General features: G+C 40.6%; 2 protein-coding genes across 3 annotated transcripts; both read left to right on the forward strand.

Moving 5' to 3' along the window:
* Positions 1-26,806: 26,806 nt before the first annotated feature.
* Positions 26,807-102,045, forward strand: CLMN (calmin). Of its 2 annotated transcripts, none has more exons than XM_040558871.1 (13): positions 26,807-27,010; positions 78,747-78,808; positions 81,420-81,515; positions 83,053-83,136; positions 85,980-86,072; positions 87,305-87,495; positions 89,225-89,418; positions 90,423-90,505; positions 91,928-93,238; positions 94,289-94,473; positions 95,415-95,475; positions 96,567-96,628; positions 97,752-102,045. In XM_040558871.1, the coding sequence occupies exons 1-13, from the start codon at positions 26,929-26,931 to the stop codon at positions 97,903-97,905; spliced, it is 2,658 nt and encodes an 885-aa protein (XP_040414805.1). In that variant the 5' UTR covers positions 26,807-26,928; the 3' UTR covers positions 97,906-102,045. The 2 variants fall into 2 exon arrangements, with proteins under 2 accessions (XP_040414805.1, XP_040414806.1); XM_040558872.1 differs by having other exon boundaries at positions 96,567-96,620; positions 97,750-102,045.
* A 9,545-nt stretch (positions 102,046-111,590) lies between these two features.
* On the forward strand, positions 111,591-180,958 carry DICER1 (dicer 1, ribonuclease III). Its single transcript, XM_040558151.1, is given in 32 exon segments — positions 111,591-111,779; positions 129,206-129,271; positions 130,157-130,257; positions 137,658-137,850; positions 138,752-138,914; positions 139,350-139,480; positions 141,091-141,225; positions 142,099-142,259; positions 143,497-143,546; positions 143,549-143,664; positions 145,731-146,208; positions 150,319-150,356; positions 150,358-150,445; positions 152,045-152,289; positions 152,386-152,540; positions 153,902-154,034; positions 154,530-154,605; positions 155,627-155,664; positions 155,666-155,767; positions 158,129-158,308; positions 160,664-160,877; positions 161,271-161,424; positions 162,851-163,033; positions 163,345-163,450; positions 163,546-163,721; positions 163,990-164,773; positions 166,168-166,323; positions 170,183-171,065; positions 173,019-173,287; positions 175,502-175,664; positions 175,755-175,830; positions 176,116-180,958. Coding segments are annotated over 29 exon segments (5,763 nt in total). The 5' UTR covers positions 111,591-111,779; positions 129,206-129,271; positions 130,157-130,257; positions 137,658-137,706; the 3' UTR covers positions 176,282-180,958.
* The last annotated feature ends 86,365 nt before the right edge of the window (positions 180,959-267,323 follow it).

Here is a 267,323-nt window from a genome sequence, read left to right on the forward strand (position 1 = left end):
AGATACTTAAACACACTAAATTTTACTCTGTAGTACTATTTTTTTTTGTCATTGCATAAACAGAAATTTTTGTTGATTTCACTCTGGGGCTGAATTCTCTGTAGTTATTGTGGGGTGAATTTTTTCCCTATGCCTGATGCATCAGACATCCCATCCCTTCCTCCTGCAGCTGCTGGCCTGAATTCTGAGGCAAAAGCCAGCACCGGCCCCAGTGCTTGCCTACAAATAGGCTTCATGACTTACACTGAACAAGACATTCAAGCAGTAAAATTATATACTGCTTTCTGTATTTTTTTTTCTTATTTTTTCCTATCATTTTCTTCCTGAGGATCTCAAGGCAGGCTGAGAGTTCAACTAATTCTCGGCAGTCATCTGTGAATTAAGTTCTTTTTACTTATTGCTACTGCCCAGCAGAAGGCTGCAGGTCTTGAGCATCTCTCTGCAATAGCACACAATAGTTTCACTTGGGACTGTAAAAATAAATTGTAACTTCTAAATGCTGCAGTCCCGTGCATTCAATCATTTTCATTGTGGAATTTGACTTTCCACTTACAAAATTTCAAACCCAGCAATAGCAAATGCCGAGTCATAAAAGCCTAGGAAATGGGGAGAATCCGGAGTGCAAGGCAGCATTACAGCGTCTGATCTGCTGTCTCCGATAATACCCTCACAAGACAGAGGTCTTTTTTTTTTTTTTTCATTCCTGAACAAATGAATTGCAGCATGTATGAAATCTCCAGAGGCCATCTGTGACTGTAATTCATTTACCCACCATATTATGGAACAGATTTTCCAATGAGTTCAAAACTTGAGGCTGAGGGGGGGGGGGGGAGGGACCAGTATGATGAGAAGGATCTGCGATCCGTATCTAAAAATAAAAATATTATTCAGTTGTCGTATATGATGGATAAAGTGTCTGACACACTGGGCAAAACCATAGCAACTAGATAAATATGTTTAAAACATTTAATTTTGATACATTAAGAATGAGATGGAGCAGGGGCTTATCGGCACTGAAATTAAGCAGACATTTCTAAGTTCCTAAAAGCCCCTGATTTTGTTTAGCTTGGAAGAAAGGTTGCTGCAGATAACTTGGAGGTGCAACGGGAAGGCTGGGCAGGCTGGGACCAGCACTCACCTTTCTTCCTCAAACGGTGCCTTCGAGGCTGCAGCGGCCCCAACCTGATCTGCGCGGCACCGCACGGGGCCCCCAGGCAAACCTACAGGTCCTCAGCTTCTGCTTTTTAGCCGAAATTAGTACAGTCATTTATGACCCTAGCCGCTACAAAAATATTTTTATATATAGGACGCTCTCGATATTTCTCTAGTGCTGTTAACAACCAGTAATGGTAATTAGCAACAGGCCCTCAGGAGCAGCCGGTTAGTTCTGTGGCTGCCGGATTTCCTCCCCGGGCCGCTTCAGGAGGCTGCTGTGCTGCACCAGGAGTCAGTTTGGCCTGCGGTGGCCTGCAGGGCCAGCCTTTATGTTGACCATGAGTTAGGTACCCACTGAGAGGTTTTGTGTTCCGCACTAGGTACTGGGCTCCTTCATAAAATGGTATCATGCAGAAGAGGAAAATAGTGCGATCTCCCCTTCTGGCAGAAGCCCTTTCCTCCTAGTGCATCAGGCCCCCCTAGCTCACACGGGTGCCACAGGGCACAAACTGAGGAGCAGCATGGGAATACCAGGCACGGCGAGTGCCAGCAGCCCAGCCTCCAGCCCCCAAAGGAGGATTCGCAGCTCTTCATCCATGCAGAGAAAGCCGGGTGGGCCTGCTTGGGGGCAGAAGTTAGCCTAATACTGCTCACACCCCTACATTGCTGCTTTCAACAAGAGCATCTCAGCCCATTAGGGATGAAGTCTCTGCAGGTTGTATTGCTTTTTTGCTCATGCCTTCAGATAGATAGCAGACAAAATGCCTTGCACAGTGCCATGGTGCTGAGCATAGCTTTTGGGTTGGGGTTATACATTACTGGCAAAACCTTCGGTGAGAGGACATGGTTTGTACCAGCAAAACTGCATCCTTGTAACAACATAATTTATTTTTACAGTAGAGAACTAAGACATGTTGGCAGGAATTTGTTTTTACTGGGGCAACCATATCTATGCAACAAGCTTTTTTTTACATACCTATATATGTTTATATATACTATATGCATACATACTATTTCTGTATATAGCATATATATTCCGTGATACTCCTGATGTACACAGAGACTAGGCGATTTTATTAGAAAAAGCAGTGTAGGTTTGTCCCTCTCTGTCTCGGCTATGCTCGTTGCACTTCAGAAAGCTGGAGCAGATGATGAGACCCATGAGCACTTCAGCATTACCACTTTGTTTACACAGGGTGGCAATTTGGTCCCAGAAAACTTAAAAGAAATTCAAGAAAAAGCAAAAATCGCTCCAAACCCAAACTATCCGATGTAAAAATGAGGAAATGGAAATAAATGAAAGATGCAGCAGCAAGGTTAAAATAAATAAATAAATAAAATAGCATTTACATATGGATAGCAAAAGGATAAATGACAAATGGAGTGGCAGCTTTCTAACTGTCAAGTTACAAAGTCAAGGTTAGTTGTGTTAGGGCACAGGCAGCTCTTGCTTGTATTCGTGCACATCCATTGGTATTGGAGAGGGGCGAGAACGAGAGCATTTTTGCTGGCATCTAACAAGCACCTAACATCTAACAACATCACACTTTAGCGTGCATGCCATGCTGCTCACCCTCTGCTCAAATTCATGCAAGAAGCAATGGATTCATGTCTGTTTTCATGTGCATCTTTATACACTGTTAGTATCTTACTTGCAAGGAGCCTGGGCGCACAAGCAACAGGAATAAAAACTGGGCAGCTTCACAAGCAGAGAAGCCCACGAGATGTGCAAGCCATGGCCTGGTCAGGGGCAGCTGTGGTCCTCAGGAACCCTTGCGACGAGGCCATCCACTCAGTAGAAAGGGGCAGCTGGGACTGAACTACAAGCTGCAGAATAAGAGGTTATCCAAATTTATGTTATTATTTTATTTATTTTTAGAGGACTTGGCTGGTCAGACCTCCTTGGAGGGGCCCGGCTGCTGACTGTGCATGCAGTCAGGTTTCCAGTTCATACCTCCAGCACGTATCATTGCTACAGGAAGATCTTTGGGGCACATGTGTGGACGCGCACAGGGTTGTGCGTGCTCCTTTGGAGACCAGGGCAGGCTCCGTTTCCCTCACCACTCTCACACCAAGGCCCGTAACACTTGTGTTTAAATTCCATCACATCCTGCAAAACCTCTTCTGTTTCAACCAGCCCAAACCAGCTGCTATTTCTTCTTTTGTTTGAAATAGCAGTGTTTACTTTAATTCTTGAGAGTGTCACAGATAATCTGTGGGATGGACTCCTCGTTTCCCATGCACTCCGAAACCACCCAGTGTCACGCACAGCTGCTGGTGCTGCACAAGAACGAAATCGAGTGGTTCGGCTCAGACAAAAGCAGATAAAAGTCCGGTGTGCCTTTTTCTGTGGGCAAAAAGGAGGAAGGGACGAGGAGATGAATCTCAATCTAACAGAAATGTGAGGATTTTGGAGACTCACAGGAGGATAAAGGAATCTGAAATCTTCCAGTAAAGAGGGATCTGTTGCCTTCCTGAAGCATGGGGATCTAATTACTGTTTTTTCCCCTTCATTATAAAGCGACTATTGCAGAACATAAATGACCTTGTAGACTCGCACGATGTTTCTGCCAAAAAGCGTATCCATTATCAAGTAATACATTTTCTGCTTGTATAGTTCCAGTGTGCTCTTTTGAAAAGCAGTAAGTTCTCCTCTGACTGCCTTATCGCATTTCAGGATGCCTTTAGTCATGGGACTCTGCCTATTCAGTAGTTCATGTCAAATTTTCTTCAGTAAGCAAAACTTAGAGTTCTTTCAGAATTGCTTTCCTGTTCCCCAGTGATGGAGGTGTTGGACTTGCTCCCTCCCTCTCTAAAACACATCTGAGGTTTGCTATTGATTTCATGGAGGCCACAAAGGCACCAAACAACATGTCTCGAGACCAAGCCCCTCTGGAGCTAGGCTAATTCACACCACCTGAAGTGTCTTTCTGCAAGAAATCTGCAGCAAAAAGAAAACTGAACTTCGGGAAAAACACCTCAAAAAGGTTGAAACAGCTCTCAAAGCGTGTCTGCAGAATTTTAACATAATTGAATCATCCCAGCTGGCTGTACCACTGCACAACTTGTGTATCATGAAACTTTGGTGTCCGATAGGGAGTAAGCTTAGACTGAAGTCAGGTAACAGTAATTCTTGACAAACAAACAAACAATAATAATAATAATAATAATTAAAAAAACACTAGAAGCCATCGTTCCCAAAAGGACTTATGCCCATGTTTCAAAGTTGAACATGCTCAGCATTTTGACTGTGTCTGTACAAGCAAATGAAACGTCTGCAGGACAAATCTCTGCACTGAGGGCAATGTCACAGCTGAGCGTGAAAGCAGGTGGCTCCAGCCCAGTGCCTAAGGGGGACATGCCTGTCCAGCCCTCACTCCTGAGCTGTTCCCAGTAACTGCTCAGGGCTGTGTTATAGTCAGCATCCCGGCTCTGGGCCGTCCCGACACGTTCCGGACACAGAGGTCCAAGCGGTGGGAATGGTCACTGCAGAAAGATGTTACATAAACACAGTTCAGAGCCTCAGGTTCAGGTACGTATGTTGGTGTCTGATACCTAAATTTGGATTTGAGTGCTTTGCTTCGTGATACATTAAGTGCCACAATAATAGAAGATTATACTTTTGTTAAGAGCGGAAAAAAATATCCACTATTTTTGGCTTAGAGAGTGAGCCTTTTGTTTGCTTAAAATAACTCATAAATGGGAGCTGTGCCCTTAAGGATATAGCTACCCGCTTTGATTTAACAAAAATTAAAATTGCTATTGTTATTTTGTCCCACATTTTAGTCAACTGTAATGGTATGGGGGGAGATATTTTTACTGTAAAGCATTCAGGCAGTTCAGTCCCACAGGGGTATGAAACACCACACCAAGATGTGTGATGCATCTTCCAACTGCACGTTTGCAACAAAAGGAAAAAAGAAACAAAAAAGAAAAGAAAAATAAAAATCTTTGCAACAAAAGAGTCACAGAAATGCAGAAAGTAGTTCTGATAATTTTTAAAAGATGTTTCATGTTAGAACCTATCAGTTATGATAGCCTCCCCAGCTGTACTGAAATATTCAGCATCCCACATTCACACCAGCACTATTAATGGTCTGTGCAGCCTGGAGGAAGGCATGTTATCCTTGTCATTTTGTGGTTTCCCCAAACTCTAGCATGAAGCAAGATGGGCTTACTCTGTTCTGTGTGGATTTATGTTAGATATTTCTGGTTCTCCAAACAATAAGGAACATGACAGAAGATCCTCTTCGAGGTTTGTGTCATTTTCCTCACTCACAGAGGGACAAGGAGTGACCTCGTGCTGTGCCTGGAGTTACCCAGCAGTTCAAGGGCCAGCATGACAAGGCTGGTGTGATGGGTCCTTCAAAAGAAATCCAATTTTGAGGGTGGGAGAGCTTTTCCTGAGCCCAGTATCCCTCCTGAACCAACATCATCCTGGGGAGCCGTGCAGTTCATGCTCTAGGGACAGAGGTGCCCGGGATGGCTCCTGGTCACCTCCTCTGCTGTGCCAGAGCCCGTGGCCCTCCCAGTGGGAGGCAAAAGCTTGGTTTTGGGTCACTTGGGGGAAGCGAGCACCAACCCCACTGGTTCTGCAGGAAAGGGCTTGCGAGGAAATGTTCGAGAGCCTTGGATTTACTGGGCCAAGCAGTCTCTAACAGATGACCATGAAGCTCTCAACATTGATCTGAATACAGCAGATAAAATTTCCAGCTTGTTTTAATTTCTGTAGGTAGATTGGTTCAAATTATTTTCTTGTTTGCAAATTAGGAAAACAACTCTTTTTTTTTTTTTTTTTTTTTTTTAATGAGCATTTCCCCAAGGGGTGGTGTCCCAGTAGTTGTGTCTAGCTGTGACTCCTGTGATCCTTCCAGTCATGTTTTGGACCTGGGTATGGTTTTAGACTGAAGCTGCAGCATGTGTTTGTGAGAGGAGAGAGGACTTTACGAATGCCCTTAGCACTGGAGAAAGCTTCGTTGGAATTACCTTTTATTACACACAGGATATGTACCTCATTTAGGAAAGACAACTTGAATGATAGGTAGATTTTTATGTCTAATAAAGCATTAACTGTGATCTACATTTTCCTGCCGTTAAAGCATTTAGAGTGGCTCTTTCCTGTGTGGATTCTCTGAAGTCTTAAAGAGCTGAGCTCAGGCTGTGTGATTTCTCTCCCAAGGCTGTAACTAGCAGTAGACGTTCTCCACCTCGTTGCACGAGGAACTAGTGCATGGGTGCAACTGTTGTGTTTAGGGAGGAAAAGGGAACTGCGAACCCCACTGATGTACCTGAGAGGTCACACCATGGTGTGTCCCCATCAGATAATCCCCAGGATGACAGATCTACAGCCTGTGAGACACCAACTCCATCTTTCTTCACTCCCAGTGTACCCCCGTGGAGCAAGGCCTATCCCAAGCAAAACCCATCCTGCCAGCTTCCTAAGGAGCAGCTCTTTGCGGGCCTATGATCTGCCTTTCTTTGACTAGCTGAAATCTTGGGTTTCTCAGTCTTGCAGAGGGTCTTCTCCCTTCCACCTGCCACTCGCCACAAGAGCTCCGTTGTGCTACCAAGCCAAACGGAGACGACTGAAGAAAAACACCCAGACTGCCTGCACACAAGGCCCCGAATGTGAGGGAAACATCAAAAAAAGCAGGAGATGTAACTCAGCCAAGGCAAACATGTAAGAAACCGTGCAAGGGCTCAGAAGAGAAACCAGATTGCTGTTGAAATAGCTGGTTAACGTTTTGTCTGGAAGCACAGCTTCAATAAAATAGGTAAGGAAACCAGCTAAGGACCCCCAATGGCAAACATATTTATTGAGAATCCAATAAAAGTCTCAGAACAAATAGCCTGAAGGACCCGTAGACACAGCCTCTGCTGTAATAAAAACGCAATACAAGGCATCAGGGAAATGGTAAGGGAAAAGGGCTGCTCCGCGAGGAAACCAAACAGGAATCCCAGAGCATGAGGCCTGGAGACGCAGGCTGGGATGTAATAAAGTCACTGCCATTAGGGAAAAAGAAAGAAAAACAAAACATCCAACAAAGGCACAAAGCAGCCCCAGATACCCCAGCTAGCCTAGAAAATCAGCACAAGTTGCCGTAAAAACACATGGGAAAATAGGAAAGGAATAATGGTTGCAAAGAGATCGGCACCGGCAGGTACCACAAGTCCACAGGAAGCAATGTCAGTGGCAGTAAAGGCTGAGGGTGCCTGGGAGACAAATCTGCAAAACGTGACAAAATGGAGGCCTTGGAGGGCCTGAACCTCTGCGTCGGAGGGAGATCTGCATTAAACACAAACCCCCACCTTGCACTGATTTCTGTTTTATTTATCATGGTCAGAAAACTTCCCTGTAGGTGAAAAGAGAGGTCAGAGGATTCCTGTTGTATGGGGACAGGCAAAGTGGGTTTCTGAGGCAGCTGTTGGCTCAAAGGTTCAACCTGTACCCGCATATGGTGAGGCTTTAGGAGCCATAAAAGCTTACAGAAAAAAAAAAATATATTTTTTATTTTATTTATTTAAAAAATTATTTATTGCCAGAGTTGTTGTGATGCTCACAACAGTTGATGAACGTTACAAGTAGGGATTCATAGGATTAAGCATGATTTTTTTGTGCCTCGTTAAGGAAAATGAGTGAGCTGAGGAAGAAGGTGGTTTTCACTGCCCGGCCGTGGCCACACGCTGCAGGTCGTGGCCATAAAAGTGCAGGGCAAGGATCAGTGTCCTCAGGCTGTGCTGCCAGGAAGGCTGTACAGGCAGGACAAGTCCAGCACAGCATCTCAGCAGCACGTCCTCCTTCTGGTGGCAATTTTTAATTCAGGGAACTCCCTGCACAGAGTAACAGACACAGCTTCCAGGAGCCCCAAGTCACAAAGCACACAGACTCCAAGGTCTGTTTGCCTCTCTCCTTGTGCTGTTCAACTCCTTCCCGGTCACAGGCCCGTATTTTCCACCTTACGAAGCGTGCCTTGCTGCAGAGACATTTGGATGTAGGCAGCTCTGCCGCCGGGGTTTCCCATCACCACTGCCAGCTCTGTCAGCAGGGAGCGAGGGCAGAGCATGGCAGCTCTGCCCGTGTTTGAGCAAGGATGCCCTTGAAACAAGCCAACGTGCAAGTGTCAGCTGGACTCCCCCAACTCTGGAGGAGGGCGGCACACACGTGGTACGGCTCTCTGCAGCTGCCAAGAGATCCAGTGCTTTCCGCCTTAATTGCATTGGTCTCTCCTGGCAATAGAGTTTGTTGTTCAGATGGTAAAAAAATGTTTTGGAATGTGTTGGGATTTTGAGTCTCATCTAAAGCATCATTCTACCCCTGCCCAGAGGTTTTGCTTTTTTTTTTTTTTTCTTTCACATATGCTTCTGGAACAAGCTTGGATTTAACTTGCTTAGAAATGTGTTAGAAGTTGCAAGTAACAAAGCGCCTCCTTGTTTACAAGCCTCTGAACTAGGAAACCTAGCACTGACAGTGCCAAGTGACACCCATGGATCCCCTTGTCAAATTTTATTTTGCTTTGCTGGCAAAGAGGTGCTTTTTCAACAGCTCTGCTTCCACCTGTTCCTTAGTTCTATTGCTTGCACCAATCCATCTAAACTGCCCACACTCCTGAAATCTGATGTCCTGAACCGGACTTCCTGGGCTGCAACATTCCTAGGATTTGCTTGGCACATGGCTTCATGGTCAAGGATGGTATTTTAACATTTCCAAATCACTCCTCAGCTTGGCAGGCTGTTCCTCACAGCTTAGATCTCCCATAGCCAGCTCCCATCGATACCTTGGGGTAGATTTGCCCTCCTTGGTTTATTCACAGCATCACTCCCTGCCAAGGAAACAGCAAGGAACAGCCACTTTTTCCATCTGTCAAAGATTTATCCACCACTACCCATGTTGTTTCCATTTGCTGCCATGCCATGACTTGCTCAGAGGACACGGCAGTGTCTGTAGTTCACAGCGCCATACGTGTAGGGGTGCTCTCATCACACGCAGCTCTGGAAGGAGGAAAACCTGAAAAGACTCATTCCAGCAAAAAGGTTAAGCTGTTATATCTGTGGTCCAAAAGAGTGGTGAGCTGAGCTCATTCCACCAAGTCTCTTGCTAATCTGGAGCTCTCATGGGTGTGAAATATTATCAGCTGTTAGAGTTATTAACCAGTGTTAACCAGGTAGTGCGTGCACTGAGCTATGTTTAAGGTTAACTGTGCCATTAAGGGCTTACAAACTCAATTAAAGATTTTAGTGCTCAACAGTTAATGGTTAATTTCTGCAGATGTCCTGTTTCCAATTACTATTCATATATAATGTAAGCAGCATGGCATCACACTTCAACCCAGACTGATTTCTTTAATATATTTTATACCAGCAGAAGGTTTCACTTAATTGCATAATACCCAATATTTAGTATTCCTGGAGTGTCTTTGAAATCCCTCTTAAATCCCAAGTCTTTTCACCTTTCTTTTTCTATTACTGTCACCGCTGCCTACCTCACTTGCTCTCATCGAGCCCCGCCAGGACAAAGACATGATCTCTGCATCATGCTGAGATCCCGTTGATGGTGAGGAAGACACGTTGAGAGATGTGCTTGTGCCTTCCTGCTCCCTGCACTCATGTAACTTTCCTTTTTTTCCGTCTCACTGGAAATGACGTGGGGAGCTCACTACCCCTGAAGCACACTGAGGATCTCAAATACAGAGCCTAAACATGAGTCTGCTGAGTTTGGAAAATTTTAAGCAAGAACAAGCACTTTGTAGGACCAACTCTGGTAAGGGAGGGTTTCACTAAATCTGCAGTGGGTTAGCTGGAAACTTCTGAGCCCTGAGTTACATCCAGGTGGGAGGAAACCTGCCACTGTCAGTAATGAGAACGTATGAATAAATCATCTCTCAGCTAATGAGACAAATAAATTCATAACTGGAAGATGCATTCTCACCAACACACCCATTAGGAAAAATCAATTCCTTTCTATACATGCAATTATGACATTCCTCATGAGAAATATTCTCATTTCAACGAAGAACATGAACACATACCTAACTTTGCACATGCAAGTAGATCTATGCTTATCATTAAGTTTAAGTTTAAAATAAAATTAAATTGAAATTAAATATGAATTGCCTTGGAAAATACTCATGAGCTCAAAATTCAGTCATCTAAATGCAATGTTGAACTGAGACCTTGGGGAAAAAAGGACGCAGGGAGATGCACATAGTGCTAAATCTTGCAAAACTCTCTGAAATGGCTTCACAAGCGCTTTCAGCCACCTGATGATTGCACTGTTATTAAAAAGGCATGTCCCACCTCTTGCCCCTGCCATGCTTTCCTAACACAGCAATCATCTGGCTGTTCGGCCAAATGCATCAGCAAACAGATCTGGATGAAAAAAAAAAAAAAAAGAAAAAAAAAAAATTAATAGTTTTCAGATGGGTATGTTCTCTGATTCATATAACTACACAGCCATGCAACTGCAGACAGTAGCCCACAAGACAGAGGGGTGAGCGGACAGGGCTGATCCCACCACTTTTGGTGAGGGTACTAGCTCCAGTCAGCCAAGCTGATAAGGAAATCTCATGCGCTCTGACAGCTTGTTACAAAGTTCAGGTCATTTGGAAACTTTTTCACCCCAGCAGTCATTTCTGATGTGTTGTATTGTATGTGAAACCATGTCTCTCTCAGTCATTCCTTCAGATAGAGGAAAATTTCTGGAGGATATTTAAGGAGAGTGTTCTTTGAGATTCATAGCACCAGTGCCTCCTATGGCTATGCAGGCTTTTTTTGGTCTCTGTAGAAAAGATGTAGCCATCCAATGGTGGAGATCTGATTTTTCCTAAGAGAAGCATCAACAGGAGCCATTAACGGCATTGGCATAAGTGTGCTCAATCACTGTGCACTGGCAAAGACAGGAACAAGTTTAACAGAGGAAAGATTCAACTTCAGCTGTTGAATCCAAAAGAGGCAGTGCTAAATTCATATAATAGCATATCTAAAAATTACAATGGGTACAACAGATGCTTGGGGCCCAGAGCTCATCTAGACCCCTCCACAGTTGTGGGGTGAGAGCTGTCTCTCAGGTGTATGGAGTTTTAGCTTGCAGGTAGGGCTGCCCTGGGAAGAAGTCCCAATTCTGGTGGCTGTCCAGAAGCTGTGGGAGAAACTCCAGAAAGATGAAAGGTCCTTCCTTCCTAATGCTTCTTGTTCCAAATGTAAGGAGCACTTTTTAACCTTGTCATCTACAGAAATACAGACTACTGAGCACCTCAAAATGCACCCCCACCCCCAGATCCCCAAAGGGGTAAGAGCAACCCACACAAGTCTTTCAAGAGAGAGCAGATGAGAGGAGGAATGAAGCGTGTGTGACTGGTATTAGTCACGTCCCTCATGGCATCACTAGATTTACACAGGCTATGCAAGTAAAAGTAGTGTAGAAAAGATAGGATTTATCTATGAAAAGACAATGTGTGGGTGACTTTTTCCTTCATTTAAGCTTGTGGAAATGAAGGAACAAACAATCCTGCTTAAGGACCTGTTTCCACTTAGTGCTGAGCACCTTGCTGTAGACATCTATTTTTATCAGGCATTTATTTTACAATAGCGGTGATGCCTTTAACCAAGACCAGGCCACCAGAGTGGAAAATAACTCCACCTCCCTATAAAGAGACAAAATCAACTGATGAGTTGAAAGGGTTTCTCAGACCTTGTAGGATCTTTCTTCTCTTTCTTTCTTTTTTTTTCTTTTTCTTTTTTGTCTTTTTGTCTTTTTTTTTTTTTTTTTTTTTTTTTTTTCCCCTCTGTGGAAACTCAGAGAAGCACTCAAGTGGATGGCAAAGTATCTCACAAATATCTTGTATAGTTTGGCAACCACCACGTTCCACATCTAATTTCATTGCAGTACATTTAGTGCTTTTTTTTTTTTTTTACAATGGTTTTGCACCTTTAACAACATGTTGATTATTGCATTTTGAAATAACTCACTTAGTTCTTTAAGAAAAACTTAAGTGAAAATTTCATTTAGAATTGTAACACCTGGAGAAAATCAACATCATGTGACTTGTAGGCACTTCTAAACAGGAAATACTCCATTTATTTTTTTAGCTGTGTTTGTGTAATAAAGTCTAGCATCCAAGTGTGAGCAACACATTTTCTTGTTTTATTAAACAGCATGAAAGGATTTATTACTTCTCCTCTGAATGCACTTCTGGCACCAAATGGAGCTGGACAATAATTGTCAGGCACTGAGTTTAACATTACGAGAAAACACCTTCGGTGGAGTTCAGAGTTTATTGTATAATGAAAAATACACCTAGATGGTGAGGCTTCCTTTGAGAGTTTGCTTGGTGAGTGTAATCTCAGGTATTGCTGCTAAATAAATTGGATTCTTTGAAATAAAAATTAAGGTACAGAAATAATACCTAGGAAGGTTGTTTTTCTTTTCCTCCTCCAGTTATATGAAGTTCCTTGAGAAGGAAAATAAAAATGCAGGGAATGGTGAACATTTCTTTCACCACTCCATAGGATAGGGCTGTGGGATGCTCTCAAGGAGCAGTGTACCACATGCAGGACTCTTTTCCCCTTCTCCTCTGATCTCCCTTTAATGCACTGGCGGCTCCTGCGGTCACACCCCAGGCTGGAGCTGGGCAAAAAAAAAAAGATTTTCCTCTCTCCACTTGTTTTATTCTCTGCATAGGAAGGGAAAGGTGCTCTGGGCAAGGCAGGAACCTTGATGATGGACTTGGCTGAAGAAGTTATCTGACTTTTTGGAGGTATGCAGCATTCTCACACCTGCAGGGGCCCCTGCAAATAGAGAGTGGCAAGAACAGGGAGAGATATGGTTAAAACCAAAGCCCTGCTTCAGAAGATGAAGAGAAGGGATCGGTCTCAATGACGGCAAGTTCCCCGCACCTCGCACATACAAACGTGCTGGTGCTGTAAAATGCAGGCAGCAGAGCTCTGTGCTCTGTTGACACTGCCACAAACGGCTGCTCGAGGCAGAAATAAGAAACAGGCCCTGTGTACGTCCACGGTCCTGCGCTGACAAATTCTCCCCAAGGTCTCGGTGGAGCACTGCAACTCTCCACATACGCCTAGTTTTCCGCAGAGACAGGCAGTGCACGTGTTAGGGGTTTCGGGTTAACTACAGGAATGGGAAAACGCTTTACGCCACCCCCAAATTAGGGGTTCTGCCTAATGACGGAGCTCTCCCATTAACCGCGCTCCTCGGAGCGGGGCGGTGGCAGCTCCACGGCACGTCCGGGCTGCGTGCCTGGGGCAGGGGGCACGGGGGGGGGTGCCCTCCCGTCGGGAAACACCGAAAAGCTGCTTTGTGACAGCGACCCAAGCCGTCGCCCTTTAACCCTTCGTGGTTTTGGCTGGGCAGGTCTGCAAGGGCCACCTGAGGCGCGGGGCCATGGCGCCCCGCTGCCGGCCGTTCGCGGCGGCGCCAGCAGAGGGCAGCGCTGCCCAGGCCTGAGGCGGCACCGCCGGCCGGGCCCCAAATGGCGGCAGGCGCCACGGGGGGTTTTCGGCCTCGGCCGGCTGCCTGACGGGCCCCGCAGGCTTGTTTCGACGGTTTGAGGGTGCGATCAGGCACGGGGAAAAACGCCTTGCCATCAGCGGTTGTAGCAGGAGCCGTTTCTTAAGGAGATGACTGGTGGATGTGTGGTGGGGATGAGGGGTCCTCTGATGCCCTCGCCTCTCCTCTGGTCCTCCAGGGCTGCACGGCTTGGCGTGGCCCTTCCATGGGCAAGCATGGAGCAGGGAGAGGAGGTCGGGAGGACGGAAGGAGAATAAAGGTGGCTTTTAGCCCATGTAGTAGCTGCCTTCCCAGGAAAGCCACCAGGCTGGCATGCAGCAGGGTGCGAGGTGGATGTAACCGAGGTATCGATGGATCAGGGCCACTGCAGGAGCTCTGCTTCTCTCCATCTTGTAACATCAGAGAAATGGGCCTTGCATGGGAGCTGGAGGTGGTGACATCAAGCCAGCCATTCTCTTCACACGATTAGGCAGCACAAAAGCTGCTCCTAGGACATACTAAAAAGCTCCCCATAGTGCAATTTAGCCTGTTAGCAGATCTGTGCGGAGGTAACAATAATACCCGGAACAGCATTGACCAAAAAACATCAGAAGCAATGTTCAACATAGTGTGTCAGCTTTTATGCCAATATCTCTGTTTAACAAACGAAGGAGGCTTCCAACACAGGGCACAGATGAGCGCTCATCTGCTTAGCAAGAGGTTCTTGTGCCTTTTGACTCCTCTGGTGCTAGTCACAGTTCCAGGAGTGGGTACTGGACAGGACAGCCCTCCTGGCTCTCCCAGTCTGACCAGCCTCGTGCTCCCATTGTCCATGGGGAACAAGGAATGTCGCTGGCAATGCATGAGAACCACAGGTGAAACAAACTGGAAACAAAAGGAAAACCTGTCTATTAGTCTCCTCTTCCTGTGCTTACTGAAGAAAACACAAAAAATCACAGCTGGTAAATATAGTTAAAAGTAAGATAAATATCTAAAAATGTTTGTTTTTACACGATAGTATCTTGATCCTGAAAACAGTTATGTGCATAATTTTACCACCATGGTGAAACCATCATGGCACATTTGCTGTAGGTATTTGCATAGTTACAGAACCAGAAGATAAGATAAGCTATTTTAGTTCTACCTCAGTTATGCAAGTTGTAGGATATTACATCCTTATGAATGTGTGGATAAATGACATTTTGATGGAAATGGTCACAATTAACAGATATTACAGGATCAAGACCTGATTATAAATAACAAGGTCATTGCTAAAATGGGGATACTTTTCAACCAGTTTTAAATTTTGTTTGGCAAATATAGGTCAAGCCACCCTAAATGGTATTTGCAGTCTGATTCTAGGCAGTTCTGAAATCAATTTGGGGGAATAGATTTAAAACTGGCATGAGATGTAGAATATGAAGTACAATCTCGGGGAGCTCAGATTGTATTTATGTGACTCTGCTCTGAACATGAAACTTTGGTTTTAAAAAGCAGAATAATACCTGAACCTAATAAATCAAGTATGAGAGAGAAGTGGTCAGAAAATGTCCTGAAAACAGTTTTTCTAATAATTTAGTTGACATATGCAAGGGATATGAGTGGTGAACTTTCAATGCAGTTCTCAGGGCCATCCTCATTACCTTTCTGATCCTCACAGATCATAAATGTCTCCTTGCAGTCAGACCCTGGGGCCACTGGTCCAGGGCATCATTTGGCTGGGAAATTACTCCTCCTGAGTAGTGCAGTTGCGAACACAGAGATGCACATGGGTTGAAGGCCTGTTCCTGTGGAAAAATGCAGTTGGGATTTGAGCCATTGTTTATATTTATGCTTAGTTTATTTTTCATAAGAGGTCTATCCTGTGCGATACTGATGATAATTCTTGGGTGACCAGACAGTCCTGTGCCTGGAGACTGTTTCCAGAGACAGAAAAACCTAACATGATAGCTCATATTGGTGAAACTGAAGTCTGGTAGGAGTAAAAATAATTACAAGTATTTTTTAAATGGTATCTACATCCAATTTACTACACAAAACATCTAGAGCTGGCACTCTTGCCTCATTTTAACAGACTGGACATTGTTCCCATCTGAAGATTCAGCACGTCAGCTAAGCATGTGCTTAGATATGAATGAGGGCAGGGAGGGAGGGAGGGAGGAAGAAAAACAAGGTCAAATGTAGCAGTTCTACCTAAATGGGCCAGAAACCTGGAAGGGTCTTGGGATGAGGAGGTGGCAATTAGAAATTAGATAATTACATCAATGTTAGCCAGAAAAGACTACCTCTCAAGAGGGGAGGGAATTGGGAAGACTCACAAGGCATTGACGATGTATGACAGCCTCAGCCCAAGCCAATAAATCCCCCGCCAGCCTCCAAGTCAAGTCCTCCCCAGCATCGTCCCCATGAAACACATTGCAGTAATCCTGTCATCCTCGGGTCTGGTTTGTACGGGAAGGGGTTAACTCTCTGTCAGCCTACATGGCACAAATTAAAAGCTCTTGTTATTTTGGTTTTGTTTTTTTAAAAAATTGTGTTGGAGAAAGAGGCAGGCTTTAAATATTTGCGTAGGCTGCTTGGCAACAAATTGCATGTGATCTTTGTCAAAACAATGAGTTCTGCGAGAATTTACATCGTGTTTCACTGGTGTTAAGGGCTCCTGACCAGTGCTCAATGGCTGTTTTGTGGGCAGAAACAGTGTGAGCCGGGCTGTGCGGTGCATTGCTAGCTGCTGCTGGACTGCTGGAAAGAGACCGAGCTGTCAGAAGCCGAGGGCCTGGCCCTGAGTGAAGCTGAGGGTTGTGCTGTAGGTGAAATGAGCAGGTGGGAGCGTATCCCCCTAGGCGTGGGGTTGCGCTCCTGGATGCTGCTGAGGGGTGTAATCCGCACACACAGCATCGTGCTTCCTGTGACTGGTGGCTGCAGGGATCTCTTCTCTGGTTTCAGGCAGTGGGCTGAGCACCCAAAGGTTTTCCTTCAGAAAGGATGTCTGCTGTTAAACAGACGGTATCCTTCCTCCGTCAGCTGGGAAATGACTTTGGTTCAGCTGTGCAGAGCATACATTCACTTGCAGTTACTCCAAAATCATTGAAATCAGCTCAGAAACTGCTTTTTTTTTTTTTTTTTTTTTTTTTTTTTTTTTTTTTAACACTAAGCACTGTGGCCTTTCCCTTTCCCTTTCCCTTTCCCTTTCCCTTTCCCTTTCCCTTTCCCTTTCCCTTTCCCTTTCCCTTTCCCTTTCCTTCCTAAACCCCAAACCATTGAATATATTTGGGATTCTCTTCCTGGCAGGAACTGGACTTTTAAGAGAACATAGTTTACAACAGCAACAAGAAGAAAACAGTGAGAATTTCTGGTGTTGGGTTTGCAACCCCTTCCATAAGTTGGAGCGGTAACACCCTTTCCCTGCATTGATGGCCTTAGGTTAGCACCGTTTGAACCATTCCTGGTGAGGGTAGAGGGGTTAAGCACATGCAGTACCAACTGGGTTGCTTTAAGAAAGAATGTAAGAGAGAGTTGAACAAGGATGTATCTAGTACCCTACCTGCAAATATGAATGAAAATAAAAAACAACCTGATTGCTGTCTCTTCGCTTTCATCAGTCAAAATACAGCCATTGCTTTCTATTTACACAGGTGATAATAAAACCACATAGCTTTTCTGAAACTTCCTCTATGTGAAGATAACGTGAGTATACCAGCTCACAAGAGCTGGGAGAAGCAGGGCTTGGTAAGCAACAGCATCCAGTCCTGTAAGTAAGCAAATATAAATTCAGAGAAGTGACTTACATGTGATCATGTAACAACCTAAGCCACAGCCAAAGGCTGATATCCAGATCTTCCAAATTCAGGTGCTCTGAACTCAGTGAATAACTATAACTCCTTGAAACTCTGTGGCTATTTGTTTTTGCTCTCAGAACACATCTAAATGGCGGAAGGGAACTTTCTAAAAGTGTCACCCAGTAGCAGGGCACCCACTGTCTGTGCTTCCGAGCCTCTCTCTGTGGATATTGTGTGAAAGAGATGAGTCTTTGTGAGGCTGTATGTGAAGAACATGAGGCAGTGACTTCTTGTGCGTGGATGTGTATAACTGCTAGAGATGGCACTGGTCACATGCAGATGTGTGCGCACATTCATGTCCCACATACATTTATAATTTTACACACACTCGTGACAGAGAGGGCATATGGGCTCCGTACATACAGAGGTATGAACTGCAACAAACATCTAGCAACACGTGTTTTCAAATATGCCAATGCTTTTGTTTTTAAGTGCAGGATAGCCTTGAAAGACTGGGCTGTATGTTTTAGCAACTGTCTTACTGTATTGGTAGCAGAGGATTAAATTATGACCATCAAACCATTCACCTTTGTCAGTGGATCTAAGCACAGGCTGTTTGATAGCAACAAAAAATGCTGCCTGATGGCAGCTTTGCAGCTTGGTGAATGAGTACATTAGTTCCCAGCGGCTGAGCACTAACTGCACCCTGTTATCACTTTGCAGTTGCTGTTACTACTTTTGCTTTACTCAATGGCTTCTTTTCCCAAGGTAGAAATCTGTAAGGAGCGGCATTAAAACTCTCGGACTTGGTCTGTGTAAAAGCTAGGAAAATGCAAAGAGAAACAATACTCTTTTAAGATCAGCCTCACAAAACTAAAGGCAAAGGACCATTAGACGGACTCTCTGATCTGGCTTTTACGTTGCAGAACATTACACTTTGCACAATTAACCCACTTTTGAATAAACTGTACTGTGTTTGGCTATGGCACATCTCGAAAGGCCTGCTCTCTCTCTAAAGACACTAGGAGTTGGCAAACCATCATTTCTCTGGATGACTGACTCACTATTAAAATCCCCTCATTTGGATTTGTCTTGGCTTCAGCTTCCAACCATTGGTTTTTGTCTTTCTTGTCCCAGCTGCATTTAAAAACCCATTGATGGCTGGTGTTTTCTTCTCAAAAAGAAAATGAACTACACGCATGAAGAGCCCTGAACACTTTTGCCTCTTCATTAAATACTTCAATGGTGTTTCAGTGGTCATCATAAGAAAGAGCTCCTGGACGGATAAATATTTTTGCAATCAATTGTGCAATAAAACTCAGCGAGTTGTGTAAAAGCAGATAAAAAGCACTGAAGTCAAAATGCAAAACACACCAGTGTGACGGCATGAGGTCAGGCTTTCACCTCTTCCTGGAATCTCAAAGAGCGCCTATAAAAGTTTGTTTCAATTAAATGCGATAAGCCATTGACTTGTATAAAAACCTGTGGGATGTAACAGAGAAAATCCTTGAATGGACTGGACAGCCTGCCAGATCTTCCCAAACCTGGGCGCTTTCCTTTGGCAGATTTTTACACTGGCAATTCTACAGTCTTGGAAACAGTTACGGCTGGGGGGGGTCTTCCATTCAAACCCATCTCTGCTGCGTTGGTTTGGGCCAGTAGCAGATGCACCAAATGTCTTTACTTTCACCAGTTCTTCTAAGGGGGGGGGGGGGGGGGGGGGGGGGGTTTACAGGGGTTACAGGGGGTTACAGGGTGTTTTCCATTCCCAAACATGACCTGAATTCAACATCAATTGAATTTTGTACTATGACATCATCTGCCAGTTGGAGTCAATGGAGTTATAGCATAAATAGATGTATTCCTGAGTCTTTCTCAGAAGCAAAGTAACAGACATTCCCCATCAAAGCCGAGTTAAGAGCACTAGCCAAGTGGTAATGCCTCTTATCCTTGTCTTCCTCCTTAACTGCTGATCATTTTTACGGTTATGAAACAGGCAAAACAAAGCAAAAATTCATATAAATCCATAAATTTCTTAGCCCCTCAACTCTCATCTACAATCCAGGTTGATAAAGAAGTTGATAAACCCTGTTAGATGCTTACAGTTAACTGTGATCAGGTGAAGTAACACTGGCCACAACTTCTAAACTGTCAGCTGCAGCAACCACAGGGGCATGTTTGACATTGGTAGGGCTCCTCACGGTCACGCTTTGATATATGGTAAGGACAAACTTTCAAAATCACCAACCTCCTTCTGCTAAGGAACAGCTGCCGGGTTTTAATTCTCCCTATTTTCAGAGGCTTCTGGCAGAACCGCTACATTAAATATTCAGTGAAATACAAGTAAGGTTTGAAAATGCCTTCTCCTGAAGAGCTTGGAAACATTAGTGCATCTTTTACTGCAAAAACCTCAGCCTGGCAGGTTAGGCAATCAGGGTCATGCACCTTTTAACTCCAAAAAAAAAAAAAAAATCAGCTTATTCATCAGCTACAGGGAACTGCCCCTCAATTTGAAATATTTATGTATTTCCGCTATTTGCCAAGTTGATGTTTTTTGGGGAGGCCAGGGATGGAATCTCTTCTCACATCTCTTTCACAGTCAGGCTGACTTGACATTGGATGTAAAATAGAAACCATTTCTTCAAATAGAAACAAACAAATAGAAGGAAGGTGGAATTACTTCTGAAGTGAGCTGCATCGACAGGCAGTTTAGCTGAATGTTGTATTTGGAGAATATTTGACATCTCCAATGTTATAAAAGAGGTCAGGCAGCTTAAAAGGAGCATTCTTGCTTGCTTGCTTATAAGAAACTAATTTGTTTTGTTATGATGAAGTAAGCAGGATAGATCACACATAATTCATTGCTCTACAAACATTTTATTACAAGAATATGCAGGTTGTTTTCTATAATATAAAATATTATTTCAGGGCTAGTAGATTTTGTTTCAGGCATGTTAAGTCAGGAAATTACACAAAATTGCAATATACAGAAGATTTGAGATCTACAGATGGAAAGCTGTGTATAAAAGCCAGCAACGTTATCATCATTTTTATAGCATCTGCAACTACAGCGCTTAAGCACTGTAATGACTACCTGCTGCCTTACTTCCAATCCTAGTGTTCAAGGGGTAAAAAATAGACTATGCAATCTCCATTTTCCACTTGAAGTATTCATTTCTGGTTGGCGTAGGAGACAGCTGATTTATCATTTACACCATGTTAAATATTCGTAGTTATGTCCAGAAATAGTATTTGCCAGTGAATATTATTCCAGAACCCTTGACTTGTATTTATCGTATATACAGTGAAAGTACCTCAAATTTCTCTAATCGAGATAATTCAAGCAGATGAAGGTCACCTGGCCAGCTAGGGTCACCTGGAGCCAAACATTGTGCAGCAAAGGGAGTTGTCCTGCCCAGAGCATCATTCGGATGTGGTTTGGATTGCTTCTACCTGCACAACTTCACCAGCTGTTGCTATCTACAGAAATATCCATCATCCCAAATCACGGTAAAGCCTTGCATGGCGTTGGCTCTTCCATTCCCTGGGACATTATTTAAGCCACTGCTGGCACCAGGCTGGTATCTCTACCCTTGCACTGAGATCAGGTAGGATGAAATGATGAAATTGATGTTATGGGAACAGAGTGTGGAAAAGTTGAAAACTCTTAGGAGACACACAGATGTTCCAAAGATGAAAGGCTCACTTCATGGGTCTTTTTCCTGGCCTTTAGGCCATCTATACCTGGAAAACCGGTCCTGTTATAGCTACACATTGCAGCCTTTGTTCAGTATCTGCTGGGGCAACAAATCTTCATAACATGCTGGAACGTACAGAAGGAAATTTGAAGGTCATAAAATCAATTGGTCACACACAACTGAGAGCAAGTAAGTCCCAAAGGAGAAGAATTACACAGTACTGTCAAATGGATGAGATCAACTGCATCCTGCGTCCACCAGAAACAAAGGAAAAATAATAGGAAGGGGAAAAAGGGAAAAATAATGAACAAGTTTCCAAAAACTTTATAGAGTTTTTACTGTCAAGTCCTCTGTGAATCTAAAGAAGAGTTTTGCTCTAGTGAAGGGGAAGATTTTGAACAAAAGGGCCATGGCAACAGAAACAAATCAGCTCCACAAGTGCATAATATTCAAATGAGTTTTATGTAACAACCCTCCTTTTCTTCCAGCCTTCAGACTGCATGAAAGAACGACAGAAAATCAAACTGCATGTAAGAAAGCCAGCCTGCAGGCCAGGGAAGGGCCTATCCTACTGCCTCTAACAAATAAAGCACGCAAATTCTCAGTAAATCACACCTTAAAATAAACCATGCTCACTCACCAAAGGAAAACAAACAAACAAACAAAAACCAACAAAGCAAGAACAGAGGAAGGACAGGGAGTGACCCACACAACCCTGCTTCCACCACAGCACCTGCACTGGTGCAGAATCTCAAGGACTTCACCTACATGGCTCTCATGTGGAAGTTTTTCCTGGTGGGACACCATCACCCCAAAAGACACAATCTTGAAAATACTACTGCTCACTGGAAAGTGCATTTTGCTGCTAGGTTCGTACATACAAATTTCACCAAGCAAATAATATGAATCCAGCTCAACCTATCCAAATTAGCAGTGTATGGCAAAACTTATTTATAGCAAAGTGAGACCTTTTAGCAAATCCTGCAGTCTACTTCTTGCCATTAAGTTGTGGCAGTTGATGGCCTAGGGGTTCCTAGGAGTCAAGGAAGGAGGAGACACAACAGAGCAGAAGAAAAGAGGCCGCTCAACACGCAGAGTTTGTTCGTACTCTCAGCAATACATGGAGGCCGGGCACGAGTCACCACACCTCTTCCTCTGATAGCAGCTGAAAGGGATCGGGATTGGGACTGGTTTAGTGGGGCACAGCACTCTGCTTTTGAAGCTGATATTCATTTTATTGATTATATTAATTTTACCAATTAATTCATTGCTTGTTACTGAACTTTGTTGTGGAAGTAGAATATATATTTTACTGGTCTTCCTTGCCTTCAAAGAAAAACTCATAGAGCACTTACATTTTATACTTTTTTTTTCACGACCTCGCTTGTTCCAATTGCTTAATCCTCTTAATACGGTCTCTCTCATTCCTTTTGCGCCTTTTCTTGAGTGTCTCCTGCTTACTTTGTTGAATTAGACTGTCTTTTTTCTCCTGACTTTTCTTGCGTTTTGCTTTGAAAGTCAACTTTACATGGTACCCCTCCCAGTGTTTACATGTGTGTGGGTGGAGGAGCCAGACTGGAGGGTGGCTGCTGTCGGACAGGGTAATAAAAGCAAAATCTTTGCTTAACTATTCATCTGGCACAGTTAATGAATCTTTTCTCATGGTTGGCACTCCTAGGTGTTTCAGATATAGGCTAAACAAGAAAAATGAAGTGTTGATGAGACCCGTGGTGGCATACTTATTGCCTTGAAATGGAGTCACCATCCAGGTCAGGTTGTACTGTAACTGTAAAATGTGAGAGTTAAATGATAATTTGGATTGCTTTTAGTTGAAGGTTACAGATTTCAACCTTCCTCTCTTTTCCTCATTCAGCTGTAAAGTAAGAAAGCCTCTGTTTTTAGTCTTCAGCCAGGAAGACTTCAAAAAAAACCCTACATGTATTAAAAATTGAGCGAAATCCTCGCCTTCTCTGTAGCCCCATTGAGGAGCTAGAAGAGTGTGGGAAGACTTGAGGGCTGTGCTGGTAGTGTAGGGTCAGGACCCAAATGTCCAAGACCTTTCCAGAAACACCGTATGTGTCTCCAGCAGGCCTGGGGAGTGCAACAAGGACATTTTGGGAGTGTGGGTGGAGGGAGGTCTAGAAGGGTTTGCTGTGGAGATATTTTTGTAGCTCTTTGACCAGAGCAGTCAGGGATAGCCAGCAGCATGTCTGTATAGGAAGTTACGCTCCTGTGAGGTTTGGGGTGAATATTCACAGTGCCCTCGCGTGGATGTGCCTATTGCAAGACAGACATCATCTTTTTCTGGTTTTCATTGCTCTGGAACTGGTTTAAACAAAGCCAGAAAATAACCTCCACCTGGAATGACTGTTCATATGGCGAACTCTGTTTATAAACCAAAGTAATGTAGTTACAATGTCATAAATATATCTATAGTTTCCTTTGTGGCAGACACCTTCCCTTGATGTTTTAGCAGGAGCCACAAAGCGCCCTTGATCTGGACAGGCACGAAACCTAGCTGTAGGATTTGTGTGGTCCATTGTTTTTTTATTATTATTATTTTTTTCTACTATCAGACAATCTTCAAGTATAAATTTTCTTCTCAAACTGAGAATTCAACTCATTAAATCACTCACAGGTAAGATATGCAAAGGAAACAAATGCAGATGTCAAACAAAGCTTTTTAATATCTTTATTCTGCATACACTAGAAAGTAAAAAGATAAAGGTGATGAAGATTGGTAAGTTCCCCATGAACTTCCTATTAGACTCCTTGTCTTGTTGTATGTGACCAAAATCTTTTTTTAATAAACCTGTTATTATAGTTCAGAGTCTCTGCCAAGTGTTTATAGTGTTGCCCTGAGTAACAAGTCTGAGCCAAGGGACTTAATTAAATGTAACCTGCTTTTTCAGTTAGAGAATTGTCCTTAAACATCAAAAGGCAAACGAACTTCAATAACAAAATCTGAAATCACTTTTTGTTTAAGAGAAGTTCTTTACTGTATATAATCAGTTACTTCTTAGTAGGCGTATAGTATTTTCACAGATAATTTCCCACAAGCATTTACAGATTTTATGACAAGTAACATAACGTTTGGAGATCTAGCTTTATGTGAGAATCTCAGATTTCATACTTCTAGAGCTGATTCATAGACCACATGGTAGCAGGGAAGAACTTGAATACAAAAAAAAACATAAAGAAAAATGATTATAAAAGATGCCTTTTTTCATCTCACAAATTTTACTTTCCTTACAATTTTAGGGGCTTAAGTTTTTCATTTTGGAGCATGTGGTTCTGCACATTTTGCACTTTGTTACAGCCATCTCAGTGGAGGTTGTACCCAGGAAGATTTCTGCTCACCACAGAGCTGGTTTGGGAAAGGTGCTGAGGGGCTGTCTGAAAGGCTTGGCTGGATAAACTCAGGCCACACACCTGCTGCACGCTCTGCTGCCCCAGTGTTCAGACACAGCATCTCACAGCCCAGTGTCCTCGTGGAAGACGAGGCTGATGCAGCTTATCTTGATGTGCTGGGCTACAAAGCAGAATGGCCAACCTGCTGGATGGGCCTGGACCCCTGGCCAAGGCTGAGGTCCTGCCTGACCCACCCCCCCCCAGCAGAAGGGCCGGCTGCCATGTGGCTGCTCTCACCTCCCATCAGTCAGGACAAGCAGGAGGTCCCAGGCAGCATTACCTGCTGGTCGTCATTGTCTGTTGCCATTTTGATGGGTTTTCCTCCTTTAGGGGAAAAGGCTACACAGAACAAATGTTTTCCTAGGCTAAAAAAAAAAAGAAAAAAAAAGAAAAAAAAGTTTAACATGCTTTCTCCTCCCCCTAGATGGGATTTTAAACTTCCTTGTGCCCACACTGTTAATCATTTACATCTTCAACCCAGCCTGACCCTGAGACCCAGACTGTGCAGGTCCAACCTGGCTGCCCAGTGGGCCTGGAGATGTCAGAGGCACCGGGGCTGCTCCCTCGGGCACCCTGGTGATGGAGCCGGGCACCTCTTTTACATGGGCAGGGTGCAGGTTGAAGGCAGGACCAGATAAGGCAGCCCCAGAATAAGGTGCGGGAAGCAATGAATCAGCTGTAACATCGCACAGCGGGCAGGGCTGGCAGCGAGGACTGGCTTTATTGCTTCCTCTTCACCTTTGCTCCTTCTGCTGCACCCCTGTGTGCACCTTTTGCTGCTGAAGGTTGCAGAGCTTTCTGTTTCTCCTTGCCCATTTACCTGTGCCTTACCCCAGCTGTGTTTCTGCAGCTGCCCGTACTGCCCAGAGCAAGCAGAGGTCTCACAAGGGCTAGCAGAGACTGGGAGCAGTTGTCTGTAGAGCTCAGGGAACACCAGCTCCTGCAGGGTGCCCACACATGGTGAGATGAAGCCTCCTTTGCCATCCCCACCTGGCGCTGGTGGCTGTCAACAGCAGCAGCCTGGAAAAAAACAGGACTTCCCAACGCTAGATGAAGTCAGAGCCTGGCACTGCCACTTGGGCAAGTCTGCTGGAGTTCAGATGCATTTTCCTTTTCACAACTGTTTCTTTGTTCCCCACATCCAGGCTTATAAGCTCTACGGCATGGCATTCACCTGCCTTTACGTTTGTGCAGAACTTTGGAGCCTTGAGATGTAACCGGTCGTAAAGCTGAGGGCAGCCCCGGGCTCCTGTGGGCTGGGCTGTGGGATAATCAACCCGTGCTTGTTGGAGCGACAATAAATAGTTCACGTATTAGATACTTTGTGGATGATGTCACGTTTCCACCATCTCCACCTTATTTTGTTTGACGTGTAACAGAGAAAATCACCTGAGCGGGCTGTGGGAAGAGCACTGCTGGGTGACACAGCGGGTCGCGGGGCGCAGGCGTTCCCTTGGGATCACACAAACACTCCCCACTTGAAAGAGCCACAATCTCCAGCTCCTAGTTTGTTTATAGTTAACTCTGCAGATCTCAGCTCGAGTGTTTTGGTAGTCTAAGCAGCGATACTGGACTAGCCTGACTGGATTGTGTCAATTTCTCTCTGTTTACATTATACAGTCCTCATGGTTGGAGAAGCAAATAAAACCTGCACCGAACTACAAATGGCTGTAACAAAATGCCTTGCGTGTTAGGGACATGCTCACAGCAGGCAGGCCGTAGCGATGCCACGCTAACAATCACCGTGCGGCTGAGGTGAAGGGCGGTGTGAAGGGGGGTATCCGATGGGAGAACAGCCTCAAAGGAAACCCGACAGCCCGCGTAGGCTGCTAAAAGCAGGCTAAGGGAGCACGAAGAACAGCCTGGAAGGGCTTTCCATTTACAGCGGCGTTTATTTCGGCCCCACCAGCAGCTGCCGGGAGAGGGGGATCGCTTTGGGGCGCCCGCATGGGGCAGGGGCTGTGAGGGCACCGAGGGACGGGACGGGGCAGGGGGGGCTGAGGGGGCGGCCGGGCCGGGGTCGGCTCCCGGTGAGGGGGCGCAGGACGGGGGCGGCGGGCACGGCTCCGCACCCTGCCCCGCTGCGCTCCGCCCGGCCGGTGGAGGCGGGAGGCAGGGAGGGAGGCCAGGAGGGAGGCCGGGAGGGAGGGAGGGAGGGAGGGAGGGAAGGAGGCAGGGCAGGGGGAGGGAGGGCCGCGGGGCGGGGCGGGGAGCGGAGAGCGGCCGCCTCCCCCCCCCCTTCCCCTCCGCGCTCCGCTCCGCGCCCGCCGACGGTGCCGCTGCCGGTGGCGGTGGCGGTGGCCGTGCCGCCGGGTCCCGGCACCCCCCCCCCCCGGCACGGCACGGCACGGAGCGGCACGGAGCGGGCCGCCGCCGCGGCCCCATGGCCGGGCAGGAGTGGGACTGGTTCCAGCGCGAGGAGCTGATCGGGCACATCAGCGACATCCGAGTGCAGAACCTCCAAGGTAAACCCCCCCCCCCCCCCAAACCCCTCCCACGCCGCCCCGCTCCCCTTCCCCTGCTTCTCCCCCGGGGCCAGCAGGGGGGCAAAGTTTCCCCGGAGCCCAGCGCAGGGGATCGGGGGGGGGTGGGGGGGGGGCGGACACCCGAGCCCGGCCCCGTCGGAGCTGCCGTCGGGGAGGTGCCGGGCTCGCCCCGTACCGGGGGTCCGGCCTCTCGCCCCCGCAGCCCGGAGCGGGCGGGATGCGGGGATGCCGCGGGCTGGAGATGCTCAGCTCTCGGTGCCGAGCAGCCGGGAGGGAGGGAGAGAGGGAGGGAGGGAGGCTGCTGGCCAGCCCAGCGCCCACCCGGCGCACCTCCCGAGCGGCTGCTGTTGAGTAAACACGGGCAGGGATTTGGGGGAAATCATCCACGGGAGGCTCTGCCACGGGCTGTGCCGGCGGGAGGGATGCAAATGTCAAGGTTTGAGCGCAGCTGGGTGCCCGTGCTTCAGGTCCTCCAAGTTATCTCTGCCCCTCGCCAGCAAACTCTTCGTGATGGGCAAGGGCAGCACGAGCGGATGAAGGAATCAAAAGCATCCTTGGTTTATAGGCAAGGGAGAACAATTTGTTTAATGCTGCATACCAATCTTAATCAACGGCTTGCAATATACTGCGATGCATCTTCATGTCCCATAAAAATAATAGACTTGAATTATAGGTCATTATCTCGCTGTTTCTGCATAATGGTGTTAAAGCTCTTTCTGCTGACAGAGACTGTGTGCAGTTGCTGGAAATTAGTTTTTGGTTGGGTTTGATGGTAGAACATGTATAATTTATCAGAAAGGAGACCCAAATTAGCCATTCTTCCAGCTCGTTATTTAACAGTGGATGGGGTCATTCCTCAACATTTTGACTTGCATCTTTATAACCTCCGAAATTCAGATTCTGATTGGCCAGGGCAGGCAATTCCAGGTTGAACTCCCCATGGGTTTTGCCAGTCTTTCATTGCAATATAATTCTACGTTTCTGACTCGTCCCTGTCTCTTTTGTTTCTGTGTGTTAGCATGGATGGCCTGCATCTGATCTCTTGTTGCTCAAAACCCTAGTGATTAAAAGAGGTTTAATCCTTAATTCATCTCCTTTTATGAGAAGGAATAGAAAAGAAATACTTTGTTAAACAACAACAACAACATATTTTTCACTTTACCTCTCAATCGTTTCTTTAAGAAGTTAAACTCTTTCCCTCTCTGGAACTTAAAATGCATATATGGACAAACACAGCCTTCTCTAAAATTCCTATAGTCCTGTAGGAGAATGTCATCCTACAGGGCGAATTCCTCTGAATAACATTATGTTCATGAAAAGACCTCCTGTCTCCTTCTTGCCATACAAGAAGAGTTTTTAGAGATCTAGCAGTTGTCACCTTGCTTGCGCTACTAACGAGGATTTTAAGAAGTTTTATTCCTGGTGTGGGCTCTTACAGGAGAGAAAAGGCATTTGTTCTAAGGTGCTGCTCCAAAACAAGTGATAATATCTTCCACTTACAGCATATATGATTTGTAACACAGAGCTCTCACATTGTCTTCTAGAAATGGAAAACATTTTACAGATGGTAAGTCTGATACTTGGGAGAGTGTGATTTTTGTCACGCAGGAGCTCAGTGGCAAAGCACGGTGCTTTTCTTCAGTATGCTTTCTTGTAAAATGGCAACATATGCTTTATGTTCATACGTAGTAATTAAACTTGCTCCTGCTTTATAATTCAAAATGCATCCTCCCAAAAGAATGCGATCTGAATCATCTCTGGTATCATTGTCTATCGGTTGCAGAATCAATAACAGGTTTGATGTGCCAGAAAGTCAGGACTCTAGGATGAGAAGTAGCTGGGTCTGATGCAGAGTTTCCAGCAGCGCTGGCAGAGCCCCTGCAGGGCCCTGCTGCTCTGGGCCACACGAAGGAGCCTGGGTGGCCAGGTCCCTGTCTGCTGCCATGGCTCCTGCTCCTGCAGCGCTGCGCTCACTCTTGCAAGACCAGCTGTGCATAGAGTAGGTGTTAGGAAGTTGGTGGTTTGTCTTATTCCAGAATGCATCCCTTCAATAGAGAGTATTGAATTGGTGAAGTTGCTTCCTAGTCTCTGGGGACCTCATGGTGTGAACATGGACCCAAGAAGAGGTGTCTGCGATGCACAGAGAGTATGCTGTAAAGAGAGTTCAGTAGGCAGCAGCTAGGTATTTGCAGTTATGAACAACGCATGCAAACACTGGCATGTCTGCATGTAGAGGTGGAGACCGACTGTCTTCTGCTGATGCAGGCAGCTAGCCAAACGGGAGCCCTTTCAGGTCTGGAAGGCAGATGGAGGCATTACTGTCCTGCTGTGTCCGAGCCATCCTGTCCAGCAGCTGATGGAAGAGCCCAAGGAAACAGTGGTGATGACCACCAGGAACGGTATCACTAGCACCTCAGCATCTACCTGGTATCCAAGCTCCCGCAGGCATCATGCAACCATCTGCTGTAGCAGCTTTCCATACTCTTTCTGCCTCCTTTTTTAAAAGCTAAAAGTATTAATTTCTCTTGAAAAGTTCTTCAGCATTTCTTAGCTAAGCTGTAGTGCACTGCTGGCATAAAATGCTATTTGAAGAAGGCATATGTGGTTTCAGTCTGCCGCATGTTCCTTCTCCGTGTGGTAGCTCCACAAAACACCGCTGAAGGATCCAGGATGCCGGTTACTGGGAAGTTCTTGCTCTCATGAGGGTGCTTTTGCAGTAGTGCGATCCCACTCAAGTCAGGTGCTGTTCAAGGTGCATGTGCTGGGTGCAGAAGTAGCCCCAGGACCTATACATTTTGGTATAAAACAGATTGGTGAAATTATAACATGCATGTTTTTTTCAGATGTTTCTCAGGAAGACCCAAATTGACAGTAGTGAAATTTGCTAAAGTGTAGAGGAAAAAAAAAAAAAAAAAAAAAAAAACCAGATGCTTTTGAAAATGGAGTTACAGCTGATTATTTAGATATGGGATTATGTTGATAAACTTTTGTTGTCCCTTACCATCAAGAACTGACATTTTCAATTCTTTATTATTATTTATTTATTTTAATGAAGGAAGTAGTGGTTCTAACCTGTTGTAAGTGAGCAATGCTAAATCCAGGAGTATATCTTCCATTTTCAACAGAGGTATTTTCAGGGAACAGAAGCAAAAGTGGCAATCTGATGGAGAAGAGAAGAGGTAAACATAAGAGGGAGTAAGCACCAGGTGTGGTGACAGGCAAACCAAGTTCCTCACTCCTTTCTCTTTGGTCTCTAAATGCGTTTAATAAACTGATATTATTTTGCTCTTTGTTCTATTTGTATATTCTCCATAGTGAATTTCTCCACATACTGAGAGAGAAAAATGGAAAGCCCGCACAGAATGTAGGAGCACATCATCAAGCAGTGGAATGCTCAATAATTAATTTCCTGCCAGGAGATTTTTCTTCTTTCTTTCTTTCATTATACCACCAGCGGGAACATTTTGTTACAACACAAGAATATTTTAAAATCTTCCTTACTGGAAGCTTGATTTAGGATCATCAAAAATATACTTCCTTACGTGGTGAATTGCACTCGCTAGGAAGAGGCAGCATCCTCAGCAGCAGGAGTTATTCTCTTTTAGATGATATTTTGGTCCTGAATTCAGTACTTTGCAATAGTCCAAATGTATATTCAATACTGTGTTTCTTTCCTTATATTCCTTGGAATGGAATATGTAGAGGTGAATACTTGTATAGTCAGAAGTTTTTTCCATCTCTGGAAAATGAGTGCTATTACAACCATTTAAAAATAACTATGATATAAATGCTCATTTCTTGTATTTATAATAGTGTACACGGTCTGGGATGGTAGAATTCTGCTATTCTTCTATCAGGACAAGACAAGGAGCCCAAAGTCCTGCTACTTGTCATTTTTCTGTTTACTCAGGGTTTGATCCAGATCCAACAGAAATCCATGGGTGTATATTCCTTGATTCCACTGCATTTAAATACTTTCCTGTGTCTCAGGCTTTCTCTGCTGAAGGTTGCATGGTCTTCAAGCACATTTTGAGTGCTAGACAGTAGCATATTGTAGTGTTGTCAGAAATAATTCCAAAATAGTGATTACAGGCTGAAAGAAATAATATGTGCCATACCAGCCCTATGAGCTCCCCATCCTTGCCCTGGTTTGTAATACTGCATCATCACTCGGTCATAAACTCACAGCTCTCCTTGATTTTGCTTGCCTTCACATTTGGATCATTAAAATTTAGAATGTTATAAGCTTTTTTTGTTATATATCTTTATAAGCTTTTGTTGTACGCGATAACTACAGTTGTTAATGATATGAACCCCAGCTTCCTTTGAGATAACATGTCCCTAAGCCTATGTCTTCAGAGGTAATACAGGTGCTTAACTCATGGTAGTTAACTCTCTTTCAGTGAGCCTATCTACATCTCTTTACATCTGGGGGCTTGTGCATCTCTGATGGACATCCAAAGGCTTCACAGTTCATAGTCAGTCAGGAACTCTTGAAAATGTTTCTCTCTATATATTTTTGTTTATCTCTTTATGCATAAAGCATAATGACTACAACTGTTGCACTTAACTGCAGAGAGTGATTTTTATTTTTATTTTATAATTACAAGATGCATCAGCATTTGACCGGGTTGCTGTAGTTTGACATGCTTTTGAAACACATGGAAATTTTATAAATGGAAGGAAACCTTTTTTAATGTAGCCATTAATTCTGACAAAAGTAAGGTGTTGTAACAGTTTGTTACTTCAACTCTTCCATAACTTGTCCCCATGTTCAGTGGCATTTCATTCTGCCCGTAGGCATGCTAATTTCAGTGGAGCTCCTTGTGGATTAAGGTGACATTTGGAAAGATTAAACTGCCTGGAGAGCCTTAGATGAAGGTAGAACCACAAAGTGATGTTGCTCTATATACAAGTTATTCTATATACAAGTTAAATAGGAATTATAAATGCAAAGCCCCAAAATACAGATTCAAATCCAAGTATAAGAAACTAAAGGTGATGCTGGAAAGATAATTCTACTGGTGGGGATGGCTTACAGTGTTTGTCAGCAATGACAGGAAGACTTACCTGCTCCTAATGCAGGAAACACTGGCAGTGAAATGAAGGAGCCGTGAGAGGTAAGAGAAAGTAAAGATTGCATGTTTCAGCATGCAGTTTTAACAAGGTCAATGCCTAATTTCTCTAACAAATTAGAAGTCTGGGTTCTCTGTCCCATTGCAAGGATGAAATTACACCAAATTGAAATCATGCCCAGTAGCTCCACAGTCAAATGAACTTTAACACCCGTGTATTAGCACTTCATCATAAGAGACACTTTTCTTGTTTGGCCTCCACGTACGGACCTGGCTGGAGACATGGGGTCAGCCTGCTGTCACTCACCAGCATCACCTTCTCTTTCTTTCCTTGGGGAGCTGCTGCTCAGGCATGGCCCAGCCTCAGCGTTACTCCTGAGAGCTGGTGACATCTCAGAAGGTATCGCTTGCCTCAAGTTGAATGGTATTAGTTTAAAAATGACAGACTTCAAAACACTGTATTGAAACTAATGCCAGTTAAAAAATATTATGTACTTCTCATAGTTCCTCCTGCTTATTTTTTGGTTTGTCCACAAAGCTTGGACAGAAATTCAAACAATTTTCTTTCTCCAAGCCAATTTCAAGGTTATGTCACTTGCATCCTGAAGTATTTGTAGCATTTACTTTGAAAATATTACAAAGCAGTGACTTTGTTTCCTTCTTCCGTTTTAAAGACAGCTTTCTATTGGACTGGAAGCAACCTTGGGCATTTCGGCTTGTCATTGTCCATTTATGCACTATTTGGTTATGCACTGTGCTGTTTAAACTTAGTGTTGTTGCAGAATACTTGTTAAGGGCGTATGTCTAAAGGGCAAGAGCCAAATGGTATCTGTCTATGTAGAAGTCAAAAAAATTCTCAAAATTATCTATTCACGAGAAGAAATCACCAGATAAGCAGTCACATCTGTGTCAGTACTGGTGTGGTGAAGGGCATCGTAGCACTTTTAAAGAAATAACAGTCTTTCCCTGCGTGTCTTTTTACCTACTACTCTATTTTTATCTCTCCCCACCCAGTTAAGTGCAGGGACTGTAGGTGGAGGATTGCAGGATGGATTTTACTTCATTATAATTGCTGCATACTTCTGTGCAAATAGCTGAGCGGTGTTTTAGCTGTAGATTGAAGCTTCATAACCACAAACACAAGTTTAAATCTGCATCTTCTAAGGAGGATCATAAGAGCAACAGCCTGCATGTCTACAGAATGAGTGCCTGCGGACATGTAACCTGCAAACAGGAAGGATTTCTTTCTAAATCCAGAAATCCCATTGAATCTGAAAATATGTTATCAAAGACACTAAAAAGCTAACTCTAATCTCTATACCAATTACTCAATCTCATGGCGTGATTCAAGGTACAATCGTTAAAATAACGAATTACTTAGAGGGCTTCTGTTAACTATTTTCCATTAACTTAAATATGAAAAAACGTATTTTGTATTGCAGTATCTTGGAAGTTACTCCTGGTGTACATAATTCAGACCCAGTGCGTCTGTGAACAAGGAGTTACCTTGTTTCTTGTAACTTTTATATTATCATCTTTTACTGTTTTTAGTCAGAAATGAGATCTTTCTTGATCAGTGTTGTTGATTTACTTCATTATAGCAATTGATTTTCATGTTCTTCTGTTTTGGAAGTATAATTCCGGTCGTTTATAAAGTACATGCTCACTAAATATGCACCACAGGATTAATTTCAAATAGAAATATTTATATCGCAGCCCTTGTTTTCTTTAATGCATGTATGCCATTGGACCTTCACCTTCCCCTAATTAACACTGGGGATGAGTGTATTTTGTTTAAGTCCCAAATCAGGCAAAGAAGTCTCTGCTCTTGTGCAGTGCCCATTACCAGGGAACACGGTCGGTGCCCCGTGGGTCAGATTTACATGCCGGCCAGACCCCAATCTTGCAGTGCAGATCCCACAGCCTGCAGTGCTGCCTCACTCTCTGGTAATGCCCCATACCCCTGAGTCCACCCAGAGCCCTGCTGAAGTCAGGGATGTTCTACCAGGAGATGGTCCAGCTAGATCAAATTGCAGCACCAGGGCCTCCATGTGCACAGGTATTTTAAGTGCAAAGACAAGTTAAGGACAAATCTCTCCTGCTGGCAATAAATCATACTTATCTGGACTGGAATTTTGTTTTTCTGGGCAACCAGACTTTTCAGTTTTCTTGTCGTGGTTGTGAAACAAGTCTCAGGTGTCTAATTAACCTCCATCATGGTGGATGCCATGGTGCTCCGGTTCTTATAGCAGGACCCCCAGGGTGGGTGACCATGTTTTAGCCAGACTTACACTGAAGCTGAGGTTTAGGTCTCCCACCCAGGATTCTCCTCAGTCTCCAGAGGGACTGAAGTGGCTCAGGTGGCTGTTGTTCATTGTGGCACGCCAGCTGCAGTCTCTGGGTTAACAAAGAGCCATTAAAAGAAAACATTTAATACGCTGCACCAGGAAGAAAGTATTTACAGGAAAGAAAATGCACTTCAAATAAACTGCCTATGTGTGTTTTTTCCCTCCCCACCCAGCTTACCATCACTGTTAATGGTGAAATTGCAGGTCCTACTGTCTTGGCCCTGTCCCTCAGGATAATTCACTTATTAAAACCTCTGAAACCTGATGTGCACTAATCTTACTATTGTCTCATAACTCTCTAGTGCTTAGTATAAGCTACATTTTTAATCTCTCGGCATGTTTCTCTCTGTGTTCTTCAAGAAACCCAAATAACAGTACAACAAACAGCTCGATGGTTTGTCCTCTGTGTGTTACTCGCAGGTTGTGAGAGCCCCTGTCTCAGCCAGGGCTGCCCGTTGCAGGGGGCTCCAGTGGAAGCCCTGCGCTCTTGCCAGACCATGGGCTCTGGTTACCTGCATGGCCTCTCTTGTTGTGCTCTAGCAGTCAGGTAGAAGTGCTTTGCCGTTTTGTTTTAGTCTGCAAAGAAACCCCCAACTTAACGTATGTCAATAGGTGTTTACAGATGCAGCCAATGTAGTTCACCACTAAGGGCTGATTGTGCTTCTCAGCTCAGTGAGAAAGGGGAAAGGCAAGAGGCTCCTGGCACCGTGACACATGAAAGCAATGGCAATGAGAATAACTAAATAACTTTGTTAAAAACTCATCCTGTGTATGACTGCATCTGGACACATGGCTAAAGCTTTCTGGCTCTTACTGATGGTCATTGTAAACACGACCTGCAGTTACAAGTTAATAAAGACATAGCATTTAGAAATAGCATATGAAATGTCTGCTTTAGAAGTATTGTCTGGGATATATGTCAGGAATGAAACATAAGTCTGCCTGGGCTTTTTGCCCAAGGGGAGTAAGAAAGCAAACAAAAGTGGGCAGATGGGGAAGAGCCACAGGGAAGGGGAGCACCTGGTCCCAGCATCGTGGTCCTCAGGAGCCTAACGACATCATGGGAGGGACTGCGGTCAGCACCTGCATATGATAGATAAAATTGATAACAGTGTGTTGAGATATGTTTTGCCCCATCTACATTTCTGACAAGTACTCAGTAGGCCTATATCCATCATGAATTATGAGCGACTTTGGCCGTTATCACTTAGAGTCACTGAGGAAGCGTTTGTTCCCCATCCTTGTTCCCAGTTTCCACGCTGGGTTGGGGACTTCCCATCCCTGATGATTAATGCCACTGAACAACATTCAATTCCTGTTGCTCTCTCTCTTTTTTTTTTTATTTTTTTTTCTTCTAAAGATCTCCCTGGAGACAGGACAAGGCATGATTTAAAGTTACAGGGACTCTTGCATGAATTCTTTCATTTCTGCCCATTATAAAGAAACAGTTTTAAAGGGGCTGTAATGGTGGTTAAAAAGAACTTGTGCTCAGCCGTCTTTCAGAAGTTAATATAATTATTGACCTTGGCTGAAAGAAGACAGAGCATGAATTTTTGCTGGCTAAGCTGCATTTCTTTTGAAGATAGAAGGTCTTTTTGATCTATTCAATGTTGGTCTTTCAAAACTTTAAAACATTGCATGTTTATCAGAAGGATCAGAAAGGACAGGAGATTTAATTGTCTTCAGAAACCACATGTATCAAGAGGAAGCACCATGTTTTGGTTGCTAATACAGTTAAGGAATGCCATAAACCCCTTTGCTATAATGCTGCAGTTGACAGTATCACTCATCATGAGTTTATTTAAGAACTTGGAGGTCGCAGCACTGTGACTGCTCTGAAGTCAGCAAGTGGCCATGACTCTGGAGGTGGTAGCCTGTGTCATCAGGAGAAGGGCAGGCGTACTTCCCATCTGGTCCTGGATGTAGCCAAGGGGGGCTGTCCTCAGGTGCTGAGAGATCCCCGTGTAGCTGCTGAGGTCTGGAAAGCTGATACCCACATGTTTCTTAAGACTGATTTGAAACTAATTGACACAGCCAGTTATATTCAGATTTAGTTTCAGCCCATTGAGATCTTGGGTACCTTTCAAGTCCTTGACTTCCTTTAATTTGGTGGGGTGTCTAAACATTGCTTCTTTGCTTATCCCACAACTAGCTCTAGAGCAATTTTTTTTTCATTCATCTTTTAGTCCTTCACTTTTCTGCTGATACTGATGAAAGCCATTTGCAGAGGTGGTCTGGATGCCTACAGCAAGCCCGGGTCTGAGACACCGATGTTGCATCACTCAAGCCAGTAGACAGCTTTGTCATTCAGGCACTTAATTATGAACTGAACACTCACTTGACCTCTCATACTCTCGTTTTGCTAACGAAACAAAACTTAGAGCAGTGACTGATGGGAGAGCTGCTGCAGTTTGGGCTCTATGAGCAGGAGTTTCCACTCATTTCATTTATCACACTAATGATCAATTTTGGAGCCTAAACACGGGCTACCTCACAGGAGCTGCTTGGAAAACAGCATAATGTGCTAACGTGAGGTCCATGTGACAGAAAGGTTTGCAGAGGCTGCCGGTTCATTTGGGCTTGGCAGTCCTGTTACACATGCACGTTCTTGCACACTGCATTCTTAGAGAAGGATGGGGCTGTTAGGGACGTGGAAGTAGCGTTTAGCAATTGTGGTTTTACAGAGAGAGTCCCAGCTTGTGTTCTGGTACTCAGATAATATTAATGCTGGTAGGAATTTTTTCCCCCAGCTTTGCATTTTTCTTGATGAAAATTGAAGTGTGTCCTTAATACATACTAACAGGGAACTATTTTTCTTTCTTCAGTGTTTGAGTGTCTCATGGTTTTGATGTATTTGTCTAGATGCATCCCTGTTTCAGGGTTGGGGAACAAAGGCACATGAAAGCCAGAGGAATTATTTCAAACTTATCCAGGCAGCCTAATGACATACTCTTCTGTGTGTGAACATGGAAAGTTTTGGTGGAGCAGGCCTTGAACCTCGGTCTTCTCTTTCCAGTGTGACCACTCTAACTACATGACCACTTTCCTCCTTTTACACATACTTTTTCTTTCCTTCACCACCTGACAGCAATACCTAATGTCACCTAACAATTTACATGCATTGTAATACGCATATCGTCTATAATAAACTTTCACAACTTGCTAACTCACATGAAGCTACCAACCCACCTGTCGTCCCAGCGTGTGTTGTTCCCTTGTTTGGCTGCGGGCTGTTTCCTTCTGTATTTACTCAGGTTTGTTGGTGTTCTCTGCAATGCACACAAGTTGGTAGGTCAAGACTAACTGAGTGCAAGCAGACTTGGTCAAAACTGAGTGCAAGCATACTTCATTTTGGCTTGGCTTAGGTTTTTATGGTACAAGTAGAACCAAATGTTTATGGAATGTAGACAACTTCCTTTATTCTACTTCATCCTGCCTGGGAAGATGTATTTTCTGAAGTCTTATGTTGACCATCTTTATGAGTTACTATTTTATCATCTTCAGGTAAAACTTTTTTCCTCTGAATGCTTTGGAATTATCTCAGTCAAGAGCCAAGTCAGCTGTGCTTTCTTGGCCTCTTCTTACTGTACTTTCAGTTCCCTGAGTTTATTCCAGGAGTTCTGTTTGCTTTGCTTTGAGTGTGTGTTGCTAGAAAGAAGATAAAGTGGATCTGGGGAAGGAAGTAAACTTCCTACTAGAAGCCAGAAGAATATCCTTCATCATGAACATCTCCAGGAACTATGATTTCTTTTTCTTGGGGAATGTATACTAAAAGCTTTCCGTTTGCATGTATAAATGAATCAGATCAAATTTATCCCAGGCTGTCAAATTGTACTCTTAAGTTTGGTTCTCAGAATCACCCAAATGTTAATTTAACAGAGAGCAGTGCTGTGTCTAGTGGCATGAAACCATCTCTCCTTTGTGTGTGGGTCTGGAAGAGCTCAGTTGTGGGTGGAGAGAAAGACCAACAGAGAGCTTGCTTAGGGCATGCATGAGGTATTCATCCTGCCGGAACGTAGAGAGATCTATCCAAAGATATCTGTCTGCCCTATTATAAGGGTATGTTCTGCAAGAGAAGGAAGTGAGAGAGTTAACAGAAAATTAGAAATAGGAGAGCAATCAAATTGCTCAAAACCAAATCACATCACAGAGGGGTGAAGCAATGAATTGCCTCACCTTGCAATATGGATTATAATGGAAGCTCTGTGACACCTGAGACTGTAAGCTGTCCTGACTCGGAGCCATTTGAAGCCGGTGTCTTGTGGAGTTGCAACTTGATAAATAAGCCGTTCTGATCTTCTCTGGGAAGACTTCTTTGTTTTTTTTTCCCAGTTTCTCAAGCTCTTTGGAATTTATCTGATGATGTCCGTCTTGGTTTGGCTTCATGGCATGAACAGGGGAAAGCACTGCTCTCTAGTCTCATGACTGTTAAAGATGAGTTATTAATATGTAAAGGAATTAACACTGGTGTTTTGCTGAGGCTTTTACCACCTGGTTTTTCAATTGTTCTTCCCACGTGAGTGTGAGCAGTACCAACACCTGGCCACTCCTGAAGTAGCCCGGAGTCTTCCCAAGGCAGGGCTGCTCCTATGCTGCCTTGCCCACTGCACCCCAGCGCTGACCTGCGATCAGCATGCACGGAGCTGATCCATTGCTTAAGGCTTCTTTGGGAACCCCAAAGAACAATAATGTCCTGTTGACTAGGATTTTACTATTTATATCCATCAGCTGAGCAGCCGCCTCCTCTGCCAGCTCCCTGGTTACCAGTGTGTAAGTCTCTCAGCCACGTGGTCTGCTGCATGGTTGACAAAACGATTTTTAATTTCAAGAGGAATTTGTTTGAGGCACTTAGAAAGGTAAATGCATTGATGAAAAAGGACTGAAGCTTTTCTTGCTCTGTTAACCTCTTAGTGTTTTGGACTTCATGCAAAGAGACCAGCAGGAAGCTAACCTAAAAATAAGGGGTATCATCAGAAAACAATACAAGCCTATAGCAATGCAAAGAGGAAAACAACTAGATCTCCTATAGGTATGTCTGTGGAGAAGTGCTGACATACATCTTTATCTTTCAGATTAAAGACCAAATCCTGCCACCCACATACTCTCCCAGCAGTTAATTCCTTTCTCGTTTTTTTTTTTTCTTTTTCCCTGTAGCAGATTGTCAATCTACTTGAGTAGAAAAGGTGTCATCTCCTAGAAAAACCCTTCTCTGGCTTTGAAACATAGGAAAGGATATGTAAAATTTAGACTGGTATTTTCAAGGCTGCTTCTTTAAAGTGAGCTTTTTAAGAGAGGCTGCACAATTTACTTAAAAGAGAGAAAATAGTCAAACCTGTGGGAGTCTGCTAGGGTGAAGTGAAAAGAAAGCAATTATTTCACTGGGACCTTTTTATAAAGATTTCTGAGGCTTCAGTCAGAAAGGAAAGTGTGCTAATAACTGCACTTAGTTAACTGGCATCAAGTCCAGTTGCTTTGGCTCCAAAATGGATAAACCCTGTCATGGGTGGAGAAGGTTAAACCTGATCTGAAGCAGAAGCAGCCACTGCTTCTAGTTTGAGCTGTTTTTATCTGTGTGAACAGGGATCGTGTAGTTCCCAAGTTCTGCTTTGGTGCCAACCCACATGCAGGTCTATGGATATGGTTTCCAGAGACCAGATCTTCTCTGAAGTCCTCGCTGGTGTACCCACCAGGGAAGCACCACGCAGCTCTTTGCTTCCCAGTTCCTTCTCCTGTGCATTTTGGGAATGTGATGGTTCTGCACAGCTCTGCTCTCCTGTGCTAGCACTTCCCAACACTGCCTTTGAGGTTTTCTAATGCATGTACACACTCCCTATTAATCCACTGCAAGCAAAATACAGGACGTGTTCAGCAGTTAAAAGTGAACTGGGAATACTTGGAAAAAACTATGTTTTCTGAAACCATTTTTAATTATAATGAAAGCTTTGTGCATATAAAAAGTTTGGAGTATTTTTGATACCATCTGGATACCTAGGCTTGGACAACAAATTGCTTGTGACATAGTGACGACAGTGTATAATACTGTGTTCTTGTAAACCATGTCTCATTAATGTAGAAGCACATGGATTTTCCTGCAAAATGTTGATTCACCATCTGTGCTAGTATTCTTTGCATGAAGTTAAAGACTGCCCTTTGCGTTGCAATTGCAGTGGACCCATTCTGTTCTTAGGACTTGTCTCTCTTGGACCAAATGAGTAGGTCACAGAAGAAAAAACTACACCAAACAGTACTTATTGCTAATGGTTATTTACCTTACTTCCAATGGGGGAGCTGTTAAAATTTATTAAAAGTGGAACTCACAAGATTAAGTAACATTTTACTGTTGCTCACACTTTCCATTTTTCATGCTTTGCCTTTAGTTTGCTTACTTGGGCTGTAAACCCTGGGTCTTGGGGAAACTGTGAATTCTGTGTATGCCCCTTGTAGATGTCAAAACCTAAATTCATAAGTTTGTAAAGGATAGTAACATTACTAGAATTAAAATGTCAGAGGTGGGAGCTGCACATTGAATGGTTTACATCTTGGTTTGAGTCATGTTCCTTCTCAATTCTAAAGTAGCTAAGAGATTATTTATTTTCTGAGCAAGGAATTTGCATTTTGAGTCTGGCCTAAGTCTGGGGGTCCTCAGTTTCATTGCATGTTTCTACTGACTTGAACTGCCCTCAATGGGAGGCCTGTTATATTTACTTAATTAATAGTTGATATTTTTATACAGATGATGTTGCAAAACAGTTTGTCTCTTCACTGTAATGTGATTTGAAATACTCAAAGGATGTTTCACTTGCTGTTAAACTTTATTCCACTATCATGTAATTGATAGCTTCATTTATACTACTGAGTTATATGAGACAATACTGATGGTTTCCAGACGAAGTATGTCTAAACCAGAGATCTTTAACCACCTTGTTTTTTATTCACATCTCCTGAGTCCTTCTTTTTTTTCATATTCTTGACCCTGAGGAATAAATGGATTATCTTTAAGAAAGTACATTAGCAGTAAAAATTTAATCTGCTTCAATAACTTCATGAACAGAGCATGACTTAGAACAGTACAATTGAGGGACAAATTCTGTTTTCTTGCTCTTCCACTAGCTTTACAGAAGTAGACCTCAGCCTTGTGGAGAAGAGCTGCTTTATAAAAGATATTGATTTACATTTTATTAATGAGTTTTTAAGGTAATTTTGATGTATCGGTAAATAATACCAAAGGGGAAGGAAAGGGCTTAAAAAAGAGATTCTTTCTGATGTGATGTAAAAGTGACACAGAGTTATCAGTCAAGACTTCTAAGGGAGCTGCAGGGGAAGATGATTAAAACAGGACAAGAAGAAGATAGTTTCAGAGTTTCCAAAAGGGCTGGAGCAGGAGAGGCTGACAGAGCAGGAAGGCAACTGATCCCTCTGCTTTAGAGGCAAGTTCATCTCTTTGACGACTCAGTGAATGCCTCTAACTGGATAATATAACAAATTGGAAACAGCAATAGAGAAGCCTTTCTAAAGTCCTTGAAGTTAACTTCTGGTGGGGTCTAACAAAGTAGAAGCAGTAGTGGCTAGGAGTGCTTGCCAGACTATTATCAGAAAATTGGCTGGAGTAGCATATACTGCACTAGAGCATGGGAATAGAAGAAACTTGAACAAGTAGCTAGATAAAAGCCTATGATTTTGCCTGCTGGGATGAAAAATCCTAGGTTTTTCAATGGGGACGGGGAAAAAGAGTTGGTTATGGCATAGGAAACTAAAAAATACTTTGATGAATATTTTTGATGACTTACATCTGCCAAATTAATGTACATATGAAAACCCCTGTAACATATATATAGAAACTGTTATGCCTTCATCCTCCCTTTTTGTCATATTAATATCCTTGCCTGCAACTGGGATCTGATCTTGCACCCACTGAATTTTTTGCCATTGAGCTCAGTTGAGCTAAATCAGGCTGCTGCAGCTGCGGAGCCACTCATTTCTGCCAGTCTCGAGTGCACAGTGGTTACATGCAAAGTGGTTACATGCAAAGGTGCAGGGCACACAGTGGGAGTGCTCCATGGGCCACAGTACAGCTACAGTCAATTTATATATCTGTCTGCATTCCAAAAACCTGAATATACAGAAATGCATACCAGAACAAGATCCAGATATGTAGATCTGTATCCCTGTATACTGGGCCTTGGTTGGCATATTGTGAGGTGGGCAGCAGCACATCTGTGCAGCAGGAGTGATGTGGAAGCCCCTAGGTGGATGTTACAACAGCTTTGTGTATTTGCCTAGTTGTAGGAGACATTATTATGGCTTCTGGACTACTCAGAAGAGCAATTAACAAGTCCAAAAGGTCTTGCCTCAAGGCTCTGACAAGCCATGAATTAAACATTTAATTCTGTGTCCTGTCTTCCATTTCTGTAACATGTTCTTTCAGAAGATTGTGTAATGTCTTATTTTCCCCTTTAAATAAAAAAATTCAACAGCCTAGTGCTCATAGCAGGGGAACAGGAAAGTCTTTTTGTCATCTCTTCACAACATACAACTTCTTTTTTTTTTTTTTTAAGGTGCTGGTTATGAAAGAAACATTTGTTTCCAGACCATAATATCTTAAGGTTATTCAGTACCTTCACTGATGAGAATCCTGAGAGCAATAGCAATCTGCTGGGCATTCAGCAGTAACAGCTGCTGCCTGCCTGCCTGATGCTATTAAAACACAGATTTAGCATTTATTTACTGTGCCACAGAGCAGTGAGCCTGGCTACAGCCACAGATATGATGTAGTTAAGGAATAACAAAGCATGTGTCTTACATGAGTACACTCCAAAGTGAATCCAAATTAACTTTCCTGAAAGTTGACCAACTAAACCACTTTGGATGTCAGCATGACGTTCCTCTGCAGAACTAAGGTGGCTCTACTTCAACTTTTCATGGCTGAATGTAAACTGAGTTAAGGATGCTTTTTCTAGATGCAGATTACCTCTGTTGGTGTCTTCCTTGAGACAAGCTCCCAGCTGCTGGCGCTGCCCACTTGAAGCCAACCAAAGTCCATGGCAGAGGAGGTGGATGCCAGGCAAGCTGTGATGTCCGTCTGCCTGGAGGCCAGCAGCGCACCAAGGGACATGTCACCAGCCGGAGAGGGGCTGAGGGAGGTGGGGGACAGTGACAGGGACCTGGAATGGGGAAAAGTGTGTGCTTTGCAGCAGGATGAATGCCTTCGGAGCTGGGCTGGGTCCCAGAGACAGTGTCTGGAGGCTGTGCCCAGAGGCACTGGCAGAGGAGAGGTTTGGCTGGGTAGGCTGAGCACAGAGCCCTGTCCTGCCCCAGCAGTGGAAGTGAGGCTAATGTGTGTGTAATTCTGGCTCTTGCTTTTGTCATTGCCTTGAGGCAGTGAGGAGTTGCTATGTGGCTCCTCTAAACACAAACAGGCTAGGAAAGAAATTCCAGAGCATTTCCCTGCATTTCTGCCTCTACAAGAAAGTCACTGAGGGATGCCTGAGCTTTTAATGACAAGGATGCTTACCAAGGGCCACATCTGTGTGTAGAGGTATGTTTACTGTGCAGTTGACAAAGCAGAGTGATATACCTTAATGTGCTAGTTCCCTCGAAACAGCTTATTAATCTTTTTCCAGACTTGGGGATGCTCCAGGGAAACCTCCTCTTCCCTAAACTCTGCTGGGTATCCCTACACCACCCCATGGCTACACCTTACCTGTTTGCCTGGTGATCCATGCCATATAATTATTCCTCCAACCTCTCAGAAAACGCTGTCCTAATTCGATGTCATGCCAGCGAATGTGGAATGAGAAATCGCTTTCACTGCCCAAGGAGCTTGTTGCTGCCTCGCAGGGGTCCCCAAGGTGCCCTGCGTGCCCACTGGGGAGCTGCTCACTTCCCATATCAGTTATGTGGGGCACAGGCCCGCCTACACTGGTGACGGTAATTCTAAACAGCATCATCTTGGCGGTAATTTGGTCCCAGAGCCCGTGGCTTTGCTGCTGGGGGTTCTCTGCAGATGCTGGCTTTGCAGTGTGTGGGTGGAGGAACTTGCAGATCCAATGCCCACGCCAGCAAAATGCTATCATCTGTGTTTCCGGTACTGGTGCTCGTCTGTTTTTTTTTTTTTGTCCTTCTGCACAGAGAACCTTGTTTAGTTGCAAAAGTAAATTATAAACTGAGGCTGCTCTGTGACTCCCAGTCAATGCAGAATTTAATTGTTAGGATGATAAATATTTGAGCAGTAAAGTTGCTGCCATGGTATAAGCTATGTAAGGTTTGCAGGGAGAGGTAATGTCTTTTATTAGGCTGACCGATAAGTTGCTCTGTTGTTTTTCCAGCTCCTGTTTGTTGGCCTAATAAAAGCTACTACCTCACCTCTGTCTTCTTTGTTGTGGCACAATTATCTTTGTAATAGAAATCAATGAAGTTAGCCCTGTGCTTTGCTGACCGCAAACTATGAAACAAACAAACAAATTCAAGGTTAGTTTGAATAAATCCATATTATTTGTTGCCTTGCATATGTTGTTCTTTAATTTGTTACTATTGAGGAGGGAAAAAAAAAAGTTCTTTCATTTATACATGTAATCTCTTGAAAATACATCATGGCTTTGATAGCATGACTACACATAAATAAGATTACAGCCGTGACTGACTGAGAATAAAAATTTAGCAAAAATCACAGGCAGGGCCTGGTCTGACTACTAAAGCCAATGCTGTTGCAAAATGTGAAATTTTGGCTTTGATAGGTAGCAGATGGATGGATTAAATAAAGCCGTAGACAGGATGGCATTGTCTAGTTATGCTGCAATAACCTGAGTTTTCTGGCCCCTGAGCAGAGTCCCACAGCAGTGTTTCATGACAAAAAACAATGTATAAAATGTGCCTGTGCAGTCTGTAGTCTTGTTAGCGATTCAGGCATGTATAATGCGTCAAAACAAGAGGTTCCATTGCTTGCAATGTAAATACTACAAATCACACAAACATTTTCCCTTGCTCATTTGACTCTGTAGGGTGAGGCCTATTTGAAGTTCAGCCTACCTGGGTTTGCTCATGCAGCGCAAATACCTGGAGAACGCTCCAGGAGGGTACAAGTGAGGGCCTACCAAGGCCTCACCAGGCTGCCGGCCTAGTTACAGGAGGAGCCGCGGGACTGAATTCACCTTTCCTGCTCCTGCCGAGGCCAGGAGAGCAGTCAAAGTGGAAATGTGTTTACTGGAGCGAGATTCAATTTACTAATGAGAGTCACATTTGGGAGAGCTTCGGTGTAAATAGCAGGGGGGTTGTTTGGAAGGCTCGCTGGGAAACTATGTTGGCAAGGGTTGCCTTGATAAAAATGCGGTCTGCTCATATCTGCCGTCACTGTAACTGCTCATATGACATGCCAGGAAGGTCCCTTGTGTTGACTTCATCCCCATTCAAGTTGTCTTTATCATTGCTGCAGCTTTTAATGGCAAACACCTTGAGTTGTGGTGCTTTCCAGTGACTGGGTGCAATTTCTGCACCTAGCCGTCCTGGCTCATGAGGCCCCCAGGGCTCTCTTTACCATTTTGGCATTTCTCCCTCTCAGTCCCAAGCTGTCTGTGAGTTGGATGTCCTAGGCTAAGCACATAGATTTCCTCTGGAGCTGTGATTTTTCATTGTCTGCAATTATTGACAAAATAGTTGTGCAGATATGTAAAACCCAGGTTTTAAACACATGCATTGCTACTGTCCTGGCCGTGGTACCAAACACAAGTCCTTTAGAAATGGACCGATACAGGCCATGATCTGGGAGTCACTGTTTTCAGTGGGGGTAGGAGATAACAGGAGCATTTGCCGTCTCTTGCCATGGCTGGCTGACCGCCCAGTTACCTGAAGGCTTCTCCTTGTCACGCCAGGTCACACAGAGCCCATCCCGCCCGCAGGCTGGCTGTAATACATAGCCCTCCATTTTTTCTCAAATTGACTTGCACACAAAGAAGAGAATTTCCCCATTCCCCGTGCTATTTCCTTGCATTTCGGGGATGGGGGGAATGCAGAGGTCACCCCAATTTCCTTTTGGAAACACTAATCCTTTTCTGCAAACACTAATCCTTTTCTGGCGAACAAGAGCTGCCCTGCTCACGAGGAGCCCATGGTCCCATCAGCCTGCCCTTACGCACCGCGCACACTACCAGAGCATGTCAAAGGGCAGAGTGTTCTCCGCAGAGCCTCCTTCATCATGTATAAATGCTGCCTTGTTTAGGCAGCTTGGCTATTTGTTTTTACTTCATTTTGCCAGCATAAACCCCTTTCATTTTTCTCCCATGGTATTTACAGAAGATTGTGGTCCCATTAATCACTTGCGTTCCTCGCTCACTGCATCTGCCATGGAAACCTCCAGATTTACTCATCTGCACTCTCCAGGGTGGAGGCTGACACGACTGGCGAGCGCCGATTCCTACCTGCCGCTGTATTCTGAATTCAGCCGTCTCTGCCTGCCCACATTTGAGTTCCTTGATTTCTTTCCTAATGCAGATTGAGTATCCAGTGCTTATCAACAGTTAAAATTATATTTATTAAAATTGAGTCATTTGGGTTAATGCTGAATTTCTCTCTAGGGGAAACAGGACAATTGAGTGAAAAAAATCCTGGATGTGGTCGGGATGTTCATCCCTGGGACAAGACAAGATTCTGTGACTTCTTTGGATGAGATCCATTAATATTTCACGTAGAAAGCCCAGAAAGCATTTTGCTGTGGGAAAGAACAAACGTCTCTACCAAATCTGAGTATCCGTTGATTTCAAAATAAGTTGTCAGGTGATTTCAGTTTTTGGTGTTTTTTTACCCATTTTCTTACTTTGTTCCCTTCTTTTCCTATTCCCCATCCCACCAGCCAGAATCATTAAATAACTTCTGACAAAATCAGAGATACGGTAGTTGCAAACCTGTCCCTGCAGAGCTGGTTGCTTTCATAGCAAAGCACACAGTGTCGAGCAGGAGCCAGCTCTAGTCCTTCCTCTGAAAAAAATCCTTCCCATGTTAAAGAGAGATTTTACTTATGCAGCACTTTAATAACGCTCAAAATGTAACTTTGTTCTAGCGATATTAACTGTTTTAAAACAACCATTGAAGTGGTATTCCAAAAAAACAGTGGAAATCCCCAACAACTCCTACTCATGAAGGTGTTAACTCTTTTCAAGAGCAGCCTGGCTGTGATCTCTCTGTCACTTCAACCCTAACATGACGTGCCACCTTGTACATGTCTGAACTGTGTTGAACTTGTCTGGAAATAGGCTGGAAGTGCTTCAGGGTAGCGGCTTTGTGTGTGTGCGCATAGCTATGCAGTCTGGATCAAGCTCTTTCTGATTTTCAGCTCTGCTAATAATTAACCCTCGGCTAGTAATAACTATCCAGCATAATGATAACCACACCACTGGCTCTTGTCCACAAGGTTACTAGGTACTACATGGCAGATCTAGTCCACTTAAGTCTGGGAGCTGATGTCTGCAAATGTGAACGAATGTCAAAGCATCTAAATTCTGGGCACTTCCCAGTATCTTTTTCCAAATTCTGTTACTTTATAGGCAGATCTCAGTTCATCTGTATTTTGATCTGTTACACCAGCCCTGAAGAGCTTTCTTCTTGCAGAGACTTCATTAAAGCTCTTGAGCACACATTGCGGGCTCTGCTCTAATGTTTGCATTATTGATGGTGCTTTTTCATGTTAAACTGGTTTGACCATAAACTGCGTGAGATTAAGTCCAGATCTGTTTTATCTAGATGGCTTTTCCGACTTCCATGCCATGTGAAGGTGGGTAGGCAAAGCAGCAGTTGGATTTCTATGTTTTTAATCAGTCTTTCTGCCAGACTTCTCAAGGTATGTAACACACAAACAGGCGGCAAGGCTGCGTACTGCTGCCGATCACCGATGCTTTGGCAGCTCACGTAGGAAACATTACTAAGAGGCGCAGAAATTAATGTAATTTGTGCTTTAAATATAATCTGCTGTAAATATCAGCTGCTCATTCTTGCTTCCTTTGCCCTGACTGCATTCCCTCAACTGATTGCCATCGGAGCCAAAATCCTGGCACACACGACTCGGCTGCTGAGCTGCAGGATTGAGTCTCATTCTGATGGATAAAACTCAGCGAGGAGAAACTTTTTGCTGGAAATCAAAGGCAGCTAATACAGATGGGGAAGGGGGAGCACACGACTCTTCTTGTCCCCCTGCCTGCTGTCTGACTGGAGCGGGGACCCTGGGTCTCACCCCACAGATGGTCCGTCCTGAGTCTCCCAAGCAGCCAATTTATGGCCTCTCCCTAAATGCATGTGTGAAGGAAGGGGAAAACTGAGCTGGTTTTAATCGCGTGTTTCTAAGCAACCAGGTAATTCTCTGCAGCCTGTCCCTAAAGGGAAATTCCTGTTTCCCTGCACCTCTGCTCAGCTGCTGCAGAGGATGCCTTCTCTGCTTTCTCCAGGTCCTGGTATGGTGGGACCTGCTGCAGTCAAGTCAGAGGAGGGTTAAAGCTTTTCAGCATTTTTCCAAATGTCGTGGGGGAGGGCGAGGAAGCACAGAAAGGGAGCTTTGTTCAGGGTGGCCACACACTGCGTGTAACAGGTAAGGGGGTGCAAGTCCTGTTTGCAGTAAAACTTCTGCTGTGAAGTTCTGCTGGTAATAAAATGACTGAATTCTGGTTTCAGTCTGTTTGAGCTTCTCAGAGTGGCTGTAAGAACTAACCTTTTATTAATAAAAGATTGATGAATTTGAGACTGTAGAGATAAGAGTTGGAGGAAATAGAAATCAAATGAGATCCCTGAGCTTCTCCACCATCTGAAGAATGGGGATGCCTGGTTGGGGCTCCAGAATAATTGTTAGACTTATAAAGATCTTTCTTTAAGGAAGCCACATGAGCTATACACAAGCAGTTATACTGCAGGAGCTAGTATCTGCTAAGCCCCACTAGTAAAAGTGATGTGTGGTGAACCCAGAGGTGTGCTGGCTTCGTGCAGTAACTGGGCAATTAACCCGAGTCCTGGCTGTAGCCCCAGTGGGGAACCTCAGTGCCTGTTCAATGAAGTGGGGTTGGAGAACTTGAGAATGTTTCTGTGGGTCCAGGGACATAATTTACTGGTGTTGACCAGATATAAATGCTGGTTAGACTGAGGGAAAAAAAATCCACAAAGAATACCACGGTAGTCAACAGGAGGGGGTATGGTTAAGAGAAATGGGCATGTCTTGGCCATACAAGAGGGATGCAGCACTGACACCTGGTTTGGATTCTGACATGCAAGGTATTTGACAATCTGAAGCTCAGCTGAGAACCAGTCCCTGTTGTCCTTTGTCATGTGTATTGACTAATATCTGCTATTGGCCACTGTTGCAAATGAGGTGCTAGGTCTGACCAGCACTTAGGTCAGATCCAGCCCGATCACTGTCCAGAAAAATTCACAGTAAACCACACTGCATGAGGGTTTTACGGTTTGGTTGGCCAAATGCTGGGGGCAAATTTCTTAAGAATAAGTCTGCAAGCCTGATGCGTATAAGCCTGTAACAGGCACGTGCTTTTACAGGGCAGGGTATCGGAAGAGGTTAACTTTGACGATATCACTTCAAAGTATGCTGTGGTGTGAGCTGGAATTTGTGGGAAGGGTGCTTGTGAGAGGAGTTGCCTTGGCTGAGGTGCTGACCAGGCAGGGGGCTTACCCTGTGCACCTCCTCAGTGACCCCATGATAAGCATGGAGTCACGCTTCTGTAATGCCAAACAGCTTTTTCCTTGCATCACCCTGGTACTTCACTGTTTTGCCTGCTTGTAACAACTGGAGATTCACATAGACAGCAATCTTATACCTTTCCTATGGTGCATCCTGTGCAGGGGTTAGCCTTGCAAGGGGGTGGGCACAACAGGGCTGCACAGAGCCGGGCAGCTCTTATTTCAAGGCAGGAAATGTTGTCAGGGTAGATTATGTGAAATTGCCAGGAAATCTTCCAGCGAACTCATTTTACTGTTGAGCCTGGATACGTTTATCTGTTTTCACATAGCCGTAGCAGTGTACGCGTCACGGGTGTTTCACAGGCTCCTGCTCCAAGTTCAGGTGTGTAACAAATATCAGGGCAGTAGATCCGTGCCATTACGTGAGGGTGTGCGTGGGTACCGAGGAGCAGCGGCTGGCTGATGGCTGGCAGTCTGTACAGTAATAAGAAGCACAATGAATTTCTTCTTCTCTTGTACCTTTGTTGAAGATCAGACCATGGGCAAAGGGAAAGATTAATGGGCAGGAAGTGCCTGAGAAGGCAGAGAGATTAAAGCTGTTGTAATTTTGGTTTGGGAACACGGTGGAAATATTCTAGCTGACACCACCAGAGCTGTGTTTGAGGTAGCTGTTTTGTGTCAGGCGTGTCTCCTCTCAGCACCAACACGGGCTTTCATCTGTCCTTAAATTAGTGTTAATTACATGTCATTAATTTTTAAAAACAGCAAAATGCAGCTGAAAGCAATTTTTCCTGATTGCTAATTTGTGGACGTACACCCAAATTGGTAATCTCTTTATCTGAATACCCAGTTCTCGCTGACGTCAGTCAGTGTGTTTTTGCCATCATTTTTTTTTACTTCAGGTTTGGATCCCATGCTAGTTACTCTTTTAGTGGCTTCTCTGAAAGCTACAAAATCTTTTCCTCCAAGTGCTGTGATTGTCTTGAAAGCGTGACCTTGTTAACTGCTAACAAGGCCACAGTACAGAGAAAATCTTTGGTTTTAGAAGTAAGACTTTAATGGCAGCTATTGACTTTGAAAATAGCTCAACTTAATTCTTGGAAAGTGCACTTAGATAGGCACCTGAAGTTCTGTTGGACATTGATTTCATCTGTGAACACTACCATCAGTTTTCAGTAAGCTAAAGAACATACAGACTGCTGTTCTTCAGTTGATAAATTGATGGTACTGTTCAACACCGGCCTCTGCACTCTGTAATCTCAGATTGTTTGGGACTTAAAAAATTTAATTCAGAGATATTATGGCTTCTTATCTCATCTGTGTATTTTCAGCCTTCCCAGTCTAGGAAAGATTCAAAGCTGCCAAATTCTGCCAGTGGAAAATGGCCTTTCCGATACTGCAGACACAGCCTAGATGAACAGATGGTTAGGTGGGTTGAAAACTGCCGGGACCACCTTTGGCTGGAGTGCAGGAGATCAAAGGGTTGACATCCAGCTAGCACCAAGTAGTGAGCAGTTTTCAGGGAGCCATGGTGCTACACATTTGCATCATCATGCTGGTGAAGTCAGTGTGCCTTCCACAAATGTGCTGATGACACTTAATTAGGGGGGAGCAACTGACTTGAGGTGGGAGAGCCCAAATCCAGAGGGATAAACCTGGGGAGTAGGCCAACATGAAGCTCATGGAGGTCAGTAAGAAAAGGTATAATGTTTTGCACCTGGGGCAGAATAAGCCCTTGCGTTGGTAGAGGCTGGGAAGTGGCTGGATGACTTGTAGCCCTGCTGATAAGGATGTGGGTACTACAGTGGATGCCAGAAGGTATCAGGAAACAACCCAGCAGTGCACCCTGACTGCAAACAACAGGAACCCTCGACTGGGATTCATTGCTCAGGAAGATACTGTGCTTGCTTGGTACTGGTGAGGAATGCTGTGACCGACTGTGGGCCCCCGAGGTCAAGAGAGATGTGGAGAAGGTCCAGTGAAAGACTGCAAAGATGGTAAGGTGACTAGGGCACATCCCAGGAAAAAACGTTATGGGATATAAGCTTGTTTAGTCTGGAGAAGTGCAGGCTAAGGGAGGAATCTAGCAATTGGAGGAATCCAGTTACTATCTGAAGGGCAGTTACAGAAAGCCAGACCCTTCCCAGTGGTGCCAGACAATGCAAGGAGGGAAAATGGCCTCACTTGGTTGCTTGGTTGGGCATTGGAAAGAGCTTCCTCACTGGGAGACTTCCAAGGGAGGCCACATGATCTCCATTTCTGGAGGTTTTGAAGGCTTGGCAAGCTGTAATCTCATGTTGGGAATAGTCCTGTTCTGAGCAGGAGGTTGGGCAAGAGACTTCCAGAGGTCCCTTCCATCCGGCATACCTGTGGCTGCATGAGGAGCAATGCGATGTGCATTTGGCCTGTGTTTTCATGGTGTTCCTCTTGAACTCTGCCTGCTCACAGTTCCAAAGGAGACCTGAAAAAATATTGATGTGCTAATGCAGAAAAAATGTTAATGGGCAATTACCAGTTGTTAAAACAATGGCTTTTCTTTGTCTAAAATAGCCCGGCTTTTAAAAGAACTAAGGGAGGAAATACAAGTGATTTTTATGCCACCTAATTTACTGCTGTGACAGCTCTGCCCACCCTGCTCTGGAGAAATGCGATGCTGCAAGTGCTCAGGATTTTGTCCCCAAAGGCCAGGAACTGTGCCTGAGCACCGTTCCCTCACCACACGCTGACCTTCGGGCTGGTGTTCTCACACCTGGCAAATCCCAACTGCAATGGGACCTTGGAGGTTCACCTCGGAGAGTATTGGTGTGACTGATGCCGAAACGCTGCATCCTACGGCAGCGAGGACTCGTTGGTAAGTGGAGGCAGAGACTCCTCCATGATGTCTTCAGGTGTTATAGTTCAGCATAGTGAACTGAGTATTCAAAAAGGCTTTGTCTTCAGAAGCTCTCCTCTAATTTTTTCACGTCCTTACCTCAAATTATAGATCCACCTCTTAGTCTGAGGTATATTCGTAGACCTTTTCCTCCCACTCCTAAGGTTAAGAGGACTTCATGTTGGCACGTGAAAGCTGTCAGGCTATTAGGGAGGGAGGTGCAGCCACCCACTCTGCTACAGACCACGCACATGCATGTGGGCAGCAGAGCCCCTCTTCATCGCTGGGCTGTGAAACAAAGATTTCTGGAGCAAAGGAGCATTTGTTCCACCTGCCATCCTGCCTGGTAGGTGCGTGCCCACCTGGTCTCAGTGAACCCAGCAGCGGTGGGCTGGGCTGGCAGCAGCGAGCCCCCTTGCCCAGGACCACCACCAGCAGCAAGCTTGCTCATGCTTTGGCACAAGCAGGGTTTTCCGTTGGCTTCACCTGTGGAGGCAGATTTTGCAGGCACGGTCTATATTTAGCCAGCTTCTGTTTGTGCAGCATTAAGTCGCTGGATCAAGATAAGTTTATTGTTTATTTTCCACTGGTGTGGCATCTTGCAGCTAATGAAAGTCAAATCCCACAGCCTGTGTGCTGCTCTCGTTTGGCTGTGTGTGGCGTGTTTCATCCTGGAGCTGCTTGTGAAATCAGTCTGAGGGAGAGGGAATCCTCCTCTGCCCGTGCCGTGCCACCAGCGTGGTGTGAGGACAGCTGTGAGACCAGCTGTGCAAGGCAGGGACGTGCCTGCACGCTGCACGTGTTTCCCAGCTTGGAGCCGGGGTGATTTGGGATCAGTGGGTGTGCATTTTGCACATCAGGCCCCCAGTGCCAGCCTGCTCTGTGTACATCTGGGCGATTGATCTTTTGCTCTTCTATTTTTTGTACATGAAAATCTTGATCTGTTAGATGTTTTCCTGGTCCTAACTAAAGATTTAATTCTTGTACAGAGTGCGTAGTGCCTCTAAATTACTCATTCCCTCAGATTTGAAATAACCAATATAGAGGATCCTTTTATGGTTAGCTGGATTTAAAAGGCAGCAGCCCCTTGTGATTCTGATGTTTAATGCATGAGCGGGGACTAAATCCTGCTATCAGGCCTCCCGAGATGGTGCATCAGCTGCCTTTGGGCAGTGTAATGCCTGGATGCCTGAGGGGCTTTTTGTTCATTTTGTCCTGACCTGAGATATTATAGCTGGCATGACTGGATATGTGCAACGCTCCGCTAACCACTGCTATCTCAGAGCAGCGTCACAGATGTGTTATGCATAGTCCTGCTTCTCTAGCTTGTTGTCTGGTAAGGTAACTACCTCTACAGATCTGTGCTGGTTTATCTCCTGTGAGAAGGAGAGGAAGAACAGGGAAAGGAAGAGGAACAGATAACTGTGTACCCAGATTACAGATGAGATCAAAGCCTGAATGGGGAAATAAGCATTAGGAAAACAGTGGGGGGAAGATAAATGCAAAGAAGGCAAGGAGGAAGGTGGCTCTCGATCCTTACGTATCCAGCCACTTGTGAAAAACAAGTTCTTACATCTTTGGGGGTAGAATTGGGATGAGCAGCTAACAAAATGTGTAATTTAACTGTTATAAACCAACAGTGACTATAGTATATTCTGTAGCTAACCACAGAATAGGCAGAGGTTAAGGATTAGGGACAGAATGGAGAGAGAAAATCAATTCACGCTCACATTCACACTATTCACATTCATTGAACTTCTTAGGTTTGTATCACAGCTGTCTGTTACATGTTTAGATGTTTTTAAGAGTCTCAAGAATCTTAAGTTTTTGTCAGTTATTCTTTCACAGACATGCAATCAAAATATTAGCTTTCATGCTGAGTTCTTACAAAGTACTTATGAAAGGTAGCGGCAGTGGGGCACAAAGACTAATTAACTTGTTTGCTTCTCTCCTGTTGGCAAGATATCTTGGCAACCCTCTGCTCTAACTACCAAACTACAAATATTTCCAAAAATGCAGCTATTAGAGACATCCAGTGGATCGCTGAGTATTTAATTAAACGTATCATAGTTTTCAGTCCTGGTTGAAGACTCATGCTTTGTTTATTGAGTGTCTCCAGTCTGGACAGCAGCAAAAATCTGTGTGATGTATGTGTGACTCAGGAGACTAAATAAAATGGCTCAAGGGCTATTAAGACATAGTTTTACATACAGTTTAAATAGAAATAAACCAGTGCTGCTGCCAAGAGAGGCAGAGCTCTAACACACCCTTTTCCCCCTTGGCTCATACAGGCACAAGTGTTTGTGTGACTGTGCAGTAAATTGGATCGAGTGACCGAGTTAAAATAAACTCTTTTGTCCACCAGGTTAATTTTAGCTGGGATCAAATCCTGCATCTGGTTTCCCATGGAGTCACAGACAGGTTTAGTCCGCTCTTCCCTATCTCCCACTTTGCTTAGGCTGTTTGGGTTTGTGAACTGCTGGAGAACATTAAGCAAATCTTTGTGCAAGGACTATTTGCATGCCCTCATGGGGTATGTAAACTGTGAATCTGTGATAAAGGTAGGAAGAAACAGATGTGGCACTACACATCAAGTTCAGTCGTGTAGTACTAAAGGACAAAATAGAAAGCAAGCTGCTGTTCTGCTAGGGCTCTTCTTCCTCAAGAGGTACTGATTGCTATTGCAGGCTTGCAGTTGTGAGTGAAATAAATGTTATGTGACTGGTGAAGCCCGGTGTAGGCAGTTAATTCTCCATTTATGCGTTTCTGCTCTTGATTACTTCCCAGGATGAAGATTTGAATCTCTATCCACATTAACACTTCTAAGTCATAGTGATGGCTAAATGCTTTAGTTACCGTCTGCTGTTTACAAGACCAGGTAATACTGGATGACTTGTAATTGAGTTATAAACCTATTCAAATATGATATTCATATTATAAGTAGTAGATCCAACCTATTTGCTTTTAAGGACTCTCTCTCACTACCTTTCTTGAGAATATTACTTTCCTTGAGAATAAGCTCTGATCCAGGCTCTCCGCAGCCAAGATAGGTATGGGTATAGGCTTTAGCTTTGCTTCCAGACCTTTTTTGATGGGCAAAGTGGGACAGAATCTGCTTTTCTTGTTTCTCTTCCTGATACCCACGGTGGCTCTGAAAGCAAGTCTGAGGCTGTCCTGGGTTGGATAGCAGCTGCCTGTGCTAAAATACAAGATGAACCGAGAGCAAACTTCATGTTAGGTTTTTCCCTCCTGCTTGATGCCAGGGCATGGTACTTGGAATAATGGGGAATAGCCCAACTCATGCAGGAAGCATCTCATAATGCCCCAGCTTGTTAAAACTAGGGGGGATTTTAACACTACCTACCTAGCTCATCACTGTTAATACTGAATGTGTGGTGTTACTGTACGATAAAGCAACACAGAGGTGAGCCATATCACACGTGTGCTCACAATTCCTGCTCTGATGAATTCACCAGAATGTGCAAACTAAGAGTTTGGTGGTTTTATCCTTATATGCCAACTGCTAGAGACCAGAAAATAACTGATGTGGTCTAAAACTTGGTCGTACAAAGTTAACTTGCAACTTGTTTTAAATAATAAAGCAGGTAGGATAGGTTTGTATTAGTTTAGCATTTTGTATGATGTGGCTTTTTTAAAAAAATCTGGTTCTTCAAGCTTTAGGATGGATTTGCTGTACTGTTGAACTACAGTGTTGTTCTTTGCTGTTTATGCTATTAAGTTACTATGTTTTTTTGTGAAGATAATGAAAATGAACTAAAAATTGATTTTCCTTTGCGAAGCTTTTAGGAGGCAGACTCTTGTCTAGGGAAGACAGCCTCGACTCTTAGGTGGAATACGTATTTGAAGAAAATACATTTATTCTTAGGTATTTTCAGGAAAAAATATAAAACCTACATCTTGGCCCCAAATTATTGTGGGAAATGCAGAAATTGAATGCATATGGGGAAAAACCACACTGTTCATAATTTCTTTTCTTGTCTTGTGTCTTGGAAACATCGATAATTGTTAAAATACATAGCACGATTTTGATAAGTGTAGGGGTGTGTTTTTTTCTTGAAAACATTAATCAAATACTTCAGCTGTTTCAGAGTGGCTGTTTTAGCTGGCAAGGGGATAAAAGATGATGGAAAAAATCATATTAAAAAATCTGCCAGAAAACTCTGGCAGATTACTAAAGAAATATCCAGTAAGACATCTCAACAGTTTGTTAAAGAAGAGGTATATTGTTTGGGCTCCTAACATCCAAGTGATCTGGAATCTCCAAATACTGCTCGGGGCTCAGGAGGTACAGCAGGTATGTGCCCTGTCCCACGAGCACTACAGCTCTCCCTGTGGCAGCCTCTTACCTCCTTCCCTTCCTGTTTGTGTGCTAGGAGAGGAGAGTCTGAGGGCTCTGTCTGCAAACATGGCTGCAGGGCTTATATCCCATTCACAGTTTGAAGATATTTTACTACTAGCAGGATTAGTTTTTGTTGTTGTTGTTTGTTTTTTAATTTAAAAAGATCTTTCTGATAGGTAGAATAAAGTGGTTAAAGATTCAACAGATTTCTTCATTCCTTATAATTCAATAAAACTCAGTATACTTCACATTTTTGAAAATAATTCTGAAACATAGTATAAATTTAACCAAAACATACAGAAACTTAATATTTCAGTAAAGTGGAGTTGGATTGTGTATTTTTTTGGAGCTACAAAAATACGTGAGATGTTGACACTGATAAGAAAAGAAAATCTAGAGATTGATACATCTTTAATAACATACATAAATCCTTCCTTCTCTCTCTTCTTCCCTCCCATCCAGAATCCTCTTGGCATGGAAAGTGTTACTTTCTGTCGCTTAGCAATTGCTTGGCCCTTTTTGATGCATTCTACTTTACTTATTTTGGGGCAGAAGCTCTGAGCTCTTGACTAATCTTATAAGGAGTTGTATCCAAATTATATAGCAGGAGTCAGTGATCCTTTTGGTAATCTCAATAAAAAGCACTTAATTGACTAATGCACAGTTGACAGTGGGGCTTTTTAAATGAAGTGGCAGATATAGCTGTTTGCTAATTGTTGAAATATTTTAAAGTTTAAAATGTAATGTTGCTTCTGTAGAGAAGCTGCTCATGCCACTGAATTATTTACAATGCTGGTCTGCCGTGCTTGCTTTTTTACCCAGATTTCATATGTATGCAGAAAAAATGAAGTATAAAATACTTGTGATTTGCATTCACATCTTCCTTGAATAAAAGGAGATGATTTTTTTTGTCACAATGTTGCAAAGGGACATTCCTAGTGGAAGTCAAATTACCAATGCTGGAGAAAGAGCCAGAGAAGTGCCGTGTTTATGCAGAAGCATGAGAACTGCTGAAAAGCAAGTTGGAGCAACTTGCATTCAATTTCAAGGAAGAAACCCCAAGTTACAGAGGGGAGGAATTTGGTGGAGTATGACCAAGACAGACTGTGTGCCCGTGGTAAGATAAAAAAAAAATCCTTGCAGTGCTTCCTCACTCTGGTCTTGGAATTAGCCTGGATCTTTCTGAAAGTAGCCTTTACTCATCTTTTCTGAAACTTGGTATTTTCCAGTACTTGGTATGTGTAATAGGGTTGAAGTGGTCAATTTAGAAAATAAAGAATAGAAAGAGAAAGAAAAGTAGCAATACCTAGAAGAGCATACATCCAGCATAAACTAGCTGGAAAAATGGTTTTCCTGTCAACGAATACTTGTGAGCATGTGGAATCAAGAATGGATCCTGAGTACAGAGAGGACCATAGGAGAAAAAAAAACATTAAAAAGCCTTATTTAATTGTACTGTCCAGTAGTAGAATGGTGGAGGTGACAAGATGGTGAATCTAAAGTATGTTTTTCTTTTATTTAAAGTATTTGTTGTATTAATTTTTAATGGGCTGTACTTCTGAGGGAGAGTTATGCAGGTTGATTTTTTCTTTTCTGACTTGACTTAAAGAGCAGAAGAGGGATGGATGGTGGGGTAATCTGTGGAACATGTGACTTTGTATCCCATGAAAAATTGAGGAACAGATTCAGTCCTTGAGAAATGCCTGTAAATAGTAAAGCCAGCTGAACTCTTAAGAGAAAGGGTAAAATAATACCAGTTACTAGTGTGGAAGAAGCTTCTAGGCTGCAATTAAAGGAGCTCAAAGAGATTAGCAAAGAGAAAATGTAGCATCTTATCCACGGTGCATATTTTAGACAGTGACGCACAGGGTTTAAAGTAAAATTCCTCCTTGCATGCTGTGGCAAGGGAGCACGGGAGGGCAGGAGGACAGCACCACACAGGTCCCAAGCTCGCAGAAATCCCCAGTGGGGCAGCACCGGGTGTCTGCAGCCAGGCCCATGCACGGCGCCCCTGCTCCCGGTGGTATGCACTGCTGTCCTGCTGTCCCTGTGGGACCGCCTTTGCAGGTGGTTCAGCAAGCAAGGAGCATTTCAGCAGGCCTAGGGCAGGAGCGAGTTTGGCTGCAGTTCTGAGGGGAATTGGCAAGAGGGTGCAAATCTGGGACAGTGATCTGGGACACTGATGGAAGGAAAATGGAGCACAAGGTCATGCGTCTACGAATGGACACGTAGGGGACACATGGTGTTTGAATTAGGCCTCACTGGATCTGTAACATTGTGATGAAACTTCTTTTTCCACCTAAAACTACTAAGTAGAGGACTTAAGTTGTCCATTTCTAAGGACTGATATACCTGATACTACTCATAGTGCCAACTCTACTCAGGACAGAGTGTTCTGCTAGTTTAAACCAGGACCGTGTGTGTTGGTTTGCAGAGCTGGCTGAACTGCCTGATATCACATACAAACCTCCTAGTATAGACAGCTGCAGACATTAACACGGTTTCATGGATGTTTGGTACAATTTGAAACAGGCACCAGGAAGGCACCTAAGTGAAGAGAAAGCTAGTGCCTCCCTCCCTGTGAGAGAGGGCAGCCCATGGCCGTGTTACTGGCCAAGCATGTGGACTGAAGCCTTCCGCTGAATGCTGCCAAACTGACGGGGAAATTCAGGTGTGCCACACTGGCCATTGACTCTGATTGATCCATGTTACAATCTGAAAAACAATAAGCTATTAAAGAAACGTCTTCTCCAAAATATATGGGTTGCTGACCGTGTTCCTTGGTGTGGAACAATTCCGCCGCCTCACCTCTGTGACTGAAGTGGAAAAGGAGTCTCAAAGCCCAAGGAAACTGCTGATGAGCATGTTCTCAGACAGATGCAAATCATGTGACATTTAAAGACTACAGCATGAGAGGTTCCTGCCCACAAACTGCAGGTGGTGGCAGATACACTAAAGGGTAGGTGTCCTTGGGACTGCAGCACAGGTGGCTTTGTGAACAAAATGCTGGGATCTGCACCTTGGGTGTATGTCATGAGGATGGTAGTTGCAGCACGTGGGGACTGAATTGCTCACACAGTAAGAACCCAGATCCCTTTTCAGTAACTGTGGGGTTCTTCTCTTTTGCTCCAGCTGCAATTCCTGAAAAATCACCAGTTAAGAAATAGTATTTATTTTTTTTTTGGAGAACAGCAGTGAGATGCCCTGAATTAAAAGAGCACTCTCATATAGCACCACACTGACAGAATTTATCAGAATTGAATTCTTAGCTTGGTATTTGACAGATAACTTCTCTCCTCAGAGTACAAAGTCCTAGGATGCTGTTACGGGCCAAAGGCAAGTATGCTGGACAGTAAGTGCCAGCATTCCTGGAAGCTGCAGGTTCCTATAAATACACTCAGTTGATATTGCAATATTTCTTTTTTAAAGCAAGTAAATATAATAGTGGCCTTACCTGTGAAGGAAATACATTGCTAGGAAACTAATGGAAGCATAGTCCATACCTCTGGCTGTTCAGCAAACATACACCGTAGTACAGTAATCTCTTCCGATGAAGGACCAGGAAAAATAAGAGCGTTCATACACTCTATTCAGCCCAAGGAAAAACAGAAACCTAAAATGGACAAATATGGCATTTTATAATTTCTGAGGTGCAACTAGGGTGGGGAGGCTGAAATAAAAGATCTTCAAGGGAATGGGGAAATAAATCTCCCAAGGATGTTGGCGTCAGTGAAAAGCACTTGCTCCGTGGGTAGGAGAAAGGAACCACTCTCTGTATTCTAGTCCACACCAAGCAGACTGTTTCTAGTCTAAAAATATTCTCTGTGGTGACCTATCTGAGAATAATTTCATATCACTTTCCTGTCTTTATTTCTGGGTTTTGCTTTCCCATAGAGATCTGCAGCCTGATGGGTTAGGCTTGTTGCTGGGAGTAATTGTGGCAGTCTTTTTCGGCAAGGAAGGGCCCTGGATCTGGAATGCGCTTTCCTTGGCGAGTGCTGGGTGGTGGCAACCTTCAGGGTGTGACAGCAGGCCTGTTTGCTTGCTTTAGTTCTTATGCTTGCTGTAGGGGTTTCTCTGCTGTGTCTCCAGCTCTGGATGCCAATGCTTCTCTCCCACCCATGGGCTCAGTGATAGCTACACCCTGTAAGACATACACTGCAGAAAGTTTTCGTGGCTGTTTTATTAGCAGACAGCTGGTTTAACGAGACCGGCTGTTTTATAAATAGGGTAATACACTTTAAATTAATAAAGTCGTGTTTTAAAGCAGTTGGCTTTAACAGGGGGTGTTACTTTTTACCAGCAAAAGTGAGTGAAAAGCTCTTGGAGTAGGTAACCAAAAGGGTTGTCTCATCCAGGTCCCCCCTTCTTCCCCTCTCCCCTTTTTAAATGTTTCTATCAGTCTAAGGGTGAGACCGTCCAAGATTATTCAAAAACATCTGTAAATTGCTGTATATATAGATATGGTAACAGTCATCTCCTCGTCTGCAGTGGTGGAAGTTCTACTGTAGGTTGGACAGAGGGGGCAGTGGTCCAAAAGAAAACCAAGCTCAAACCTCTCGCTTTCCCATGAGCACATGGATTGCTGGATGAACATGGGATGAAACCAGAAAAGTTTTTAATTTCTTTTCTGTCTCCCAGGACCTTTTATCCAAAGTAATCTCTTACTTCAGCCTAGGGATATAATACAATGCCTCGAGGCCAGCTTCTCTCTGGCCTGTGCCACTGCTGAGAGTTGTCCACCACAACACATGATGGAAGAATGTGCTGGAGGCTATATGTCACACCAAACGTCCGTCTGGCCAAGTGTCTCTTTCTGACAGTGGTCAAAAGAACTGGGCAAGAGTTTTCACAAATTCCTCAGCTAGTCTGCAGCCATTTGCAGTCCAGGGAGTTCCAGTGCCAGGACGGGGTTCCTTGTAGTTGGTAAACAAGGGTGGGTTTCTCTTCTGTGAACCTGTCTCCACCTAGGCCCTCACTAAGTGTGTTAAGACCACAGTGTCTGGCTGTGAGGTCTTCCACAAGCTGACTATACTGTGTGTGAGGAGGGACTTCCCTTAATTTTGTTTTTAAACTTGCCTCCTGATGTTTTCATTTGATATCCCATAGTTCTTCTGCTGGAAGAGACAACAACCAGTTAGTCTCTGTCAGTGCCACTCAGATGTTACAGACCTCACACATAGGAAAAAAAAAATTGGCTGTCAAATCTTAAGGCTTCTCTTCTTCAGATCAAGTAATTTTTCTCTTGCCATCTCTTCTTGTATCAAAGAAAAAAGGAATTGTTTATCACTGAAAAAAGAATCCATCTGCCAGGTAGGTAGTCACAGATATGAGCATGATGCCTTCTAGCACCTCTGTTCTGGTAAAACATAAAGACAGGGCAAAGGCTGGTATCATCCACCCACTTTTCTTCAGAGCCGACTTTTCCTAGGCAGAGACATGAAATAGCAAACGCTCTGCCAAACCCACTGCAACTTGGAGATCATGTTAGGAAGCATGCCAGGACCAGCACTGCCGTGTAGCTGTAGGTAGATATTGGCAAGAAGTTCAATGCAGGCTAATCAGAGAGGGTGAAAGAAATATGCAGCTCCTTCTTCTTGTGCTCTCATAGTGAAGTATTCATCAGCATTTATGCCTTTTTTTTTTTTCTTGAAGAAACAGAGAGAGACAAATGCTTATGCTAGTGCCTGAGCAAGAAGAGAACCCATCTCCACAACCCAAGTACCACAGTGACTTTACAGATTTGCTCCACTGGTTCCCAAGAGCTCCTTGGAGCTCCATTACATCTCAGCTGGATGTTCTGGATCCTTCTTTTATAAGTGATTGGTGCTGCAGTGTGCCAGGCATGGTACAAAGTCAGGGTGCAGTCTCTTTCCTGGAGTGCCATCAGTGTCTGCTGAAGCACCAGCTGTCTCAGATTGAGCAGTGTTTAAGTGTAGGGCATCTGCTTTCCTGTTCCAGAGGAGAAAAATGCATTAGGGCTCCTCCTCATCCACTAGGGACTTGCATTCATTAACTTTTGGGAATATCTTGGACCATGGGTTACTTCCGTTGCTGTCTCAATTCTTAAAAATAGATGGGTCCTGAGAAATTATGAGATTTGACCAGAGCAAGCAAGTTTCAGGGACACAAACTCAGTAGTGGTTAGCCTGGCTCTGTACTTGAAGAACAAACTGTTAGTATGAGAGATGAGTAGAGCAACTGTATTTAGAAACTTGTTTCCAGGGAAACATTAGTTTCTCTGGAAGACAACCCTGAGACATGAAATTTTATGTGACTCTTGGGACAAATGTGAGTTTGAAGAAATTTCCCCCCCTACTTTATATAGCAAGTACATTCTGCTCCAGATTTATCTGTTTCAGACCTGTGTGGTAAAACCTATTTTAACTGTGGAGTCCAGTATCTCAGTGGATTTCATTGAGAAAAGGGCCCACGCAGGCTGCAGCTTAAAGATCTGCCTCTTGCATAGCAACTGCAGCCAAATGTGCACTTGCTAAGCATATCCCTACGTGCCGTGCAAAACGGGACCTAAAGAGCAAGGCTCGAGACGCAGCTTGGCTTTGTGCGTGACATTAGGCAAGTCAATTAACTACAGCGTATTGTAAAATCTGTATAATGATAAGTCCCTACCTTTGTTCCTAAAATTGCAAGGATCAATTATTAAGCTTTTAGAAATCTGGATCAAAAGGGCCAGTTTGTACTGGCCAAAAGTGTTTCCTTTGAGTAGCTCTTCCTCCTGAAACCAGGCAAAGTTTCATCTCTTAACCTGCTGACATCTTCCTTACAGGACAAATTCTCTATACGACTGTTCACTCTCAGGTAGTGAGCAGAGTCTATGTTCTTTACCAAGGAGGTTTCTATCAAAATCAGAGACTGTGTACTTGCATTTCTGTCACTATTTTGTAAATCGTAATTAATTTATTCAGAAACTAATTTTTTTTCTTCTTTGCACATTGTCAGTGACAGAAGTATGTCCCTTGTACTTCTATACTAGATTTTATCATTTTATTTTATTTTTTAATGGAAAGAGTGGTCTGAAAGTATATGAATGGAAGAAATTATATCATTAAGCTTTCAAATCCTATGTTCAGTGGACACAGAAGTAAATAAACTGGTTATTTTTCCAGTAGAGACATATGGGCCAACACTGGCATTTGTGAAAGTCAGCGGCAAATAAAGTTTGTCTTGTGAATTTGAAAGGCCCAGGTTCCTTGATTCTCATCTGCTAATGTTAGAGTCTTTGTTTGCTTACATGTATGCAGTTTAATGTGGATGTCCATAAAACAGCCTTAAATTGAAACCTTTAAACCTTCTCAGTGTCAAAAGAACAGAGTAACTATTATTTATGTTGTAATAAAGCTGCCTATAGATTAAGTCTGTTTGTTTTAGCAGACAAATGAAAGCTAAATCCTGATGCCTATCTTTTGCTGTGGTACTGACACGAGGAGTCCCTGTGGGACCCCATGGTACCCGGGGCGCTGTGGGATGCGAGGTGAGTGGGCGATGAAGGCTCTCCAGAAGAGGTGTGCGGCATGTTGTGGTGTCATAGCATCAAATCCTGATTAAACTACGTGCTTAGGGATTTCTGACAAGCTTTTCCTACTTAAATTCCACCCCCGTGTTTCATCTGGCATATCTCCTTGTGAATAATTACAGGGCTTTCTTTGGTCCGGAGTTGCTTTCTTTGCTTTTCCTCTATCAGTGGTGCTGCTCACTGACCTCCAGAAAAGCAGGAAAAGCCATTTTCTGACGACCTGTCTCCAGTCAGATGGTCCCTACCTTCTCTGCACACACCATGAAAATGAAGAACATCCGTGTTATCGGGATTGCTATTTCTGACCCTTTGAAAACAACCAAAAAGTGAAACAACTGGTCTGGCGGCCAGGCACAGCTGTAGTCAATAGCGCGAGCTGAGTGGCAGTAAAACAACATGGAGCGAAGTTATTTTTCAATCAAGTTAGGCTTTGCTGTACTAATCCACTGAAACTGCAAAGGCTGTTTTCAGTAAACTCGTCACTTTATTAAATAGGAGCCAAAGCCAAAGGAAATCCACTTAAGAGAGAAAAGTTAAACAATGTAATTCTGCAGCTGTAGAAATAAATTGAAACAGAGGTGGTGTATTTTCAAAGCTGTTCTTACAGCTAAATTGCAGCCATTATTAGTAAGGGAAAAATAAACTAAAAGATAATCGTGGAAAGTTTCAGTCTCTTCTTCTGAGTGAAGTTACATGGAACAAAAATCCCGTCCTGACTCTTCCAGAGACTGGCTTGTAAAAGTAATGCTTATGAGCAGGGGCGTAGTGGGCTGCTGTGATGGAGTTCAGCCGTGGTTTTTCCCCCTCAGTTACTTCCAGTATCATAGGGCTAGTAGGTAAAAGGTGTTGTTGTCTTTACAATTTTACTGCACTGGGTTTGAATTTTACACAATTGCAACGAAATCCAGAAGTGAGTGGCACACGGTTTTATCAAGTCCTGTTGACAGTCCTTTCTTGGCAGGGTAAATGATCTTACTGAACAGCAGTTGTGATAGTGTTGGATGGGTGCACCACAAAAATCACCCGATGAACAGGTTATTTTCTGAACACCAGGGCCTGGCTGCGTAGTTGTCGCTGAAGTGTCTGAATGCCTTTGCAGTCAGTGTATGTGGGTTTAATTTCAAGATCTTTTTGAAGCATGAATGATTCCCCTGTTAAAGATGACAAGCACAGAGAGCAGGGAAATTTGCCCAAGGTCTGAAAGGAAGTCATTCGTCCATTTAAGACTTTGAGCTTAAGACTTTGTTTGACTTCTCGTGTCCTCTTTGTGTTCTACATATAATTTCCTGAGCTCACACTGTGATATACATGACCTTCCCAGCAATATGTCATAGTAGAGTCTAAATGCTGTTTGGCCTTGAGACTCCTTTATTTTTTTAATGATACCTCAGTTTCAAGGTAGCTTCTTATGCTTAAAGACTTAGTGTTTCTCTCTTGCCGTGCAAGAGGGTGCAATCAGGTAGTCGGGTTCCTGATTTATTTTTTTTTCTCAATGAAGATTTCATTGTGTTTCTAATCCTGAGGGGAAGTGTATGACTGTATGATCATGTTTTAGTCATGATTACTTGGTTCTCTGGTCTGACTTCACCTGTACCTTGTGTGCGACGAGTACTTTGATGAAGCTCATTGCCATGCACACTTCAGGCCTGCAGAGTCCTTGAAGCACTTAATGATGTCTTTTCCATGACCCCGGAATGACAGACACTGGGGATATACAGACTCAGGCTTTCTAAACCCGTGAGTCAGGTCTCAGATTCCTGAAATGTTTGGTTTGCCTTAGGTCATTTCGTACAGCTGTAAAGAGTAGACACTGTTCCTAAGAATTAAGCTCCACACCATAAAACCAAACTAAGCAGTTGCTGAATGGTGTGAGCAAGGCAGGGCACTGACTGTAATGCAGGAACCTTTACCACTTGCAAAAACTTCTCAGCTTAAAGCACCACGTGAAGACAAAATGACTCTGATATGGCTCTAATATGGCTTTATGAGATTCGGAAATATATATACATACATATATTTTGAGTAAGAATAGTGTACAAGTAATAGTCCTAGGTCATAGTAATAGTCAAGGTCATTCTAATTAAACATCCTTGAAGTCTCTAGGTCTAAGCATAGACATAGCCTTAATGTAGAGAAGGTCTCATCGTCCTCTGTCACCCAAAACCCAATGTCCATGCCTGTATTAGCTCAGCTGATCCCAGTGTTGCTGATAAGAAGGTGCTGCTGACTTGCCCACTCCTGCCAAAGGCTGCATGCAGGGCGGCCTTCCTGCTGCTTTTAGCATCTTTTCATATTTTACTGGGTTGTTCACCTAAGTTGGCTTTTCCTTGAGGAACTCAAGGATGTAAAGGTGAAAGCAGCAGCATCCTTGCTGTCCCTCTTCTAGGCTCATCACACAGATCCCATCCCACAGATGAAGAAATGGAGGCTGAATAGCGATTTTTCTGTCGGACAGCATGCGTATTCCAGCTCTGTCAGTATCTTCAGGCCAAAATGAGATGGATATATTGTAAATTAACCCTATCCAGCACATACCAGCCATCCTCTGTGCTGAAATTGGCAGGTGTGCCTGTCACAGTGAGAAGAAGAGGCAGGACAGGAGCAGGCTGATTAGGGCTTTTCTGACTCCTACGGAAGGAGGAATGCTGTCAGTCTTCATGCTCTGCGTTATTCCCATTGCACAACCTTCATGGTTTGATGTGGCACATGGATAAAAAGCGTGAGGAGCACACAGCCACCAGAATCCTGTAATTCTGGCTGCAGGCGAGAGGTGCAAGGCAGTGCGAAAGCAGCGTCGGGGGACTGAGCGAGCTCATCTGCTGGTGCTGTGTAGACATACAAGCGCTCTCAAGCCAAGGGTTCATGTACACAATAGGCCAGCCCTGCTGCCAAGAAGCTGCTTGATGCCCTCCCTTGTGCCGGCTGAAATGTTTGCTAAGCTCCTTAGTGGCAGTGCTGATCTACACTGGGTTAAAGGGTATGTGAAACCCTGCTTCTGCACAGCTGTGGCTGCAGGGCCACCAAGCACCGCTCCTTCTGTCCTGATAGTCTCGGGAAGTGGCTGAGAGCACCAGGAAGCTGCCGATAAGTCATTTCAATTGGCATTAAAGGAAAAATGAAAGTGGAAAAGTGATTCAAATGGCTGCAGAAACTCTGCAGACCCTCTGACGAGAAGCTCCCTCAGTTTTCAAGGTGTCTTTGTTCCTCTTGTGCTGTGCAGTATGGCATGTATTTGAAGGTCTGCCTTGCTTTGGAATGTCTGATCACTGCTCTTCTGAGCAAATCAAATGGCCTGCTTCACATTTTGAAGTATATCTCCTAAATCCGTCTCAGGAGGGAGCGTTAGCGCATTGAACACAGTTCAAAGCAACAAAACACGTGTTTTTTCCACACGCTTTTTTTTTTTTTTTTTTAATGATGACACTTGGAAAGATGTGATGCCATGTGAGCACCACTAGGTGTATTAAAGGAAGGGCTTGATGCTTGTGGGATAAGCAGTTGGCACTGCTCTGGTGTCCCTGATCCTGTCCCATCACAGCCCTCTGTGAACCTCTGCCTTTCAGTGTTCGGCACGGTGAAATCAAATCAGACCTGCACACAGGGCCAGCCATTTGGGGGTTGCTCACATTTTTTCTTAGAGAGAAAATGGTTGTCCCCAAACTTCCTGGTACTCCCATTTTCTCTTCTGTAATGGGAGATAAAGCTGTGTCTTGTCCCCAGTGACATGAAGCACTGATAAGGAGGATCACATTACTCATTGGATTGAAGATACTGTGCAAACACAGAGTATAGGGACAGGTTTTTGCTTGAAACAAGACTGTCTTGCAGTGAATAATACTGCACGTCCGGAATGCCTGTCTGCTAAATTCTACATCTGGAAACATCTGGAAGCGTCCATAAATAACATAAACATATGCTTGGAAATTAAATCTAACGTCTTTTTGTTTGCTTTTTTTTCCTTTGTGGATGTTTCCTGTGGGGCTTGAAGGAACAGGTGTGTGTTTTCATGGTTTCTGTAGTGTCCTCATTTCAATTTTGGAAAACAGTTGCAAAAAAATAAAATTAAAAAATCATCATGAACTATTTAATGAAGGAGTCAGGAGGTATGACAGTGTCAGTGTGGAAGACACGTGAAATGTCTACAGCTCATTCTGGTCTTTTGGAGGCATTGGTTTAATGTCAGAAAATGGCCTTATTTTGGTGTTGGATCCTCAGAACAAGAGAACCTGTATACACTTTTATTTACCTTGGGTTTTCATTCTGATGATTTTGCTGAAACCTGGCTTCAGGCATGCAGCTAAACATGTGTAATTCCTTCAAGACCTTCAGTCACTTGAGGGTTTCATTGTCACATTTTGGGAGACTGGGAAGACTGGGATTGTGGGTGCTACACAGGCCTCAATCCAAGCCCAAGCCAGGGCTTTGTCTGACAACTTCTGGTTTCTATTAATTGGTAAACTGTGCTGATGTTATTTCTGAATGATCTACACGCATTATAACCTGGTTTCAAAGCCTGCTGGAACAAAAGGAAGACTGCTACTTACTTTAGTTTAAAAATTTCTTCACAATCTCCTGCAGTCAGGGAGCAGAAGGCACCTGTACTTCATTTTGTTTTCTTCATAGGGAAAAATAGTTTTTGAGGTACCTGCTGGCAACTGGATAGCATGACCCAGAGTAATGCCCAGGATTCCCAACTCGTGGTTCCCTGTGCTGCCTAAAGCAATGCTCACTGATGTTCAGAGGGACACAGGCTTTCTGCTGTGCTGCCCATGAAGCCCGTGTCAGGGTTGGAGAGGGGCCAGAGTTAGGGTCAGGGTCTCATGGGGAAGGCTACATGGTCAACACAGCTGAACGCTCAGAAGTTTGCCCGCCTTGGTCTGCCTGAAAGTTCTGCAGCAGCAACCCTTGTCTTAGAAAAGCAGGTGTACCACTCTTGAAGCGTTCCTCCTAGCAGGTCACATAAGACAAATGACAACTCCTCTGGGGTATCTAGTTGTCCCTGCTAGGCTCTTGCATTTTACAATGAATCTCAGAAACAACGTCTACTGTAGTTCATCTTTTTAGCCATTTTCATCCAATTTTAGCAGCTTACACACTGCCTTCATCCATTTTTAAATAGTAGTTGCCTTGCTCTGCGGCACAGCACATTCCAGTGTAGCTCCAATCTCTTACGGTGTGTTTTTGTTTCTGTTTTTGTTTTTCTCTCCATGTCTCCAAGAACAGTCCCATACCCTCTCCTTTAGATCATGTGTCTGCCCCACAATGGACAAAGCATCTGCTTATTCCTCTAAAGCCACAGGATTTTGTGCTAGTTAATATTAATCTCCATAAATCTCTTCAAGCTTTTGATCTCAGAGTTGCATTATTTCTGCATGTTTCCAATATTCATCTGACCACCATGTTCCTCACTATTTCTGCAGTGCTGCTTAGTGGTTTTGATAACAGACATCGGTGGGCTGAAAAAGTGGAAGGAAGGCAGGATGCAGCGTTACAGTAGTTACATTTTTTGCTAGGGAGACCTGTCTGAGGCCCCTTCTTTTCCTGAGCGTACAGTGCTTTGGTGGCCCATGCAGTGGGTTACTCGTGGCTTTTAATATTGTTCTTGCAGTACTACATAAGTATAGTTAAGTTTTACTTCTGAACTTCTTCTAGTGCTGTGGTGTCCTTTTCAGAAGGCATCAGAAGCATTTCTTGGTTTGGATTATGTGCTGGCAGGGTGATGTCCCCAGATTGTTTTAGAGCAATGGGGGGGGGGGGGGGGGGGGGGGGGGGGGCCGGGGGGGGGGGGGGGGGAGGGCAGAAAGGAGAAATCCAGAAGTCAGACACCCCAGCAGGCAATTCTTTGTGATTTCACGGCATCTGCGAAATAGTTCCGTGCCACATGATGTTTGTGGTTGCCTTTCCTTACCTGATTTTAGAAAATGAAACCACTGTCTTCTAAGTACCGATTTCCCACAGTTACAGGCAAATTCCAGACAGGATTACATGTCTCTGGCAGCTGTCTCCTCGGACCTCCTGTTCCATCTCGTAGTTCTTTGAAGGCCCTGGCTATTAATTGCCAGTGTTCAGATTTTGTGTTAAAGGCTGACTGCGGCCTCAGGAAGCTGTCCTGGATGTTTGCTTGAAAGCAGATGTATTGATGGTCTCCTGTGCCTGCATTTTCTTCCTTCTACTCACAAATGCAGTTACAATGTCTTCAAGTGCATACAAGCACAGTTAATCACCAACCCATTACCATTACCTGCTGAGCTGTGTATGGGAAGCTGTGGGAATCTGAGCACACCCCAGCGTATCTCCAGCTCTGAGTGTCAACAAGTAACCCTTACACACCGTGTGGGTTTTGTTGGGCTTCTTTACTTATCTCTAATTATTCAGGCTTTAGCACTGCTGTCAAAACTGATGTAAAGCAGAGTATCTTGTTGCATTTCAGCTTTTGACGTCTCAACAAAATTAACCAGCCAAAAGGATGTATTTTCTCTCTGGAAGGAAAAAAACATAAGTAATAAGGAATGTTTCATGGTCTAGACTTTCTAGGTTTACCACAAGTAAGGGTAAATGGAGATGAATGGACTTTGTGACTTGCCCTTACTTGGTTGAGGTAGGAAGCTGCTGTTGTTTTCTTCTCAGGTGCTACGGGATGATGAACGAGACCTTCAATTAGGAGTGTTATATAGATATTAATGCTGTTGGTGCAGGTATTGGTATCAGTACTGGGCATCCTTCTCCGTGTCAGTGGGAGGGAAAGGGCAGTGCCGGTGCTGGTAAAACCACGCTGGTGAGAAGGGGTAAAAAATACCTCTAAATACCTAGGACTTAAACACCCCCGAGAAGCATCAGGAGCCTCAGGAGGTGAACCGTTTTCAGAAACCGGTGCTACTATTGCAAAAAGCATTGGGACACAGTGAACCCCAGGCCAGGAGAAACTCTTGAATCAAGATGTTGTAAATGCGAATTGCTCCTACTGGTTACTGCTGGTAATAGCAAATCCTGTTTATTTTCAGGTACAGGAGGAGGTATTAATCTCCTTGTACAGCATGTAATATACCACAAAAGGTGGTGCGCACAGTCTGAAAATGCCCCACTGGATCAATGCTTAAATCACTTGTTAGATCAATTCCAAAGCCATTGAATTTAACCTTATTACTACTTAGTGGGGTTCAGTAACATTCCCAGTAAACACTGATGTTTGTTTCTTTCAGAGTGTTCAGAACATAATTGTATCTCTTTTTTGAAAAATGACAATTTTTTTACAAGAACATTCCTGATATGTAAATGGAAAATGTTAATCTGTTCAATAACATTTTCAATGCATCTAAAAAGTCATTAGAACAGAGATATTTACTTTGTCACCGAAGGTATGGGGAGAGAAATCTTACCATCTGCCACTACCAAATTAATTTTCAAGGGGGAAAAATAAATCCCTCTCATTGGAAGCTATTTTGGTCAGCTCTAATAGCAATATTTTATGTAGGATTTCTCTCCCGGAGCCTAGTAGAATTTACAAGTAAATTCATCTATCTAATGCTTTAGTAAGAGGAACATCTGTCTCAGACATTGGGAGGATTGAAATACTAAGAGTTTTTTAGAAATCTCCTATTCATCCCGCAATATTTGTTTGGTGTATGTAATCCTAATACACCAATTGCAGCACTAAATATTTTGCTGTAGCCAGAAATTGAACTTCAAGAGAAACCTGTTTAACTGCAGCTAATGAAAACGTCATGCCTGTGATCCTGCCAGGTTTGTATTCTGCAGTACCAACCTGAGTTTTAAGGAATTTTGAGCCAGTAAGACTAAGACTTTGCAACTTTGATGGAATGAAAAAGCCTCAAGCTTTCAACACCTGCCATAGAAATTTAATAAGGACCCTAATAAATGGGTCAGTTTCAGCAAACAATTAACTTAACAACTTCATCTGGAAGGCTTAGAGGCCCTATTTCATAGGAGGTAACTTGAGAGCAGTCTCATGTTATATAGTGTAGTTAATGTTTCCTTTAGAAAACCAGAGTTTTTAAGATTTAATATTTCATGTACTCCAAATTACATCAAATTGGCATATGGTACACAACAAAGCCTTCATCCCCTATATAGATCAAAAAGAAAAATTATATTAATCCTCTAAGCTGTTTGGGGGGTCCGTAAGCACAAGGAAAATATACAATTCCCAGGAATTCAGAAGCTTATAAAATGAATTTTGTGGGCAATTTGGATAAAATTATTCCTTATACTTTGATTATGCCATTAAAATTCACACTCCTACAAATATGGAGATTGTCTTGTAAGTAATGAGTACTTACTGGGCAGTGTAGCTGGGCTGTACTATACAGATTTGAGAGGAATATGTTTCCTACATGTTGTCTTACATCGTGTTGTGAGCTATTTTTTCAGCCTCTTGTAAAAATGTATAATGGAGATTGAGTCTCGGAAAGTTTATAGTTCAATGTGTTTAATGTACCTCTGTGTTTGGACGAACCAGTCACTGCTAGAAAATTTAATTGCACTTTTCTCTGCCCTACTTTACACATTTCGTTTTCAACTTTCCATTTGTTTTGCTGTCAGTTGCTGTACCTCAGCAGCTGCCCTTTCTCACTCCCCTCTTTATTTTATTTTGCTTTATTTTATTTTATTTTATTTTATTTTATTTTAATTTTATTTTTTGTTACAGCTTACTTCCAATCACCCTTCCCATGTAGGATTTGTTGTTTCTTGCAAGTGCCCTGTCTTTCGTCTGCCCTCCTTCTCCTCTCTTTCTGTCTGAGCCTTGTCCCACATGTCATGTTGAAACAGTAAAAGCTCTCCTGGACAAGGAGCTGTGCTTCTCTCCAGCTCTGTTGACATCCTGTATCCAACATCAGTGTCCTGTATTGATGTCTGGCTGCCTATTGTAAATAATGTCATGGCCCTTATTTGCCCACATGACATATGCAATTACTCGCACCTATATAAGCAAGAAAGGTAGAATGGCACGCTAGGATTCATGTGTCCCAGCTGCTCCATATACAGAAGTTTACTGAGGCAGGCCTCAGTCAGACATCACACTGGTTTTGGTGGGTTGACAGTAAGTCAGCCTGGCTACTCAGTGCCAGCAGTCTGGGTCTACACAGAGATACCACTACTTGATAAAACAAAAACCTAGGAAGTTCTTCTCAGCTAATGCTGTTGCTGGCAGCCTCATCATTAGGCATAAAAACAGCATGGGCTTTTATGTCTGGACACACTCTTCTTTGGTGTTTGAGACAGTAGTAGTACAAGCAGGCTTGGAACACTGTGGGCAGCACGAGCAAGTGTTGGGAAAATCCATTTTTGAAGATATCAGTCCAGCTTCCTTCATGAACATTAAGTTTGCAGAGAAAGCATGAATATTTTTTCGCCTCGATAGCATGAGGACTAGCAATCAGAAATACTTAGACTGAGTCACCATGTGGGAACACCACGAAACCCCGCTTGAAGTCCAGTTCTCATTTTATTTAGCGGCCTAGAGTTTGGGTGATTCAAGTAGATTGTTCACTGCGTGTTCATTAAAGACTTATTAATTGCTTGACTCTATGAGGTGGGATTTTGGGGTGAGGAAGGCAGAAGGAGAGGAATCTGCATTCCATTACCCAAGATTTAGGGTGCTTGGGCCACGTGTTTAATTTTGGACTTAAGGTGTAGTATTTAAAAATCATGTATTTGCCTTTTGTTTGTTTGTTTGTTTGTTCGTTCAATGAGAAGTGATGCTTTATCCTGACTTAAGACTTTGGCAGATACTCTGATACCTCCAGAGCCAGAAAGGGTAAGAGCTGGTTCTGTGTGCCATTGGCATGTTATGGTGCCTGAAGCCAAGGGCTGTCAAAGCATCCCCCTAAACAGTTAGGTGGCCAACACCACCATTTCCCTCTAGAAAACTTGCCTGTTGTTAATAACTTGTGTAGATCTTGTATCTGTAGAGGTTATGACCTCTGGTAGAAATGAGGAAGCTGGCTTTTGTGCATGTTATAACACTAGTAGTTAACAAGATGTCTTGAAGGTAAGTAACAAGCGATTCTAAAAGCTAGCCTGGCCTGTTGTGAGGTTTTAATGTCATCTGCTGATGATATCCTGGATGAAATGCTAATAGCTTTAGAAACAAATTTAAGTGGCCTTTTGCTTTGCTTTGGGAGTAGTATCCATACATGCAAATCAAGCAATTTTCTGAAGCTGTGTAATTACACACTGCCAAGTGTTCCACTCAAATCGGCTTCCACATATCGTACTTCCTTCATGTGCCCAGCCCCATGGTGGTGTGCCTCAGAGGATTATTCATAACTGGTTCTACAACAACAGAATAAATAGTATTTAAAAGCAAATCAATATTTGCTATCTCCAATTTACTGTTGAAAGTAGAGGCTGCGGATTGGCTTCTTGTATGCATTGCAACAGCAGTGGCCTTTGAGGAGACGTGAAGGAGGAAGAAATGGCATTAGCAGTACATGCCTGAGGAATTTCTAGGCTGGTGGGGACGGAAGTGGTGCAACAAGGGAGCCAGCTGAACTCTCTTGTTTGTATCAACTTAGCCTTGAATTTGCCCAAGCGGTCTTTGAATTAGCTTGGTTTCATTCCGTGACAAATGAGTTGCCTTTGCCATTAGATCTGACAAACCAGAATATATATCTCTGTGAATATTTATTGGCAATCTTACTGGGGTGCACATACTGTACTGCTAGTCTGATGCCTCCAGAGCCATAAAGGACATGAGCTGGTTCTGTGGTGGCCATTGCCTACTGGTGAAGTAGATGCGGGATGATTTGCCTGGCAAGTTATTGAGTTTGTATCAGAGCCTGTGTGCTTTGGTATAAATACTGTGCCTCTGCAAACTGTAGGCATTACTGTGAAAGACTACTGCATTTGAACTTATTGGAAGAGCATGGAGGACCTGGCTCATGTGGGGTGGCCAAAATTCCTCTTTATATTTTTGTCTCTTATATCAAGGCCTGAGCTGAGCTTAACCGAAACAGCAGTTCTTAACTTTTTACTGCCTTCCAGCATTACATCTTCGAATCCAACCCTCACAGCAGGCATCCTCCTTTCCCAGTATAATGCATTGGATTTGTGTGCAGGCCAGCCATATGGTGTGTGTAATTATTATTTTATAATGGTGTTATTGCTCTCTAGCTGCCCAGTAAACCCAGTGCAGTTTCAGTAAACTGTATACAGCATATGAACTTTAGACTTGAATGATTTTCTTCACTTTTATACAATAGTAGGTGCGAAGGAGAAAAAAAGATTCCATTTAATTTATAGAAACTGTATAAAGTTTATAGAGTTTCTACAATCCTTGGAAATGAAAAGGCTGTGGAGAGGAGGGGCTGTACCAAAACTGGGAGGTCTACAGAGCTAGAGAAAAATAACCGTTAAAGGCACACATCAGTAGATACCGGTGATGAACTTTTCCTATTAGCTCTACAGGCAAGCATATGGCCTGCATTAGGGGTTTGTCTGCCTCAGGGATTTTATAAATACATTTCCTCCCCTTTCCTCCTCCCCATCCAGTTATTCTTGCTTTAGACCAGTACAGAATCAAACTGTCTGTTCTGGGGTCATCATTCTTACTGCAAGGAGTCTGCTGTAGAAAAGTTCACTGAGTAGTGTCAGGAATTTCTCTCTATCTGCAAGTGCTCTCCTGTGTGTGCCTGCCTTTTTTTTTTCTTTTTTTTTTCCTGGTATATGAACTTCCTGAAGCAGTAATACCAGCTTGGCTCGCCCATCTTTTCAGGCATATATGTAACTCTAATTTACATCGATGGCAGAATTTTTACAGTAAAATAGGAGCCACAGTGCGCTCAGTTATATGAGTGAGCTGTACATAAACGTAGCTCTCTTTTGCATCCTTATTTACCTTAGCTTTACCTTATTTTAAAATGAAGATTGCCAAAATGATTGGTGAAAAATAGGACCTGACTGAAACCAAGCCTGTGATGAAATTAGAAAACATATTAGAAAACATTAATTTCACTTCTGTGCACGCTTCTGTGTTTCTTGATTTTGGTGGCCATTGGAAGTCTGCCTAGCCAGCCCATTTGGTAGGCCTCCTGTCCTCCCTGAGATCTGGCACTGCCCACCCCAGCGCTCCTGAGCATTTCAGACCAGCTTGAGAAAGAGGTGGCCCCATTTCCTGCTGTTTTGCACCCTTTGCACCAACACTGGTATTTAAACAAAAAGCAGTGTATCTGGGAACAGATCTGGCTTAACATTAATGTCCACCGGCCCTCCAAAGTGAATTTCAACAGATCAGTTGTTGAAGTTACTCGCCTGACTCTTGAGTGCTGTACCGATGTGGATGGGCGAGCGCGTCGAGAGCCAGCACTGGGGTTGAGGTGCTAAAGGAAGGGAAGCCCAAGAAAGATGTAACACATCTTATAGGTTGTATTTTGAGATCTGTAGGGAGTAAATGCTGCATTATTTTTTTTACAGATATTCTAGACCCAAATATAATTTACAGTTTCATTTGTAGAGAGCTGTTTCAAATCTGTGCAAATTCTTCTAAGATATTTTAAAAGAAAAGCCAACAGCAATAATTAGTTTGGCATTTTCCATGTTTTGTGAAGCATTTAAGGGGTAAGGACTTTTTCTAACCGATCTTACATAAAATCAGGTTTTACAGGAATAAGAAGACTGAGAAGGCCTGAATGGCTGTCAGTGACAGATGTAATTCATGCTGAAAGCTCTATTCCAATACATCAAAATACGGAAAGCAATTATATATATGATTAGAGGCTGCTGACCCTTCACTTAAAATGATCAAAAAGAACAATATTAAAATTTGATTTACGGAAGCTACTACTTAGCCTATAATTAGCCTGACCAATAAAAACAAACCAGACTTTTACAGAATGCGATTTCCCAGTAGATAGGTTAGCTATTTGTGCAGGGCTAAGGAAACACAAAATGGTCTTAAAATATATTTGATATGCTCTATGAGTAGATTGAAATACATCATATAACTAGTTTTAATGTTTTTTGTTCATAAATTGCCGGATTTCCTTAATTCAGGTGAAATTGGAGAACCACTTGAGAATAATTGTCTCTAAAATGAAATATTACTTTGTCAGTCTACTTCATTTATTTTAAATATAAACGTTTCTCTTTTATATAAGAAGCTAAATGAAACTTGGTCAGAAATATGATTCCCCTTACACTTTTGCTGTAGTTCACTATGGAAATGGATTCGGGAAATGGCATATGTGATTAAAAACTCTTCAGCTGGCACAGGAGCTATTTGTACAGCTCCTAGCATACAGCACTTCTGGCAAGGAACAAGCGCTTCTCGTCTTACTGCAATATAAATAAAATGATTCATCAATGTAGAGACTTGGAATTTTGATTTGAAATGCACTGGTTGGGAGATTGGGAAGATGAGATTTGAGGAAGCTTTTCCATTCATGAGAATGAAGACAAAATTGTTGTGTTGACCAATGTAGCCCTGTTTCCTTGTGCATACAAGTAAGTACATTGGAATCCACAGCAGCCCAATTTGCGTGACGGTGTCAGGACAAGAATCCTATAAATTGACGCAGAAGGGTCAAGCTGCCTGCTCAGAGTCTAACACCACTGGAGAGCTGTGCACAACATGTAAAAGTTCATCTCTCAAAAGCTACATTGAAGATGGCAAAACCAACAGAGACTTTTTCCTACGTAATTTAGAATGCGTACATAGCTCATGTCTGGGCGAAGAAATGGAACGAAATACCGTAGCTCAACCTTATGTCTCCTGATTTGGAATATATTTGTTTTATTCACAGGCCCCTCATGAATTTTGAACTTTTTGTGCATAAGTTTTTGAGATTTCCTATAAGCATTTCCTCTTCTGGAAACTTAAGTGCTGTGTTTTTTTTCTGACATTTCTAGTGGAACGGGAAAATGTACAGAAGAGGACCTTTACCAGATGGATAAACCTGCATTTGGGAAAGGTAAGACTGACAGCCTTGATATTGAAGTACAGGGACACAACAGTAGACAGACTATGTTATTTCCTTTAAAAATAGCTAGAATTTGGAATCAAGGATAACTTCTGCGTATATGGGAAGGTTTGTAGGAGAGTGAGTGGAAGCTGGAAGTACATTTCTGGGTAAATGAATATTGCTTTTCAGGTGCAATTAATGCTTTGCTGGCTTTAAGTCATCTCAGGTACCTTTCTGTCTTTAATGCTACTGACTGCTATTGCAAGGCTAGAATTTTCCCACAGAATGCCACATACCCACATAAAATCAAATGTGGTTTAGGCTGCTCTGAAGGGATGATAACTGTGTGCTTCCCTGGACTGGAAGTTCAAGTATCTGAGATACCACAGCCAAAGTCAGATGGTTCTTCAGAACCTGGCTTCATCACAGATCTCCAGATGGGAAACATTAATTATTCATCGTTCATTTTCAGAGGGCCTGTATAATGTGATCTTTACATCCTCACTTATGTTAGGGAACTAATTCTTGGACATCCCATCATATTTTTAATACACAGTTGTTTGTTAAACACCCCATAATATGGCTATTGAAGCTAACTTATTGTTCCTATTGATAATAGGTAAGTACTAACTCTCATGAGCAGTTTGCCATCCAGAGGAAGATTTTCCTGTTGCTGAGGATGAGAAAAGAAAAAAAAAAAAAGCTTGTACTGTTGAGACAGCAGCAATGCTTAGTGCAGCTTCCTAACCTGGAAGCTAACCTTCCTAACCAACTGTCCTAACTTGGACTGGAGTTTGGGTTCGTAGTGCTGTAAGTGTCCGTGGTTAAATTTCATGAAGTACAGACCAGGACTAAGTTTGGGCTACAAGTCAACTCACAGACTAGCTCTCGTAGTTCTTGGAAAGTGACTGCATTTCTGACATAAAGCAAAAGGGTTTAAGACGAAAGGCATCACATATATAGTTGTTAAGTCCACTACTCTGCAGTGAATGTTCCTGAAGGAATAAATGGACCCTCTTAAATCTCACTGGAAAATCAGAATAAGGCCAGCTGGTAATGTTTTGACTATCAGTTGCTCCCAAAGGTTCCTCAGAATGAAGACAGCGTTATGTGATTCCTTTGTGAATCAGGCTCTAGAGCTTTAAACTAACACAATTTGAAGGTTGTCAAAAAGGTTTGTCAAATATTTGACTGTGGAAAAGGTCTTTAATTTACAAAAGGAATTAGATCATGAAAAAGGTTGTAGGGTGCTGTTAATTCTGCCGTGCCAAACATTTGAAGTCTTAGAAACTTTGTGGGTAGGTGAACTGCTTTCTCTGGAGTGCATAATTTTTTTTTCCCTCTCTGATTCAATAAAGAAAAATGCTTTTCAGAAGAAAGGGAAAAAGTCTACTGCTACATTAATGTCATTTTTTATTTATTTGTTTTCTGGAAGTGTCATAATAAACACATCCCTGTAAATAATGAGAGCATTGCTAAAGCTCTCTAATTACAGGTGATTCCCCAAGGACACCCACTGAGGGAGGTGGCTTCTGCCTTTATCCTCGAAGAAGCACTTCTTGCAGAGGGGCTTCTTTTTTATAAAGGTAGCAGTGAAGTCTTCCTCCTGTACTTTTTCAGGAAACTTGTGGTGTGATGTGTGCCGTTTTGGAGCAGACTATCCCATTCGGATCACCTTTTGAGAGGAGATATCTCTGATGTTCATGGGATGGTTGGCGGCAGTCCACATTTCTGTGACTTCTGGTGGTTCTTGTCTTGTTATGAGCGAATGAAAAAGCATTGGATTTGTGGTTTTCAGATAGCTTATTTAATCCTGAAATGAACAGTGCTTTTCTTTCTTCCAGTACAGCATTGTTTAGTAGTCTTGGCTAGATTAAAGACTAGGAACAAAAATGTATAGTCCTGGCTTGCCAGAAGCAGTGCTTAACCAAACAGCAGTGCATTGCTGAGCCAAAGATAAAAAGGCCTGGCTCCTTAGGGACACATGCGTGAGTGACACCTGAATGGAGCCTAATTGCTGCAGCTGAGACTACCCCTAAGGGCTGTGCTGCTTTGGCGTGTGCCTCACAGAGCTCACAGCATCAGACACCTCTGTGAAGTGGGGAGGTGGCTCCCCTTGGAGGAGTTTGCTGAGAAGAAAGAGACAAAATATAACACATTGCTAGTTAAACTACTGAGAAAATACTGGGAAACAGAATGGCACCGCCAGAAACATTACAGAAGAGACAGGACATTGTGGTTGGCTGGATCTGAGGCTTGTTTAGTGCAGTATGAAGTGGGATTCACTTCTGCTGGAGCTGTCTCAGTTGGAGGGATCCGCATCAGCCCTTGGGTGCTTGCTTCCCAGGCAGAAGCCTTAGGATGAGATTCTGGTATGGGAGATCTGGAATAAACCCTTTCTGATCTCAGCTACATGATCACTATACCTCAGTTTTAGCTTAGATTACCCTAGGGCAGAATCGCCACTGTTGTGAAGAAAAGTTGATCCTTTCTTCCTGCAGGATGAAATTTATTTCTAATATCTCTGTCTTGTAAAACTCTCCTTCCTGTTCTCTGCAATAATGGTGACTCACCAAGCAAAAATCTGTTTTAAAATCTGCCTGGTTTCTTTACTCCACAGTGCAAGCCTCCTCTGAAAGTGAAAGATTTGTTTATGGATATACAAGATGGCAAAATCTTGATGGCGCTGCTGGAAGTCCTGTCAGGACAAAAGCTGGTAGGTGTACGAGGGGAAGGAACCTGCCTCGCCATGGAGCTCTGCATGTTCCAAGTACCAACATACTGACACTCAAGCAGTAAGGGAGAATTTGGTCCCCTGTCTTGGGTACAGTGAGAAGCATTTCAGCAGTTTTGTTGTGATTTCCTCATGTTACAGGCTGGTGTCCTGAGCTGTAACTTAGATCTCGAGGAAATATCTAACCCTGAGGTATGAATGGTGTGTGATTAGTGTAGATGTTCCTCCCCTCAGGTTTTTTAAGGCTTGAATATATTAATGCTCACCTACTTCATTTGGAGTTCACACAAGTCATGTTATCAAGGAAAGATAAATTTCTGGGGATAATTGTATTGTTTTTTTAATCCATAAATTCTGTTTTTATTTTGTCTAAAGACATTATGACACTTAATAGGCCTGCTGATGCTGGATGCCTTTGTGTGGTGTAGTTGTGAGTTTAGCTCTGGTATCCTGGCTCCAATTTCTTTAGTCTTACTGGTAGGATCTAAATCAGATTGGCAAAGTTTCACTTACCAGCATCTCTTTCTCTCTTTTTCTGTAAGACCTGTATAAAATTCCATGTACCAGAAATGGAAATACCCAGTGTTTCATCAGTTGGCTTTAATATTTTCTTTCTACTTCAGCCTTGTCAGCAAGTACTCTCTTCTGTGTGGGTACCACGCTTGCTTTTAGATATGAGGAGAGATTTGCTCTGCAGCCATCTCACCACTGCAGATGAGCTTGTAATTGCATGGTGATGCTCCATAGTGACCGAGCCATATGCATCCTACAGCGTGAGTGCTCACTGTGGTCACAGATTCAGAACAACCTATTTTGTAATATTCACGCAGTTTGGGCTGTAGCAGAAGCAGCAGTGTTTCTGTCTGCATTCACACAGTTAGCAGAGCCAGGCTGGAAAGGAATTGAAGAGGGAGACACCTAACAGCAAACCCCAGGCTGTGCACTGGGAGGTCAGGGAGGAGGGCAACAAAGGAGATGAATTCAGCTGGCCAATGTGTGCTGGCAGTTAGGCGTTCCTGCACACAGGTGGTACAAACAGTGTGCCGAAGTGGAATTGCAGGGTGACGGGCATGCAACAAATCTGTTTCATCTCTGCCAAAATGAAGGTTGCTGCCTCCCACCTGCCTGTGCCTGGTAGCAAAACTGCTCATGCTTCCCAATTAGGATCATTTGATTTAACTCAAGACAAAAGAAAAGAAAGGAAAAAAAAACTTACTATGAATTTTCAGGTAAATTTGTGCTTGTGACTGAACGTGGTTGGGGAGTGATTATATAAATAATCAACCTGGCAGGTCCAAGAGAGACGTAACATCTGGAGAGCAGGAAAACTGGTTGCTAACGCTGTTTTTCTACAGCCTGGGCCGATCCCATAGTTGAAACTCTTCACTGATCAGAAGAGATGGTAATACTTTATATAGGTTGATTTCCTTAGCTTTATTTTGTAGTTTTTTTTAAGCTTTGTGTGAAAGGGTAAATAATTCCAGCATTTTAAAACTGATTTGGCTCTTATTTTTTCTAGATGCACGAGTATAAGTCTTCAACCCATCGCATTTTTCGTTTGAACAACATAGCCAAAGCACTTAAGTTCTTGGAGGACAGTAATGTGAGTATTTCCAAAGGCTGGTATTAATCTATTCTCTTGATTCATGTTGCAAATTGTAATTGTTGTGATTGTAACTAGTCTGATGCAGGGCATGTATATAAGAGGAATATGCTGCTTAGGCATCGTGACTTACCTTAACAGCAAGGCTGAAAAGCCACATAAAAATCCACAAAGAGAACACCTACGGAGTCTAAAACAAGGATTATTTGTTCATTTTATAATGTAAAAGTTCAATAGGATTAAAGGATCAGGAACCCAATATTAAAAGAAAATAAAAAGAAATGCAAGTAATCTTTATGAACTGGGTATTAGTGGCATTACTTCAGTTACTTTGAAGGTAGATGGCTTTCTTTCCTTTCATCAGAAATACTTTTGGTATTACAGATCATGTATTTATCTGGTAAACTGCTGCAGCAGCTGATCATGAGTCAAAGGCAAGAGAAAATTAAATCTGGGAACATGACATAAATGCATAATTCCAGGAATCAAAACCTTATAAGGATATAACTTTCCTGATAGTCAGTGTGGCACCACTGCAACATCACTTCCTAAAAACTGACACAGCTGTAAGTGACCCAGCAAGATCAGCCCTGTAGCTTGAAATAATTCAATCCTTTTTGATTTCTCCCATTAGAGCTTTCTTCCAAAGCAATATTGATGTGGTCTGTACGTTGAGAGCCTGCTGCTCTTGAAAAGTGATGAAAAGTAACGGTGTCAAGAGAAGTTCCCCAGCCACATGACAACTTATTTACATGGTATTCCCAGATCTTTCAGAATGAGAAAGCAAGCAGTGGACTATGCCCTGCAAAGGATTACAGCATTCCTGCTGTACTGGAAGATCTTTTTATCTAGTATCTGAAATAAACTTTTACAGCTTCTCCATGATAGTGTTTAGGATAAAATATAACTCATGATCCTATTAACTCCAGGGCATGAATACTCTAGAGGATTAAGCTTTATAGGTAAAGAGGGATCTTGTGTGTGCACGTGTGGAGGAGCAAAGCCATGCCTAGCAGGGGATTCTGTATCAGTGACTGCTGTCACTTTGCTGGTTTCCTTTAATGAGCTTAGGTCTTGCTCCAGAGATCCCGCAGAAGTGCTAGTTATACCAGGGAGTCGCGAGAACTCCAGTGCAGGAATAAGCATGATGTGAGGCATTAGTGGATCTCTTATGACCTCGTAGTTCTGTTCCCCAGAAGAGGATGTGAAAGGTCAAAAATCTGTGCACTGTCTTCCAAGTGTTGCAGTCAGGGGCTGATGTGGCCCTAAATGTATAGGTCTACCTGGCCTGATGTAGAACTGCTAAGAAATACCTTACAAGTTCTTAGCTTTCTTAACAGTTTCTCAGACCGTACTTTCCACGCAAAGTCAGCTAAGGCCTGCTGGCAGACGAGATTTTTTCTCTCTGTTGACGTCAACGTTGTGGAGTTGCTGCTGAAGCATGTCTGGTTGCCAGGACCTCGCCAGGTGACAGTCGGGAAATTCATTGAGCAAGGCCAGGCAGGAGGAGCCTTAGACACAGGCAGCCTCTTAATTAGTTGTGCCAAAACAACTACTTTTCCATGGATTTCTTGTTTCCTTGAGAGTAAGCAGCTGGTATCTTATTGCAGGTAGCTCTGCTGGAACAGGTGACAAGCAGCAGCAAGAAAACAGAGCTTAACTGAGAACAGTCTAATGATAAATGCCACCTGCACCCCATTTTGGACAAACCGCTATTAAAACACACTAGGCCTTAAAGGTTTTCCCATGCCAAATACTTTGGAGCTAGTACAAAAATCTGAGCCTTGAAGTATGACAGCTAGAGGTGTCTTCTCGCTAGGACTGAAAACTGTTGTGCAAACCACCAGATAAAAAGTTATTCTGCTCTCTGTTTTTCAGTTTAACCAAGCCAGTTAGTGAAGGGTAGTGATGAAAGTGCTGGCAAGATGCCTTGGCTGCCAAGAGCTTCGAGGTTAGATATTAAACCACAATGGGTGGAACCCATCAGCAAACGCTTCTGTGGAACTGGGGCAGCAGGGTAAAGCTCTGCTAAGTGATTCATCATGTACAGAATTTATAAATAAATGATAAATGGGCTGTATGCTGGGCTTTAACTCACTCTGAGTGTCATGTGCAGTGCTGACAACTTCCTTGCTTCCTCCCTTCTCCGTGACCTTTGCCAAAAACAAGTCTGTGTTGTCTAAGAGAATAACATTCTGGTGTTATCACGTGGAAGAGACTTCAATGTGGGAAACCCTAGAGTTTGCTTGGATTAGGCAAACTTATCCTTTGCTAACTGATTTCCTCAGAGCTCTGTGACAAGCAGTGTAAGGTGAGATAAGCAAAGAGATTGGCGATGCATAGCAAAACAGAAGTGGACAGATCCTACTACAATTTTAAGTTTTTTTATTTTTTTTTTATGGGAAGTGGCTTCAATCCTGCCCTCTTCCCTGGGGTTTATGTGTGTTCCAGCCAATCTGTTGAAACCTAGACAGAGGAAGACAGGAGGTAAATACCTGCCCTCTGTTTTTTAAGAATAGAATCCACCGTAGGGGACATTCTTGTTCCATGGTTGTGTGGAGGAAATGCATCTGTGGTCTTAAGACGTACCACTGGGCTCACTCCTGTTCTGCAGACGGTGCTACAGGCTTGGGAGGCTTGAGATAAGACTTTAGGGAGCACAGTGGCTGTGATCAGGGCAAATTATTGTTAGCACAAGATTTCAATCTTGCATTTTGGCTGTCTGGTCAGTGGCAGAAATGTGCTGGACATATCCAGCAGTTTCAGTTCAAGCCAGTGCAATTTTTTTTGCACTTACATTTTGTTTTTTTAATTTGTCTGTGAATTTATGATCTCTTCTACAGGTAAAGCTTGTTAGCATTGATGCAGCAGAAATAGCAGATGGAAATTCCTCTCTGGTACTTGGACTAATATGGAACATAATCTTGTTTTTTCAGGTAATAAAACTCAAATACGTTAATCATAAGTGAACAATCAATTTTTTAAATTGATTTTTAATCCTAAAAAACATAATTAAGCATGCTAAACCTGAGCTTTTTTCCTCCTGATATAGGTTAATTTAATACCTGCAGCTGTTTTCGTTTTATTTCATTAGACCTATTTTGGTGTGAATAGGAGGCAGTTTAAGCCCTGGTTTGACTTGGACCAGAATTAGAGCTTCAGATTACTCCTTTCCCTTCTCTCCTGTGCCTTCTCAGGATTCTGCTCTAGGTTCCCTGGATCTGCACCAATGTCCTAGATTTGGTTTCAGGTCACAGTTTATTTTCAATAACCTTATCTGGAACTGGTCCAGTGTGGTGGCAAATTCCATGCAGAATCACTGATCTCTGGGGACCTACTTACCATGGCAAAATTTCACAACTGATGTAGAGGGCCAAATGAAAGATGCTGAAGGGCCTGAAGTTTTGGAACTGATAGAACTGATCTAAACATGAAATTTGATTTAGTCGCAGATTTAGTCAGATTAAAACAGCTCACTAATCTACATCTATTTTGATAACCTTCTGAACAGTACCAAATTTTAATGAAAAGAGAGAGATGGAGAGAGGGTCTCTGCAACTCTAGTAAGACTGTGAGGCGCATATGTTCTTCCATTCTCTTGGGCTAATTTCTAAAGTGGTTGTGGGTTTATAAACTAAGGTCTGTCTTGAAGTGGTACTGGGGTTTCTCTCTGTGGCTGAGCACTTCAAGCTGAACAATGCCGTACAACAGCAGTTTGACCAGACGGACTTGGCAACAGAAGCACAGGGAACCTGAAAGCAGCATGGTGCATAATCTGGACTCAACTATCAGTGCAGACCAAGGATGGGAATCTGGTGCAGGTCACCATTTCTTGACTAAAAATGTTTCACTTGAGTGAGTCCTGTGGATAAAAGAATGATTTCAGTTAAACTAACTGAAAGACATGTTTCTTTGCTTTTTGTTTGCTATGAATATTTGCAGTTTAGTCTTAACCGATCCCGTGCTCTTTCTGTTTCCTGGGGTTGCCAGCTGGGCTGCTGCTGTTGTCATGTTGGGAGTTGTAATGGACAGGCCTATAATTACCTCTTAAAATTCAGTTATTGCCCCGTTATCTTAGAAGCATGCTAATTTGCCTGAAAACAAACATTCGGTTTTCCATTCACCTGGTGTTAAATCGGAGCACCGTGCATTTCACATTTTGTTACAGATTAAAGAGCTGACAGGCAACCTCAACAGGAACTCCTCCTCGTCCAGCCTCTCGTCTGGGCCTAGCGGGCCAGAGTCGGACACGTCTCACCCCAGCACTCCCAGCGTGGAGAGGAACATGTCTGTCACAGTGAAAGACCAGCGAAAAGCCATCAGAGCCCTTTTAATCTGGGTTCAGAGGAAAACCAGAAAGTAAGTGAGCAAAGTGTCCTAGAAAACTGCGTCCGCCTGTCCTGGTGAAGCCAGATTTCATCCCTCGCCTAATGTGTGTATTAGCACCGCCCAGGGCTCTGCAGGCACGAGGGATCTGCAGCCGAGTGTATCACTGCATAACTGTGTCTAAAGCAACCATCTGACCTTGAAGCAGTCTGTTGCTGGCTTCATGACTTGAGTGTTAAACGTTAACTTGCACTAATCTGCTTGGTACCATTTAAAACAGGATCATTCCCTCTTCCCTCTCCTCCTCCCAACTTCTGTGTAGTCTGCTAGCTATCTTTTACTAAATGAAGAAATAAAACAACCACATGTTGAAAGACTTTAACAACAGCCTTTTAAATTAAGCAGCAGCCCTGAGGGATTTTCTCTGCAGAGTTGTCTTGAAGGATAGAGTTTGTATTAGAAGCTTCATTTCTTCAAAACTAAGGAGGAGAAGAGGTCAAATCTTAGATTGTATCTTGTGAATGTTATTAGATTTTGGGTCCATTTCCATTGATCAACAAATCTCTCTCATCTTTAATAAAAAGCAATTCTTTCACCAAAGCATTTTGCTTAGTAATGCCACGCAAAGTTACTGTTGAGTTAAAATACTTTGGTGTAAGATGTCTAATGCACACATAAGTGCTTGGCATGTATTTTACATGTATTATTATCTTGAAGGGATGACTGTCGAAGATTTTTACAGAGGGCATGGGACAAGCTTGCAAATTCGATAGCTGTATATTTGCCATTTTTGTCTGTTGATAGATTTGTATGTCCAAATGTGCCTGTGAACACAGATGTTCTGTGTATGGTATTGAAGATACAAATTTGCTTCTTAAATACTTGGTCCTGTGGGCCACATCCCTTGGTTATCTCCAGTGAAGCTAATGGTGCTTGTTGTGCAGATAAACTTGTCCCACTGATAACCGTAGTTAATTGCTGCCAATGCAGACCATAGAGGAAGTGCAGTTTTACTCCCAAAATAATGCTGATAATGTCATTAACAGGGAGGCGGCACAAGAAGAGTTAGAATGAGAGAAATAAAGGCCATAGTCTTGTCATTCTAGTCAAGGTGTACAAATCGAAACATTTAATAGGAGAAAATTGTTCTTGCAAGCGGGCTATTAAAACATAATTGCATCATTATAACCACCTTAACCAATGACCTGTGCAGAATTTTCTATTCTGAGGCTGCAATGACTTCATTGCAAGTTCAGTGATTGAATTTTCCTGCAAAAATTTGGACATCTAAAGTACTCATGATCTGTACATATACTGGCATTCTTTGCACCTGGCAAAGCATGATTTTCTGCTACAGAAGGCCAAGGACACAGGAAAGCAAATCATTTATGCTTATGTTTTTTAAGTACTTAAGTGTTGGCAGTCATCCCAAGCTATGGCATTAAAATGCTGGAACGCAACAGAAACAGGAATCACACAGACATTTGGTTTTGTGAATGTTAAATGTGGTTGCTGAGTACTTGAGGCCTTTGTTTTCACTAACTGCTTCCTACAAGCAGGTTGATGTCAGTTGTTGGCCACACTGATCCAGCCTATGAATCCTTGTGTTTTATGAAAGTATTTTGTGTGTTTTGAATTCCAAAAGACCTCGAATGTGACTAGTGTGACTCAACAACCTTACTTTTACCTTTGAAAATGATGATGCCTTTATTTTGGATTTTGTAACATGACTGCCATGTAAACTGTATGTACTTCTGTTTAGGTACGGTGTTGCGGTTCAGGACTTTGCCAGCAGTTGGAGGAGTGGCCTGGCTTTCCTGGCTGTCATAAAAGCCATAGACTCCACTTTGGTAGACATGAAGCAAGCACTGGAGAAATCAGCTCGAGAAAACTTGGAGGATGCTTTCAGCATTGCACAAAATAAGCTGGGTGTTCCTAGGCTCCTAGAGCCGGAAGGTAAAATGTTTACATCGATGTTGTTGGGTAACATTCAAACAATAATGAATTAATGAATATTGCATCATCACACCTACTAAAACCTCCCAGTAATTAGATTGTCGATGTGATCATTATGTGGGGCTGAATGGTAAGAAAAATGAAGTGGTCCCTGGCTAGTAGTCCTATGCTTCCAGTCATACTTGTAAGCTCATGGGGACAGAGATCTCACCGTAGTTTTGGCTACGTACACTGGTCCTGGTTAATGATTAGATGCTACGTGACACTGGTATTACTAATGGGCATTAATCACCAGCCTGCTGAGCTGAGAGGTCTCAGGGCAGTAGCAGCATTTCATAATGCCTACAGTTTACAGAGTCTAAGTGTCACTCCAGGACGAAGTGGGTGAGCTGCCACACTAGGAAAATGGGTAGATACCTATTCAGATGTATTTGCATTTCCCAGTTACTTTTCTACAATTCATATATATACTTGCATATATAAATATGTGTACATAAGCATATATGTGTGCAAATAATTATATGTATATAAGTGGAGCAGCTTCTTGCACTGTTTTTTATTGAACACTGCTACACGGGTGTTAGGCCTTGACTTTATGATTGAAAGCACAGTTTGGTTATTTGTGCTTTCTTGGGTCACCTGTTAGAAGAATGGGTTCTGCTACAAACAAGTCTCTGTGTTGTCACTCAGCAAGATCACTGTCTAGTGATAGTGACATATATACTGTAAATGACATTATCCAAGCAGATGAAAAATGACCCTGTTCTGGGTTCAGTGTGTGTTTGGAAACAGGAAAAAAAATAATGTGAATAAGATGGTGAGAATTTTAAAGAGTACAGTCAACAGTGAAAAGGATACTGCCTGCTCTGATCTGTCAGCAGAAGAATAGTGTCTGTAGCTGCTATTCTCTCATCAAGAAGGCAGACTAATGTCTGGTGGCCTGTTCCTCTGCAAGAAGGCTTTAAGGCCGAGCATGCTGACGTACCTTGCGTCTGTCTCCACAGATATAATGGTGGAATCCCCCGATGAGCACTCAATTGTGACCTACGTGGCGCAGTTTCTGGAACACTTCCCCGAGCTGGAAGGGGTAAGTGTTTACTCTTACGTCACGTCACTTTTATTTGCTTGGGTATACTTAATTAAGTCAGATATTGCATTTACCTTCTAGGTTTCTTTCTGAGCTATTCAAAATAAACCACAAGCTCAGTTTTAATTGTTCGCATTTTCTGTTAAATCCAGTCAGGTGGACTTTCGTTGCAGATGGCTAAACTGATTCAGGAAGAACTCTGCTTTTAAACCTTTACATCTAATTATGGCTTTCAGAGGATAGAAATGGTTACATAGGCTCTGCTACTTTGCTATATTAGTTTCAGAATAAGGCTGAAGTTTATCCCTTCATCTATGATGATTTGTTGGACTTTAAATTTGTTTTTGACTTCAGTCTTCTCAAGTTTGAGGGCCACAATCAACCTGAATTTAGCAGATATTGTATCAGACACAAGATACCAGAGACTGAATCTCACCAATACAGCAGTCAAAAGCACTCATTGTAAGCATGAAATAATTTACAGCTTCAAGGACCAGGGACTTAAGGCAGATTTATCAAAAATAAAGGATTGAGGAGCAGGCCTCAGCAAGGCCTGACAAAGGCCCTTTGGAAAAAGAGAAGATCAACTTAAAGAGTAATTAAAGAGTATGACACAGAAAACTGGAGGAAAAATTAGAAGTCCGGGGAACTTTAGAAAAGATCTGCATACGTTGAAAAACTGTTCTGGAGGCTGCTCATACTTCTAGGCAAACCTAGTTCAGCATAGTCTTTTTGGTTTGAAAGGGTTCCCAGGAGACTCAGTGCCCCTTGAGTATTTATTTATTTTTTTGTGCTTGAGTACATGTACATAAATCACGGTTCCTACATTAAAGGTATTTCCTCTCATTTATTGACTGAAAATTCCACTTGGTATATATTTCATAACTTACAGAATTGGTGGACATTACTAAAGTCACTGGAATTAAAATTATTAAAATAATCTGATCATGATTATTACATTAGATGAGCATTAAGATTGGTTGGCATTAAGACTTATGGACCTTTTAATGGGGAAAGAAAAAGCCTATTTATTTATTTATTTTCAATACAGTCTATTGGAACTGAATAATCTACTAGATGAATATGTTTCATAGTAGATGTAGCTGATTCGGGGATTGTGTCCCAAAAAAGCCAAGTCAGTTGTCTCCACAGGTGCAGCAGGGAGAGATGAATACATTAACAACTGAGGAGTAGGCTTGTCTGCGTTCTAATCTTCCTGTACAAGCGGCTTCTTCATGTTGAGCTTTGTTCAACTCACTTGGCTTGCCCAATTTGTTTCCCTACTTTCAAAATAAATGAGTCATTAATTGGCCATTCAAAAGGTAATGGGGTGGGTGATGGGCTAGTTACTGTAGCATTTGGGAGAAGTAAAACGATATGTGAGGTATGATTTGTTCTTTAATGGTGTATCATCACTTATAGGAAGACTTTACAGATCCTGACAAGGAGCTTCCAATTGAGTCCACGTATGTTCACATCAAAGACACACCTTCAGAAAAGGAAAGCAAAATCTTGATTTTAAGTGAAAGTAAAGAAAACATGTATACTGTTAATCATGAAAGGAGTCACCCTGCTCCTCCAAAGGTTCATATTCATGACACCCCTGAGAGAATCCTGTCAGAAACCGCTCCTGAAGAATGTAATGGCAAATTGAGTCAAGTGTTAGATGATTCACAGGAAACCTCGGAAGAGGAGCCTCAAAGGCCTACCTCGCTGCACATTACAGGATCTATCCGTTTTGAATCCAACTCCTCCCAGCAAGTGCTTAGTGATAAATTGATGCCAGGTGAAGGGGACATGTCTGATGACCTACTGAAACAGAATGATGACCTTTCTCCAGCTGTTCTGACAGACCAGAAAAATTCTGTTGACTCTTTTGAAGACTACTCCGAAGAATTAACTAAAGAAACCTATACTGAATACGACAATGAAACTAAGAGCCTTTCAGCCAATACTTCTTCTTTAAGTCCATTGTCCTGGACTTCAGGTATACTTACAGATGAATCTATAAATAAAGTAGAAGAGAGCAAGCCCCAAACGTCAATTCTTTTACCAGAAGATACCTCGAAACAAGAAGATACGCATAAGTATGTTCTCCATCTTCTAAATGAGGAAGTACTGAAACTGCCAGAAAATGAACATACAAAGCAATCGCCTGTCTTTGAGACAACAGAATCTAACCACTGTTCAGTGAATGGTTCTAATCTCGAAAGCCAAGAACTATCTACACCGCTAGAAACATCTGATGACTCTCTCTCAGATGTGCCCAAAAACGCAGAGGACCTGGACAGCTATGATGAAGAAGAGTCTTCAGCGGAAGTGCTACCCAGTTCTTCAAAAGTATCAGTAATACCCCATGATCTCTTCTATTATCCACATTATAACGTTCCCATATCAGCAGTTCTGGATGCTTATGTTGAGCCTTGTCTTGAAGGTTATGATACTGAAAATGAAAACTCTTGTGAAACAGTAACGGATGTTTTACATGAGGAGGGGATACCGGCACAGGACTACTTGGAAGATGCTCCAGAGCCAGGCTTAGGGAATAATCTAGGAGTTCCTGCATCAGAAGCAGATACTGAGAATGGAGAGGAGGAAGCAATGGATATTAATGGTCACGGGAATTCTTCCTATGAAGAAGAAGTACTATTACTAGTAGAAGAATTGGAAAATGAAAAAGATGGCCAAAAGGCCACCAGCAATGAAGATACCACGATTCTACAACATTCTGAGGTATTTCATTTTTTATTAACTGCATTTCTTTGTGCATTTATGGGGGGACTAGTATCTAAACTGAATGGCTGCCATTTCTTTTCATTTTGCATGCTCTTTGGAGAAATATGTAAAATGTACTTCGTCTTCTATCCCGTAACACTGTTTGCCACAGCCCTCTACTGGAATGAATGGAATTGCAGTTTCCTGAGAAGATGTGAAATTATCAAAGGAAAGAATAAGCACAAACAGTACTGCAGAAATGTGAATTTTACTGATGTTTTAAATTATTTTGAAGCTCCTGTGTAATCCGTGGGTATAAAAGATTACCACAGAGTATTTTTTGAAAATAATTTGTAATGAGAACAGGAAGCAGTGTTGTTGATATAGAAAGGATACAATTAAAAGTATATTTTGTCTGAATCTAAATAAGTTTGTCTATGAAAACAAACCAATTTGAGTAGGTTAAGTCATGTGGATAAAATCAAGATTTATCTACACTGCAGAAGGAGGGAGAGGTGATTTTGGGCAATTATTTGTGTTTTGGATTTAGGCAAAGTGCAGTGTTGTATTTATTCTTGCAGTCACTGATTTTGAATTGTCTTGCACATTTTCCAGCGTAGTAATTTTAGGCAGAGTTTTTCTGGAAGGAGTGTCCATTTAAGTGTTTGAATGTCACTCTAGTTGTTGCTTAGACTTGTTTTGATCCTGGCAATTATTAGGGTAATGAAGTCAAATTTCTGTTATCTCCAACAGGCTAATTTGAGATAGATTAAAAAAAAAAAAAAAGTCTTAATGGATTACTTCAAAGAGTCATGTCATATCATGATTTCTTATGTAAAAAGAACTGTCAATTAATTGCATGTAAGTTTAACTGGTGATATTTTATAGCTCAATGTATCCAAAATGCTTTTCAAGATAATTAAAAAAAAAGTTTTTATCTCTTTAGTGACACCTTCAATCTTGTATGACACATAATCTAGCATCTGAGTAAGCTGTACCACTAAGATATTTGGAAGGGTGGGGAATCAGTCTTGTTGTCTAACACAAAATGTTTCTTAATTTCAACAGGCTGTAGATTTCAACCATCTAGATGATTTAACAACAATGGGAAAGATACTGAAAGAAAGTAGTGATAGGGAGGAAAAAAACAAAGATATGATAAAAGCAGAAGACTTACAGATCTCAAAAGTTGGGACTACTACTCTGTTACAAGATGAACTGGAAGAAATTGCTAATTGTCATGAATTTACCAGGTATTTCACATTGACTCTCTCTTAAATATATATAACTGATATGAATGCCTGGGCTTCTAAAGTGTGCCCTGATGTTTGGATGTTGAAACTGGATGTTTTTTGTAGACTTCCTTTAGGAGCATTGTATTGGGTCATTGGCTTCCTCCTGTGTTTCTCTTAAACATATCAAGCGATTTAGTGCCAGTGGGACTTGATTTGACTTTGCTGTACAATCTTAGCTACACAAAACCAACTAGAATCCCAGTGCATTTTGAGCATGGCTGTGTTGTAAACATTTTTTCCAAGGGAGTGTTTTGCAATGTAGATGAAATAATGCACATGCATTGTGACGCCATGTGTGAGCACAACACTGCATCATTCCAATAGATATTTGTTTTTCTGTCTGAAGAAGTGAATGAGACACACTGCTAATTTTAATCCATTCACTTCTCTTCCCTCTTACATTCTAATTTAGTTCTTAGGTAATGCATTTGAGTGGGACATGAACTGTCTTTTGTCAATGCTTGTCACTATAGCACTCTAATGCATTTGAAAGTATTTGCTTAGAAAAAAACATCCCCTTTGTCAGGCTTTCTGTTCCCTGCAATCTGTCAATTATATTATAAGTACACAACCATAGAACCTCACTTAGCTGTAAGTTTCACTTAAATCTATATGATGTCAAAGCTGCAAAAAACATATCAGATACTATTTTCCAGAAGAGATTTAAATTTGAGCATTGGGATTTTTTTTTAATCAAAAAAGAATTTTAAGATTTTCCCAAAGCTATTGTTTATAATGTTACTGATAAATTCAAATCCATATTCTAAAACATACAACAATGAATGTTTGTGGTTTCACATAACCTAAAACTAGCACGTGCAATTGTAGTGGCTCTCTTTGAAGTCAAAGCAAAAATTAGCTTTATAAATTAAAATATTTTGCTTTTACATACATTTCAGGACTAGTGACAACGATTCCAATATTTATCTCCGAAAAAGGTTTCCTAATACTTCTGAGAAGGTAAGTGGAAATTTACCTTTCTATTGCTATTTCACTATTTCTCTTAAACTCCAAATGGTCAAAGACTGTAAAAGGGTCTACTCTCTATATGTTCTATGATAACACAGAAGCCCTAAGACTTCTAAGAATTTTAGTACTAAAACCAGGGATAACTTAAAAGCTTTATTGAACTCTTCAAAATAAATGTAATTGAGCCTTACTGAACCTTGAGCAAACCACAAAGGACTACTTAAAATTCAAATTAAATATATTCTAATTTTGAGGTTTACTTTGTCATAACTATAGTTGAAAAGTTTCACTTCTTTGAAGCTGCCTTTACTTGCAGCTCCAATTTCTTTTAGTTTGTTCACTCACTGTATACATGTAGGCATCCTGGTCACAGCCCCACAGAAATGCTGAGCGTCTCTTGAAATGCACTTTTTACCAAAGATTGGGCTTTTCGCCTCTCCTTCGTAGTAGTAGTGTATTATCTTAAAATATATCTTTTATATATATATATATAATCAATAGAATCAGCTAACCCTTAAATAAATTTAGTTGTAATGTGAAACTGTATCCTTAATGGCAGATGTAATTCATATTGATTTCTTGAGAACATACTCCATGACTGAGCTCTGGATTTTTAACTCAGAAAGGATAGCAACAGCAGTCTGGGCATGCTGAGCAAGGATAGGAATATGTCTCTTTTCAGCACAAAATAAAATTTGGACCTTCTTGGAGTTATAAAGAAATGCTGCCACCAACGTTCAATGAAACCAATGTTTCACACAGGTGCTCTGATTTTGCAATGCTGTAAAAGAAAGGTATACGAAAGAGGAGAGTTTTTTTCCTTTTCTATGTATATACTAGACTGCAGTGGTGGATGTATGGGTGCAGAATAAATTCAGAAGCACACTTTCATTTTATTTGAGTAAACATTAGACATGTTCTGCATAGAATGCACACAAAACTACCATCTTTGTGAGACAATGAACTTTTTCTCCCCTCCCCTCCCCTCCCCTCCTTTCTTGTCTATTCTTTTTTTTTTTTTTTTCTTCTTTTCCCTTTCCCTTTCCTCTTCTCTCCCATTACTGGTCACTTGTTTGTTTAAGGAAATCTTTGGTGAAAACAACCAGACGATGACAGATGTGGGTGAAAATCTACCAATCATCAGGTGAGTGTTTCTTATTCAGACAAAATCTTCTGCAAGGAATCTATAACTTCTAGTTAGTTATAGCTTCTAATAATGTTACAAAAGAAAAAAAAATAATTATAACGGTAGTTTGGCTGGACATCTTGTATACTGGTTTAGAGTCCATATTTCCCATAGGTATAAGATACAAAACTTCTTTGTTTCTAGATCTCCCCCTTCATTAAAATGCCTTAGGTTGGCTTGAGAGGAAAGGTTCAGCTATCTTAGCAGGACTGTCAGCTCTTTTTCAACACAGTGGGTATTTCAGACCAAGTAAAGGGTGGAAGGACTTCATATATGAGGCCCTCATATAGCTGATATAGAGCAATTTCTGTGTAATACTCAGATATATGTCCAGTACCATATCTGAGTGAGCAGGATGCCCAAGCAGGATGCCAGACTCATTAAAACAGGCCAAAAAAGTTTTCCTGAAAATAAGATTTAAAAAAATGTGTACAAGAACATGATACATGTACACTCAGTTTATAATATTACTGTCTTGCACCATTTTAAAGAAGACCTTTTCTCGGTTTTGTGAGAGCTCAGTGGTAGAGTCCATCAGGCTTTGCCCCTAAGACCTGCAGTTGGACTTCTGGAGTTATTCTACAACCCCCAGTTGCTAATTTGTTTCTGGAAGTCTTGGGCTTCTTCTGTTTATTTTTTTTTTGGTGTATCTGACGTGAGAAACTCTAAATGTAGCTGGTTTGGGGAAAGTATATCAAGTCAGATTACACTGTATAAATAAAAGTGTGATATAAGTGTTGCCCAAAGCTGTGTTTACTTTCTGAAAATAAAGAGGTATCTTTTTGACTGTTGGAAGTCAGCTTATGTTAAAAGGAGTGTACTACATTGGCATGTGTTTAAGCTACCTGAGAACTTGTCCAGAGTTTTCAGGGGATTAATTGCTATGTTTTGACTCCTAAGGAAACACACTGCTGAAACCCATTATGCATTTCAAAGTTAGCTTGCGCTCCAACTGATTAGATTGAAGTGGTTCATTTAACTGCTGGCTGTTAGTGACCCTGTGATCTTTAGAGAAAATGTTAACAGTGGGAGTTTTTTTCTTCTTTTTCCTGTCTCTTATCAAATTCTCTCTTATTTTCAGGAATAAAAAAGACATGGAAGCAAGTGAGACTCCAGCATCTACTCACCAGGCTCCGAGCGTTGATCAGTCAGAGCTGTTCTACTTCATCATTTTCCTCTGGTTGCTGATCTACTGCTTTTTAGTCGTTCCACAGCTTCTTAGCAGCAGGGTTTGATCTCCGCGAGGCGTGGAAAAATAAAAGACAGTGGCCTGATTGCTTTGTGTATCTGCATACAAGTATGTACCTTCAGGTGAAGCACAAACAGAAACATAGGACCTGGTATTTGTGTTCGCTATCAGGTCCTCCTCAGTTCCTCTGCTGTTGTGCTATGACAGTGTCGAAGCACATTTTATATTACAACAACTGTGTAAATATATATAAAAATGACCTTATTTAGTAGCTGCGATTTTGTACATTTGTGCCTTGCTTTATAAGATGCTAAATAAAAATGGATAATTATCAGTAGAAATATGAACAATTCAGAGCTCTAGTCTTCAAAAATAATTCTTCTGGCTTCATTCAGTTAGGTAGGGTCCAACAGCTGTGGAAGATGTGTTGTTGGCTTGCCCATGAATCTGGCCCACCTGCAAGGGATGATTGGGATGCTTGAGATGCATTTTCACGTTTTCCACAGAGTTCTTATGGGAGAGCTGGAGGTAGAGCAGAGTTGAAGATGGTGGAACTTGCTCACCACAGGAACTGACTATAGTGCTCATGGCAAGCTAGTGGAGCAACAAAGTCAGGTGGAGGGTTTATTTGTGGAGGGTGGATAGGATTTTACTTTTATCCTGCACCTGTTATGTTTAGTTTGCAGGAACAAATTGGGTGTGGAGAAGTGTGAAGAACATACAGGCTAGTGGCTGCTTAGGAGGGAATGTAAGGGAAATCTTCATCTAGAGACTTCTGTAGAGAATACCTGAAGAAGTTTGCTTTTTGTATGTTACTGATGGTGGCCATCTTTGAAAAGGTATTCAAGAAGCTTTGTTTGCAGGTATTTAAAAACCTGCTTGTAGTCAGGTCATCTGCTGGTGAAATCCTAACTGCCTATCACGCTTCATTCTTCTTTGTAAGCTTTTATTTCTTCTTTCCTTTTTTTTTTTTTTTTGGAGGAGAAGTTAGCATGTGATAGCAACATTGCATGGTAGGATATCGTAAACACAGAAAGGAATTTGGAATCTCTTTCATTCAATAGAAAATGGAAATTTCTGTTCTGTCTTGACTGGAGCTGGGTTCACCCCTTGAACATAAAAAGTAGATCCTTTGTGCTTGGTGAGCAGCAGATCCAAACTTCGCAACTTAATTTAGTGTAAACCGACATAAGTAAAAAAAAAAAAAAAAAAGTCTTTTATCTTTCCAGTGAAAATTTTCAACATTTTGAGTCATCTGATTTTGTGTCTCACACTATTTGTGCTTGTTGATGAAGACACTAATACTTTCTTCCAAAATAAAATCTATTTTAGAATTTTTAAAGATGTTTTCTTGAAGTAGGCTAAACTATAACACTGAAATGTTAGGGATAGTGCTGTTTCTCTGAAAAAAAAATAAATCTTAATACAAAATTCTTATCCTGAATGCCATGGCACCTATTTATCAGCAGGAACTAGCAACGTACAGTATATTGGAGCAACAGTGTTGAGAGCTCTTCACTATGTGCCAGTCTTCAGAGACTCCCTTGGTTTATGACAACTTTTTCTTTGTATTTTTGCATCTCTTCCTTCGTTTCTTCCATGATTCTTATTCTTCAACAGAGATCATCTGGAGTTGGATTACAGCCTCTTCATTGAACTTTACAGCTGTCAAAGTTCAATCAAGGAAAATAAGTTTCCTTTTGTCTTCTCTCCCTCTTCCCAAGAAAATTAATGAGAAGATCTTCGGATGTCTCATCTAAACCACTCATATCCATAACAAATGGAAAAGTGAATGGCATGCACTGATGATGCACTATTTCATTACACAATATTTTCTTTTAAGAAAGACAAAACCAAGGGTTTTCTTTCTTCCCTCCCACTGATGATCAACAGCTGAAACAGTGAAATGAGCTGTTTAATGTCAAACAGCATTCAGCAATTGTCTTGATAATTCCACCCAATGTTTAAACTGAGGTGTGCTTTCCAGCCAGCCTAGCCCATGAAAAGATGGAGATTGTTTCTTCCATGTAAAATCAATGAAAATAATAATTAATAAGTACATGATACTTGGTATTTGGCTGCTTTATATATAATATAATATAGATATAACAGAAGCAGTCTACCTTAGTCAGCCATTGCATGTGTAAGAAGATCCAGGATAGAGTTACGAGTGATTATGCTGGTATGGTCAGCTGTGCATGAAAAGAGATTGAGCTCTCCAGGAGTTCTGACATTATCTGGACCTGCAAAAAGACATCTGCATGAGCAGCAGCTCCTCCCACTTACAAAGACTTGTGAGCCTGCATCGTTCTTCCACAGTGCAAGATCCAATCTCTCACTGCAAGTGCCCTGTTCTGAAATTGTTGCTCCTTTTTGGACTCGGTGTCCTACTCTTAGCTTACAGTCTAAAAGCCTGACTGTGAAGCGCTCACTGCAGCAAAACCCATTTTAACATGCTGGCTAGAAGACTGTCTTGAGGCATTTGAGGTTTTAAAGGATGGTGGGCAATCTTTTATCTATCCATTTTTTTCTGACAGACCTGTGCGCTGTCTGAATAAGGAAGTTTTTCCTGAAAGGCCTGGGGTTTTGAAGAATACTAAACTTGAACTGAACTCATGTGATACTTTGGCTTGGTAGCAGAATTCAGACATATATGGGTACTGATCTGTTAAGTCCATGTCAGTGTGCTCAGGTGGCCAAGAAGACCAACAGCATCCTGGCTTGTATCAGGAATAGCGTGGCCAGCAGGACTAGGGAAGTGGTTGTCCCTCTGTACTTTGCTCTGGTGAGGCCGCACCTCCAGTACTGTGTTCAGCTTTGGGCCCCTCACTGCAAGAAGGACATCAAGGCGCTGGAGCGTGTCCAGAGAAGGGCTATGAAGCTGGTGAAGGGTCTAGAGAACAAGTCTTATGAGGAGCAGCTGAGGAAACTGGGATTGTTTAGCCTGGAGAATAGGAGGCTCCGGGGAGACCTTATCGTGCTCTACAACTGCCTCAAAGGAGGTTGTAGTGGGGTGACGGTCAGTCTTCTCTCCCAAGTAACAAGTGATAGGACAAGAGGAAATGGCCTCAAGTTGCACCAGGGGAGGTTTAGGTTGGATATTAGGAGACATTTCTTCACTGAGAAGGTTGTGAGGCATTGGAACAGGCTGCCCAGGGAAGTGGCTGAGTCACCATCCCTGGAGGTGTTCAGAAGACGTGTAGACGAGGTGCCTGGGGACAGGGTTTAGTGGTGGACTTGGCAGTGCTAGGTTAACTTGATGATGATGGAGGTCTTTGCCAACCTAAAGGATTCTGTGATTCTATGATAAGACCAGTTCTTGTTGAGCAAACCTATGGATAGCAGAGTATTGGGAAGTGCAAGTGTTGGGAAGTGTTTGAGGATTATTGGATAAGGGTGTGTGGTGTTCACAAAAGCACCATTACAGACTGAGAGACAGCTATAAGGGGGTGGTTCAATGTTATTGTAGTTGCGTAACTTCACTGCAAAGTGTTTCATTGCAATTTTATAGAAAGTGCAAGAAGAGATATAGTATTGAAGACAGAACATCACTAGACATTTATGGGGCAAGTGTCTTAGAGCTGAAGAAGTGGGTTAAACAGTCAGAAAATGAAATGAACACAGCCTTTGCCAAATTGTAGGACATTATCAGTGCAAAGACGGGGCAAGTACAGATTGCAGTAAAAAAAAATGACAATCACTTTTCAATGCCATGAATATTTTTGATAGATTGAGCTCTAAAATGTATTTTTATTGAGTTTCTAGATTGTAATGAATGTGTCTACAGAATTTTATGCAAAGCTTCAGAGTTCAGCTGTTTTAAAAAGATTTTTTTATATAGTAGTGATTATTTTATCTATATATTTAATAGAACTGTAAAACCATTTTAAGAATACCTGTAAAATTCTGTGTATGTGATATGATTATTTATTGATTATGACTCATGAGAATGAACATTGAGCTATGCATAGGTTGCATCATCCATTTGAAAACTGGAAACTGCAAAGAGAGTAAGAGCTCTTAATGAACAGCAGACTTGAAAAACATGGGAAATGGTTTGAGTACAATTGTGTGATTCTTCAAGCCGCATAGCAATATATTATTTTGTGATGTTAACTTTCAGCTAAAGTTGCAAAATATACTGAATGATTAAGCTACTTCCTTCCATTAAAACACTTCCTGAGGCTGAAATTTCAACATCTTGATATTTGGTGTCTAAACACACTTAAATCCTCTACATCTTCTGGTGATGGTCATTTTGCTCCAGCTCAGTATGACTCTAACTTCTTTATCCAAGTAGTGTGCCATTGAGTTTCCTGGGGTACCTAGGTTGTGTGATTCTGGTTTTCATTTCTTTTTAAGGGTTTTCTGTACTGACCCGTACATAATCAGAGCTTTCAGAAGATGAATTTGGTCACTGTATGTGCTCTCATATTCAGGAATCTACCAGGACAATAGGTATAATAGTGCATTATCACTTATGCTAGCTTTAAGTACTTGGAGTCCCTTCTTGCCAAGCACAAACGTGAATGCATCCAGCGATGTGTTCAGTTCCTTGACTTCTGTGGAAGTCAGTGCGACACATCTGTGTGCTAAGCACACGCTACAGGATCTGGCCCTGAGGGGACTAAAGTCAGCTTTAATCACATAGGATGGGAAGTAGCCACAAACCCTATGCATTACCTTAGGGCTGGAACTCCTCCAATCCAATGTACACAAACAATGCCACAGACTTCAGTTGACCCCTTTGCACGCGTAACAGTTGTTTGCATAAATTCTGTAGGATCAATCCTCTATTCTTTCTAGGAAGTTACCATGCACTGCCATTTTTTATTAAGGGAACAGCGGTGCAGAATGAATGGCTGGAACACAATGGTACGATTGCTGGTTGGAAAATTCCCAAACCTCTACAGATGAAAGCTGTACCTACCCCAACAACTGGTCACCCCATTTTCCACTGGGCTAATAGGTGGTGAATCTGAAAGGAGGAAAAAAACACTAAATTTTTATATTTCCACGTTGTGCAGATTTTTTGTTAGGTAGATAACATCAAATTCTTTCCCTGTGCATACTACTGATGATACTAAATTACAGCTGCCTGCCTTACAACTGTTCACATTCCAGGACTTGCGCTAGGAGTAGCTCCTACTCCATGCAGGTGAAGTTGTTCTTGCCAGAGAACATTGCATTTATATGCCCATGTAAAGGATACTGGAAAAGACATACTCTGAATGGGATCGCTTGCTTACTCCGTCCATCTCTTTACACATAACTCTAGAGCTCGCAAATGGTGAAAAATTAACCTTTTATTCTCAAGTGCCATGTCTATTTCAAGGTTATCTTAACTGAAATTGTGGAATATCAGAACATTTCTTTCTTCCTCTGAATATGAAACATGGAAAGCTTCCTTCCATCTCAGTGGCACTTTCAGTGACTCCTTTCCAGCTGCTACTGCTGATAATGGAAAATGAGAAGTGTGTTATTTTCTCACCGTGAGGGGAATGTCTAAGTCTACGTCTCTGGAACATAAAATTGGCCCCTGGGTGACTACTACAATTCTTTCCTCATGAAAAGGTTAGAAGGGGCAATAAAAATAATTAATTTTACCTCAGTGAGAAATAGTAAAACATAACATTCCAAGAAAGGTTAGATCATGGCCTTCACTGTTGTGTTCAAGTCAGGTAATATTTTATTCCCAAAGTAGCTTCATTGCTTTCGGTGGGCCTTCCTGGAATCTCTTTGATTCATGGAGTATGTTTGCTCTGTGTCCAAGGAACCATTCATGGAGCACTGTCTTGATCCACAGCTGTCCCTAGGCTATCACAGATACCAGTGTTTAGTTAGAAATGACTGGCCCAATTTAAATAAATTAACTTTCAAATTATGTGCTGGTGATTTTTTTTTTTTTGGGGGGGGGGGTAGAGAAATAATGCTTTTTTTTTTTAATGCCAAATAACTTACACAAGTCAAATGTCTTTTTGTTACAATAAAAAATTCAACCTCTGCTTTTTCTTCAACAAAACAAGTTTTAGTTTGGCATACCATTTTGAGCTATTTTATTCTTCTGTGAAAAAGATGAAAAAAACCTGTTTTACCCTTCTTGTTAAAGTTCTCTAGTTTAAAATTTAATTTGTAAAGTGCTAGTTTCCTAAAGCGTTAATGAGGGACATTTTTGCTGAAGAAAACATTTATAAGTAAGGGATGTAATATGTACAATACATGTTTCTCTTTGGCAAGTGGTGAGGAATGATGGTTATTTAAATGAGAACATGCTAGTTGGATGTGAGTGGCTTCAAAAGACATACTGAAGGAGATGAATTTTTGTGTAATTTCAAATACATTTCTTCTAAATGCTTTCAATCAGTGGTATGTATTGAACATTTGCACTTGTTGCTCAAAGCTAATTTTTGTGAGGAAGAAATGTATTCTTGTGTATAGTTGGTAAAATAGCAAAGAAAATGTTTTTAGAAACTGCTACTCTGTAATAAGATTAGTATAATTAGTATTCACTATTAGTGAATAGTTCTACTTTATTTTATAAAATCTCTGATTTTGAAATAAATGGACAGGCTTCCTGTATATAAGCTGTCATCTGTGGGTTTGTACTTTTCCTCTTGATTTCAGTAGAAATCACCATTTTGTTCTTATTATGCACTTTAAAAGTGCCCAGAAGCTATTCACTTTTTAGCAGAGAAGATCTCAGTAAGCAGAGTAAATTCATAAAGTGTATTGTTTCCCCATCTACCCAGCAAGTGACTTTTAATTTTGGAGGAAGAAGCTAAACTGTAATTCCAGTCAACAAACAGAATGAACTCTTAAGTTTTTATGAAGGTGATTATACATTACTAAATTTGTTAATGCATAGAAATTGGTATTAAAAAGGCAAGCTTACAAAAACAGCTGTGCTGAATTATATACTGTTCTTACAATTCAGTGTATCTGGCCTGTTTCTATGCAAGAGTCTAAATGTTTAGACCAGTGGTTTAGTAAATTACTAGGTGCAAAACTGATTCATATTTACTATGCTCTTCCCTCTACACCTTAATTGCCTTGGCAGTATATGGGCAAAGGGAAATAACGTACAACCAAGATGCAACACAATTCAGAATCAGACCCATGATCTGCCTCCTGAAAGATGTAACTAAAATGGATAAACAATATGTGGGGGATGGCGTAGGAGTTCTTCCCGAACTAAACTTAAGGGCTGGTGGGCATCACGCTTTTTGTAAATGTTCCTCCATTCCTTGCTACAAAACGAAATCACCTCACATACTTCCAGTGTTTTTCTCACCACCCCTGCGGTAGCTGGTACTTATTTTGTGGACCATCCTCCCCCACACCTAATGCTTGTAGACGGTAAGAGAATACTCATAATGCTATTGAGAATTTGCGATATTTGGGTCCAGTGAGAGTAGAATAAGTTTTTACAAGAGTATGGGATCCAATCTTTTGTTCAAACTCTAACACGGTGAGAACAGGAATTGTTGGATTCGATTTTTTTGAGTGCACTGGGAGAAAAGTCATTGTGGTAGCAACTAGAAAAACAGTCTCCCTTATCCTTGCTGTGTAAAGACAGTTTTTGTAGCTTAAAGAAGATGGAAGTGCAGCATAGGAAACATAACCATCTGTCTGGATCATGACAGCAATAAAACTAGCACAGGGTTCATTTTATGTAAGGAACCAGTATGCATATTGTGGCTGTGAGAAAACCCGACCCTCCTAAGGATAACCTGTGGGCATCAGGCATATATTCTGGTTGGTACTGTATGTTGAAACCTGTGATCTCTCTTCAGTGCTTATTTTACCTTAATTACACATTAAACAGGTTATTTAAACAAAACCTAGCAAGAGCAGGAATTCCTTCCACTTGCTGGGCAAATATAACAAAATCTGAGAGCCTCTTCTCTTAAAACACCAATAGCCAGGTAATATTAACAGCAATAATCTTTTCCTGAGTTGCTATTTGTATTGATGTTACAAGGATTATTTCCAGGAGCGTTCATCACAGTAATTCATGAAATGTCTTCTGTGACTAGGTCTGTTCCTTGGCTAGACTGTACCATTGGTAGATCTCTGTCCTTGCCAAACTGTACACTTTACCTTGGAATGTGAGGTAACGTATGATCAAAGCAAAATGTGTAGCTCCATCTGCTGTAAATACTCTGAACTGATTATTTTTGCATTACTTTTATGGCTGATCTGCACCCTGGGGAACTGATTGATCACTTTGCTGATATGTATTTTCTGCACATTAGCAAGAATCATCGTAAAAATAGTAGCTAAGCACATTTTACATTGCAAAGTCTTATTTCTTGATTCTCAGGTAAAATGGAGTGCAAAAAGTGTGTATTTCAAGGATATTAGGAACCTTTGCTTGTTAGGTATGATAGATCTTTTGTACTGAAGCTGCTTGTGGAACCCAGAAATTACCTGACTTGCTTAAACTAACTTTAAGTCAGTGACAGATGAGAAGAAATTCCCAGTCATGCTCCTACTAAGCAATGGCTTTCCACATTAATGAATAGCAACATTTATTATCAATTATTTTTGTAAGCAGCAGTCATCAATGCTGACTCTCTGCATAGGGAGAGTGAATGAGTTGATATCCCATTTTTAATATGGATTTGAAAAGTAAACCAGCTGTTTAAAGAGGTCAGGAAAGACACGACGGCAGTTGAAAACATTAAAGGTTTGCTTGCACTGGGGGAAACATCCTTATTTAGAGTTATGAACTCTGAGCCACTGAAGTGTGAAAGCACTCTGAGATATTTTTTTAAAATAGCATCCTAGGGGGGGGAACCAAAAGTTTGTGCAACCTAACACCTTCTTTAAAGTTTTAAGAATGGACTCTGCTCGAATAGAAGTTCTTTCTTTCTTCCAACTTCCTCCTCCATAATCATACGTGCAGCTTTTTCTCATAATACATTGCAGATGTTATTATTAACGCTGTGGTTTAAAGTGTTTGTAACTGCTCTTTTCTGCAGTGATTCACAACTATGAACTAAAAAACCTGGTAGCCAGGCTGGGGGCCGTTTGAGAGGAAAGTCTCAATTTAAATTTTTTCAAGCGGGGTGCAGAATAGACACGTCCTTTCCTGGCCAGAAACTTGCTTGCAACGCTCTAGCCCATATTTTATCGGTAAGTGCCAGCTTGTTTTGAAGCGCATTATTGAAATAGTGTGTGATGCAATGACAAAACAGCATCGTGGCTGGTATCAACAGCAGGGAACAACAGAGGTCACCATTGACTCGCGGGAAGGAATCTCTTCAGAATCCATTTTGGAACGTGATGAGATGTGTAGAGCCAAAAAGCACAAAGCCTGGTTTCCACTGGCATAATTTCAAAGTTGTGTAGCATGAACAAAGACAATTACTTGTCACACAGTGAGTTTTTTTTTTAATTGAATTTTACCTCCATTCTAACCCATACAAATTTTGTTACTCTTACCCAACAGAAGAAAAAAAAAAAAAAAAAGCATCATTTTGCGATATGATTTTTTAAAAAGGGAGAGATAAACGTCTCTTCTTGTTGTTGGTTTTGTCTTATGGCAGTTATCCCATAGAGTAAACCATCTATAATTCCAGCACTAAAGATATTTTGAAAGCTGTAATTTAGTGCATTATCACTGTTTCTGTTCTGGATTTTAATTAGTTGGGCTATTCTATTCCTTTAATCCAATGGCCTCTTTGCTTTGTTTTTATAGTTGCATGTTTTTTTTTTTTTTTTGTTTTTTAATCAAACTTTGAATGCCAAGAACTTAGTGCATTTTTTTAGAGTTTTTATCACATTGATGATTTTCTTTCTTTCTTTCTTTCTTTTTTTTTTTTTTTTTGGTAAGAAATTTGTGAAATTAAAGGTTAATTTTTGATTTGGCCTTAAACTCTGAAGAATAGCTGTCATAACACATGCATATAGCATAAAAATATCCATTCCTTCAAAGGAGGGGATAGTGGTGATAGAACAATAAAGGATAGCACAGGTTTTATCCTAACTGTGCTTTTAAATCAAAAACTCCTGTCAGCTGGCATGCTCAAGGAGGAAGTAGCTGTGGAGAAAGACACCCTTTTCTTTATAAGAAAATAAGTTCCAGAATTCTCCTGGCATTTGTGTTTTGTTTTCTGTTTCAAGCATTCTGCTTGCCTTCTCTTTGAACCTCCGTGAATTGGATAAAATTCATTATTTAATCATGGCCTGCAGAGGATTAAGGAGGGTTTCTTTCTGCTTTATTTTATGTTAGAAATAATCAAGAATGCCAATTTCCTTCAGTACTTCAGTTAAAATTGGAAAAATAGACCCATATGTTCTGACAGCTCCCACTGGATAAGGCTGAACAGCTGCTCCTCTTCCTAAGGTTTTGTCATGGGATGTAATTATTCTTCCATCCATAAAAAACAGAAGGGTGCCCCCTCAATAGTATAAAAATGCTTAATATTGTGATATTTAATAATATGGGCATTACAAAAGACATGCCCTAAAGAAGAACCGAGGTTTGAGCTAGGTAAAGGAAACAATGTGGTAAAACCATAGGCCTCTCTGTCACTTTTTATCTGAAATCATTTCACAGAGGTTTAAATGAACCTTAGTGTGCTCCAGTTACCTTTATCTCCTCATACTGATTTAGTAGGCACAAACAGTCATACTAAGGAAGTGGTAAGTCCCTGGCAGAGTGCAGATGGATGAGGAAAGCTGGGTCTCTGGTGACAGACCCGTTGCTGTATACCCATTGCATTCAGCCCAACTAAAAAGGGGGAAGTGGCTTTGTATTACATTTACCATCTTCGTTAGGCAACAAGGATGATCTCCAGTCCCTCTGTCAGGAAGTGTGATCTTAGGATAGTCCTGGACTAACACAAGTGTAACTGCATGCCTGAAACAACTTGTAGTGTTGTGCAGCAGGGCAAACAGGATCAGTGAAACACAGCATGAAACTAAATCCATCCACTGTCAAAACGAGGTGCCAGGAGTAGGCAGAACGGGGCCAGCTGTGTATATTTATGTTATTTAAAGGTTTCCTTCCACAAAAATGACCACATTGTCCAGATGTGGCTATATCTTTACATCACTGGTGTGGTGATTTGTATGGGCAGTCCATAGATCTGACCACTTGCTACTAGCACTGCAGGTAGGCCTGTTATAAGCTTTAAGTGTGTGTATCCCATCGCTGTGGTAAAGTATGGTAAATACACATATTTTTCTTGCACAAAGAGTAGGAAAACTATGCAAAATTAAGGGTTTTTGGACACTTGTGAGTGAAGGACAGGGAAGAAAAGTTAAACAGAAAAACTGATTTTTGTATTTAGCAGACAAAATGAGACCAAATCAAACTGTTGCTGTTGTCAGTAAAGATTTGCACTGCTTACTTCCATTTTTGGCACAGTTCTTTTTACCATGCTCAGAAGAAAAAACAGCAACCACCAAAACCTCTCTTGTTGGTCAACAATTCATTTGTTGATAATGTAAATGAACCCCAAGAAGAGGGCACCAAAGTAAAAAAGTTGAGCTATTAAATCCATGGACGGTTCCAGGATAGTCTTAACAGCTGGTGTTGACACTGAAAACATTGACTGGTACTGCAAAGGGTGAGCACAACGTGTTGAGCAGGTAGGGGCTTGTCAATGAGCCAGATACAGCTTTTTCAAAGTCGCTTCCAGACAGCTGTTCAAGAGTGAAGTGGCAATTTTGTGCTCCAACCCTACTGTAACTGATGACTGGACATTCAGCAGGATGATTCCCCTCTCGTTCCATAAAACTGCCATTTATGTGGGGATAAGACCAGACAAAACTGGCATGCGATTATTGTATTTCAGCTCTCTGGTGATCTACCTCAATTTACATTAGGCTGAGGGACTTTCAAACTCCAAATTTGTCTGTACAAGAGTTATCCTCTCTCCAACTACCTGAAAAGAAGGTGTGGGGAGCTGGGGGTTGGCCTCTTCTCACAGGTAACTGGTGATAGGACTAGAGGGAATGGCCTCAAGTTGCACCAGGGGAGGTTTAGGTTGGAAATGAGGAGACATTTCTACTCAGAAAGAGCAGTCAGGCACTAGGACGCGTTGCCCAGGGAGGTGGTGGAGTCACCGTCCCTTGGGGTGTTCAAGGAAAGGTTGGACGTGGTGCTTAGAGACATGGTTTAGTGGATGATATTGGTGGTAGGGTAATGGTTGGACCAGGTGAAGGTCTTTTCCAACCCTAATAATTCTATGATTCTATGATTATTTGCCCTCTGCATCTCTCTGGTCTGGGCTGCAGCTATGGATCTAAGCGATGCTGTAATCAAGCTTGGAGGTTTGATTATTAGCTTCATCTCTGTGAGGAAGGTTCAGTCTTCTCACCAGTCACAGAGAACGGTGTTGGCAGGTGATGCCATGGGAGGTGGGAACTAGGGACTTAAAATAACCTGGGATTTTAAATTAAAATAAACTGTACCGAAACTCCAAACGGGCTAGTTCTGATCAAGTAATTCATTTCAATCCTGTGCCCTACCTCACCGACCAGTTCCTCACACTTACAACCAAACATTCCCCTACATCAGGTATTATTTGGCAGTCTTGTTGCACTGCAGCCCTGTTTAGGTAAGTTAGGTAAATTCAAGGCTTTTTATTGTCTTGCCATTTCCACCCCCCAGTTTTCCAAGGACTTGAAGATATTGATGTCAATTGTGTCAAGGAAATAAAAGCTGGAAAACAGTAGCATATGAGGTGCAAGAGAAATTGTGTTCCTGTCTGTGCACCAAGCATTTTTCAGTTTCTTCACCTCTGGTTGAAGGGTTTTGATGGTGGAAAATAATAGTTACCCTAGATCTAGATTAGCAGTTTAATCCAAGAGCTTTTTTGTTTGTTTTTTTTTTTTTTTTTTTTTTTTTTTAAATATAGTTGTAGCTTGTAATGTCACTCAACTGTGTGCTGACAAGAGACTGGAAACCAATTGTCCAGCTAGTCAATGCTGTCCCACGCAATGGCAAAAGGAGATGCTGCTGAGGGCGCACGAATGGACCCAACTGCCTCCAGTGGCCCTTTCTTCTTCCCCCTTCTGGCCTAGCACCAGCAAGGGCTGTGGGTGCTAGCTCCCTGATGAGCAGAACGGGCACTCTGACCACCTGTGTGTATGGATAAGTGGAATTTCACCACACAGAAGCACCAGAGATGAAGCGCTGCTGTGCCCTGAGACTGATCTAAGTCATCAAGGACTGCTTTTTGCCTCCCGTTCAGTGACATTCAACTCTTCAAGACCACTCCAGCCCCAGAGCAAAGAACAGTGCCCTGCAGCCGGCCTCACCACCTCCCCACCCTACAAGCCGAACACCACAGCCCGACCCCACGGGCCTCCGACCCCGCCAAGATGGCGGCTGCCGCCCTTCGCCTCAGCGCTGCGCCCGCCACCTCCCGCGCGCGCGAGCCCCGCCCGCGCGCATGCGCAGGGCAGAAGCGGAGGGGCCGGGCAGCCGGGGCCGAGAGCCTCGCGGCGCTCTGGCGGGGGAGGGGAGGGCGCACACACGTGAGCGCCGGGACCACCCGGCGGCACCCCGGCAGCTGCCGTGTCCGGCGAGCGGATTGGCCGGTCGGTGAACCTTTCACCTTTTACCCGCCTCCCGCCGCCAATCGCGCGGCTCCTTTCACAGCGCGGCGATGGGGAGCATGCGAGCTGCGCAGGGCGGAATTCTCGGACCGGGCTTGCGTCGCGGGCGTTGGGCGGCCCCCGTTGGTATGGGTGGGAGGGCTGGGGGAGGTGCTCCGTTTGCGTAGGGCCGGCGGCGTAAGGGGGGGGCAGGCAGGGGGAGGCGGCCGCGCGGGGGCCCAGGTGAATGGAGGAACCTGACAGCCGGGGGCAGCGCGGCGGTGGCGGGCAAATGGCGGCGGCGGCGGCACAATGAGACGCGGCCTGTAGCGGGGAGACGCGCCGGGCCGCCTCCCGTCACAGCAGGTAGGAGATGGCGGCCGCGGCCCGGCCCCGCGGGTGCGTGAGGCGGGGGCCGCGCTCCGGCCGCTCACGGCTTTGTCTGCGCGCGGGGCGCTGAGGGGGATGGGGGGGGGGCATGGGGTGCCGCTCCGGGGCGGTGTGCGAGGCGGTGTGCCCGCAGCACGGCCCCGCGCCGCTCTTCCCCTCCCCGACCGCTTGTAGAAGGGGGAAAACGTAGCGGCAGGGTGGTGAAGGCGTGCCTTGTGCCGCGTGGTTCGGGGCTGAAAAAGGCCAGGAGGGGAAAAAGGCGTAGTTCTGCGCGGGGGTTGGTTGGTGCCGGGGGTAAAACTGGAAAAAGGGGTGAATGAGTAGAAAACTGACTGTGATATTGACATCTGGAGGGATTTCTTAGTGTATTATCCTTCCTCATAAATCATTATTTCCAAAAAGTAAATCACCAGTTAACTTCAAATAGTGAAAGTGTGGAGGTTGTTTGGTACTTCAGGTTATAAGATATCAGCAATTTTTACGCTAAGGTGTTGAACATCAAGTTATACCGTGAGCTAAAGTGGTGCAAGTTGTAGGTTTGAAGGTGATGACCACTTTTAAACGAAAAATCAAAACAGAATTAACTTTTTAGACACTCTTTTCTTTATATTACTTTATGTTTTTTGTTTTGCTATATAAAGCATTCTGGGTGCTGTGGTGAAGTGCAAACTGCATGTATATCTTTGGTGAGTTGAGTGTGTGGTGTTTTTTTTAACCAGTTGATATAGACACAAACTGGAATGACTTCTAATATGCCATAATTATTCTAAGTCTCTCTATGAAGAGGAGCTTTCCCATTGTCTGTGTCTCCAAGATATGTTGTAGTCTTCATAACTACAAAAGGTTTGGAGATATTCCTAGAAGCTTGCAACTGGAAGTGCTTATATGTATATCGTCATTGGATTGCTACTTCGTTATTTATTAATGCATAGGATTTAAAAGTATATACCTGTGTGTTCAGAAGTGCCAAGCTCTGAATTAGCTACTGCTGTTTATGAAAGTGTCTTGGTGATGCTTCAGTTCTGTGCAAGTGGCAGCTCAGTACTCAGCAACCAAAGAAGTTAAAAATGTTGGAATTAACAATTAAATGAAAATAAACTGGCATCAATATGATGGAGTTTAATTCCTTGTTTGGCCCATATATTTAATGCTAAATGCAGTTTGGGTATTCTTCCTGTCTCTCTATTCTACATGAAAAAGGCTGTGTTAGGCTAAAAAAAAAAAAAGGTAGAGGCAAAGTTGACTAGGACTCTTCACCTGGGGAAAGAGCCCCAAGAAGAGGGGTAAGGGGCATTGTGCAGTAACTTTTTTTTCACCTGTTTTTGAAAGGTTACTGTAGTTTACAGATTTAAAACAAATGAAAGGAGTCACTACTTTATATCATGGGTAACTAAAATACCTGGTGCAGCATATTAGGAATGCCAAAAGTTTACCTGAAAAATGAAACAGTTAATTTGTAGGGGAGGAGGGGGATCAGAAACTATCAAACACGGAAATATCTTCTCAGGCTCGGCAAACATCAAGGTGACTGGTCAGTGAAGGTAAACTATGTAAATTCAAGGCTTCCCTTACTATTATACTCCTTTGTATATGTCCTCCATTGGATACTGGCAGAGGGAGGCCAACTAGCTGGAAAGATACTTTGACATATTATACAAACCTTTTTTATAGGAATTATACTTTGTTTTTGAGATCTACCTTAATGCTCTGTAGATTATGGGAAGAAAAAAAGCAGAATCTGCAGTTTAAAAAAAAAACACAAAACAAAACACATTTTTTGTGTATTCCATACATTTCCTGTTTCAAAGGTTTGTAAGGTCCTTTTTCCTTGACACAAAGTTGCTTCAGGTGCACCTTATTACAGAGTTTCAGTACTGCTGCTTTGCCCATGTACACTTTCTGTATGTGCATTGATCTGTAACTGAATGCAAATTACTGACAAAAACAAACAGAAAGCATTTTTATACTTTTTAGTAGAGCAAGGAGCAACCTAGTAAAATGGATATGGTGAACGTGGAGTTGACTTATTTTCTCTTTGGGTAAGCTGTAGAATGTGAGCGAGAGCAACAGTTCAAGAAGATTTTTGGAAAGGATTGTACACTTAAGGACGAGCATTATAGAGTGACAAGCATTATAATGCTAAGACTACAGACGAGTTTTATTTATGGCCTTAATCTAATCTATCAAGCATCAAAACATACTTTGACATGGATTATACCATTATTTCATACTTATTGGAGAGAAAATTTAGTTTTCTTTTTCTCTCGTGCAGTTGGTGTGGTACAAATGGCGGATATGGAGCTTGATAGGTTGCTGGCAGAGCAGTGAGGTGGCCGCTGTGCTCCACTTCCCTCCTGTCGTAATGGCTCGCTCTGTAGCCACTGACCATCTGTGTCCCATCACCTTCGTATTTCAGCAGTAATTTCTTCATACTGATAGCACAGAAATTATTTTACACTCTCAGCTCCCCTCCTTCAGAAGTGGCTCCCTTTAAGTTAAGTAGAAGTGTAATTGTAGTACTGTACAGAGCAGTGACCTCTGTATAATTGTGTGAAATGTGCTTTTTGAACACGCTATCTTGAAGGCAAATAATAAGTAAAGGAAAATCGTGCTTTCTTCACTCCATTATTTCTTCATCCTTCAGCCTTTCATGACTTCCATATGGATTGTGATAAACCAGAAGAAAAACTTGATATATAGTAAAAACTAAAACTTCACTTTTTAGATGAAGTTACTGCAATCTTTGGTTTGAATTTGAAGGTTTGGTGTTCAAAGTGTGCTGACCATTTGAGGGGGTGGGCAGGTGTAGGAATGTCATTAAATAACCATGCTAAAGGATGGAATCAATGGGACACAGCGGCATGCAACTTTATTAAAGTATGCCTTGATACTCTGTTAGGTGAACTCTTGGTTTTGGTAGTTCTTCCATGCCTTACCTACTAATGCCACAAATGTTCAAGTTTGAACTTAAGCAGCGTATCTCAAACTCCCTTGTTATTTCTGCTCTTTATTGCAGACTGAATTAGTTAAGGACACTTTCCCTGGTATTTCTTACCTTCAAATTGCTCAGTGGTCTGGAATTGTGAAGCAGAGAACTGAAACTAGGAAGAGCAATATTCTCCAACTTTTCCTTGCATAAATACTACTGAAGCCAGGGTCTTTTGTACCTGTTGTTGTGGCTTTTATGTAGCTGTATATACACGAGTCTGCAGGTTTTATTTTTTTTGACCGAGACAGTGGGACAGGTGGGTCCCTTCTGACCAAGGCATTAGAACCAAAATAATTCTCTCTTCATCCTTGCAAATTCAAGAGTCTTGTAGAACAACTTGTTTGCTCTGCTTTTTTTTTATGTCCATCACATAGTACTGCAAATGCTGCCATGTAAGGTGTAATCAGTTTCTGCCCATGTTTTGCATCTTTTGTTGCCATTCATAAAGGATCAGTTCCTTAACTGAGTTCACCAAAGAAGTGTGCATTTGTGTCCGACATGCAGTGGGATGGCTGCTGGGAATAGAGGTAGACGGGTTTGGACTACTTAAGTTGGCATTGTGGGTTTTTAGATTCTTTTTGTAGTTTTCATAAATCACTCATCAGTGTACCTGTTTTTTTTTTCTTGTTTTATTTTTTCTTTACCATTTGTGTACACAAGAAAATCCCCAACCCTTACTGTTAATTATTAAAACCTGGTTTCCAGTGCCTGTCTCTCTTTTGGAGTCTCTTATTCCTGATAAAATGTCAACCCACGTAGAGTTTCCTCAGCAGAGATGCTAAAACCTGACTGGGTAGCAGTAAACATTTGGTCTCCTTGAAAATGCAAGAATTAATGATTATTTTTTTAATCTTTATGAAAGCTGGCTGGAATTTTAGACCTCCTTGCTGATAACATAAATTTCCTTTCCCCATAGGAAGAGAGGCAAATACAGTTTTTCTGAAGTTAACTTGTTTGACTCCCTTGAGCTGATTTGGCTATGCAAACGTGTCTGGGCTGGCTAACTTTGCAATTCATGTTTCTTTTTTGTTTGCAACAGCCTCCCTCCCTCATCTGTGATCTAGATCAAGTTTCTTACAGCTTTCTTGTAACTGTTGCTGGCTCTTTGGCTGTGTATTTTCCTCTTCAAAAAGAAGTGAACAATGTAAATTTGCTTCATAGTTGATGCTTAAGAACTTCTAGAGATAATCTGTAGTGGTCTAGAGTTAATTCAGGTATCTCTCTCTCTTGACCCCATCCTTTCAGTTTAACTTTCAAGTGCTTAAATCAAGGACAGTTACAAGATGTTTGTATTCTGCCTTTGTACATTAAGAGAATTAGATACATTTAAGCTGACTTACTTCGGCTTTATAAAAGTTCAGTCATCTCGGCACTAATATCCTTATCATTAAAGGTGACCAAGTATAATCACTCTCAAGTGAGACTCTTAGTTCCTCGCTTAAGTTTTGTATTTCTTAGTGGGCAAATCTGTCTGCCTTGCTAACTTCATGGTCAATCGTTATGTCTTCTTCCAAAAAGAAAAACTAAGGGAAAGCAAATGCATTCAGTATAACTGAGTTTTAGCCTTGGGTGTTTTTTTTTTTTTTTTCCTCTGGTTACCTACAACCTTTTGCCACCATGGCACTAAGTTAAATGCCCGTATTGCTGATCTGCTCTGTGAAGTTATTAATCAAGAAGTGATATGATCTCTCGGAAAGACTTGGGGGCGGCGGATGGCACATGCCCCTCCCATTACTGAAGATCATTTTTAGTTACTATTGCTGTCTGACTTAGTACTGTCAAAATGATCTCCAAGGCTTTAGAAGCTGACTACTGAAGGTGGATAACGGGCATGAAAAGTACACCATGTCAAAAAGAAAACTTGATTAGATCTGTTGTTTCTGCCATGTGCTCTCCGAGTCCCTGGGAAGATCTGTGTGTATTTCTTACTTATTTATTGTTCTTACTACTAATGCTTTCCTGTTTCTGTGGTGCTAAACAAGGAGAAAATTGACCTGAGGAAATGAATAGTGTCAACCTGAATGGCAGAGACTGTAAGAGGAAAGTGACACGAGCATGTTACTAAAAGCCTAGGGGTTATTTTTCTTTCTCATTATTTCTACAGTTATTCTAAGCAAGGCCTGCATTTTCTGTTTGCTTGGGAAAATTAAACAGGATCCCAGGGACCTCATTTTAATTTTTTTACTACTTGTAATGAATTTTTTCCTTTCTTCATTGCTCTAAATAACATTGAACTCTGTCAACCTGAGCCTCCTGAATTGACTTATTTTGACACTGAAGAAATATAGAAAGCTGTAACTGACACCACAAGAGAAAGTTGTTTATTTGTATGCTTTCAAGGATCATAAATAATTAAGAAATGTATACCCAGCTATTCAAGTCTATATGATTATATGCTGAATACATCAGTTGATTTGTTTGCTGTGTAATCAGACTACAATTTCGTGAAATCTTTCTCTGAAGAAGTGTGACTAGAATGTGCACTAAAAAATTCCTGTCCTGGGATTTGAGAGGAAAGCGCTTGAGCTGTGACACAGACAGAGCTCCAGAGGAGGAGGTGTAGGGTTTTTGAAGGTAATGTACAACCTAGGCCTGCATTTTTACCTTGAAGTAGTTCATTGAAAAAAGACTGGGAGAATGCCAAAAACATTTATGAGCTCCCTGGGTCTTTGAAAGACATACAATCAACTTCCAGGAGATGAGTAATTTTCCCTATGGTAATCTTTGCATAGTTAATGCTCTGCTGTGTAGAAATTGAGATGTGAAACCTGCCTTGATTAATACTGAATTTTCTGGAAAGTGGTCGTCTTAAGTCTGTGTTACTTAGAGAAGATGAGTTTTCAGTAACAAAATCCATGATTAGTTGAAACTGTCCACCGACTGTTTTTTTATCTCGGTGGATGAGGGCGTGCAACAAACTGCTGGATGATTTTAGGGCATGTAGTGACTGGCATAATGATGAAGCAGGTACTGATTTCTGGCAAGCATTTTGAGTAATGTGCCAATAATGCTACTAATGTATACATTGCCAGCTATTAACAGTTGTTAAAAGTCTTTTATTTGGTCATCCTGTTACTGCTGTCTGCTGCCACTAAATGTTTTCTTTTGTTGCATTCGATTAATTGGTTTTGGACTGGAGAGCAAGAAGTTTTGTTGCTGGAATTTTAGGTTTCTTGTCACTTAGTGACACACAGGTCAGCAACAGTTGGCAATAAAGAAGTTGGTCTCTCTTTTTGAGTGACAGTCAAAAACCTCTTGAATCCAATTTGCTTGTTTTCTGTCACGTAGACCATATGATGGCTGTCAAAACGGATGACAACTGTGTCCTCATGCCAGCTCTAATAGTCATCTGACACCTGCACACAATTGATTTCTGCTGGTTCAGCAAGCACAAGCTTTCCTAGGTAAAGGAGAAAAATGACATTGTTAGGGAGCTGAACTATTTTTTCCAAGTCAGACCAGTGCCACAGCTGTTTAGAGAAGGGAAGGAGCAGTGAGAAGAGCAGGGTTCCTCCATCTAGCACTAGGTTGCCACAGGATTGGATCAGCGGTCTCATGAGGTCTCATCCCAAAATACTACCCTCCACTTGATTGTCTTCCCTATTGAATCAGTGAATACTTCATATTATGTGAATATTGATTTCTCACGTGTTAATTTTTCATATTTTTTCAACATTCCACTTTCTCACTTTTCTTAATAAGTGTTGTTATAATCAAATGCATTATTATAGTTATCGTGTGGGTTTTGTGTATGAAAATCAGCTGGGGTGAATATAGGATATGAACCAAAGTGTGCGGGGGGTGAAAGCTTATGGTGTGGAAAGTCTAATGGATTCAAACCTCCACTTAATGACATTTCTTTAATGAATAATATTCTGAGGTTTCAACAGCTTTTAAACAAAGATAATACCACCTGAAAGTGGTAGCAAGATGGAACACTTGTGCTCTAGCTTATTAGCTTTGGAAAACTCAGGTCCAAAGTTATGCCTTGTATAAAACCCATCACTTCTATCTAGTGATAGTATAGTCTCATGACTCCGTAATTCAGGAGCTATTCAAGAAAATGGTCTAAGTTTTAGAACATCTTTTCCTGTTTTCATCGAACAGTGATTATGTGTTCCAGGGTGGTAGTAAAATTGAATACAAATCAAAGTCTAATAACTTGAAGATGAGTGTTTTCTTTTACGCTGTTTCACATTCTTCTGAAACTTTGAGGTTTTTTAGTCTTTGGTTAACCTTAGGAGCTTTTGGAAACAGAGTGGTTAGGTTTCAGCAAGGGAAGGGCAAAAACATTGTCTTGACTTTAAAAAAAAAAAAAAAAAATCTAGTCTGTTTACTGCCAGCATGATAGAGATTTGTAATCCTTAATCTGAAATCAAAGCTTTAGGACCTCACACTATCCACAACACAAATCTTTAAATACTTCTGAACTTCTCATGTAATTAACAGGTTGAAGTAGTTGGAAAAGGCAAGTCACCTTTGTAAGCCGGGAAAACATTCTGATTTTTCTTTTTTTCCCTCAATTTGAGTAATGATCTGTAAAATTATATGGAAGGTGGAGATTAGGCTATGCAAGTTATCCAGGCTGTGTTTTTCTCTGAGTTACTCTTCGTTTAGGGGTGAATATTGACTGCAGTTTTTAAAAACACATGTAATTTATTGGCGATAGTACAGTTAAGATGCATGAAAACTTTGAGCAAGAATGTCCAAAAAGCGAACAGAGTGACTTTCACTCTTTGGTTTTCCACACTTAAAGTAGGGGCTAAACTTTTCTATCCTACTATATTTATGGGGTAAAGAATATCTATCAGTTTCAATCAACAGACATGCTATTTAGAATATCATTTGACTATGTATAATTTTCATATGAAATTTTAGCCAATAATTAATGCAGGAGTATTTGCAATTGGTGTTATGATACTGTCTTGAGGGTTAACTAAAAAGACAAAAGTAGAAAACTTAACTTCTAAAGAAAACAAACATTTTATATTTTTCATTCTAGCTAGGTGTTATATGACCATGGAGATAATACTCAAAACAGTAAATATTTTTTCCGTTTAAGCATCCGAGGTGTATAGGCTCCTCATGTATGCCAGGCTGTATATAGTTGGACGTGCATTTGAGCTGCCATTCCTGCCTAGGAAGAAAATGCATGTGTGTCCCCTGGCGTAATGGTACTTGCTATGAAGCTTTGAGTGCAAGCATTTCTGAAGCTGTGTGGTGCATTAGGGAAACTGCTTAATCTAAGGAACAGCTTTCTTCTGTGTGATTTTATTACTGTTATGTTCTAGATCTGGTCACAAATTACCTGGAAATGGTTGTGCCAGCATTAGACGGAGTGGGAGACAGCATGTGGGCTGAAGAGCGAATAGAAGAGGGATGTTCTTGCGTGTATGGCAGTCTCTATTAAATGCGTGTTAAGCTGACAAGAGGATAGCGTTTTGTCTCACTTCGGAGTGAAAATGGAAGAGAAGTGATGACAAAAATACTGGAGACACTTCATATTTCTATACCAGGGGTATCACATTTCCTCTGTATATGTTCTAGAAAACTTTGACTGTACAACCAGACGTGGGCTTGTGTGAGAGTATTTGAGAGCTAAAACGAAACACCACTGGTGAAACTAACATGCATGTGTTCTGTGTTTAATCCTAATTGAAGAAAAGTAGTAGGGCCACTCTCCTCAGCGACAGCTTGCCTGTAAGGGTTTAATTCACTTCTACCTTCCAAATTAACTTCATTGCCTCGATTGATTAGACTCGCTTTCTCTAAGGTCTTATCTGTCCAGCAGTGTCACAGTTCTAATAACTATAGCTTTACGATTTCATTTCAATACTCCTTATTACAAATAGTACAGGCCTAAATCTACAGGTTGTTTTTTCCTCAGTTCTAGTATATGTTTGGAAGATGCTGAAATAGCCATTTTCAAAATTTACAATTCAAGCTATCTTTTGTATACATTACATGTAGTTAGAGAAAAAAATGAGCTTGAATGTCAGTATTGTATTCTGTGTTCAGCAAATGTCTAGTTAAGTATTTAAAGTGGTAAAAACTAATCTCTGCATTTGTTCTAAATAACAGTACTTCTGATTTTTCTTATGCAAGAAAGGTATTGTAATTAATCTGTTAACTAAAGAGAAGTTAGATTTCCTCAGCTTTGCCTCCTTCTTTAGAGTTATGAAAGCAGTTCAGAGGAAGAAGTGGAAAAAATTTCAAATCTCCGTTGAAAGTTAGGCACTACATCTGTGTAAATCATTCTGAAAGTCATACCACTCAATTATCTTCTTCTTTCAGCATGTTGGTGCCTCTCTTCATGCCCACTCAAATAAATCAGCTCATTAGCTATAGGTAATATAATCAAATGATTATTCAGTGAAATTAAAAGCCAGTTATATTTAAATATTTACTTTACATAATGTAAAGCTTTGTTTAATGATGCTTTAAAATAATCTGTGTATAACTGAGTTCTAAATTCTTTCTAAATACACCATAATACGTGTAACAGGCAGGCAAACAAGCTGTTCTGCATGATGGAAAATACCAATTAACAAGGTAAATGAAGTAAGTGAATGTTCATAATAGTGGTAACAGTACCCTCCTAACTTATTGGAGGTTCATGTTTATCAGTTGTAGACCCAGGTAATTAATATCAGTAAAGAAGTAATTGTTTCAAAGGAAACCTCAAAACCTAAATGAGTTTTTAACTGATTATTTAAAGTTTCCTTGTAAAAGTCAATATTGAATTAAGGGGTATTAATACCGTGGATTTAATCAGACCTGCTGTATTGGGATGTTGTGGTGGAATAGTTATTCTGTCTTAAAATGTGTATTATTCCCTTGCTTTTAAATGTCTTTTATTTGGTGTCTTATGACTTTCAGTATTTTTTTTTTAATTTGAGAAGGAGTATCTCTACTTCTCGAAAGTTTTGCTTGTATTCATGTTTTTCTTCTGTGCTTCTAGAAACCTGTTTCTTTCCTTTAATCCCTTCATACCTAGATTGAGCTTTCATTGTTCTTTGTCACTTAAATGCTGGCAGCATTTCTTCTGATACTGCCTAAAAGGTTGTGTTCCTTACAGCTGCTGCTTCTTCCACCCTCTTGCATGCTGCCTCATGGATCTCTTTAGTCTGGATTTGATTGTACTCCGGAGAGTTGTGTGCTCAGTCTGACCTGTGGAATTGGTCATCTGCAGGGCATGGGGAGGATAAGCGAGGGCAAGAAAATATTCCTCGTCCAGTACTCATTGTTAAGTGAAAGTGTTGAAGCATTTGTAGAGCTGCCCAAGGGTCAGATAACAAAAGGTGTCTAGGAATGTTTCCACAATGTGCTGCCCTAGAATGAGTCATAAACGTCAAACACTGAATTTTCTCAACTCAGGTTGGAAGAATGATATGGTGATAAGTGCAAATTAGAGATTCACGTGTGAATCTGTTTTTCTTTTGCCAGAGTCAGCATCGTGGAGATGTGTTCCACTTCTTACTTTTGTCTTTCCCTCCATGCCCCCAAGATTTCTGTAGTGAATATACCTGCTAAGATTTTTTTTTTGTAGGTCCTGATATATCCAGAGTAGAAGCTTAGGACACTGGTGGAAGGGAGAGACAGTTTAGGCTCTGCTCATGCAGCTGCCAGGTGGACATCACAGAATTTGGATCTTTTTCTAAAAATTCAGAACTGACAAAATCACAAAAAAGTGTTTTATTGATGACTACCTGCTGTTGGCTGCTTAATTGTGCTGGAATCAAGCAACCTGTAAAATGCTTGCTGATTCCCCGGCAATCAGATGATACTAGGCATAATTGTAGGTGGTTTGACAACTTCAGTGCAAGCTAGAACTGATGTGGTATGAACACGACAGAACTTTTTCCTTTGCTTCTTATTTTTCTATTTTTTTAAAACTGCTGTTATTTGGTAACCAGTTCTGTGGAGCTGGAATTCTGGGTAGAGCAAAATCTACAATGATATATGTATTTTTTTATAAAAGCTCTTCTGAATTTTATCTTTGTTCTGCCCTGAAAATACAATTCTGAGCTGACTGAATTGTAGGACTATGCTTTAGTGCTACAGAAGAGAGGAATTCCATTTAACTGATGAATGTGGACCAAGATCCTGTAGGTATGTCTGTCTTCCCAGTGCAATATTGTGCCGGTTATTTAGGCTAGATCTGGAACTGAAAGAACTCGATGAATATATTAATTCTGAGTTCCCCTGGGCAGAAGGGTTAATTGCCAGGTGGAGTACTACAGTGTTATATTGCTTCCAGAACCCAAACTAACATCGGAAACCCTCAACTGCACCATTTACCGGGATTTAACTGCTTTAAAACACTATTTCTCAGCCCTGAATGGCTTTATATAAGAATTTAGGAAAAGTGGAATTGTTTAGCAAAATTCAATTATTTTTGCTTTCTAACATTTTTCAATAATCATTAAATGAGTCGATGCAATATTCAGTAAACCATAATAGCTTTGATACCTGGAACCACCCTTTTATGTTCATAGCTGGGTAATGCTGCTGTTTATAGACTGGGATAGCTTCCACTCCAGTTTTAAGAAGTAAAAAGTAAATATTCTGTGATTCTGTGATGTGCTTATCTTCCATTATTTTTTTTAATGGCTCACATAGGTAGTAGCAAAACAGCTTATTTCACTTCTTGAAGCTCTTTTATTATTCAGCAAGGAGGAGCAGCTTGGTTACCTTTTTTGGTAAGGTGAATAGTATAAGTACACATTACTCTATTTGTGATGTACAAAGCTAACATGAAAAATTGGACTAATGCTACACTGGATTAGAAAGATTCTTACCTATAATGTAGACTTGGCATTAGGCAAAAATACTTGCGAACATACACGCAAACAGAGAAATCTCTCACAGATACCTATTTTATCTGCAGTAATTCTTTGTCACCTTGTACTCATTCTGCTCCTGTGGAAGATTCACAGACGGCTGACTCCAGACCAGGTCTGTTCTCTGATTTGTGTGTGCGGGCTCTGAGTGCTACTGGTGCTTAGCTGCGTCAGCACTGCCGTTAGGGGACCCTTATGATGAACAGGGCACTTCACAACTTCACTAATGTGTTTGGCTGTCTATCTTGTTTGACCTTTTTCTCTCTTTCATAGTTAATGAGAGAGTGAAAGGCATTTAAAGGGGGGGGGGGGGGGGGGCGCTTTAAATTTTAAGCTCGTTACTGTTAGGCATCTGTGATCCCATGCACAGTGCACAAGGTGTTCCAGTTGCATTTTGTGCATCTTAAATATTTTTATTGTTCAAAGTCAAAAGTAAGGCAATATTTACACTCCTAAGATTTCTATTTGAGACATCTGATAAATAAAGATGTTTTTCTTTTTTTCTTTTTCATTGCAAACCTTAAGTTATAGAGCACAAGATAATATTTACAAACCATTCCAGTTTTTCTTACCTCTGGTTCAGGACTAAAAATACACAAGACAAACGTGTCTTGTCCTGTGCTGCTATTTTTTGCCACTTCACCTTTGCTAAGGACTTCAGCTGTCCTATTGCCATCTTCTCACCAAGTAATTTTTTATAAAATATCTAAGTTGGTTTCTTGTTTCCAGTTATTTTTGAAAGCCAACAGTACTACAGATAATCTGTGATGCAAAAATACTGTATGAAACTTCTAGCTTCATAATGTGAAAATGTAATTTTAAAGGCTTCTTTGAATGCTAGGCAGTATGCAAATATATGTGCCTTTTTTGGACAACGTTGAAAAGTGATCAATGCATTAAAATAACTAAAAATAGTTAATTCATTATAACTTGCTGAAGTCTTATTATTCTTAATTTGTTTAACTGTAAATGATGTAAAAGAATTAAGTTCTAATTTATATGCATATGTTTATATGGAGGGAATAGCATTATATATAAAATGCTGTACCTTTTAATGCAATGTTCATTGTGCTCCTCCAGGTACGTAGCTGTTCAGGGGCTGAGACCCAGCCTTTCCGTAGGATATAAAAGCTACTACCTTCCCAAGGATTGCAATTTTTTCAGTGTGACTCAAATAGAAAGCAGTAATAACTACTGTTAAAAGAAAGGTTATTTCAATTCTTAGAAAATTCAAAATATCTGGAATCCATGTGAAGTGCTTCATGCATGGTATGCAAAGTTTTTTAGTGTTGGTTTTGTTAACACTGCCAAACGCACTGCACTTGTTAATTTGAAATTATCATCCAGGTAATTAATGTTAGCCTCATTGATTCTCAGCTCTAAAAACAATAAATGGCTTTATAAAAATCTTTATTTTCTTGTGCTGTGCACAGTAAGTTGGTTAGCCAGATGTGTAAATTACTTCCTTTTCTAATAAGCTTTTCCATTTTGTAATTTATTCAGCTCGCTCTGCAAACAGGCACGTGTATTCTTGTCTGGCAGTGGGGAATGCTGTTCTTCATATTTCGTGTGAGTGCACTTGAAACACTGTTAAGATTCCACAGTGTTTTCATCGACACCTTTAGACATTATTATATAGTCTAAAATAAATACGTAAAAACTGGCAGGCATATAGAAATGTTTCACAGATTATGCAGTTTTTTTCTTCAGTAAAATGAATTAAAATGAATGAAGTCTTCCCTCTACCCTCCTCATCCCCCCTTTTTTTCCCCTATCTGAAGATATCTGTCTGGAGATTGGATTTCCTGGCATCTGAGAAGGTGTGGTGGGGTGTTTTTTCTTTTTGAGGCAAGAAGACATTAAGACGTTTATGCAAAAAGATGTCAAAGGTCTGTTAATTTGGGGAGTGTTAGTTGGATGTCTTTATAATATATTTTTATGAACTTAGTATTAATTCTATCCCAGCTTCACATAAAAGAAAATTCCAGTAGTGTACCCAGGTAGTTGGCCAGGAAAGAGTATACACAGACCTGTAGTGTGATTAGTGAGAAGCTTTTACTTTTTTAAGAAAACAGACTAAAAACCACAAAGCCCAAAATGTAATTAAATAATGTAGTAATCGGTACGTAATACTTCCGTATTTTGTGTGTTTCATTAGGGTAAGTTAATTTTCACTATTAATGATACATAAATTAATTTGGGGAAATTAAGCCTACTATTTCCACACTGATTCTCGGGTGATAGACGAATTAATATTATAGTCAACGCTATGAGATCTGAACTCTCGTTTAGACTTGGTGAAAATTGTAAAAGATGGCTTAAAACCCAGATATCCATAGATTTTTTTGCATTGTGATGCTAATAATTTCAGAGACCTCTTGTGTTGTAGGACTCCGTTAGTAACTTTGGATGTTCTGGCAATGAAAGAACAGAAAACTGTCAGACACCTGTGTTTTGGGGAGCTTGACTTTTTGCCACATGGGGAGGAAGGATTTATGTTTTTGTTTACGCAAATAACAGGCTTGAAATCCCCACATGGGGTTATATTCAGGGGGCAGCTGCTGCTTTTACTTACCGTAAGCAAGAATAATTGGTGCTTTGGAACTGTACTTGCCTCACAGCTTGCCCCTGGGCTGGGGAAAAGAGAAATCCCTGCCCTAAGGTCTGCTTAATTGCCTTCCTGTCAAAACACACGCTCGCCTGAGAGGCTTAAACGTAACCTTTAGCTAAATTAAATAATTACCAGTAAATAACTTGCTACCCAAGTAAAGGACCACATAATAAATTCATAGATATGTTTGGCTATGTTTTCTTCTGATATTGATGTCATAATATTCTTAACTGCATAAATTAGGATCTGTGCACTTAACTGTGATTTTTAAATGGGTAAGTTTTCAAGTATAGCTTGAAAAAAAAGGTGAGATAAGTATTACACGGAGTAATTTGACTTTAATTGTTAAATCTATTAAATGTTTGTGTTCTTACAGTTGGCTTCTCATTTAAAGGGGTGTTCTGAGTATGTTTTTTTTTTTCCCGGACTTCCATGGAGAAGGTTTATTAGTTCCTTAGATGCTAAGAGTATTTTTTTTTTTTTGGAGTGAATCTGAGGTAGTATGGAGTTTGTACCGTCGTTCCTGACTAGCTTTGTTTGCAGTGTAATAAACCAAAGAAAAATATTTGAAATATAAGGTTGCTGGGATAATGCAGTGAAGAGAAGGCTGACTCCCACTTGGTACTGACTCCACTTTATAACATGTACACACACACAGGATGCCAGCCCAAAGGACTTTCTTAACTATAATGGTGGTTTCTACCCTCTGATGCTGCAGGACTTCGAATCACACTACAATTCGTTTGTGTTTGCATGGAGATGGTTCACCCCATAGCTCTCTTGTGAGCTTCAGTCTGATTGCATAGATCTTCTTACAAGATAAGAAGTTCATTGTCAAGCTGGTAACAGTTCCTGAATAATAGTTTAATTAAGCATTAATATCGTTATGTGGATGGAAGGAATAGTTGTTTAACTTCAAACTGTAGATGGAGAGAGAACACTGATAATCTTTTTCAAATTCAGTCCATTGCCTGTTGTGTGTCACCAGCTCTTTTGTTTCTAATATTTCATTCATCCATCTTCCAATCTTTTCTCTTTTTAAATAGCAACAATTAGGTATCACATCAAGATGATTTTCAAATACTGAACTACAAAACCACAGTATGAAAAAAGTAAAAACGAGACCTGTTGATATATTTTTCCATATACTCCATAATACGTTTGCATACTTGCCTTTTTGCAGTAGCAAATAGCCTAGATACTTGAAGGTCTTGGCTGAGTTTAGCAGAGACGCATGGTTGCTTGCAGATTGCCAGGGCATTGGAGATCTGCAGGAGTAACTTGTGTCACTTCTTGGATGCTTTTCTTGACATCTTTATGGGACCTGATTTTTTTTCCACATTGCTGCTTTATACTTTGATTATTTGGCGTGTTTGCAGTGTGCCTAATTAGACAAAATAACTAGCTGTTTTGGAATGCTTATCTTCTACCTTTAGATGAAATATGTGAATATTGAGCTCTCAAAAATTGTTACTGTTAAGTTTGAGTTTTCTAGAATGTCTTCTGTTGTTAGTGGTATCAGTGTCATTTAAGAAGTCACTTTTCCTTTTTCTCCTCTGCTTTCTTAACAAGACTTACAGCCAGTGTAGAGTAAAATTATATATATTACGTTATATACATGTATTCTGTGGTTGAAAAAATCACGTCAGATTGGGCTCTGGTTTTTGTAGGCAATCAAAACTGGCTGTTCGTTTTATTTACTGGGGTAAGCCCTGTCTGTGTCCCTTGTTGGGCTGGGATCACTGGCGAGCTGCACACGCCTTGGGGGCTGACTGCTGCACCAGGATTTTGTCTGGGCGGGTGCACCAGCACCATTTAGATGCTAATGGCATCGAAGTTTGCTGTTTTGTAGGAGAACTTGACTGCATCTCAGGAATGTGGCCTGTCTGGTTATATGGTAGCTTCAGCATTAAAAGGGCCTACTGTAATTCCTGCCTGCCAATCGATTAAAGCTGCAGTCTTCTGGTTTACAGCTGGGATGTGCCAAAGGAAATCGTTGGGCTTGGTGGAGAATTACACACTTCTTTGGTTCTCCCAAATCTTACCTACCAATTTGTTTGCTTTTTGCTTGCCATCTATGATTATGGAATAAAGTGTATTTGCTGTGTGAAGCAATACATGGCATTAGCTCTGCTGACAAATAATTGAGACTTCGTGTTTCTTATGTGGAAGGGTAACTAAATGCAAGAGAAGCAGGAAGAAACAATATAAACTGTGGTTTATTTCTGTATTTTTCCTGCAGAAATGACAGTTTTCTGTTGTTAGGCTATTTTCTGGTTCAGTGCAATACGTATTCTGGTTCATGTTTTGAAGACAGTGAGTAGATGAATAGTCTAGACATAACAGGGATATATTATGATCAATTTAAGTTCTACTCACTACATCCTACCTGTAATTTTCTGTATCTTGTGCAGAAAAAGGTGTGTGTGATGCAAACGTGAACTTGAAAAGTATCCCTGGCAGTAAGACTTGTGTTGGTCTATTTTATACATTAACACGGTACTCATCAGATTTTCTGCTTTGCACTCCCTACACGTTCTTGTTGTAAAATAAAGCAAAAATTGTTTATTTTGCTTTCTCAAAAGAAGTGCATATTCTTTAAGCTTTTTCAAAAGTATCAGCTGATAAATTGCTTGAAGACCTCATCACAGCATTAGGTGAAACTCCTGTGGAGGGAGCGCAGGGGAAGAAAACTGTAAATCTAGTTGTACTCAGCTAGCAATTACTTTAGCAGATAAAACAGAAAATATGCAAATATCTCCTGAGCACTTATGGCTTTCAGATGCTGACTGTCTGTATCCCTAGCCAAAAAAGGACATATGATAATTAGATTTTGAAGGACCATGTGCTGTTGCTACAGAGCTAAATATTAAAATGCAAGAAAGCAGACTACCACATGGCACAATTGATTTTTATGGCAGTTCATGTTAAAATGCTCTCTTTTTATATTGCCTTTTAGGTTACCTAGGGTGAAACAAAATTACAGGCTTGGAAACTCTGGAAAAGCTCAGCATCAGCATTTGAGGTAAAAATGAACATACTGAAGTAATCTTGGGAGTGTCCTTCTTGTTAACTTTATTGAACTGATTGGAGTAGAAATTTTCATCAAGATTCATTTTGCATTTAAGTTTTCAGTATTGATTAAAAAAAATTTGACTTCAGAATCTCTCTAGGTCTGGGAAAACTAATATTTTAGGTGAATATCTCATCTAAATTTTGTGCTTTAGAGCTTTGAGGATATTGTAAATCTACTTAGATATACTATGTTTTGTGTTTTAAGTTAGAGTTTTATAAAGTTGCTAATGTATCTATGAAATTGTCATGAATTACTGCTGATTTTACATGTGTAGTTAAATGTGTTTTTATACAAATTGACATTTATTAATTGCAAAATATTACTTTACATATGTGCTAATGTGCTTAGAAATTGTTGCGGCTTTTTTATCAATTTATTGTATTTACTTCAAATTGAAATGATTTAAATGAAATTCAGATTTTTTTAATGTTTAACTTAAGTGAATGAAAATACTTGTGCGTGGAAAAAAACATTACATTTGAAAGATAGAAAATCGTTTAAAACATACTTCTACTGTATTTCTCATACAAACCAATTATTAATATTAATCATAGTAACCTGTTAAGAAGGATTAGAGAAATATGCTTTCCTCGCATATTTAAACTATCAAATTAGCGTTTAAATCACTCTTTAATTTTTTGTTTCTACTACTAAAGTAAAATAATTCATGTTCAGGATGGACTTTAACTGGCCAAGAGAAGTGAACTATTTTAGTATAGCACTGACACCTTTAAAATGTTTATAACCAAATGAGTTTCCACAATTAACCCTGGTATTGTAGTTCCATTTTCAAATCATTTTTATACTTCAGAGATTTTTTTGTTGTTTTTTAAGAGCCGAAGCTTGCAAATTATGTGATTAACCTACAAGCTGATGTCATGATGTCAAAATGCAGTTTGGAAAGCATAAGCACAGAGGCTGCAGAAATTAAAACGGTGAGTCTGTGCTTTGTGGTATGGGAGAAACAGATTTTTGTGCACCGCTTTAGTATATTCTCCTGGTTTATATTTAAAGCTCCTTCAGGACCGTTAAGTGACTGCTGTGCATGTGGATATAGAAACTTATGTTGACTTTCTTTGGAAAGAATAATGAAAATACCTACATGATGTTATCCGCGGATGGTTAGGTAAAGCAATGGCATAAAGAAAGGTGTTTGTTACACAACACATGCTTTGATATTTTCTGTAAAACTGGATATGATTGGAAATGTATTTTAAAGTGGTTATTGTTTAACATTTTTTGTGGGTTTTAAACTCAAATATAGTTGTGTAGGTGAAATAGAAAGGAGAAGAAAGGGGAAGAGGGAAGATGCAAAGTGTTGGAATTAGAATTAAGTTTATATGTTTTAGGAGAAGTTTTCGATGAGGAAAGTAGATGGCAGGTAAGTAGTTTTGGTCTTACTCTCAATAGTATGCTTCAGTTTAGGTTATAGTTAAGCAAAAACAGGAGAGAGACTATCTGATTAAAGTTGCCTATTAAAAAAAAATATATGCAGTTCGATGTCATAGTGAGGGCATATATGTACCTAGTTTCACCTGCCCTCACCTCCCTTTGCCTTGTATTTAAATGCTGTGTGCTTCAAGTTTTATCTCTTGCCCTCTGTGTTAAGGGGGTGAAAGGAGGAATCTGCATCCCAGCAGTTCCACACCCCTGATTAATGAACTGTATAGATGGGCCAGTTGCCCTGGGACTCGTATGCATCTTTTTAAAAGATGAAATAGTTTGTCCCAGTATCTGGCTGCACGTCTGTATTTGTTACAGGAGAACTGTCTCCTTCTTAAACTGTTACTCTGAATGCCTCGTATAGTTGTGTCAGTACCGATATGCTAGAAAACAGACGCGTTTTCATTTTCTCATTTCTGGACTGGCAAATACCTTAGAGCCCATGTACACTATGCTGATATATCAAGGTATAATCCTATTGCTTTGGGGTCTCTTACAATGTACAGCAGCATAAGTTTGTTGGTGTGAACTGTGTCCTGCTGGCTTTGTTGATAGAGCTGGGCTAATTGCAACAGAAAGTGTTTATTATGCATTTGTCTCAAATCTAGGTTCGCACATACCAGTGACTGAACACTTGCAGGACTTCAGGGGTTGTGCATTTATCTGAATCTGCTAAGTGTCACATTATACTCCATTTCTCTCCTATTGTCAGTAGTTTAGGAGGAGTCTGGCAGGCATTCCAGCTGCTAACTCTATCGTGTTGCATGTAGAAATGCTTCGGAAGCAGCTCATTAAAATGTGGAGCCTCAGTGTAATCTTCGTTTTCCTACGTTCTCCAGTTAAAGTGTTCTGAATAACAAAAAGCAACCTTTGACTCCCTTGGCTTGCCGTTAGTACAACCAGAACATTGGTCTCTGTAAGGTTGTTTTTATATCATAAAACTACAACAAATAAAATCTAGTTCAACAGTGAATACTGATTGTACTAGGGAAACCAGGGAAGTTGGCTTTTGGAGGAATACTTAAGTTTTGTAAGCATTTATGCATTCTGTTTCTATGTCTTGAAAGTGAATAGATCTAAATTTTTATTTTTAAAAATATTGTAGGACCACAAAAACTGTTAGTGCATCTGGTGAAGGTCTCTGAAGGATAATTGATAAAGAATGTTTTGTGCAGCTTCACTGTATATGTTGAAATATGTTAAAGATAGCATGCAATAGTAGGGATTTCTGATTCATGCTCTTTAATTATACTGTTTGACAGTATTTCCTTACTTTAAACATCTGGGCCAAGCGATGTCCTTTAGAAACTTGGGAAAGTATACTTTGGATCCTGATTTAGAAACCAAATAATGGAGGAATCTCGTATGTTCACCTTCACTTTAGCAAAATAATTCTTGCTGGAGAGAGCTTACAGTATAAAAAGAAGTCACTATACCAAAAACTTTTTAGTGTTAACTGAATATTTTCCATTTTTTTAAATTAACATTTACATTGATCTTTGATTCTGTACTTTGTATTCTTAATATTTTATGGATTTCTTTTTATTTGTTCATCCATTACCAGGAAAGAATTTTCTGTATTAGATCTTCAACAAATTCACGTTTCGTGTAGCACTCAGACCTGTAATTTGCTGTAAAGAGTGCGATGCTCAGACTCTTTAGGTGTTCATGGGAGACAACATACAAGCAGCAAGTTTCTATTCCTACTTCTTGTATGGGTTGTGGTTTATTTACTCTCAAAGAAGTGTTATTTCATCTCTTCCTATCAGAGGTTAATCTGTTTTTTCTTCCAAGGCTGACAATGTTTTTTAGATAATAAATCAGAAATTTGTAGGCAAAGATGAAAACCTATAGCGTCAGAAATAATCTTTTTTATCATTAAGACTATATCAGGTAGAAATTCAGACATCAAGGCTAGAGGTCTTGAAGGCAGAGGAAATACGTTGCATTTGTCAGTAATGATTTTGTTGTTAATAGGAGGGAGGTGTAGTTTTATATTGTTATAAATGTAACACGTAATATGCATGCAAGTGGTGGTTAAAAACTTGAAAGATGAATCCCAGTGGCTCTAGTCTCTTCTCTGTTTACTTCAGTGTCATTCTATAAATGTTTTAAACAGTCCTTGGAGCAGGGTTAGATCCAGGATGTCCTATTTCAGGTGAGTGCCCTACTTGGTTTGGCTTGTATTCCTTAGTGCAGTAAAACTGGAAGTTTTCTTGTGCACCAAGGGACTGCTTCAACTTGGGTATGGTCCTGTGACTGACAAACCTATACCACTGTTCCAGAATCATTCTAGCCTGGAAGAAGCTGCTATTAAACGTTCATTCCCAACCTTGTGCCCTTTTGAAATACATCTCTTTAAATGGTGCAACATGGGGCTAGTTTTAATGGAAGTTTGCAGTTCACTGTGTGTTCACATAAACACATTAAAGTAAGGATATCCTAAGTTGTGGATTTTGCTGTTAAACTATCAAGACTTGTGGCCAAAAAATTGGACCTTTCAGTATTTATTTTAGTAGAACAGATAAGGCTGGACACTATGCTGGTTTGTTCAGCATTTGTAACCTAGTCTAGAGCCACAGGAAGCAGGACTTCTGTTTCCTGTAGTTTTCCCTCCAAATTTGACTTCAGCAAGTTCTTAGTTTCTTGCTGTATCAATATCCAAATAACACAGTTGGTAAAGATAGAACATCTTTGCAGATATCTTTGTTACTTATACTGGCAGAGCAGGACAGGTTTTTTTCTGCTTCCCTTTTAGCTAGTTTCAAGGCTCAGTTAACTTCTGTCCACAAATTCTGAACATATGTACTTATATCTCAACTGTTTCCAATTTAAAACCTGTTCTTCAAGTAGATGTTTTTCCCCTTCTTATTTCTAGATGGTCTTGCACTGCTGTTTTTATTGAAGAACTTGATATTTTTCCTTGCTATTGAAATAGAGACTTATAATAATATAATTACTTCATTATTATGGCCTATTCCCATAATAACATTGACATTGGTCTTGTCAGATCTTATATACTTCCAATACAAATAATAAAAATGGAGGCCAGGACTAGGAAACTGTTCAGCACACCAGGAAGTAGCATTGGTGGTTTACAGAGGTGGACTTCTTTCTTCTTACCTGAGTAACCATACAGTGGGTGGGAATCAAAGCTGTTCCAAGTGTGCTCTGCCTGATGAGAGCTTCACTCTGTTATTTGCTAATTAATCACTCAGTTCGTGATAGCTAAATCCCGCTTTTTTGGGGGTCAGATTATAGGGTAATAATAGTATGATTAACTGAAGAAGAAAATGCTGCTTTAAGTTACTAATGCATACATACTTCTTCCTTTGCACTTCAAAAAATTGCATGATTTTAAATGAGAATGCTTTTTGATCTCAATGAGATGACTGTATTTTAGGGCAGGTCTTTCATGAAGCTATGTAGAAAACAGAACTAGTTTACAGTGTGCAATGTTTCCCAGAAGCAAGGCAATGGTTCACAGGATCAAGCTGGAGCTGTATTTAAGTATGAATTTGCTCCTTGCGGTGGGATAGCTAACCTGCTATCATTGTCATGGAGAAGTGTGTTGAAAAGGAGATAAGCTTCTTTGTGAATATTACATCCTAGAGATCCTGAGTTTGTTTTACTAAGACTTCTCAAACATATTTAATTTTTAATATTTTAATATTTAATTTGTTTGTTCCCAAAGTTGTATTTATGGTTCGGAAAAGAAACACAAAATAGGTGGAATAGTAAACAAAAAGGAGGCACAGCTGATCCTAAATGCTGTATAAGACCAAAGTGGCTGAGCTTAGGTATGAAAATGATGGGCGAATCACCTTAGGAAAAAAAAATCCTGGTCCATTCCAGCCTTGAGCAATTATGACTTACCAGGTCTTGTTTTAAAACTGAAAAGCAAATAGAAATTATGCTTCTACATGAGTTACTTCGTGGAAGTAGAGAAAAGTGCCTGAGGCCATTTCAATGAAATGTTGTAGTCATCAGAAAGACCCCTGCGTTCTTCAAAGGATTTTTTTTGTGTGTTACTAAATAGCATGTTACTCATTTGAATATAAAGAAGGAAAGCTAGATACATTAAAGGATAGCCTCATCTATTACCTTGAGAGGGGGAGAACTTTCCACAAGTCCCCCCCACTCTCATGCACCTTAGCTGTTAGTTCATACAGAAGCTGCTTCTATGTTAGCAGTGCCCAGAGTTTCCAGGTGCTTTCTACCAGTAGCTGGGGAAGATTGTGTATCACCTGAGAGTCCTTGCCACATGACTGATATAATCTGATTAATTACATATTGGTTAACATCAGTACATTTGATGTGTAAATGTTTAGTAGATCATAATGTCAAGGATGATCGTCTTTTACTACATGCAACTGTATAGCACGTACACAGGTTTCCTGCTACTTGTCTTATATGGCACAGAGCTGTGAAAACCAGTGAAGGAGCAGCCGTCCGTGAAGCCACTGGTTCCAAAGAGGGAGTGAACCAAACACTCTTTTGGTCTTAATGGATTTGAAGACTGTATAAAGTGACTAGTCCAATTATTAGAACAGAACTTGCATGTTCTCATATACAGCCTGAAATGTATAAAAACAACATTAAAACCTCCAGGAGTCTTCTTGTATTACAACTGAAACAAATAATAATGTATTTCTGAATTTATGATGTGTAACCTATGTTGGTTTTGTACTTGCAATGAAATAAAGCAATATTGTATTGATCTGTTCTTTTCCATTTAGAGAATCTGAAAGACCCAGGCTGAAAACATTAACTTAGGTTACAGGACTGAAAAAGTAAATGAGAAGAACTCACAAGATTTGAGTTCGGAGATTTTTTTTCAAAAGCAGCTGGAAAAATCAGTTAAAATGTCAAGAGCATTCTCTAGTACATCCTTTGAAAAAATACATTTTTTTTTTCCCCTTAAGCCTCTGACTGCATGTCTTATTTCTGGTATCTTCTAACCCTGACAGTTTCTGTGAAGCTCAAATTAAAATATCATACTAGATTCCTGGAACAGTAGCGCTCTCCTTTTAGTAAAGAAATACTTTTTTTCTGATAGAGAGGGAAGTGCATTGATCCCTGAGCCAAAGACTAAGAAGTTAAGTTTACCCTCTTTTTCATTAAGCATTTCTTTCTGACTGCCTTTAAAACAGAAATAATTCCTTTATAATGGAGTGCAGCAGTGTTACTTCAACTTAACCACACTGTCCTTCAGGATTCTCCTGCCCCTTTGGAAAATAAAAAATAGGAACAAAGCTTTGTCTCTGATTATTTTTTGTAAAGTGGCATTACTTCTGCATGAATGTCCAAGGGGAGTGATCACAATTCAATGTAATGCCTTCTTTTTGTCTTACAAGATATACTGGAGATGGAAACTAGACTGAATCAGTCTGATCTCATCAGAGCTTCTCGTAGTTACTTAATGTTAGTTACATTAGAATACAAGTCAGTGTCTAGATGTGGTCTAAATTGTAATATTTAACTTGGAAATATGAATATACAATGAAGAGCTTACACTCTGTTGTAAGTAAAAGAAAAACTTGTCTTGATACAAAGAGGACTGAATACTTTTCTTTTTACTTGGACTGCTTTATTTATAGTCTTTCAAAGTAGTTATTTCTCATAACCTTCAGAGGTCAGTGTTTTCTATTACATACCATATCATACTTGTGTCAGAATTACAGATGTTCTTTCCTAGTGCAACAGTTGGAAAGCTTAATCAATTTTCCTGTTCTACAGAATAGCAAGCACATTTCTGTACAATAGGGTATTAAAATAGGATGTTAGTTAGCTTTTTCTCTAAGTCTTCAATTTGAAGCCTTCAATTTGAAGCCATGGTTAGTTTTTAGCATCAGTCTCAAAAAAAAAAAAAAAAAAAAGAAAGGCATAAAATGAATATGAAGCATCTGGAAATGTCGAGGAAAACCAGCTATTGAAAACATTTAGTTGAATAGGATATGTATCTGCTTTGGAGGTGGGGGGAAGTGTTCAAAAAGTTCATCAGAGTTGATGCAGTATGTTTGTATTATAGCAAATATCGCTGTGGTATATCTTCATGCCTTGTCTATTCAGTCTCCTTGGGAAAGGTGGGATTGATTTATACCTTGATCGTTCCTATCAAACATTTCTAAAAGCCCTCAGTGATGAGGTCTTTCCCTTTAGTAGGGAAGTATTTTCTGGTGCATAATTGTCATCGAATTGTGAATGGTTTGTCTATTCGTTAGAGTTTCTTTCTGGAAACTTATGGTTAACCTGACAGGGGACCCATTCTCCATTAGTTCTTATCAGCGTCATTAGCAATCACTTGTTAAATTTCTGTCAGCTCTTCAACAGATTCTGGTTAAGTTAGCGGTTTATTTGAAAACAGAGGTTCTTTTGAAGCTCTTTCATTTTCGTTCTGATTAAAATGAAGTCCCTGTTGCGTGCATGTATGTGTATGTAAAGCTTTGACTGGTTATAGGACTTACTGCATGGGAAGAAAAATGGAAAATGTGGTAGACTTATTTAGTACCTGTGATCTTGAAAATCTAGTTATTTTCTTTCATGAAGCATAGCTAGAACAGCTTTATTTCTTTGTTAATCAAGAAACTTTAAAAGGGGGGTCACCAGAACACAAATGGAACTTCATTCAGAAGTGTACAAGTCCAAATGGCTAGAATGAACTTTGCCCTGTAAAGTGCAGCTCCTTTTGAATTTCTTTGGTACTCTGATAAACACGCATCTTTAAGTGAAAGAGTCTCTAAGTTTGAAATTGAAATATTCTGCTGAAAGTAATAAGACTTGGTGCTTACTGGAAGTAAAATTTGAGTAGTTGTATTATTTTCTTAGATTTTGTTTTGTTTTTGCTTTATATTGTGACTATATCTAATACTGTTTCTCTTTCTTCTCATAGTAGGCTGTGCTGGAACAAAAATGCAATGAAAGAAACACTGGATGAATGAATGAAAAGCCCTGCTTTGCAATCCCTCAGCATGGCGGGACTGCAGCTCATGACCCCTGCTTCCTCCCCAATGGGTCCTTTTTTTGGACTACCATGGCAACAAGAAGCAATTCATGATAACATTTACACGCCAAGAAAATATCAGGTACTAGTGATAATACTTTTTTTCTGACATTAATATATTAGTAAAATTAAATGCATTAATAGAAAAAGAACTAGAGCAGCTGGAGAAAGTAGTGTTGGACACAGCCTAGGCATGTGTCTCTTATAGCTCCACCTATTGGGAGCTAGTTGTGTCTCTGTTTCCTTACCTTGGCTGCATTCTACTTTTATAATAATCCCCATTCCCGCTTCTCAGTTTGCGCTAATAAACCAAACTTTTAAGCTGAATATTCTCTTGCTCTGCTCTCTGCAAGGTGCTTTTAGGGGCAGATACAATAAATACGACATTGTGCACCGTGATTATATGCATAGAGTCATGTCTCCTTCTGTCTTCTACATAATAAATACAGATTTTGATTCACGTATGTGTCAAAACACTTCAGTAATGTCAGAAATTCTGTCAGCGCACTCTGATTTTCAGTTTGCTACAGAAAGCTATTTCTGATTTCTGGAGTTTGTTCTCTTTGTGCCCTGCAGAGGTGCCTGAAAGCTAGCATTTGGCTAGTATTACTGAAAAAGTTATATCACGGTGAGCTAACAACATACTTGCATATTTGACTGAATTGATGTATATAATTAGATTTAAAAGCACTAGCTTGTTGTTTCAGACAGTATGTCTAGTAACATAATCATCTCTTAAAAATATATAGTTGGAAAGCTATTTAGAACATGAATAAATTATGATACTAGAGGAATTTAGTTTTAGAAGCAAGACCGTGTCACTAATGAGGGGCTACATTGTTAAAGAACACTTAATTCTGTGGCACTGGGAGAAAGAGCTCTAAGAGGTAATACTGATCTGTCTGTAGTTTATTTACCACTTGTGTTGTTTTTTGTCAGCCTTTTCACTGCATTGCTGCAAATAATATTATTTTTAAACCTAGGTTGAACTGCTTGAAGCAGCTTTGGATCATAATACAATAGTCTGTTTAAACACTGGCTCAGGGAAGACTTTTATTGCAGTACTACTCACTAAAGAGCTGTCCTATCAGATCAGGGGAGATTTCAACAAAAATGGAAGAAGAACTGTGTTCTTGGTCAACTCAGGTAAGAGGAGAAGTATACAAAGTTCCCGAATGTGCTAATGTTACTGGGATACTCCTTAACAGAAGTTGTGTGAAAGCAGAGTTGGGAGAAACTTTTGCATGAAGTCCTTAATGGTAAGGATATTGAGCTGACTAAAGAATGTGATTGATACCTTTCACTTTTTGCCTATCATACTCTTGATACAAACTCTTTATCTTTGACATCTCCTGTTTTCTGGTTTAAAATCAAGGCATAAAATCCAAAGTGCAGTTTAATTAGCAATTTGTTTCCTTACTGTAGTTTTACATGGAGGTAGTTGCCATGCAGCCAGCCTGGTTTGGCCTAACAATGATCACATTGTGAAATATGGTGCTAGTAATAGAGCAAACATTTTAAGGGTTTTTTCATACGTTAATTTTTATGTGATTGAGGGTTTTTTGTCTTTTTTCTTTTAAGCAAATCAAGTTGCTCAACAAGTGTCAGCTGTCAGGACACATTCAGATCTTAAAGTGGGAGAGTATTCAAGTTTAGAGGTAACTGAATCATGGACAAAAGAGAAATGGAGTCAGGAATTCTCTAAGCATCAGGTAATGTGTTAAGTATAAACTACAAACATAAGCAGAGTCTACAATAAGTTAGGCTTGGTGAGAATTGATAGTTTCTTCCCATTTATACGTTAATGGTTCTAAAAGAAATTTAGCGTGTTGGTGAGATTTGTATATCAATTTTAAGGCAAAACACATGAAGAAGGTAGTCAGGTTGTTTTAAAAACCTGCCCTTTTAATCCTTTGTTTCCAGTCTCCCTACCTTGTGATTCATAATGATGATTGCAGAAGAAATTTTTAATGTGCAGGTTGTACTTTAAATGCCATTAAAATATGTATAAATGTTAGGTAATAAATAAAGATGTTAAAATTGAATGGTCATGAGGGATCAGAGCATTTATCTTTTTGTCACGCTTTTTATTTCTCCCTTTTTGGATTCCTGTATAGTTCTCTTTTCAGATGGAAAATCATTGCTTTTAGTAGTAATATAGTAATATTTTTGTAGGTGGTTCAATGTTAGCATAAAAATAGTACGTAATTTTATCAAGAAATTTAACTCTAGTATGCTGTAATTATATGCTGATTTCTGTAACCTAAGTCTTGAAACTAAGAGATGGTCTTAATATGTGTTTACTGCTAATAAAATCCATGAAGCCTAAACTGAGAAATTTGAGATACTGTTCTGGACAGTTCTTGCTGATTATAGCATGAAATGTAGCAGCAAGGAATTATCCAGTAGCTCTCTCCACTACTTGGAAGAACTCTTATTATTTTCTAACTCCAACAGTTTTAATTAAATGAGTTTTTTTTAAGAAATCTAAAATAAACTTGAAGCTCTTCAGAAGAGCTAAAATTATTCTGTTATCTCATTTGATAAATTTTCTTACCAATTACTCCAGTACTCAATAATAGGATTGGTTATTAGGGCCTAATTGTAGTACTTGTATTGGCATAGGTGTTGTCAAGTAATGAGTTCAGAACTCCAGAGTCTGAGAAAGAAGATGAACTAGTCTAATTTGTGTACAAAATATATATACCTCCCCCACCTCTGTTTTTTGATTTAACAGAACCCTCTGTGTTGTTAAAACTTACTTAACTGTGATGCCTAAATGATGCCCTCTTTAAATTGTGGGTAGGTGCAATTTTTAAAGTGTTTAGATTTACTTCTGAATGATAATTTTGAATTTAAGGTTGGCCTTCTAAAGATCTTCTGTTGCTGTCATTAATCCCACTGTAGGCTTTACCACTTCCATGACAATTTCATTAATTTTTGCTGCATGAGCACGTGGTTATCAGTTTATGCAGAAATATTTTTCTTGCTGTAGACATGATGATGGGGCAGATAAGGGACACTGAATTCAGTGACATTTGTTCTGTGTAGTCTTGCTGGCATTAATATCATTTATTTATTGTATTTGGTTTTTTCTAGGCATGTGACTGGAGATACGTATAAAGCCTTTAGATAGATTACTTTCTCAAGTACGTAATGTTTTGTTCTCCCATGCACTATGGGGATGTAGATGAATAAATGCCATTCACATTTGGTAATACTGTCTAGCAAGACCTGCAGAAGAGCTTTTCCATTTCACTTCGACCTCAGACAGTTTGTACTTTCTGTTTTTTTACTAACACTTTTTTCCCCTTTTATCTAGGTTCTGGTTATGACATGTCATGTTGCTTTGACTGTTCTGAGAAATGAATATTTATCCCTGTCAAATATTAATCTTCTGGTGTTCGATGAGTGCCATCTTGCAATCCAGGACCACCCATACCGTGAAATTATGAAGGTCAGTTTCCCCTGCATGAATGTTTTAATGCTTTGTTGAGGAGAAGGAGTGTGGTGGAAGGGTTGGAGAAATGGGAAACGTTTAAGCCAGCTTTTGCTACTGGAGGAACCATATTTTATGGTTTCATTTTGTCAATGGAACCGTATTTTAGCATGTTGTGGAATTGTAAATTTACTGTAATAAATTAACACTTCATTGATGTTATGAGACAGAAAAAAGTGTGTTTACTATATTTTATAGTGGTGATTAAAGAAAAACCTGGCATTAACAGAAAAAAAGAATTTATGGCATTAAATACATTTTCTAAATTAATTGATTAAAATATTTGAGGGGGAGTGTTGGAAATGGGCTGTACTAATCAGTTTCTTTATTTTTAAATTACTGATTTCTGAATGTGTTTGTAGAGCTTTTTTTGAATATTGCTGTCTCTGTGTGGTATTTGGTGTATATAATATGGCTAACCTTTATAACAGATGTCTTTCCAGATCTTTCTTCAAGTTTAACCAAACCATGTGTACTTTATTTATCAGATAATACTTTTTTTTTTCATGGTGTGTAAGTATTATGATGTGTGTGTCTGTTGTAAATGTGGCAAGGATATCCTGTGCGATCCTAACAGTCTATTTCTTTATATATTTCCACCAAGTAAATATTTATCTTTAAATGTGATTGCTGTTAAATGTTCTTTAGTTCTCTAGGTTAAATTCCAGGCAATAGAGTAGAAAATATCTATTGGGTGTTTGTTTCCCTGTCCAATACTCGCTATTCAAATACTAATTTCCTATTAAGCTTCTTGCCTAGTAGTTTGATAGCAGGCTTGCAGAATGGTGGAAACAACTGTCTGAAGGTATTTCATTCTGGTTTAATTTACAGATCTGTGAGAATTACCCATCATGTCCTCGAATCCTGGGATTAACAGCTTCCATTTTAAATGGGAAATGTGATCCTGCTGAGTTAGAGGAGAAGATCCAGAAACTGGAGAAAATACTAAAGAGCAATGCTGAAACTGCAACTGATTTGGTGGTCTTAGACAGGTATGTTGTTGTACAGTTATAGCAGTTTAATTCACAACTGCATTTTCATTTAATAAGGAATAAATCAGAGTTGTTTCCTAGGTGAAACATTAAGGAAAGTGTGTGTATATGGTGCCATTACGTCCATATGGGTTATGGACAGGAAGATAAACATAAAATTGCTTTTTGAGTAACCAGTGTTGAAGCACATTTTTCCTTAAGGTTAAGTATGAAGAATGCTTCACTTTAATATTCAGACATTTTACATTGGGGAAAAAAAAAAAAGACAAAAATCATACCATAATATTTTTTTGTTGTAAAACTCACTGTCTTATGTTTGGAGTAGCTGGTTTATGTTCAGCGTATGCTGTAATGTTGCTATTTCATTTAGAAAAACGTTGCAACATCCATAGTCCAAGATGCCAGAGAAGTTGCATGGATTTTTTTTTGTTGTTCTAAATGACTACTCTGGGTTTAGATGGTAATGAAAGCCAGAGGGAGATAAGAGGAAGCAGTAAAAACACTACTGGAATAGTATAGCAAGTGTTTTCCACTGTGTTTTTTACATGCTATAAAATGCTGTGAATTTTCTTTTTTTAAATAAAGGTAGTGATAATGTGACTGCTGTGGAGGAAGACTAATATGAAACAATTAATAAATTACACATTTTCTTGCATCAGCTGTACTGTTTTGTATGAACTGAGTTTCAGATAACATCAAAAAGATGTTCTGGAACAGTTGCTTTGTGTTTTTGTTTGTTTTTCTTGAACGTATTTTTTCTGAGCCGATGTGAACCATTTGCTTTTACGAATTTCTCACTTGTAGTTGTGACATTCAAGAAGAGTAAATACTTTACTTGTGTAACTGCATATACAGACCTAAATCTATGTTACGTGTATTTTATTTGTTTGGCATATCAAAAGAGTACACTTTGGAATACTAGAAGTGAAGATGGTGATCAAGTAGAATCAATTTGCTTTGCCATAAATTTTCTGATATTTGAAGTGTAGATAGTGATATTAACCTCTTTTTTAGGAAGTATATGAGAAAGAATACTATTTTAGAACACGGTAGTTTAGTATTTGTGGTGGTGGTTTTTTTACTTTTTACTTTTTTTAATTCTACTTTTTTTTATATATTTAACTGTGTAACTCCATTCATGGTGGAGAAATGTACTTGACTATACTACATATTGCCCTTGCTATTTGCCATGTAACCTTAACAGGCTGAAATAACTTGATCTTTGCCCTCAATTAAGATATACTTCTCAGCCATGTGAGATTGTTGTAGACTGTGGACCATATACTGACAAAGTGGGTTGTATGGAAGATTATTAAAGGAATTGGATGAAGCGCTTCATTTTCTAAATGACTGCAACATATCTGTGCATTCAAAGGAAAGAGATTCTACATTAATTTCAAAACAGGTAAGGACATAACGTGCGGAAAAAAAAAAATGGGAATTGAAATCATACTACTGTTTTTCTTTGCAGTATATGTTACTGAAACTTTCTAAGCTAACTGAAACTTCCTAAGTCAGCCTAGCGTATCTAAGCAAAAAGACTTCTTATTTTTGTATTCCAGTGCAGGTAATGATTGGGGCTTAAATGTCAATCATCAATTCCTAGATCAGAACTTCATCTGGTTTGAGAATCTTGTATTCGAATTAGCTTAAGGCAGAAAAATATTCTGCACCCTGATTTCTGAAGTCAAGAATTTGACATCTTTATGATCTCCAATGACCTTTGAATAATTCAGTACAGAAGAGGAAATAATGCCTCAGGGAATATTAGGAAAAGCTGCGTGTAGTTGTATTACAAGATGATAAAGTAAGAGTAGAGGCAAAAATTCCAACCATAGCCCTACAATTTCCACAATTTATTTTAGAACAATGTTGAATTAGTGGAATGGAATTTCAACCTGAAGCTTGCCCCTACCTTTCTACGTGTTTGCCCATGTGTTGTCATGCAGGATGGCAGAGTAGAATACAGAAGGCATGGTGAGCATCTATTGAGCAGGGACCTGTCACACTTTAGGTCTGAGGTCGAAGCACCCTTTTTTTCCTTTGGGGTTTGGGCTTTGAAATTGCCTCCTGAGGTACAACTATGTAAGTACTTAAGTCTCTTTATTTAACAAGAAGTTAGAAGCGAGTAGTATTTCTATAGCAATCTATGAGGAACTTGGCAATCGTATTTCTGGAATACTTTGGTGCTGAAGAGAGTTTCCTTAAACATTTCTAGAAAACCAGCACTCTGGCACTGTACAGAAAAAAAAGATTATTTGCACCAGAGAGAAGGATGATAAGTAAGGCAGGCTATATTTCTACTTTTCAGTCTGTCACAATTGCATGAGAAGAGGAAGTCCTGGTTACTTCTGTGCTAAACTTAAAATGCAATAGGGTAAAATAAATAAGGAATACTGGCAGCTGGGTGTGATCCTAAGGATTTTCGTAGTCCAGAGGAGTGGATTAACTACTATGCTTCTGATGCACGTAGCCCTCTGTGCTTGTTTGCTGATCCAGTAGCTCTACAAGAAGATGGAGGCACCCATATTAAGAAAAAGAAATGTTTTCCACCTGTGATGTCTTTTTGTCTTGGTTGTGGGGAGAATCAAGTCTCTGTATGTAGTTACAATTGTTTAGAAAAAAAATGCCTTCAAGTCCCACAGCTAACAAATGTTAGGGAAGATAGTGTAAAGAAATCTTGCTCTATATTTCTTCACAGAATTAAGGAAGAGGATTAAGGATGAGGACAACTGAAAACTAATATCCTGACTATTTTGAGATTCTTCTGTCCTAATAGGACATGTAGATCATTAGTATTGTTGTAACTCATTTCTGTATTTCTTTGTTTAGTGTTTGATCACTTGACTCTGTGGGAGGAATAGCCTTGCCATCACATAAGATGTTGATGGTACTTAAGAGTCTATGCTTTTTTCTCTGAGTAGTGTGCAGTTCCCTCTGTTTGTCCTATTGGGCCCCCATGTACCTACCCCTAATTTTTTCCTTTGAGAGGTGAGACTTAGTAAGATTAACCTAATGCAACTTTCTGCTCAGATATTTTTGAAAGCTTAGGAAGTATCACTAACAAATAAAAAAGACAAATGCCTACTAAAGCATTTACTTTGTTATTAGTTCAATGTTAAACATAAGGGTAATTCTTTCTGCTTTGTTTATTGAGGTGCCTCAAGAAGTATTCTCCTTTTAACATAATTATCTTAAGGTAAATTTCAAATAACAATTTCACCAAATTGCAAAATATTATTTAAACTATTTTGAGGTTCAGAAATGTCAGAATTTGAAAGTTTAGTTGTGACTTAGAACCAAAGTTCCCAAGGTTGTCTAAATGACAGAAGCCAATTTTAAATATTTTTGTAATAGAATAGGTATAATAATCCTTACAAAGATTGTGCCATATGAGAAACAGATCCCAGTCTTACATGAATAATTCATGAATGTATTCTTTAAACTGATATTTGAATTCATTTGTTGTAGATATTGTCAGACTGTCGAGCTGTGTTGGTTGTTCTGGGACCCTGGTGTGCAGATAAGGTAGCTGGGATGATGGTGAGAGAGCTACAGAAGTATATCAAACATGAACAAGAGGAGCTGCACAGGAAATTTTTATTGTTTACAGACACTTTCCTAAGGAAAATACATGCACTCTGTGAAGAGCACTTCTCACCTGCCTCACTTGACCTGAAATTTGTAACCCCAAAAGTAATAAAGCTGCTTGAAATCTTGCGCAAATACAAACCATATGAACGGCAGCAGTTTGAAAGCGTTGAATGGTATAACAATAGGAATCAGGATAATTATGTGTCCTGGAGTGATTCTGAAGATGATGATGAGGATGAAGAAATTGAGGAAAAAGAGAAGCCAGAGACTAATTTCCCATCTCCTTTTACTAATATTTTATGTGGAATTATTTTTGTGGAAAGAAGATACACAGCAGTTGTTCTAAATAGGTAAATCTTCTTTATTTAAAAAAAATAATTAAAAAAACACACTCAGCTGCCAGCACATGGATGTTAGTATTGTGAATATGTAGGATATTGTATATCTTGTATTTTCAGAACTCCATTTAAAGTTGGTTTAGGAGACAATACTGGATCTATGTAAAGAAGGAATAACAACAAAAAAATCAGGTTATGTGTATATGGGGTGGATGGGAAGGGCCAAATGTTTTTGAAAATTATACTAAAGGGCTCATTTTGGATCTGGGTTTGTAATTTGATTTGTTTAGAAGGTGAAACACTGTACCTTAACTGTAAAATAGACATATACTGACTTGTACTAATCAGTCTTTTAATTTATATTTGCAGTGGATGCTGGAAATTCCTTTAGCCTACTGAGTGCAATAGTTCTGGAAATTTTACCATTACCTTACTAAATCACATTATTATATGATTCAGTCTGCAGAAATCAAATTGCCCTTACACAAATATATCTTAAGATTTACCAGTACTACTTTAACAGTTGGTGTTTATAAAAATGCCTATTCAGTAAAACACTAAGTACTTTCTTACAGTATGCAATAAGAAAAATATGAACCCTGGAATATTTGCCAAGATACACTTTGCAGTACTCTCGTTCCTTATCAGTTCTAATTCCTGAATGTGATCCATGATAATTATACATAACATTTAAAATTCTTAAATGCCATTTGCCACAAACTGAGTGACATCTGATTATTTACATCTTGATTTTGGTGGGGAGGGGAGGTAGGTTTTTTAATAGTGTGCTAAATGTCCTGTGGAATCTGTTTATTGAGTTCTGGATACCTCTGAATCTGACCCTTATGTTGTTACCTTTTGCCAGACTGAATAGTTTGTATTACATAATATAGTCTTTGATCTGCAGACTTGCCTATGTGTTTTTTGTGAACTTCATCTTTTTTGTTTGCTTTTCTGCACTCTGAAATATGTTTACATAAATATGCTATATAATGCAAATTAAGCCATTCAGTGAAATGAACGTGTTCTGTTATTAACTCTTGAAGAAATAACTTTAATAGATCCTGATAACTTTTTTTTTGTTGAGTTGAAGTTAGTGTTTCACTACCCTACAGGGAGTGAATGGAAATGTGAAATTTTATTTTTCTTTTAAATTATGAATGAGGCTGAAATACTTTTTTTCTGCTGTCTGTTCTTGTAGACTGTGACTTATGTACTATACTATATGCTAACTACTATTGAAACCAACAGAGAATGATATCTAGATCCAATAGGTAACCGATTCTGCCATCTTTAAGCTTTTAAGCCCCTTTTGGTATAGGCTATGGGCAGCAAAAAATCAAACTGTATGCATCTTTTTATCCACTTTTGAAAGCTACCTAACATAATTTCAAAATGCTCCTGTACCTCATGTACACCTGGTCTCAAAATTCCTGGAAGATCAGCACCCTTGAGCTGATTGACAGAAGCCTGGAGGTCTCCCATGGAGAATCTTAGTGTAGGCTCACTTAAACTGAGAGGATTAGTTCAAGGGCCTCGTTGATTCTGTACATACAGGTAGAAATACTGTTTCCTGAATAAGGAAGTCAGAAACTTTTGAATTAGTATATTAAAATCACCCAAGCTTCCAATAATCCAGTATGGATCAGAACTAACTTAAAGTAGTAGTAGTATCGTTATTTTTTTAAAATCTATCCCACAGTTAAAACTCAAGACTGTAATCCTGTTTTATGAAGTCCGTAGTTCATGATGAATGAGGAAGGGCAACACTTGTAGCCTGTGTTCAACTTTGTGGTAGAAAGGGGTAGGATTTTCCTCTGACACGAGTAATTAGGGCTAATCTTTCTTTAGAGATCTTTAGCAGCAGCCACTGCTCATGTTGTAAATGCTACAGACTAGAGACTGGGGAAAAAACAAAAGCAAACAAAACCAACCAAACAAAACCAATCCATCTCCTGCCCCCAACAACTTTGTTTTTTGGTTATTACGGTACACAACTGATGAAGTGGGCTCATTTACTGTTTTGTTTGGTCTCTACAGTTCATCCTGATCTGAAATGGAGCTTAGAGGAACCTGAAATCACTTTTTGAGGCCCCGTGTCCATCTGTTTTCACTGCAGTGCCTCACAACTTCCCTAGAGAAGGGTCTGAAAGCAGAAATTTGGGTCTGTTTGGAAACAATACCTACTAGCTATCACTACTTAATTTCTTTTTGACCACAATGTTAAAGTCTAAATGTTTCTCAAGAACTTTCCAAAGCTGTGCACAGTGACATGTTTATCAGTTGCTTTTAATTTTTGTCCATTTCTGTAATGAGTGAGACACAGTAGGAATGTTTGGAATGCTTACTAGATAGTGCTCAAATTGAAGCTATACAGCTTGGCAGAAATGGCACATGGAGAAATAAAACAAAACTAAGGCTTTGTTCCCATTATAACTCTTAATTTCTTAGAATGCCTCTCTAGAGCATAGGCTGCATATAGAAATGGGAGTCTGTTCAGCTAACAGAGAATTTGCTCTAGTGTAAGAGAATCACAGGAATGGTTTGGGTTGAAAGGGACCTTAAAGATCATCTAATTCCAATCCCCTGCCATACCCCATGCCCCTTCCAGCCTGGCCTCGAACGCCTCCAGGGATGGGGCATCCACAGCTTCTCTAGGCAACCTGTGCTATTGCCTCACCACCTTCTGAGTGAAGAATTTCTTCTAATACCTAATCTAACCTTCCCTCTTTTAGTTTAAAGCCATTCCACCTTGTCCTATCACTGCACTGCCTGACAATGAGTCCTTCCTCAGCTCTCCTGTAGCCCCTTTAGGTACTGGGAGAACACTGAAAAGGTCTCCCCAGAGCCTTCTCTTCTCCAGGATGAACAACCCCAACTCCTTCAGCCTGTCTTCATAGGAGAGATGCTCCAACCCTGACCATCTTTGTGGCCATCCTCTGGACTCATTCTAATACACCCATGTCCTTGTGCTGTCTGTTTCTCTAAGGATACCAAACTATTTGCTGCTTTTCCATTTTCTTGCTTATTCTCCCTGACCATTCCAGTTTGAACAAAGTACAAAGGAAGGAAGCCTCCAAAGTGCTTTATGTTCACATAAGCTTCATTGAAACCGGTGACTTGAGCAGTATTCCATTGGGGGGAGAGAGCAGGAGAACTGCTATTTTCTATTTGGTTTGACAGCAGCTAGCTGGGCATGTGCTAGGTATGTCACAGGCTAGCACAACATCCAGCCTCTTCTGTGAGGCAGAATCCTCAGGATGTAAATGAGGGGAATTTGGATTCTGTTGGAGGTGTATGAAGGCAGGTTTGTCCTTACACATGAGGACCAGGTGACGGACAGATGGATGTGTTATGAGAAAACTGGTACTGGGATGGCTTAGTGAGAGATGCAAGAGGTGTAACTTTTTGTATATGACCCCCTTGATTTTATTGGCTCTGCTGCTCATAAGTCTGCTATGGTTGAGAAATCACAGATTCTGTCCATACTGAAAACAGATCAACTAAGGATGCTACAGCATAAGCAATTACTTTGATTACACAAGGTAATTATGCTCTTAAATCCACAAATGCCTCATTCTAGATTCAGTACTTATTTATACAAGCAATCTTCTAGCTTGTCTGTGAAATCAAAGCATTGCCTTAGTCAGCCTTTCTGCTTTTGTAAGCTAAGAAAGATGTAGGGGAATAAACTGAATGAACACCTTATGTTGAGGAAACACACCTTTTTGAGGGAGCAGTAACAGGTCTTCTGCTACAGTTAGTCGGTTTACAGAAAAAGAAATTCACTAAATGTCATGAATAGGGTTTAGTAACAACAGGAAGAGCTTAGAGTAGTAGCTTGGTTTGAAAATACCTGTTTTTTAACAACAGGTTTTACCATGATAAGTCTAAAATGTAATGTGATGCATGCAGTCGCATGCTTTGTACGTGGTCTGTCTACTATCATTGTAGAGGTTTTCACTAGAGATTAGTCTTTTTAAAGAAATCTACGGCTAGCTTATGTGCTAGCAAGATGCGTAATTTTCATGTTTCCACTTTTATTTAACATAGTATTGTAAACAAAATTGTCTTCCATTTTTTGGTTTGTGTGACTTCTAAAACACATGTAATATTTTTAGGTTGATTAAAAGAAGCTGGTAAACAAGATCCAGAACTGGCTTACAATCAGTAGCAATTTTATAACTGGACATGGCATTGGCAAGAATCAGCCTCGTAACAAGCAGATGGAAGTAGAATTCAGAAAACAGGAAGGAGGTAACTTCAAGAAAAATAATTGAAACTAGCAGTACCTTCAGAACTTTTTTTTTTAACAGAGTCTGGGCCCAGTCACTGGAAGTTCAGGGAATACCTATGGTTTAACAAATATGCATACTAATTTGAAATACAGATGTTTTTCATAAAAATAACAGATGTTTAGATAATTTGCTATGTCACATTGTACAAACAAATTAAACACTTCATGTAAAATTAGGATCCTGTCTTGTGAGTTCATCAGTCATCTAATTGTTCTCCATTGGGTTAATAGTGGTACAGTAATACTGTACAGAAAGTCAAGGTTCCTGGCATTTTTACCAATTATTAAGTTGCTTTTATGTTTATTTTTGCTAAAAGTGAGTTTTGTAAATCTCTAAGTTACATAAATATAGAACTCCATGATTTAGAACTCACATGCAGGTAAAGTATTTTGAAGACAAATGCATTCCTCCCCCATACCCCAGCTGGGTTGTCAACTTTCTCAGTTTTGTGATGATATTGTCATCTGGTATCCTTCTGAAATCATTGTGTACTTGTATAAATTTGGACTTATATATGGTGAGCAGAAAATAATGTTAAATAAAGAACGCTAACTTAAATGCACGGTAAAAAAAAATAAAAAAAAGAACTATTGTAGTAAAACTGAAGTGTAGTAGATCAGGAGTTGAATAGTGAATGTATTTAAAAGAAAAAATGTCGTCTTATAAAGTAATTAAGCTAATCATGCCTAATAAAATCTGATTAAAAACAAACACACATACACACACATTTATATAAGAATAAACGTACGTGCATGAAAGGGTGCAAAAGACACATCTGTCCATCCAGAACATAAAGCCTTTAAAATGTCATAAACTAGTATGGGTTTAATCCACTAATGAAGGTTAGGTTGATCATATGCCACGTGTACAAAAACTTGAATCAGTGAATGTTGTGGCACCTATTCAGTAACAAATTTAAAACATAAACTTTTCATTTGGGGGGGGATCTTCTTTCTTTATTAACATGGTACAATCTGTATATTTTACTTTTTAGGTTTTTTTTAAATATTTGTTTCTTTTCTAGAATTTCTAATATAACGGCACAATGCTTAATGTTCTGGAAAATATTTTTATACTTCTTCTGACCCTTCTTTTTTCCACCTCAAAAAAAAATAAAATCCTTACTGTTTAAAACAGTATAAATATGAGAAGTACCAACTCTAGAATGAGACTTTTTTGCCCCCAAGAGGATGTTTCACCTTAGAAATAGTTGATGAAAAAAAATGCTCTCTGAAGGCAGCATTTTTTTAGGCTCTATTTAAAAATAAATAAAAATAAAAAATAGGTGGGTGCTTCTGTTGCTAGTGGCTGCAGTATCTCATTAGACTTGCATAATTTCAGATATATATCAGATATATTCCTAGAAGTCTGACTATTCTTACAAAATGGTCTTGCTGTGTTCTGAAAGTACTTTTTATAGTAGCTTTATATCTGCATACTTAGACAAATTTTTCGAATGTCTGATCAGTTCTCCTTGATTGTACTAGCTTTTGAGGAAATGGGTGATGCAGTCAAGTGTCAGATTAATCTCTCAATTCATCTTCATTACTTTTGCAGGTTCTTAGAAAATTTCGAGCACATGAGACCAACCTACTTATTGCTACTAGTATTGTAGAAGAGGGTGTTGACATACCAAAATGCAACTTGGTGGTGCGTTTTGATTTGCCCACAGAATACCGTTCCTATGTGCAGTCAAAAGGAAGAGCTAGAGCACCAATTTCCAATTACATAATGTTAGCAGATACAGACAAAATTAAAAGTTTTGAAGAAGATCTTAAGACATACAAAGCAATTGAGAAGGTATGTGGCCAGAGGAATGTGCCTGTTTTTGTTAAATTATCATAGTATGTTTTAAAGGAAACATCTCTCATCATACTGTGTTCTTGAAATGTTAAGATCCTGAGAAACAAATGCTCAAAATCTGTTGATGCTGGCGAAACCGAAACTGAACCCATTGTTGATGATGATGATGTATTTCCACCCTATGTGTTGAGGCCAGATGAGAACAGTCCAAGAGTTACTATTAACACTGCAATTGGACACATAAATAGGTAGGAGGCATGTTCACTTTTACTTTTTGTCTGTGAATAAAAAGCTCGTAAGTTTGTCTTGGAACATGGGAGCATAGGCTGGGGCATTGTACATATTTCCTCTCGGGAATGTTGAACAGGGTCTTTTCTTCGAAAGAAAGTGATCACGCTGGTTCGAAGGGATAGTTCACTTTCTGTCTCTTCATCCTACAGAGGTTCTAGCTCTGATATAATAAGTGTAATAATAGATTCCTTTGTAATTAAAACCATTCTGTAATTTAAAGCTGTCCTGAAAACTTAATTTCAAACTAGATAGTGAGGTCCTTTTCCCCCCCCCCTCTTACCAAGCTAGATTTAAAATAGATAAGTAGCATGTTAAAACTGTAGTAAAATCTTCCAATTCTGATATTCACATTTGCCAGATCAATGTGTGCTGTTGTTTTTGTTGTTGTATTCAAAAACAAAAACATAGTAAGCTGAACATAATCCATTCCACAAGACAGGATAATATGCTTCCAAGGGAACAAGCTGATTCCATCTTTGTAAAGTCATGGCAGTTAGAGAAGGTCCTCAGAGACAGGAAAAGGTGAATGTTGTGACCCTCTTCCAAAAAGGCAAAGACGACGAGCCAGAGAGGTACAAACTGCTCAACTTCCCATAGTCATATGGATCAAGTCGTTATAGAATGTGTTCCTAGATGTGTAAGAAAGGTGGTTTGCAATAGCCCACAGTGTCATCAAGGCCAGTTTTTGCCCTTGAACAGACCCTGTTGTCTTCTGTGTTGAAAGTTTGACTCTATGAACAAGGGAAAAGCAGTGAACATCATTTACTTCACTTAAGTAAAGCTTTCAGTGGAATTGCCATAGCACATCAGTAGCCATATTGTGAGATGTGGACCATTTGGGTGGGATGGCCTGGCAAATAAAACGTGGCAAAGCAGTCAGATTCACAGAGTGTAGTGGTAGATGACTCAAAAAGGCTAGCTGGCATCTGGTTTGAGTGTCATTATTCATGGGCCATTAGCAGATCCGATGCAGTTCAATTCATTGACCCGGTAGTATAGAATGTGTCCTCAACACGTTTGCCTTTGACGCCTATTTAGGAGGCAGGGGACATAACTACAGCAGAGGAAGGGCTACGTTTGGAGGGGAAACTTGACAAAGTGGAGAAACAGGACACCAGTGAACCCTAGAGACCAACCCTAGGTGGTCTCCTATTTGGCAGTTAGTTGAACATTAGTAGTGCATGTCCCCTTGCAGTGCTCAGTATGTCATGAAATGATCTTATGTAGTGTTTACGCCAGTAAGGCAAGAGTCCACTGAAATGTCTTTAGGTTTCAATCTGCAAGTTCTGATGATCTGAAAAATCTCTTGTCAATTTAGGTACTGCGCTAGATTACCAAGCGATCCATTTACACACCTAGCTCCCAAGTGTAAAACCCGAGAACTACCTGATCATACATTTTACTCTACTCTCTACCTGCCAATCAACTCACCTCTTCGAGCTTCAATTGTTGTAGGTATTTGGGGAAGGAAAAGCATGGAAATAAATGAATATGTTGGTATAGATGTGTGCACACCTCTTTAGATTATTTTCAATGTCGTTAATGAAAATCACATGATTTTTCTCTTCCCGTATTGTGCTCTGTAACTGCATTTAAATGTGTCTATTTCTGTTACCTGTTTTCCAGCAGTTACTGTTTTTTCCATGGGCAAAAATACTTAGATATCTTTTCCAACGCTTTGGTTTTTTTTGCGTGTTTATATATCGATCAAAGGAACATGTACTTTATTGTTTTTGATCAATAATAGTTTTCAGTTCGAAAGCTTGTAATTTTGGTTTCCATGGGAAATAAGTGTAAGTATCTTCGTGAAACTTTCATTGGTGTAATATTTTATTAAGCTTTGCTTGTCTAATATTTTTATGTTAAATTAAACTAATTGTTTCTAACATATAATAAATAATGTGCTAATCAACTGAAGTATTTAAGAAATATTTTTATGTTTCTAGGGTCCTCCAATGAGTTGTGCAAGATTGGCTGAGAGAGTTGTAGCTCTTATTTGCTGTGAAAAACTGCACAAAATCGGTAAGAATTTGAAAAGCAATGTCTCTTTGGTAAAGAGTTTTTTGATAATTAAAGATTGAAGAAGGTGTGACTGTTATGCATATATATGGATTTCTGATGTATCCATCTACTGTAACTTCCTTTCTCTTACCTTGCTCTGTGATGTCATCATGTAGTTAATAATTTAGCATACACCTTTTAAGCTGAAGTCATTTTCCAGGGAAATTTCTTATTAACGTATCTATTGCAAATGCAATAGTAATAAGAGACAGACAGTTTTTTACATTGAAAATACTTAACGTAAAGGGGAAAATAATCTTATTCCCTAGAAGGTGTTGGTTATAGATCAGGAACTACATACCACGGCCAAAAAATAATTTCATGTTTTTTAAAGTGAATCTTAACAAAGAAATATTTAAAGTATAGAGCCCAAAATTTGTTGTATTTACTGCATTGTAAGTCATTGTCCAGAAATAAAACATTGCAGGATACTTTAGTTGTCTTGTCTCTAGTAATGACGCATATTCTTAGAGAATGTTTTAAAGAGAATTCCATGTTATCAGTGCTTTGAATGAAATACAGAAATATTTATATTTCATTTAAACAACAAGTTTGGCTTTTGTATGTTGTCCATCTGATGAGTTACACCTTTTGATCACTGAATTCAAAGCAATAAATTTGTCCAAGAATAACATTTTGATGGCTAAACTCAGTATTGAGGTAGTATTAAATAGTAGTATTTCCCTTTTTAGAATGATACAGGAACGTAAATGTTCTCTCTTTCTTAGCATAACTCCATGTGAATTAAGATTTCTGATAACTGTAAGTATTTTAAATTCATAAAATGTTACTATAAATAAGTACTTAATAATTTAACGTTTTTCACTCCTTCCCCAAAGATAGACTTTTGGAGGCTTGCATTAGTGTATTTAAAAAATTTATTTGAGGTGTTTTCCTGAGCAACCACATTTGCACAGTACTTGAAGAGACCAAGGCTTGATTGTTCTTAATGCTATTCTTTGTAATCTTTCACAATACTCAGGTGAACTGGATGATCATTTGATGCCAGTTGGGAAAGAAAACAGTTAAATATGAGGAAGAGCTTGATTTACATGATGAAGAAGAAACCAGTGTTCCAGGAAGGCCAGGCTCTACAAAAAGAAGACAGTGCTATCCTAAAGCTGTTAGTACACTCAGTGCTGTCCACATCTCCAATCTAATGTGTTATGTACTGATCAGAAGACAAAACTGCTAACTCACAATGTGTACCTGATAGGAATCTTTTACAATTTAATTTAATCTTGAAATATTTTGCAGTTTTAGCTGTATGGAAATTTGCACTATTACCTTATTATTACAAAAGAACTTATGGGAGAGGATGCTATGGAAGCACGCCAGTAATTGAAGAATGTACATTTTCTGTAAAGCTAGTTGACTGTATTTTCCTAGTATAGTGATAACTGGGAGATAAAATTATACAATTATCTTGCATTGGTAATTTGTAAAAATTTAAGTTCTTTGGTAAATGTATTAGAGCAATGGAAGAATTATTGCCTTTCTGGAAAAGATAATTTAAGATGGATGGGGATGTCCAGGAGACCAAATATATCTGCCAGGCACTCAAAATTATCGGCAAGGCACTAATTAAATACAGAAATTGCTATTTACACACTGTTTTTTTTTAGATGCTTGGTTTGGTGACTTTTGTGGTTGAGCAAGGAATTTGGTAATTTTTTGTTTAACGTAGAGTATCAAATAATATACTTCTAATATTTTTATTTAAAAAATAGAAGCTTTAAATATTAAACTTATAATGAAGGGGTTAGCTAAGATAACTGATAGTTGTTTCATTAAGTAGCTTATCCATAGATCTTTTACAACAGGTTTCAGCCATGTAAGGTTGTAAAATTGGACTTATTAGATGTTATTTGTGGTGATTTTCTTTTTTTTTTTTTTTTTGTAATAATAAGAGGAAATGTAAGAAAGAAGTTTTGTGACTGCTCAGGAACCTTCCTTCTTCCCCTGCAGTTGTTATGGGTTCTGTCTAAGGTCCTTTGAATTAACTTGTAACTTGTTCAGAAAAAAACATTGAGAATAGATTGCTGATAATCTTTGCATTTCATGAAGAAGCCTGTAGCCTTTGGTCACATCTGGGAATGTATGCATGAATACTCAGAGCAGTAGGGTACAGTGCTTTGTTCATGTACAGCCTCAGTTACAGTGATACCCCTTAAGCAATTCCATTCTTGGCATCCTCCACAGGCTCCAATTTTATTAGTAGCTTAAATAATTAGTTATTAGGAAAACCAAGGAAAGGATACTGTGGCATCATAAAGAATATCATGGAGGGAAAGTCAGATGAGAAAAACTTTTTCTTGCAAGACTTGACAAACCTACCAGCTTGGATCTTTGATGTGTTTTGTGGTGCTTCTCGTCACCGCAAGTGCCTTTTTCAGTCCTTTTACCTGTCTATTCATTTTTTGAATTGGGGCTACTTGTAAAATGCATGATATTATCATTCATTTGGAGGAGTTGATTTGTCAAGTGATGTATCGTTCTTTCTCGGTTATTTTTTTAATACAAAATCCAAGAATATTTTCCCTTGCTTTTGTCCCAGCTTTTCACATCTGGAAAAGAAGCTTTGGCAAATGTTTAAGGTCTACAAGGTCCTCTTGGGCTTAATATAGTTATTAAACTTATGAGTAATTTTCCATTAAGCCAAAGCTGTAGTTTTGCTGCAGTATAACTTTAAAATTCACAACTACATGTATTGCAGTTTATTTTTAGATAAACAGAAGGATCGCTTTCTGAGACCTATAAAGTAGTGAACTCCTACCAAACATAAAGCATGGTTTCTTAGGGTCTATGAGAAATATGAACAGCAGAGTTAAAAATGCTTCTGGCTGTTGAAAGTATTCAAGTCTACAACCTAGAATTGTTACTGGAAAACTTTTATAGTGTAATGCCTGCCTGGGCAACAGGGGCAATATATATAATTTTGTTTGTGTTTATCCCTAGTGGGGAAAAAAATGACATTTTGAAACTGGTTTTCTGGGGAAAATAATGTGTTATAAAACTGTAAAGTCAGCCAAGCTTATATAAAAACTGAATTACTGAAGTGTAGGGTTTTTAATTTGTTTTATTTGTCCAAAGATCTAGGACATAAAGGGTGTTCCAGAGATACTGGCTAAACATGGTAATTGGCATCAAAACTTCACTTTTATAAATAGTGAAGTTAAGTCTGTGTTCTACAATTAGACTTGTGTTTCTAACACAGGGTGGATGCAGTGAAAAGTTAGGTATGTAATAGAATTTGCCTTACCGAACAGGAAGATCTGGAGCACTGCAGGAGTTCGTGACTCCCAGGTCAATCTGGTGACCAAATGTCGTTGCTTAACAAAGCAAAAGTCTGAATTAATTTTCTTATTCCTCATTTTTAGCAATACTTTTTCCAATTACATGCACAAAGCTTGTTCAAAGAGTAATGTTAGGTGAATTTTCCTAACTTCATCATGTTAATATTGTTTTCTTTTTTGATTCTTAGATTCCAGAATGTTTGAGAGAGAGTTATCCCAAACCCAATCAGCCCTGTTACCTGTATGTGATAGGAATGGTGTTAACTACTCCATTGCCTGATGAGCTCAACTTCAGGAGACGAAAGCTATATCCTCCTGAGGATACAACAAGATGTTTTGGCATATTGACAGCCAAACCTATACCTCAGGTAATGAATCTAGCTCCTTTCCTTCATCTACATGCTTCACAACCTCTAATTTTCCAGACTGAAGAGTTGGAAATGACCATGAGAGGCAAGAGGCATCTGGATAATGCCATTAATAATATGCTATCACTTTTGGTTAGCCCTAAAGTGGTTAGGCACTTGGAGTTGATGATCTGTGTGGGTCCCTTCCAACTGTTCTGTTTTATAACTGCTGCTTGTATCTAGCAACCTCTGGAAAATAAGCAGTAATATATCTAGTCCAGTCACCACTTTATTAATAGAACAAGCTGTTCTATTGCAGCCACTTTCATTTTACAATTTTATTTTTTATTATTTTCTAGTGGCAAATTCAAAATGTTCCTCCTTTTTTGTATGAAGTATGATAGGAATCGAGTTTCAGCTAGAGAGATGGCCTGCAGCACTAACTTATCTAGAGGAAAGCTATGATAACAAGTCCTTTCAGCATTCACAGTCTGCTACAGCACAAAAAGTAGGCTGTCTTAATAGAAATTGGCACAAGGCCCTAAATGATAGTTACATCTGGGAGGAATTGTGTGGTGAGAATGCAAATGAAATAATTCAGTGACTGTGCCCTTGCCTAAAGTGAATACTCAATTTGCGTCTTGGCTTAAAAATATCTTTTGTGACAAGGGTAACAAACTCCTAGCAGATTATAGTCACAGGAAAACTGTGTTGTAGACCTTTCTACAGAGGTTTTCATCCAAGCACATGAATGGGATTCCTGTGATTAAATATGAGAATCTTTTAGCGGAAGCATAGTAGAAGTGAGTACTGAAGTTTACTTAACTATCACTGCTAAAACCGGCATGCTCTATTAGCAGTTCCTATCATCAAAGTTCTGCAGGAAAAGTACTATTGGTCTTACAGATTGGAAGGCCTAGGACCAAAGTTTTGAAAAGAGGCCTTAAAGAGTGTAGTTCTAAAAATGTTCAGCATGGAGAGACTGTCTGCATGATCATACAAATCCAAATCAAAAGTGCCTTCTGATCGCGTGTTTTCACCTGAATTCTAAGAAATGTGGTAACACTTAACACACCCAGTTACTTTGTAATTTATATTTTAATCAAAATTGAGATGAAGGAACCAGTAGCTTTCATATTCTGGCAGATAATGAAAACATTTTATATCAATTAGCTTTTTGGAAGTAAAAAGTGCTTGTGTTTTCTTTTTTAAAGCTAGAGAATCATTTATCCATTGATCAAAAATAAGTAGTATTCACTTAAAGACTCATACAGACCTGTAATATCATTGTGTGAAACTTTCTAAGGAGATGGAAACAACATACTTCAGTGCATAATTAGGTGATTTTTGCACATTTTCCTGGATATTTTATACAAAATAAATTTAAAAAAAAAAAAAAGCAGCATACATAAAGACAACTTGGTTTCAGATTAGGTGCTTATTTTGAAATACCATACATTTCCAGTATTTCCTTTTACACCTACTTTCACTTTACTTCAGCTGCTTTGAGGCATTATGTTAAAGCAAAAACACACTCACAGTCCTCAGAAACATGTAGTAGTCATGGAATGTAGTCACATCAGATGTCCTGCTGTTTGATCTTTATTAGCTACTTCATACTAAGATTCAGTAATGGTGCTCCTTTGAAGATTTGCCCTGCTGCTTCTGTTTGGCAGTTGAGTTGCAACTGAAGAGTTATACGTGGCTCCAAACTGTGAGGCATTTTAAAGTATTTAGACTGTCAAGGTGGTTCATGTGATAGCTGAAGTACTCTGTTTAACTCTCCTGGTCCTGCACAGTTCCACTGGACTAGCAGATCTGTGAGGGCTTCCTTGGCTAACCAACGTCCAAGTCTAAATTACCTGATACAGAGATCCTGCATGGTTTTTGTCAGATACGGAAAATAGTGACCAACAGTTTCAGCCACAAATGAAGTGCAGTTCATTGTAGAATCTGCTGATTGGTGGTTTTTATGGTGTTTTTTGACAGCAGGGTCAGTTTGTTTCAAGTACTACTTCTGACACAAATGTTAAGGTAGGAGAGTGGCAGGAGAATGCCAACTTACAGAGGAGTACCTCTGGAGTAATTTCATACTCTTTGAGAAGGCTGGGACATTAGCTGATTTAGTGTGTAGTCTGCCCCCAGCCTTGAAGGGGAATGAGTTAGCACAAGTGTTTGAAACATGACTTGTTTCAAACAGCTGAGAGGCTTTATATTTTTTAAACACTTAAATTGATTTCAGTACCATTTTTATTAACAAAATATTAGTACCAGTCTTTGCATAATTACCATTATCTGAACTAAGCAACTGGTACTCTGTAGAGGAATCCTATTCTGAATTTTTCTTTTTTGTTGTTGTTGTTGTTTCATATTTAGATTCCTCACTTTCCTGTGTATACTCGCTCTGGAGAGGTTACAATATCTATTGAGCTTAAGAAATCTGGTTTTACTCTGTCTCTGCAAATGCTTGAGCTGATAACACGACTCCACCAGTACATTTTTTCACATATTCTTCGTCTTGAGAAACCTGCACTAGAGTTCAAACCCACAGAAGCTGATTCAGCCTATTGTGTTCTACCTCTTAATGTTGGTAAGAATGGAGTGGTTTCTTTTTTAATATTCACTTCTAATTCTTTAACACACTTGTTAATGTTTGTTAAATTTCAGGGGTTAGCTGTATAAATAATCATACGTGGTAGGATGGAATTTTATTAAGTTATAATTTTTATTACTTCACAATTCAAATTAGTTTTAACTTAGCAATGTGACTTGATTTATAGTAGATTTCAGCTGACTTTGTAAGGGTCTAAAATCATATATATGTCTCCTTTGAAATCTCTTGGGGATGGATAAGTAAAATGAAAATAATCAAATATGTGTACAGAATAAGAAAAAAAGGTGTTGTAATTTACAACTTGCCAGAAAAGTTCCTCCTGGAAAACTCTCCCCTGAATAACTGAGTTATGCATTTTCCTTTTTGAAGTTGATGACTCCAGCACTTTGGACATTGACTTTAAGTTTATGGAAGACATTGAAAAGTCTGAAGCGCGTACAGGCATTCCCAGTACACAATATACAAAAGAAATGCCTTTCATTTTCAAGTTAGAAGATTACCAGGATGCAGTTATCATTCCACGGTGAGTATCAAGTATTTCTCTTATTTGGACATTCTTCAACATAGGCGTAATTGTGAATAAGATATGGAAAAAAGATTTCCTGGGAGCTTCCTTAACCAGCATTTTCTTCAATGAAGAATTTCAGAAAGCCTGGGGATAAGTTTTTCTTGAATTTCTCTTTGGAAGAAAGCTAAAAATACTCATTAATAATATATTAATTTTATTTAGAGATGACAATGTAGATATTTGAATAGAAGCTTAGTGATAGATGAAATAGATCAAAGCACAAAATAAGCTAATAAGCAAACCTAAACATCAAATGTACCTTGTATAGTTACTTTATCCAAAGCGTTCCATGTTATTTGGTCCCTTAGTGATTTCATGTAGGAAAAAATTCCTTCTTGAACACAGATCAAGTGCTGTACCAGTCAACAAATTACAAAGTAAAAGAGAGATTTCAGTATGATTACACATACTAACTAGGCGCTGCCCTGTATAGTCTCTACTTATGACTGTTCCGGTACTTTAAAAGAACAGTTATGGGTTACTAGTTTAAGCAACAGCTTAAACTGGCCCAGAGATGTTTCAAAGAGAGAAGGGATATTTCTTCAGAGCCTCAGGGTTAAGAGAAGCCTTCATCCATAGAGTTAAGGCAGTATAGACTTGTAGGTAAGCATAGTAAGTAAACTGCAGTCAGGTCCTTGTGAGTATATCTAGGAAACCAGGTATGTAAAGACTCCTTTAAAAAGTCTGAATTTCTGATGTTAGGATTTAATTAGATTTTCCTGTTTTGTTCGTTGTCATTGTTGTTGAATTATTATTTTCTTGTATGTGTTTATCACATAGAATCCATAGCATCACGAAACTTAACAAAGGTGTTGCAGCATTCTGGCTTTAGTTTTCTAACATCTTACTTCTGTTAAAAGAGCCACGCTGTCCTTGAAAGGCTTGTGAATTGACCATATTAAGTATTTGAATTTTTGCATTTTACTTTTAGTTGGAGGATGACTTAGTTAAAATACCAGTTTAGATTTGAGGTAGTACAATGTTTGTATGAGGTAGAACTCCAATTCTACTGATCTCAGCACAAAAAGGAGATCAGATTTAAAAAGCCAAGTTATCAAGTTCAATTGTTAGGTATTTGGAATTAAGAAATTATAATTTGTAGTATTACTCTTGAGATTGTTATCTATATATTGGATTTTGAAGACACAAATCCCCCATTTAATTTAAACATTTATACAGAGGAAATTAAGAGTAAAGCAAATCTATAACATCTTTATTCATTCTTCTCATTTAGTATTTGATTTAGCTAAATTAGTGGTTTGGGGAGGGGGAGGCTTTAAGTGAGTTGTTTAATAGTTTATCACCTGACCACATTAGAACATGAAGAAGTTAGCACAAGCTTTACTTTAAAGATATAATATACATTGAATTTTTCTTTTAGGTATCGAAATTTTGATCAGCCTCATCGATTCTATGTAGCTGATGTATACACTGATCTTACTCCACTCAGTAAATTCCCTTCCCCTGAATATGAAACTTTTGCTGAATATTATAAAACAAAATATAATCTTGACCTGACCAATCTTAACCAGCCGCTGCTGGATGTGGACCACACATCTTCAAGGTAACAACAGTCATATTTCTGTGTGATGTTTGTAGTTTGAGAACAAAGTACCGTTTTTTTTTTTTTCTCCATGTGATATTGCTAAGGGCTTGTGTTTTCCAAAGTACTGATTTTTTTTTCCTGAGGGGTACCTAGCTTATGTTATACCAACTGTAACTTGAATCCATTTCTTTTTTCCAGAAGTGGCTGTGCTGTCATTTCACAGTACAATAAGGGTGAATACTGAATAAGTCATCACTTTGGAAAATTTAGGCCAGTAAGTTCTATTCATTAATTATGTACTTATATTAAACTTTTCACATGTATTTTAGACTTAATCTTTTGACTCCTCGCCATTTGAATCAGAAGGGAAAAGCACTTCCACTGAGCAGTGCTGAGAAGAGGAAAGCAAAATGGGAAAGTCTGCAGAATAAGCAGGTAAAATACAAATATTTAATTAAAGTTGCCTCTCCGTTAACAGTGGTTTGATAACTAATTTTACAAGTAAAATTCTTTTCTTCTTGCTTCCCCAGATACTGGTTCCAGAGCTCTGTGCTATACATCCTATTCCAGCATCACTGTGGAGGAAAGCAGTTTGCCTCCCCAGCATACTTTATCGCCTGCACTGCCTTTTGACAGCGGAGGAACTAAGAGCTCAAACAGCCACTGATGCTGGTGTAGGGGTTAAATCACTTCCTGCAGATTTCAGGTATGTATTTTTTCATTATATTTAATAACTGACTTCATTGAGAACAAGGCGAAAAATTAGTTGTTATGAGAATTTAAATTTGATACCCTTTGTTTAACTCATGTCACTTTTTAGTCAAAATGGTAGTTAAGAAACACTTGATTGCAAATGGTGAAGTTAGATGCTGCAGACACTTTTTACAGAAAATCATTGCTTTCTTAAACAGGTGCATGTAGTCGTCTTGTCATAATATTTTGTTCTTAATAAAGCCAGAGTGTTATCCTTACAGATACCCTAACTTGGACTTCGGATGGAAAAAGTCTATTGACAGCAAATCCTTCATCTCTATACCTAGCTCCTCTTTGGTAGAGAATGAAAATTACTGTAAGCACAGCACAATTGTAGTCCCTGAAAATGCTGCACATCAAGGTGCTAATAGAACCTCTTCTGCAGAAAAACATGACCAAATGTCTGTGAGTTACAGAACACTGCTCGATGAGTCACCCAGTAAACTCCAAATTGATGTCTCGGCAGAACTTGCAGCAATTAATGGTGTTTCTTATAATAAAAATCTTGCCAATGGCAATTGTGATTTAGTTAACAGAGACTTTTGCCAAGGAAATCAGCTGAATTACTGCAGGCAGGAAATTCCTGTACAACCAACTACCTCATATCCCATTCAGAATTTATACAGCAGTGAGAACCAGCCCAAGCCCAGCAATGAATGTACTCTACTGAGTAATAAATACCTTGATGGAAATGCTAACAGATCTACCTCAGATGGATGCCCCAAAATGGCAGTGACCACCAGTACTTCAACAGCTCTTAATCTTTCAAAAGACAGAGTGGATTCTGAAAAGAACCCTTCCAGTGGGTACTCCTCAAAAACTCTTGGTCCTAATCCTGGTCTCATTCTTCAAGCTTTGACTCTTTCAAATGCTAGTGATGGATTTAATCTGGAGCGGCTAGAAATGCTTGGTGATTCATTTTTAAAGCATGCCATCACTACATACTTGTTTTGCACTTACCCTGATGCACATGAGGGACGGCTGTCATACATGAGAAGCAAAAAAGTAAGTAGTAACAATCCAATATTACATAGAAGGCATGTATATTTATATTATATATATAGTATATATAATATTAAATTTATATATATATAAAGTATATATGTGTGTGTTTCTGTGCGTGTGTATCTATATTTGTGTATATAAATGCAGGATGAAGGACTTAATGTTACCATAGCTGTAATTGATTGAAACTGTTTTTTATGGTTCATTTCCAAATCTAAACCAGCTGGTTACCAGCCTAAGAAAGAATAGGACTGAATCAAACTAAAAGTTCTGGGTTAGTGAGAACACATTTGGTGGACCAAACATTAGAGTTGCTTTGAGTAGAAACTGCTAATGGGAGTACTTGAATGAAGAAGGATCAAGAGTTAGCAGCACAGAGCATCTGGTTGTAGCTTTATTGACCTTTTTCTCTTTGTTTCTTCATTAAGTTACTTTCCAAGAAAGCTTTCTGCATAATCTTACAAGAATATGTAAAATTAAACAAAAACAAATCTTACAGAACTGTTGAATCAAAACTTATAGAAATATTCTAACGTAAATGTAAACAGTAGTGAGCAGTCTTCACTTCTACTATTACTGTTTTAGAATTCTGGAGTAATTGATTGTAAAAATCCTTTTTTTATTTTTTCCTCGTAATGTGATAATTTGAATTAAATGCTAAGTATTTGTCTACTAATAAAAGGCATCACAGAGGATTAAATGTTTAAATGTAGTTTAGTCTTGGAAAGTAAAGAAGGCTAAATAATTTACACAGTTCAAATAAAAGTGATTGAATATTCATGTTCAAATTTCAAGACTTTAAAAAGAAATATGGAAAGTGTGTTTAAAATGAGAAATGAAGACCAGAAGTTGGTAGTTCAAAAGGAAAAGATATTTGCGTATGTGACTGGGCTTTTTCCCTTCTATTTATATTATTTAAAAGAATCTGAATCTTTCAAAAATAACATCTGGATTATGACTTAAGATTTGTTTTACGAAACCATGTTAACACTTTCTATTGTCAAGGTTTAAGTCAATCTATTCACAATAGTAATCATTTTTCATTCCAAATCTAGTTTAAATGTTGATTGTTAATACTGGTAATTAATGATAGTTGTCCATGTCATATTTACTATTATTCTAAAATGAGCAGTAATTTTGTTTTGTAAAGAGAATTTAAACTGTCAGATTTCTTTAACTGAAATTGTTGCACCTAATGTATTTGTCTTTAAATTAATTATATTTGCTGTGCTGTAAATTGGTTAAGAAGGCTGAACACCCTTTAGAGAACTAGAGGAAGTGCCTAACAATACAAAATCTGGCTTGACCACGTAAAATTATTTTACTCTTTTATATTTTATCATTTTCTCTTATAAATGTGTGTCCAGAGATTTAACAGAATATTTTTCCTGAAGGTCAGCAACTGTAACTTGTATCGCCTCGGAAAAAAGAAAGGACTGCCTAGTCGTATGGTGGTGTCGATTTTTGATCCCCCCGTCAATTGGCTTCCTCCTGGTTACATAGTGAACCAGGACAAGAGCAACACTGATAAATGGGAGAAAGATGACGTGGTAAGACTTTCTTTAACTATGTTGAAAAATAATAATCTTTATGCATCAGGATAATGTAATGACTGTGGTCTATGTTCTTTTGCTCCTACATCTTCCAATCCGTCAGATATTTTGCTACACTTTCAAATAAATAAAATCAGTACCTTTGTTTCATTTCTGTCAAAAACTTCATAACTTAAGGAAAATGAGGAGCGGACTGATCCCAATTAGAACTCAAACTAAGGAAATTGGTTGAACATCATCCAATAAAGAATGTGTATATTAACAGAAAAGCGGGAAAGACAAACATTTTTCCATGTAATGTGCTGTCATGAGTTTGCCAGGTTTGAAATTTCTCTTGGAAATTTTAAATTGAATTATCATTATTGTTTTTGCTGTAATATTTATGTAGAAGGCCTTTTATGTATGTCTGCTTTCTGATAAATAACGAGTTTACCTTTACAGAACATATGAAAAGGAGTTGGCATTTTTCATAGTGCTTTGGCAGAATAAAGTTTGCAGCTGGCTTGAAAAAATATTGGTTGCTGTTAGCTACAAAGCAGGGATGATCAAGAGCTACTTCTCATCCAAAATAAAATGCTGAGGTAGACACCCTTACTGTCCATCGCCAAAAGCTTTGGAATGGCAAATCTTAATCAGGAACTATGACAATTATTTTCTGACTAAACTCCCTGTATGCTGAGATTAAAAGTGGGTGTTTAAGAAATATCACTGCTTACAGCAGTGAGTAACTTAATTTTTAAATGTTTGAGAATAGTTTGTAGGTTAGGGGCAGTGGGGGGATTTGCTCTTTTCTCCCATTCAAAGACCACCCTTAGATTGTAGAACCACCAGAGGGCACATGAGAGGGCTGATACGTAGTTGTGCTGCGCAAATAAATGTTTATTGCAGAATAAAACAACCTGATTATTGTGGTTCTGTATTGTGCCAAGATTTCATTTCAAAGAGACTTACTGTTCTACTTTTCTCAAAATAAAATAGTGCATGTGGGACAGGTGCTAATCATTACTTTTAAAACCTTTCACTTCTCCATAACTTTTCAGTGGCCTTTTCCTCTTTGCTAGTTAGTCACTGTTTATTTGTAAATAAAATATTAAATTTCAGACCAAAATACAGTGATACAACTAAGTAGTAGGTTGTGGGTTGTTTTTTTTTGTGCCAAGTGGCAACTAGATGTTTTGCAACCTCAGATTTAAATTTCATTCTTTATCCATGGAGTCATGGTCTATGACTGGAGCTAGAAATCTCCTATCATTATAACAGATTATTACTAAAACATCCTAGTCAAATGTTAGTATTTTTTGTGTTATCAAGCATTAAGATCTTCTGTGTCCTTGGTTGGTCTGCTCATTTTATCAAATACCTCTTTTCCAAAAAGCATGAAAAAACACATGATGTAATTATCTTCAGCTTGCAAGTGGCCATAACTTCTTCAAAATGAAGCAGATGATCTTTAAGAAAAACTCATCTCCTCTGGAGTTAATTTTGGATTATTACTTGAAGTGCTGTTTAATTATGAAAAAACTCAACTCTCAGAATTGTTTCCTGGCTTGTTTAGCTACTGAGCATTCTCACCACTTAGATTTCTCATTTCCATATCTTTTTAATACTAGAAGTGATGTGCAGACAATGTTAGGGTAGGTTACTTAGATGTCCTGTTTCTTAAAAATTAATTGTAATTAACTTGTGAGTGAAAATGTAATTTATCAATTTTTAAATCTTTGCAAAAACAGTCAGTGGAGTCTTCCAAATTAACACATCTCATTCAGGGAGTGTATTTTTATTTTAGTGACAGATGGGACAGGTGTTGAGTGATAAGAAAAAAAACAGCACTAGCTCGAGTTGGGACTGGTGAAATACACTTCTCTTGAACATTGTGTTGCTACTGCTGTCCAAAATAACTACTTGAATCAAACTTTGTAGTTTGGTACTGAACAATTAAAGTTAATGAAATCCCTGCTTTGTGTGTGTGAAACGGGTAGTTACAGCAGCAGAAATTTTTGGCAAATATATCCAAACTATCAATTTCTACAGGAAACATTTTTCCTCTCAGTCTTTACTAAACCTGACAGCCTGCTCCGTTGTGATGAAGGTCACCATCCATTTGATCAGCGGGTGGGTTCATGTGCTGCTAGTGCACCTTACGGCTGCCACCCATCCACCCCTCTAAGGAGTGGTGCGTTTGGTCCAAAGGGAGGTGTCCCCAGCGTTAGCATCTGGTTCACAGATTCACAGAATTAGATAGCTGAGACTCCGATATAGCATATATAGATTGAGGGCAGATAGAGGCTGTTTCACTTGATTCAAAGTGGTGTTGGCTTTCAGGACCCAATCCAGAAAAGCACTTTGAATCTGATCTTGCTCCTATCAAATTCAGTGGCAGAATTCCCATTGACATCAATGATGCTGGGTTGAGCCTGTGAATAGTCCTTTTGATGTAAGGAAGACTACTTGTGCATTTAGCTAATATGTTTAAGTGCTTTCCTGGATTGGGGCCATAGCAAATTGTACAGCATTGTATAGCTTGGGCATATCTGTGTTCAATTTATCATTTACTTCAGTCCATACCAATTCGCTCCATATGAGGAGGGAAGAGATATGAGATATTATACTTCTACTGTTGTGGATATGAATTTATGTATTAAAAAATTGGTGGCAAATGTAACTTTTCTTTTAAGTAGGTAAGGCTATAAGTATAGCCTGGAAAAAAAAAGTAGTTGTTTAAAGGGTAGGAATAATTCTAGTTGCCTTGTTGCCTTTACATTGCATTATCATCTTACTTCATGATTTAATGTTTATGTTGATATTCAGTACAAAACAAAAACTTATATTGTGTAAGCGTGCCATTTATCTGCTTTTCCATTCTTAGACGTTCTCTGCTGAAATCCTGGTAATATAAAACGTATGACAAACTGGAGAGATTTCATATTTGTTAAAATTACAAATTATTAACTTGTATTTTGGTTCTGTGAGCAGCAAGATAACTTATTGAATCCCTGATGCATGCAATCAAGACAGTCTCCCACACAAGCATTTAATTCTGGCCAACTGGTATTAGGCTCCTATTTTTGATTTGTAATATAAAAATCACCTACATTGATTCAGTAATCTTACTTTCTATTAGCTTGCTGAGTACACTGCAGATCATTTGCAACTAGCTGTATGTGAGAGTATAGATAAATATATTTTGCTACTTCAAGTGGTGATTATTGAAGCATAAGGGTCAAGTTGTTTCTTACAGTGTTTCATCAAATGTGTTTTCAGTTTATTTGTCCCAAAACAGATTATGGTGATTGTGACTGTAGTGAACCCTATGAGCCCCTTCCTACTTGGCGTAGAAGTATGTAGAAAGAATCTTCAAAATTACATTGATGAAACGTTTGCAGTAGCCTTTCTTAATAGCCAGAGAGAAGGGTATACCCAAATCTGTTCCTTTTTTAAGTCTCTAAATTTGTTAATTTAAAATTATTTCTTTATTTTTCTTTGGCATGCAATTAGGCATCGTTTAGTAGTCGTTTTGAGTAGTTGTGTGTGCATTGGATACAGGTATGAGTTCCTATGTAAATGGGATGTGCAATGGGATGTTCGTATGCGCATGTGTTGTACATAAAACATACAAAACCTTTATAACTTAACCTGTAACCGTGTATTCCAAGACAATTGCTCCAGTCTTATAATGCTAGTGTTAATTGAGATTGTGTTGTGTATCTGACTAGACAATGTCATTAGGGATATTAACTAAAAATAAAATCAGGCTTATTATTAGCAGATACTACTCAAGTCATATTCCTATGACACTTCTGGAATAAGAGCTTCTCATTTTCCTCCTCAGTAGCACATTTTTTGTGTTCTTTCACAGACAAAGGAGAATTTGTTGGCCAATGGTAAACTTGAGGATTATGATGATGATGAAGAGGATGAAGACCTAATGTGGAGGTTACCCAAGGAAGAACCAGACTTTGAAGATGATTTTTTGGAGTATGATCAGGAGCACATCAAATTCATTGATAATATGTTAATGGGATCAGGGGCTTTTGTGAAGAAAATTTCTCTCTCTCACTTCTCAACCACTGATTCGAGCTATGAATGGAAAGCACCCAAAAAGTCATCCCTGGGTAATGTTCAGTTTTCATCAGATTTTGATGATTTTGACTATAGCTCTTGGGATGCTATGTGCTATCTGGATCCCAGCAAGGCTGTTGAAGAAGATGATTTTGTAGTGGGCTTCTGGAATCCATCAGAAGAAAACTGTGGTGTTGATGCAGGAAAACAATCTATCTCATATGACTTGCATACAGAGCAGTGTATTGCTGACAAAAGCATTGCAGACTGTGTGGAAGCCCTGTTGGGCTGCTATCTGACCAGCTGTGGTGAAAGAGCTGCTCAGCTTTTCCTGTGTTCATTGGGGCTGAAGGTGCTCCCTGTAATTAAAAAGACTGATTGGGAAAGCACTTTGTGTGCCACCGGAGAGAACTGTAACAGTGAGCAGAAGAATCTTTCACCAAACTCTGTTTCTGCTTCTGTAGCTAATTCAGAGCCTTCTCTTTATAAAGACCTGGAGTATGGCTGTTTGAAGATTCCACCAAGGTGTATGTTTGATCACCCAGATGCTGAGAAAACCCTGAATCACCTTATTTCTGGTTTTGAAAACTTTGAGAAGAAAATAAACTACAGTTTTAAGAACAAGGCTTATCTTCTTCAGGCATTTACTCATGCCTCATACCATTATAATACCATTACTGGTAAGTTATCTTAAAGAAAACTGTTTCTTTCTTATATGATGAATGTAAGAGAGGTAGTTTATGTTGTGTTTGTTCCTCTATGTAGTCTTTTTTTTTAATATTATTATTTTAATATATTATTATTTTTTTTTAATATCTGACATGCTACTTTAGGAAGTCAACAGTCTCTTAACAAAAAATCTTAGAAAACAGTATCTTGCCTTGATTTAGAAGGGGGATACTTGTTGAAGCTGTATCTCAACGATTATTCATATTTTGACTTGATACAGATACAAGTTTCATCTCTGACACTATCACCAGTTGCACAGAACTTACGTTAGATCCTCATTTAGCTGTGATAAGTTTCTATATAACTCCAGAAAATCACAATTTTTCTAGAAGTAGAGATCACGTTTTGCAACTACATTTACCAGTTTTGTCCCATAATTTAATCCCCCAAATATTACACTTTGACTGTACTTCTAAAGACTAAGTGTAGACTATACAACATTTATTAGCTCAATAGTCTCTAAAATAGTGAAATACAGAGATTTCAATTTGAAGTTGTGAATTGGAAGGCTTAATTAAGTCTAGGTATGTTATTGAGTAAATACTGAAGCAGTTTACTAAATCAGACTAAATATTAATTTCAGGTAGACTGCTTAATGTCTCATAAAAGATTTAACAGCAATCCAAATTTGTATGTCTGTAATCTTCAATTACTTTTGCTTATACTAATTAATTAATTATTCGTTCTTTCTAAAATTATAAATATTTTGCTATTATAACATGCAACCCTATTTGAATGGCAAATGCCTATGCAGTCACCAGTCCGAATTTTTCCCTATAGTGAATTGGTTCCTTATTCCAAGGAGTAATAAGTCTCTGTTTTAATTAAAGAAATAAGTCATTTTGAAAACTTAGTACATTGAGAAACAGTCCTGACGAAACACTGAAATGCTGCTTTGGTTTTTCATTTGAAGTAGTATTGCCTACATGTATATTTACTTTTTACAGAAACTTCACAAAACGTATAGAAGGTAGATGATTCCTTTTTATATATGCTAACAAACAGTAACATTGGGGCATAGTGCCTAGATGAAATTACGTTGCTCGTACCCAAAACTTTTGATGCCAGTCCCTTTTCTATTTACCAAATAAGATAATTTGGAGTTGCTGCAACAGGCAAAGCTTCTTTTCTTAAGAAGCATTAGTTGTGATGTGGCAGTATCTTAGATTCAGTTGCTTTAAAAGCAGCTTCCTACTAGCCATTTCACTCTCAAGTAGTAATTTTGTACTCCTTCCTTCTCTTCCCACCTATCCCTGTTTGCTTTCAAGAGGTTTAGTTGGTGGTGGAAGTTTTATTTATTTTCTAAAAATAGACCTCCGTAGCTCTCCATTCCCTTCTCCCTTGTCAATTTTCCAAACAGCAAAAGCTTGCCAATTTTATTTGTCAGCTTAAAGAGCCCCTTCTGAATGGGAATCTTGGTTCAGTGCATTTAGAGAATTCTAAATGTGTGGCCAATTGCATCAAAAAATCCCATTGTATGTCCCCCTGCTTTTAATGTAGTGATTTCTTTATTCATTTTTGGAAGATTAATTGTCATCCTTTTCAAATTAATTTCCTAGTAGAGTCTCTTGATTTTTATTTGTGCATGTTTCTCAGCACAATAGGACATAAACATTAATTGTTTATAAACAAAAGTATTTTGCTAGCCTGACAAATTAACATTTGGTTTAAAAGTAGCTTTAAGTAAAACTTGTGTTTTTTCCTTATTTTTATAATTCACTAACAACCTTTTTAAAGATAACGATACCTGTTTTAAAATACACATTGCCTTCCGTGAGCATTGGATAGTTTGTGGAATTCACGGGGCAGCGTACCAAACCTCCTTTCCAGAAAGACCTGGAAAGAATGTGTGTGCTAAACTTAATTGTGTTGTTATATATTCTTCTATTTCCAATGCTTTCAAGATTGTTACCAGCGCTTAGAATTCCTGGGAGATGCAATTTTGGACTACCTCATAACCAAGCACCTTTACGAAGACCCACGACAACATTCTCCAGGAGTTCTTACTGACCTGCGATCTGCTCTAGTCAATAATACCATTTTTGCATCACTAGCTGTAAAGTACGACTACCATAAGTACTTCAAAGCTGTCTCTCCTGAACTGTTTCATGTTATTGATGACTTTGTGCAGTTTCAAATGGAAAAGAATGAAATGCAAGGAATGGATTCTGAGGTTAGTGGTAGTAGAAAAAATGTTTTGAGTGTCTGATTTATAGCATGTCATTGGATTTTTTAGCATGATGCGCATTTTTGTAATGTTTCAGTTTTAAGCACAAAGCAGCCAAAAAAGCAGGTGGCTCCCAGTAATAAAGTGTTCAATATGCAGAGTAAAATACAATTTTCAGAAGATATAACGTACATAAAAACATTCAGAAAATAATTTGAGACCAGTTTTGCCTATAGATTTTTCTGTGACAGTTAATTTCAATTTAATTTTCACCTTTGTGTCATTGTTATTAGAGTGTTTTCCCCGTGTTGTTCTTAGCTTGCTTTCTCCTCTGATCAATTAGAAGCCTACTATACAATAAAATTGTAACAAAGAGGCACTTAAGTCGCATAGTGCTGACTCGGGTAGGATATTCATGCAACGCTATGAACAATACCATCTTGGCACAGTGGCTGGGATTATTTAATTTAGCACACTGTATAAGAAATTCTCACTCTTTTTATTCTGGATGATTTCTGCTGGAGCAGGTGTCATCTCATTGCACTCCAGTGTGTTTGAAATGTAAAACAAAAGGCTTTGTATCCGCTAGACAGGGAAACATAAGCATCATTCAAATAAACCACTTCATAATGAGTTTAACTGAAGACTTACAAGCACAGATCATATGTGTCTGAATGGGAAGCATAATAATGAAAATTTACTAAAGAATGGACTAAAACCAACTCCTTTAGATAAGCTGCTCAGAAAATGTATGAGAGCAAGGGCCTTCGGGGTCAAATTCTATCCAGGGTTTTGGAAGAGATGGACGTCATCCCTTTTTAAAAATGTTATCAAATAGATATTCCTAACAGTCTGTGTTCTGAAAGACTATGACTAATCTCTTAGAAAATATTCTGAGAATACTCTAGCACTAGATAAACACGTTTTCCGTGACTTTAGTAACTTCTACTTTCTGATATACAATTTAAAGCTTGGGAATGAAAAGGCTTCAGTTCCTTATGTGTTTACAGCCCTTGCATCTGTTAGAGTGAAATCCATATGTTTTACGGGAAGGTTGAGAAAGTATTGACTAAGAAAAATTTTCATTGAAACTTAGATAATACAGATTATTTCACATCAGAGATCAAACTATTATCTGTGTTCATCACAATGTAAGTAAAAAGGTTAGAAACTCAACTTACAAGCTCATAACAGTGATTTTTAGCTTTGTTCAGTTCTAGCTGGTATGCAAAAAGATTGCCTAGAAACTTCCACCGAAGTTGCGACCAAATTGTGAGATAGCTGTTTCAAATAAAATTCTTGTTTCACTCTCCCTGCGCCTGCTCCCTATCTTGGTCTGGCACTGAATTACTGAAACTCTTATTTCATCACAGTTAATGCAAGAGTCTTTGTTTCTGCAGTTCATGCCAGCTAGACTGGTTTCCATGTGTGTCTCCACGTCATCTGCTTTTCTTTTTTCAGATCTCACTCCTGAAACATCTGTTGCTCCTTGCCTTATAGCTCTTAATTTCTCTCTCCTTTTATTACTTAAGTTCTGTGTAATTCTAAAGTGCTTCAGTTTGCACTTGGTATGAAATACAGTATTCAAAACACAAACCATTTCTTTTTTTTAACTCTGAAACTCCTATTTGGAAGTTAACACATGAGGTTTGACTTGTTTAATTGATTTTAGGTAGGAATGTTGGGTGGGTTATCAGTTATCAATGGCTTATTTTAATAATGTTTATTTTATGCATGAGGTAAGGAAAGGTGCATCCAACTTTCATCCACGGATTTGACTTAGAGATTTTAAAGACTCTTTCTAGGAGGTCTTTAATGTATGAAGTCTTCTTTTGTTATGAGTAGCTTGCTAGTATTCACTGATAGAGCCAAGTCTGTTTCTTACTGGGGGAAAAAAACAGACCCATGGTGAAATCCTACAGAATTATTAAAGGAGGAATTCACAAAGCATATAAGTCCTCTGTACACAATGGTGTTTGGGATTTTTTTCCACATTTGAAAAATGATATATCCAGCAACTTAGTTTCATGGTTTCATTGGGGAATAAAAGAACAATTTCACTGTGGAAAGTTGTCAGTGAAAAACTTGAAGCAGCTCAGGATAGAATGTAAGAGAGGTTACATTTCTGAAGATCTTTGTTTTATTTTAAAAGAAGCAAATGTCTTTCTCTTTTCTCCCCTCGTTCCTCCCCCCCCCCCCTTTTTTTGTAATTGCAAACAGCTCAGAAGATCTGAAGAAGATGAAGAAAAAGAGGAAGACATTGAAGTACCAAAGGCCATGGGGGATATATTTGAGTCCCTTGCTGGTGCCATTTATATGGATAGTGGAATGTCTTTGGAAATGGTTTGGCAAGTGTACTATCCAATGATGAGGCCATTAATAGGTATTGTCAGCTTTCAGAAAATAAAAAATTATTAAGTGCCATTTGTTATGAAGAGAACAAGCATCAATTTTTTTATTTATTTTTTAACAGAAAAATTTTCTGCTAATGTGCCCCGTTCCCCAGTGCGAGAGCTGCTGGAAATGGAGCCAGAGACAGCCAAATTTAGGTAAGAATACACTTTCTTTGGTATAGACTGCCCTAAAATGGTTTTAAGCTGTGCTTTGTAAACTACTGAAGATTTTTAAATGTCATGAGTGACTTCTAATCTATTTGCACTAAGCAGCTAAGATGGTCTATGTATTCATTTTTTTCCCCATGTATAACTTTCTGAGAAAAGTAATGATTTCTGTTTAACTATGCTGCTTTTACTTCTGTAGAAAAGAGAAAGTAGGTCTTGTGTTTCACATTAACTTGCCTAGACAGTAAGTAATTCTTGTGTATATTTTTGCAGTCCTGCAGAAAGAACTTACGATGGAAAGGTCAGAGTAACAGTGGAAGTTGTAGGAAAGGGAAAGTTTAAAGGTGTTGGCAGAAGCTACAGGATTGCCAAATCTGCAGCTGCAAGAAGAGCACTACGAAGCCTCAAAGCAAATCAACCTCAGGTCCCAAACAGCTGAGACTTCTCTTAAAAAATAAATAAAATGGGGAAAAAACACATATGAAAAAAAAAAGCAAATTTTTAAAAATGTTGATGTTGAGAGGAACAAATTGGAAGACAGAATCTAAAGTTTGTTTGATAACAGAATAGTTAACAAAACATTTAACATGTATAAAATTTTGGAACTAATTGTAGTTAGTTTTTTGCGCAAACACAATCTTGTCTTCTTTCCTCACTTCTGCTTTGTTTAATCACAAGAGTGCTTTAATGATGACATTTAGCAAGTGTTCAGAATAATTGTTGTTAGGTCTTTTTGGTTTACTTTTATTGTCAGTACAGCTTTGCTTAGTGTTAGAAGGCCAGGGAGCTTATGCCTAATGCAGTTGCTAGATTTATATATAGTAATCTTGAAATTCTTCAATCTGTGCACTAGTGCCAGTCATAAAGCAGTTGATAAACTGTACTGGATGATTGGGTATAAGAAAGAATAAGTGTGCCAGTATTCTCCTTTTTTTTTTTTTTTTTTTCCCCTCCATGTCATCTTTTTACATTAAGATGGCATTCCCAATCATTATTGCACTTATTTGTTAGGGACAGATTTTAACTGAAATGGCTGGCATGCTGGTAGAATGAGACTTCAATTTCCTTATGCCACATAGTCTTGCATAAAAAAAGGTTCTTGCCTTAAAAATAAATAAACCCTCATTAATAATCATTAATTTTTGATCTTTTTTGGAACAAGCTGTTTTACATTCCCGTCATTTTGTTATGCATTTTACAATGATACAGCTCTATATTTACAGTACAACTCATTACTATAGCTGTGAGTTATTACAGGATTATAATAGAAATTGTATTCATATATATGTAATTAGGTTATTTTTAACAATTCAGAGGAGGTGGTTAGTCTACAGATTTTTTTATACCATAAACAAAATATGGTCTTTGGCTAAAATTCCAATTTTACACAAACCTGCAAGCTAGATAGTTCCAATACTGGAAACAGTAATGAATAATTGCACAGTGCAAGTTGTCACTCTAACAAAATAACCTTAGACATATCACACCTAAAATATGCTGCAGATTTTATAGTCAATTGGTTACGTATTTAATGAACGGAGCACCTTTACACTTAGAGATATTTCCACGTAAATTTCTTACTGTACTTTTCAGAGTTGCATGCATATTTCACCTACCAAAGCTGTGCTGTTAAATAACATGAAAGTTGATGTTTGAGATAACTGCCGTACTTTTGATACATCTGTGATTTAGGTCCTTAATTTAGAGAAACTAGCTCATTGATGTTTTGGTCTACTGGGGGTGGGGGGAAATCATACTTTTATTTTTTAGGCTTTGCCTATACTTCTTTAATTAGATTTATGTAGGCACTCTTCACTTAAATACCTCAGTTCTTTTTTCTTTTCTTTTTCTTCTTTTTTTTTTTTGCATGCATTGTTTTTTTTCTGTTTTGGTGCTATGTTTATATATTATGCTTGAAATTTTAATTTTTGCACTGTAACTGTAATACCTCTTAATTTACCTTTTTAAAAAGCTGTGGGTCTTGTACTCCCACCAATATCAGTAGAGGTTTGCTGCAATTTTGCCCTGTTTAATTATGCTTGAAGTTTGAGAAAGCAGAGCAAGGTGTTTTAATGTTTTCCAGCACAATAGTTTGAACTTGATGCTGTGTCTTATGTATTAAATTACAGATAAATACTGTATTTCCTGCTTTTAAACCCTATTCCTTTCCTCACAAAATGCACACTAAAACAAAACAAAAACTGTCAGCTCTTGCTTTCTTAAAAAAAAAAAAAAAAGACAAAAAAAAAAGCCTTAGTGGCAAGGGATAGGCATTAAGCTTTTCTGAAATACAGTTTTCAAATGTTCGTGTATTTTCTATCTCAGTCATTTTTCATTCTGCAAAAAGGACCATTCCTGTATTTGAAAAGAGCATTGTTATAGTAGTCAGAGTGAGAATTAAAATACTAGCTTGTAAACAAATTCTAGCATTTCTTTGGTACTTCAGTCATGAAATTATAACAGCAAAGTATAAGACCTGCAAGTCTTGATGTGTATAAAAATGTGAATGAGATGGAACAGTGAAAACATGCAGTCTAAGTTTTCAAAAGTAAATTGCTGTGAGTTAGCTTTTTCTTTAAGTTATAGCTCTTTCTTCCTCCTATAGCTCACTCCTAGAGGGTCGGAGTGAAGTTTCTTAGAGAAAATACATGGTCAGTAAAGTTAGCAATTATGTGTTTCTCACCAGACATCAATCAGCAGATAAAATCAGACCATCCAGAAAGTCTTAAGTAGTTTTAACTGCATTACAGAAAACTAAAATTTAAGTTAGTCTTTGAATGCTTAAAATTTCTTACTGATTGTTGAAAGGTTATAGATTCTCAGGGGTTTCAGGTGATTGTTAGCAGTAAAGTGGTACAGAGTGTTTTTGATACAAAGAAAATTAACTGAATTTGCTCTGTATTTCAGAACAGTTTAATGATCACTTTGTTACTAGATAAAGCCTATGAATTGGAAATCTGAAAGGTGTAGTGGCTGACTATTAAAGTAGTTTCTGCTGCTGATGCGTTTTTAAATGCGTTTTAAATGCCGTAATTTTTTCCAGTGTGACCTCATTGAAATATTTTGTATCCTTTGAGATAGAAAAATCATATTAGTTTCCATGTTGTACATCTGTGTGTTTTACCCTTCAGTTGATATGGTTTTGATATTGGACAGTGTATGCTATTAAAGACCTAAATCTGATCATTTGAAGGTTGGGATAGAGATCACTTGCCATGCTGTGAGCACAAGTGTAAGCAGACTGTTGCAACCCATCTTCAAAAGCAACCACACAGGCTCATCATAAATAGTGTGGGGGTTAGTTGGCATGAACCTTGTTGTTTTTTTTATCTAAGTCCTGTTATACTGTACTTTAAACAGTCCTCCTAACTATGCTGCGTTTTTATTTTTATGGCTTTTTTTTTTGCGCTGTTCTGTTCATGTAGCACAAATAAGCATTGCACTTGGTACCATGCTTTACCTCATTTCAAGGAAAAAATGCTTAACAGAGAGGAAAAATGTGGTTTGGCCTTGCTGCTGTTCTGATTTACTGAATTTGAAAAAGATAATTATAATGCCTGCAATGTGTCATTTACTTGCACAACTTAAATAGGTCATTTGCAATGTCTGTGGCATTTTTACTGTATGTGGAAAAATACAACGAACGTGTGTAACAACTCTTGGTTGTATTTTAAAGCTATTGTTTTTTTACTACATCATTTTACTGTTATGTGAAGTAATTAAAATTAGAATGACCTCTGACACTCCAGTAATTATCTCTGAACAAACCGACATATTATATGTATAATGTAGTATCTGCAAGATGACAGTCCCTAGAATTTGGTCAGCCACAACTAAATCTCTGCTCTGTCTGAATATCGAGTGTCCAGTAGTGACTTCTGAAGTGTTTGTTCAGCTTGATGCTGCTAAAGTCCATACAGAAAAAGCCTATTATTTTTTAGCCTCATTACACAATAGTATGTTGTGACTGCAGAGTACAGAACTTAGGGAAGAATTCAGACTAGTTTCAGTGCTGGGGAGAAACACGTTGTTGGCCCAGGGATGAGGTGCCAGATCCTCAGCTAGTGCAAATTGATGTAGTAGTATTTTAATTAATGGAACTGCGTTCTTTTACAACCTGAAGATCCTGTGCTTTTATATATATAAAGAGTTTGGATTCTTCTCCTTGTAAGTAAATACAGAACTATAAACTGGAAAATGGGGGTTTTATGTTGCTGCGTATGAGATAACTATGCTACATGCATTTATCTGTGTAGAAAATGAAATTGTTGTATCCCAGTCACAGCATTACGCATAATCTGACAATGACAAATAGTGCTGAGATCTGCTGTGATGCTACACTTGCTTCTGTCTGACAGTATTCTGGGTTTGTATGCTTTGGGTGGGGTTCCCTACAAAAACATTCTCCTGGAAATCTCTGTATTTTTTATATGAGTAAAGCGAGAAGGATTTTGATTTTTGGTACTTAATTACTGACATTGATCCTTTCCCAACTGCTCTAATTTTCAAGAAGTTAATTTCTTTACTTTCATATTAGGTTTAAAACTTAAAACACTACAGTTCATGACCATGAAATGTAATCTAAATATCAACTGTAACTCAATCTGAATTATGTTAGCAAATATCTAGAGGTCATTGTAGTATACTCCACTAGCAGTTAAAATTAACTTCTGTCAAAGCTAACTACATTTCTTAAAAATAAATTTTATCCAATAAACTCCTTGTTTTTATTTCCCTCATTTATTTGAATGGCAACCACAGACTACTTTAATTGCTTTGTAGATGCACTCAGAATTTACTGCAGCAGCAAGTTAGAGAGAAAAATGTTTGAAAACAAGAATTGGAAATTGCAGGCATTTTTATTGTAAATAGTTTGACTGAAAAGATGGTTGAAATCAAGTAGAATGAATAACAAATATGATTTGATGGACAATAAAATATTTACCATCACATGCTGCAGCTGTCTTTAAGGGACATAAAATGTAATTCATTCATACTGTAATCATGCTGCAGAAGTTTGCAATCTGCACCTTATGGATCACAATTACCTTTAATAGTTTTTTGTAATAATTGTAGCTGAGTATATCTCCAATAAAGTTATGGTCTGTTCACCTTGTATTGTCTTCTTGCTTTTGTTTTTAGTTCCTATTAATATTTTTATAAATCTTCTAGAGTTTACAAAAACTTACTTTTCAGTCTCAATCTGAAAAAAAAAAAATCTAAAAAAGTGAAAACATTATTCCTTGACCTAGTTTAAATACAAGTCTGCGTGTCTTCTTCCTCTGATGAATGAACTGTCTTCATAGTTATGTGACGACTCTTAAGGGACGCTCAGGTTAAAAATGATGGGGTACATGCTACGATTTGATCTGTGTTGACCATTATACCTACAAAATTCCCGCTGGAGCTGGGAGGCCCCAGAGTACAAGGGTTCAGAAACACAGCTTTGCACAGTTCAGCATGTTTTAAGAGTAGCATGTTAATCTGTGCTAATAGTCCCCAAATTAATCAAATTGGTTTTAATTATTTTTTCCCATTTGTTTTTCGTTAAATATTTCACATATCCTGAATATTGAAAACATGTTTGTAGTAACGGGGTGGGTGTACCAATGTTGTATGTCAGTGTTTCACAGAGACGAGGTAGACCTGCCAATCTAAGATCAGGGGTTTTCCTTTTTGAAAGCCTCCCAGTGCAATCAGTTTCTTGGCATCTGCAGTGGGTAACGTGCACCTTTCTTCTACGGCTTTCCAGCTTCTCCTCCCTGCCTAGGTCCCCACCTGGCACTGATAGTTAAGGTCCTTTAAGCTCAAATATGTTGGCTAGGTAAGCACAGCCCTTGCCCCCAAGTTCTAGCAAGCAACTCAAATCAGAAAACTTTCTTTCCCCATTTTTTTTCAACAGGAAAATTAAAATAAAATAAAGAAAGAAATGAAAAGAAAGAAAAGAAAAAAAAAGTTGTCACCTTGTTCATTGTGGAGGAATAAGATGTGGGGTGGCCATCTAAACTTGTCTCAGAGGAAGTGATCCATCCCATGCTGGTTCGTAATGTGAAGCATCTGGAGTTGTCCAGAAAGTCAAAGGGTGAAATCAATAAAGTATTCCTGCTGTTGATGGCTGATGAAATTAAATTTAAGCTACACAGAAAGCAGCAGTGACTGGGTTCTTCCCACACACCCCTGAAGGTACATCAGGCTTGACTTAATGATAAACCTGTTTTCTTGATCTGCAAAACAACAATAAAAGTCATGAAAAAACAAATAATTTGAGTAAAGCTAACATCAAGCTTCACATTTTATTTTACTTGGTCAGATAATCATAGGACAAGGGAGAATGGTTTTAAACTAAAAGTGGGGAGGTTTAGGTTAGATGCAAGGAAGAAATTCTTCACTCGGAGGGTGGTGAGGCACTGGCACAGGTTGCCCAGAGAAGCTGTGGATGCCCCATCCCTGGAGGTGCTCAAGACCAGGCTGGATGGGGCTTTGGGCAGCCTGGTCTGGTGGGAGGTGTCCCTGCCCATGGCAGGGGGGTGGAACTGGGTCATCTTTAAGGTCCCTTCCAACCCAAACCATTCTATGATTTTTCAGGATATTTACCCTTTGCCATCCTGACAAAACTCAGTGACCAGTCTATAGAAAGTAAAAAGAGAATGTCTCTATATCTACCCAAAGAAGTATTTACAAGTACTGATTTCTCATACTCTGTATTACAGGAATAAATGTTTCATAATAACATCAATGAGGCTAAGATGTATTTGGTTAGCTGCTGTTCTTCCTAAGTAAAACCATACAGGAAAGGAATTTGAGTGAAAACTGAGGGGAATAAGTTTTTGAATATGCTTGCCCTGAAAAGAAGTAGTAACAAAGCTAATCATGGCTTTGAGTCCAGAAACATGGAGGAGCAGATCTGGTGCTTGGCTGGGCTTCCCCTAACACTTCTACTAGAGTCCAGGTGCAGAATCTGTTCCTTAGAGGAAATCTCCATGTCAGCGGACGGAGCCAGTACTGACATGTAAGTGTGTTTTATTTTTCTCATAACTATCATTATGTCCTTCCTTATTGTAGAATGTGAACAATGCTTTCATTTTGCTGAGTAAAATAATCGAGGGCCTTCCATATGTTATGAAAACAGTATCATTTAATTTGCAGTTTAATCATCTTCCACTTACCTGGCTTATACTCTTCTTTTAATATTACTTTACTTTTTTTATATATATATATATATTTTATTGGAAGCCCCATGCTAACTCTTAAATTGAAGTAATTTTCTTCTGTTAACTTGAAAATTTCCTGTAGTTTGGGGTTCCTGTCCAGCTCCAACTGAAGTCATGGGGAAGACATCCACCTGGGCTCTGTAATTGGTGTGCGTTTGAACTTAACACAGACGTCTTTCAGATAAAAGAAATGGGAAGAGTTGAGAAATGCAGCAATATAAAAAGCCAACCTCTTCTGTTTTGCTTTTATTTTTTTTCAGGCTCTTAAAAAGGGTGGCATGACAGCCAGCTACTTGTGAGATAACCCACCTCTTGTGAATATCCAACTGCGTATTCCATTATTCCTTTGCCAGGCGGGCGAGATTTAGAGGGAAGGAACAAGGGCCATCATCCTCAGAGCTTTTATTAATGTCCAGGACTCGTCAGCTTACTCCAGGCATGCTCTCTGCAGACCGTGACAGCTGTGACCAGCTTCCCCTGTCAGTGAAGGCATGGCTGCAGCCACGGGGCACCGTTCAGTTCTGCGCTTAGGTGGCCCTGTCAAAATGAGGTGACTTAAATGAGAGAAAGGCTCCTTCCTCCCCACCCAGGGCTGGCACTCAGTGGTGAGGTAGATGGATCCCCCTCTGTAGCTAGTAGGTGAAATGTTCCCTTATGGGAAAATGACAGGCAAGGGGAAGAGATTTCTTCTAGTGTAGCATGTCCTGTGAGTCACTAGTAACTCCATGGTCACACTCATCTCTTGCCAAGGTGAGGCCTGTCCCCTCTTATTTACTCGGGGTGAGTATGATCTCTTGAGGCTGTTTCAGCATTTGTAATGGCGGGATGCTAAGTCTGCACGCTTCACTTTCCGAACTGAAGCACTGAACTACATGAGGGGACTGTGGGATTGTCAGTCCAGTCCTCAACTATTCCTCTCAGAAAGCAGTTTTCAGAGAATTATTTCAGTGACACTTCGACATCAACTTTAATATTTTCAACTTTGTTTTATAAATGAAGGTCTAAATATAGATGAAGGAGCAGCTGTGCTTGTACGAGTTGCCTGTTTCACAACTACTAGCATTAGCAGAGGCATCAGTGAAGACATATCATTAAGTACAGACATCTGCTTTCACGTTCTCATACCACAGCCACCTACACCAGCCATTTTTGCTTCCATGCTGTGTACTACCCAGTCATCTAAATTCAAGCAAGACCTGAGTTTCAGAATAAAACTCTGCCTGAATTCAGTAGAGCCTCAGGATCTTGATAGCTGAGATCTGCCATGCTTTCACACGCTTATGGTAATTGATAGTATTTTGCGGAACAAATTCTGTTTGGCAATTATTGTTTTCAGGGTGATTCTAGCTGGAATAACAGGGAATTACATTCCTGCCAGCAACACTCATTACCTTCCTCCCAGCTTTACATAGTGCATGTGTTCCAGGCAAGAGGGACCTCACTGCCTCGCTGCCTGTCCAACTGCCTGTCCAACTGGCTGCTGCAAGGCAGGGCCTCCAAAAAACCTCCCTGAAAACAAGGGCAGAAGTTCTCAGGACTCTGCCTCAACAGCAGTGTGGAAGTTGCTGGTACTGGAGATGGAGAGGAATCTGTGACACTTGGAAGATGTAGTAACCATTTTTTCCTGGGCCAAAGGCCTTATTTAATGCAGCAGCTAAATACGTGGCACATGGCTGCAGGAACTAAATGTTAGCGTGTAATCTGTGATAGATATATAACAGCTGCATTTTGTGTAGGATATGGCACATTGATGCACATCAGGGAATCCCAGAAACTGCAATAACTGAGACAAGGAGTGGTTGGGACATGCAGAAAAGCCTGAGATGTGTCAACAAATGGAGAAAGCTGTGGGCTAGAGATGATATGGAAGAAATGTCACAATTCAGAGAGAGCTTAAATACAGAGAGGAAAGGGAATGGGCCTGGGTAACTTGGCTCATAAATCAGCTCCCCAGAAAGGGGTGAGCATGGTGGAAGGGGACTGGAGAGTGGTGGAAATAGGCAGAGTTTGCTTATTCCAGCATTAAGTTTTCAGGTGAGAGCAGGACATACAGGAGGGACTGGGAAGGAGTGAAGTAGAAGTAGGCCGTGTGAGGTAGAGCCTTGCAAAAAGCAGTGGTCAAGCTCAGCCACCAGGCACTCCAGAAGTCACTTAGTTTTGGCCACTTCTAACATTTTTAAGTCTCAAGTATCCCTGAGCTTAGTCCTCTGGGGTGCAAGACAAGTCCTGTGGCCAGGAGCCATCTTGCCATGAACGTTGCCCCTTCCTGAAGCAGTTCAGAGCTTGTGCTGGTTTGCCCTTCACCCCTGTGCAGACCCCGTGTCTTAACTACAGTAGTGAAAACTGCCCTGCAGCCAAAGCAGCCTCAGGACAAGAAGAGCTGTGGTCTGTCTGCTGTGCTAGCAGCAAGGGGACAGTTTGAGTGGCTGCTTCTACCTCAGAGAAGTGCCAGCCCTGGCATGGTCAGCAGGCACAGCAGGTATGCGTTTGAAGGGTGAGAAACTGTTTTGCTGTTAGAGGTAGTCCATTTGCAACCTTCTGGCACCACTCAGCACAAAATCCCCTGCTGGTTCTTCACCTTGTGACTGCTCACATTGGGAGCTTCATTTCCTGATCCCCTGCTTTGGCACAATCTGCTTTTTTCTGATGGAGAACCTCTGCCCTGAGCCTTCCCCAAGATTATGTGTCTCAAACTAGAGAGAAGCGATTGGAGCTTAGCGTTTCAGTTGTCTGGCTAAAGTCCTGCAGGCAGGACTGTGGCCTTCGGTGGTGACTTTCAGGGGACAGCTTTAAGTGTTTTAATCAGTGACCAATTGTCGTAAAGCTAAACCTAACCTAATGCTCAGGAGTTGATTCCTCACTGTGATCAAAGAGATTCTGAGGAGATCCTGAGTGAGACCAGGCCAGAGGGATCTGGGGCTCACTTGAAGCCACAAGAGATTACTTTGGCAATGATAGCAAGTGTGAAGAAGCAGATGAAGCTGCAAATATAATCAACTGAAGAACACAAACATTTTTCAGCAGTACAGGTAACAGCAGTCTTTGATGGCCAGGTTCTAACTGTGCCAATGCCTAGCCATAAATACATGCATCTGCCTGATTTTTCTCTAATGTTGCATTATTTTTGGACGGTTTCACTCAGCTGCCCACCACAGAGGTCTCCTTGCTTTCCTGGAAGTGCATCTGGGTTTATCTTCTGGGAATAAGGGGATTCAGCGTGGTGATGCTGGAGGTGAGTAGCCCGTGAGCTAGGATGGCTACGGGAGACCTGGGGGCAAAGGCAGCATGAGGGCTGAAGCCTTCTTCGAGACGAAAGCTGGAGCCTGGGCCTTGGATGGCCACGGCAAGGATGCCCTGCCTCAGCACGCATCCCGGCACAGCTGCCTACGCACCTCCCTTGCCTGCTTCGGCTTTTTATATTAGGCTCCTGAGACCTAGGTATAATTTTCTCCACTCCCCGTCCCCAACCATCCCTCTAGGCTGTCAGTGTTTATAACTGCTGTGTACAAGGTCTCTCCTCTGCTAAGCCCTGCTCCACCCCAGAGGCAGCTGTATTTCCACAGCGCATGAAGCTATTCCTGTACACAGGGTTTTAAAGTGCTTCGGGATCCTGGGGGAGAGAAGGTGCTATTGTACGAGTACAAGATATTATTAAAACAGGAATCTGCGTAATGGGTGATAAATTTTGATACTGTATGTTTAATATAATATGACGGTTGTAAATCCAGTGAATTACCGTAGGTATTTGCTGTGCAGTGTGTTTATGAATTGTTTGGGCAGGTGTTTTTCACGTCCCAGGTTTTCACACAAAATGTGAATTATAGGACAGTTTAATAATATTCCTTGCTGGATTCCAATAAGCTACAATTAGCTGCAGAAATGTTATCACTGAATGCCCCAGCTTGGTTGCTGATTAAGTCCATATATAACAAGGTAAATGAAAAAGCAGTGCAGAGAACGGAGATCTGCAGAAGTAAAATTTTAGATCTGACTTTGATCTCTTATGAGCAAATATCTTTTAGAGCTGAAGAAATCAATAGTTTCAGTTTTGTCCAACTGCATTTTACATGTGCTTCCATATTGGTTAGAAGCAGTTGCAATAATGGAATAGTTTTTAAAAGTTTATGTTCGATAGTTATACTCTTAATATTTATCGATGTGAAGGGATATCTGTACTGCACATGTTATTTGAATCAAACCTTCCTGGCTAGCTTTTAAATCAGATCCAAAATAATGTAATTCAGGATTACATAGGGTCGGAATTTCTTATTTTTATTTTTTACTGACTTGCACATAAAAAAGACTTATAAGACCTTGAAAAAATATTCCCCTTTTCTGCAGAAGAGAGAAGCGCTCCAATTCACCACTCCATCTGCTTTTGTGCTACAAGCTGAATCTCATCCTGAGCTGACTTTACACCAAGCAGACTTTACTGCACTAAACTATCTAAAGGTATGGCCGGGTGGAGGTTTTAAAGCCTAGTGAGTGAAGAACACATCTTCTCAATCAGTATAGGATTTTGTGGGTGTGAGTTTGGTCACAGCTAGTTTTATTAATGCCCATTGCTGGGTTTCCTTGAGGGAGGGGGAGAGACCTTCTCATGCTAACGTAGGTGCTCACAGCTCCTGGGGTCACTTACACACCTCTCTGCCTGCTGCTGGCACCTTCCAGATGAATGAGGCTCAGGGCTGGGTTTCGGAGGTGCTGCAGTCCCACCGCTGCTGCAGATGTCCTTGGGGTGTCTGGAGGCGCTGGGCATCACCGCCCCTCTCCGCCAAGCCGGTAGCTGGGCTGGGGGCTCACCGGCGCATTCTGTTCCCTCCTGGCTCATGCAAGGGGCACACTCGCAGTCCCCATGCCGTGACTCACTTATGTGCAAAAGCCACCCTTGGCCCCAGATGATATGTTTGCATTTCATAATTAATGCTGAACTTGACTCGAGGCAGATACCGAAGGACGATTTTTTAAACAGATGTTGCAGGTCACTTGTAAGTTATTTGTCAAATAAGTTTCAGAGCGCAAGCCGCTGCTTTTGCCATTGTAACCAAAGGCGTATGCTGTTCGGCAGCAGTAATTACAAAGCCAGGGCAACGCAGGGAAAATTCATCTTATTTAAAAGTGTTTTAGTGTCACCAAACAGCTTGCTATGCCATTAGGCAAGTTTTGCTAGACACGTTTGAGTCAAGGGTTTTAATTTGTTTGAAGTATTCTCTAAAACAGAATTATGTTGGAGTTTACATAAAATGAGAGAATGACATGAAAAGTTTTAACTTAAGCAGCAAAATATAAAGGCTAATCTTATTTAAAAGTAATATGTGTGTCTTGATTGAGTGCCCAGATACACTCAACTGGGACATTTTAGTGGAATCGGTTCTAAGCTGTTACACTGAGTTATACAGAGTAGGTTTTCCTGAGCTCACATTGCCAGACCTGAAATACTCTTGTGGCTGCATTTAATAAAGAAACGAAAGTCTTGGGTAAGGGGATATGATTTTTTATGACAGAAGGAATGCAAATAACTTTTAGTCTCATTGCCTAGACCGGGTTTGGTCTGATTTGATGGAGTTTAATAATGACTTATAACCTGTGCTGACAATGTGCAGACCCGCACAACGTCATTTAACTCATTTATTCTGCTTGCTGTAAAAACAAAGAGATGGCAAATAAATATATGGAAAGTTCATTGTTTGTCAGAGGGCCCAAGCCAAAAGTTTTCAGTGACCTTTTAAAATATGGTCCCAGGCTAGTACTAAAATGTCTGTCACTCAGCGCACACACTTGCACAATTTGGCCTTTTAACCCGTGCATCTTGTTTTTCTCTCTTTCAACTGGTTGTATGAATTTCAAATCAGCTGCAGCTATTTAAGTTTTTGCATTGGAGGATTACTGTAAATTGCAGTCTGACAATTACAATGTACAGCGCACAGGAGAGTTATTAATGGATAGGCCTACTGATGGCCTTTCAGCGCTGACGAGGGCCTGGTGTTCCTCACCCGTAATTAGATCCAGTGGTCGCGGTCTGGGCGGACGAGGCAGAGGAGGGGGCGGCCGCTGAGCACCGCTTTATCGGAGGAAGATATCAATTGATCATGGATAGTTACTATCGGCAACGTCTAAATCTCTAATTCACCTTCTCCTTAATGACTTGTATTGGCTTAAGAAGCTCAGCCGCTTGACAGCACGGCGCTCAGCTGACAAAGCCGCGCAGGTGGTTTTAATAGAAGATTTCTGTTGCTTGAGATTTTGCTAAAGACAGAGCAACAGTTCAACAGACACAATAGAGGCCAGTAAAAACCCTGGTCTGTTCCTCTACTCGCCGAGGATACCAGCGGGGCCGGGGCTGAAGCGAACCACCGCTCACATTCACGGGGCACTTTTTCCCCTCACGAATCCTGCACAGGGGCCTTCTCTGAAGTTTCAGTATTTGTTTTAAGGAATGAATCTATGTGGGCATAAATTATATTTGACAAATGAAAAACCCTTCTGGAGGTAGATTTTTTCTTTTTCTTTTTCTTTTTCTTTTTCTTTTTCTTTTTCTTTTTCTTTTTCTTTTTCTTTTTCTTTTTCTTTTTCTTTTTCTTTTTCTTTTTCTTTTTCTTTTTCTTTTTCTTTTTCTTTCTTTTTTTTTTTGATACAGCACTATGAAAAACATTTTCCAGAACACATAATGTTCCTGAAAAATTAAATACACCTCTTCAGACAAAGAAAGGGTCCTGTGCCCAGGAAGAAATAGTAAGTTTTACGAACGCTGAAGGCAATAGTTTTTACTATTGATAAAACCAGAAAATAAATGGACTACAGGAAAAGTGCTTAGATGGACATGGTGTCCCAAACCAAAATTCTGTCTTTTTAATGAAGTGACCCAAAAAGCAACAGTTTTGTGTTTAGATTATCACAGTGTAAATCCAGTAAGTGATGGGCACCCAACTTCCCAAGGCACTTCTGATCCAGCCCTGATCCTTTCTAGAAAGATTACAACCACCTGCTGGGAAGCTTTCCACTCAGCAAAGTTTGTAGCCAATCTGATGTTCACAGTATGTCCCAGAGGTTTTTTATTGTTATTATTCAGATCATGTATACCTATCTTGAATATAGGTTTGAGTCTGTTAAGGCTTTTTTTGGCGGGTAAACGTTTGTTTAAAATCATGTTCCAATCTCTTAACACATCTTGAAGTAAAACCTAATTGAGTAGATCGCTGGCGTAGGCGGAACTTTCTGTTGCTGTTCTTGAGGGAGACCTCAAAAGAAAAGCAGGTCTGGAAGACTGCGTTTTAGCCTTGAGTGAAAACATATTTATCAGTATAAAATGTGCTTTTCAAACCATTCTGGAACTTGAAGTGCTGATGGACCTGTCTTCTGGTTTCACTACTAGGTTCATGACCTCACTTCCAGTAACACTTCTGGGCTCGTGTCATGGTTTCTACTTGTGGGCACTAATTTGCCATTTGCACTTCCTCTCGACTCGCAACCCATCTCTGTAAGGTTTGGTTTCACAGTGCCTAGGTCAGGGACCACTGGCCCGAAGTATTAAAAATAAATACCCTGTGCACCTGCTGTGTGCTGTTATCTCAAGATCTCAAAGTACCTTTGAAACTTGCTAATTATGCTATCAAGCTCTGATTGTTACCCCTGTCAAAGGACAAAACAAAGGCAGAGATAGATAAGAAACTCCACCAAGAACAATAAGTTGTTAAATGATGCTGTGTTAAATGTTCATTAAACGTTTTGCCTAGACAGGGAAATAGACTGAGCTATGAGCATGACTGAAATCATGATTCTTTCATGCTGATGGTGAGATATCCATGGGCTTCAAACTTGTTGGGAGCTCACTGGCATGTTTTTTGCTTTACGTGAGGATAGCACCCAGGAGCCCAAGTCACAGATGAGTTACCACATAATTGTAAGATTTCCTCATTAAGATGAGAGAATTTGGAGCTTATCCAGGCCCTCATTCAGAAAATGGTGTAAGCATCTACCGAAGCACACTTTTTCTCAAAAAAGTTCAGAGCTTTAGTAGACTTTGTGGACTGTCTCTGCTGATGTAGGGTTTGGCTGGAGTGTAATGTCCTTGCTCACTTGCATGTGGGTCCCATTCTGGAGATTTAGAACTGGGGGAGGCTTTGCAATAGGAACTCTTGTCACATTTCAGGAAACCAAAGAGATCATTAAAAAGCGTGGCAAATAGAGGAGAAAGTAACATGTCTAAGGGCATATATCTGAGCTTTGGATACAGGGAGCTAGCTTATAACCTGAGTTCTGTGGGGTCTATTGCACTCTGTAAAAATACCCTCCCTTCCAAGGAGGGCGCAGTGATGCTGAATCTCATCCTGGTCTGGGTCTCTAAAAACCCATGGAGTCAAGGACGGAAAAGTCAAGCATGCAGCTCACAGACTTTCTTGAAGCCCCCAAGCTGAGACTTTTGTCACTGCTGTCTGAGCTAGATAGCGGGGGTGCCCACATCACCCTGGTTTGCATGTAGATGTACCAGCAGAAAGCTGAGTGGAAGAATGGTGCTGTGGTGGAGGGCTGTTTCCCTCCTGTCTCATGTCTTGTGTGAGCTGGTATGGATTGGTGCTGGGGCAGACCTGAGACTCAACCACAATGTCTGCAACTACGTGTCAAACCAGAAAAAGTTGAACTTCTCATTGAGGAAGATTTTGGCACCAAGAATCAAGTGCAATCCTTTTTCTTGCCTTAAGTCTGTCTTTTTGTTTTATTATTCTTATTTATTTTTCCTTTAAGTATGGATTGGAATATTTCCATTATTGTATTTTACCTTACCTGTGTTCGAGGACTTGCAGAAAGAGTCATTTTGGATGCAAAGACCAAGCCTTGATCATTCAGCCCTCAAAGGTGACAGTTTTGGCATGGTTTAAGGGTTCAAAGTAGAGGGGGCATATTCTTCACTCTTGTAAAAAGGGGAACCTCTGCTGTCTGTTGAACCCAACAGTTTGCTCTATAATGGTTTCCATAAGAGAGAGCTCAGCCCCTGTAATAGTCTGTTGGGTGTGAATAGTCCGCCAAGCTGTTAGCAATTTTTAGCAAGCCTGTTAGCACCATGGTCTGATCATCTGAGTTTTGCAGAGAGACTTCACTGAGCTGCTCTGTTGCTCGCAGCTGCATTGCTCTTGCACTTCACGTCTTCCTGCGGGGCAGCAACACTCGGGAGCTGCTGACATGAGGTAACTCTTCACCCTTTTCATCTTGATGCCCAGAGACAATTGTGCTCCAGCATGTGGTATTTCAATTCAAACATGCTTACTAATTTTAATGACTTCGAAGATAGTTGCTTCCCTGATTAATACACATTAGCTAATGATGTTTGTGCAAGCTGTTCAAATACAGTTTTGAACATACATTTTTCTACCAGTATGCCCATGAATTGAGACCAAAATATATTTTTCTGTGGATTGGAATATGCATCTATACCTCATTCTCCTCTCCCAAAGTCAAAGGGTTTACTGATTTAATCTTGAGTGTGGCTGTCCATCTATGATTTACACATCGAGACATCTGATGACGAAGCACAGAAAACAATCAGCTCCTCAGCTTCTGATGCAACATACTGCTGGAAAAAGCATTACAATGAGTAACTGACTTCTGTCACAGTGGTTCCTTCATCTTTTTATTCCTTTTTAAAACAAAGTCTGTTTTGACTGCTTTGCTATACTGTTAACAGACAGATACACTCAAAATGTTGGCAGTTATATTAAAGGCTGGATTAATATAGGTTTGTTATTTTACTAGCATATCCAAAGGCAAACACTCCTACTGGACTCCACCCTTCAACTGTGAAGCAGGTTGTAAATCAGTCCCTTTTTTTGTTGTTTTAAAGTAGTTTAGGGGCTTTAAAATAGTATTTAATTTTATTACAGTCTGCTTGAATACGATTTCTGGCTATTTCTTCATTTTTATATCAATTTTTCTGTCACTCAGAAATTTCTGAAGATAGAAATGCAGTCACCACTAATACCAAGGTGTAACAGAAGTGATTGCAATATATTTCATGACTATTCTCTCCCGCATTTCCACATGTACAGAAGGAAAGAACAAAGGACAGTTTTTCAGACTTTGTCCCATTGTCTTTGAAGCTGGAATGGGTGAATTGGTCTTTGCTTCTTTCCTTTGGATATCTCTGGTAGGTGCGCAGCCAGCTGTCCTTGTGCTTGTGCTGCTCTCCTTACTGTAGCACTAAGACTATGGAAAAAGTATTCTGCATCTGGAAATATGGAAGCACATGGCTACTGGGTCAGGAGCCAGCAGTTCTGATGCTAGCACTTGTTCAGCCACATCCATCAAACATGCCATGACCTGTGAAAATTTTATCCTAAAATATCCCTCTTTGTTTCTATTTTGAAATAGAAATCTGGATATTCACTAGAATTATCCTCTTTCCTCAAAACCAGAGCAATGTAATCTGAATGTTACAGGAGAGTGTTGTATGAGCTGATCTTCTGAGATTCTTGATTCCTTCTAAAAATAGAGCCCTCCTATCCATTAAGATAAGACTGAAATGCTGGTGACATTAAGCACTGCTAATAGCTTTGGCGTTCTGGGTTGCAAAACAATGTCCATCCTGTCTAGCAGGGACAATGCGTCTGTCTGGTCTCTCAGACCCATGTGAGAGACTCTAGTCCATAAAGTGCCACCTCCCCCCACGTACTTATGGCTACTGCCCCCTGAGAGAGGTACCCAGCAAACCTGTGATGTTTCAGAGTTCTTGAGATAAAGCTTGTGTATCCTGGAAGACAGACCTGCTTGTGCTTCGTCTTGCCCTCTTGTGATTTCATGTCCCTGAAACCCCTTGCGCTGTTTGTTTTCATTTTCTTTGTAAGGCTCCCTTTATCTGGACTGCTGCTGGAGCTCACTTGCCCCCTCACATCCTGCCCCTTCAGCCGGAGAGCGCCTGTGGGAGCAACTCAGGGGAGTGCTTGGCCATGCCTATGGACCGGCATCTGTGAACAGTGTGCTGTGCAAACCCAAGGCTGCTGGCTATGCTGGAAGACTGCTTACAGTTTTCCAAATGTAAGGACCAAAAGTTGGAAAAAATGTTGATTTTTCAATCCCTATAAGATAAAGTCTGACACCAAACCATGCTTTCCTGCTCTTGCCTTTGCTCCCCAGCACTGTGTTCCCGCATACTCCCTGGCACCAGCAGCGGTGTTTGCAGACTGCGTACTGAGACCAGTGAGGGAACCATTCCCATCAGAGTGTATATTTGTTTTATTTTCTGGTTTGTGGTCACATTAGATTTCTGTTGGATCGGGTCGTTCTGACCTGCTGCATAGCTTCAGGAGCACCAGCATCAGCCCTTGGGGGAAGGCAGGGCTGCTGGAGGCAGGGCAAGCACGGGCTGACCCCGGTCTCTGCTTCCCCTGGCAGTCTTCTGCTGCAAGACCATCACCCCTGTTCTCACACCCCGTGTCTCCCATCGTGTCAGCTGTGTGAGCCAGGGTCAGCTCCTGTCCTGATGCTCAAATTGTCTGATGAGCTGATGTGCCTGCATGCAGCTATGCGGTCCCAGCACAATGAAAATGGCAGAAAGGGATGGTGATGGGCCGGAGACAGAGAGCCAGCTGCAGATCTCAGGAGCAGTTGGTGGTTGGATCAGCCTAAGCGTGGTGTGAAACCTAGCCCGTGTGGAGGCACGGATCAAAGCACTGTCTCAGAGCGTTCACGTCAGATACAGAAAGCATATAGCAATTTACTTTGGTGGTGAGATAGAAGTTTACTTAATATTTCTGGAGAATATAACCCTGTGCTGCGGTTCGCTCCTGCTCACCTCGTTCCCCATCCATTACATCCACCCACCCACCCACAAGCACAATGACTTCTTTGTTGCCGTGGAAAAATGCTCCACGGGGAGCTGCACATCCCAGAAAGCAGCTCTGTTTGCGTCTCGAATCGTGATGGATCACTGCGGGGAACTTTAAATCTCTGCAGCTCTCAGATCTCTATCGAACACGGGGGCAGCTGGAGTATGCTCCATTTAACACAAACTACATGCGTAGCTGGATTCTTTACCACCTTGTCAATGCCACCCCCAACTGCCAAGGTCGGAGAGCCCCTGAGTCTACTGAAACCAAAGGGAGGCAAGGATTTTCTTTTACTTGGATGCAGTTTTTTTTTAAGGGGAACTTGGGAAATAATTAACACATAATTAACCTGTGGAACTTTCTGCCAGGAAGTATTACGGAGGCCAACCGCTCTGCAGGGTTAGGAATTTATATGAATAATAAGAGGTCCAAAGTGGAAAAGGTATCAGCCTTCAAAGCAGGGTGGACATCGTTAACCAAAATGAGTTAAGGAGATGGTTTTCTTATGGATAAATTATTTCATAGCGGTCTATTATGGGATATCTTGTGCCTTTCGCTGAAGCCTCTGGGAATAGCTGCTGATGAAGACAGGATACTAGGCAGGGATAGAGCACTGGTCTGATCCACTTTGGCAAACGTGTTTCCTATTAAATATTCAGTCTTGCAGATGTGCTCTAAAGCTAATAGAGCTGTGCTCACCTGGGTTCCTACTGTGTTCCAGGAAATAATTGCTTGTTCAACTGATTTAGCAAAAAATCATATTTGATCCCAGATCTGTCACTCTTGTAGATTGTCATTGTTTGACTGATTCACTGTTGCTTCATCTCACTGGGAAGTTGTTTGTTAGAAATGAAGAAGTTTGTACGAAGGTAGCCAATCTGCTAGGTAGTGAACTAGGCACGGGTGTGACATTAAACTGTCAGAACAGGTCAGACTGAAAAGCCAAGCTGCATATTTACGTGGTCTGTAGGAGTCTGAGGGAGGCGTATAAGCCATGGAGTAAGCACAGTGTTGTCCTTCCTTGTAGACCATCTGATTCTGGCACTTGCTGGTCTGTGGACTCCTGGAGCTTTAGGCTGCATCCCAAACATGAGACCTAATAGTCACCGAAGTGCTTAATTCCTTTTTGATCCTTTTTTACATTTTGGCATCCACCGTGTGCTGTGGCAGTGACTTCCAGTGTTGTATTTGCACCCTGGGTGGGAAGGCGTCTCCTTTTGGTTTTCTGAGCCTGGTCTGCCTGCTCCCTCAGCTGCCATGGGATGGGCGAGAGTGAATGGCCATTCCCACAAGGTGCTATGGACCCAGGGGCTTCTCATGTATACCTTCTGCCTCCTGCCAGCTAAATACCCAGCAGATCCTGGGACATCTCAGAGCCTTGGGGTGCTCCTTTCCAAAGAAGAGGCACCTTGTCCCCCATGGGCTCAGCTAGAGATGTTTGTGCTGGGGAATATTTCTCTCTGCTTTGCACCCTGTCCTCCAAAGCAGTAGGTTTGACTTCCTTTTCTCCTTGGCCTTGCTAAAGATCTGAGCTTTTACTCTTTACTTTCTCTGTAGCATTTGTAATTTTAAACACTTCTACCACATTTCCTTGCTGTCTTCATACCTAGTACACCTTGTCATTTCTTTTCAGTCAAGGCACCTTTCCCACTAACTGCTTCCATGTATGAAAGTTCATTACACCCTTGTTTTTTACTGCTCTCTGTGGACTTTTCTCCAATACCCTTGTTGTCTTTCCCTTCTGTAGTTCTGCCACATTGCATTAGAGACTGGGCAACAAGAACAGCACAAGGATTCACAAGGAGGGGTCACCATACATGTATACAGTAGTGCAGCAAGTAGTGTGGATTCTGTGAATCCCAGAACTGATACTTTCAGAGGACAAACTGCAATGAGTCCAGGATCTCTTTCCTAAATAGTTTTTGTTTAGAAAAAGGAAACAGCTCCAGGACAACTCATTGTGGGCACTTTCTTTCCAATTGAGAAATGAAAAATGGTTCTATTGTTTTCACAAGAATGAAACTACGGCCACATTGGATCAGACCAGAATTGTATCTTGCACAAATTCAAGTCTCTCTGAGAGCAGCTTGTCTTGGATGCTAATGGAAGGAACCAGGTTATACACTGTGATATTTTCTGTATATACTTTCTACATTATGCCAAGCTGTGGCTTGGGAACTTCTTGTCCAGGAAGCTGCATCTCTATTTTTGGTCCTTAGGGGACCTTTCCTCTCCTCGTTTTCTCATGGAATTTTGAATGCCTTTTATTTCAGCCATTTATTAACCTGCAAGAGGAACCTACTGTTATGCTGGAAGAGCCTAGGTCTGGAGCTCCTGGTTTCTGACCCTCTATAGAAAATCCTGGCTCATTCATATGATAGCCAAGATAGCTATTGGCATGATTTCACTGAAAAATATCCTTTCCTTATATGCTCTCCTTGTCCATTTGTCTGTCCATGTCAGAACCCCAAGAGTACTGCAGCTTGTGAAAGCCCTCCAACCTGGCTTGAAGCTAGCTGTCTCAGAGCACCTGGAGACCATGGCAAGGTGCACAGCTCTTGTTGGGGTTGTTCAGCCTTCTGCTGCCATGGCTGCACTGTTATCAGTACCCAGCAAGCCAGATGAAAGCTAGTTCAGCTGTCTGCTCAAGTTGCAGTCACACCTCCAGGCTGCAGTATAGACACCCCCTCTGTCTAAGAGTGTTACGCCACATGAGTTCTTCCAGTTATAATAAATTTACAGTGAAATATTAAACACTGGCGTATACAGGTTTTTTGGCAAAAAGAAGCAAAAGTTGGAATCTGAATTTAAAACTGTAATGCAACAAGTGAGCATGCAGGATTTATGGGCTTAACAAACACACACAACTTTTGAGACATGTCTAGCAGACATCATGCTTTTAAAATGTCACAGTTCATGTAGCCGTCACTTCAAACACTAAGGAAACTGGCACTCCCAAAGTGCTAGTAAGCTCTGGCTGGACAGTAACAAGACTCAGAGGTCTAAAATTAAAAACTGTACAAGAAAACTTATAACTTCTTAGAGACCTTATTCTGAATATTTTATACAACACTCCAGTTCGCAAAGAAATGGTTGTCTGATTAGCTAAATAGAAATGAGATGTTTCTACCACACCTTTGGTATAGGAAACAGTGCTGTTTGTAATGGAGCAGCTTCCGTGGGGAATGTTATGAGCCCTGCTGATTGAAGAATGTCTTCTCCTATGAGGTTTGCTGGCCTGTCTCTGGCAGATGTCTAATCAGTGATGTTGACGTGTTTTACACAGTGGCCCATCACATGGCCTATCTGAACGTCACTGATGAATAGGATGTATTCTAGTTCTGCAGCTATCAAAAGCCTCATTTCAGTTCACAAGTCAGATAATTTTTCTTTCTGTTACAGCATTTTAGTAATGTCAGCTTGGAAATCTCATTGCAGCCTGTTTCGGCAAACGAGGTACACTGACCTAATTGAGACCTCTAGTATAAACAGACAAAACTCCCTGGGTTTTGAGACCTGTTGCCCTTCTCCTCCTAACAGCAGCAGACAGCAGCCTATGGAAGCAGCTTTCTCCTGCTGAAATGCACCAAATCATTTGATAAATGAACCTTCTTCTTCTGGTGCTCCAGAAAGTTAAAATAAATATCAGAACACAGAATACAAGAACGTGTATTATGAAATCCAAGCAGACTTCACCCTTCGAAGAAACACATTTCTGTTAGGCCTTCAGGAACTTAAAAATACTAATTTTCTGGTGGACTGAGACAGGAGAACTCTGGAGTGAATTTATTCTTTGCTAACAGGATATTCTGCTGATGCACGGCATTAAATAATCATAGATCAGATGTCTTAAATGTTATTTTCCATATACCTAGGTGTAGTTTTACAACCAGCCAGCTACTCGTCATCATCCCAGAGACCTGCTCCTTGTGCTGGATTTTTCTGGCCTTCCCTTAGGATTAGTTGTCAGCCAGATCAACTCCCTCGTCCAATTGACCTCAGCCTCCGAAGTACCGCTGTAAACACAGGTACACGTGTCTGATGAAGGAAGGAACATCTCATGTACTTTCAGCTGCAGGCTCATTAACCTTTTTGAACCTCTGATGCTGTTCCTTGAGCTGTTGGACACTAATTAGTGTAATAAGTACCCAGTTGTGCTGAATTCCTTGTTTCCCTTGATGGCTTCTGTCGTGCTTCCAAGCCAAAGGTGTCTGTTGGATATGGTGGGGCTTTGCATTTTGGCTTAAATAAAGCACAGAACAGAAACACTGTAAAGTCTCATCTGTATATCTGGAACCATACTCTAAGAACAGTTTTGTTTGTAGTTTCCATTTCTAAGAAGGGTTGGTTTTGTGAGGCAAGTGGAAATAAAACAGTAAGGAAAAAAAATACTCCTCCCTATGGGGATGAACAAGAAAAATAGGGAAGGCCATTAAAATCCTAGGACTAAAAAAAAAAAAAGACCAGAAAATAAACAATTCCTGCTTTGTCATCAGGGACACAGGAAAAAAATATATGGTCTCTAACTTCAGGTAAAATTCATTTTTCTGTCTCCCCTTAAAAGACTGAAGACAGCAACAAGAATTACAATACCAGTGCACTTCTCAGCTTTACTGATCTCCATTCTTTCCTCTACCAAATTACCAGGCTTCTCAAAAAAAAAAAAAAAACAAACAAAAAACAAACAAAAAAAAAAAACCACCACCTTTTAGTTCATGAAAAGTTCAAAGATTGCAAGCTTGTACATTGAAGGACTAGAACAGAATTTTTAATTAAATTCCAGGCTTGTTATCTAGTTATTGTCACGACAGACAATTTTGCTTTGGAGATATTTTACTTTAGGAAGGATTACAGTGATAATACACACCACAAAACTAATTAGACCAAAAAGAAACTTCTTCAAGAAAGTCAGGAAAAGAAGAATCTTCCGTCTCTAGGTTATCAGATCCCTTTTGCTCAATGTTTGTGACAGGCACACAGTGGGATATAGTGAAGTATTGTACTACTTGAACAATACTAGAAAAATATTTTTTTAAAAAATGCTTTCATGGATTTTTTTTTTCTCATTTAGGTGGGCAAGGCTCCTTGCTCATGACTGCAGCTGTAGGGTTGAACACAACCCCAGTTGAACTCAAGGATTTTCTTTTCCTGAGGCACTTACCAGGAGAGCCCATCACAAGCTTTTTATCATCTTTCCAGTATTTAGGACCACTTTTCTCAGACCAAGTCCCACAGTTGGATTCTTGGGAACACAGCTGCTACAGACATGAATTCTCCACATAAGACCACGTGTCCCGCATGTCCCCTTCCCAGTGCATGTGTATCACAAGAGTCCTGCTTCTAGCCGTGCTGATTAGGTGTGTGGCTAGAGTCGACCGGCTAGTTGGGATGATTTCTTTAATTACTCCACTGGGAAGATTAAACTATTTCTCTAGCTGTATCCAACGAGCTAGCCATGTATTTGACACCCTCTATTTACAAGGAGATGACAAGGCAAAACATTTGGTATTGGGTGTAATGGACGGATGGATTATGCAGAAATTTGGAGGTGGAGTAAGCAATATATTTAAGAGAGGTACAAATTTGTAGATCGAAACCCTTGGCTTAAAAGTTTATGAAAGATCTGAGCCCTTTCATTCCTGTCCTGCCCTAGATACCAACACAACAGTGAAATGAAAAAACAGCTCATCAAGAGCACTTTGGGCTCCTGGAGAACCTTCCCACGGTGCAAAAGGGTTTCTAAGCTGGCCTGAGGAAAAAGGGAAACCTGGGAGGAGCAGATGATCCCATAGTTGCTGTTGGCCATTGTGGTGTCAGGGGCAGTTTCTGGAAGATCTGAATTCTCTCCTGACAGGCCTGTGGGGATCTCTGGTGGCTTAGCTGCTGAGTAGGTCAGGTTAGGTGTCTGCACCAGCATCTCCCAGCACTCCCAGGAAGCCCCACTGTTGGTGGGGCAGCATGGTGAGGGCAGGCTGTATAGGGACAGCCCCTCCTGGGACGCCACCCAGCTCACACAGTGTCTGGGCAGTCCTGGTGAGGGACATTCACACACATTTAGTATCTCACTAGCCTTGTATGACTTTCAGGACTAGCAAGTTATGAGTGAGAGGAAATATTTTTCAAAGTGTGAAAAAGCCATTTAAAGGTAGGCACAGCAGCTCTGGATTTTTACACTGCTTATATCAAATGTTCCTCCTGATCCCAGGAGTCATCTTTGGTTTCTCTGGTTTGTCCATTATGCTCTTGGTGAGCCCTTTAGCAGCCCACAGGCTGTCTAGGAGGGCTCAGTCCTGCTTCACAGGGTGCAGAGGCTGCAGGCCCTGCCCAATGTGCTGCTGATATCAACACAGAAAGCTGCCTGCACTGTCTTGAGTTGTAAAGCTTGCTCATAATAAAGACAGATTTATGGATGGGGATGCTTGTGTGGTGTATTGGTAATAGCTTTCTCCTTGTAGAAATGTATATTCAAAAAGATAGAGAAATGTTGAGCTGTCAAAAAAGTGATTGAAGCAGCTACCTATTATCTTTCGGAGGAAAAAAAAATGTTCATTTGTCACTGACCATCTTCTCTTGATGTGGTTATCCCCAATTAGGTTAAAAGTGCCAGAATTACAATATAGTGTCTGCCAATTTAGCCTTACAATGGCTTGATAATTATAGAGCAGGAAAATAGTATGTCTGGAAGGGTGTTAACTGAGGAGCAAGGGAGCGTGTAACTAAACTTGACAACGATATAGAAAGGCAAGAAAAAGACACTACTGGATAATAGCGTTATGGTGTGCAGGAGTTATTTACATGCAACCAGAGCTTGTCACAAATAATGAGAATTAGAGGAAAGCCCCTGGCCCTGCATGCTACACTCGCCATGGATCCTCTTGGCCTCAAAAATGTAAGCATGGGCATTTAATCTACTTTCTGTGTCACACAATGCAGAAAATCAAAAACTAAGACTTCTGGCTGGGCCTAAAGCATGGTCATGGCATCAGTCTCCAACTACCAGCTCTCCAGGCAAGTTCCTTTTCAGAGGTAAATCAGCTCAAGAGAAAAGTGGGAAGGGGAATATGGGATAGAAGTGGGTTTTTTTGTTTGTTTGTTTTGTTTTTTTTAAAACCATGGAGTTTGGGGGGTGGGAAGAACTCCCAGGAGTTGTAAGGACTCATGTTAAAATCCACAAAAGTTAACAACGCTAGACAGTATTGTGGCATTCCCTTCATCATCAAAGAGTAATTACAGAAAGATTAGCCAAAACTTCTACTGACTTATGTGGATTTCACCAGAGACCTACCTAACTTCAGCCTGGTCTGCTTGTTCTCTGAAGTATTTAACTTTGCTCTGAACAAATGCAAGCTTTCTCTGCTTTGGCCTGTCTTGACCTGAAGTTATGGTTAGCGCAACTCTAATAATTATTGGAGAAGTAGATTAGCACAGATACAATACTGTGCTAATACGACCCCATTGGTTTTAGCCTGCTCTAAGCATGTGCAGAGTGAGCTGGAGTTTGCCTGGAGAACACTGTGTAAATGTTCTTTCGCCTGAATTAAAAGGGAGGTTTGTACAGGATCCAGCAGAATGTCCTGCTCTGTGACAAGGTCTTTTATCTGCGCTGAAAAATAAACAAGGATTGTATCCATAGCTAATAAATATCTTCAAGATTTGGCCCATAGAAATGATAAATGGGATAGGTCTGTCAGATTATGAGGTGTACCTATGATTTCTCAATTTTTTTTCTAACTGTGTCTGTACATAAATGGAGACACTATGCCAAAAACTACCCGGTATCGTGATATTCACTACATTGCATAATACCCCATTTTGTGGGCAGGAAGAAAAATAAAAAGAAAAAAGTAAAACTAAACAAACAATATTCCTTCTCCTCCGAATCAAGAAACGTACATTTTTAGCTGTCATGGTGACAAAGAAAGCTCAAAAACTGGAAGCAAGCTCACTATTCAGGACTGAAGAGCAGGAGAGCTGGCAGCAGTTGCCCTGCACTTTTAAGTAAATCAATCTTACAGGTAATTTTTAAGTCATTGTTCTGATTTAGAGGGGCTGCACTGCTGCTGTTGCGCAGAGAGGATGAATCCCATTGCCTGTTGCCCTCTTTCTGGAATCACATTGCCTCCCTGTGGTTTTCCATCAAACACTTTGACGTGAGAAAAGTGATGTTTCACGTTTTGTTTATTTCTTTTAGTGCAGCATAACAACTGTGAGAAAGGGAGGAAGGCAGCTTGAGTCTGCAGCCAGCAGGTGCCCCCTGGGTGGCCAGTGGCCAGTGCCATGCAGTCTGGGTGGGTTCTCACCTGCAGAGGGGTCAGTACCATCCTGTGTTGCATAGTGGAATGGTAAACATTATGTGTGAGAAATGATCTACTGCTCTCCTAAAGAGCCATTTGCCTGTTGAGTAAGTTTCATACTTGGAGTGTTCAGGAAAATTGCGGTTATCCAATTCACCCCATTAAGAACCAAGCCATCAATGCTCAGTATGTAACTGAGGCTGCTGCTTGCATTGCTGGTGAAGCACTCACTGTAAATGTATGTGGTAATGTTGCAGCAGAACGGCTGTCCATATCACTAAAGTTCAGCCTAGCCAGTATCTTCTTCATCTCCCCCATGTCATAGAGTTACTGCCCTCAGGTATGCTGCCAAGGCTGTAGGTATGGTCGCTTCAGGCTTCAGCAGGGTTAGCTGGAGTGCATGAGAGCAAAGTTGGAACACTAATTTTCACCCAGTGTGTGTACAAATACACACAGCCTACCCCAGCTGTGCAATGTTGGGCATCTTCCAATCTTCCCTTCTGGTTATGTTTCACATCTGTACCTAGGGAGATGTAAATATTTCCGAATCTGACTCTGGGTGACTAAGGTGCCTCCATGCCATCTATTTGTTCTGAAACAGGATATATTCCTCCCAGCTTCTCCATGCTGAGGTGACACAGCCTGGTCCCATGCCACCCCACAAAGACACCTCTCCAATACTTCACAAGGTTCATGGGTCCTTCTCATCTGCTCTTTCTCCCATTCTCTCTGTCTTTGCTGTTGTTTTTTTGTCCCACGCCTGCCTGAGCAAGGGCTGAGGGATGCCTGTCTGCCTCCTGGTGTTGGTTGGGTGCACCTCTTGCCACATGGTTGTTCGTAGGAGAACTTGAACACTGTATGGCAATGCATTTTTTTCCTAGCAGTTTCATGCCATTGTAAACCGTGTAAGAAAAGCAGCACATCCAGTGCTGAAAAAAGTGTTTTGAGGTAGCTGCAGGCCTAGATAAGCCCAGGTTTCAGAGGTTTCAGGGTTTCACTTTTGTTGCCTCCTGGTGGTTCAGCCAGCAATAAGACTTTTTCAAGTCCTGTGCTTCAAGACACACTTGCCCTCCTTCATATCCTTCAGAAACTGGCTATATTATACATTAAAATGGCATCTCATTAAATGGATCTCAGCTGTTAAATCTTCCTGGCTTGGCATCTTGCTCCTAAGACTGACCTCTTCCTTCCCTCCTCACTTGAACTGCCATGACTTGGGAGAGTCAGGCACCTGGGCACATTTAAAAATCCCCTTAGGAGCCTGTCTACTTCTCCAGAAATGTAAATACTTATGAAACTCTGGCCTGTTGGCACCTTAGCAAGTTTCATCTCTCCATATTTGATCTGTTTCCAGGAGCACCCAGAGCTGACAAGCAGAGAAGTAGGTGGTATCCCTGCAGATTCTCTAATCAGATAAACTAGTTACCAAACCTTATGAATAATTAAGAGAAAATTAACGACATAATAGTACGGCTTCTTTACAGCTTCTTAATGGTTTCCTTTCATTTCTATTCACTTGGAAAGAAGCCTACTAAATGGCAAAAATGAATACATATAGAGTCATCGGGCCAAATGCTTTCCTGATGATTGGCCAATGGGGTTGCTCTTGGGACAAATTCAGCTCAGTGGGTTTAGGTATGTCTCTGTTTTCCATGTGAAAGGACTCACAGCTGATAGGAAGCATACCTTGGTACATTCCCACAGTCCATGAAAAGAACCCATGTTTCACGTCTTTTAAATCTGAAGATGTGCTGTGTTTCATATTTCACATCACATAACCCTTGGAAAACTATTTCAGCCTACTTAAGTCCTTCATGATGCAATCTGAACAAGGAAGTGAAAATAGCTGGCCTTTTAGGGATTTTTGCATCTTCAGGGATGCCCCAGTGGAGTAGAGCTGGGGCAGAGGGATAAATGCCCCCTTCCTGCTCTTGCAAGAAGAGGTGTAACATGGAGAGATGTGAAAGAGGATTTGGGACCAAAGCATCTGACCCTCTCCTCTGTCCATTGCCTCCCTGGGAAAGGGAGGGTAGGAGCCATGGATGTGGTTTTCCTTTGGGTTAAGCACACCAGAGAAAAATGGTCTGCAGGCACCTTTCTGTTTCCTCCCTATCACGCCCCTCTCTGTTGTGGTGAGCCCAGCGTGTCAGATCCCCAGGATCTGTCCCCAAATATTTAGCTCATTTTGTACATATTGCCTTCAAGTAATCATACACCACTGAGTCATACATCATGGGATTAACAATCCTACACATGGTATAAACAGAACCTAAATAAAATCCCAGAAAAAGGATATTGCCTTTTAAATAAGTCCTGACAGCTGTGGAAAATATTACGCCCCAATACAACCCTCCCATACGACATACATTAATACGAAGAGAACCCCAAACTGTTCCTCTGGATATTTTGTAAGGTTTTATTTTATTATGGATTGGACATATTGAAGTAAGACTATAATCTTATTGTGCTCTGACCTGTGTTTTTACTGCGCTGTATAAACAGCAGTTACTATGTTAGATGGAGAAATGTTTACAGAAAGAAGAAATAAAAACAAATGGATTTATTGTGTTGCAGAAATTTGAAACAGGGCCGAAAGGCTGCCCATGTGTTTTGTGCTCATAAGACCTTTTCCTGATGGAAACAGACAGCTTAGACATGACAGAAGCACAGAGGTCCTGCACTATCAAAAATAAAATGTAATATCCGCTATGCAGTGACTCTCTCCAGCCAGCCTTGCCTACAATCAAAGCCCTTGATACGTCTTTGCTGTTGTCTGTTCACATATAGCAGGGTTGGGATCTAATTTTTTTAATAGATTTTGAAATTGTTTTTAAGTGCTAGTGAAAAGTGCCAGATTGACAGCTCTGGAGTCTGGAGTCTCTTTTTAACCGCAGAAAGAGTACAGCACGGGAAATGGCAAAACAAACTTCCTTCCCCGGCCCTGCTCCCAAACCCCATCAGCACAGGGGAGGAGGGAAGCACAGCGCATTGTCCTTCCCCACTGGAAACACCCCGAGCTGCAGCCACTGCCCCCCTTCAGCGTCGGGGCAAGAAGTCACCCGGGGCACCCATAAAGCTGGTCCAGGTGAGCAAAGCACCGGGGAGAGCCTCTCTCTCTCTTCCTCTTTCCGAAAAGCCAACTTCTTCTTAGGGTGAAGATTGTTAGAGAAAACTGGACTTTTTCACATTTCCTGATTTGGCTTCTTTTTTCTGTTGACATTTTTATTGACAAGTGTTATCAAGATCAATGCCAATATGATTTGCTTCTATTTTCCATTTTTCCAAATGCTGTGTTTTTGGCAGAAAAAAATGCTAATAAACATGTCAGTTATATCCTTGATAAGAACAGTGATTAGAAACATCATATACAAAACTTTTAGTGATAAAACACAGAAATGAAAAACTGGCCTATTTTCAACTCCACAAAGTGGAAACAATTTTGAAATTTTTTAGGATTTTTCTGTTTCGCATTTCAACCAGCCTTGTGATCCTCCAAGTCAAATCTCCAAAGGCTGCTCAAAAAGGAAGAAAGAGCCTCTTAAAATGAAATCCTGGCCCCACTAAAGTCATCTGCAAAGCTCCAGCTGAATTCAACCCATCTAGAATTTCACCCCTTATTTGTATACTGAACAAATCTGATCTGGAGTCGGTAACACATAATAAACATGGGACCCTAGGATGCCATTTTTAGTCACTTTTCAGGGGAGAACTGTGCTTTAATTTATTTTGTCAACTGTTTCCACTTAGGTTTTGCCTATTAATGCTCCTGTTACCCACTGCACAGTGAGGTTATACCTCCTGTAAGTTCTTCTTCTCCCTTAATAGTTGTGGTACTTTTGCAAATATTGCTCTGCTTAATATGTGATTTCAGAATAATGAATGCTTGTCAAACTGATTTTTTTTTTGCTGTCTTAAAATGGGTGGATGTGTTAAGCAATTTGTGCTAAGAAACAGGCATGATATGACTTAAAAATGACAGTGGGACCACTGAACGGGCCGAATTATCTAGAGCATCTTTCCAATAATCAGATGTCAGCTATTTGGCTGTTAAAAGGATGTTTCAGAATTCATGATACTTCAAATGAGTTCTGTCCCTTTCAAACCCCCATAGTGCAATGTCTGTGTATATATGAAAAATGATTTTCTGAGATTAACTGTATATCAGATAAAACCCTGAAAAATTCTGACAGCCACCAAGCAGAATAAGGAGGGTGACACACAGCCTTTCACCTTCACAGAAGAGGAAATCATAGTCCAAGTGGTATTCTTAGTAACACTAATCAGTAACATTAAATAAACAGGGATGTAATGGGATTATCCTGAAATAAGAATTAGTCAAAAAGAAAAACACAAATACACACACACAAAACAACAACAGAAAAAGACCAAAAACAAACAAACAAACAAACAAACAACAACAACAACAGCAAACAGAAAACACCTGGAGAAGAATGTTTCCTGATTTTTTTCTCTATTTTTTTTCCCTCTTTTAGCAGTGAACTGTATACATATCTTCCCATTATGAAGAGCTCCTTGAGAAGCTAAAGATGGATGTTCTGAAAAATGACAAACAATGCTTTTTGTGTGGAAAATTATGCTAAGTAATAAATACAACAAACAGCTCTAACAAAATTAGCTTTTCTAAAGCTCAAACCATTCATTTTAAGGTCTAATCCCTTGGATGGTTCCAGGGCTGGGACAAGTACTGGCTCATCCTGGCATGCTCCAGCTCCATCAATCCTTCCAGCAGTATGCAGCTCCAACATCTTCCCCTATAGGGCTGTGAGCTGTCAGGCTTTCAGGTAATGGCAGTTTTACATAAGGAAACATTGTCGCTAACTCACATTAAAAGTTGGCAAGATTAGATGTCAAGAAATGATCACATTGATATAGAATCCCAGATTTTGGAGGAAAGAAAGAAAGGATTTTTTTTTTTCTCATATATAAGGAGATGTAGATGTGGATGTAGATATAGGTGTAGGTGTAGATGTATAAAAATGGCTATTTGAAGTTGTTTAGAAATTGGGAAATCAGTAAGAAGATGCCTAACTCACTGAATGCAGGTGATGGTAGGTAAATAAACATTAATTGCACAGCTTTGTTAATTTTATGCCTTCTATGCTCAAGAAAAAATGGTCTGGGAAGAAACTACAGAAGTTAACTATTCTGTCTCAACAGAGGAGGGATCAACTTTATTGTATGGAGTCTAATCTACATCTTCTGAGCTAAGTGAGGTGTTTGACATGATCAGAAGTGAGAGATCCGTACAGATTGCCATCTGTGTTGCTTTCAGACAGTAGAACTTGTGTTATTATGATATAGGCTGGAGCTGCCTCAACACAGAGTGGAGAGTGCTTTACATCACTTCTTATCACTCCATTGGAATACCATAGCTAGAAATGAAGTGTGGGCTGATAAGAGCGTCAAAACCTTTTTAGAGTAAAAAACTGAAAGAAATGTAACCTATTTATTTTGTCACACAGAAACTGGGACCATGGTTCCAGGTGACATAGAAGCCACTCCAACAGCTCGCTGCTGCACAAAGGGATGGCCCAGCTTCATGCTGTGGTCTCCAAGGGCCACCTACATATTCAATATCCCTCATGGGGAGGAGATTTTGGATATTGGATAGCTCTCAATTTTGTCAGTGCAAAGGGTATAAAAATCAGCAGCTGGAAAGGTAACCTTTCCAAGGCAGTGATGTTTCCCTCACCAAAAAAAAAAAAAAAAAAAAAAAAAAAAAGAGATCAGTCATCTCTGATTGCTGGAACAATTTCTCCAAAGCTGTAATGGATTGCCCAAACTGGAGATCACTGTTAACTTCCAGGGCAGCCAAGAATCACTTCATGGCCTTTGTTATTTTACAGCTGTTGTTATGTCAAAAGTCAGACTAGATGATCATAACAGCTCCTTTCAGCTGTCAGGTCTTTGGAGCTATTATACAATTTTAGAAAAATCCTACCCTGGCTCCAATGAGTTACATATGGTATGAGTGAAATTCAGAGGAGAATGCTGCCTGTAGAGGTACGTGTACTCTCAGTATGTTGTACAAATAGGTATAGTGCACAAAGAGAAAGATAGATGAGCATTTGTGTGAGCATGAGAATGAAACAAGATGATGCACTACAGAGAGCATGACAGCTCGATAAAATGAATCTCTATTTAAAACCAGTCATCTAATGGAAAAAGAGAGAACAGATGGTGAAATAACTCTCTAAACAAGCTGCTGCTTTAGACTCTGGCCTTCCACAAACAAGTTGCAAGTATTTCTGATCCATGGTCCAGTGATTAAAGAGACCAAATTCAAAGGAAAAAGTGGGGGAAATCAAAGAGGGAGGGGGATGGAGGGGGAAGAATGCATAAAACCCCAACAGTTTAGGTTTCATAGTGGAATATCAAAGCAATATTGAAATATAGGAATATCAAATACCAATACTTTATTTTTATGTTTTGCATTTACTGAATCACTTTCAATTGTATGAAGCCCTCTGCCCTTAAGCCCTATGATATAAATTTTATTGGATTTAAAGGAAACAGATTGGGAATCTGGGACAGAAATATATATATATTTTACCAGTACAGATTTTATGGTTTTGCCAAAGGAAGCTTCAAAAACGTTTGAAGTGTTGCTTGCTTAGTACTCTTAACATATTCAGAAGTCAGGAATGAGAAGAAAGAGAGATGTAAGGGAAAGCAGAGAGAGCTGTGCAAAACCAAGTAACGTTTTCCCCCTGGAAGCAATAAAGTGATCAGAGGCTTCAAGTGTGCCTGGGGATGTGTGAGAGGGAGATGGAGATGGTGAAGAGAAGGGGCTCTGGATAGCAGCCAAGAGACCTAGCAATGGCCAGATCCCACTTCGGCTGGGGGGGCTTGGTGCTCCCCAGATGTGCACCTCTTCTGTTTTCAGGAAAAATATCAGTTACATTTAAGTCTGCTACCATTTTGAATAAGGATAACCAGTGATCTGGTCATCCATTAGCAGTCTTCTTCACCATGGCGGTGGCAGCCATAGGTTTGTGTTTTCCAGATACCAGTTGTCTGCTTGGCCACTTCTGTTTGTGCGTCCTACTAAGCCCAGGGTTGTAGGCTGTACTGCTGCAAGTCTGAGGCTGCAGCTTCCTCAAGATCAAAAATGCAGAACTCCATTCCTTGTGGAAAGCTGCTTTGCTGAAAGGATGAGCAGCTGGCTGCTAATAGCTCCTCATCCTGCCTACCTTGGCTATGGGTCTCTTGGGCTGGCTGCAAAGCAGCTAATGGTGATGACCCACATGCCTGAGTCTCTCTGTAGCAGCTGTAGTAAGTTAGGATGTTAACAAGGATGAAATAGTCCTCCTTTGACTCTTTTAACTTCTTGGTGAGAAGGAAATGGAGAGAAAATTTCTTCCTGAAAAGGAAATGGTGGTTGTGGAAGGATGTACAAGTGGTAGGGGAAGCTTTAACGCCTCCTAAAGGGTTGGGCTATGCTGGGGCCTCATGGCCATGGGGAAGCTGAGGAAGCCACAAGGCCTTGAACTTCCATAAGTTAGGCAAATGTTGACAAAAGTATGAAGTCTGTGGTGATGGTGGTGTCACCTGTTGATTCTGGACACTGAGAAATTCAGTTGTTTCCATCACTGATGATTGAAGGGGCCAAAAAAAAAAAAGGACTGGCCTATCACAGGACAGGAGAAAGCCCTGTTGCTGAGGGAGGGGAATGTGCTTATGGAGGTAGCTGAACCTGAATGAAGAAGGGTGTCGATCTGCCTTTCTTGAAATGTATGGGGCTGGATATTTATTTCTGGTTGTCAATGGCTGGTCTCCTTTAACCCTGAATAGCTCTTTGTTTTCTAAGTAGTCCCAGAGCTTCTCCAGACACAGAGGAGGAAACTGGGAGGCAGAATAGCTGGTGAAAATGACGAGTATGGAGTCTTATCTGTGGCCTTCATTTACTTCAGAACTATTCCAGAAGTTCTGCTGGAAGAGGTAGGACCAGGCAGTTAAATCCTCTGCCAAAGATGGGAGGTCATACAGCTCTGAAATGTAAGGTTGCTATCTGAAGTGGCTAAAATTCACCAAAAAGCACCGATTTGTATAAACAATTGTACTGTAGAGCCATCTTGTTTACTTGGGCATTGGTCACTGAAAGTGTTTAATAATGACTGTTTATGTTGCCACCATTTTAAGTCACTCTGTCCTCAGAGCTCACATTCACTCTTATGCTAATGCGTCACCACTTACTTGTCACTAAATTACATTTTAATTGTATAAACTCTTTAATAAGTGATGGGCCCAGCAAATATTTTGTAGCAAAATATTTTTTTAAGCTAAGTCCTGAGTTCACTTCAGCTGTGTTTGTCTTCTCTGAATGCTGAAGAGAGCAACTTTGCTAACAGTGATGTTTTCAGGAAAAATGACTGCCAAGCACATACTAGAGACTATGCATGGAACATAAATTATAACGACGTAAGAGAGTGCAGTAACACTTATCTTGTGTTAATCCAAGCAGAGGATAATCTGTAATGTAATGTGTTCAATAAATTTAATACTGGATATTTGTAATTGCTCATTGGAAGCACTTCTGTGATGGAAAAAAAAAATCAACAAAAAAACCCACAATATTTTTCCTAGAGGAAAGACATTTATTGTGCTTTTAATTTTTCTTCTCCTGAAGAAGCCTCCTGGAGTTGCTATTTCAACAACCAAACTTTTTGTGTAAAGTGCTTAAAAATCTGAATGAATTCTCATGAGATTCCCAGTAGAATCTGAAAAACTGTTCATCAAGAATTACGATAATTCATCTGATTAACCATATTAAATGAAAAAAATTCATCTGCCAATTATCTAATTTGAGAACTAAAAATATTTTGTGGAATGATCTGGAACAAAAATAAAAGGGTAACTTCTACTCAGTTATTAGTGGGATTTGTCAAAACCACACTCAGTGTTCTGAAGTCTGTTCTGTTCTGAAGTCTACAACTTCCTCACGAGGGGGAGAGGAAAGGCAGGTGACCTATTCTCCATTATCACCAGTGATAGGACCCACGGGAACGGTGTTAAGCTGGGGCAGGGGAAGTTTAGGCTGGACATCAGGAAAAGGTTCTTCCCCGAGAGGGTGGTTGCACACTGGAACAGGCTCCCCAGTGAAGTAGTCACTGCACCAACCCTGTCCGAATTTAAGAAGCAATTGGACTGTGCACTTAGTCACATGGTCTAAACTTTTGGGCAGACCTGTGCGGTGCCAGGAGTTGGACTTGATGATCCTTATGGGTCCCTTCCAACTTGGGATATTCTATGATTCTATGTTCCCCACAAGTTTGCATATTAATGTGAATTAATTAAAAAAAAAAAAAGTTTTTCAGTGATAAAATATTCTTATTGATTTCGATCTCAAGGAAAACTTTAATTGAATTCACTGGACTATAGTATCTAGGCTCTGAAAAGAAGGTTATTGCTATCCAGTGTGGAAAATCTCATCCTGTGGGAGAGGAGGGATAACCATAATACCAGTAATGCTTGACAAAAAACCGTCTATGTGGCTGCTGAAGGAAGACAACTGTAGCATTAAAAAAATCTTTACTATTAAATTACAATGTGTACTAGGACTTACACTCTGAAACGGACTTTCTTGTGCATAATCCTGGTTAATAAAATGGTTGGAAGGTTTGAATATTTTTTAGCTGATGGTTCTGACAAGTTAAGACTAAATATACATTGCTGCAACCACTGTTGTATATACGTTTCATGCACAAATGGAGAAAATAACATGTTGACTGTAATTTCATAAGACCAGAGGGATCAGTCTCAGATTCGTATCTTAAGATAAAACAGTGCAATTACCATTGCAGTCCATCTTTGGAATGTCTTCAGTCTAAGAAAAGTCAACCATAATTGTGGATTTCAATGGAATATAGATGTAGCAAAAATGTTTCAGACCACTGTGATTACATCATCTGCATCTTGAAGATCCTGTGCTGTTCACTCCCGAGCCCAGCACAGCCACAGCTCTCTCGGTATGCTGTAAAGATCAGTGATACTGTACAGATGAAGAGAAAACAAACAAACCCCAATTAGGGCTTATAGGGATTAGCGTGCCAACATACACAGGTTTGCTTGCGTGCCTGGAGAGCAGAGGGTGAGGCTTGGGGGTCTTGGCTGTGGTCCCACCTCACAGGCTTTGTTCAGGCCAAGGGTGGGTGGTGGAGGAACCACTGCCCATCGCTGTGTCCCTCTGATGAAAATGTAGGGCCAGAGAAGACTGCCTCTTCTATGGACAGTGAGGACTAAACACCTCACTGGGGCTGCTGGTGGTGGAGACCTCAGTGTGGGACACCTGAAAGATTGGCCAGAAGTGACTTCTTATCCCTGGGGAATGCAGTAAATGAGAAGAGACCCAAGAAACGAGTCCTTGTTTTAGCAGGGCAGTGCTAGGACCCGTGCTCTCTCTCCCTCTACTGCGAAATGAATGGACCTCACTGGGATGCCCTTGTTCTCCTGCTGAAAACTTCTGCCAGCACTGGGGCACAGACAGTCTGCCCTGTCGTCTGCGGTACTGTCAGGGCTGTGATGGATGGGAGCGGGGCGGAAAGGCAGGAACATGGCAGGGAGCAAGGGAGAGCGCAAGAGCGATCCCCGAACACCATTACTACCCCGAGCTTTTGGTTTCTTTTCTGTCCCCAAAGGCACTGTGTATACATTGTGTATCCTGCTTCTCAGCCATAATAGAGCAATGTGACATGCCACATATGGTGCCATGGACCTCTTTTATTTAACCCACCCATGGAAAAAAGAATGCAGTGCCACCGCCATCTCACAGACTTATGCAAGTATATAATAATCACCATTTTAATTTTTCCCACAACTTTGAGGCTTAATAGCTTTAAAATCTTACAAGTTGTAAAAACAATTAAAGCAATAATTTTAAAAATAAGCAGAATGGGACCTTCAAAAGAATGTGAACCTTTAACACTTCACAGTTAAATAAGGGCCTTGTAATACAGTCACTTGAAGGCCAGCCCTGAGAAAACGCAGAAGCATCCTGTGAATTTGTTGATGCTAGTTCAGACAGACTGTTTATTTTCATGATTTCATGGAAGAATTTTAATTTAATGAGTGTTTTATACACTAATGTAAAGCATAGTTTCAACCCTATAATTATTGTGTCAAAATATTTCTGCTTAAACAGCAGCAGCTGACTACAGAAATGTGATTTACATCTGAATTGTATCAGGGGGACACTGCTAAAAATAATCATCATGTGTCTCTTAATTGAATAAAAAAATTAACAAAGACTATCAATGTATCTCTCAGCCTCAGTATTTCTGCCTTTCATTTAAATGTTCTGCTTATTTGCTTATTGACATTTTAGGGCTAAGGTTTCCAGAAAAAGTAAAGGCACAGAATAGCCGTGTGTCATTTTGCCTACCCGTTTCTCCCTATTGCACACACAGCGATGGGAAATTGCATGAGCAAATTGTCGGTTCCTGTCATTGGGAGCCTACATTTTTTGAAAATCTCACCATTAATCTTTCAGCTCAGTTTTAAAATAACCAACTGCCATCATGAAACAGGTTTCTCATGCTGTTTAAGGCTGTCAGCAGGTTTTGACCAGTTCAGGCCACATTTTGCTCTTGGAATGGGGTTAGAAATGTTTTTTTGTTGTTGTTGTTGTTGGAGAATTCATCTTTTGAGGTAATGCCTAGGGCAGCTTCAGATGGGAGAAATCTTACTTGCACACTCCCAATCTGTTTATACTGTCACACCACTGGAGATGGGAACATAGCCCTGCTGCAGCTGCCCTGGTCTTTGTCTAGCGTTTGTCCTTCTGTAGGGTAGGACTGTTCTCTGTTTGTCTTACAGTACCTTCTAGAGGCCCCAGATGAGGCGTCGTGCCACTGCACTGGGTGTTGCATGCCCTTCCCAAGGAGGGAAAGTCTCTTCCCCAAAAAAACTCTGATCTACACACACAAGCCAAGGCAAAGAGAGGAAGCACCATTATCCTTATTTTGGAAAGTGAGGGCTGATACTAAGGCTGCTTCCAGATGGGTAGATTTGGCATCCTTCTGCCATGTTTGGCTCCTTACCAAGGAAGGTCTCTAATGCCCCTTAAAACCTCCTGTGCTCACCATTCCCACCATAAAGGAGGGAGGGGCAGTGAAGGAGAGCACCCCTTTAGTTCAGCAGAGGAGCACAAATCCAGGATCTCATCATAGCATATACCTGCCCTCCAGTCTAGACAACTTACAACGTTATGTTAATGTTTGAACTCGACTGGGAAATCTGTAGCGAAGCAACTTCTTTGCCCAAGATGTTTTGTTTCACTCATGCATGAAGTAGGGGTGGGAAGGGAAGCCCATGATGCAGTACCATACACACAAGTATGCCCAAGTTTGTCTTTTTTTCAAAAGGTACAGTTGCCTGCTTCTCCTCTTCTGCACCGTGGGAGCTTTTGTGGGTTTTCATTAAGGAAAGGTCCCTTGTTTCTTCAAAGAAATTTTAAGATAGCTAGCTAGTTTGCATATCCTCACTTTTTTCTCTTATCATTCTGCTTTGTGCTAGTTTCTTTGCACAAAGCAGTTCTTGTAGCCAGCATTTTCTTTTTGAGCCAAGACAGCATCAGCAGACTGCTCCAGCAGCTCTGCAGCAGTGTCAGCAGCCCAGGGTTCAGCAATGAGACCCCGAATGCTAGCCCAATGCATCCCAGTGAGCTACTGAGATCTCCACGGCAAGGCTTGATAGACACCATCTAAATCTGTTCAGTTCTCTTTTGTTACTATTTTCTGGCCTAAAAATGTATGATTATGGCCTTGCACAACCAGTATGTGAAAGTGAACAAATCTGCAAGTTAGCAAGGAGTTTCTGTTATGTGTGGCTAAACTGTGTAAACATTGTGTACATGCCTTATATATCACACATGGGCATAGAGGTATATGTGTGTGTGTGTTTGTATAAATATTATGCTTTCCTTATTTGACGAAGCACAAATTTGGACTCCTCTAAAATTCCAGGCCTGATCCTGATTCTTGTGTATGTATTAGCTTTAGTGCACTGTATTCCTGCGGCAACAGATACTCTCCAATGTGAGCAATGTGATACTAAACCTTTTTCACAGGGCAAGATCCTGAAGATTTGCTATGCCCTTTCATGACACTAGGATCAACTTGTATAGCTGAATCTGGTATTCGTATAGATTTCAATGTCTCTGTGGGAACTGCATATGCTCTTTTTATTTTATACTAAGATTCCACTAAATTGTCCCTTGGATTTATTTCAAAGAAAGAGAAGGGGGAAAAGGCAGTAAAGATTGCTCTTCTTATGCTTTAGTTGTTTTTTTAACTCAATTATATTTTGACAATTCTGTATGAAACTTTGGAGTATGTCTTTGTTTAAGCAGTATACCTTCCATAGGAATAGTCAGTTAAATGTATATGGCTAGTTTCAGGGATAACAAGCTTTGACAAGGGCATTTAGCGGTTGTAATTCAAATCTAATTCAGAACATCTTAGCGCTGGACCTGTCAAGCACTTGAAATGCACTGTAGCTGCAAAACCAAGGGATATGGTCCCAGTCGTGCTCTGTGTGGCATCAAGCTGATGTGTCAACAAGAGCAGTTACAATTACAGGTTCTTTCAAGCATACTAAACTAATTTACAGTACTCTGAAAATGTGGGAAAAGGCCTTGCTAGCCTAAAAGGTATATGGGACTTTCAGACTGCAAAGGCAAGGCAAGTGACAAGGCCATTTTGCTCAGGAGTTTCAATATTATGCAGTTTCAGTACCACCTTTTTTGGGGGGGGTAGATTTGTAACTAGATATTTTGTAGATAATAATAGATTTGCCTTGAAGCCATCAAATACCCTTGTCAAATCCCATTAGAATCACATTGCGCATTTATTTGAAACCTCAATCTAAAATGTACCCATTTGCTAAGTGAGGATGGGGTCTTAATTGCACCAGCAGTGACTGGTCCTTTTTGTTTGTCTGTCTTGTTTACATATTAAACACCACTCAGCCTGGCTGCAAAATGCCTTGGCTTCTTCTGCCAAGGCACTGGCACAGGTTGCCCAGAGAAGCTGTGGGTGCCCCATCCCTGTAGGTGTTCAAGGCCAGGTTGAATGGGACTCTGGGCAACCTGGTCTGTGGGGAGGTGTCCCTGCCCATGGCAGGGGGGTTGGAACTGGATAGTCTTTAAGGTTCCTTCCAACCCAAACCATTCTGTGATTCTATGGTTCTGCTTACATGGATTAGAAAACTTAGCGCAAAGGGAGAGGTCTCTCCAGAAGCAGATTTGATCCAAGGATGTCCCACAAAAAACAAGACAGAATTACAGTAACCAACATGTAATTTTAACATCAAGATATAAAAAGACTTGATTTTAAAGTGCACCAGTGATTTAAAGCAGCTGCACACATTTAGAGGCCATTGCTTTAATGTGCGCACAAAGGCTAATAGAAGATTTTACAAAAGAAAAAAAAAATCAGGTTTTATGATTTATCTACTTTTTATGCACAACATTATAGGCCCTCCCCCTGGGGACTCATAAATGTGATTTTTACTTCCCAAATTACAAAGCTAGTCAATTATTTGGGAATGAGTCATTCATTCAAAAGTGTCTGTAACGGGATGTGTTAACCATCAGGAAATTTTACACCAATTGGAATTATAAACACCAGAGTAAAAAAAGCTCGTGGCCAACCAGCTATGTCTATTTGTGAAACCTCATGCACGAAGCACAGTGTAATGCATGCTGGAGAAGGCCTGAGAAGCTGACTTCTAGGGTAGGAGGGGGCAGTGATTTTTTTTCTTTTCTTTTTCTTTCACATGTATAAAACTTGTTTATTTTATTTTGGAATAATGTAGTTAGCTAGTCTGTAGCAACTTGCAGTCAAGGCTCCTAAGGTGCCTTATAAACCTTCATCAATTAAGCCTTGCAGCCAAATACAGGGGAAGGAACCATTAACCCATTTTATGGAAAGAGAAGCTGAGGGCCAGTGGTGGCTGCTGGTGAGCAAACACATGGGCATTTCCTTTGGTGGCCAAACCCACTCCTTCCCCTAACGCAACTCCAACAAGGCCAACAAGAGCCAAAGGAGCTGGTGCCGATTTGGATCTGCTGCCTGTTCTGTCTACCCCTTGGATCCCAATGGCTTGCATTGACTCACCCAGAACTTGTCCTGCAGGTTGATAACAAGCCCTGGGCATAGATGCAACTAAAAAGCTTGGCTTGTTCCTAAAATGGTTACCGAAGGATGTATGATTAAAACATTGAACTGTTCTTTTTGCCGCTGTAACTTCCAGCTATGTTCTAGACCCAATTAGAAAACCTCTGGGGCTGAGAGAGAGAAGAGAGAACTACGTATGAGTAGATCGATATGTCTCTGCTGACATTTCCTGTGTTTCTGCCTCGTGAGGGAGCATTATAACAATTCCCTCCTGGCTGTCAGGGTCGGTCCCAAGCCACTAGTGCTGTGACTTGTCCCTGTACTTGCCAACTAGGCTTTTATGTAACAGAACAGAGAGATTCTGACAAAGTCTCAATAAGTTTTAGATCACTTTTAATTCTATTTTTATTTATTTTAAAGGAAGCTACAGAGGCATCCTTGTAATATTCAGAGTCTTTCTCTCCTGTCCCTTTTCCTTGTCCTACTCCTCAGAAAATTGGAAATTGGGATCAGTTTCCCTGCTGAACAACGTTTCTCAAATCACATGCCCATTAGCTTGCTCTAGTAGAATTGTTCATGAATCTTGCATAACTGGTGTACATTTCTTTTCTGGAGATGACATTGAATCTTTGTTCTCAGGAAAAGAAATTCATTCATGCACATCAATGAAAATGAAGGGTGAAAAAGTAGGGATAGCGTATTTATATTGCCACTGCTCTTTAAAGTATAAATGGGACCCAAATCATTGTTTTTTACTTATTTATTTATATCCCTAAATGAATTTGAGCATTGTAAATAACTTCAGTGATGGAAATGTTTGCCTCAGTTCTGTGCAGTAAGTGTAGCAAAGAACTGAGTTTTTTGCTTGTGTGTCATCCTGACTTTTCTACAACTGAAATGTATTTTAGTAGAAAGTAGACTCTTAATTAGTGAACATAGTCTTCAGGCTTCAGGTGCTACAACATCTGAAATGTAAATCTTATCTCCTCTTGGTCCCGGATGGGCCACTGATTCCACATGAACAAAACCCAAATGTCAATGTGAGGACAGAAGTAGAGTTATACAGAATGCTTGGAAATAAAAGAAGAGGAGCTACCACACAGCAGTGTCTAGATGTGGTCACGTACATTAGATGCCTTGGGGATAAGTCTTACAAAGGGTAATTCAGACTTGAAATGGGCCACAAGGCATTGGCTAAATATTGTCAAGACCGGGGAAAGCTTCAGGTACAATAGTAACTGGCATAGATCTCATCTGCAGGCAGATGCAGAAAAGTAAGAGGTGTCATAAGGCCTACAGCAGAAAGGTGTGCAACAGGGGCTGAACTGCAACTCTGTGAGATAGAAGAAAGAAAGATAGCAACACTTACCCCACTGGTAAGGTTTATTTTCTCATTTTCTTCTTCTTTTTATTTTTATTTTTTTTTGGTTCTCAAATCTGGACCACTGGAGTGCAGAACCGGGTACTTTGCTTCTTCAGATATTTCCTTGCAGCTGCGTTTCTGCAGGTTCATCTGCAAATACTGCCAACACAAGGCTGGCATGATGAGGTCTGTTTTCTCTGGGAATGGAAGCCAAATCAAATATCATCTCGTGAATCCTCTAAAACCTGGGTGTTTAGAATCTGTGTCCAGATTTGAATAATGTGACATAATCCCAGCAAAATGACAGAGGACTGTAGTGTTTTTTCAAAGAGAGTGGCAGAGCCAAACCATGCTTATAAACAATCAACTTCATTCCATATCCTGTTTGCAGGTAATGCCATCATCCAAGCAAAGGCTGTATCCTACAAGGAAGTGAGAATGTCATTACCATTAAGTGTGTGAGCAGATACATTGCCTTCAAAAAAAAGTCATATATAATGTACAAATTAAATATATTTTTAGGTGCTTGCAGAACTAATTTCCAACAAAGCCGGTTATGGCTCACAGAATCAGGCCCTGAATAGTGTGGTAGTGCATGATGAAAGCTTTCCTTCTGTAAATTACTTTCTGTGAAACACTTTAACTGAGTTCCAGACAAGTGGGAAGATTAAAAAAAGGTGGGAATTTTCAGAGAAAAATAGATTTCCTGAAGTCTTATTTAACACGTCAAGAACTTATCTGTTACATAAGGCTAAAGGGTCAGTTGTTAAATTTTTAAGTATTTTCCTGACACATATTTTTCCAGAGAAATCTGAAAAATGTTAAGTAGCTTGGACTCAGGTATTATTTACAGTGCAAATCAAGATTTTTTTTTCTTTTTCTTCCACCAAACCCACATGCCAGGAATCTGACATAGGATCTGAACCGCAACGATTGAAAATTAAGGAAAGTAAAGGCTATTCTCTTTGTCATCACACTTCCACTTATAGTGATATGCTCTTTTGTTATTAAACAGGCCCAATCAAAACAAAAGGGATACTGTTTCTTTTATGAGTAATGCACTAACCTACCAGCAGAAAAAAGTTCACGTAAAATGTATGGGTTCAGACAGCATAAGATTTATTACGATGGCTACAAAAATTATTCCTTCTTAACAGCACTTAAATTGTCTAATTATTCACAGCTGTTTTCAATTTGTTTCAGGTTCTTAATTAGGGGGTAGGGTCCTCTGCCCAAGTTCTAAACCAGCAATGCAAAGAGCTAAGAATTGCTTCATGCTGAACTAGCCCAGCCCTGGGGCTGATTAGTGGAATCCACTGCAAGATAATTTGTTATTCATACTTATCCATCCACCTCCCGCTAGGCTGAGATAAAGGTACGGAGAGACGCAATTTCCTTCTTGTTTGTGTAATTATTTTGACCTATCAAGGCAATCATGGACTTAAGGAGAAAAAAAATAGTAGTGTTTGTTGCTCTTTTAGAAGAGAAATGCAGGGTAAATGGATATATTTGTGAACCAGCACCTGATAATCTTAAGTGATCTCTGGATTTGGTGTTGGGAGATCCTTGTTAAAATTTAGCATAGCAGCAGGAGGCTGTGTGCCTGAGGGATTTTTGGGCAGCCAAGAGACGCACCACCTGCGGGTAGGAGGGACTGCTGGGTGCTTTGGACTTCCAGCAGGGGCATCTTTCCTGAAGGATGTTACAGCAGGACACAGCTGGGCTCTGCTGATTGTAGGCAGGGAGTTAACACTCTATTGATGAGAAGAACATGCCAGTTCTCTTTATATATATGGGACTATAAAAGTGGGGAATTATGTCACATTTAGAAAGATGAGGACTCAGTTATTCTTTTCAGGTTGCCTCATGCTTGGTCTAGACTTTTTCTTTCCTATGAACGGTATCCATGCTTCAAGTGTTACAGTTTTGAGAAGGGAAAAGCCAAGAGGATGTCTTGTTTTCCTTCTGCCTGTGAAACAGCCGTGCATTTTGGATCAGCACTGTAATAAGTAGGTGCAATCCCTACCCTTGCATGCAGGAATTTGCACTTGGGTTGGGTGGTTAACTGGGCACATGCAGTAAAAGGAGCTCAAGCCCTTCCAAAGGAAGTCTTACTGGTTTAAGTGGGAGTGAGATCAGGACCAGAATAAGTCTTTCAGGTCACCAGCTGCACTTAGCTGGCCTCGTTAAAGTTCAGGTCCTTAATATCTGTGTGTGAGTGTATGAAAGGGGGTTACGGGGTGAATTGGTCAGCAGATTTGAGGTTTGTTTGTGGTCCCTGTGGACTCCCCTACTGAAAAAGTCCTAGAGAGTTTAATAGGAAAAAAGAACCTTTTATTTTATATTTTAGCTATCCTGTAGGATTTAGTAGGGAATTATATCCTGACTATGGACATTTTTTTATGGTTCAGATAACTGTAGGCAAGACTGATTTGTGCATTACTGCATTTTTCTAGTGTGTCTCAATTATAGAAACATCTGCACTAAGTGAACTTGAAACCTCTTTGATTCCCTGTGCAAATTCTCACTATTCAAAAGCCCTCATGTTTTCCTATTTCTTGCCTTTAGCTTAATAGTTTCAGAGTGGGTTGCAACAGTATGTAACTGTGTAGCTTACAAAGGAAAGAGGCAGTTTTTAAAAATGTAATTACTTAAATCTTTCAGAGCCTACATTCAAAAAACATACCCAGCGCTGATTCATCTCCTGGAAGTTATCAGCAGCATCGGTTGTCTCTGGTAAAGATGAAGATTTTCAGCCTAAATCACAGTACTTACTCCATGCAGCACTTGATTGGGCTGGGGAGGTGATGTGAATCCCCTCCTACAGTCATGGCTGTTTAATGCCGTAGTGGAATTTTGTCTATTTTACAGGTACATGGTGATTTTCTATTACTCTCTGGTGCCATTTCCACCAGTGCAAAATCAGTGTCAACTGCTGCCTCCCAGCCTTTAGCTGGGCTGTTTCACAAGATGCAGGATAGCAAAAAAATTTTTTTTTTCCCCCAGATAATTGGAAAATGAAATAAAACACATCATTAAGTTTCCAAAGTCATTTTCCAGGTTCATATAACAAGTTTATAGCAAGTTGCTGTTGTGTTGGTTGTGTTGGACAACCCAACGAAACTGTGGATCTACTCAGGGTGAATGGTTTGGATTAATTTTTGCTGCAGGGTGCGCCCAGCACATGGTGATACCAGCTGCAGGTCCCCAGCTGCATGATCCATCTAGTGAGATGGCCTGAGACCAGTTTTGGTTCTTGACTTGACCCTGTCTCCAAACAGAGCCCAGGGACAGTATTTCCTTTTCAGCCACTCCTCAGCAACCAAAATGCCCTGTAGGGCCTTGCATGCTGGTTTTTGCCCATGGCAGGAGGTTCAGAGCCCCTGCCTTTCATGTGGTGGTAGCCTCCAAGAGAGGGGACCTTACTGTCACCTCACCTGGTAAAAGGCAGTCTGGTTCCTGTAAAGTTTTCTGTCCAAACAAGTACAAAAAAACTAACAAATAATACCAGAAACCAAGTAACTGATGTCAATTTCTGCCATCACTATAATCAGGATGGTTGTAGTAGGCAAGGACTGGGTCCTATGGCTCTTCCCCTTGGAAGAAGTCAGGAAGTATCACCAAGGAGTCTGTGGTACAGTTCAGAATTGAACTAAAAGTTCATAACTCACTTTGTGTCTGTGGTTTTTTTTTGTTTGTTTGTTTGTTTTAATCTAGCCTTTCCACCTAAGTTATCCACATCAGTACAACCCCCTTACTGGAGCGCAAACCACCGGTGGGTTGATGTGTGTTGGATACCATAATTAGATGAACATCTGCTGATATATACTTTTTTGTGGACAGAAGGGCCAATGCTCACTGAAATAGATTGAAAGTCTCTTAATAATATCACTGGGCTTTGCCTGAGATCTGGAGTGAAAGTGTTTGAGTGGGCATTAGATAATTTAGGCTGTTCTATGACCATTGCTGCTGTATGTCCTCTGTCCAATCTCAGCAGCAAGTGGATTTTGATAGAAACAACAGACACTGGCTGCTCTGAGGTGGCTGATATCTGAGCCTTGAGAAGGTTTAGTCCCATTTTGGATTTTTGTGATAGCACTCTGAAATCTGTCCAGTAAATTCAAACCATTCTGGAGAGACTTCAGAAAAATTTATACCAATATAATTTTATGCTTGTATGAATCATCTCAGTGTTTTGTTAAGTCTTAACTTAGTTTACATTTTAGTTGCTCACTGGTACACCAATAAGAAAGAAATATCCTTAAAGAAAAAACAGCTGGTGACTCAAAAACAAATCCTGCTAATATTTCTCTCCCAATAAAATTGGTATCACTGATATGAAGGCAAAATCTTCACATTATATATAATATGATATTCTATAATACATAATAGAGTATATATACACACATAAGACCATAATGCTTTAAGAGCTAGGATTTAGAAAATATATAGGGAAACAAAATTACATTCACTGTTGGGCACTCAATTACCGAAAAGTATCTAGACAAACTGGAAGGGCTTCAAGGAGAAGGCATTGAAGTGATGGGGAATCCAGGGGAACTGAGTTATGAGGAAGGATTAAAACATGTCTAAGGATTCATGAAGAGGTGACTCAGGGCTTTGACTTGCATCAGCACTGGTACCATTTTCAGCTTGCTTAAGGAGGCAAACTGAGGCCAGGGTTGGTTTAAACAGGGCTGTAAAGTGCTGTGGTGAAGCAACAGCAGGAGGAAATACAACTGCCCTGCAAATGGCTCGGTGAGATGCAGATGAGGTGTAGTGCACCCGCAGTCACACAGACAGCTTCTGACAGAGCCAGTGATCCAACCAGGCCCTGAGGTCCAGGGACATAACCAAACTCAAATGCTGCACAGGAGGAAAAATTACACACTGTGTTTATCTTTGTCCTTTCGGACAGGTTGGTTGATCTAACAGAACTCTTTCACTTCAAACATGAATTATTTCCATTCAGGTATTATATGACAAATTAGGATATATTTTCCTATTAAAATCATATTCCTTATTTTAATCAGTTGGAAAATGAAATTGACTCCTGCAAGAACACACACACACACACACACACACACACACACACAAAAAATGACTTAAAGGTCAAGATATTGACATTATATTGTCATTTTAGGTGTGAGAAAACCTGTTTCACAACTGGAGCTCCATTAATAAGGAACTCAGACATTCGTATCCAGGCACATAAGATACAGTGCATGGATGCTCATCCAGGAACTGACCAATAAACCCGTATAAAGGTAATGGACTTAAGCTTGTGCATAAATTCTTTGTGAATCAGACCACCAATTACTTCTGCTTCCTCCATATTTGGAACTTCCTCTTTTTATTTAGTTTAGAAAAAAAAAAAAAGTACTTATCCCACTTAAAACCATTTCCTTTTTCCTCTTTGCAAAGTGAAAAAGCAGAGATGTGAATTAGTAAACATATAAGAGCTATGCATCTGCTGCAACAAGTTATTGTTGGAAATCTTGAATCCTAATTAAGGGGAAGAAGAAAAGACGACCTTTGGAAAGTGATAATGTAATATTTTATGAATATAAACATTTGGAGAGCTGCAACTGCTTTTGTGTTTGAATTTATAAATGAAAGGTAAAATATTATTAATGTAAGTGAAACATGCTTCAAGCAAAGAATAAAGCAATGAATCATGTTAAATGAATTTTTAAAGAACGTGCAGGGGATATGTTCCTGAATGGTTAGTTTCTTGCAAACAGGCTGTTAGATTGAAACCGTATCTGTGGTTTGCCGTTTAATGAAAGAGCAAGATAAACTGGGGAGACTACAACAATAATGAAAAAACAGAAATTCATGAGACAGGTTTCGTAGAGCACTTCCTCAGGGAGAGGAAAAGCAGGAGGGATGGATTGCTAATGACTACAAGTAGTACATTTGATGGCATTACCAGGCAATGTAAATACAGGCTAATGGCCTCATCCTGCAACACCTCTTCAGAGGTGCTGAGTGACCAGCCTCAACACTGACAGCAGCCAGAAGAAGCCTAGACTATTTTGGGGATGAGACCTGACCTTCCTGGGAACAAAAAAAGCATAGGATCTGGTCTTTGGGACACAAAACTCCAGGAGTCGTCAGCCCCTTCAAGTTTCTGTCCAGTGCAGCTTGAGCTTCATGGGCTTCATTACAAATTTCTGCATTAAAAGCTCCCATTCTTACAGTTACTTATGGATGCATTCAGATGCTTATGTCAGGTGACTTCCAGCTGCCACTCCATAAGGGCACAAATTGCTTGTAGGGGACCTCTGTCACCTCCACTGTCCTTGTACAGATGTCCTAGGTGTCCTCAGAGGTCCAGATGGCACTAAATGCCTTTGGCTATGCACCACCACTGCTCCCTTCATTCCAATAGGGATATCTGGATGGATGAGGTAGGTTTTATTTTATTTTAATGATTCCTTTCCAATGTCCCCACTGCATTTATGCAGGTGAAATGTTGCTGGCTTAGAGCCCTGGAGGCTGGAGTCATCCCCGGAGGAGAGCTGGTTTGTACATAGCGACATATAGCAACTTTTAACACAAGTCTAATGGGTCACAGAGACTGCAACTCTATGAAGAAAAGAGCACCCATGCTTATTGTCATTGTCTAAAAACAAAACTGCCAATGTGCATTGCAAAAGAAGACCAGTAGTTCTGGCACTAGAACATTATTATATAAAATTCTTCCCTGTGGGTCTTGTGCCAAATTCATCTATTGTTTACATGCATGCACTGCATTCAGTGGCTGGTGTTCTTCCCACAGACACGGGAGCACATTCCCTCTTTCTGTTTTCCCTTCAGCTACACTGCTCCTTCTCCAGGTATGGCAGCTTTAAAATACCAACAAAGTCCTCTTTAACCTGCCTGACCTTTAAGCACACGGCCCGTGAAAACATCGTCTTCTTTATATCTACCGTACTCTGTATATCCAAGTACACGTTTGACATTTATGCTTTCCTGAGGCAGTAAATTTTCCTTCTGCTGATACTGAAGTAAATGCTTTAATCAGAATAAATCTGACTCTTTAAATCAGCTAACTACATCTATGGTGAATTAATTACTAAAACCAGCTGTGCTTAAGGAGATTGGATGTTTCTACTATTTATTTAGAGCATAACTTTTTTCTACAGTTCCTCGAGAGATTTAATCTCTGTGCAAATGAATAATTCCAGTTCACTGCAGCAGCACTAGTATGTGGGTTAGGTGTTATTAGTCTGGACCCTAAAATTAATGTGAAAGTTATTGCAGTGAACATCTGTGCTTCCAAGGGAAAAACCAGACTGAGCAAGGCTGAAGGAAGTCATCTTTAACTCACGTTGTCTACAAAATGCATCTTCCTCTGAGCAGGTGAGGTTCCCTGAGCACAGAGCCCCGGGCACGGCTGTGCTGGAGGATCTCTCTCTGCCGCCTTCCTCCAGGCAGGCCCTGGACTTAGCCCCAGGTCTGATCCCCTCCTAAACACTCTGCAGATACAGCCATTGGGCCCAGACCGAAATCAATCAAAGCTTTCCTGCAATTTTTAACGGGAAATGCGTCAGGCCTCCATAACAACAATAGCTCATAATTAAAGACACTCTTTAAAACTTAATTTGGTTGAGAAAGGAAGCTTTTGCTGTTTGGAGGAAATGCCAATCCAAACCCTTTTTTTGCAAAGAGTCTTTAATGGTTTTCAAAACCTGCTGTAACTGTCTAGGATAACTCAGAAATCCAAACTTCTGAAGATCTCTTTTCTCCCATGCAGATGATCAAAGCAAACTCCCTCCTTTTCTGTTTTTCATGTGTTTCACAAATTTCTGTCAATTATACTGAAACTCAGGCAAGCCCTTTAGTTCATATTTTGTTATGAAAGAATATATTTTTCATTTTTTTTTCCAGAGTTTTCACAATATCTTTCCACTAAATATGACTGCTCTTGCTCAGAAAGCAGTGAGTTTGGCCAAACCTCTTTAATAGATGAACACTGTAATGGGGAATAAAACTAAGAGCTTCCCACACCCAGATGGATTCCCATTATTTAGCCCTTTGTTTCTTTCTCAAAATACTTTAAAAGCAGAAGGGGCTGCATCTAGACCAGCCCACCCCAGCACCGCCTGCAGCTTGGCATCGGGTTGTTTCCCAAGACACCACTGAACGTTGAATTTGCGGTGGAAGCATCTTTCTGTCAGATCTCCCTTCTGGCTTGGTTAAAATGCTGATCGTGGACGGCAGGCTGTGCATCTGTGACATCCTGCAGCCCCTCAAGGGCATAGGGGGCTGGCGTGGTGCGGCAGCAGGAGGGATCCCACTGCCCCCATGCAGCACCAGTGCTGGGGAAGGCTACCTAGGGTTTCCTGACTGGCATGTGCCCAAGAGGCAACACCAATTAAAATTTTAGGACATTCACCAGAAAGCTGGCATTCACCTTCCAGAAAAATGCTAAGTTTTCCAAGCCACTGTTTTTGGCAGCCACAGCTGAAAGGGACAGCATGAAAGAGGAAGGGGGCCTTGGAGAGAAGGACAAAGGAACTGGGGCCATGTAACATGCAAAGGGAATTTCCCCCACCAGAGCTTGAGCCTTAGCTCAAATTTATTCTGCCCTAACATACAAATCAAGTGCAATAATAGGAAGGAAATCAAGCATCGTGAGGATTTTCTCTTTACCAGACTTCACATCAGAAAAGCAAGGTGTGTCTTAATGCACTCCAGGATGTCTCGCGCTTGCTTCTTGTTAAGTCTGGAAGGCTTGGACCAACATCAAAGCCTGATATCTCCAGAGAAGCGGTGTGTGTAGGAACTTTGAATGCCTGCTTCCCTGTCCAAACCCGTGCAAATCTGAATTCTTCCTTCCAGAGCCAGTGACATGAGTTGTGTTTAAAATGGGCATCATTCAGCTGAAAGTGCTGGCCCTGTGGATTTCAGCACTCTTGAAATCTGGTTGAAATTACACTTCCGGGGTGAAAGTGCCATTTTTACAGAATCCATGGGGATACTATGCAATCCTTCACTCCATTCACAATCAAAAGAGAGAGAGAGAGAAATAAATATATATATATATAAAGATGAAGCTCGCTAGATAAAGAACAGACCCTCTCTGGAAAAAAACCAACAGCAGTTGCAGGCTATTCATAAGTCTGATGAATAAGTGAGTTGACACTTACTTGCAAAATCCTGCAAAATTATTGAGGTTTTCCCCTCTGCTACAATAAAGAGCAAGTCAGAGATTAAGCCACTGATCCACCAAATAGTTCAAACTCCACTGAAGAATGGAAGCCAACAGAGCTGCCAGATTCATGAGGTCATGTTCAGAGTGAGATAACTGTGTCCAAATCTCATTCCGAACATGAGCTTGCTTTCTGGTATGCATGTGAAACCTTTCAATTTCTCCATTGACTGTAATTTTCAGTTGTTCTAAGCTTGTTGGACTGGTAACTCAGACAAAGATGTTAAGTAAGTAAATAAATGAATAAAAGCACTTGTTTGCCAAAGAGATAATTTTCAGACTCTCTCTGCTCAAACAAAAACTGTTAGAAAAAAGCAATACTGAGCCAGCCTGTATGACAATGCATTTAACAAAAATGTAACCAAATTAAAACTCTGGATTTAACTTCTGTAGGTGCAGGAGGGTTCATGAGCTGCTGTCAATTGCATCATTAACTTGCTTTCTTTGAATGTTTCATCCACATCTTCAAATAAAAGCAAATTGTGGGTAGTTTTGGTTCTGAACTCTTCAAACAGGCATGTAGCCTATAGACTAACACTAAGCCAGAAGATAACTCAAGAAAGTGGGGATTTTAATGAATGACTACCATCAATTTCCAAGGATATCACAAATGGAGCAAATGGTAATCATAGTTAAGATGCAATAATTACTAAATTTACAGATTTTCCCACTGGGTACTGCTGCAGTGGTTTTAACTAGATTTTTTCACCCGTGACTCTCATATGACATAGAGAAATACCTACATTTCCTCATCCCCATTTCACAGATGATGAGGTTGGGACACTGAGGGAGACTCATGTTCAGGGTGATCACTAGAAATAACAAACAACAAAAAGCCCCAGGTGGCCCATGATGTGTCCTTCTGCCAGGTTCCTGGGGGCACTGGCCACATCCATCTCTTCCCCCAGGTGGTCCTGTGACCCTGTGCTGGGTCATGCCATAGATGTCCATGCTCAGCCCTGCCCCAGCGCTCAGCAAGGTGGGCTAATGCTGTTCTAGAGAGCTGGATTGTGTATGTGGTCTGTGGCATGGCTCCTGGCCAACCACCATCCCAATGCTGTCCTCAGGGACCATGCCGGGGAGTTTTATGGGTCTCTGGGAGAGCAGTGGGGAAGAGGAAAGGGTAAAACGTGCTAAAGGCATAGGCATTGGTGGAGGGGATCTGAACAGCCCCTGAGACGATGGCTCATTTTAAGCTTTGATTAAGTGGATATCAGGTTAACTGAGGCCAGAGGCTGCTCTCAGTAAATGATTTGATGGATTTACATTCTCCAGTGGGTTGCAGTGGCACAGATTTGGCAGCTGACTCTGTAAATGACCCCTGTTAGGGCAGAATATGCAGCAAGCCTCTTCTGCCAGCTCAAGGCAGGGTGGCAGTCATACTATTACAACTCCAGTGAGGCTGGACTGATCCAAAGCATTTCCCACCCAAAGATTCACCGAGTAACCCTGAGGACATCTGTCTTTATTCAACCCTGAAAGATACTGAGATACCATAACACACTGAAGTAGTTTTTTGAGTACCAATATGGCCCAGACCTAGGTATTCAGTTACCAAATCTCTGCTGAAAACTTGCACATTTGGCACTTAGATATCTTAGAAGATCTTAGTCTGAGTCTTGAAGTCTTAATTCAACCAAAGACCTTCCACTGCATGCAACAGGAGGTTTATCGGAGTAGGGAGTGCAGGGTTTAGTCTTCCATTAGAAGGCAAGCAGTTTTAAAACTACTGGCAACAGGATGAGACTGTCTGTTTGAGAAACTCACAGCAACTTTTGTATGACAGAAGCAGAAATTCTAATGCCATTTTTTTCTTGCAGACCAGTGACAAGAAGTATAAAAATCTTTTTTTTTTTTTTTTTTGAATAAGTTCTCTGCAACTTTAATATCTCTGTGTAGATTTGTGGGCATGCTGAATTTGCCTGTCCCTAATCATTATTAGATAAACAAGACTTTAAAGGAACTACTTAGGCTAAAAACGATAACTTTCCAATGATCATCTGCACCCTGTCATTCTGACTTCTTAAGCCTGAAGTTTGCGGTGCCTCAGGCAAAAACATTACTGTTACTGTACCTCAGATAAGATGCGGCCTGGCTTATTTTATATATAATATTTATAGTATATTGGGCATTGCTAAAGGGGATTTTATTTTAACCAAAGCCAGATTTTCTGCAGTTAATAGAGTTAGGAATGGTGTATTATTTTCCAACTTGGACTGGCTATTAATACTTATAAGTTGTGAACATGGAAAGAATTCCCATAAATCTGTGCACAATCCTGCAGCTCACAGCAGAAGAGATAAAGATGTATAAAGAGCTGCTGAGTGCCTGCACGTTACATTCGGCCCCTGCTCAAGGGCCCAATCCTGCTCCGTGCCAGCATGGGGTCAGCACTCCTCCTCCCCAGCTCCGCCGCATGCTTTCCACGCACGTAAGGACCAGCCTCCCCCTCCCACCAGGTGTGGTTCAGCCAAAAGTGGGAGGATTTAGCAGGACCACGCAGGAACATTAAAGGATTAATATAATATATTTCTTCTGCGCTGCTTAAAGGGATGAGCGTGGCTCTCAAGTTGAAAGGCCTCATAAAAGTTCGCTCCGGTTAACAGGGAGATCGTATTCAGACATTGCTGTCCTACATCTGGCAGACTTTGGAACTACAGAAAGTTATATACACCTGTATGTGTAAAGCTGGACTTTTCCCCCCACTGTGCCATATATAATTAGGGGTCATTTTTATTCAGACGCCTCCTTTCAGACCCGCACATGCCTCCCCTGCACGCACAAGTGTGGCATTCATGCAAACCAGGTGCATGCAGAAAAAGAATTTTGCTCTGAATATGTATTTAGGCAGCAGTCACTAAGCTCTCCAAATTCTTCCTGCAGCATGCCCAGGGCTTTGTGTAAAACCTGGAGCAGACTCTCACCCTTCAATTTCTCAGCTGTCCTGCTCAGGGAAGCAGGGAAGATCTTCCCACGACACAGCAGCTCTGCAGCTGCCTCGCCACGTGGCTTTGGGCAGCACGGGCAGTGCACAGCCCTGCGAGGGGCTGAGAGCTCTGGCCTCCTCCCAAGCAGCATGTGAGTGTGCTATGGAAATCAAAGGAAGGACTCATTGGCTTCAGTGCAACCCATGCCTGTGCTTTTCTGGAAGAGGAATGAAGCACTTGGTACCTCATTGGATCCAGTCCTTGATGAGGCTGTTGCAACTCTCACTTTCCCTCACTGTCTGTAAAAACTCAGGTAATGATGCTCAGCTTGCAAGGATTTTGTTAGGTTACACTTATGTCAAAGAAAAACTCAGGAAAGTGGATTATAAATGTCAGTGTATTATTTTGGGGAAGTGTAGGAAAAAAATGTGATATATTCAGTCTATCTGAACAATAGCAATTATCACAATACTTCTACATCTTCTGTACATTTATTCTCACTGCCCCTTGCAAGGTCACACTAATATCCCCAGATTCATTGACGTACAGCTAAGGGAAGCTAAGTGACTTCCACAGGTCTCAGAAAAATCCATGGCCACGCAAAGACTCAGGTACTCTACTCATGCTGCACCCTCTGAATTGCCTTCGTGCCATGCTGCTGAGTTATAAATAGCCTGGGTCCCATTCTGCTCTCACTCAAGCTGCTGTAGGTGTATCCCATTTACTTGTCACTGCTGTATGTCTCCTGTACGAAAGCTTACTCTTCAGCTTCAAGTTCTCTGCTGCCATAACTCACATGTGATAAGGAAATGATAGATTGGATGGCTAGAGCTCAGTTAGGTATAGCAAAGTAAACAGCCCTCTTGCATAGGTTTACAGTTGTGTTCTACTCAGATCTGGAAGTGGTCTCATATTTGTCTGCATATGCATCAAGCTCTGATCATATCTGACAAAAAAGCAAAATGGAAACCTCCCCTAAGGCAGGATCCCCAATGCATAATTAAGGCGCTGAGTGTGCGGACGGTTGCGTTGCATACACACGGTGCTGTGGGACACACAGCTGCAGTTTTCTCCCTCTCAGCACTGAAGGCTTCCAATACGTGGTGGGGTGTAGGCGAGGCGGGTTGTACCTCACGCTTTCTTAGTGTGCTCCACAACAAACTGAAAAATCAGTTTTCAATTAAAAAGTGACTATTCAACATTTTTGGTTAAAAAGAAGGAACTGTCTGCTGCTGAAAACATACATGGGTCATCTTGGACCTTTGGACGTGGTACAGATACTCTTATGGTCTGATGACTTTGTAATTGTCACATTAAACACATGACCATGATGAGGGACTATCTGACCTATCTGACAATGGGATTTTCTCCCTTAAAACTTAAACAGGTTTGACAAAATTCCCTTCCAGGGCTCTCATTCACAAACACTGTTGGGCCAAGCTGTATTGACTGAAGAAGTTAGTTGGTGACACTTTCATCAACCAGACCACCTGCACCTGATGGAGACTTTGAATTAGTCCACAGACCTACACAGCAGTGTAAATTGAAATATATATCTATGGGTTTGTTTGTATACCAGGCTGCAAACTTTGAAGGCTTCTGAACAAGTAGACAGCCTGGTTATCTCATCTTCACATAGGTACTGTAACCTGGGTAGATAGCCTGGCCACGTGGGGAGCAGAAACTTCTCTATCCATCCCAAGCTGTGAACCACAGATTGCTCCTCCAGTGGAACCATATCTCACTGACGTGGGTGCACTGGTGGGAGAAAAGGCCTCTGAGTGTCTGCAAGTGCATTATAAAACTTTGTTTCAAAGAGAGCAGCATTGCATACTGAGCTTGCTTGTATTAAGAGAAGTCCTTATGAGAGGTTTTCCAAGCATCTGGATGGTAACTTCATTGTTTTTGTGAGAAACCACAGTACTCCAAAGGACTACCCATATGTGAGGCATTGGAAACTCACTTTCAATAGACAGTTTTGATGGGATGCATCTCTGCAAGTGGCTGCTGCCACTGGCACTTACTGCACACCACTAATGGAGGTTGCTGCATATATCTGATGGTAGGTAGAGAGCTCCTGAAGAGGCTTGTGAATCTTCTCCCTCTTCATTCTGGTGTACCATGGTGTGCTAAGCACCTTTCCTGAAGGAAAGTGGAAGGACAACCATTATGCACCCAAAGCAGTATCATCTACCCAATGCAATGGACTTCATAGCAAAGACCGTTTTTTTAAACGGAAAACGAGCTGTCTGAGCTGAGCTGCTCCTTGACTGCAAACAGAAGAGCTACATGGCTGTTTGGGAAGCTGAATGTGAGATAGAGAGTGTGGGAGATGGGAAGGCAGAGCAGGGAAAGTCAGCAGAAAGCAAGTGAAAGGGTTGTCACTGCCTCCCTGAGGGGAAGCGACACTGAACTGACTCCAAGGCAAGTTTGTAAATTATGAGCAAGGATAGTGCATGCTGCTTGTCTCCCCATTGTTCAGAGGAATTTATGTACAGTCACATAAATGAACTAGAGTGCAGCAACAAATGTTCCCGAATTTATCTTCCACTTCTTCTCTAACAGTAATAATTGCTTCAGGATCTCAAGCTCCAACCGATAAATATGTGATTACCCTTTTGTCCCCAGTGGTTAGACAGTTTTTAAAGAAAGCTACTAAATATTGAAAGATTGCTGTGTACACATGTGCATGCAGTCTTGGAGATGTGTATGCTTGTGCATTTTCCAAGCCTGTTCCCAGGGAGAAAAGCATTACTTTGCAAGCCCTTCAATGACTTAGTTATTGGGAAAGACAATTCCATTGTGATTTGAATTGCGCCTGGCGTTATTAAAAAAAAATATCAAACATGGTTTTAATTGCTACGAAGGTTTGAGTTGCTTATAGCCAGGAATTTAGCTCAAAATGTCTGCACTCCTGAGTTTAATTTGTGCAAACTTTAATATCTGCATGCAACAAACCACTGAGGTATTTCTGTTTTTAGAACAGTATACTAAACCATTCTGACTTCTCCAGGCAGGATCAGTTTAAAGCTTTGATTACCTAAGCTTTAAATCCTTAATCTGTGCTTGGAACAGGCGGGGGAGGGCAGCTAGTGGAGAATGTTGAATATCTAATAACAAAAACAATAGATTTTTTTGCAGCACTGATGCATGCAAAGTTGCCCGCCACAAAAACATATCGGCGTGCGAATTTGGTGGGCACACGCACGTGTGGTGTGTGCGTGATGGATAAAACTCAGGACAAGTGCCTGCCCTCCTTAGTCCTTGCCCCTTTTACCCCTCGCAGCCATGCGTGAGTAAATCACAGCTGTCAGTGTGGTAGCAGCTTGATTAAAGTTCAGGGGTTTAATAGATCATTTTAAAAACCCCAAATTACTCCCACTCCCCAGTCGATCCACCTGGACCCTTGCCCTAGGTGCATGGCAGTTTTCAACCAGCGCTGGAGAAGCCAAGTCTGGGCCTGAGGTTCCTGCTTATTCCCCGAGGATGCTCGCTGCAGACCTAGACCAACATTCTCAGCTGTATTTAATCTGCTCTGAGACAAGCTGGCTATGAGAAAATGCAAAGGAAAAGGCACATAAGCAAAGACATGGAAAAACTTGGACAGTTGGCCTGCTTTGTTCACTTGGTAAACTGGAGGCCGGCCAGTAACAGCGGAGCTCCCTTGGCAATACAAGTCTGTTCCAATTAATCGTGTTTAACCATTCTAATCACACTTTAGCACATTAATCCTATTTTCAATCCAAAACACATCTGAAAGAGCGGCATGTGGGCCTTTTTATAGCAACCGCAAATCAGATGTAACTGAGAGACATAGGGCCCTAGTTTACTCTGCACTTTCACTGAACTTAAACTTAATAAAATATGTGACTGAGTTGTGGTTGGATTTACTGCATGATGTTGATGCTTCCACATATAAATAGATCCCTTAAGTAACTTAAAAACCTGTCAGAAAGGGCAGTGAAAATTTGATTATAAGGTAACCAGTGCGTGTGTTTTCTAACAATGACATTGCTCCTCTGGTCAGTGGTACTGAGAGAACTTTTAAAATTTAATCTGCTTATGGATATAAATGATGCTGCACTCAGAATTGCAGAGCTGCGTTTTGTATCTCAGCCACTCTCAGTTATGAAGTACTTTATGGCTTGCTTTAACCATGAAAATGAGATAAAGCTGTTATCTTCTCCCCAGCGTGCTTTCTTCTGGCATTTAAAACAAGTTTTAAAACAGCAAACTTTTTAAAGTTCATTGTATTCAACACACACAAAGTGAAATAATATTTTTATTTGTTCTGCTAATAAAATTTAACTGCTTTGTGTTGCTTCTGTGTTAAAAACCTTTCTTTCAATGACAGATGATCTTGTTAAGATATAGATCCTTGATACTGCATTTTACTCTACCCTGCAGATTAGCTTTAAACCGAACAACAGCAATAAGTAAAAAACTCAAATCCAAATACACCCAACCCCAAATGTCTTCATGTCTTTAGTGTTTGAATCCATGCATATAGGCAGGCTCAAAAGAGGTTATTGAACTGTAAATAATGCAGAAGGGTATGTGTCTGAGCTTTGAATTTAGCTGTGGAGTGGGACTGGAGTTATCAGTTCATGCTAAATGAAATATTTAGCAATTCAGAATATGGCAAGGCAAGATATATAAGAAAGTTCAGTATTAAAAAGGAAAACCTTGGACAATTACCAGGATTACACTAGATGTTTGGTTTTCTAAGTAAACACTTCTAGTTTTTATGTTACGAATAACAATCTGGAAAGATGCATTAGGGGAACCTAAATGCAAACTAGAAATGAGTTTATCCAGGTAAGTAACATTTTATTAAACAATTTAATTCATTCCAGTTCTTTTGGAAGAAATTGCAGGTTATGGTTAATGTAGTGTATCAGACAGGAATAGCATTCACAGAGCCACCTGCATTTAATATACAACTGTCAGAAATCTCTACTCACTACCACTTACCCAGAAAGAAATATGTAACAATTTGATCAACCCAGAACTTTTAAATATAAAATAAAAAAGATATATATATATATACATACATATATATATATTTCAGAATACATTGAAAATACAAACATAATTCATGGGATTTTGCTCTTCAGTGGAATATGTGTTTTTTTTTAAGCTTATCAAATTAACTGTCATTTTGGCCCCTTCTGTATGCTTTGGTAGCCTCTGGAAAATGCTATCCACTGGGACTGTAACCAAATAGAGACTTAAGACAATACGTCCAAGGCAAGTCTCATAAATAAGCTTTCCCAAATATCATGAAATAAGGTCTCAAAAATAAGAGTTCTAGTGATGCCAAAGCCAGAAAATCCTTGGGTTAAAGATACCAACTGATGCATGGAATATTACAAAATTCCACGACCTTCTAATGGAAACAGATTATCTAGCAAGTATTTCCAATATTCTTCAAAAAAAGACTCTGTTATTAGTGAAAAAAAAAATGGAAAAAATAATTATTGGGTGACCTGGTGTTTGCAGTGGTGGGACAGAAAACAGTCAGATGACAGTTTTGGCTTCTCCTCCGTTGTCATACTGATGAACAGCATGGCCTGAAAAAATCTGAACCTGTTTTGTCCCAGCTTTCCTTCCTGGCCCTGCAAAATGGGTACAACCCAAGGGAGGCTGAGAGGGTCAATTTTACCAAGGCATGAGCTCTGAGGTCCCCACTGGATCAGGCTGTCTTCACAGGGAGGAGGAAAGGAGAAGCCTGCTCTAATGGGAAGCTGGGAACAGTGCAAATTATTTATTTTTTACTAGCTGTACTGTTTCCTGCAAAAACTTGGCATGGTGGAGTGAGTGAATTCACTTTCAGATTTTAAGGGGGAGCTAGGAGGCGAATGGGGAGAGTGACACAAAGTACTTCTACGTACCCAAGAAAATTAGCTACAGCCTGCACAAGCTGACTTGCCTGTGCTTTGGGCAAGCATTGATACTTTATTGTCTTCTGTAAAGCAGAACCACTACAGGACAAGGGGTTTAATTCATTGATCCTTAAACTCTTGAAATTCAGCAAGGTTTTTATCCATCTGTTTCAGAGGGAACAAGAGTAGCTCAAAACCTACCTACAGTCTCTGTTCAGCCACGGGCTTTAACAAGTGCCATGGGACTCTGCTGAACCAGGGCCTGTGTCACAAGCAGAAGAGAGGCTGATGGATTTATTCCCTTTCTGACCACTTGCCCCTATTAGGAAACCTTCCCCTAGTTTGCAATCATCCATCTTCTGAAGCGGAGCTCTGCAGCAGACGAGGAGGTACTTGGCTGGGTGGCACAGGGACGGCTCCATGCCCCGCAGTTGGGTTTTCAGCATTCTGTTCACTGCTCACTGCCTAGGCCCAGCCTGAGCACCCCTGAGACCACACATACATCACCAGTGGGTGCCCATTTACCCCTAGGGTCAGTATCCTCACTCTGCCCGTTTCTTCTTTTCAGCAGTCCTCAGAAGTAAATCCTCCATCTGCTGATCACAGAACTGGGGCCTCTAGCAGGTCTTAAACCTACTTCCACCTGAAAATGCTTGCTTCCTTTAGGCTAATTTCTGTTGTTTTACTAGAGTCCAGTAACTTCACAAAGCCTTTGTTTATTCAGCGGCGAAAGGAGACAGTATAGGTGGGGGTATTGGAAATGTGTTTAAGTATTTTGACATTGTAGTGAAAATATTTCCCAGAGTAACGGATTAAGAAATTAAGATTTATCTTTTTTTTTTTTTAAGAGAGGATATTTTGGTTGTGTTTATTTTTATTAATTCACATTAATAAATGTCTTTTTTTGTTGTTAACATTTGTTGCAAATAAAGACAGGATCAGCATATAAACTAAATAACCATGAAAACAGAAGTGATTAGGGTAAGAAGAAAATGTGTAAGTGTAGTTACTTGGCCATCTCCTGGATTATACAATTCTAAGGAATCCTTAGGCTCAGCATTACACTCAATGGCAGGATATGATGGGAAGACCTACATTATTTGCTTAGTTCCGCTGCTATGAGACTGGAGTAACTCCATTAGAATATGGGTAGGAAGACCTAGATTATTTGCTTAGTTCCATGGGTATGAAACTGAAGTAACTTCAGTAGTTCAGATCTGGATCCCTATTACTGCAGTTTAAATCCCGCAGTAACATTATTATCCTCTAGGCAGCCTCTGTTGCTTATCGTGATTAATACCCATGTAAATAAGATCAGAGTCTATCTCCCCAAATCAGTTTGGAAACCTTTTATAATGCTAATTTAAATTTTGATGTAGTTGGTCTCTAATCTCCTCCACCCTCCTGTGTTAGCAGTAGGTGCAGATGCAGCCTAAAAGCTGCAGTACAGTGTAAAAGCCACTGTGGAAGCTTTGTAATTCCCGTTCAGGAAGGGTGCAATCTCATTGTCCAGGTTTGTAAAGAAGAAATCCATCTCTTTAAACGGGGTGCTTCTATCTTTGTCCTGGGATAAGACTTTGTTCCCATGACAGTCATTTTTTCTGGAATATAAAAGAACTTGAATGCATATTTAACTTCTGGGAATGGCATGGAAAATCCCATTATGATGCAGTCATATATTCCACAGATGAATGAAGAGGATACAACGTCATGGTTCTGTTGACTGCATGGTAAATGCTTCTGTGAAGATTTTGTGCTGAATGCACTCACACGGATCAGCTAGCTGCTATTGCTGTTAATTTGCACTGAAGAAGCAGCCATCAGTCTGCTCTGTGGTGCTGGGCACAACGGAGACATAAAATAGAAAGGTGGCCCCAGTCCCACCAGAGGTTAGAGCTCTAGCATAAGGCACAGTTGCTCTTTACATTAGATTGGTTTTGGCCCACTTTCTTTCCAAAACTTTTGGATCAGCAGACCACTATCAATCGTCAACACTGCTCACAGCCCATATTTCCAGTAAAACTTTAATCTGAAACATGATTAAATCCCCTGCTTAATGCAGTCCAGCCATGGATTGCTTACCATGGCCTCATGATGTCCTCTAATGGAACAACAAAAACAATGACATCTACAACTAGCTCTCCGATATGCATATCAGAGAGGAAAGTCTCATTTAAAACACTGATTGTGTTCTTATCACTTCCTTTAAATATATATATAAATTGTTATATATACCATTTGTTATGTACAACATTTGTTTTTTTGGCTAAGGAATATAAGCTCTAGGTGAGCTACAGGCCAGTCTATATGATGGGTAATGCCTGTTGGCTTGGACTGAGATCAGTGCATAGTTTGTGTCAAACATTAACAGGAGCACACATAGCACCTAGAAAAATTGATGTAGCCTTAATCTTAAGTGGAAATACTACACAACGTGTACATATGGAAGTACCATATCTCAAGACACAAGACTGAATTTTCCAAGCGTGGAAGTGCACCAGACCTTAACCCATGACCACTCTCAGTTTGTCTAGAATATTATAAACCTGGCAAGAAAACTCATTTCCTGACTCAGTAGTTATCCTATGTGAGACCCGAAACCCCTGGGAGTAAAGGGGAAGCCATTCACTGTAGGCAAAGCATGTAGGTTTAAAACATGAGGACTTCAAACTGGCCAGGCACTGGCTGTAGAGAGACAACAGGGCAGTCTTTCAGGAAACTGAGGCCACTTTCAGGATTTCAATTGTGGCAGTGCTTTACACTCATGTATTGTACTTGTAGCAGAGTTAGAATCGTTTGCAGTCTGGGTGGTGCTGATGCATGCTTTTTGAGCTAGGTAACTATTTGTGTTTGTGTGGTTGGGTAACAATATTGTAGTTCAACAGTTCAAAATTGTGCAATAGCAGTACTGTGGCGCTTAGGTATCACAGGTGTGGACATGAACTGCACGGTGCTGCAAAAATGCTGAACGAAGACACATTCCATGCCCTAAAGACATGGGTCCTAGAAGACAAGAGATGACAGATGTGGGAAAATTTAGGAGATCAGACAGGCCAAATCAGCCTGTATGGTGGTTGGACAGTACATTAGTAAATTCACTCTACATTTAGTTAATGCAGTTCTGTATAGAAAAGGATCGTATTTCTTATTGAGGATTGGGATATCTTTTTACAAATATTTTAGCTCATTTATAAATGAAATTGCTGGGAGTTGTTCTAACAAAGGCTCTGTAAGTCTTTGCACTGGCCAATAAGAGGAATGCATTGTTCCTTGTACATTCTTGTGCACGTGTACAATAATGTGAAGAGCTTCTCTTCCAGGTTTGTATTTATACCAAACCAAAGAGACAGGCTTCATAACCAGCCAGTCACCATAGCTCCAAGCTTGTAGCCTTTGGGGTTTTGTGTAGGGGAGCTATCATAATTCTGTCCCCAGAAGGGATGTTCCCTCATGCTTGTGTGTTTAGCGATACTGTCTGTTGGCCACACAGATCTCAGCTCACTCAAACTTTGTCGTTCCCTTAAGGAACTGCTGCAGCCCTGGGTACTCCTCTCTGATCAAACTTTGGCAGGATGACAGCCTTAAAAAAAAGCAACAGGCTGTTTGACTGCCAGCCCTGTGTCAAAGTCACTGTGTCACTGAAACGTCACAGTGTTTTCGCTTTGGGTGAGAATTTCAGCCAGCTGCATTTGGCCTTTTCACCCATGTCTGCAAAGACATAAATACACTGGTGTGCTTGCACATTAACTCAAACACAGCTGAGGGTGTCTGTGGAGCTCAGACCCCTGCTATTTTAAAAAAGGAAAACAAACCCTAAACATTATTATGGATGTAGTTAAAACTAGAAATAGATCCAAGTGGAAATAGGCAGAATGAGTCCAAGTCAAAATAGGCAGGCTGGACCCATATTTTCACCCTGCTTGCATCTGCAGCTCTGAAAAGAAAGCGTGGCGTGTGTTTGAAATGCATGCATCAGGTCTGGGGCAGGCACATCTCTCGCTGCAGCTAGCAATGGCCCCCACAGGGCAAAATGATGACTTGCAGCTGAGATCCACAATTCCAGCCTTCCAGGATCTGAGCCATTTGATTTAGGCGTTGTCATCAGAAGAGTGCAATGCACATGATGGCAAGGCCATCTGTTTGAGATTAAATGAGAGAGGGCTCCATGCCCTGCTGCACGGACATACAGAGGCAGCCTCCAGCTCTATACCTCAGTCCATGCTCTCACCTGGCCATGAACCAGCAGGGTGTTTGCAGCAGGTTTAGAGCTGTGCAGACGTCTTCCAGAATTGCTGCACTTCCCACAAGCACAAGATCCCGAGAGGGCTGTAAGGGCAGCCACATGCCCTCTCCTAAACTGCTTCCAAAGTACATTTTTAACAAAGCTGCAGAGAGCTTTTTTATTTTATTTTATTTTATTTTTTATTTTTTTTTTTTCTTTTCAGTCCAGCTATGCCTAATGAATAAACCTCTGAGAAAAACAGGTCAAACTCACAGTTGATTTATGGAGTTCAGGGTAATAAGGATATGTCTTTGTGCTACAGACTCTGGGCTTCAGGGGGTAGCTTAGTAGCTGAGCTCCTCCATGAAGATCTCTGAGCAGTGGCTGGTCACTGGTGGTGCCCGAGCACGAGTAGGTGCATCCCCACTGCAGTGCACACTCCTCCTGTCACCACAGCCTGGGCAGTGCTGGGCTCCAGAAAGCAAAATGATGCCCACAGCCACTTCTACCGCTTCTTCCCACCCTGCTGAGGCTCCATGCAAGCAGCTGCTTGGATAATGGGATGCCACCACATTTTCGGAGGGAAGTGAGCAGTGCAGGGCTTTTCGACAGTAAAGGATGGGCTCAGATCTTGTTGCTGAGGTGTGTTTGTTTGGGTTTGACAAATTTAGCTTTTTCTTTGTGAGCCTCCCGGACCTTCCCTTTGAAAGTCTTTGAATTCCATCTTTGAATTCCAGCTGCCTGAATTTCAGGCAGGCAGGTTTTGAGTCAGATCCCTGTGGTTTTGGTTAAGGGTTATATCCACAACTGAAACAGGCCTTAATTTATCCAGTTCCTCTTGGGAACAGGGCCAAAATATTGAGGTTTCTGCCATCTTGATCACAAGTTTCATAAGAAATGCTCCTGAAATTTTGTTGCTGTCAAATTGAAGCCCTTCACGCTGCTTCAGCATGACATCCCAGGTTAAAATCTAAGTGTAAGAGATCACAGCCTCAATCTTTGAACTTCTGTGGATTTGGGGCAAGCCAGAATTATAGCAAACAGCGTTCTCCCTGCACATCACTTCCTCATCACTATTTGAGATCCGAGACTGCTACAGTTCTCATTTCTTCCTGCTGTTCTGGCCTTGGAGATTTTGATTAGAAAGAGAAATAGAAATGCCATCAAAATGACTGGAGGGAATAGGAAACTGCCTAAAGAAAGCTGCTTTGAGGCATATCCTAACCAAAATGGGACAAGAGAAGAGAAGTTGTAGCCCTATTACTTTCATATTTTTTGCCCCACACCTCCCCATAGAAACAGGGATGTGGCCTAGGCTGCAGAATGCATGCTTCCATGGCATATTTGGGTTTTGTTTATAATGGTAAACAGGCAAACAGCCTCAGGCACTGTTGGGAAGTCCTGCTTGGTGTCTATGTGATAGCACCTGTCGGGAGGGACTGATTGAGGGACTCCAGAGCCCAAAACTTTATGGAGCACCCCTGGGGCAGTGGTAGCAGTCTGGGGTCCTGGGTGGAAATCAGGATCTTGCCAAAGAGTATTTGTGGAGCACAGAAAGGTGCCGAGCTATGGGTATTAACCTCCTGGGGCTGGCACAGAATGAGGGAGGGAAGAGTGCCATGGCGATGTGTGACAGGATAATCTCTGCAGCTCTCTGCATCCAGAATTTAGGAGCTGTTCCTTCAGACTGTGTTGCTTGGAGGAGGTTTTTCAAAAAGTTTGACAAGCTAAATCTGCTGGGGTTCATCACTGGATGTATTATTACATAGCATCAGCCCTCTCTCTCCAAATAGATTCCCAAGGCCTCCTTCCCCTGATGAATAGTGACATTCTCTAATGCAGAAGCGCGTTGGCGAAAGGAGTGTTTTCCCAAAATGCTGTTCTTGCCATTGGCTCTTTAAATATAGCAAAAAGTAGCTGCTGCAGCCCAGAAGCAACTGTAAGCCATTTTAGGTCCTGTCATCACTCATTCTGTCTCCTCTCCCAGCTGGTAGCTCTTGTCACGTCTTTCTTTGCTTGTTCCAGAGGAATTTCTGGGTGTTCGTAACTATTCCTTCATGCTTCTAATTATTTGATCAGTCCTCACAGCTTCTACCCTTCCTCCTACGTGTGACCAGGATGGGTTGCTGCTTTTTCTCTAATATCTGAAGAGGGGAGTGTCGCAAGAGGGGAGATGGAAGAAATACCTGTATGTGGTAGTGTTGGCTTTGACCACAAAATCCCTGCTGTGCTTGCTGGGAAAGCTGCACCGATATACATTTTGGTGTCACCGTATGCTGCCTTTCTCTCCTGTGCTTTTGTCTTTAGCTGCCTGCAGGGGACAAAACTCGTTGTGCCCTCTGCATCAGATGCAGGCTGAGAGGGACCATGGGAGGAAAGGGGATTGCCTCTCCCTTGGACTACACATTTGTTATTATTTCATTTTAATTGTCCCCAGTAATTCTAGACTGAAATCTGCCCTGTGTGTCTGGGGAAGCATGTACAAAAGCTTCCTTTTTCTACCTGAAGAATTTTTCCTTTCATTCATTCTTCAGTTCTCTTCTCCCCACCCACTTCCTAATCTTCATTTAAAAAAAAAAAAAAAAAATCTTTACAAAGAAACATTACCTCTCTTCTTTTTCTTCTAAGCTATCATTTACTTGTTGTTGAAATGGGGAGCACTAGAAATGGTAATTATTACTACTTTTCACATTACATAAGGATACTGCTCAGTCACAGCTGCTGGCCATATGACCAGCCTTTCTTTGGGGAAACCCTGTTTGGTTTCACTGTGTAAATCTGCACTCATCCAAAGCCTGCCCTTCTGCTGTTATGGTCTCTTGTAAAATGGACATTTTTGTTATGAATTAGGTGTAGATGTTGTAGAGAAGTTTAAAAATAAAGAAGGTCCTGACATCAAGATCTTAAAAAATATATATATATATATATATATATATATGTTTTTACGGACTAGATTGTAGAGGTAATGGTTTTAGTGGGTAGCATCTTTCAATACTTTAAGAGTTTGAGCTAAGCAGAAAAACAGCATTAAACTTTGAACCCCAGTGAAAATGGGATATGTTTTAGTTTAAGGAGAAATACAGGCTTTGGGCTGTGACTTTGGCTCTATAATCACAAAGTTGTGAGCCCATTTCTAACAATTTCCTAAGGGATTTTTACACAGAAGGTTACTGGAATGTCGATGTTATGGAAATATGGAGAATACGGAGATCCGGGGATTTTTATGTCTTCATGCACCTCTTTGGTATCTTCTGAAGCTCCTGGAGAAGTGGGGGGAGCTGTGTGCTCGCATCATTACAGCTCTGCTGCAGAAGTACCAGCGACATTTTGGGGAGCTGGGGAGCTGCAGGTGAGGCAGACAGGGCCTCTCTCAAAGAGGACGAGGCAGGGATGGCCGTGGGAGCACCACGAGCGGGAGGATGGCTGGCACTGGCAGGGGTGGGAAACCACCTGCAGTTCTGCGTCTCCTGCTGCTCTGCCTGCGCAGCTTTTTCAGTTGTATTTGGAAACGAATAAATACGCAGGTGGGTGCCAGAAGCCAGGTCTGCTGTTTTGCCAGGGCTCAGCCCAAAGTGCTGTGTTGGTGGTGGTTGAGGTAGTTTCATGAGAGGAGAGAGGGATTGAATCCTTTAGCTTGAGAGGGACAGCAGAGCAGGTCTCCCATTTCATGAGTGGATTTTGTAGCCACGGAGGCATTTTGGGAAACCTGGCCCCAGCTGTTTCAGACTGAGAGTAGTCAACAGCTGCCATGCACTTGTGTCCATGCTGCCAATGTGCGCTCAACCTGCTGACCGGAGGCATCTCTCAGTAAGGGAGCATCTAATTTCTTAATCCCACGTGTATTTGCCTCTCCAAAGAAAATACAGGTGCTAAAATTCCACTTAGCCCCAATAAATGTGCATCTGGGCTTATTGGAGAGCTTTGTTTTCCTGAGAGCTGTGGTGAGGATGAAGGTTTCTTCAAGCCTCAAGACACCCAGCAGCTGGTGTGCTGTTCTGAGCAGTACTGGTTGGATTCCCAAATTGCACCCAAAGGTCTTTGAGTGTCTCCTTTGAGTGGTTTTTCCCCTGCCTCTACTCTCACCCCTGTGTTCTGACACAGCCCATGGAGAACCCAAGGGATGCCCTCTGGGTGTGAGGCTTCTCCCACAGTGCAGGGGGCAGGGGGGCCGTGCATGCCGACATGGGGAGGACACTGCAGGGTCACCAAGCAGCTGTACAGGAGCAGGAACAGCAACCAAGGTTGCAGGAGGCAGGACCTTCTTCAACTGCCATAGAGAACAAAATCTGCTTTAGCCCTCTGATGAATGAGCCTTAGTGCCTGTCAAACAGTGTTGTCTTTTCGTCAGTGGGCAGTTTTTCTCCTTGGCGGATGGACAGACAAATGCCTGTGGGCAGGCAGACACGTGACATCCTGGATACCAGACCCATTTTTTCCCCTCTTCCAAGAAATGAGGGAATCGCCTCTCTTTGTACTGGGAGCAATAAACCACTTGCTGAATGCAGGTCTCCAGGCCTGAATTACAAGTGGCTCTTCTGCCACTATCAAGCATTTTTTTTTTTTTCCTTCAGGACAGCACTTGAAGAACATTCAAGAAAACGTAAAACGAGAGTGAAAGCATAAGGCTCTGTTTTTATTGGACCAGACACAGAACCCCCACTGACTCACATTATATCCTTAAAACAATTGTGGGATCAGATTGTGAGTATTAAAGGCTGGTAAAGTAGGTATGCTAGGGCAGGGTTAGGGGGAAATAGGTGAGTTTACCTTAAAAATAAAACTTGCTGTTAGGCTAGTAAAACAATATGATACATCTGGGTTGATTTTCTCTTTGGTGATAGAGGGTTGGTCTAACAGCTAAGCCTTGGTCATGGCTGACTTGGATATACTTTAAACTCTTTGATAGGGTTCTCATATCTCTTTCTCTTTTTCTAAAATCATGACAAGAGGAAAGTATTTATTACCAGGAAGGCTGCACCCCTAGGCTAGAACTAGTCATCTTTGATTTAACTTTCAGCTGAAGTTGCTGAATTAAATGTAGTTTTGTTTTTATCTGTTTGCATGGAAGGCTTCCAGATAAAACAACTGTTTTAGTGACCTGTGCACTTGTATCATGTTAATTAGGTTTGAAAACTCATATATTGTTTTCATAAGGCTATTACATTTTCTGTAATTAAATTAAGCAAAAAATAAGGATGCATGGCAATAATATTTATTATTAATACCAGACTCGAAAGGCTTACAACATGTGAATTGAAGGTAAGGACCTTGAAGACAGCCTGAACTTCAAAACAATGTCAAATAGCCTAGTTTTTCAGCAAGTCATTACTACGTGTACTATAAGAAAGCATTGATAGAGTGAAAAATAGCCCCACAGAACAGACAGACTTCTGGTCCAGTTTGAAATTGGGCAATTTCTGGGGTCTTCACTGTCTGAATGGGAATGGAGCTTTAACCCTAGCTGCAGAAAATGGATGGCACTGTGATCTTGTGCTGTGTCATGTGTCTGGTTGTGGGATCAGGCTGGGAAAGCACCCCATCTCCTGGGGGTTGGGGTGCGGAGCATGCAGAGGGCACAGCACCCCAATTCTCGCTCTGCAGCCCAATGCAGAGGGGCCTGTCTGTCGTGCCCTGGCACAATGGCTACAGAATGGTGTCCTATCCTTGTCAGGTGGCCTGCTTGCATGGTCCTCATGTGTTGGCTGATTACAAGAGAAGCCATTCTATGTCAGAGCAATGCTAGGTACCGGTCCCACCTGGTGTCCCATCGTTGGTAGTAGCCTTGCACAGATATCTAGGAATGAATGAGTATAAGAACAAGGCAAAAATGTATATAAGTATTCTGCAGAATAAAGCCCTATCTTCCACTGTTGTTTTTTTTTTTTTTTTTTTTTTTTTGTGAGACAGAAGTAGTAATTCTGAATGTGATCTCTCTGAACACATTTTTTCTTTTATCCAGATGCTGTTTGAACTCAAATCAGCATTTTGCAGCTCCTTACCCATAGGTTGTGTGAAGCACTCTTTGCTTTGTTTTGCTCTGGACCTGGAACCCACTTCTCTCCTTTCTTGGTCCCCCATATCTACACCTCTGGGAAATGGGTGCTGCTCCAGATGGACAGCATCTCAGTGTGTGTCCAGTCCTGCAGGATGGCAGGTCAGTATGTGACAGTCACTTTCCTCACCACTGCCAAGTGCTGAGGGCAAAATTTTGCCTTCAAAATATGTTTAAAATAAGTAAACATTAAAATAGACTTATGCTGTATCTCTGACCACAGAGATGAGAGCCAGCCTGGTTAACATGCTGTTTGGGAGCAGATGTCCCGTATCGCTCTTGGTGTGCTGGAAAGCCACTCAGCTACGGCTGCCACTTAGCACAGCTGGACTATCCCAGAGGGCCAGGCTCTGACACTAGCAGCTGGGTGGCCAGTGGATTGCATTTCATAAGGTTTCTGTAATTTCAAGGGCAAATTTGAAGTGCTGCCCCAGGAAGGCAGAGCAAAGACCCACTGAGGAGAGGCTGTAGGACCAGGGATTGTTTGACTGAGAGGAGACAGCTTCAGGGGCTGTCCACACAGGGGGACCACACAGCAGCCCCCCAGTACCCAAAAGGAGCTATGGAGAAGATGGGGCCAGGTGTTCTCAGCAGTGTGGGAAGACGCTTTTATAATAATGCAGATTTTCTCACAGAGAAAATAATGCTAATTATAATGCTGATAATGCTAATAATGCTAGTCTAATAATGCAGATTTTCTCACAGAGTTTCAGTTCTCCAAAAGATTGCCTGTTTTCTTTAAACACAGGGAAGCAGTGTCTTAGAGAACTTCCCCTTCTGTCAAATTCAGTTGAACTTTGTTAAGGAGTTCAAAAGGTCCAAGGCTGGGACACGTGGATGAGTAGGCAGAGATACACATGGAAACAACCTGACTGACTGCAAAAGCCTCATTTTCTTAGGTAAGAAGGCTAATATCTGCCTTAGTTCATTTCTAAAAATGGACAAAAGTTTGAGTGAAATATAATCATTGCTAAACCAGCTCACCTGGCATTTAACATAAAGATAATTAAAATAAGTAGTCCTTCCCTGGAAATAAATGCATGGCAGCTAATTGTGGCTGAGGTATGCTGCAGCACAAGGAGACTTTGCGTGCCTTGTAAGCAGAATATTCTGAACTGTCTCGAGTGCATGCACATCAATCAACCGGAACTAATCTCGTGGTAAACATATACTGTGCAACAGCAAAACCATCACTTGGATCCTCTAAAATTTAATTAAAAACCTATGAGAGATTTTTAAAGACAAAATGAGATTGTTTATCAAATGTGGTCATAGCTGTTGCAATGCTATTTGTAATCTTGGGCTGTGTCCTTTTACACTGTATGTTGGTCTTTTGACATAACTCTGGAGGCTTGTACAGTTGTCATTTTACAGGATACTTTTAACTGGTTTTTATAAAGGTGCCTTTTACTGCTTGGGCCCAGGCTATTGGTGGAAATATGTATGGCCTGCAGTACATTGCTTTTTGTGCTTACAACTGTATTTGGGTAGATATGTTGAGCAGCTGCATTTTAAAGCCTCTCATAACAATAGCTGTCCTGCAGCATTACTGTTTAAGGCAGCTTTGTGAAACAGAGACTGAGGTTCCTCATGTAGAGAGGCCTGGCTTTTACCTTAACTTTGAAAGTCTTGTCTCTTGACTTTCTCCCTGCAGTTGTCCTGCAAAATCCCTTCCTCCTGCCTGAGCTGCCAGTCCCTGGCCCCACCGGCTGCTCCTCTCCACCCCACCACAGGCTGCCAGAGGCTGCTGTCCCTCTGTGCCACCTGGCCATAATGTGTGACCATAGAGCAGAACCACTTGCACCACGTGTAGGACAACTGCCCAGCCATTGTTTAGCTGAGTCTCCATAGCTCTTTGGGCAGTGACCTCCATGTCCTGTCCAGATGTGTGGTTTATGAAATGCAGCGCTGCCATCTCCTCCCCTGCTGCCTTTGCCCAAAGACATGCCTCCGTCAGGAGAAGGAACGGAGACCACCCCTCTGTCACTCCTGCCTTACGTAATGAGTAAGTGGTAGTCACAAGATGAGTGTCTGTGGTTTTATTTCCATGCCCATAGAAAAAAATGGAATTATTTCAGTAAAATTCTTTACATTCATTTATTCACACAGCTGAAGTTGTACTTTCAGATGTTTCTGAATAAAACAATCAGTGGCTTCATTTGGGACAGATGATGGCTCTTTGAAAATTGTTTTGGTGTAAGGATGGCACATAAAACAAAGTGGTTCTTTTCTTCTGGGCATCAGCTGCTGGCAGAAGTAGATGAAAACAAATTCTCGCTTCATACCACTTATTTACATTTTCCATATGCTGGATTTTAAGATTATAGGGTTTTAGATTCTGACTTTGCATGTTGTACTTTACATAATAATGAGTTTGTGTCTGAGGCTCAGTTGATACATGAGAAAACAGAACCACCACCACCACCCAGAAAGCAGGGAAACAACAACACACATCTTGGAAAGAAACTCTCAGTGAGCACTTCATATTTTTTTTCCAGGAAGCATCTTCAGTTCTGTTTTCTGCTGTGCAAAGGTAATCTGCTTTTGGGCAGCATGGAAGGTATCTGTCTTCTTGCTTTGGGACCTGTTTCTTTTAACTTAATTGTACAGAGTTTCTGAGGTAACATCAGTCATAGTTTTCATTATAAATTAATTAATCAATCACACCACTAAATTCTTGTTTCAGTAATTAACTCTAGTACTATTGCAACTCTTTGTCATCATAGACTGGTCTTTCTCTGCCTGTTTTAACTGTAGAAACAACACCCTAGCAAAAGGTAATCCTTGAGCAATGCTGTATTTTTACCATGTTTCCCCATTACAAGGGGTTTCTTTGGGTAAAGAGGATATATGTGTCTGCGTAGTACAAACGTTCTTTGGAGGCTGGGTTAGATGTCTCCTGAGGTCAGCCTGAATTATCCTATGATCCTACATTAATTTTAACAAAACTCTCCCTTCCCTCCCTCTGAAAATGAATTAAAGGCTATATTTCTTCTAGTTGTTTTCATTTGGTATTTTTCTTCATTGAGCACTCGCAAGTGAAATGCCAGCCAAAGTTTCACATTGCAGAGGGCCATACTGGGCATTATGGTATCTGGGTGTGCAAGTGGATGTGGTCTATTAGCACCTGTGCAGCACAGCAACATTCTGTGAGCATTATTTCCCTCCACTTCTCTCTACTCTCACTTACAGCAAAATTGAAGTAACTGGTCTTTGCCACAGCTGAGAACTCTTTTTTTTTGTTGGATTCAGAAACTGAAGGCCTTTCACTGTCACAAAAATCCCCTACTGTCTTCAGAGATATTTTCAAGTCATTTCTGCAGTCATAATCCAGCTGGCATCAAACATTTCCTTGGACATAATGTTGGGTAGATCCATCACACCCTGCTTGGTGTGCATCCCAGCACTTTTCCTTAGCAGAACCCTTGCAAAAATCAGAATTTTGCTGAGCAGAGAATATGAATCACATGTGTGGAGCAATCCATGTTTTATATCTCAGCGAGCAGTTGTGCTCAAGATGGGTTCACACATTTTGCTGTTTAAATGTAGATTTTATCAGTTGACCTAGAAGGAAGACTTATTTCAGCACATGTTCTATGAGGAAAAGGAATTACTAACATTTCAAAAGCTCTTCATACTAGAAAGTACATAATATTTAAATTTATGGTGTGTTAACACTGAAGACAGGACATCTCTAAATAACAGTCTCTGGAACATTAAGGAACACTTAGCTTTGGATAGCTATTTGTGAAAGGATGTTGCACAGATTCCTGGTCACTCAACAAAAGAGTTCAAACACCTTTAGTAACATCAGTTTCAGCAATGTCTTGCAGTAAAGGAAAAGACATCTACATATAATGGTACAGGATACTGCAGAATATCTTATTACTACCATGGCATTGACTGAAAACAAACATGGATCTGCTGCTAAAAAGAGCTACAGTAAAAGTTGGAGACATAGAATATGTCTGAATTCTTCAGCTTGAAAACAGCTATAATTATAATGAGCTTATAGAAATAATGCTGCAATAGTAGCATGTTTTTATCTTCTGCCTGGAATTAGTCATAGAATCATAGAGTACCCTGAGTTGGAAGGGACCCACAAGGACCATGGGGGGATCCAACTTCTGCTTGCTGACTGGACCACCCAAAAAATCAGATGATTTGTCTGAGACCATTATCCAAATGCTTCTTGAGCTCAGTGCTGTGACCACTTCCCTGGGGAGCCTGTCCCAGTGCCCAACCACTCTCTGAGTGAAGAACATTTCACTAACACCCAGCCTGACCCTCCTCTGTCCCAGCTCCATGCTGTTCCCTCGGGTCCTGTCGCTGTCCCCAGAGAGCAGAGCTCAGCGCCTGCCCCTCCGCTCCCCTCGTGAGGGAGCTGCAGGCTGCCATGAGGCCTCCCCTCAGCCTGCTCTGCTCTGGGCTGAACAAACCAAGGGACCTCAGCCTTCCTCATATATCTTCACCTCTAGGCCCTTCACCATCTCAGTTGCCTTCCTTTGGACACCCTCTAACAGTTTTATGTCCTTCTTATATTGTAGAGCCCAAAACTGTACACAGTGCTCAAGGTGAGGCTGCACCAGAGCAGAGCAGAGCAGGACAATCCCTTCCCTTGACCAGCTTGCAATGTCAGGCTTGATGCACTCCATAGTATGGTTGGCCCTCGGCTGCCAGGATACACTGCTGATGCATACTCATTTTACTGTTGACCAAAACCCCCAGATCCCTTTCTGTGGGGCTGCTGTCCAGCTTCTTGTCCCTCAGTCTGTACGAATATCCAGGGGTGCCCCTTCCCAGGTGCAGAATATGGCACTTGCTCTTGTTAAATTTCATAGGGTTGGTGACTGCCCAGCTGTCTGATTTGTCAAGATCTCTTTGTAAGGCCTCTCTACCCTTGATGGAGTCAACAGCTGCTCCCAGTTTAATCATCCACAAACTTACTCAGTACACCTTCAAGTCCTGCATCAAGTCATTTATGAAAATATTAAAGAGAACTAAATGGAGCCCTGAAGAACTCCAGTAGTGACTAGCTGCCAGCCTGATATAACCCCATTTACTATAATTCCTTGGAGCACAACTAGTCAGCTGATTGTTCACCCATCACACTATGTTTTTGTCCAGCTGTATTCTGGACATTTTGTCCAGAAGGATACTGTGAGGAACAGTATCAAAATCCGTGTTGAAATTCAAGAAGATTACATCAATTGGTTTCCCTTGGACAAATAGGTGGGTAATATTGTTGTAAAAGGAATTAAGTTCATTAAACAGGACCTTCCCCCCGTGAACCCATATTGGCTGTGACCAATGACTGCATTGTCTTTCAGGTGTTTTTCAATGACTCTCGGAATAAGCTTCTCTATATTTTTACCAGGTACCGAAGTGAGACTGACAGGTCTGTAATTACTAGGCTCTTCTTTCTTGCTCTTCTTGAAAATTGGAACAATGTTTACCAGCTTCCAGTCAACTGGGACCTCTCCAGATTCCCAAGGCCATTGAAAAATAGTTGAGAGAGGTCATGCTGAGGTATAAGAGGACTTACACAGAGGCATAACACTATCTTTCCATGGAGAGGAATGTCAGTTCTTTGGCTATATGATAAATCATTACGTGTTTATTAGGAAATGGAGAATGAGAGAAACGGTCTTCCATTATATGCTTACCCAATTTGTGTCCAGCTGCTTTAAGAACACCCTATTCCTATTTAGTATCTTAGCAGACTTTGCTAAATCCATCTGTTCTAAAGCAGTATTGTGTTAAGCACAAAATAAAGAACCCCAAAGCAGGCACCAGCTGCAGTACCAACAAGCAGGCTATTGAAATCCACTTGCTCTAGCTTACTAGACACTTACGGGAAAGAAAGACCATTCTAACACATTTAAGGCTAGAACAAGGTTGTGTCTCCTCAGCTAAGACAAGCAGCCCTGAGGATCATAGCTGGTGGTCTGGATGGCAAGAAAGGGCAGGACAGTCTCGGCAAAGCTCCTTTGACTTCAATGGCAATATGGATTCAGGCATGCTGAATGAAGGATTTGGCCCTGTGCAAACAATGGGAGTGTGTGAAGCTAATTATCTATCCATTGAGTTTTTCCTCCTCCACCCTTCCCCCTTTCTAATTTCTAATGAATGTAGATAATTGCTGTGTTCCCACTAACGCGCAGATTAGGCTTCTGGGATTAGGCTGTGATTGAGTAGCTAATACTAAGGGTAAACACCTCTGGTGTTCCTGCTAAATGCATTCTTGCTAGTAAGTTAAATAATTACTCCACTAAAGCATTACTAAAAGATTTAAATACTTGTTTTGGAGGGCTTGTAGTAGATTTCGATAGCTTCTGACATACTGTGACATGCTTCAGAATGTTCATTATATACAGTTTGATTTCTTTTGATGATTGTCAACTTAAGTTACTAAAAAAGGAGAGTATTTTGTATGGAGAAGGGAAGGGGGTGGAGGAAAAGCAATATATTAGAAACATGAGTAGGTGCCCTGGCTTGTCCATCTTGGCATCATTTTATTTATACATTTTCGAAAGGATTAGAAGTAATCAGTTCCAGAGGATGTGCTCTGGAGTACTGGCAGCGTCTGCTTTCTTGGCAATCATTCCAAATATTTTATACAGTTTCATATTGTCTGGTGAAGTACTGAGCATTGGCAGTTTGATGTAAACAGTGTTAATGTTTTAACTTCTGTGGCAGCAACGCTATTCTCCCTTCATGCCCTGAGCTTTGTGAAGGCTGAGTGGTGAAGGGGCACATTGAGCATGGTAGGAGTGCTCACCTGCAAGGAGCAGCAGGACCCCCTCCCCGGAGACCAGGCACTGTGTAGCTCTGCTGAGCCCTCAGAGCCCTCATTCTCACCTCCCAGCAGGATGAAGGCCTTGTCTGTGGGCAGTAGGGCTGGAGCAGTCCCCATGCAGGATGTGCTCATTACATTGTTGTTTGCAGCTCTGCTTTACTCACCAGGTGACAAATAGTGAACCCCCCCTCCCTAACCCCTTTGTTTCAACATTGCAGATAAATAACTCCTAAGGTGTAGATGTCACCATACAGTTATGGATGTTCCAGTCAGATCTAACCTCTATTGATTCATCAGCGTTATGTCTGGAAACATGTTAGGGCACCAAGCTTGACCGGATGATTCTTCATAAAGGGTGCTTCAGAACTGTATTCACCCAATGGGAGTACCTGTCTTCATCTACTGAGGCTTTTTGTTTGTTTGTTTGTTTGTTTTGTTTTGTTTTGTTTTTTGTTTGGTTGGTTTGGTTTGGTTTGGTTTGGTTTTTTCCTTATTTTTTTTTCCTGATGTAACTGTGTTGACTTCAGGGAGTTGCTTAGAAGAGGAGTAAGGCAGGGTGTTAATGCAATAACTAGAACTGAGGAGCAGTAGAGAAGTTGAAACAATACTTAGATTCTGTCAGATGAAAAGTATAACATTAATAAAAGAGAGCCCTGTATTCCTTGAGGGTTCACGCTGTACTGTTGGCAACAGGAGCAGGGAGATGTGGAATATCAGCAATGGTCTTCAGAAATTGCTAGTGAAGTTCTAGCATTTAATAAAATCTAAGTAACATTGTGAAAAAAAATAATTGTTTCTTAATATGGCATTTGCCTAAAGTAACATTGATGTTGATTGAAGTAATGTAATTTTCATATCTAAAATGTTGCAGAGGAGAGTATGTCTATTTCATTTATGTTTGTAGAAACTTAATCTACAGGAAAAGATTTTATAACAGAATTGGAGGTTAAATTTCATTTGCTGATTTAATAAAAGCTAACAGGATGGATTTGGGGATATTTCATTAATCTTTCTTTCCTTTCAGTGAAAGGAAATTAAGTTCAATCTAGTTCAAACTTTGCTTCACTATTATACAATAGACTGCCAATGTCCATGTTCTCCCTGGCAAGTTAAAACCTAATTAGTCACAGAAAATTCTTCCCTGATCCTGTCACTGTGAGGCAGGAAAAGCCTGGGCTGCAGACAAAGAATTCAGATGCACTCAATGCTTTGCTGTGGCTCTTTGCTAATGTCCATGCTTTCCTATGTAGCATGCAGTGACATAACTGAAAGCAGCAAATTTTATCTTTCGTGCAGTGAGATCAGATATAAACCTCCTTTTCAAAACATAAAGAAAAGCTTTTAGCGTGAATCGGTGCAAAGAGTGTGCTGCTATTGACCTCTTCACCGTGCCTGCCTGCTTTGAAGAGTGGCAGGAAGGGATGCTTGGGTGCTGGTTTTATATACAGCGTGAGACGATCAGCTGGGCCCAGCTGGGATGGGCAGGGGCAGAAGTTTGTGCCTGGCCGTGGCTGATTGAACAGCCCCTGTTGGAACCCTCTCTTAGCCTGTGCTGCCTGTGGAGGTGCCCAGGACACATGGGCACAGGTGCTGCAGGTGCTGCTCCCTCTGCACCTCATGCCTGCAGCCCTCTGGGTTTGTAAAGTGCGACTTTGTGTTTCAGCCTTGCAGAGTTTTGAAGAAAAGAATCAGCTGATACAATTCATTAGTAGCGATATGGTATCTGGCACTTCCCCTACAACTTATATAAAATAGCACTTGCTCTTTCAACACTCCTAACTGCACCTAATAAAAATAATAACTATTAAAAATACCTGCCCTTTCTTATTCTAAGCTTAATTATAACAACCACTGTAGCACTATTGTGGGCTGAATTTGGCCCCTCTGGCATCCGTTGTGTCATAGGGTATTGAATATCTGGTATCTGATGGAATTTTTGTGGCACACACTGAACATCAGATAGAAGAGGAAAGCTAGTTTATCTCGGATGTGCATTGCGTAATTGGCACAAGCATATCTTGTTTGTTCCTGAATTAGTATCCATAGCTGGGTCACAGGTAGAACGTCAAATTAGTTGGAGGGATGCTCTGTTTTGGTTTGCATTTTGACTGAGATTTTCAAAGGCACTCAGTCACACTATCTTGTGCAGCCCCTCTGGAAATCCCAGCTGTCAGTTCAACCACTTTTATGGAGGCAAGAAGCTCTCTGTGGTGCAGTCCAAGTGCAGTCATCAGTAACTACAGTTCTTTGTGGAATTCAGCAACAGAGCATGAACCTCAGTGAGAAATGTAGATGTCCTTATCCTGAGACAGGGCATCTGGAGGCACCTTCCTTCTTTCTCTCCCTCTCTCCTTTTTTTTTTCTTTTGTTTCTTCCTTTTTTTTCTTTTTTTTTTTCTTTTTTTTTTTTTTTTGTTCTTTCCAGAATATGTGGGGGGAAAAGAGCTGAGCAGGCAGGAAAGAGCTGCTTCCCAGCAGTTACACTCCTCATAGCAGCAGGCAGCTAAACCAATGCAGGGTACCCTGGGCAGAGGATTACTGCAAGGAAATCCTGTACTATTTGTTTTGCGAATATTTTTTTTTCTTCCTCCGGTGGTGTGTCTTCATGGAGTCTGGAAGTTGCCCAGTTCCTGCGATTTCTGATTTTCGCAGGGTGAGTGCGGGATGAATACGAACATCCCCAGGACCCCAAGGGGACCTGTGGGGACATTGCCCAGCAAGTCCCGCCCTCATGCTGTTTACATTTAGATGTCTTTGGGGAAAGTGTCCTTGTGAGGAGAGGAGGCGGGTATCTTGGGGCTGAGGGAAGACCAGCCCTGCGGTGCTCTAGCTGGAGAAGGACAAATGCCTGGTATCCAGCTGTGTTTACAGGCCTTGTCCCATCTTCCCTTGCTTCTATGAAAACCCACAAGTGGAGAAAACCTCCAGGCTCAGCCCAGGAACCATGTGCTTTTTTTGCATCAGTCCTAGCTGAGGACTGGTTGAGAAGCTGCCCTAGAGGTCTGCCCAAGTGCAGTTTCTCCCCTTTGAGCTAACATCACTTTGCTGTGCTCTGAGCTGCTCCTGCGCTTCAGTGCTGGTGAGCAGAGGTTCAGCTTGCTCCTGGGCAGGGCTCTGAGGGTCCGGGGATCTCAGTGCTGGAGAAATGCCCTCTCCATTTCTGCATGGACATCCTGGTGAGCACTAGGAGAGGTTTCTCCAGAGCTGTGGTGTTAGGTGTCTGCACGCATCAGGCTTGGAATAATTCAGTATACGGAGCCATGGCTTGCTTACAACATTAAACTGTTGAAACAGACAATGGAAATAAAATAATAACTTGAGCTTAAACATGTAGGTTGCAGCAACTCGAGAATTATTATGTTATCTGCTACTGTAGAGCAGAATTTAATGGATATGTCATGTCAGAGCCTTTTTATTGTTTTTACTTTTTTTACATGACTGTTGAAGAACATACTACTGTGGAAGATATCAGCATTCCAGGCCTTTCCTATATTTGATTATAGCTGATAGCAATCAAAGTAATTTTACTGCCAATAATAATGCTGGCAGCAGCTTAATTTAATAGCATGGAGGCTAGATCTATTTATATCATTCTTCAAATGTTGATAACTTAAATGTAACTACAAAATATTTCTGCAATGAAAACTTAAAATATGGGATATTTAATTTAGTGGCCTGGCCTCACTGCTTAAAAATGTTCAGACTACACAAACACATACTTACACCAGTTATTTTACAGACGATTTTTCCATGAAACATGGGCTTTTTTCATGACAATCTGAGAACTGCTGATCACTTTGTCACTGTAAGCATGTGAAGGCTAAAAACATGACAATACTTGAAAAATCAGTCTTCTGGAATAACTTTGCACTTTGCCAAAAGTAAATAAATAACCATGGGAAAAATAAATCCATTAAGTGATTTATTTTTCCACATTCAGTTTGCTTCCCTTACCTTGGTAGTCTCAGACTTGCATTATTGCCACACCAGATTACTACCACCAATTTTGATAACTACGTCAGAGTTACACCACTAGAAAGGACATAGTTTTATCCCATTATATTATGGGATTTATGCCACTAACTTCAGATGACGTGGAATGCATTTATAAAAACAGCAAGGTCTTGACCCACAGGCCATGCCATCTCTGAGATGAATGCTGTAGCTGTTAGTGATGTGGTGCATGAGCACTGTTTTTCTTTGATTTATTTAAAAATATTTGCTCGTACAGTCTCGCAACCACTGCTACTGAGATCTTACTGACATGCCCATTTCTCTGTGCTCAGCACTTCCAAGGCTGGAGCAAGCAAGGTGAGGATGGGAATTGCTGAAATTTGCTCTGCTTCCCTTGTCTTCTAGAACCTCTTGAGGTTTAACCAGAGCAGCATTGAAATGGTCTCCTGTCACTTGTAGTTTCTTAAACTCCATGAGCTAATTTTCTGGAAAATTTCATTCACAAACTGGCATCAGGTTTAAATGCTGAACAGCAAAAACATGATATTTTCATGCTTTCAGAGCACTTTGACACAGCTGGATAATTCTGTGATAGGAGATAATGTTATCCCCTGCTACGGAAGAAGAAGCAAAGCCAGAGAGAGTCGCATGTGAGATGCTCAGTGGCAAACAGCCCCAGGTGACTCTGGGACTCCAGACCATCTTGGGTTTGATGCTGTATTCAGGCAGCCGAGACAGGCATCCTCCCCTAGGGGAAGAGAAGTTCACGGAAAAGAGCAGTCATGCTACCTGTGCATACACAGGGTATGCAATGCTGTGAGATGTCCAGAGTTGCCACCATTTGTCAATATGGGTATATTAGAAACAGTACCGTCCATTGTTGTGGACAGATGATGTAAGCTTGATCAAGGAAAAGGCTTTTCTTTTTTTTTTTTAACCTTCTCCACCATTCTCTTCCCTTATTTATTTATTTTTTCAGTGAGGTTTTTAAGATGACCTGCCTACAGTACCACCTGAAAAACATGCAGTCAAAAACTGGAAAAGCAAGGGAGAACAACTGGTTTAGAACTGGGATAGAATCATACAATTATCTGGGTTGGAAAAGACCTTCAGGATCACCAAGTCCAAACATCAACCTTACCTACAGAGTCCCATCAAACCATGTCCCTAAGTGCTATGTCCACACGTCTCTTAAATACCTCCAGGGATGGGGACTCCACCACTTCCCTGGGCAGCTCATTCCAATGCTTGACCAACCACTCCATGAAAAATTCATCCTAATATCCAGTCTAAACCTCTCCTGGTGCAGCTTGAAATCATTTCCTCGTGTCCTACCACTTGTCACTTGAGAAAAGAGACTGACATCCACCTTGCTTCAACTTTCTCTCATGTAGAGTGATGAGATTTTCCTTCAGATCCTTTTCTCCCGACTCAGCAGACCCAGTTCCCACAGCCACTCCTCATAATTCCTGTTTTCTAGTCCCTTCACCATCTTTGTTGCTCTTCTCTGCACAGTTCTGAGCAACTCAATGTAGTGTTGGGCCCAAAACTGAACATAGTATTCAAGGTGCAGCTTCAAGAGAGCCAAGCACAGGGAGACAATCACTTCCCTAGTCTGCTGGTCATGTTATTCTAATGCAGGATGCAAGGAGGAGTTACTTATGCCAGCATTGCCAGCAGCACTCTCATGTTTTCCTATAACCTGCCTCTGACATACCAAGCAGGATTTTTCTGGGGAGTGGTTTGACAGCCTCTAGCCAGGATCTGAATGGTAGCTCCTCATGATAACACCACTTCGGATGTTAAAAACAGCCAAAAGATCTCCAAAAAATTGACAGGAGGTGGATCAGGGAGTGCAGAGAGCCAGGGACAGAAGAACTGGAAACCTCGGTCAGCCCAGGGGATGTTTCTGCAGGTAGTCATCTCCCTTTGCACCAGTTTTGGAGAAAGTACACCCTTGTCTACATCCCTGCTCCAGAAGAAGTTCCTACCTATGTCCATCTCCACACCAGGATGATACGCCTAAGGTGGGATGGTCAGGGGTCTCAGCTCTCTTGCTCTCAGAAAGTCCTTGCCTAAATACAGTATTCAAAAGATCTCACCAAATAAGTTAAAAACAAACAATAAAACATCCATGTTCTTGCTGTGCAGTGAATTGCTTGTCTGCATTAGTAGACTTTGTGCTAAAAGACAGAAAGAATTGTGTATTATTTCCAAGATTATTAAATTACGTATAGAATATGCTTCCTGAGTATTAGCAGAGTTATAACTGAATTCATCCTATCCATGCTCTGGTACGTCTAATGAGGATAAATACATGGCTTAACTATAATTCGGTATTGACTCTTTTGTGCATGAAAAGCTTTTATTGGCAAGCATCATCCGAGACTTCAACAAAAGACATCTTTAGCTTGTGTAAACATTGTTGTTTGAAGGTCTCACCCTAACCTGCTTTAGGCTAAGTACTTTCTCCTCAATTGAGTTAATATAGCCAAAATGATATAAGGATGGGATTAGATACTGGCTTACACACAGGAAAAAAATGAAAGTTGGACAGGGAAAAATGCAGTTAATTCCATTCTGTCAGCAGTGGATATTAAAGATTATTAGTTGGCACACTCAATTATGTGTGAATCACAATAGTAGTACTGTTACTTTTTGATTTAATTTTACAGGGGCAGGTAAAAGTGTAAGTTTAGGATCTTCTGCGGTGATGTTTTTGCTTGCAGGATTGAGGAAACATCTATGTGAATAAAATGTCCCACTGTTACATGGTAAGTAAATGGTAGAAATGAAAAAGTCTGCCTGTCAGGAGTTGACTTGGCTGCCGTTTGAAATATTCTTTAGGCAGTAACTAGTATTCTGTTTAGTAATTGTTAAAATGATAACCAAAAAAATCGCTCCTTTTGCTGCTTCCCTCTGCTGGATAGAGCAGTAGTGCTTAGCTTTGTGTCAGTTCATTAACACCAACAGCCACCATAGTCTACCAGCACCTTGAATGGGAAGGAGAAACTGGATTTTCAGGGCAGAGTAAGTCTGAATTCTTCTGAAACTCATGGTGAATTTTTCAGTCTTCAGGTTAATCAGCAGTCACGAAACTCACAACAATATAAAGTCCTTGGGTCAAATAAGTCCCAGTCTCGTGCCCCTGGCCCTAGGGTAGGCCGAGAGCAGGGCAAGGAGGTGTACTGCATAAGAAGTCTAATTAATTATTGAATTTACATGTTGAAATTGGTGTGTTTTGTTTGTTTGTTTGCTGGATTTTTTTTAAAACAATATAAACCTCTGAAGTGTTGTTTGTGCTTTGTTTCTTTTTGTAGGTTTTTGATAACCAAAAGAGACCGCTGTGACAATGCACTTTGAATGCTTGACTGCAGTTCCAAGACCAGTAACAACACTAGTTGAACTAGAGCATATATTTTAGGAAAAACAAACAAACCCAACCTTCTAATCTTGGTTTCCAGTTTCCAGTGTCAGAAGGCCTCCCACAGCATGACATTCCCATGCCAGAGTCCCCTTGTACAGTTTACATCCCCTCACATGGCAGATGAGTCTCATTTGAAGATTTAAATACCCAGATTCCTCTTTCATCCACTGGATCTTGTACATTTTTTCTCTCCAAAATTGACAAAGCCAGTCATCATATGTGTGTGGCCTGAATGGGTACTTGATGTGAAGCAGCTTGGACAGCTGTGTAGCTGTCTGAGTGCCCAGACGTAGGATTTTACAACCTCTCATTCAGTTGTCCCATCAGTGCCCACTCCAGAGAAGGACTAACACTTCAGAGACAGTGGTGGAGCTGATGTTCATCTGAATATCCACAAAGATCCCCAAGTCCCTTCAGAGATGTCATTTCCCAGACTCATAAATGAAACCTATGTATTTTGTGCTTAGATGTCTGACTTTTAAAGTTGATTGCACTGAAATGTGTCATTTAGGCTAAATTTACCAATAAATTTACACTGCTGCTCTATGTTCTTTTAAGAAATGTTTGTCTTAGATTTTACAGCCTGAGCAAGGAGTTCCAAAACAATCTTTTTGTACATTTTTGTCACATGCTGTCCTTCAACCAATAGTTTATTATGGCTGGAGTCATCCTGAGCAGTTGCTTCTACTACTGTTGCTAATGCCAAGCAGGAGTGGAGATCCTATTTAACAGAGAGTTCTATTTTATTAACATGTTAATCCAGTGTCTTTGGTCTAGAGACATGCACAGCACTCTTTGGATCATTGAGTTAAAGCCCTCAACTACAGCCAGCTCCCTGGTCTACCAAGCTTCTGCTCCATGTGATCTTCAAAGCAGCAAACTTCAACACTGTGTGAAAAACTGGAGATCTATTGTACAGGAAGAATGGAAATCATAGCTAAAGAAAAGACCACCTCCAATAGCTTTGGTCCCTATGACAACAGAGAATGTCATAACAGAACTGAAGCTCCTGGATGCTCCTGGGAAGTAGCCTAAGCTTCAGCTGGGTGGACCCATGTTGCAAGCTTCAATAGCTTTTGCTATTGAGCAAAATCAATTTTCCACTATTCCTACAATATTTATCCCAGGAAATAATGGTCTGTTGGTCTAATGCTAGTGTGAACACTAAGACTCTTTGACTATATCTTGTCACTAGCCGTCAGTTTATTCAGTGCTTCAAGGGTTGGGAAAACCACAACCCAGAAACAACTTGTTCAACTGAAAAGTGGGGGGGAAAAAAAAAAAAAGGTTTCCTGGTCTCCCAAGTAATCAGTGAAAGTCCAGAAATATTGGTTCAGTATTATATAAATGCATAAATGTGTTAAGTATTTACTACCGTTCAATCCCCCATCTATGCCCCCTTTGTAACTGGACATCCAGAGAGCTCTGCTGTAAGTTTAATTCTCTATTTCCAGGAGTTGACTCGTTCTGTGCCTTGGTGGGGTTATCACATTTCTTCTTAAAACTTTTAATGTAACTTTTCCTTAATACCCTGTTTGGAAACTTACACCAAGACTGAAATCTCCAGATGGGTAGGAAGGAACTTTTTTATTAGGCTTAACACTCTCTAAGTTTTTTTCCTTGATTATTCTCCCCAGACACCAGAGGGTGTCCAGTATTATAGCTAACTGTGCCACATTATCACTCTGCTCTTCAGGTTACCACTTCAAGACACCACAAAATCTCTGTTGACATTCCCTGCAGGGAGGATAAAGGCTGCACCAGAGCAGCTTGGACCCTCGTAGGTGAATGGAGCAAATGAGGAGTTTTGAGTGAATGAACCACACACTTGGAGTCATGTTCACATTGACACTCCATGTCAATATGGATCTGGTTTATCATGTCACATAGACTAAATGTATAGGAGCAGACTCTTGAAATTTAAATAAGTGACTAAAAAAACCCCAACTCATTAACTCCCGGGTAGTTCTGTACATGATTTCAAGTATCTGGTGCTGCTCTCCCAGCAGCATGCAGAGTGCTTTGGTTTCAGCAGGGCTGTAGTGGTTGCTGATCAGACCAGAGAGCTCACAGCTTCTGTGTTCCAGCAAGGACTTTTGCAGAAATCAGGCCCTGGGAAGGAAGATTTTCTCAGCAGGTGCAGGGTATTGCTTTCTGTTGGCACAGCAATTTTGGCTTGGCTAAAATGTATATTTACTTTATGTAGCTTTGAGTTTAATAAGATGCTAGCAAAAACCACTTGGAAAAGGAAAAAAGGAAATGTTAAACCTTAACTCTGCATTCTCAATTAAATGATTACTCCTTCAGGATGAAATTGTTCTTGATTCTTATTGTAAACCTTTCAATTTCTTACATAAATAGCATGATTATATTTACATAAATAGTTGCACCCTGGAGTACAACAATCCTATTGTACACAAAAATCCTATTAAAATTTTCTGAGAAGAACTTTCCTGGTTTGAGCAATGGTCTGTTATGCATGAAACCAGACCTTCTCACTCCTTTCTTCATTCAGAGCCAAATCGTGCCTTTAGATTGTGCACCCAAATACAGCACTGATCCCTTAGAATTCAGTCCTAGGCTCCAGTATAAGAAAGCACATTTGTAATTGAACTGCTGATATTTCAAAGCAATATAATGCACTCCTGCATTTTTTTGGAGGCTGATTATGTGCATTTAGAGGTGACATAAAAAATACCCAAAGGTATTTGATTCATCTTTGAAAGAAACAGCTACAACCTAGTCTTCTACCTAAAGAAGGAACTTCTGTCTTAATTCATCTCTCCAGCATTTTGCTGCTCTAAAGAAAAAACCTTACAACAAAATCTAGATGAATATTTTCCCCCTCCGTAGAGCAATGTCAGCATATAAAGCTTTAGTTTTTAAAATGTGATGTAAAGTAAAATATGGCCGAGTGTTCTCTCTCAGCCACTTGGATCAAGATGCACATTGGATCAAGATGCACATATCACTGATCCTAATTGCAAAGCAAAACTTTGCGTAAATAGTGTTAGATAAGCAAGTATCTTTGGATCAGTAGCTATTTATTGAATCAGAGTATTCACACTGTAGAACAGCATGTGGATACTGACTGCAACTGTACTATGCTGACAAGTTGGTTATCGATCCTGCTACTGATATAGTTTGTGTGCATTCTGATATGAGTAGGGAAGAAAAAAAAAAGTTTCTTCACAATCAAAGAGTATTTGGAGGATATAGAGGGTATAATAATATCTATGAGTATGTCAGGAGTAATTGGTAGTAGTCTTGATTGCTGAAGTTAAAAACAAACAAACAAAAAACTAATTGAGGGTTTGACTCAGAAAGACCAACCCTTTTTAATTCTCAGGATCTCTGCACACATCCTACCAACTTTATTTCAAAGTAAGATAAAAGTAATTTAATAGGGGGCGAATGCGTCCTTTTTAATTAAAACCCCCCTCTATTTAGCTAATACTCTCTGAAAACATTGCTTTTAAAAATTAAGTCAAAATGTTTATCTACAATCTTTTTATCTACAAATAATCTACAAAATCTTTTTATCTACAATAATGTCTACAAAATAATCCATTTCCACTTTAAAAAAATGAATAAAAGAAAAGAAAGAAGGAATGAAAGAAAAGAGAGAAAGAGAGAGAGAGAGAGAGAGAGAGAAAGAAAGAAAGAAAGAAGAAAGAAGAAAGAAAGAAAAAAGAAGAAGAAAGAAAGACATGAAACCTCATTCCCAATTTTACCTGAATTTCTGATAAGTTTTTGTTTCACCAAAATTACAAATTTGGCAATCAGTATCCAGCTGAGAAATGTAATCCAAACATCTAGAGAATGAATTTCCTGGTATTGTCAAGTAGCTCTGCAGGAAAGATACCTTTGGGTAGATCCTGTCATGATGGGGAGTACTCACAAGGGTCCTAAAGAATTCTGTAATATATTGAAACCAAGCAGTTGTGTGCACAGGAATAAAAGTAAATGAAGCAAAGGTGGTAAAAAACATTTGTAATCTGAAATGCATGGATCAAGATGCCCAGCAGGCAGTAACCATAGCAGGTGAGTAGAGCTAATATTCCATGCTACTGCAGTCTGGACACACCATCCAAATTATTTGTTGAGAGCTGACAAATCTTTGAGAGCGATGGCTAGTGACATATATTTTTTATTTCCTGACGCAGCGTGAATCTAAGAATGTTCTTATTTCATATGGGAATGATTTCAGGATTCTAGCGACATAACATTCAGGGAATGAACAGTCTAAAATTTCTATAAACACCAGAATCAAGGCATTTATGAGTTTTAGTAAAAATTTTATTGAAGTCTGGTCATGTTGGCATATTGTGCATTTAAATGTAAATTAGATTACTGGCAGTAGATTCAATTTAGTGGTAAAAATGTAAAGAAAACAGTTGGCTACAGATGAAACAATAATGTAGCTGTTCTTTAGTTAAGAGAACAGTGAAATCCAGAAACAAATGGTGTTTGGGAATATTTATGGTAGAGGAAACATGCTGCAATACGATTAACTTTGTCAATTTATGCAGCACAGTAGTTTTTGTTCATCTTTGAAGAACAGTTTCCTGATAGTGAACATATGAATAGGTGAATGGATGGCTCTAAGGATTTACAATGGAAACTGAAATCCTTTCATCTTCAGCTCACTTGTTAAAATGCAGCCCAGGCTGCGAGAGATCAATGCTGATGGCTTGTGTGTACAACTTGTTGACATTACACCAGGTCTCCTCCTTCCTCCATTACAATGTTTCATGTTCAAAGCCTGTGTGACTAAAAAGGACCATACCTCTTTGTATTGCATTGGCAGTTGTAGGGGAAATGCACTGTTGGGGTGGGGGCAGTTGTCTTCTCACACTGCTGTTGTCCCATAGTTCGGATGGTTGGCCCTCACTGCACCGCTCTCCAGAGACAATACACTTGCTTATCAAACATGTCATAGTCACCTTTCAAAAGCTTTCATATCTAACAGAGGAAGTTTAGGGTGTGGGCAGAGAATGAGCTGTTTTATTGGACTATAAAGAAGCTTCAGAATATGTCAGAAAGCAAATCTCATTTGCCTCAAAGATGCAACTGTACTGGAGTGCGAAGATTTTGCATGTACAGAAATCAGTGCATCTTGCAAATGGGTAGACTGGTAAGCTAAATGAAAGTTTAAATACTGATATTAATTAA

This window comes from Cygnus olor, chromosome 5 (genome assembly GCF_009769625.2).
Source record: "Cygnus olor isolate bCygOlo1 chromosome 5, bCygOlo1.pri.v2, whole genome shotgun sequence".
Taxonomy (NCBI): Eukaryota; Metazoa; Chordata; class Aves; order Anseriformes; family Anatidae; genus Cygnus; species Cygnus olor.

Bases quoted from the DNA above. Each gene is read 5' to 3' on its own strand.
- CLMN (XM_040558871.1), top strand. From the start codon at position 26,929: ATGGCCGGGCAGGAGTGGGACTGGTTCCAGCGCGAGGAGCTGATCGGG. The intron at 87,496-89,224 runs GTAAGTGAGCAA...ACTTCTGTTTAG, and splicing joins GTTCAGAGGAAAACCAGAAA to GTACGGTGTTGCGGTTCAGG. The intron at 94,474-95,414 runs GTATTTCACATT...CATACATTTCAG, and splicing joins AATTGTCATGAATTTACCAG to GACTAGTGACAACGATTCCA.